Genomic DNA, 288,358 nt, shown 5'->3' with positions numbered 1-288,358 from the left:
GATTCACTTCACTTTCATCTCCTAAATTCCTTTAAAACATTACATAGTCTATTTTAAAACCTTCAAATCAAAACCGAAATAATGTATTGCCATTTTTCATAATGCAGTATTGAAAGTAAAATACTGTACATATCCATAAAAAAGATCCATAAAAACAACACAATAAAATAACTGAAAAGAATTATGGAAAGTAATTCGCTGACACAGATGATGCCCTACACATAAACCTATAACCTATAAGGTTACGTAGCACAGTAGAGAAGGTGGGTACCCTGACACTAACAAACATCTGGATTGCACTGGAGCTTTTTGGAGCTCTCAGCAGCAGTGTCATATTATGCCTTGTCTGTAGCGATGCACAACGGTGGGCAGTAGTGGTGTACAAAAGAATCTAAAGAGAGAGATCTTCACAGGCACTGCGCACATGCTAAATATATACAGCTGACAATTCTAAAACAGGTATCTCAAGGAGACTTGAGTCACAGACAGGTTTCAAAGAACCATGGATCATGCTGGAATACGTTTTCCCTTGGAGATTATGTCATTAATAATAATGATGTGTTTAGCTGCCTCTGACTTGGCAGTGTGTGCATACTTTTCATTATTAAGAAATGGCTTTTATGTGAGAATGGAAGAGAAACATCAGTAATAATACATGTTCTTCTTTCATCCCTTGTTGTCTTGACTTTGGAGAACTGCTTCACTGTTCGATCTGGACAACTGTGTTTCTCACCAAATGTTCTTTTGTCATAGCAGGCTATCAACCCCAGGCTACTAAACAGGTGTGACAGATGGTATAATAACTTTGTTCACTGCAATACATTTTTGACAGAAATAAGACACCAGAGTTAATTCTTCTCAAAACGAAACAACAGCATGAGGAGATAATGTATATAGTGTGGCCACAATCTTTGTTCAATAAATAAAAAACGTCCACTGTGATCCAACCCTCTGCATTATTTGATAATAGAAATACAACTTTTGCTTCACAGCATAGCCATAGCAGCATGGTGGTGTCATGTGAAAAAATAGCAGATCTACAAGCTCACAACACGTGACATTGCGACGCTTTGTGAGTGTATGTATGCCTACACTGACATGCCGAAATAATAGGGATGCCAGGTTCTAAATGGTTAATGGAGCATTTCCAAGAATAGACCAAATTTACAGCCCGCCCACGCATGCGCACTCAGCAGATTTCTCAGCATCCCCCGGGTGCTGATGTCAATTTAGAAGGGGAAACTATAACAGAAATAGCTGGACTTAAAGCCAACAAATCATTATTTCGAACGGTAAAGTAAATTATACCGCTTTGTGCCTTTTACTATCTTGTGTTCTTGATCATGCTAGCCGTATTTTATACATTACTATTCGGAAATGGCATTACATTTGCGATTTCTGCGTTAACTCTATGGGATATTAGTAGTTTTTCCCCTACTACCATGACGTCAGCGCCAGGAAGTTGCGTAACGTGAATTCGGTCAATTAGAACAATCTCTCTCTCTCTCTCTCTCTCTCTCCAATGTATAGCGAGGTCTTGCCTCAGTGAATGACTGCATTCATGGTCTTGTGTGTTTGTTCAAAGCTCTCTTATTAATTGGCCCTGCTCACATGGTGTCCTTGAGCACTTTACAGAATACACACGTTTAGGTCCCTGCAGGATTGTGTAGTAGGTCTCTATTCAGAGTCTTGTGTGCTTGTGTGCGTGCACAAAAGACAGACAGACAGACAGACAGACAGACAGACAGACAGACAGACAGACAGACAGACAGACAGACAGACAGACAGACAGACAGACAGACAGACAGACAGACAGACAGACAGACAGACAGAGAGAGAGAGAAAGAGAGAGAGAGAAAAACAAAACATTGTATATATCCCTGCTTTGCCTACACGTAACCTTGATGCATTAAAACGGTTACACTCTTTTCACCTGTACATATTTTGTTTCCGATTGTATGTACAGACAGACAGACAGACAGACAGACAGACAGACAGACAGACAGACAGACAGACAGACAGACAGACAGACAGACAGACAGACAGACAGACAGACAGACAGACAGACAGACAGACAGACAGACAGACAGACAGACTATCTGAACAACATCTGAGGGCTAACACAGCCTGTGACTGTGGGTTACAAAGGTAGGTGGCACTGTGAAATTACAGAGCTAGGATCAACAGTGGCAAAAATGTACAGGCCATTGATTTAAGAAAAGAAAATCATGAAAAGATTAAATACGGCAATAGAAGGTTTCTGTCCGACATCCACGATTTGCTGGCAACATTTCTGCTTCACAGCTGATAACGGTGTCATTGTCTCCCACACTGCCACAGAACCCCATCTCATCTTTGTCCTTGAACAAGACATCAGAACCTGCCAGGCCTTCTTGATTTGTTTCTGGCACTCAAGTCCTAAACAGAAATATCCTGAGTGTTCATTCACCTCTGACAGCGTAAAAGAAAAAGAAGAAGCCCTTTGCGGGTTAGATGGATGTCGCGAGGCAGGATTTGAGCTGCCGAGCGAGTGTGACACGTGTGACATGACATATTTAAGTCAAATGTCTGTGACTTAAATATCAAATGGAGGTTCATTATACCTGGGGTGATGCCTAATATGTAATTATTCAAGCTATCTGAACATTACGTCTAGGGGCCAACAACAGTCAGGAGATCAACACTTCAGTGTGCAGCCTGTGACTGTGTTTTTCATTACGCCAGCCACAGGGTTACAAAGGTAAGTGGCACTGTGAAATTACAGTGCTAAGAGTCTCAGCATTTGCCTTAAATGAAAAAAAAGGTTGACATATGCTTCAGAATAATAACAGGTATGTAGGCACTGGAGCTGCAGAGACGCGAGGAGATTGTAAGAGGAGAGTGTAGAAATGACAGGGGGAGGCTCAGGATAACAAAAATCTCTCCTGTGTGAACTGAGCGGTGGAGGCTGCGTGCGTGTGTGTGCGTGCGTGTGTGTGTGTGTGTGTGTGTGTGTGTGTGTGTGTGTGTGTGTGTGTGTGTGTGTGTGTGTGTGTGTGTGTGTGTGTGTGTGTGTGTGTGTGTGTGCATGTGTGCATGTGCGTGTGAGTGTGAGTGTGCCTGGCATGAACAACAGTGCCCCTCCCTTAACGTGTGTGTGTGGTCAGCAGAGGTATTGCAGGCTACATACAGACACGCATACATACACGCATACACACACAGCTCTGTATAGGAGTGGTGTGACCACCGCTCAAAAAAGGGTGAAAGTGCAGTGGTGGAATGAATAAAGGCAGTGGTTCTCAACCAGTGGGCCGGGGACCACTGGTGCACCGTGAGGATATTGCAAGTGGGCCCCCAAATAATTGGCCATACGCTAAGATTTTATTGATGATATAACATTAATATAAAATATAATTATACTACGTTGGTCCCATTAATCCAAACCAGGACACAATTGGTTGCCTGATCATTAAAAATAAACCTGCCCTGAAAATGCACACGGCCCACCCATCTGACCACAGATGGGCCGCAAACGCTTTTGAGAAGTGCGAGCCTGATCCAGGTTGGGAACCACTGAATAAATGGGTAGGAGAGACATTCAAATGGGAATATTACGCATTAGAAACGATGATGATGAGTGAGCGCCCTTAGGGTTGTTACATACTCCACTTTTAGAGTTTATTTCGGTTCGGCTCTGTCTAAACTATGATATGGCGTCATTCAGAGGATCGGGAGGGCGGGTAGCGCCGGGGTAACATCATTAATTCAGCTCCGAATGACGCCATATCATAGTTTAGACAGAGCCGAACAGAAATGAACTCGGCTCTAAAAGTGGAGTATGTAACGACCCTTAGTGTAGCCCCTTGGGCCATTGGAGATACTAGACGTTTGGGCTTTGGGTCTGCTCTACAAAAGTCTTCACATGGTGCCACACCATTATTAGTCTTGTTTACCCGGTTCCCTGTGCAAGTCCTGTCATTTTTTACCGTTGAGCTAATAAGAGCCTGCTTGCTTGCTCAGGGGATAAATTGAATCTTGACCTTCGGGTCGAAATTTGTGTCAGATTCTGTGTCTGGGTGAGACATGACCTTTGACACGATCTAAAGGTCTCTCAATAGGAATAGCAGGGAGGCAAAATACAACCACACCAATTGTATAAGTTATATCGTATTAACAGACTACCATACAGATTGGACATTACATTATATTTTATACATTAAAAATAATTAAAGCCTAATGCATTGTGATGTTTCTATGGGCAGATGCACCTTGGTGCCAGAGATCATGACCCTCAATGGACAGAATAAATTAAGAGTCTCCACTTGCCCTCACGGCCTACATGGATTTAGTGCGGCAGGGAAGACTTGTGGCATCATGATGGGAATTTTAACTCCCTTGCGGTGTGAACAAACATCATTTCCTCTTCCATTATCCTTGTGACTGCATTGATGCTATTTCATCTGAATGGTGGTTTGAGTCAAGTGACCTTGTGGCTGTGACTGATGGTGAGAAGTCCTGGCTGGCGACAGGGTTTCAGCTATAGAGAGAGGTTAAGAGCCTTTATTATATGCTCCGTATGAAAGCCACTATCATCAATATTCATGCCGGTGGGGAAACTCTCCAGAGACCAGCTGGCCTCCATTTCGAATTTTAGATTCAATCCCATTTACAGAAAGCTTTCAATGCCACCGCTCCAAACTCACTGCTCAATCTCTGAAAATAAACAACTGCAGACAGCTGCTCTTTCTCATGATTCATTCCCTCTTTTCCCCGGCAAATTAATTCCCACAGACAGTTTCAGCTCAGTTAATAATAACACGGTGGTCTGATGGGCTGGGGAGTCACCTCAACTGTCTTTACCAAAGGTGACCTGTTATGTTAATCAGTGGTGGAAAAAATGCAAAAACTTTTTGAAAAGTATGTCGGCAATGTAGTAGAACTACTCTGTTACAAGAAAAAGTCTGGTAATCAAAATCTCCTAGAGTAAAGAAGGTACAAAAGTATTGGTATCAAACTATACCAAAAGTAAAGGTACTCATTATGCAGAATGTTTGCAACAATGGTGGCGAAGATAAGAGTAGGGACAAAAGTGTGACGTGACGTGACGTGACATGACGTGACGGAGAGACAGCCGGTGGAGCTTTTCATAGTAACTTGCGACATGATGGTCACAATAATATTTGCCTCTGAGGTGTAGTGGAGTAGCAGTACTGAAAATTAGAAGTAAAAACACCTCAAAATTGTACTTACAGTACTTGAGTACATGTAGTTACTTTCCACCACTGCTGTTAATTAACCTCCAATTAGCGAGAATGCAACAGAAAACAAAACTAATCAGAGTTGTTCCTCCACAAGTTAAGGCAGAGAGAGATGGGAGAGAAGCTACAGTTACAGAGAAAGCAGATGAAGCAGAGCAACACATTAAAGAGGAACTCCCAACAGTTTTATGTAATACTGGTAAGACACCTCAGGGCGACGAATTGGCGTGACCTCGCGCCAATTAGTATTAAGTAATATATAATATTACTTTTGTTGTCGCATTTATGTTGTCACATAAATATATAGATATTTTAAGGAGTAATATGTAATAAGTAACATATTACTCTCCTGAGTAATTTTGCCCAACACTGGTCTCCGACTTAGTACCGGTGCTTCCATATTTACTACTAGAGACTCGGTACTCGTGCTACCATATTTCACTCCTGTTTGAGCTGTAACTGCATCATTCATTGATCTCCAAAATGGATGATACCAAATACCATTGCAGTGTTTTAACTGAGTAGAACCTTTAAATATCATTTCTTTCTGCCTGCAGGTCTCAGAGCAGCTTCTCTGAAACCTCTTGTTTGATAGGAAATGACATATTAGTACAGAATGTAATATTAGCTTTTGATGAACCTTGGCTTATGGATCATTGTTTGTACATGTTGTGACAGATGCCATAAAACTGCCACATGTTCAGCTCTGTACAGGTTGGGATAGAGAAGACGGGGACCCAATATGAACTAAAGCTCACGACAGAATTTAACACAATGATTTTTATTTAATGTGAACAATAAACCCTTATCTGTGGAATGTCCTGTCTGAGGAGATGGTAAATGAATGGTACCAAATACCATTTATTTTCCAAAGCGATTTACAATTACATTAATTGATCTATTCACACACATTGACGGTGGAGGCAACCATGCAAGTCACCCAACCTGCTCATCAGTGTCTCATTGCTTGGTCTTGGACCTTTTGTATTGCTAAATATAGGATTTTATAGGTTTAATGTCCTGCCCATATTTTGTAATTCTTCCTATTCTTGACATTTTATAATTTATTGTCTAATTTTATACATTTCGTTTGTCAAGCACTTTGTTGCTATGCTTTGAGAGGTGCTTTATCTAATAATTTTCCTCCCATAAATCTCTCATTTGTTTCATCAGTGTGTCAACAGAGAGAATATAAGATCAGAGGAGGGCTTGATCGACGGATCACACTCCACATTAACATTCAGATGGAGTTCAGACAATGAAATGAAATACTCCTTCAGCACTTTTTCCTAATCAAAGATGCTAAACAGGTTCTCATATCACTGGATGTGGAAGTGCTTAGAATGGCTGCGAAGCACAGGGTGTGGCAGCCACAGTGTCCTTTCGGGGCTCATGTTCACACTGCCAGCATAGCAGTGTGCAGGCCAGGTGTACAGCAATAGTTTTGTGGCAGTGGTGGAAAAAGTACTCAAATGTTTTACTTAAAGGAGCTATAGTCAACTTTTTCATTGTAGGGCCGACACTTTGTTTACATCCTAGTCTATAGACTAGAATGTAAACAAAGTGTCGGTCTGATAATGGCCAAAATGATTATTTTATCATTATTTTACGCTTATTTTATCATTATTTTAAGCTTTTTGTGGTCATTTTTGAATAGAAACACATATATGAAGCTTATTTTTTTATAAAATATTTTCGAAACATTATTTTTATTTTAGCATCCGTTTTTCAAGAAAAGGTTGACTATAGCTCCTTTAAGTAAAAGTATCAATACTGCAATGTAGAAACTCTAAATCTAAGTAAAAGTGCAAAAGTATTGGTATAAAAATTTACTTCAAGTACCAAAAGTAGAAAATACTCATTTTGCAGACTGTTCCGTTTCACAAGTTTTCAAATGTATAAAATGAATAAAAATCTTTTGAAAGTAGTCGGTCGCGTGTCGGTGCACCCGCTGGCCTAGCGGTCCAGGTGCATACCACATAGGCTTTGATGCCTGACAGCGTGTCGTGGGTTCGAGTCCCGTTTCCGACGACCTTTGCTGCGTGTCACTCCCAATCTCTCTCTCCCCATTTCCTGTCAGTCTACTGTCCTATCAATAAAGGCATAAAGGCACCAAAACAAATCTTAAAAAAAGAAGAGCTACAAAAGTGTGTGCCTTATTGTGCATGTGACACACTGTGAGCTTGTCTATTTTCAAATGACCGAAATGTATAGGGATGAAGTGGGTAATCGAAGTAAACATATTGGTAAACTATAGTAACAATTCTAATGGAGTAAAAGTACAATATTTGCCTCTGAGATGTAGTGGAGTAGAAGTAAAAGTGTTGAAAGTTGGAAATACTCCAGTAAAGTAAAATTCCTCAAGATTGTACTTAAAGGGGAAGACCACCCATTTTCAATATTGAGCTATGTCATCATTAATATACCTTAGAGGAGTTGTGTGTAAATAAACAAAAAGTTCCCCCTCTTCTGTGTTGCCTAGAACTGGAGGATTGATTTTGGGATTTGTATTGCAAATCACAACTTTACAATACAAACCCCAAAATCAATCCTCCAGTTCTAGGCAACACAGAAGAGGGGGAACCTTTTTTATTTATTTCCACACAACTCCTCTAAGGTATATTAATGACATAGTTCAATATTGAAAATGGGTGGTCTTCCCCTTTAAGTACAATACTTGAGTAAATGTACTTCAGTACCAGTTCCTTTACACCACTGGTGTCTGTTATTCTATTTTATTTTATTTTTCTTTAAGTGCTAAACAGCCAATCAGTCTAGTTCTACTATGGTAATTCCATCATAACAAGCATGTTACAAGTTCCTTGTGTGAACAGCCAGGTTCCTGTTTCGCTCGAGAATTTTACTTTGCAGCAATTCGCAGCACTTCTGTGTCCAGTGTGAACCTGCTGTCAGTCTTTCTTTTCTGTCTCAGAAGTGATCAACTGTACCAGACTGTTTGCCACCTATATGTGGAGCAAAAAAGGACCTATAGCTAGTCCGAAACCACTTAAATTTTGTGTTTCATAATTACATTCATGACTCCTATGATTGAAGAGCTGGCTTCCACAGACTCTTCTGCCACGGTGAAGATTTTTCCTCATCTCTGAAGGAAATGGAAATGTTGTGGCAAGAATTACTTTGATTTATTACACCCCACTTCCGAGCCATCCAGTTAATTTAGCTGAAGAGGAGTGTTGTCGTTAATGCACAGTGCCATCTATAAAAGCTGAGGATGGCCTCTTGCATCTGTTGTGCATTACATTAAATTAGCATTTGATTAAATGATTTTTTTTTCTGACTAAGCAAGCACCAGAGAGAAAAGCATTGTGTGAAAATTGGAGAAACGCAAACATCATTCCCCAGGGACACACAAATTGAATAAGAGCACATACTGGCCTTTATTCATTTCTATTGGGTGACAGAGGTAATTGAATTCAGCCTGGAGACCATTTAGATTATTTATGACTGCTGTCCTGGTACAAACATGGCCTGCAAAAAGCCTGTTTGACTATATGCATTTCTGTGCAACCATGAGGACCAATGCAACGATTGCATGGACGAGCTTGAGGACAACATGCCAGGATTAGCTTAGGTTGCATGAGAGATAACATGACTGCTTCATCCACTGACCGCTTGGACCTGTAAGTAAACTGTAGTAATGTACGGTAGGTTGTTGCTGAATGAGACACCTTTAAGACTGGACAATAGTTTTGACAATTAGTTTTAGTCATAGTCTTTTGAATAAAATGTAATTTAGTTTTAGTCATATTTTAGTCATCTGAAATGTTTCAGTTTTATTTTTTTGTCGACTAAATATTGTAAGATTTTTGAGTTGAACAAATCGTATTATTATACAAATCGCCTGATTGTACACATGGCTGCATCCTGAAAATAGACAATCTACAAGCTCACAGCGCATCACGCTGTGATCAATGTGAAACTCTGTTTGTTAATGTCCAAAGTTGCAGCGTCTCTTATGGAGATATCAGTTGCACTATGAGCTTTATTATTTTATGTTTGGGCCTTTGGGTATTATGCATAACATTATGCAAACGCAACCTACATCCATTTCACACAGTATACTGTAGTACAATGTAGATGATAAATGACTTTCTTTTGCCATAATAAAGTATAGTCTCACTCTCTAGACGACTGTTTGACTTCTTGCCATAGTCACACAAGGGTCTTTTATTTTAATGCATTTCCTATGCAGCGTCGCCTTGACACATAGAATCATTCTGCAGTGACGACTGGCTGTAAACATGCAATTTCCATATCTATAAAATGGCTGTGCAGATTGAGTCAGCAACATTACTGCTGTGTGAACAGCAGATGCCTCATTTATTTCTCTAATTGCATCAAAGTTGTTTAAAAATCAATGCTGAGAACATTTCACATGGGGAAGGTGGCTGCTCAGCGGGCCTCATTCTTTTCCACTTAAGAATGTGTCTGACATTTCTCTGTTTATCTCTGACCTTTCTGTGGAGTATACGCTTGAATTAAAACAAGCCTTTAAGGGGGTGAGCTGCATTTAGTGAACATTTACCAAAGCAGACTTTCAGGAAGCACTACAGTGCATAAAGAGTGCATGATTTCAGCAATTATGTTTTGCTTTTTATGTTATATAACTTAGACTTACACTGGGTAATAACTACTGACAAAATAAATACAGGAAGAACAGTGCCGCAGGAAGAGGGGCCCATTAGTCCAACTTCCCAATAGTTAAAAATCACACCGGTGTGATCCAATCAGAAAGGGGACATACGGACATACACACATGGATATACACACAAAGCCACGTACCCATTAGTCCAACTTCCCAATAGTTAAAAATCACACCGGTGTGATCCAATCAGAAAGGGGACATACGGACATACACACATGGATATACACACAAAGCCACGTACTGGAGCAGCTTGCACCGCTCAAAAATATAAGGTTAATGTGAGGTTGGGGCTATAGGTTCAGCCATATAATGTGCGCTGTCTCAGCGTAGCAAGAGCAGTGATGGTAAGAACAGGCCCTGTGTGACAGTGACGAGGGCCCATAATATTGCTCCTAAGTGCCATTGGTCTAACGGTGTGCATTATAACCATGCCCTATTGGGACGTCGGAATAATGGGCGGTTGGACTAATTGGCAGACTCTGACAGCCATTGACCCGATTACTGTGAACATCCACGGCTATACACTGATGATACACCATACAGCTGTACTGTAGGCCTATACTGTATGTGTCAAACGTAGAGGACACAAGCACCATTTTAACTAGCCTTGGATTGACTAGCCAAGTCATAGATGTATTTCATCGACTTTTATTTTCATATCTATGATGGTGTTGGGCTTTATCCCCCTAATAGTCACTTGACATCGGCAAATCAAAGTACTGGCCATGTAGCCCCGGGTGTTGTTAACTCAACATTAGGAACCACCTGTATGCACTGTATTAGTAGCCTATACATTTTTGAGCGGTACTCCTGGAAAGAGCTACATGTAAGCTCCAACATTTGGCTTTGGTGTCCAAAGTATACGCCCAGGGTCACATTGGCCAAGCTCCTACTACTGGCCTACATCTTTAGACAAAGTGCCCAAATTTTGCTGTACGCCCAGGGACACATTGGCCAAGCTTTGCAGGATGCTCATAAATAGCACTTCACACTAGGTGTGATGTTTCCGTAGTTATTCAATAGATATTGTTAGAGAGATATTAGAGCAATAGATATTGTGTTTTAATGCCGTCTGTGTCGGATTCTGTCAGAAGTTCCCTGTATAGTGCAAATAACGCAAATAGTTGATCTACAAGCTCTCAACACGTCGCTTTGCGTCGCTATTTTAGAAATGGGGCTATGGTTGCTACCCCCCTATTTCTTTCTGAAATTGTGCCTCTGGGTGTTGGCGGCGCATTCAGGCACAGAAGGGATTAAAGTGATATGTTAAAGTTAAAGGTGCTGTAAGTAATATTTGTTTTGGTTAAAAGAAAATATGCATTGTTAAAAGGTCAAAGCTCCATGTTCAGTTAGTAATCATAGACTATTTTGTTCAGAAACAGGGGCCTCTCCAGCTCTTTGGTAAACAGAAGAAAAACATGTTTTGATTAAACTGGAAGAGACGCTGAAGTGCATTCATATATATCTTCTGAATAGCAGTGATCAGAACTACTGAAGCAACAAATTAAATACTGGTTTGATCTTTATTTACACAATCATGCTGTTTGTTGTGCATGGGTGCGGGAGAAAGCATGTCAAACAGCTCAATTCATAAGCATAATAAGAAAGAAATACAGTGGCCGACATGATATCTGCAGGACGGAGGAGAGAGGATAGGCAGAATTGAATCTATTGTATTGGAATGTAGCTATCAGTCTAACCTGCTCAATTCCACTAATCTAATCATCTAATCCTCATCTCCTCGCTCAGAGGCGGGAACACGTCTCAACTATTAATACATTTAAATTGCTCGCTTTATTGGTATTGAAGTCTGGTTCTAAATATTAGTCGATGCATGACACGTTTGTCCGGTTGGGTGCAAGGAGCAACACTCTAGTCTAGGGGTTGCTAACAGGGCTTTTAGACAGTTGGTCTTGTTATGATGCTGTCAACAGTTCAGAGGAAGAGTGCTTACACTTGTGTGTGTTGATCCCTGGGAGGAATACAAGAACGCCCGCCCCAAAACACGCTTGCTGCAGGTCAGATCTGACGACCTCGGAACGGTCGCCGCCACCTGTAAAACTATACCTAAATCCAACCTTAACCTCAGTGAAACTATGCCTAAAACGAAGGTTATTCCTAAACGTAACCTCAGTAAAAACTATGCCTAACCCTAAACGTATTCCTAACTTTAACCTCAGTAAAACAAATACAAGAACCGATGGGGGAGAGTGGTCCACAGGGGGAAAACGTGTGTTTTGGGGCAAGCGTTCTGGTCACCCCTGGGAGCATCAATGGTGGTAACAGCAGCAGCTCGGCGAACCATGTGGTTTAAAGCTGTGAAAAGAGCCTGGAAGCCAGGAAACCTTTCAGGATCAACCACCTGACTCACTCACTTTATAGATAAAGGGAACCGTGCAAGGAACTTTGAAATGGGAGGTAAGGAGTCTGCATGAGAGCTACATGAGAGCTGGCGGGAGGGAAGCAACATTTATTTTCAGTTTACTGAATAATAAAAAGTGAATAACAACAGGACTGCTAGGGGGAAGCTGCTGTGTTAAACCCTGCAATCTGCTCCTTAGAAGAAAGCGAGGGAGGCAGTTTCAAAAGAGCTGAAAAAGAGGATAAAAGCAAATAACGTGTGAGAAGGAAATACATTAGGTAAGAAAAGAGAAGAGAGTTAAGAATCATAAGAAAGAAGGTGTGAGAGACATGGTTCGGACTGTTTATTGGGGAGTGTCTCTGTAATTACATGTATTTATATTTCAATTATTCTCTGTTCATAAAATAGAGCCTTCAATCTTCTGTATCAATCTCTGTTTTCCCAGCTAAACCAAATGCCTTCTCTTTTTAGCCGAGTGCTTTTTACAAATGGCAAACCTGAACTGGAACAAAGGTACAGTGTGTCTACTGTCTGTGGACAGTGTTTAATTTCACCGGCATGAGGGATGGAAGAGAGGGGAGTTCTCTTGGCCTCACAGTAGCAGAGATACTGTAGTAGTACTGTATCACCTCAGCGGTAATATTGTAGGCTATCATCTTTTCTGTATTATAGTGCCCTCTCTTGAGAGACAAATTTATCCTGAGTTTTTGTTGTGATTCTGCCATTTCTTCCCCCCCTTTCCGGCAATGCCATAAAAAACAATTGGAAGCAGCACAGCGTCGACCATGATGGATTACCTGAGAGGTGCAGGACACTGCATCTCACAATGTGCCAGTGTCCACTGCTGTTGCTGCTTCTGCTGAGCATGCACTTTAACACGACAGCTGGCTCACAGAGCCCTTTGGTAATGGAGAAAAATCACATTTCATAACATGCAATAGATATTCACCATTTATTATGTGTAAATCAATAGCTGGATATGCATGGTTTTACCGCCTTCATCTAAATCTTTCCCAACGTTGATGGGTTGGTTGTCGAGAATCAGATTCTTTTCTCTTTTTTTACTTTAGTAGATTTTAATTATTACAAAACCACTTTATCCCTATACTTTGGCTATTTGAAAATAGACGATCTACAAGCTCACAACGCGGTGCCAAAATATTTTACTACATTTTGAACACTTATAATGAGTACTTTTACTTTTGGTACTTTAATTATATTTTGATGCCAATACATTTCTGCAGTATTGATACTTTTACTTGAAAAATGGGAGTACTTCTTCCACCATGTGGTATATCTATCAGGGGCGGTGAGTACCTGAGGTAAGACAAAAAGGTGTGAGCATAGCAGCAGTGGTGAAAAAAGTATGACCTTTTTTAACTTAACTAAAAGTATCAATACTGCAATGTAAAATACTTGAGTTACTTGAGTAAAAGCACAAAAGCATTGGTAAAATAAATGTATACAAGATCTTTTGAAAATAGCAGATACACAAGCTCACAATGCGTCACATCGTGACGCATTGTGAGCTTGTACAGTAGATCGGCTATTTTCAAATGGCCCTAAATGTATATTTGGTTGAAGTGTTTAAAATATGTTTTGTAATAATAATCCAAATCTAAAAGTATGGTATTTGAAATAGCCTACTCCAGTAAAGTAAGAGTACCTCAAAATTGTACTTAAGTACAGTACTTGAGTAAATGTAGTTAGTTAATATAGTTACAGTACACCACTGCATAGCAGCATATCGTCGTTGTCGGGTGGAAACCTCGTATCTCCAAGTTTCAAATTTGTAAGTTTCTTTCTCAAAGTAAAGCCCTGCTTCATCATACAAGGCCGTTGCACAAAAGTAGTGAAAACAGAAGATCTACAAGCACACAACACCTTGCGGTGCGAGGCGGTGTGTGCTTGTAGATAGGCTGTTTTCACTAGTTTAAATAATTTTTAAAATGATAAATGCAAAACGAAGAGTTTTGGACATACATACGTGGTCGGGTTTCCACCCGACAACGACGATATACTGTACTGTCTTGAACAACTAAGAGTGTCCACAAGAGTGCCTGTCAAAAAACAGCGAATAATGAAAAAGAAAAAAAAGAGAAATAACTGGAGAACACAAAAAGGACTTTGCAACCAACAATAAATTATTTAGAGAGTGTTTACATTTCTCGGGTGCTTCGTCTTTTGCGGCACTTTGGCATTGAATGAAGGACGTCTCTCTTCACCGCAGGGAATGAGAGTGAGTCTTTATATTTCACCTGGAAATCATGTAGGCTTTAAGTATTTATTTCTTAGGAATATTCTTTTTGGAATAGGAAATCTAGTTCCATTGAAGTTGCATATTCAAATGAGGGACGTCTTGTAATTGTGTAATTTTCTGTTTGCTTCAAAAGGGCTTCATCGTGAATCATATGGGAATTTGATGTAAACATGCTCACCCTTAGAGAGGAACATCTTTATCTGTTATTTGGAGCTGTAAAGGCGCAGTGTTAGAGCTCAAACGTAGCCCTGTACTTGTCTGTTTACTGCACCAAGCTTAGAGTATGTTGGGTAACTGCATTTCAAAGAAAAGCAAAACAGTTTCCATTGGATTCTTTAATGAAGTGGCCTATGTCCACTGGAATTCCAGCCAGGTAAACCGTTTTCCCGATAAATGTGTGCTAATGCTATAATTGAATTCTTGTTAAATTTCTGTCAGTAAATCATACTGGGATTTGTTATTTATCAACCAAGAACAAAGGTTCAATTCCTCTGTGTTGTTGTTTATTTGTCTGTGTGTGAATTACACATTCTACATTATCTGGATATTATGTGCCTTTTGTTTGTGGTGGTGAGAATATGTATTATCAACATAATCAATTACGACAATATTAAAACAAGACGTGTGTGTGAGAACGAAGCTGCACAAATACCAATGAGTGGTTACTTTACACCACTGACAAAAACTAATCATTTAGTTGATGAATACATTTAAAGCTGCAATCCTTCAGTCTGTCGTCTCCATCTCCAGACAGAAAGAGATAATTGCAACAATGTCCCAAACAGTGGTGCATCATGTCCAATGCCATGTGCCTCAATTAATCGGCTTCAATTAACTTTATCAACATTGTCAACAAGTATGGCCTTTCTATTGCCTTGCCCCCAGCCCATAGACCTGTCCACTCTCTGGGCGCTTTTCGACTGGGAAAGAACCGGTGTGGGTTCTTTCTCCCGCCTATGGGATGAACCAGAGGTGAGCTTTTCCACCGAGTTGGTTCCGAACCGTAAAAGTTGGTTCGGAACGGGAACCACAAAATCCTTGGTTCCTCTGGTTCAATCTGGTTCAATCTGGTGGAAACGCAAGCCGGTTCGCAAGAACGAACCAAGGTTCCAAGAAAGTTGAGCGGCACAAGGTTCTTTTGGTGGAAAAGGCCCCACCGAGCGAACTGCTTCTCTTGTTCTGGTGTTGTAATTTGAACCTACAGTAAAGCTTCTTGGTATCAGGCAGTACCAGGCCAACGTTTTAGGCCAATACAAAAATAAACTATATACCAAATGTCATACTTAAGCCAGTAAAGGCCTGTAGGCAGCCGGACTAACAGGGAGACGCTGGGGATCTGACTCATCACCGTGGCTGCATTCCATCGCTCACCGGCTCTTTGATGGATGCACTGGCCACTGTTCTTTTTGTGTGACACGGTGGGTCTAAGTGAGTGGAATGTATGAATGCATTTTCCACCTCAATCCCCAACGTGCCAGTGAAACAGTCTGGCAGATCCCTGAGGCCTCCGTCCCCAGGGAGCCTCGCTCCCACGGTGGACATGCAGCCCCCGCCGAACCGCAAGCCCCTGGTGGAAATAATCTCCCTGTCAGCAGCCTGTCGCTCTCCCAGATGTCAACTGATGCCAAATGTGCTCCCACTGCGCTGTCAGCAAAGACTCATCTCACCCCCTCTGAGCTACTAACTTCATCACTTAATCACAAGCACCTTTATGAAGATGTGTTCCTGAATATGCACGCACATTTATTATGTGCTGCACTGTGGGGCCTTTTCCACCGGCAAAGAACCGGTTCTGGTTCTTTCTCCCGCCTATGGGATGAACCAGAGGTGAGCTTTTCCACCGAGAACCGGAGTTGGTTCCGAACCGTAAAAGTTGGTTCCGAATGGGAACCACAAAATCCTTGGTTCCTCTGGTTCAATCATGGTTCAATCTGGTGGAAACGCAAGCCGGTTCGCAAGAACAAACCAAGGTTCCAAGAAAGTTGAACCGGCACTGGTTCTGGAACCGGTTCTTTGTCGGTGGAAAAGGCCCCTGTATATGCACAACAGTGAAATGGATAGTGTGTTCAGTGTGCACACAGAAACATTAGGATTCTTAAATGGTTATTTAAAAGGCTGTAAGGTGTAAGGCCATCACCTACAGTACACTACTAAAGAATCACTTTATTTAGTGAATGGTTCTTCATCTACCACATATGGTTCCAGACAGTGAACCTGTCAAAGTGCGGAACCCAGAATTCGTTCTTTGAGGTACATATAACTCAAATTTTAGTGTGTTTGGGCATGTCAAAAACATAACTGACCTACAAGCTTGTGGATCAGCTATTTTCAACAAAGTGATTTGGTCTAGAGGGAAAAAAGGAGCAGATCAAGTATCCACGATTTTCCTACGCCCCATAGTGCATTGCGCAGACGTTTGCACCGATCTTCCGCCGCCGATTTACAAGCTCACAACGGGTTGCATCTGCGACGCGACGTGAGCTTGTATGTCTGCTGTTAAACCCGGAAGTTTGGTCCTGATAGTCTCCAGTAAACCCCCGGGGAAAATTGTGGATAGACCCCTGGGAGACACTGCTGGTTGATGAAGTATACAGGTTTTGGGGATATTTCACTTTCAAAAAACTTTTGGTAATTTTATCATCTAATAAGGCTTTTGGGAACACCCCAGACAGTTTTTAAGTTGCTTGATTCGATATTTAGATATTTGATATTCATTTTATCAGACACGCCCCCTTCCTATACAAACCCATTGTAACTTCAAACTCCATTGTAACCATGAAAAATTCATCAAAAACACCCGTTCTTGGTTCTGGTGACTCATATTGTCCTCCTAACACAGCCGTCATGTCTTACAGAGACCTTGTCAAAAAAGCCCAGACCAGTCAATATAATGCACTGAAATGATGCCGACAGAGTCCTTCCATCTGTTCAGCGCTGAAGTGTATGCTTATGATTTCATGGCGTACAGATTGCTGTGCTGTGGGGAATGGGCGTCCCCTGGGGTTCTATAAACTTGTAGAGTTTTAGGGTGACGTGATTCTCTGTGGAGGCCGACGCTCCGGGGACAGTCATCGTACAACAGCTGACTTGACATCATGGCATTGAACGCCGCCATTACACGGGAAGGGGGGTAATTGGATTCACAAATCAGCTGACAGATCCTGGTTTATGGTGACACGGTGCTTCGTGGGTCGTACATCAAGCCCTGGTGGGGGGCAGGGGGGGGGGGGGGGGGGCGAGGGGTGTCAGAAGAGGTTGAGAGGTGATGAGGAGCTAGAGAAGGAGGGAGTCAGGGGAGCAGGAGACTAGCTCTCACCTTAAGAAAACAACACATGAATAATGAGTCATACCACTCAACCCCAGAGGAACCAGCTCTAAGTCACTGACTGCAACCATACACAAAGTGCCTTTTGACACAAAGATCAAACCAAGTCATTTTGATGAGGCTTTACTGACTCCCTTTACGTTCAGGTGAATTTAAAGGTATTTCGAGAGGTTCATTTACTTAGGTCATGAGCCATTTAACCCTCCACCCCTCCCAACATAACAACAAGCTGTGTTGCACCTTTGTGAGGATTTTGGTACTCTTCTCAGGAGGTGGGGAGATAAAAAAAAAAAAAAAAAAAAAAAAAAGATCAAATGGAATGTCAGACATTGTTTTGTCTACTTCAGAATCCACAAAGCCCCAAAGCCCCCAAACCAAAAGTCTAGGTTGTCAGGTCATATGAACAGGCACTCTATGAGATTACCGCTTTCTAGCTCGGTCTCTATTTTTTGCCTGTTTATTATGGCAGTGTGAGCTGTCTATTCTCCCAGGAGAATAAAACGTGTGGGTGTGGTGAACAGACAAACAGCCTCGCTGCTTCTTTTCAGTTTTTCATTAAAGCTCTTCTCCCCAATCCTTCTGTCTCTCTGTGCAGCAGACATTTTGTCCAAACATGAGTCACTTATGCGGAGAGAAATGAGGATTAATTGGCTTCTGTAGGTACAGAGGGCATCATTGGCATGCTGCTTTTTTCTGGCCCCCAACAAGCTTCCATATGCTGGGTGAAATCTGTTGGTTTCTCCTGACATATTAGCTTAAGCATGTTAATGTGCTCCCTGGACCACAGCTGCAGTGAGACAGAACTGGGCCAGGCTCCAGGATCAGAACACTGTGGAGCCAACACAGCTTAGCTCAACACAACCCAACAGACAAACCTCAGGTCCCATGCGTCAGGCCCAATTTACGCTAGTGACTTGCATTTACACTATTTTAAGTAGAACATACATCAATGTTGCCAAGCAACACCAAAGCATAATTGATACATTACTGGCCTAATTGAAGTTACTACAAAACATCTCACAGATGAATATGTGGTGATCCTACAGTAACTGTTGTTCTCTCAGGAACCAGAACCACAGTCATGCACATACAGTCACAATACATGGGACCCAAATGGAAACAAGACAGCAAGGACCTTTTTTGGTATCATCCTTTTAGACAAGTGTATGACTGTACTTGTGTTGTTTTTGCTTTTTTGTTTGTTTTTTCTCTGCTGTGGATACGCTGTTGTCTGTGCAGACTGCCCAACAGACCGAAGCTCTTGTCACGCCAGTTACAGTGGTAAGGTTTGTCACCAGTGTGGTTCTCAACCAGTTACAGTGGTAAGGTAGGTCACCTAACACAGTGGTTCTCAACCTGTGGGTCGGGACCCCCAGGGGGGTCCCCAAATTATTTGGGGGGGTCCCCATTTGATAAGCTTAATGTGAAAAATAGTTTTCTCACTCAACAGTAAACAAACTAACATACAGTTTAAATGTATAGACTAGAGGGTATCAGCACATTTCTAAAGTGACAATTTAAGAACTTTTCAATACCTCTAAAATGACAAATTAAACATTGGCCAAATTGTCAAATATTAGAGGCAGAAATTGTGAAAATAGCCGATCTACATGCTCACAACGCCTCGCAACAATAGAACCGTGTTATACAAAATGTAACTCCTCAACTCTTAGTGCTCGTAGGGTCGGGGGGTCGCCAGTTAAAATATGATTATTTGGGGGGTCGTGGCCAGAAAAGGTTGAGAACCATAGACCCAACTGACTGAAACTCTCGTTAGACAGTTTACAGATGTGGAGTTTCTTCCCTGCGCAAGTCAGCTGATGTAGATTTACGTTTCCTGGCTGAGTCAAATTCTGCAAGATCTTGGTTCGTATGTGTCTCCTGGTCCCTGGCTGGTTATTTGGCGACAACCTGCCGAGAGGATGTGTCCATTTCTCAGCATTTGTTGGCAGTAGATGTCATTGAGGCTCCTGGCGTATGGACACTCAGAACGGGAGAAGACCTGAGTGTGGGACGATTTGGGTCTCACTGACAGTTCATCGTCATAACTGCTGTTATACATGGCCTTGAGATGGCGATGGAGTGTAGGTATATATTCTCTCTCTGTCTCTCTATCTCTACCTCTCTGTAATGTTTTCTCCGTATATCTCTCTATGACTCAGTCAATCTGACCTGCTATTTCTGTCTATTTAGGTCCTAAGGGGACAAAGACATCTTCATACCTTATATTAGGCTGACCAGGAGCTCTTCTGTGACATCACACATAACGCAACCTGTTGCCATGCCTGCTTAACTCTCATTCTTTGACAAAGACGTGTTTGATCAGGCTTTGTGTGTATGTACGTTCATATGTCCGTCCCGCATTTGCATTCATTCTTCACAAGACGTGTTTTTGAGCGGTCCTAACCGCTCCTACATCTGGCTTTGTGTGTATGTACGTTCATATGTCCGTCCCGCATTTGCACATGCGCACTCGCGCGCGCACACACACACACACACACACACACACACACACACACACACACACACACACACACACACACACACACACACACACACACACACACACACACACACACACACACACACACACACACACACACACACACACACACACACACACACGAAAACATAGTCTCTGCCACACCTTCGGCCTGGTGGAGACAATTAGGGACTAACTCAATAATGATCTCCTTCACACATCAGTATAAAATTACAGCAATTTGGAGTTAACTGACATATACTAGTTATGTGTTGGTTATTTCTTTCATCTCGCACACAAGTCCTTGCAGTGACCTTCTACAAAGGCTGTCTCCTCATCTTTTCCAGAGCCTGTCTCGGCTGAGGTTTCTATGGCAATAGATTGGCTTGTTAATGGCGCACTGTCAGAGCCTCTTCTATTACCACAATAACCTTTCTTCTTTAGAAACAGCTAGAATGAGAATCTAAATTACTATTGATAATAATTAGGTATTTAGTCACTATTAGACTATTAATATATTCTGTTTCGGGGTGGGTGGGCAGGTGGGGTATGTCGTCTGAACCAGTTCCCTCTGGAGGAATTTACACAATGTTTAACAGTTTCTATAAACACTGTACATACAGTAGTCATCACTAATCGTTTTTTTTCAACACAGCTGAGGTTATTAAATTACCCTTCCAGGGATAAAAAAATTACTGTATTTACTGTACTGAGGCCAATACTTAGTCGGTTATTTTTGAAAAGCTCAAAGACCTGGTTAAAATACTGCAATATTTTGAGCGTATCCTCAGACGACACAAAGCAATTTCTGGTGTTTCATGCTTGCCTTAACGGTAACCCTGCCTCCAGTTTACAGTCTCTAGAGGCACGGGTCAATGCACGGTAAATGTTTTGCTTCTTTCCTCCATACTGGACTTCATCCACTGTAGCCTATAATTGTACGTTGTGTTTTTTTAGTCAGTTATTACTTTTCAACAGGAAAGATTCACGTTATATTGTACATATTATCACTGTTTTGATTATTGTTTTCAAAACATATACATACTTGAAACCAATACTTTTGTACTTTTACTCAAGTAAATTACGATTGCGGGGCTTTCTACTTGCAACAGAGTATTTCTATGTTGCAGTATTGATACATTTACTTAAGTAAAACATATGAGCACCTTTTTCCACCACTGTTATTTACCCTTTGTGTTTCTCACAGTCTAACACACCGATGGTGAGTGTCATCTTAGTATCTAGCTTTGAATGATAAAGCAGCTATAAATAAAGCGCACCCCAGGGGACTCTATTATGTCTATATATTTCTCATAGAGGTTGATGTTATTTCTTTATTTGGAAACAAAGAGTCTGTCTTTTTTCTGTGTTTTTTTGGAAGACGCTTTTCACAGTCATGCTCTTAGAAAGAGGAAGAAATAATAATGAGGCCTGAGTTTCACTAAGAGACGAGACAGAACCCTCATCTGCTATTCACAGTCTTCTATAATAATATTACTTTGGATTGAAGCCCTCTCATCTCCAGCTCCCCGAGGTGTATCAGTATTCACGCAACTCTTATAATGCAATTAGTCTACTTCTGCACATGCACACGTGACTGCACGCACGCACATATGCACGCACATATGCACGCATGCACACACACACACACCATGCTCCACTTGGCAGATGACCTTCAGGTTTTATGTGCATGTGCTTGTGCTTGTGCATGTGCGTACATCTATCCATGTGGGAAAAAAACGTCATCTCAACGATAGTAAAACCAGACAAACGTGACTTACAGGGAAATCTTTCAGGTCCCCTTGAGGGAAATTATCATTTTCATTGCTAAGAAAGATATTCATTAATTGTGGGCAAAAGATTCAGTTTGTGTTCAAGTATTGTGTTGATGTGTACCTGGGTGCACCATATGTCTGGGTGTAGGCAGGGTGTTTACTCTTAATGGTGGGTGGTATATGGGGGAATGGATACTGCTGAGGTTGGGACAACTCCACATCAATCACAGCTGCTTCAATCAAATGTTTGTGTGCTTCCTCTTTGAGTGATTACAGTTTAATATCAGGGGAGTGTTGGAGCCCTGAACATCTGCCTCCAACCCTTTAACTGTCTGGATGCGGAGGAGGGAGGAAGGTGCAGAGCAGAACAGCGTGTCACCTCACAAAGCCCACCATTCCCTTCGTCACAATTTCACCTAAGCTTCCTCCAGCACCGTGGCCCCTATGTGACACCATCATCAACCAACCCTAGGCAGCCTAATGGACGGATGTTTGGATGGATGGACGAGAGAGAGAGAGAGAGAGAGAGAGAGAGAGAGAGAGAGAGAGAGAGAGAGAGAGAGAGAGAGAGGGAGGGAGGGGTGGAGGAGGTGGCAGGGATGGAGATGGAACACAAAAATTGAGAACCAAGTTCAGTAAAAAGCTGCCCCCGGTGTACCTGTTAGTGGTCTGAAGTCTTTGAATTTAGTTGTGAAATTAAACCGGCTTCAAATGCAGACTACGTTTCTGTCCATGTATTTGAAATTATGGTAGATCACTCCACTTGGAAATAATGATCTCATAATAATAATTTAAAAAAAAAGAAAAAGAAAATAAGAAATGCTGCAATTCCCTATTACCAAAACCGAAATCGTCAATCAAAATGTAAGTGTTTATTGCATTTTATTGAGTCTGGATTAGTCAGTCTACATTAAAATAAAAACTCCATAATACAATCTCAACCTGAATAACATCAAGACATTGAAACAACCAAAATGTCCCTGGCCAATCGATGCTCACACATTTCCAATTCCATCGAATTGTTACAGCGACCCACCCATTCAATCCTTGTTTCTTGACAAGTGACAAGGCTGACTGTGGAGCCAGTGAATGTAACCGTAGCCTGCAGGTATAAAGAGCAGTGTGGAGATGAGAGATCTGCCCAGGGCAGGGCTGTTTCTGCAGGGAACTTGCTGTTCAAATCCCCCCCTGGAGGAACAACCTGTCAAAAACCTTTGAAAAGATGAGCTGTCAGCATCTGACGCCCAGCTGGGACCAGATTAACCCACAATGCTGCAGAAAGAGAAGGAAAGAGACTTTTCCAATGCTGCATGCTGAAGAACAAACTAAACAACAAAAATATACCATAAATGTAATGTTTCTCAGGCATTTACCATCATCATCATATCAGAACATGGTAGATTGATAAATCCTGAAAGTGACGGCGATGTCGATCGCCATACGACCGCTTGTGCAAGCTTGATAAATGAGGACCAAGACATTAAAGGTGGAGAACTTTGTCTTGTTCACCAGCCTCTCGCTGTGTTGCCTTTGGCTAAACTTCAATTGTTCCAATTAAAAAAAAGAAAAAACATTTTCTTAACCACTTAAGCCCTATTATTCTGCATGACAAATAGCAGGCTCCAGGGTTAATGTGGTTAACACAAGTGTTTTAATTAAATCAAACATAAATATCAAACTTAGAATATCAGACTACATTTCTCAAAAGGAAATGTAATCTAATATATTTAATTCAGCCTGACCCGAAGCAGGGATAAAACATCTCTCCACCAGTGATACAAATGGCTATGTTGTGGTGCAGTGCAGCAGCCATAGTAGTGGGAGTGTGTTAACAAATGGAGAAACACCACAGATTGATACCAGAGTCAGGCTGCAGACAGACCACCTGATGAGTGACTTCTGGGGTAATAGGGTCCCTGTATCCCTTAACACTTTGGTCTTGGGTTTACCACTACCGGCAGCTTTGGGATTGTGTCTCGTGGAGTGTTGTGGCTTCACACTGGCAAAAACCTTACTGTGGTACTTTTCTTAATTGGCTATCTTCAAACGTGTTTTTGTTCTTGCTGTTTGGAGAGCATGGCTCCCAGGGCTTCCGCTCTGACAACGTCTCAGTTTGACCGATCTCATCAAGGGAGAGAAAAACAATCTGAGCTGAAGGTTGTTGAAGCCTGACAGTACTCTGACACAATCCTGAGACAGTATAGCCTACTATGTGTCCTCTGATTATTCCGCCGTCCCCACAGAAAAACAGGCAGACAGTGGAGTACATTAGCCTACACATTACATTAGATTACACAGGGAAACAAAGTATAAATACAATAACAAAGGTGCAAAGTATATCTATTTAAGACTAACTCGAGTTCCATTTGGCTCATGTAGTATTGCACTGGGACATTGCTTGGCAGCGTTTTAGACGAAAATATATATTTGTTTACTAAAATGAGTTGTGTAGAAAGTGCAGTATAGCTTTCTAGTCTCATACAGCCAACCTAAATATTGTGAACACAATTTTTCAGTTGAATATCATTATTCAACCCTACTGCAAGTACTGTTACATTGCAACTAACCCTGCAACATTTTTGTATCTTAATTAGCATATGAAACAACAAAATGTAAGGACCAACCCTAAAAAAATCATTTTTCTTAAAATGGCTTGAACTCTGGATAGGGTTAGAAAATACCATGGCAACTCCAAACTTAGTAATAGTGTATGGAAAATACATATGCCTGTTTTTTTGTTATCGGTTTGTGAATTAATAAGAGGAATATATTTAACATAACATAATCTATTCAAATAGTATTTAACTGAGCAGAATGTCCCTCTTTAATATAACTACACCTACACAAACAGCTGTTGCACACATGCACAGCTGTTGTTAGACAACATCTAGCAATTCCAGTGCTGTCCCTCCAGGTTATGGGACATAAACAATCACCTAAACAATAATGCATGCAACAAATGCATGCACAAAACAGCCCAGTATGTTTCACATGCACACGCACAGGTGGCACATGTGCAGTTGCTCCTTATGCTGCCTGTAGGTTAAGCATGAGGAATATCCATCGCGCCTCTAGCCTAGTTCAGGCGGTCCGGTTGTCTGTAGGTTGTTTGTCCACGTCAGTGTTACCAGATGGGAAATGTTGAATTATCGTACCGGAGGCTCAGAATTATCGTATTTGACATGAAACTATCGTACACAGCCAAAAAAGATAAATCACTCGCGTAAAAACGTAATTTCACCAAAAAATGCGTCTTTAGTGTAAGAAACGACCTCGTTTAGACTCCTGCGTGACAAAAACGCATCAGATATGCTGTGTGGAGGCAGGCAACTTCTTGGAGCTTACACAAATAAAAGCCTGAAACTGGTCTGGAAAGATGCAACCAGTGTTTTTAATGCCTCCAAGTACAGATCTAGGGTCAGATTGACTGATTTCCTGGCTTATTTTGAGAAGCCAAACCAGATCCCAGATCAGCAACCAGGGAAAATAGTGAATTCACGCTCTTTTTGATGATATGCCGAAATTATCGTACATTTGGGCATTTTTGGAATTGTTGATCGTACATCGTACAGAGGGTCAAATTATCGTACAAATACGATAATTATCGTACGTCTGGCAACACTGGTCCACGTAAGCACACTGGGGCGCCCTAGTGGCCAAATCTGGGGCAAAATCTAACTGTTTAAAGACGGGGTGAAATCAAAAACATGTTTTTCACACTTTTAGAGCATATCTGTAGTGATAATATGGCCATACCTAACACTAGATGCCAATAAAATAGAAAATAAACAATTTTTGTGTATATTTATATCAAAGGTCCCTAAATAGGCCATTCTTAATTACTTCATGTGAACAGAAATTCAAAAAGTGATGACATAGATAGAGTTTTTGAATATAAATGAACCTTTGATTACATTCACCTGTTTGTTTCCCATTGCTGGCTCCCATTACTCCCATTACTCAGATTTTAAATCCCATCGCCTGAAGGGCTGGTCCCCTCGGATAGGTTCAGAAACAACACAGGCTTCCTTTTCAAACTGAAACTTCAAAATAAAATACCCAAAATAGTCATTTCATTGGGTCTTTAATTGAAGTAACAAAATCACACCTAGTGTGAAGTGAGTGGCGGTATTTAAGAGTTCATTTCATAAAGCGTCCCGCGAAGCTTGGCCAATGTGACCCCGGGTGTACAACAAACTTTGAGCGCTTTGTGCCAAGATGTAGGGCACGCTTCAGAGCCCGGACAAAGCCAGATGTTGGAGCTCAAAAAAGAACTACAACTATGACAATTGTAAGCATGAAAGGTTCAAGGGCAGACCCATGACTTTGAATTTGTGCCAAGTTTGGAGGCAGTTGTAGTATTGTAGGCTACTGGTCTGCTGTGGGAACGCAGAATAGCAGATCTACAAGCACACAACGCTTCGCGGTGTGTGCTTGTAGATCAGCTATTTTCACTAGTTTAAATAATTCTTAAAATGATAAATACAAAACTAACGGTTTGGGACATACAGGGTTTCCACCCGACAGCAACGCTTCACAGATGTCAATGTGTCTGTAGTAGCACTCACCTATATAATCTCCATGTGATCCTGGACTCTCATAAGAAATCCAGCCTCTGACAGATGGTTTATAAGAGTCATAAAACAGCACAAAGGGCACCACTGGAGGACTTTTCAATGAATCAGTGCAATAATAATTTGCATTGACAATCATATAAGCCGTATATAGAAACAATAAAAAGGCTTTGCGATAGGCAATGAGCTGCCCTAACACACCATAAAATACAGTTTGAAACAACAGTTCAGCCAGAGTTTGTGTTTTCATGGAATCCAGTTATGGAAAAGGTGTAAGCAGAAAGAATGTGATTATATTTTTCACAAGTCTAGCTGGCATGATTCACAACACTTGTCCCTGGGTGACTTCTTTCTAGAGTCTACTATACTTTCATTCAACATGTACAGTACATTCTTTTTGAAGCGGTTAACCGCTTCCTATGAGTGGCTTTGTGTGAAACACGCCCATATATGGTCATTTTAGTCCAGAATGAACAGGCTTTTTCAAAAACAGAATGTCCGTTTAATTACCATATATGGTGATCTCAGTCCAGAATGAACAGGGTTTTTCAAAAACACAATGTATGTCACCTCATGTCCATATGGTCACTCCAGGCCAGAATGAACAGGTTTTTTCTGTCCCGTACGTGCAGAATATCAGTCCAGAATGAATAGGCTTTTTCAAAAAGCAAAATGTGTGTCCCATGTCCATATATGGTCATTTCAGTTCAGAATGAATAGGCTTTATCTGTCCTGTACGTCCAGAATATGTGTGCGGTGTCCCTCCCGGTCAGATGAATGGATACTTTGAGGATTGGTCAAGCTTCACATGATAATGTGGCCTTCTGTGTCTTGTACACAGAGGAAGCAGCAAGAAACAGAAAAATCGCACCCGTGCGAAGTGAGCGGTGCAAACTAATTCCTGTGCAAATCAGTGTTGATAGGCATATGGCAATATTCTTTTTGTTGTGTATGATGTCAGTCTAGAGGTCTGCTCAGACTATATAAGTCTTTATTGTCATCATCAGTTAGTTGACCAAGCTATGGATTGTAGCTTGAAGAGTGTCATAGTGTAATGATAAGTGACCTTATTTACCTCCAGAGAGGCCTCCAGAGAGGCGAGAAGAGGCCAGAAGATGAATATTTTAGTTTTTCAAAGTCTGTTCATTTGTATTTTAAACTTGTATTACCTGCCTATCATTTATAACCTGTAAGATTTTCCACAGTCTGTCTAAAAGTGTGGTTATTTTATCGCTTATAAGTGATATTCATCTAATATAATTTTGAAATTCAAGGTTAGCACCGCTCAATAATTTTTTATGACGTATTTTACGCGGCCTAAACGCGTTATGACGTATTTTACGCGGCCTAAACGCGTTATGACGTATTTTACGCGGCCTAAACGCGTTCTAAATCAGGGTGAACCAATCGAGTGCCTCTGTGACTATGACATCATGGACAGATCAACAGAATCGAAGTGTTTCATTGGTCTAGCAAACTCATGTCATCATCATTTGTGACATCATAGTTTTGGTAAAAAAGCGGTCTATAGGAGCGGTTAGCACCGCTCAAAAATGAAACAGTTGTACGACACCACCAGAAGGATGTCGGGCAAATATAGTAGGCCACAAACGAGTCGAAAAATGTAGTATGCCACAAAGATAACAGGGCCAGATAACAGACCTGGGAAACTGAAATAATTATAGAGGGATGCAGTTGACAAACAACTAAGAGACCAGCAAGCAGGATTTTTTATATATTTTTTTAAAACCTATTATACCGGCTGTCATACCGGCTCTCCAGACAATTCTATACTAAGATTCACCGCTTCACTTCGAACCGAGGTTTGATTTTTAATATGCTTTAATATAAGTGTTAACATTGTAAGGATGCTGGGTCATTGTTGATCTGGCATCCTATAATGTGTATAGCCTACTGTAGTTTCAATGCACAGATTATTTTTTGGTTATTCTAGATGACAGATGACAGTGACGTGACAATTGAAGGACTTTTTGGACCTTTTTAATAAAAAAGAAGGAAGAAGGAAGAGTAAAAATCACACCCGTGTGAAGTGGAGCTGTGTGTGTGTGTGTGTGTGTGTGTGTGTGTGTGTGAGTGTGTTCGTGTGTGTGTGTGTGTGTGTGTGTGTGTGTGTGTGTGTGTAGATCATGTGTACCGATTTTTGTGACATTTGAAGAAAATATGTAGGAAAAGGAGCAAAAAGTGTGTTTTGGAGAAAATTCAAGATGGCGAAAAATCTATCATGGCGCAAATGGGCGTGGCCTATATGGGGAGATGCGTCTTGACCCAAGGAATCCAGGGAAAAAAGAATTTTAATTTTCCGATCTACGGTTCAAGAGTTACGGGGCAAAACGTAAAGTGGGCCGTTATAGCGCCACCATGAGGCCGAGTGATGTAATTATTTTTCTATTCATTCTTAAAATCATTATGAATCTCCTCTCCGAGGTTTGAAACTGTAGCTCCTATGGTTTACGAGAGAAAAATACTTGAAAGTGATTTCTTGCATTGTCCCATTATAAGTCAATGGGGACAATTAAGCGTCGTTTTTTGCCGATTACGTCGGCATGGTAAGGCGGATCGGAACGAAAGGTAATAGAACACCATTCCCGGCCGAGCCGCACATTTTGATGTATATATTGCGCGAGTGGCGTAAATGGTGCGGCACTAGTTACGCGCCGAAGTCAGGCTACATCAGGCTACATACACACACACACACAGACAGACCCACACAGCCACGTATAGGGAGCTGCACACAGCTCCAAAAAAAGACCATTACTTCATCAAAAGTAATCAACAAACTATACCATAAAACTGGCCAAATTGTCAAATAATACTGTATAAGAAAGAGGCAAACATTTAGAAAATAAGCGCCTCGCTAGCTTGTAGAGGGTCCCCAGTTCAAATATGATCATTTTGGGGGAGGTCACAGCCCGGTGAGAGAACCACGGTTGAGAACCACTGCCTACTGGAAGGATGTACAGTAGCAGCTCCTTCTTCCATTCAACACGAATCACTGCAGCCAAGCAGCCAAGCCCATCTGAGACACAGCGACAAAGCTTGCCCTGCCCTACCCGGCGCCCGCCTCCCTTCTTCAAAACACAGCCAGTTGTGTTTGTATAGAGTAGATGCTTGGCCAAGCCATATACACCCGGTACAGTCGAACTCTGTGATGGTGGACAGATACTCCACTGTGCCACTTGAGCGCCTGCGACTCCTTTCTTAAACTTTCCTGTCAATTTTCAATCAATCTCTTATGCACATGAATCATGGCCTTCGTCCACAGTATCTAATAATAGACGAGCAGAGGTGTCAAGTCTGCTTTGATCAAATCCATCATCATTCAGCGCATTCAATGCTTAATGGTGTGTACTTTAAGATGGATTGTTGGATACCATGGGAGAAAAGTATGAGAGTTGCTGGTCTATTTGCGATGTTGACTGAATGGATTCGGCATTGCTTGGCTGGCTTTGCCACAGCTGCCAAAGTGTGATCTATGAACAGACTAATTGTCATTGTCCTTTACAGCTTTAATGGCCGCCCTGACCTGGTCGTTTCCTGGCTGGAAAGGTCGTTTCCCTTCCTGCCATCTGACAAACATGACTATCAATTCTGTTCATAATAATAAAGAGAAGAGTTGTTGAGGGGATAATGGAATATGCTTCCACGGTGGAATTTGTTTTCATTCTTTCAAGCTAAAACAAGTCAAGTGCAAACAGCTGAGCGTGCACACCTGGCCTCAGCAAAGCCAGCAGATGTTATCCGACCCCTCAAGGGTGTCATGATACATTGGTGCCCTGTGTTTCCTCCACTGAGCCCAAGTGGACCGAGGGAAGACAAGGAGAATAGTTTAGGAAGGAAACAGTTCTCCAGCCTCTGTGGGTGTGGAGATGGGGACTGATCGAGCAGAACGTTTTGAGAATCCAAAGAAAACTCATCATGTGTGTCTTTGGGAGAGCAGTTCACGTTTTTTTCTGAACTACTGTAATGTAGAGCCTCTGAGTAGATCCCTCTGTTTTCGTAACATATTATACTCCCTGCTGTAGCCAGATGTGACTACTGTACAACCACCTATATCTGACATCTTTCAACAACACACGCATTGTGAACTTGTAGATCTTGTAGATTTGTATTTGAAAAATTGTGAAATGAGGACAGTCTGCATTATGAGTACTTTCTACTTATTTTGATACCTACAGTATACTTTTATACTTTTACTCAAGTTTTGAATTCCAGACTTTTACTTACGTATTTCAGAGTATTTCAGAGTAACAGAGTATTTCTACATTGCAGTATTGATACTTTTACAAGTAAGAAATGTAACTTTTTCCACCACTGATGGTATCCCTATTAGGTCTGCTGGACTGGAACTGGGAGCTCCGACTCATAGAGAATGACCATGCAGCAGTCGTCTGTCTAGGCCTCTCCGCAGGATTATTATACAGTAAGAACAAACTGCATGACTTCAAAGGAGAAGGCATCCTCTTTTGAAAGGGGGCTTTTTGGGACTAAATCATGGAGCTTTACCTCATGTGTCATCATCATTCAAAAGGTCCAGATCTTTTTGGAGGCAGATTCCATCATATTATAAGCTGTCATCTCATGGACAAATTGAATCTTTTAACCACGACTGTGGAGAAGTGTTAGTGTTAGGACTGAGTGCATTAATTTAAGACTTCCATTTGGGATTTAAGGACTTCCAAGGGCACTGACTGACAGAGGCATTCAAAAATGAGATTATACCATATCAGCTAAATTATTGCCTTTCCACCAATACAAATGACAGATTTAGTTTGTTGTTGGTTTCTGGTTGGCCCCCTCGGTCCATGTGTCGAAGTGTCGCTGAGCAAGAACTACTTCCCGGTTGCTGTATTAATGGTAGCCACTGCTCCTAATTGTTAGCACAGGTAAACGGAGAGGGCAAATACCCAAAAAAAACAACCCTGTTAAATTTAATCTACTGTACATCTCAAAGCAATATAAAAATATTTATTATAAAACAAAAGCAAAAGTTGGCTTTGACAAGCAAAGTTGTTGTGATATAGTAACCTGAACTGTGCCATCATATCATCGTTGTCGTGTGGAAACCTTGTAAGTCCAAAACCTTCATTTTATTTTAAAAACGATTTAAAACAGTGAAAATAGACGATCTACAACACACATGAAGATCTGCTACAGTTGTGTGCTAGATCTGCTACGGTGACAATATCACCATTAATACCTATTCTATACAAAAATACGCCCCTGCTTCCATCCATCCATCCATCCATCCATCCATCCATCCATCCATCCATGTTATTTCATAAAAGGACTATAAAATGAACGGCTTTGCACACTCAATCCATATTTCCCACTCCTGCACGTTGCGTATTATTCTATTAGTTGCTAGTTTAGCAGAACAAAGCAAAGTCATAAAGCAACAAGCTTGAAAGCAGGAAAATGAAAATTGAATATTGGGTCAATCCAATCTGGAGATCACTAGAGAGCATAAGAAGGTTTCACATGCTGAGATACTTTTATTTTTTGGTAACCAGGTAAGACGTCTTTGAGCATTTTAACAGCACTCCAGGGGGTAAACCTTAAGAAGCCTGTGCCGTCTTAGGCACTCAAAGTGTTAAAGTGTGTGTGTGTGTGTGTGCAATTTCTGACAAAACATGCAGACTTGTTTCTGTAATCAGGAGACAGTATTTCATATACTGAAAGCCTGCCCTCGGCAGGCTTTCAGGTTGCAAGTGCTCATTTGAGAGTGGACGCAACCGTCTATAAACACAACACCAGATACTAGTGTTGCGCGGGTCATGTTTTTTTCATAACCCGCACGACCCACAGCCCGCACGGAACGTAACCCGCCCGCACCCGCGCCGCAGAACAATATACAAATCAACGAATCCGCCCGCCCCGCAACCCGCATTTAAAAAAAAGATGGTAGGCTATATCATCTCCACAATAGCTCATCTTTATATACGGCTCTTCTAAGTACCCAAAGTCGCTTTACAGAAAGGTTTACAGTAGCACAATATTGTCATGGGCTAAATAAACAAACGTGGTGTTCAAATTGGCGTTTAGCCTAAAAGACATTCATTCAAAGACGTTCATTCTCTCTGGGGCATCGTCGGGGTGAGAATGGCGTTTCAGGTTTTATGTCAATCATATTTATACAGCGCCTCGCACATCAGAGTTGCCGTGCGACGACCCATACCTTTTCTGAGCTGAGGTCTCGCAACAGGGTGTTTTAACAAAGAAACGAGCCTATATCCATATCAATAGACCTGTATAGTAGGTGTTGAACGACCTTCGCGGGACGTCTCTAGAAGAGCGACCCCCCAAACATTGAATCAGCGCTGCAACACTGCTCGCACTTTAAACAGACAGCAAAAGACGGACAATATTAAATCCTGTTGGTTATTGATTAATCACCAGATTGGAGTGAAGGGAGCGACTCGACTCGAGGTGAGCGTGGTTGGTTCATTCAGTCAAAAAATCCTTCTCACTTGCGAAAGTTGTGTTTCAAATCGTATCCGTTGACTGGCTGGTTATAGCCTATAACTTAACCGACACAAAGTATTTATAAACGGACTTGTGTGGATGAGAGACATATAAGTGAAATCCTGATCAACGACACGCGTTGAATTGTTTGTGCATCTTCTCTCTGCTGTGCTCACGACCTCACGTTGTGTCAAATGTTGGCAAAATGTGGTTCGCGGCCCCAACAGGAGCGGGACGGTCCTCGCACCAAGGAGCGGAGGAGAAACCTCGCTCCTCTCTGGCGCATTTTAAAACTCGCTCCCTCGTGCTATTCAAACGTTGTATTCTTATTCTTATAGGCCTACTCTTATTAAGAATAAAAGGCAAATAAGAACAGGTGATTATTCTTATTTATTTTTTGCACATGTGACTGGTGATAACCCGCCTGCCCGCCGCCCGCCAATTGAGTCTGAAAACCTTTACCCACCCACCCGCATGCGGGCGGGTTGGCGGGCGGGTGGGGGCACCGGGTCGGCCCGCGCACCACTACCAGATACTGTATATGTCTGTCTAAACACCTGAACATGGCCAGAGTGCTCTGTCTTATGGTCAGTGGAATTTAAAATAAGAGCACAGTTTATAATGTGCTGTTTTTACTGTTGCTAAAATATAAAATAACGTGTGAAACCACAGACATATTCAATCATAGCTATGTAGCTATTTGGTTTTTGGATTTGGAGGTATTGAGGTATTTTTTGATCGCACAGCCCCAGAAAGTAAAGAAATAAGTGTTAAATTGAGCGGTAATTAAAATCTTACATATCATTTTACAATGGACGATTCGATTTTCGGGCAAGTGGGCATGACCTTTGGGCAAGTAGAACATGACCTGTACTTGCCTGACGGGCAAGTGCCTCTGAGACCTTAGTGTCAACCCCTGTACCAGGGACCTGCAGAGAATGTTAGAGAGGCAGGGGCTGACATTTCTAAAAGGGCCTTTTGATGGAAATATCGAAAATAGCAGACCTCTAAGCTCACAACGCGTTGCAGAGTGACGCGTCGGCTATTTTTGGTGCTTGATACCACACGCATAATCAAGTCAATGCTGGAGATGTGGCGTATGGCATGGATTTCTACACAGAGAGGGCAATTCTTTCAACATAAGATACTGCATTCAAGTTCAGGAGAGTTTGGACAAGGCAATTCTCTTGAATACTGCCTTCAGATATGGCATGGAAAGGAGGCATTTGCATTTCTTCCAGCATAGTGAAAACTGCATTCATGGTCTGGAGAGGGCACTTTTTCCCTATTATGTCTATGTGTGCATGTGCCTGCCCTGTACTGTGTACACTGACATTTCTTTGATGCTTCACCAGTCAGAGGTGTCATGCACAGTAGCTAATGAGATGAAACTGATGGCATAAACAACAGGCACAGTGCTAGAGGAAGAATGAGAGAAAGAATGTGGGGTTTGAGCTGATAGGTCCAGGATAGAGTTACATAAGAATGTCAGGTAATATGAGAGAAACTTGATAACTGTACTATTAGATGCCGGCTCAGCTTTATTCAATACTTGAAGCCGAGTTTCAAAACGGATATTTAGCATCATTTGATGACATTTTTCCCGTCTGCTGAATTGGAGACTGTTACAAACAAGGGTGGCATTTGGAGAAGATTCTGTGGAGGGGAAATTGAATACACCAGTAGTCCAGTACTACAAACAACACAGTCATTATAAATGTGCTGATGTTTTCACAAGAGTTTCTTTTAGCTGTAAACTTTTTCATTATGTATTATTCATGAAAAAAAAACATTACAGGTATATATATATTAAAGAATAATAAAGTAAGAATATATTTTGACCAACATTTTCTATGATGTAGCATGGTGATGACTTTACCACAGTGAGCCTTTTGTTTGTATTTAAGTCATGGGCCGTGTTTGCTTCAGTAGCTCATCTTGCATATCACACAAACACACATATTGCACTTTTAAACACATGCATGCAACCACGCACTAAATGCTTTACAAAGGAAAAAAGAGTAAAGTACAAATCAAAGGATAGAATAAACATGAAATAAAAATGGCTTCAAATAAAACAAACCATTAACAAACGCTAAAAAGGCATACATGGAAACAAGCATGGATAAAAGAGGCAATAAAAGAAACTTGGGTGTTGGTATTCAGGAAGGGCATTCCAAAGCCTATAGGAGCCTGGGTCGCAAAAGCCTGATCGCCATGTAATGAGCGGAGTTGTAGGAACAACCGAGACACAACCGATAAGTAACAACAAACCCAAAACACATTGACACGGGCTGAGAAGTCTCTCCAGCAGACTGCAAATGGTTTCACAGACTATTAAACTGTCAACCAAGCCTTTCTATAAAGTCATTATGATAGCAGCATCTGTGCCGATCACATCGCTGACATGACATGCTGTAATAATGATTATAGAACTCGTCCTTACAGCCAGTTCTCCTTGTACCAGAGGTTAAATGTTGATCATCGTGATCAGAGAAGTATCACCACAATCTGTATCATCGGAGACATTTCAGAGCGAAGACATGAAGGGAAATGGAGTTTCAGACGAAGAGCTTAGAGGTCCTCTGCAGTGACAACAGTAAAAAATGTAATGCCTCCCCCCCTCCCCTCCTAACCACACACACACACACGCACACGCACACACACACACACACACACACACACACACACACACACACACACACACACACACACACACACACACACACACACACACACTTTCGTACAATGATTATCACAGTCCTCAGCAGTCATGATGACTGCTGTGATCACAGTACTGTGAGAGATCCCAAAAGGAATGTGGAATACAATATTTTTTAATATTGCATTTGGATACAGACCCACTGCAGGTCATTTCATTATTCCTAAAATAATATTTCTGTGTCAGTCAACTTCTTAGTCAACTTATTTGGACTTATTTGGCATTTTGAAACTTTTTATGTATAGCCAACAATACAGTATATTTTCTATATTTTCTTGGGGGCATGTGTTGTGTCTATACATTTTGTTTAGTTTCTCTTTGTTGGATTCACTGTTGGCCTATCTGTAGCCCACTAGCATTATGTTATAACTCACCACTTGCATATTGATTAAATGGAAGATCAACCTCCGCCAAAAACAAGCACTCCCTTATGTCTCGCCTCCTACGAAAACAATAATAGTGTACAGTATCTACTTAGAGCCTGGTCTCAAGGACTCTCTTCTCTTGTCAGAGTTTTGTAATTGGTTTTCTGACTCCGGAGAGGGGTCAGTTTTCTCCCCAGAAAAGTAGGTTTATTAGAAGTAGACCCTTTAGACTAATGCAAGTGCATTCAGTCAATGACATCTTGTTGTACCTTATCTACAATGTCATCTTTGCATAGTGCACAAAGTGTAGTGGAGACATGGGCTTTTGACAGCAGAAATCTGACAATAAACCAAAGATGAATTAGTTTAGTTTCATGGAGTAGAGATGACTGAAGGGGAGAATTCAATAAATTACGTTTCAGTGATTTCCCTGAAGCCTGGGGAAATAACAGAAGGGACTGAGGAGGAATGTTCTCCTTGTCGGTGATCTTTTAATATTAATGACATCATTCTGGAGGCCTACCTGCATCAAACTAACAATGACAACCACTCAAACCTGAATTTTAACTGCTACATTAACAAGATTAAAAAGTTAGCATACACATTAACACTAACAATAACTATAACACACACGCACGCACGCACACACACACACACACACACACACACACACACACACACACACACACACACACACACACACACACACACACACACACACACACACACACACACACACACACACACACACACACACACACACACACACACACACACACACACACACACACACACACACGAGCGAAAACATAATCTCTGTCCCCAGGGGAGATAATTAACATTAGGTTGGGGACTTAAAAGAGTCTGTTTTTGTGTCGCAGTGCTCTAAGGAGTCTTTCTTGACAGTAAAATTGTTCAGTGTTCATTTAGCTTATCTTTCTGCATATTATTAACCTTCATTAACTTGCAAGAATTATAATCCCCTTGTCCTTTCGGAATAAACCCTTATCCATTCATTCTTTTTCTGCTTGATGTCTTTGTTGGTGATAATGCCCCTTTCCTTCCTCTTCTCTTTCTGAGAAGTGTTCATTCGTCTTCATAGGCTACTATCGCCCAACAGTATAAAGATAATAAATATCTATGGCTCTATTCACAACAAAGGCATATTCTCTGCAGCGTTACTGAGATTAACATCTTCCTCTCTTATGACACTGTATCTCATTTTACAAAACTATTCAGGGGAGACCAGAGTCTCAAATGTACACTTCCCTGCTGCTCTCCTAAGCAATTAATCAGTTGCATCAAATTTGCAATTGGCCTGTTTCTAAACAAATGTCAGCAAACTTTCAACTCAAAGACAAGTTCATTAAAAAGCAGGCTGACACAGAGAGAGAGAGAGAGAGAGAGAGAGAGAGAGAGAGAGAGAGAGAGAGAGGAGGTTTATTTTTTCGATAAATACTATATAAAGTGCACACACATCTGCTATTATGAGCATGATTATTACGTTGATTTGTCCAGATATATCACAGAGGTCTTTTGGACACAAACGAGGAGACATACTGTAGTGTAGGAGGAAGGCATGATTCTGAACAGCAGCACGGTCACTGTGGGTGGTCCACCTTTCATTTGATGTTTGGGCTTTCCCATGCAGAAGCAGAGCCATTTCCTCTCCTCCAACTTGCACAATGTATCATTTAAATAACAAAGAAGGACTTGCAGGAGCATAAATACTGTAGCTTTTAAAGGGAAAAGGAAATGATACAAAAATACACCCATGGCCATTCACACTGAGCACTCCAACTGAACTCTCCAACTATTTCTATAAAAGTAGAGTTTTAAAAATCGTTCTCAGTCAAGTGGATGGCAGTTTTCACACGGACAAAAAAAAAATACAATGGTGAACTATATAGTTATAGTTACTGTATCTTTATTATTGTGCCTGGTGGGAATGGTGCTTTCAGCGATTGAATACAACCTTTCTGCATCTTACGGCTTACTTTGCGCCAGAATTATCCTGCATTTAACTATCTAACCCCCCGGCTCCACCGAGCGCGTCGAGCGTCGCGTCAACGTCAACGTTGGGAACGCTCCCGTTTTAATCAATGAAGGGAGCTCCACTGCCGACGGTAACGTCAACGTCGGACGCTCCGGTGCCGGCGTCCAAACTCAAAAATTGCCCCGGTTCAATTTTTTGACAGCGTCCACAACGTCCAGTCATGTATAAATTATGATTAGACCTAAATGTAATTGCATTGCATATTAAATGTATATACCGTAAGTGCCTTTCTGCTGTTGGATATCCATTCACGTCATTCACAAGGGTGACTAGATGCCCCAAAATTCCTCGCATATTTTTTTATGTAATTACAGTGGTCTTCCCACTTGATATAGGCTAATCACAAGTTCACAACAGGCAACAACTTTCTCAATTCTTCCTCCTAAAAACAGGCCAGCAGTGAGTGACTGAGTCGGATTTTAGGCTATTATCGTGGCTGCACTGGACTGGTGTACCGAAAATAGCCAATCTACAAGCTCAGACACAGTCACAACAGCATGATGACAGATTCATGCACTCGACATGTTGTGAGCTTGTATATCTGCTATTTTTTTCCGGCACTTTACTACAGTTGATAATGCGAATATCCTATGATCTTTGATTGAAATATCAACACATTCACGTTCAGTGGAGCCAGTCGGACGGCAACATGTCTGCGTCAATGACGCCGTCAAGACGCAGAGCAACGCGACGCAGCCAGTGGAGCCCTGGGGTTAATTAGACACAGCTTTAGACTACGCACAGCCTTGTGCCATAGATTGTCTAAATAAGCCAAAACGGACCAATCAGAAGCGGAGAGCTGTTTTCTCCAGTTTGTGCGGAGGCAGCTTACCAGGCTGTGAAGCGAAGTGAGAGAGAGAAAAAAAAAAAGCTTGAACGTAGCAATCAGTCTGGATTCCAGGCTAATGGAGTGCATCTCCAAAAGCACTTTCACTTCAGCCCTTAGGGGGCAATCACAAAGTTGCACTGTCTGTCGTACAAACTCTATTTCCCCCTGCAGCTTCCTCGTGTCCTGACTGTTGTTGTACCACATGGCTGAAACAGCCCCGGGTAGGCAACCCAGTCTGAGATGAGAGAAGAGTGAGGACTGTACCTTTCTAGTCATATTATGATTAATAAGTGGTGAGGGTAGAACACACGTAGCAGAGTGACTCAGAGCCTCTCCCTGGCTGAAGACCAAAAGTCTAATCAGGGGATTTCCCTTTAGGCCAGTGGTTAAGATCTTTGACTTTGAGAGTCCCTCTTTTCAGGGGTGTGGACCATGGGCATGGACGTGGGATCTGTTTTGAAATCCACCAACAGAAAACAGATTTTGTGACCCCAGGTCTCTGCAGTCTGTTTATTCCAGTTTAAGTGCTTATGTTTACCCCACTGAACTGAACTGTAAAGGCCAATTGCTGGCCATAACCCTGCAAACACAAATTGCTCTTTCAAGAAGAAAATAATGGCTAAGGTATGCTTTGGTGCCTTTGTGTGTCCGGTGTTTTGTATTAGGCTACCCGATGACATTAAATCATGTAAATTAGTTTTGACAGCTCTTTTCACATTATCTCTGGCTCTGCATTATGATAATGATGGTGTTTGGATTTGTCTGGCATAGATTGCCACTGTTATTATTTATTCACATTGGTATTATCTGAAGCCCATTTTGAAATGTAAGGATGTGTAGCTTATTGTTAGCGAACACCATTACCTCTGATGTTTTGTCATGCATATTACTACAGTATAGTGTCCTTTATATTTTCCATGCTTAAAGGAAGACAAGACCCTTCCTAGTATTTCCTGTGAACCCATGGAGCTGAATGCACAACAAAGAGGTCTTTGAAAGGCAAACTTGTGTCATGTACTGTAGCATAACAGATAAAGATAAGTACTTTCCGAGGTAAAATATTCACCATGTGGTAAGTGATTTTATATTAGGGATTAAAGGAGAATTCTTTACTAAATCGCTTTCTCACCTTTTTTGTTATTTTTTTCTTTTTCTTTTAACTCTTTCTGTGCGAAAACCGAATAATCTCGGTTCTTTTTTCCATTCCAATACTAATTTTTTAATCTATTTAGCTTACCCTGAGCTGCTAGTAGCGACGTGGGTGGTCCTGGCTCCTCCACCGCCTCCCAACGAGCCATTCTACTTGTCCCGATGATTTATTCCATTGAAAATGGTTTAGAAAAAAGTTTAGAGCCCCCCCCAAAAAAACGCTGTTTCAGCAAGACGTATTAAGGATTACAAGAACCGACATTATTCGGTTCCTTTAGTAAAATGAATTAAATAATCGGAGGCATCAACGATAGCCCCGGTCTAATTTAGCATCCTAGCACAAGGCCGCGATTCTGTTATCACGGCCCGTAATGGGAAGAAAAGGCCGCAGCACTCCGCCCACTCCAATAGAAAAACACATCTTTACAGCGGATTTTCTCCGGATTGTGTTCCGAGGCCAGCAGACAAGTTATTTTGGCGGCTGAATAACTTTAGATCGCTCTTCTAAAAAATTATATAGTCGATTGCTAACTGATAGCTAACTTCCTCCGGCTCGCTAGCATAGCACTCATTCGAGTGAAAAGCCAAGCCAGTTCAGGCTGGCGACCCGGATGTGATAGTGAATGCCTACGGGAGAATGGCTGGCACTCTAGCGGCACCTAGCGGCGCCCGGCAGCTATTGAGTTAAGACGCAATATTGTCCATTTTGACCGACCGACCACTGCTCAAAACGAGAGCGGTGATTGTTATGCAAATCCGCTTATTTTATCACTCCAAAATCGGTAATTATGTAAACACGCTGTTGAGCTAACAACTTGCATATGTTATTCCAGGGTCACGTCATTGTTGAGATTCTGCCGTAAAGCGGTTCACCCGTGATCGAAATCTCGCTTCAAGACTTCCGAATTCTATTGGATCCAATAGGATTAGCTGGACCAGTTTTTTTGGCGACAAAATAACAACAAAAAAAGGTGCACGGAATTCTCCTTTAATAGATCAGTTACAGATACATTTTTACAATCAGTACTTAAAATCAACCATCACACACAATTATGACACCAGGAATGCCAGTCTTGGTTATTTAAATCCTCCAGCTCCAAAAACAAATCTTCAAAAACACACAGTTATTTATAGATCCATATCATTCTGGAATTTGTTACCACCTCATATTAATCTCACACAAAATAAATTATCATTCAAGATAGCTTTAAAGAAACACTTATCACAGCTGACCACATGACTGAAATATTGATCTTGTGTTGTATCTAATTATAATGTTATGTTGTATATCATTTTTGTATAATGTTTTTGTAATTATGTATTTTTCATGTTTTTATATGGACCCCAGGAAGACTAGCTGTCGCTCAGGCATCAGCTAATGGGGATCCATTCAATAAACAAATAAACAAATAAACAAATAGGAGAGATAACAGGCTTATAGGAGAGATATCAGGCAGATTCATCAAAATAAATTCTTCTACATTCTCTAATTGTGTAGACTTCTTGTAATGTAATGCAGATGTTTCATTTCCATTTCGTTACCAACTCTCCATCAGCGGGTGACCACCTGGAATCCCTTCAAGGACCATTGGTTAAGAAGCACTGTACTAGAGCGAAATGACTCACTTATTTTTCTTTGTACATCTCGAGTAGCCACGATTGTGGGCAATTGTGCCCTGTGAATATCAACTTCTAATATTAGGGCCATCAAATGCACCGGGCATACAAAGCCTCCTTCAAAATTGGTCTGAAAAGTCACCTTCAGACGGCTGCTACTTGAGTCTTGTAAATAGACTAAGCCCCCATGTTCCCCCCCTCTTTCCCCCCCCCCAATTTTTCTGCTTTTGTAATTGATGTTATCCTATGCAAAGTACTCTGTTCTATCCGTCTGTCTTATAGTGTAAATAAGCCGTAAAGATTACTAGGATCTCCTTTTAGTTGACCTTGTACCAGTGATTTGCACGAAAAACATTAATTGGGCTATAAACGGCCCCACAAGACTATGGTTTAGTGATGAAAAGTGATGAGTCATCACTTCTCACAACGCGTCGCGATGCATTGTGAGCTTGTAGATCTGCTATTTTCAAAGTATGTTTTGTAATATATACATTTATATCTGCAAAGGAACTAATAACTAAAGTGTTCAAATAAATGTAGTGGAGTAAAAGTACAATATTTGGATCCGAGATGTAGTGGAGTAGAAGTAAAAGTATAGAAAATTGGAAATACTCAAGTAAAGTACATAAGTAAATCTACTTACTGTAGTTACTTTACACCACTGCTTTTCAGGCAGGTCACCAGCAAGCATAAGGGCTTTATTTACGTGCATGTTTTCAATGTTCAAGGTGTTTCTTGTCACATAACACTTTCTGTACAATACAGCAGCATTATAGGCATTGGAGTGCTTATACTTCAAGGTTCTCAACAGTGTGCAACAAATATAATAAATAGAAAGGAGATGATATATAAGATGTTTTCTATAATAGGCAGTAGGCACTTACAGGGATAGGGCAGGGATATGACATTCAGCAAAGAGCAGACATCTCTCCTGTGCATTAGTTAGTTTAGCTCCATGGTCGTTTCGAAACCACTCCATTCCATTGAAAAGCAGAATCCATCTTCAGAGGTAGATTTAAACTTCAGAGTCAGAGAAGGCCATAAAATAGCAAAAATAGCTGATCTACAAGCTCTATGTTCTGCAAATCACCTGGAAATCTACTGTCTTGCCAATGGCAGGACGTGTGAGGTTTAGAAATGGCACATCTGTCGGGTTGAAGTGTTTAATGTATCTTTTGTAATAATAATCAATTTACAAACTAACTAGTAACTAACATTTTCAAATAATTGTAGTGGAGTAAAAGTACAATATTTGCATTCCGTGATGTAGTGGAGTAGAAGCAAAAGTATCGGAAATTGTACTAATTTGTAGTAAAATACTTCAGTAATTCAGGTGGTCCTCCTCTCTGTCCCTGCCTCTCTCAGCTCTCCATCTTCCACTTGGTGTTTCTATTCATCCTTGAAATGGAGCTCAATGTCTACATGCTGTCCAAAGTAATATGTTTTATGGTGATAAATTATAGAACATGCTATCATGTGGGTGTTTCATGTACTGTATAATTCATCTCTCTGTCCACTCTGGCTGTATTGTTTTAGTCCACTGAGCATCACTTTCATATTTCTTAGTGGTCTAGCTTCACCCTTAAGCCACAAAACTATGTGGTTAGAGTTAGGGATGCACGATACAGGTTTTTTCAATTTCTATCCGATCCGATATATTAATTGTGATATTTCCCGATACGATACCCAGTACTTACAGTAGGCTACACAGCAAGTATACAAAAAATGCATCACCTTTCAATTAAAGCCATTTATTAATTGCAGGATAGGCTTCAGTTCAAATAACAGAGTGCAGTCAGTTTTCAAATGGCCTGAAATGCTTAATGTATGTGTTGTAATAGTAATCAAAATCTACAAAGTAATTAACTAAAATGTTCAAATAAATGAGTAAAAGTACCATATTTGGATCCGAGATGTAGTGGAGTAGAAGTAAAAGTATTGGAAATTGGAAATACAAATACCGAAAAATTGTAACTTAAGGACAGTACTTAAGAAAATGTACTTTACACCACTGGTTGGAGGTATTGGGGGGATGTGTCCTCTGTCTATCTCCTCTAGGCCAGATGGCATGGAGTGGAGACGCGTGAACACAGAGGTGAGGACAGCAGCAAATACACACAAGCACACTGAGCCTATTGTCTCTGTCGGGTGGAAACCTCAGATGTCCAAAACCGTGACTTTTTCATAATTCAAATTCAAAAATAGCATAATAAAAGTAGCAGATCTACCGTACAAGCTCAAACGCGTCTCTTCACGTCGCTACTACTTTTGATGCTTTCGTGTAGCGTTGTAGTATGGTCAAGTAGGGTGTTACTTAAAATATGGAGATGAGAGGTTTCTGCCCGACAGCAATGATATGAACATACAAGCCAATAAATGTAGAGAAAGGCTGAAGCAGACTGAGTGAAAGAGGTGTGTAGGTGTTTGATGGAACTCCACCAGACAGGAGCTCTACAGAGACTTCCAGGTGTGGGAAACGTACAAGCTGCTGCAGCTGGAATGCACAAATACTTATGAGAGTTCTCTGTCTGTGCTGTCAGAAGAGAAGTCAGAAGAGGCTTTTTGAAAAGTCTCATGCCATTGAAACCAAGAAAGTAAATCTGCATTTGCTGTAGGGAGATAGGCTATGCCTGTTGACTCAGTCAACATTCTAGAATCTAAAGTACACATGTACAGAGAACCAATAGGCCTACACACACGCACGCACCTACCGGTATGCACCAACGCTATATTTAAAGAGGTGGTGCCATAGTTTTGTACTTTTTCTGGTTTTTATGTGTCTAGGAGGTTGACAGTATTTCATTAGACCCCCTGATGTGGTTGTTATGGGAAAGTACTGTATGTATTCCCTTTGCATTTTGGACTTCTTCCTCAAGGCTGCCATCATGTGGGTCAAAAGTGCCCATCCAAAAACACAGAGTGACATCACTCTATCTGGGGATAATCATCCCCTCCCCTTTTACCACTCACCCAACACCTTGGGTGTGGATAAATTCAGCTGGGTTACCACCCACCATGACAACCAGGCATACTTATAATGAACTGGTGGGTGTGGCCACATTAAAACCTAATTTTAACTCTTTCTGTACACTTTTTTGGAAAAACATCTTTCTCCTTGTTAACTAGTCACACTGACATCTTTGACATTTAAAGTATTCCCAGGGTTTATTTCCCGGTTGGGCTGTAATGGTTTGAGGAAAGACCATTGTACTGTTAAATGGTTCATCCACTCTTTATAACTACATTAGCTCTCATTTCAACAGAAAGCCCTTATTAATGAAACACAATGGGGATGTACAGTATCTGTGATGGTGACAATGAGGAGATGTATATAAATGAAGGCACGATCAAACTACAGACAAACACACAAACAAACACAAACATACAGACTCTCAGGTAAACAAAGCACACCTTTTTTTCCTCAAAAGAGCCAATGTGAGCCAGACAGCTTTTAGAAGTAAAGTGGTCAATGGATCATCTACTTGCATAGGAGCCACACAGTGGAACAATCTTCAAACCAGTGTCAAACTGACAATTCTTATGTATTTTAAGCAGCAGACAAAAGTATGTCTATTGGAAAAGGCTCTTACAGATAAGGGAGTGCTTGTTTTTATATAGCCATGTACCATATGTTACTGTCATTTAATTCAATATTGCAACAAGACTTGCAGCTTCATGAACTATAGTGTAATCATTAACTAATAGTGTTAAATTACTTATAAGTGACAATTTGTGTTATTTGTAGGCATTTTCTCTAATTTCCTCTCTTTTCTTAATATACAGTTTGGGTTTATTTTAGGCAGGGTGTGAGACATAATGCTGCTGCCTGCTGGAGATAACAGTTTATGTATAGTGTATGTTTCTATATATAGTAATACTGTGTGGAAACAATGTGCAACTGCTGTGTAAAAAATGCCTATTTGAAAACATTTACTGCCGTAATTTCCCATTGGTTAGGGCTTTATAAAAAATAAAAAAAAAAACAAGTCTGCCTTTTAGTTTTGACTAATAAGCCTGCAAAAAGCTACTACAGTGCAATAAGCTATTGCAGAAGGCCAGAGTTTTCTTTGCACCAATTACATTATTGCCTAAATTAGTTGCCAGTCCTGTCAAATCATTAAAGATAAAAGTAGCATTTAAAAACAGACTAAACTAAAGTAAACCAATATGGGTACAACATAACTTGAACTATTGGAAACTTCATTATCTGTCCTGTCAATTATCAGAAGATAAACAGACAGGCGCAGTGTACTTAGAGTTATGGATGTCGACCAAAATAAATATTCTAAAAACTACTTGAAGCTTCTAGAAAAGCAAAGACTTATCGGAGACTTCTCATCTCCAACCTATCACCTGTTTTCTCATTTTAAGGCCGAGGACATTTCACGTATATAAAGAGCATAAGAGCTCTAGTTACTGTAGGTCTGCATTTCTTCTGAGACTGAAGGAAATCACCAAGACGCAACCATGGTTGAATGGACAGATGACGAACGTACCTTAATTCAATACATCTTCACCAATCTGAACTATGATGAAGTCGGACCCGAGGCTCTACAGAGGTGAGTTCCTCTCCAACAAAATCAGATCATTATCAGATCTTATGTTTAATATTTTGTTTAATCATTCAGCTTCACTAAAATGTCAATGTAATAATGATCTGTTTCCCCAGGTGTCTGATCGTGTACCCCTGGTGCCTGCGGTACTTTGGCGCCTTTGGTAACTTGTACAGCGCACAGGACATCATAATCAACCCATTGATCGCAGCCCACGGTACCAAAATTGTGCACGGTCTGGACAGAGCTATGCAGAACATGGACAACATCAAGGACACGTATACGGAGTTGAGCAAGCTGCACTCCGAGAAGCTGCACGTCGACCCCGACAACTTCAGGGTAACATAATGACTAATAAGAAGCTCCTTTTTTCCCCAAACAAAGATAAGATTTAGAAGGCGTTTTAAGGATCGGCCTCAAGTCTAAAAAGTCTATTTAACAAATTCATCTCCAGCCCAGGTATCTAACAGTGTTAATTATCTGCCCCACAGCTGTTTTCTGACTGCCTGTCTATCGTCATTGCTGGCAAGCTGGGCATCCAAGTCTTCACTCCTGAAATGCAGGCAGCCTGGCAGAAGTTCTTGTCTGTAGTGTGCTCCGCTCTGGGCAGGCAGTACCACTAAATGTCCATGAGCCTCCAGGCCTGGCGAATGAGAGGCCTATCAGGACAGGAGCTCATTTTATTCACAGCATTTGAAAATACACAAATAAAAATTGCTGTACAATACTGAAATAACTTCTCAAAGATCATCACTTCACTTGTTATCTACAAACCCAAAGGGTGAAATAGATAAGAGAAGAAGAGCGAGAAGCAGGATTGAAAGTGTGAGCTATATAGACTATTTTGAGTATATATTCTTGTCTCACCAGAAAATAATTAGCCTAACATGTTTAACATATGTTTTAATTTGGAACTTTAATCCAGATTAGAACAGGAAAGTTACACTGTGCAGCTTCAATCAAACAGCAGCGCAAAGTAAGTCATTTAATGGTTCAATGTTTTATGTGTCAATAAACCCCTTGAACCTTGAATAAATGAATGGAGCCTAGTAGGTTCTGAAGATGTACTGCGCCACCACCTAGTTACACAACAGACTGAAAGGGGAGAGGGTGCTTCTCAGACAGCAATAAGCAGCAATAAGTGGTCAAATTGAGCTAAATAAATAGTTTAACAAGAGAGACAAAAAAGTGGAGAGAACGTGAGTTCGGAGGATTCCCCTTGGCTCTCTCTCTCACTCACATGGCGTGCAAACTCGCAGCACAAGACCATATAAAGTAAATTCATGTTTATATGATTAATAGAATATACAGCAGGCAGATCATCCAAGTCGCAAACTTGCTGCTACGAGGACAGCAGAAAGAAATAGAGAACGAACTGTCAAACTGCGTTTACACATACAGCTGCACACTCAATGAAAATCTACGACAGAAACGGACTACAGTATGCTCGAAAAGTGAAAACATATAGCGAATATTGATAGCAAAGTTTGAAACTGGCACTTGTGTAGGCGTGACATTAGTCAAGATTGGGCAACTACATGGCCCATGTATTGGCTTAAAAAGTATTAGATCATTGAAAGACAAGCAGCCAGAACCACACAACATGTGCGGGTGTTTCTCCTGTCTGGGCCGACTGATGGCGAACCTCCCGCTAGGTGAGATGTCAGACGGCTGAGTAAACAGAGAATGGTGAGTGTTCTGTTGACTCAAAGACCCGGCGCCGGGGGCTTGTTTGGTTTGCAGGCAAATACGACACTGCGACAGGGCAATTTGCACACGACTCCTCAAGCATTCATTTACCAGTTTTAATTTCGCCCCGAGGGAGTACAGGGTTATGACATTTCTGACACTCTCAGTTACAAAATCAACACATTAACACTGAGGATTTTTACATTACAAACATACAACTCCACAATGAATATGAAGACGATTTAATTATATAGAGGAAATGCACATGGGTGAAAATATGTTTAGATGCACTATAGATGCCTCATTTTCTAGAATGCAGACCTATTAATAATATGAATAGGTCTACATTCAAGAAAATATCACCATTAGGGAGTTATGATCCAGCGGACAATGCCTGCTGAATGCAGCCATTGTCCCGGGCAGGAGTGCTGGCAGAAGAAACATACTGTACTCACTGACTAGGTGTGTGTCTTTGCCAGATGGTCTGTAAAGGATCTATAGTACATTTTAGTCAAGAAACAGGCCATGTTGATGATGTTCACAACTACAATACAACTGCTAGTTTAAAACTATTACTATTGTGTCCGTTTCCATACAGTTAAGTCTGCATCTGTCCATCTCATTTGAAAAAGTTGAGCCCAACCCAACTTTCTTGACACTGGGGGGCAGGGCCTGCTCCGCGCCACTCCCAATCCCATGATCTTTTCCGCAGCAATGCCGCCTGCTCCTTATAATATCTATTAATGTACAAGCATAAAAACAAAATGCATCGCTCAGTGCACGTGTAAATGCACCGTTATACACGCCTGCCCAGGCTGTAACACAGGATGCAGATACGTGCCATTGCAAATTTCCATCAATGAAGAGTGAGTGACTATTAGGATGGATACTGTATAACCTGTGCACGCACGCACGCACGCACGCACACACGCACACGCACACACACACACGCGCGACTCAAACCACTGACACCATGTTTTTGTGGTAAAATAGACAACGTTGTTCGTCCTAATATTACTCACTAAGTGTTTTCTCATTGCCTCATGGTATAATATATAATACTATAGACGATCAATAGAGACAGACTGAAATCTGGAGGCACAGCTTTTGAATTCAGTGGCAAAAGAAACAAAGCCTCTCAGAAATAGGTGTAAAGCAGGAGCAGACATGAATGTTTCATGAGCACAAGCTCCGCTCGATTCCAATCACCTCCTATGAATTATAAATATACGCACAAGTATTACCTAAATGTTGTTTGCAGAGTGAGGAGCGTAGATATCTTTATTTTATTATAGCTTTAGCCTTTTTATATTGTGAAAGGTGCTTTACTTATGACTTTATTGTAGATTCAGTTTTAGGGATGTGATGTGATGTACCATAACAATAAACGCAATAAAAACAGATTTTATGCTTGCAGACATTGTGGGCAGATTTGATTAATTATGATCGAACCACTGGACCAGTGCAAAGCACAATTGTAATGCAAGGAATTGTTTTTATTCTAAGCATAAATAAATCACATTTTCGAGGGCCTAAAAGTACTCAAAAAGTTGCCTTTTACTCAATAGAACCCTCAATTTTACTCAATAGAACCCTCAATAGAACCCTCTACAAAATGTCATATATACTGTAGGTCTATATCATGTCAATACTGACTTGGCGCCAAACCCAACAGGAAGTCAACCATTTTGAATTAATTTTGACATTACAGGAGTCTTAAATAACTCTTCCTAATAGGACAGCCAGATCCATCTCAAACTCACTCAGCATATACAGTATACTAGTAAGATGCCTCGACATGCGACCTCGCCCTTTAGGGCATCACTGGCCATCTGGCCAGTGATGTATATCGGACCAGTTACCCATATATGGAGACCTCTGGTACCCATATATGGAGATCCATGTACTGGAGATATGCTGTGAGAGCCCAAACATGCTTACTCAGTTATTTGTTATGTGAAAGTCCTATGATGTCTATGACATCTGACATCATACCCTTTTATGACCATACATGGAGATCCCTGTATGTAGAACCAGCCGTTAGTGTGGTATGTGGCTGATGTGGCCTCCATATATGGGCATTCCCATATGAAGTCCTGTTAGATATGGGCTTAATATTGATGACATCAGGGAACTCCATATATGGGCATAAAAGGGATTCTGTTAGTGTGACATCACAGTGAAGCCAGAGCGTGATGTCAGAGCCGCAAACCCATTCTGTTAAGAGTGGTTCCCGACATCACAGTGACGTCAGAGCATGATGTCAGAGCGACAAACCCAAACCCATAGAACCACAGTGTCAGGCGTGACAGAGATTGTCATAGCGCCGCCTACTGGCTATGTGAATCATAGTCTCAAAGGTCATTGCTGTTTGCAATGCATTTGTGTGCGCTGTGCTTTATGTGTGCGCTGTTATGTGCGTGCGTGTGCGTGTGTGTGTGTGTGTGTGTGTGTCGGGGGTGGGGGTCTGGTTGTTGCCCTAGGTGACCGTCTAGGTTGCCTCGATATTTCGCTGTTGCTGTGGCCTGAAGATTGTCTGGCCGTTTGTAGAGCAGGTTGCTAAAACCAGAAATCTGCTCAACTGAGATTCTCTTTAATGACCAGTGTACCAAAGACACGTGTTTGTAATGCATTTATGCGAGTTGTTTCTGGGTAAAAGTTGTGTTTTCATGTGTTGAATAAATGAATTTTTATGCCGGTTCCTTTCTAACTAATTGCATTATGAGCAGTAGAAAGAATAGGCCGTTGAGAGAGAGAGAGAGAGAGAGAGAGAGAGAGAGAGAGAGAGAGAGAGAGAGAGAGAGAGAGAGAGAGAGAGAGAGATGTTGCTTCATATTCTCATGTCTTTTGACACCAATTAGACAATATTTATAGGGTGCATTGGGTACAGATGTGCTTTCTGGGTACCTGCAGAGTACTGCTAACTGTGCAAATCTTCCTATTTATCTGAATTATTGATCACAGTAGCGATCACACTTTTGCATTCATTTTGGATATAATTTGACCAATTAAAACCAGATTCCTTCCGGTGTTTAGAATAAGCATTGTTACATTTCTACCTTGTTTTGTGGTTTGTTTAAACACAAATGTAAAATGTGCAATTAGTGGTACTGTAGCATTGTAGTTGATCCATCAATTAGCATGTAGCTTAATCGTTAAACAATGGTTTGTTGATTACGTTTATCATAACAACAAAGCATGGGTCCTTGGATACTAAAAGGATTATTTGAATTTGCTTTTATATCAGACAGCACAGGATTGTTGTGGATTGTGTGAGGGTTGGGCTGAGCTGTGAGAAAACATGTTGTGGCGTCAACACACAGTACGCGTTAATATTATTAATTCAGTAATTAACTCTGAATAAGTCTGTCTCTACTAATTATATATAGTTCATACCTGTGAACTGCTCCAGCTCCCCATCATTTTATAAATATCTCATGACTTGCATTTGTTTTGAAGAACCAATAATTGTCATGAAAGCTGTTAATGTGTAACAAGCGGTTACATGTGGGTATTGTTAGATTTTGACCTTTGCTTCGCTGTTTGTTTACTTTGGCATAGCAAACCCTTTTTCAGGACAACCAACTAAATTGATATGCATTTAGCCGCAGACCCCCATCTGAAAATGTCTTGTGGCAGGGACCCCCCTGATGAGAAGATCTGTGTTTAACACTTTCAAGAATTTTCCAAAATATTGAAACATAGCAGATGTACAAGCTTGTAGATCTGCTATTTCTAATAGCCAACGCTAAAATCTAAAATGACACAGATGCTTTCCCGTTTTTCTATGGGTTTTAAACACATTGCACAAAGTCATTAAAATGTAATTATTGTGTCTCTGGCTGTGAAAGGTAGTTAAAGAAACAGGGAAGTCAAATGTTTTGACGTTTTTGAAATACTTGGTATTAAATGTGTTTATCATCAATAATTCATTTCAGAAATCATGCATGCATAATATTGTTATAATATCCACTGCATATTAGGCAGTCCACACTGACATTCTATGTGGGAGTCTTTGAGTACGGGGGTAAAATAATCTTCTGTTTATTGAAGTTTTCAAGTTTACAAAATGTACCAGAAAGACATTGGTGAAAGTGATCAAAAACGTATTAAAGTATTAAACAAGACTTTCCACAAGACTTGGACTAAACACCGCAATAAAATATAATTTAAAAGGACAACACAAAAAATAAAGGAAATCCAAAAATAGTGGCAAGAAACAACAACAAAAAACAAACAAAAAAACAATGAAAGTATCACTGGTAGTAATAGGAACATAACATTCATATTACAAAAGGCGTTTAGCCTATACAAAAATAGGTGGCCTCATATAACACTACAATCAAACATGATCTTTGTCAGTCAGTTAAACAATAACCACATAGGCCTATAAATACTCTCTGTGAGGTCTCAAGTCACATGGATCACATGTAAAACCACACCTTCTCCCTTGGCTCTGTGCGCTGGCCTCCCAATGATAAAGGGCCTTCGGTACAGCCTTGACACATTGCTTGTCTACTCACCTCAACAGCTTTCTGAACAGTTTTTATTTAGCAGCACTTAAGCTGATGAATACGAGCTAGAGCACTTCACAGACTGATCGAACCGTGTTTTAAATGGTCTCTCTGCAAACATACATGTCTCTTATTTTACTACGCAATTTAGATACTATCTTAAAGAGATATTTCACTTTAAAAAAAAAAACTTTTGTTAATTTTATCATCTAATCAGGCTTTTATGAACACCCTGAACAGTTTCTAATTTGCTTGATTCAATATTTAGATATTTGATGTAAATGTTATCACGCCCACCAGGCCCAGGGCCTCTCCCCATACACACCCATTGTAACTTCAAACTCCATTTTAACCATGATGGATTAATTAAAAACACAGATTATTATTTCTGGTGACTCATACTACCCTCCTAATACGTGAGCAGGCTGTGTTTTTTCAATAACTTTTTTCATTTATTTTTAATAATTCTTTGGGAAATGGAAAAAAATACAATAAAGAAATGAAGGTTATCAAAAAAACACGGCCTGCTCACATATTAGGAGAGTAGTACGAGTCACCAGAAAAAATATGGGTGTTTTTAAGGAATCTATCATAGTTAAAATGTGTGTGTATGGGGAGAGGCCCTGGAGGAGGAACGCCTGGTAACATTTACATCAAATATCTAAATATTGAATCAAGCAAATTAAAAACTGTTCAGGGTGTTCATAAAAGCCTGATTAGACAATAAAATGACCAAAAGTTGTTTTGAAAGTGAAATATCCCTTTAACTTATTATGATTAGATTAGTTACATATCATGCACTTTGTGTCTCCTCTCACCTCCTCTTTCCCTCTTATTCTCTGTCTAAACTGCAAAGATACTGTAGTTCTGCACAATTAAGAATTTTACCCATATTAACTCCTGTAATATGATATGAAAATAGAACCTGCTTTAATTGTTTACTTATGCAGACACCCACAGAGGTTAAGCATCTTCTTTTTTCTTTTTTTTTCCCCAAGAGAGGGCTGACTTGAGAAGACGGCATTATGTTGAACTATTATATCAAGGAAAGCATACAATTACACTACACCTTATCAAAGTGAACTCATTAAAACTAATTGAAGACAAAAATATGAAATGTTCCAAGGTAAAGATCATACTTTGTTATTCTTATTAAGTATTGCATGTCGTGTTTGAGTCAAGAGGTGGTGAAGCTCTGTTTGGGGTCTTCAACAGGGGGTCCGGGACCCCTAGAGGGAAATAATGCAGGGGGGCTGCCTAATCGTTGTGTTATAGGGACTTTATTTTTACGTTTAACCACTTGAATTAACCCTTGCACCCGAAAATAGACGATCTACAAGCTCACAACGTGTCTGCAACGCATTGTGAGCTTGTAGATCGGTTATTTTCGGGCCAAGAGGTAAGAAAAAAAGGACAGACCAAGTACTGAGCCAAAGGTCAAGTTTACAAAGTATTGAGGGTTTTTAAGGAGTGTGTATTGGGGGGTCCTTGGTCTGAAAAATGTTGAAGACCTCTGGTGTGATGTATGTGAGATCATGTGTCTGTAAGCCATAGGGAAGCAAGCTCTATAGACCTGGTTCATTGTCTCTGTGACAGAGAGACCACACAGTGACACGGATGCTGATTAATGGGAGACATTTCCCCCTGTCTGTCTGACTCTGTCTGTCTGTGTCTCAATCTGTTTCTTAGGGGTGTAACGATACATGTTAACAACGATACGATACGCATCATGATACATGGTTGACGATACGATACATGGACGATATTGGTTCATTCATGGCGATACGATACGATTCAATTCAATGATTTAACATCGATATAGTAACTATTTAGCAAATATCTTTCTCTGCACGATTAATGTATCTCTCTCTCTCTCTCTCTCACTCTCTCTCTCTCTCTCTCTGTGCCTCTTAGTCTGTCTTTCTACAGTACATTTTTCTCTGTTGATACCAAAAAATGATAATAATAATACCACAAAAATAAAATCTTCAAGTACAAATGTAATCAAAGCAAACTATAATAGACATTGATTGATTGATTGATTGATTGATTGACTAAAAGTTGAGACAAATACAAAGTTGCTTGTGAGCTTGTAGATCTGCTATTTTCAGGTCTACAAGACAGAAATAGTCAACATATTTAGTGTGGTTGCCCCTATGGTTGCCCCTGTCTTAGTTTTATTCATTGTTGCTAAGTTTTTTTATTCACTTTTTTCTGTTAAAAAAGGTAGTCGACAATTTCTTTTTTAAATCTTCATTTTAGTGATCATTGCTTAGTTCTGAAAGACGTTCTGCTAAATTTAACGCCTGTGTTTGACAGGATTAATGATCAGGGGTGCAGAGTTTCTGCCTCCGTCATTTGCCCCGGGGCTAAAGAATGGAAATATCTTTTCAGTAAAGACGCACCCAGTGAAAGAGTAGATATGAGCCCGAGCGTCCACGTCATAGAAGGACACCTGACCCTCCTCATAGTCCACAAACACACCAACCTTCTGGGGCTTATCCCTCAGGGTGAGGACGACAGCGGGGTCTGCATTAGCTGTGTACTCACTGCCCTTCCTCAGCCAAAGAGTCCAGTACCCACTCTTTGGACTCAGTCTGATGTCCCCCTTCCTGTTGATGGACTCTTTGGCAACCCCTAAATCCCACTGCGTCTTGTCTTTGACCTGGACCTCGTAATAACACTTCCCAGAGGAGAAGCCATCCTTTGCCAATACGTTGACGACGTGATCGAACCTCTCCGGTTTGGTCGGGACATGGCTCTTTAGCTTACCGTGGCAACTCACTTGTTTCCCGTCCTCGGAGAGGACCAGAGACGGGTATGCCGTGTCGGCATCCAGTGTGACGTCTGCAGCATATCGCTGCAAGTCCCTCAGGTCAGGATCACACAAGCTCCTCACTTCTCTCATGACCGCCAGGTGCAACTGGGTCATGGCTCTAACCAGAGTATTCTCCTCTCTGTGGATGGTGACGTCAGACCAGTCCTTATTGGTCTCATCGGGAGCCATCGGGAGCGACAGGATGCGCTGGAGGGACAGGAAGTGGTCTTCGCTGAGGACCTGCTTGAGGTCAGTGCTTCTCTGTGCCAGATGAACTACTTCCCTCTCTAGCTCGTTAATCCAACCCTCAGCCTGTGTCTCTATTGCTTTGTGTTTATCATTCACCACGTCAATGAGCTCAGCCTGACTTCTCTTGATGTAGAGCATCAGAGCATTCATCACCTGCACGCTTTCCGACGTCACTGTGTCCACGTTAGCCTTGCTGTCCCCCACCATGCGCCTGATCTCCTGCATCTTCTGCTGCCGCTTCTCCATCATTTGAAGGATCTCCACTTCGGCCTGGCACAGCTGCGCCTTCCTGATCTGAAACTCCTCATCTACAGGGACAGTTTTATGGCCTTTGTGGGCACTGGTGACACAGTCCTCACAGAGGAACCTTTGATCGGCCCTGCAGAACAACTCCAACGGCTTCTCATGCTCTGCACAGAGACGACTTTCCGGACTCTCCACGGGATCAATTAGTTTGTGTTTCATTAAGGCAGACTTCTTCTGATGAGGCTCCAGATGAGCGGCACAATAAGAGGCCAGACACACCAGACAGGACTTTACGGCTCTTACATTCACACCTGAACAGGAATCACACAGCACATGTCCATTTCCTGATTGGACCGATTGTTGGCTGAGACTGCTGTAACTCCGACTCTGAGCTGATTTCTGGAACTTTTCTGCCACCCCAGAAATGAAAGTATTGACCCGAAGCAAAGGCCTTTTGATGAACGTCTCTTTACACAATGGACACAGGCATACTTTATTGGTGTCCCAATAGTCAGTGATGCAGTGGAGACAGAAGTTGTGGCCACAAGGTAAAGTTGTAGCCTTGGTAAACACATCCAAACAGATAGAACATAGGAAATGTTCTTCATTCAGCAGACTGTGAGAAGCAGAGGCCATATCCGAACCTGAAATAGATCATCAAAGTGCTGGTTCAGCTCATCGTGCCGTGAATAAATATTTAGAATTGTCAACTTTTTGAATTTCAATCACATATCTCTGCTGTCTGGCCGAAACCTCCTAACTCCAAAATTTTCATTTTCGGGAAAATGAGCTCAAGTGGAGTTAGGAGGTTTTGACCGAAAGGATTTTTACTACTTTTCATTGGTTCAATATTATTTTAACCAACACACAGACGTAAAGGATGTTCAATAGCACATATTTATGAAAAAAAGAGAGGGGGAGTTAAATCTTCTATTTTTGGAAATATTTTGAAAACTTGTGCAAATCTTTGAATATATATCTTATTGTATGTCTTTTGTGGTCCCTTACAGAACAAAAATGATTAGTGTGTGTACAGTATGTGAGTGTATGAACATTTCTAACTCTAATCTTTACTTCTGGGTGTCTGAAACAAAATATTTTGAGATGAGGGTCCGCGGCCAAATACATATCAATTTGGGGGTCCTTGAAATTATGAAAAAGTTTGAGAACCACTGATGTACAGTAGCAACATACATTTTTAGAAAACCGTTAGGATTTAGAAGACATTTGTAGAATCGGCTTTAGGTCTTGGGTTAAACAATAGGTTCTATCAGCATGAAGAGCAAATATAAAACAATGAAGGTTTACCTTGATTCAACAACACAACGTTTCGAGTCACGGTGTCTCCTGTGTTGCTTCTGCTTCCTCTTTCGTTTGCATGAGGTCAAGAAACACTGAAAGTCCCCTCCCCTTTCTGCTGTGGAGCAGTTAACCCTTGACTGAAATTTACCAGTGACACACATGCACGCACGCACGCAACCACACAAACACAGCAAAGCCCTACAGTAGCCTACATACAGTAACTAAGCACACAATCATATTATGGTACATAATAGTTCCAACACTACAACATTTACTACTGTGAGTACATTTCTTTCATGCCTTTTATGGTACCTCAGAGAACAAAAATGATCACTGTACAGTATGTATGAGTATATGTATGTTTGTTTATGTGAGCAATGCATGCTGTGTGCACGTGTGAGTAGCATGTCATAATGATTGTAAAAGGTGAGAGTGAGTCAGAGTAATTAACTGTAAAGATTATCTTATTGTACTTGCACCTCCTGTACTTCGTGAAAACAAAGCTTCAGTCAAAAAACAAAAGATTTAAAGCTTCCTGTGATGGCCTTTGTCACAGCCGAGACTCCTGCGTGGTTGTGTGCAATTTTACCAAGCCCCCAGAACGGCTTGTAAACGTTGAAGCGGCCGCCCTACTGGCCAAAGCTGGAATTTCAGGCGGGGTGAAACATACATGCACGAGCATAAGAGCGCGCCGCTGGGGTCTACAATAGGGTTCAATGGACGTCGACGTCGTTCGTGATGTCATTACGTCTCGACGTCAAACATTTTGGAACCGAATCTGGTTCCAATTTCCCCCAGAATGCACCTGGATTCCGCTACTTCCGCATGCTTCAAAACACCACTGAGCACTTGCATTGAAGTGAATGGCTGGGGGCGGGGCTGTCCGCTCTCTATAATATATATACTCTATGGATTTTACGCATTTCTTAGTGTCATTATTATGTCACACATAGATTTATACAGTATCTAGACAGGCATATTAGATATATAGTATCTAGAAAATTCTACTATATCTGGACAGGTCTAGATCAGTAGTTCTCAATTTCTTTTGTATTAGTGCACCCCTGTAAATAACCTTTTCTTCTATGTCACCCCTGAATTACATTACATTACTTTACAGTAGTATGTATGTCAAATATATTAAACTTTACCCCTAGGATACAGTATGTCATGAGGAAAACTTGAGATAATACAAGTTTCCATTAGGACATACTGTACTGAAAATCACTCTTATACTTGGGGTTTAAACACTTAAACCCCACTATCCCTATTCTGGGGTGAATATTCACCAACATTCTACAAGCTCACAGCTTGTATATTTTGACGAAGAGATGTATTGGTCAAGATTGAAAAAGAACGCACCAAGTACAGTGCAAGTAATACGTGTAGAGGGTCTAAGTGTTTTAAATTACTGTGGCACCCCTGGACTGGCATCACGGCACCCTTCAATTTCAGAATCCCTCCATGGTCTGGACTCTGCATACAGTACACACACAGCACAAGATCTTCTTTACAAATGTATGTTCATATAATAAAGGCCTACTTTGCAGGATTCCTATATGATCATCCAGTCAGACTCCAGATCAGCACTCTCTTGATCCATATCTTATTCAGCACCTCAGGCCGGGCCCTGCACGCTGCACGCATACAACATTTAAACCACATGCATCAGATGGGGAATCCTTTGCTGCTGGTCCCATCCTTTCTTATCCTCCTGACCCAGGGATGAGAGATAGACCCTGCACTTTTCTCCTCCTATCTGTTATTTGTTACTCCCCCTAGTCATCTCTTGGCCAGTACTGTGTTATGTTCTTCTGCTCTGATCCACTGGGCTCAAAACAATCTAGCATATCAAATGCATGCAGCATCAGAGAAACTCTGGTCACAGAAAAGACTGAGTTCTCCCTCTGGAGAATGACACTGTGCCTGGTCTCTCGATCTACAAGTCTTAGGGCTTGTGGGGTGGGGGCCGTGGTGTGCTGTGGATTTTTTATCTTCAAATTATTACTGAATTATTATTGCTGCTAGTACAAGTGTTTACTGTCGTCCATCAGCCGTTGTGTGTCCATGACGGAACAATCTTCTGAAACTAACAATTTAGGTGAAATGGTTTAGTGCTACAGTATATGGATCTAAAAGCAAGCCATCATTAAATCCCAGCTGTGGAGCTTTGGTCTCAGTGTTACAGAAATTACCGTGGGTGTTTTGCTGGCCTCATTTGTATCAAAGCCTAGAGCCTTTTGAGGCTCTCTAGACTAGACGGAATCCACTGTTCCAATAATTTGCACTGGCATCACGCTCTCACTCACTAAAGAATAGACAGAAAAGTTTGACACGGTAACACTCCAATTCCTTTCATTGCAAAGGGTAAAATAATAATAAATCATCACAGTAATTTAACACTGAATGTGTTGATTTAAGATCAAGTAATTTTTGTAATTATTAAATCTATCTCTCCAGACATTCCAACATTTGATTATGGAGATATTTTGTATACGCTTACCTCAGACAGTACTAGCCTACGTTAAAGCCCTTGAGTGCACACAGTCCGCTCTGCTTTTTACAGGGCAAATAGAGCAGGCACACTCACGTTTCAGACGATATAGGAGCATGTGCAGTAGCGTCAATACCTGCAATACCAGATGTGGCCACCGGGCTTCTGAGGCTTCAATCATTCTCCGCGGTTCTGGCCGGCCTGCATTAGAGTCATAGGAACACAATTTATTGATAAATGATTAGGGCTGTGTTGTCCTTGGGGTCATATTGATAACTCACCACAGATTCACCACATTTCAAATATACACCTGTAAAAGAGTTATTGATCCATAGGGCTGGAGAGACAGAGAGGAAGACCTTTTTTTGAGCGGTGGTCACAACGCTCCTATACGTGGCCGTGTGTGTGGGTCTCCGTCCGTGTCTGTATGTAGCCTAAACTTCGCCGCGTAACTAGTGCCGCACCATTTACGCCACTCGCGCAATATATACATCAAAATGTGCGGCTCGGCCGGGAATGGTGTTCTATTACCTTTCGTTCCGATCCGCCTTACCATGCCGACGTAATCGGCAAAAAACGACGCTTAATTGTCCCCATTGACTTATAATGGGACAATGCAAGAAATCACTTTCAAGTATTTTTCTCTCGTAAACCATAGGAGCTACAGTTTCAAACCTCGGAGAGGAGATTCATAATGATTTTAAGAATGAATCGAAAAATAATTACATCACTCGGCCTCATGGTGGCGCTATAACGGCCCACTTTACGTTTTGCCCCGTAACTCTTGAACCGTAGATCGGAAAATTAAAATTCTTTTTTCCCTGGATTCCTTGGGTCAAGACGCATCTCCCCATATAGGCCACGCCCATTTGCGCCAGGATAGATTTTCCGCCATCTTGAATTTTCTCCAAAACACACTTTTTGCTCCTTTTCCTACATATTTTCTTCAAATGTCACAAAAATCGGTACACATGATCTATGAGGTGGGTAAACCACCGCTCAGTTCACACGGGTGTGATTTTTTAATACTCAGTCCCCTCACGTATACGTTTTCTTTTTTGGTAAATGTGTTCTGAAATTGAATTCAGGCCGGTGGTAAAAGCCAATGACATTTAGCACAGGGCTGAACGAGTTAAAAGTGTATATTTCTTTCTGTGACCCGTCTGAAAAACATGCCGTTCCCTATTCCTCTCTCGCAGCGGTGTAGAGTAAGTAACTAAGTATATTTACTTAAGTGCTGTACTAAAACTTGGAGGTATTTTTTACTTTACTTGAGTATTTCCAATTTCCAATACTTTTACTCCTACTCCACTACATCTTGGAACCAAATATGGTAGCCTATACTTTTACTCCTACTTTTACTCCGTCTCCACTTTATTTGAAAACTAGTTACTTTGCAGATTTTGAATATTATTACAAAATATAGATTAACAACTTCAGTCCTTTATCCACAACTTTCCAGTGTCCCATTAGCCCTTGCGTGAAATGTGGGGCATCACTTCCTCTTAGCGGTTTCATTCTGACTAGTCTTGAGTGGCCAGACTGTTGACTCGATTTGGAAATGCTCCCGTCATACAGTCTGGCATAACACAAAAAGAACGGTGAGTATTCGGTTAAAGCGGAAGTGAAGCCACCTCCTCACTTCCGTTTCGTTTTTAACATCGCGCACATTTATCCTAATATAAATAAAAATCATCTAAGCATATTTAGCTTGCTGCTTAGCAGAAATGACATTTTATAATATATTTTCATGAACAGAAATGCCAGCTTCCATTACTCGCCTTTCAGGAGGTGTAGTCCCAGACAATATAGCATTCGGAGATTGTGGAATAGTTGTCTGGCTACGCGAGACTACATTCTGACTGGTTGCTGTTGCTGCTGTGAGCCTGTGACACCTGAATCTCTGCATGGTGATTACATGGTGCTTTGTTAAATGATTTGAATCAGCTGTGTGGAGGAAGTGAAGCCTACATTAACACACACCCTTTTCCCCAGTAAACTCCTTGGGAAACTTGTGGATACATTTCAGCCTTTTGAAAATAGCCGAACTACAAGCTCGCAATGCGTCACAATGCGACACATTGTGAGCTTGTAGATCTGCTATTTTCATATATTATACTTATACATTCTGCATAATGAGTAGGCTACATTCTACTTTTGATGCCAATACTTTTGTACTTTTACTCAAGTACAATTAGACTTCTGTACTTTTACTTGAAACATAGCATTTCTATACTTTCTATACTGCAGTGCATCGATACTTTTACTTAAGTAATAGATTTTAGTACTTTTCCCACCACTACTCTCTGGAGCTCCCCCAGAGATCTAAAGCGACGATGGCATTTCATCATGCTTCCCCCAGCAGCACAGAGCAGGAGGGCTGTTCAGGTTCACCACCCCACCTGACCCTGATTTATGGGACAAAGTTCCAGTTCACATCCAGTGGTGTAAAGCAGAGGGGTCCCACATGTTTTACAGAGGGAGGGGGAGTGGGGGAGGCAGTGAAGTGGCAATTTAAGGACTTTTTAGGCCTTTACGCCCTTTAGTACATCAAAAGTACCCATCTAACTATAATATAAACATTTTACAAATGTTGAAAATAGACGATCTTACAAGCTTACAACGCCTTGCAAACGTGAGCTTGTAGATCTGCTATTTTCACAACAAAATGATTCCGTGGGGAGGTCACAGCCTGGAAAGGTTGAAGAACCACTGGTGTAAAGTAACTAAGTACATGTACTCAAGTACTGTACTTAAGTACTTATTTCTTTTTACTTTTTCCGATCTAACTACCAGTAAGACACCTAAGGGCGAAAGGGAAAGGTTGCGCCATGCCTTGGCCATCTGGCCAAAGGGATTTGTTCCCCTGGCATCACAGGGATTTCCATATAGTATGGCAATAAAAGGGATTTGGTACCCCTGACGTCACAGTGATTATATATTGGCATTCACAGATATGGGCTTAATATTGATGACATCAGGGATCTCCATATGAGCAAAAAGGGGATTTGGTTCCCCTGGCATCACAGGGATCTCCATATCTCCATATATGGGCATAAAAGGGAATTGGTTCCCCTGGCATCACAGGGATCTCCATATATGTCAATAAAAGGGGTTTTCATGACATCACAGTGATGAGCATGATGTCAGAGTGTCAGAGTTCTGATAGTAAACTACGGTCTTATACGGTCTTAAACTACGGTTTATTTACCGAATGTCTGTTCGCTGTCCGTCGTCTGACCGTCTGTCTGCATGCTGACATCACTGATACTAAACAGTGTCACCACCATGGTAACAATGCCCAACTGACATCAACAAAGCCCAACTGACATCACTGACTGACATCATTTCAGTGCCCAAATTTGGAGATGACATCACAGACTGGCCTGGACATGGAACACCGTATATGGGCATAAAGGAGTGTCAGCCAGACATACGGATACAACGGGTATTGCACAACTGGACATGGGTTCCCTCATCGCACACAGGACTAGTTTTCAATAATTTTTACTTCTACAGTACTCCACTACATCTCACAATCAAATATTTTTACTCCACTGCAATTATTTGAAAACTTTACTTTGAAGATTTGTAATATTATTACAAAACCACTCGAACCCTATACAGTATATACTTACTATTTGAAAATAGTGAAAATAGTGAATAGCGACGCGTTGTGAGCTTGGAGATCTGCTATTTTCAACAAAGAAAAAATATTTTTGGTACTTTAAGTATAATACTTTCATACTTTTACTCATTTTGAAATATGGACTTTTACTTGTAACAAAGTATTTTTAAATTGCAGTATTGATACTTTTACTTTGATAGCAGTGATAGCTGAGTGGTTAGTGTCCATACCTAGGACTCCGGAGGTCCCAGAGGTCGCAGGTACGATTCCCCGCTCCAACTATCATTGCTCCCTTTCCCTCGCGCTCCTTGTGGGCAGCACTGGGTTAAGCTGAAAACTGAATTTCCCTCGTGGGATGATGTAGGTAAATTCTTTATTTTTCTTTTCCACCACTCCATACAGTCATTATGTCCACATCGAAAAACAAAAAGACTGAAATACAGCCACAAGGATCACACCCCCAGGTTGCCTGGTTTCATACAAGGTTTTCTTTTTGTGTTAGAAGCCATTTTCTATCAGACACCAATCTCCTCTGTCCGCTGGAAACATTCATCAACTGCTACAAAGACAAACAGAAAATGACCTCACACAGGCTGTCAAGAGGTTTCTGGATGTCTGATGGATTAAATGCAAAGATCCTCTCTCGTCTCCCCCTTTGACTAAAAGGACTTTTTTCCCCCCCACAATCTCTGTCTCTCCTTGACTCATAAGGACATCAAGGACAGATATCCATCAAGCTGGGAATATGTAATCATCTGCTTGAAAAAAAACTCTCTTTCTATCAATGATTTATTCCCATTTATACTCATCATTTTATACACATTTATACTCATCTCTCCTCTCTATTACCCTCCGTCTTCAACTTCATTTTTTAGCTTTCATTCCCATGCATGAGTAGATAATAAGTTTCATAAGTGCTGTTCTGAAGGCAGAGCACAGAAAACAGTTTTGTGTCAAAGCATGATCAATCAGCAGTGTGCTATATTAAATGTCTTTATTTGGAGTCTGAAGTACCCATAGGTACTGTTTTTACTGACTTGGAGCTAAACAACACATTTCCCAGAGATTACAGTGACAAAAAATGTAATCGTGTTAAATCCATATTGACACTGTTGCTGCAAAACCTAAGGCCATGAATTAGGATATGATTAATACAGTAAAACAGTATTGAAAAGTAAACGTTTTTATCTTCACCAAGCTCTGCCCATTTTATTGATATAAATCTTCAAAAACATGTGGGCTAATTAAAAATGAGCTAATGAGCATTGCCCACTGTCGATAGATGTTTATCTAGATGCAGTTCTTCAGTCCAGATACAGCAGCAGCTCGGCGATGACAACAACACCCCTGTCTCTTTGAAGTGTCAGTTCATATATATTGTGAAGGCCGCAGGGTATTTCTAACATGATGATGTTTGTATCAACACAGCGGTGGCTTTGTTAACAGCCTTTTAACATTCCCCTGCAACAAGCTGAGGGTTGAGTTCCCCCCTCAGGTGTATTGGTAATAAGGATCGTTAATTCCTTCATTATGAACTCAGTTCAGCATGTAATTAAGATTTGTGGCGTGGTATGAACAAGAAGGGAAAAAATATTTAAACTCAATCTATTAAAACAAAATTCTGAATATCGTTCAAGTGGTTTTATTTGTCACAGACTCATACAAGTACAAGCAGCAGAATTGCTGGTCTGTGAGGTGCATGCACCTCACAGACCTTTTAGATACTGGATGTAATAATAAAGATAAACATCAACTTCGGAATAGTACATATTTAGACAGACAGGTAAGGGCAAAAGCCCTTGAGCAGCAGGAGAGTACGGGGCAGAATATGGAGGTGGGGAGTAATTTATTAGCTCGATATATAGAATGTGCAATTAAATTTATACACAATACATACTGTAAGTGCTGATATCAATGGCAGAGTCCGTTTTTAACTTGAAACAAACAGTTTATTTCAGGTAAAGTTAAAGGTGGGGTGGGTGCTTTTATCCCCAGTGCGTAGGCTCGCCCTACATTTCCTAAGAGAGACAAAGTAAGCCAGAGACAAAGTAGTTTATTCAACCGCAGGAGGTTGAAGGGAGCAGCTTACCACCAGACTGCATTCACGTCCACTGAGGACAGTGAGCATCTTAGGAGAGACTGTCCGCTTTTATCACCCATGGCTGATCAGACCACAGGTCTCAGCACTTTGCTAATCAGCCTGTAGATGTAATGTCTTTGAGCTGATTGAGAATATAAAGAGGCACAAACCGTACCTCCCCTTAATTCCAGGACTGGAAGCTGTCCATGGTGCTGAAGTATCTCCTCAGACCTCGGCTCCCATCAGTGGCCGTGCCTGTCTACAGGGGTGTCGCACCAAATTCTGGGCCCTGGGCACAAGGATCCACTCACATTTTGTGCTTTAACTATTGAAAAATCTTTTGAATATTTCAAATCCTTCTAAGGTTTTTTGAAAAACCTAAGTTTCTATGTCAGTGGTGCTCAACTATTTTCATGTGAATGACCCCCAAAATGATATGTATTTGGCCACAGACCCCCATTTCAAAATATTTAGTTCCAGGGACCCCCCAGAAGCAAAATTTAAGTTAGAAATGTTCGCTTAAAAAGTACATTATTCAAAGATTTGCACACATTTTCACGACTTAAAAAAACCCCTGAAAAATAGCAGATCTACAAGCTTGCAGTGCGGCCACGCTGTGAGCTTGTATATCTGCTAAAGACAGGCCCCTCCACCTTGATCCCTAGTAACTCACACAATACAGATAGGCCCATACAGTATGTAAAACTACAGTTGTACCAATCATGACATTTAAATAGTCAAATAAAAAACTGATGAAATATAACATGATATCAGTGACAACCATAATATGAGCATGCAGCATTTCTGGTCAAATTATTACTTATTAAGCTGGCAGCATGGCCTAAACATCCTCCATCAAATGTCAGCTATTTTAATTTGAACGTTTGACATCACAAAAGCTCAATTACAATATTCCTATCATGACATATTAAATGTAATTTCATATCAAATTGAATATTGAGATGGAATATGCTCTCGGAAGCTCTGTTCCTGCTAATCCCTGCACAGAGAAATCCGCGATGTTAATTTAATTCTGAGAGTGTATAAATAGAGATGGCTATTTTGTGAGGCTTCTTCAAAGCCCTTCCTCACATAACACATTCTAATTCTCGTCTTGCTGCATTTTATGTTGCAATGTCTCAATCTGCCAGGGCTCTACTCTACCAACATCTCCAGCGTAATCTCCAGTCAACTGTTACAAGAATGACCTCTGTGGAGTTTAATGGATATGGCTGACTCATCTCAATGCAAAGCTGACAAGGTAAGGAGCCTGGCTAATTGCACTTGGCATTGTCTAAAGTCCGGGAAATGAGTAAATGCTAATCAAGTACATCAGGGGTTGCTGTTTTTCAGCAAAAAAGGTTCGGTGTAGAGGGAAAAAAGGGAGGGGACCAAGTAGACCTCAGGGGGACCTCAGTCAACTGAAGTATAAGGTTTAAGACAGTTAATAAACTTTGGTGTTGTAACGCAAGCAATTTTAAGACTTTACTGACCACTTTTAAGTGATTTCCCTTCAGTTTCAGTTTTCATGTAGGTGACAGGCGGGGGCCTTCCTCCAATCATGATCAAGTGGGGGTAGGCCTTGGTGCGCTTAAGGCCTGCCCCCACTCGACCATGATTGGAGGAAGGCCCCGCTCTATCCTGACTAGAGGAAAACCTGTCACCCAACAGTTTTGGTGGAGCAAATGAAACTGCTTTTTTCTCCACACAGGGGATAAGTGTTTGGTCCAGATATGGACCAAACACTCTATAGTAACTAGTACTATCAGAACATAGACCCATTTTGTTATATTAATATTTGAATTAAATGAAATCACTTACCCTACCTTTAAGGCCTGCATCGACAGGCTTCCAATTATGTTATGTATATACAAGTGCCTAAAGCCATTGTGTGGCCTTTAGATCTACGTGTACTGTAAAGGTTCTCTTGATTGCTCGTAAGATTGTATGTGTTGCTGTTTTGATTGCTTTGTTGTTTGCCGTTTTTAACATGTTCTGTAAAGTAAAATACATTTGCTTAGAAATGCGCTATACAAATACATTAATTATGATTATCCTCACTGTCAGCAGTGGACACCTGAAGGACAATCGGTTTGATGTAAAATGGGGAGTTGAACTTCAGCTTCTTGACTACTAGTGGGAGAAATATGTAACAAAAAAAGGCAAATGTGTTCACTTCCGGCAGAAAGCGTGAAAATTTGCACCTAGGGGTATTTTTGTGTGCTGAATTCAAAAATTGACGGTCCCAAGCACTTTTCCCATGGGATCTGGTGGCTCTCATTCACTTACCATACTAGGGAAAAAAGACCCCCCAAAAAATCTTCTTCAAGTAGCATGTGAGGGGTCAAACTAGGTGTTTTTCGGGATTCTGAATCCATTGCAAGCATTTGTTTTGCACGAAAAACATTCCTTTCCGAGAAATGGACACAACAAAACTTTGAAAAGTGATGACTCATCACTAAACCATAGTTTGTGGGGTCCATTTCTTCCCCAAGGAATGTTTTTTGTGCAAAACAAATGCTTGGAATGGATTCAGAATCATGAAAACCCCCTAGATAGACCCCTCACATGCTACTTAAAGAAGATTTTTGGGGGGTCTTTTTTTCCTAACCCTAACCCTATGGTAAGTGAATGAGAGAAAAGTGAATTTGAGAAAAGTGCTTGGGACCGTCAATTTTTGAATTCAGCGCACAAAAATACCCCTAGGTGCAAATTTTCACGCTTTCTGCCGGAAGTGAACACCTTTTTCACATATTTCTCCCACTATACAGCCTTCTGGAGATCTGTTTGTTTCTACACTGCTGGCCTGGCCATTGTGTCTCTCCATCAGGTTGGGTGACACGTGACAGGCAGACGGTGACAGTCCTGTCTCTACCACTGAGTGTCATTGTCAAGTATCAAAAGTAGCAGAACCACAAGCTTGTGGATTTTTTAATTTGAATTCTTAAAAGTTACAGTTTTGGACATATGAGGTTTCGAATCGACAGAGAGAACGTGCTGAAAGTATAGTACATTTTAAACTGTTTAAAGCATTAATCATGTAACAGGCTCAGGCTTTCATAATTGAGAAATATACATACAAATGAGCATGGCATGACATGACCTCAAGCTAAGTGCTGCTCTGATGAAGGTATTTCAGTTGAGATTAATGAACAGAAGTATTAACGGACCCAGTGGTGCCGTAGGTAATGAATGGTTCGAATGATTATTTATAAGACACACTTTTACGTACAGCGGAGAGTAGACGTGGTGTGTATCCAGGTAGGACAGTATAGCAGGGAGGAGGTACATCAAATAAGTGTGTGCGTGTGTGTGTGTGTGTGTGTGTGTGTGTGTGTGTGTGTGTGTGTGTGTGTGTGTGTGTGTGTGTGTGTGTGTGTGTGTGTGTGTATTTGGCACAGACTGGTTTTTAGAGGGTTTCAACAACTTGGGATGCCCAAAAAGAAGGCAAAAAGGATGGCAAAGTACTGTGCTGTCTCTTCTAGAATTGACAGCTGCCATACATGGCAGCGACGCTGTTACTTATATCCATAGACTACTAGAGTATAAAAAATTCGACTATCAGCCTTCCCTGCCACGCTATTTTATTTTATTTATTTATTACCTTTTTAAAGTGGACGTGCACGATGCGCGTGCATGCCGTGGTACAGAAAAGACTGTGTGTTTGTGTGATGAAGCATCTGAAACCTACTAGCGAACTAGCTAGCATTGTTTTCAATAGAGAGCGATGATATTATTGATATTGTATCATGAAGACACACATGACAAGATTTTGTGAATGCAACCTTAATATCTGTGTCCATGTATGTTTCTAATTTATGTGGACATAAATAAATGGTTAAAATGTGTGTGCGGGTGGGGTTGGCAAACGGGCCTTTCTGTGTGGAGTTTGCATGTTCTCCCTGTGTCCCCTAGGGTAGATACCCTCACAAAAACATGCAGTAATCCTGCAGTAATAAGTAAAATTGTCAAACCGTGCTAAAAAGTTAAACCTCTATAGCTCCAATGCGCATATTTGCACAGTCGGTAAGAGTTAACTTCTCACTAGCAAGCTGTGTGTGTCCATTCTCTCTCTTTTTCTCCCACTCTCTCTGCCTCGCGGCGCTGTCTCTATCTGTGTGTGTGTGTGTGTGCGTGCACGCGACTACCTGTGCGTGCATGTCTGCCTTCCACCTCTGCCTTCCACCTCCTGCCCGTTCATGTCTGTCTGTTGAACTCATTCATTCATTTAATAAAAATGGTTACAGTACAAGTAGTAGCCTAGGCTTAGTTGACAACTAGTGTTTACTGCTGCTTATAGAATGCTATTGCATAGGTTAGGTTCATTCGTTTGTAGGTATTAGAGCGACCTCCATATGTTTAGCGCATCACAGATTCATAAAAAAATAGGAAAAAGATGAACCGACATTCTGTAGGCTTGAATCCATTTCTGTGATCGCACAAGTTAAAACTAAGAAAACTGGGAATATCAGAAAATAATAATAATTTGACATTATGGAAGATGCGGTTGGCGGTTGCGGTTGGTTCAGTAAATTGGATGATATAATTGGATAATGGGCGGTTTATGAATTTTGCGGGCAGATTTGGATGACGCTTAGAGCCCATCCGTGCACCACTAGTGTGTGTGTGTCCATGGGTTCCTTAACGGGAAATGACTATAACATCATCAATGTTCACGCCTTCCTCACAATCGGGCAAACAGAAATATTATATATAGGCCTATAACATATTCAACACAATAACAAACTGTCATATCCCTGATTAACTCACTAATGTGTACTGACTAGTGGTGTTTTCTTTCTCTCTCTTTACATGCACGCATGCACACACACTCAATAACTCACAGACTTTCTCCTTTGAAAACATCGCACGAGCATTCCTGCAGTCAAGGCATTTCATCAGCAGCGGTTACCCTGGCGATAGACTAATAGTTTTCTGGACGGAGGTGTGCTCAGATAAGAGAGCTCTGTAGAGTTAATTGAGCCGTTGGCATTCCATCACGGAAGCGCCCTGGCTTCTAATTGGCTGGCTACCATGCTGTAATTGGTGCCGTGGACACAAAGTGCTGCCAGTGGTTGGCACCTTGGTAAGGTGACAGTAGTTTAGCGCCTGAGGCAAGTGGACACATTTAAAGACCCTGGACTGTGTTCACGGTGACAGCCTTTCTGTCACGCATGCAGTTAAAGTCATGATACTGGGGACTGTAAGGATACAGCTGTACTTTTGCTACTTAAGTCCTCAAACTTTCCTGTCACTACATTGTAGTATATCGTGGTACTAGAGGTGCTGGGCTCTTGGCCAAGCATTGGTTTCTCTTTCATAACACAATTGTCCTGGTTTAAGAATTCCTCTACCAAGCTTAGCTGACTGGATAAAAACCTGGGTACATTCTTGTGGAACATTCAACCCGTTCTGTCATACTTCAGGCCCTTATAGATTTACAGTAGCAGATGGTTTACTGAACTAGCTCTACATTTGTTGTATTTGGGATGAATCTGCTGATGAAGGGATTTTGGACATCATAGTTGTGTCCTTTTCAATGCAACATCTACAATCTCTGTTACTACTGTATCTCACTATGTAACCCATTTACTCTGCACCCACCAATGAGTTTCCTTTCCTCCCACTGAAACCTTATGCAACAACCACAAGCGTGGGTTGGTTGGATAATGTGTTAATTGCTGATGTTGTATAATGTTAAAGACCAGCTTAAAATAAATATATATATATATATATATATAGGCCTATGTTTTTCTCACTTCTCTCACAATGGTTAAACAAAGACAGTGTTGTATGATGAAGCAGGGCTTTACGGTACGAAAAACAAATATATACAAATTTGAAACCTATACAAGGTTTCTGCCCGACAGTGACGATATGTAATTAGTTCCAGAAGGACTGCCACTCCCGTATTTGACTCTATAGTCACAAGAGGCACTGCTCCAACACTGCAGTGGGAAACCAGAAGCGCTGATCCATTGGTCATTTGGGACTTAGGAGGCCGACGATGCCAAAACAAATAAACAAACACAACAAACAAACACTTCATTATGTTAGGCATTAGACGGAGGTTCTGCATGTTTAATGTACCGTTGTTCCCTATTGAGCTTGGCACATTTCCTGGGGCAAGCTGCCCAGATCACACATGTCACACGTGTCTTCTTATTTTTTCACTCTCAAAAAGTGCCTGCAATGTAGTGCATTTGAGACTACATTGCAGTGCACATCAAAGGGTGATCACTGTTTGCTTCCTGTGAATTGTTTTATTTTTGTTTATTTTCTGTTTATTTCGTTGCTGAGTGAGGTATGCAGACAAAGTGACATGAGTGAGATGGAAAAACCTGGGTGAAATGTGCCAATCTCAACAGGAAACAACAGTAAGCTAACACGACTGCAGTGTGTTACAAACAATCTCTTTAAAGCTAAACAGTACACAAAGATTATGTTTCTGAAAACCTATAATGTTATATACATGATAGTGTGTTAATTGGTGATAATATTATATGCATGTGCTCATTGGTGTCATGAAAATAACTGCCTCTTCTTTTACTGTAAATTACCCTGTAAATTACTTTTCCATCCACCGCACCCCTGAATTACATTGGTACTTTTAGCACCTTACTTTAATGTCATGTTACAGTACATAACAATGGAAATCTTTCCCCATAACATAAAATAAATAGGCCATAAGGAGAATATCCTTTTCATTACGGGACAGATTGAAAATAACTTTATACTCTTACTTAGACCCTTGGACCCCAGTATCCCTAATCTGGAGAGAACATTCACCTAAAATAGGCGATCTACAGGATCACGTGTCACAACAAAGAGATTTGGTGTAGATCGAACAAGAACGCACGCAAGTACAGTGCAACTCACTGTTTCAATAACTATAGAGGATCTAAGAGGTAAAACTGAAGTCATATTGTTGTTACATTTGAAATCTTAGCAAAGTATTCTGCGGCACCCCTGGGCATGCGTCACTGCACCCACTATGAGAAACCCTGGACTAGAGATATGATGGCAACACCACCCTCAGACTTTCTCACCCAGGAGAAAAGAAGTCACACAATAGACTCTATGCACAGCAGCCCTTTTGGAGATAAATTTGGCCTCTTTTTACTTCCTTCACAGGTGTTAACCAATGCTAGCCTAGTAAGCCTACTGATGAAGGCTCTGTTCCATTCTGGTCAAAAAGAGTCAAGGTGCTGATATGTTGTGCATGTTGGATCACTGGAAACACTCTGCTACACTTGTTGTGTCTCCATATGGTTAACAAAGGTGGCGCTTTGTGTCTCCATAGAGAACCACAGCTGGTCATCAAGTTATTGCCTCGCGACAAAAAACGAAAAATATCCATGAAGTCTCCCGTGGGGTGAGTAATCGATAGAAAAAAAAGTTGTAACATAGTATAGTGTTTCTACATTGCAGTATTGATACATTTACTTAGGTAAAAAAATATATACTTTTTTCACCGCTGGCAGTGATACATGATGAAATCTTACAGTGGATTTTTCCAAGGTCGTGCACATCCTTGGTGCATCAGTCAGTCAGTCAGTAACCTACTGATAACTTCAAGTCAAGTTTGATAGTAAAAGTTCAGGAACTCTCTAAAAACTGCATGAATGAACTTTTAACCATCCCAAAGTTGCAGTAAATAATGTTCCTTCCTCTGGCGTGGTGCCAAGTTCTGCACTGGGATTCAACATGGCCTGCTAATAAAAATTCACATAGAAAAATGTATGGTGTATTTCAAAGTCAATAAAGTAACTGTGTGCGTGCGTGCGTGCGTGCGTGCGTGCGTGCGTGCGTGCGTGCGTGCGCGAAATGTGCCCTTGGCATCAGATGAGTGGTGCTGAAGGTTTTCTGTTTATTTAATATTTCTTCTGTGGCTCTTCAGGAGGAAGAATCCATTAAGAATACATTTTTCATTTTGGGAAAAGGCAGTTACAGATAGGCCAATATAGTATACGGTATATCGTTGCTGTTGGGTAGAAACCTTTTAACTCCATGTTAACTTTTTGTGTTTTTGTAAATGAATGCCATAACTGATCATACTGCAGCATCATAAGGGCTGGATTAGCCATTGGGCCGGTGGGCCGTTGCCAGGGGCCCTTGGGGAAACTGGGCCGCGTGGTCATTGGCAATTTACTAAAATTAAATGTATGAGTTAATCAAATATCAAAAGTGTGGGCCCCTCCTCTGTTGACTACAGGTGCTTTCTTGACCCACATGAAGACATACCTCACGGCATGGCAGAAAACAGGTTCACAAGGTCCTATCTACAATGTCAGAGGAAAATTAAGAATACATAAAAAGGACAAATAAAAAGAGAAAAGTCATGGCGCCTACGTTGTTACCACAGTAACCAAAGCAGATATGTCGATGCAGGGCGGCTTTGGGTTGAAGTTGTAAAAATCAGTCTGAACACACAGATCCAATCTGGTCAGTTGGAAATGCAGGCGGGCCAAAATATCGGATTTGAGAAATAAATCCAATTTAGGCTGGATTTGACTGCAGTCTAAATGGGGCCTAAGAGAACATCCGATATCTATTTGTAAAGTGTTACATTGTGCGTTAAACCCAATCCTACAGTATGTTGTGCTGATAAGAGCAATGGTCTCGGAAGTATGACCATTTGAATTTTGAAGTGTTAAACACTGCTATAACACTGCTGCCAAGCAGCACCCAGTGTCCACTGTCATCATAACTGTGTGACCTTGAGTTCGGGAGGTACTGTATGGGTCTACGACCACAGTGAACAGTGAGCACTTCCACTTCCGGGTAGCACTATAGAACTCCACATCCCTCAGAGTGTGTGGGTTGAAGTTTCAAGGAAATCCGACAAACTGGAAGGAAGGAAAAAGCTGTACTTTTTTGATGAAATTGGAAGTCTGTGGGATCACCCACCATTTTAATTATTAAGTATTTAGCATATACTTAGAACTGGAGATATGGCTGTTTAAACCAAAGCCAATAAGAACACAGAGGAGGTGGGACATTCGTAAATTACAACCCACCCCAATTGACCATATTCACACGGCGGCCATCTTACCATAAAGTTGATGAAATGCCACCCCAGTTGCCACCTGGTTTCAATGCAAATTTTAAACATGGCCGCCAGGTGCATATGGTCAATTGGCCGTCTAAGAGCACCCGCCAAGTTTGGGGCCTTGAGCATGCTAAGGAACTGGAGTTAGGTCTGTTTAAAGCCCAGCCAATAGGAACACAGAGGGGGCAGGGCTTAAGCAATTACAGCCCGTCCCTTTTTGCCGCCTAAGAGCACATACCAAGTTTGGGAAGTTTATTGTATGCTGGAAGGTATGGCTGTTTAAAGCCCAGACAATAGGAACATAGACGTAGCAATTACAGTGTGTTTTTCATCTGTTCGTCATTTCCGTTCACTTCCCAGAACAGTCAATTGTCTTTATGCGGTATTTGAACCACTAAACTCTGTGATGGTGGACAGGTATTCTTTTTTCTTACGCAGCAAATTATTCTCAGCAGATCTGAAGTCAGTCACCCAGAAGCAACCAAAGCTCTTTGGCTGCCAGCAGGTTTTCCCGATTCATTTCAACCCCCTGGGGTTCTTATAAGGAGGTCACAGCATTGATAAGACTCGACCACGGGGGATCACAATAATACAAGCTGACGTGCAATTTTCCATTCTAATTTAATTTATAGAGAGCGTGCGTGTGCATGTGTTGACGGAGCTAGAGGGCAGCAGCTTACATGTGGAGGTCGTCATAGGAAGCTCCAACTCTAGCTACTCAAAAACGTACTTACCAACCAAGTTATTATTATTATTATTATTAATTTTTTTGTGATTAGTGTTTTATTGGGGTTTTTTCTTTAATAACAGCACACCAGCCCGGGGGGGCTATGCAGTCCATATTTGAGACACGTTTGAGCGAATAGGATACTGTGTTGGGGGACTAGCGAGTAGTCTGAGATTGTCATTATACACCATTAGCATGGGAGAGAAATCTTTCCCACTTCAGATGGAACTGGATGGAACCCTAACCCTAACCCTTCATAGAAAAGGATACCCGTTCATATGACGCTGTTCTTCATAGTAAGTTATGCCACTCAAAACTTGATGGTACGTGTGCTGACTTCCATAGTTGGACTAGCAGTCTCCTACCCAGCATTATGGCTGTTTGGACACATTCGACATAATTATGCTGGTGGACTTACATCTTTCAAAATAGAGGGATCTCCCAATATAAATAAGCGAATATCAAAGGGAATACCTTGATCGACAATTCTCTGAATACAATCATGTATTTCTCTCCAAAAGGCCTGTACGTTGGGACACTCCCATAAGACATGGGTCAACGTACCTTCACCCCCGGGCACTTCCAGCATCTCTTTCCCATACCGTTTTCAGTGCATTAGTGGTGCTGTATTTCTGTAGCAACAAGTATGCTTTGTGACCCCTGCCATATCTTGCAAAAATAACAGAAGGAGTCTCACTGTGAATTTGTACATAGTGCCAATATTGTTGACTGTGCAGGTTAAATTCAGCCTGTAAGTCATTAAACAATTTCATCTCCTGGTCTCTGTAGAGGTCACCAAGCACTGCTACACCCCTTTCCACCCATTCTCTCCAATAGAGGGATGATTTGCCAATGCGTAAACAGGGATTAAAACAAATACTTGAGGTCCCATTTAAAAAGGGATCAAAATTAAGAATTTTAGCTGCCTTTTTCCACACCTCCTTGAGACATGATAATACTAGATGTGATTGCACGTTTGAGGGTAGGGAGGCCGAGGCATAGGCAATCAGAGGAAGGGCAGAGCAATGATATGCTTCCACATCGAACCACAGAGGTGCCCGTTCAGGGGGGAGTGACCACTGTGCCAGATGCCGCAGGCAAAAGGCATAGTGATACAGAAGCAGATTCGGTATCCCTAGGCTTGCCTGGCGGTGCCAGCCTCTAACACACACTTCGTTTTGGGAAGAGTCTGGGATTGCAGGGAGATATTCTATTTCTGGGGGGGCGGGCTAAAGCCTGGTGAAGTCTGCCAGAGCTCTTAATTGCTCCCTTTGAACTTCAAAGGGGTTGTGAACTGTGGTAATTGATTGAGCCATACACGTGTCAATAGCTTGTTAGTCAATGAAAGCTGCATCAAAGACTACGACCCGTTTGATGTCTGTAATTAGAGTGGAGGGGGGATGTGTTTGTATACACACAGACTCGCCTGATTGGCTGAATGGTTCTGAACCAGGCCACCCACCATGTGCCCCAAGCCTACAGCCCTGATTGGTTAGCCCTTTCATCGGGCTAGTGGAAAAAGCTTATTTAATGTGAAGGGCCAGACTTTACTACAACACCAGTGCAGTCTTGTTTATTAACCAGGCAATCACTAGGCCCCCCTGGTCCCCCCTGTTCTGGAGTTTGTTAAGGCGCTGACTAGCACGTTTCCCATCCCACAGAAAAAGATTACAGAATTGATTGAACTTATGGAAATACTTCATAGGAACTGATACGGGTAGTGATTGCAAAATATAGTTTAATTTGGGGACAACAGTCATTTTAAGACATTGGCTTTTGCCCACAGGGAAAGGCGGAGAGGTGCCCATCTTTCTATGTCTAGCTTGAATTTCTCAAATAGAGGTTATGTTAATCTTAATAATATCTGACAAGTCAGGTAGAAATACAACCCCAAGATAGGCAAGGCCCTGCGTCGGCCATCTGAAATTCCCTGGTTGGAATAGAGTTTTGGGACTAACTAAGTTATGACCTTTAACTCAGCACATTGAGCACAACTCTCTCCACTCTCACTCTATTCATCTCTAATTCTTTCACTCTTCTGTTTGGTGTTACGCCAACGTTAGTCTCTGTAATGAACCTCAACTGAAAGATGTTATATTCACATCCCTTCCACGTGTGCGTCACTGCGTCTGTGCATGCATGCGTGTTTCTAAAAACCCTCACGTAGTTCTTCAGTGTCCTTTCAAAGTCAAACATTCAGTAACACGGTCACATCTCCTGCTGTGTCTGAAAATATCATTGGGTTTTAAAAGCCAGAGATGTCAGCTATATATGTCAAGAGTGCCTTATTCTGTACTTTTTTATTGTCCTCTTCCCTCATCAGCCAGAGCAATGTTATGAAATATAATACGTGGTTGAGAATAAATGCTGTTTATTTTTTGTTGCTGAACATCTCCCATTATTTTTCTTGCTTCGTCTTGACTATGTACTGTGTGTGTGTGTGTGTGTGTGTGTGTGTGTGTGTGTGTGTGTGTGTGTGTGTGTGTGTGTGTGTGTGTGTTCAGATGGCCCTGATGGGTCTGTTCGGGGTCAAGTGTCTTGCTCAGGGACACTTCAACATGTACACAGGCTGAGCCGAGGTTGGAACCAGTGACCTTGTGGTTCCCAGAGCGCCTCTCTTCTCAATCAGCCACGGCCTGTGCGTCAGTGACCACCCATTTCTTGCACGCACATACTTTGCGTGCGTGCGTGCATGCATGCATGTACCAGTGAACGCCTACTCATTAGCAAGGTCAATTTAGGGGCTGGGGGGAAGGGGGTTGGAGAGACATGACCAAAAGAGGACAAATACATAGCATATAGTTTCTTTTATCTTATTTTGGATTGCAATTAGAGAAAAGAAAAGATGAGTGTTAAAATGTTTTCATTTACTGCTTTCTATTGTTTTAACGATTTTAGTATTTTGATTTCAGTGGGTGGGGGCATGCGTACAAGTGGCTAAATATGTATTTTTTAGACACAACAAGCCCATTCCCAAGAAGTACCGCAGTCTTTCATGGGCAGATGTGACTTATGAGGGCAATAGTGTTACTGTAAAGAAATTGCCGGCTTATTGTGTCTAAAGATACATATTTAGCCACTTGCACGAATGCCCCCATCCACTGAAATCAAGGTAATTAAAATTGCTAAAACTATAGAAAGAAGTAAATGAAAACATTTTAACACTCATCTTTTCTCTAATTACAATCTAAAATATGAACCCTTATTGTAAAAAAAAGTTAAAGTTAATCTGATGTTATGATCTCCATGAACAATGAGTACATTTTTTTTTCCATCTCGAGTCCTCGGCAGAATCGGTTCCTCGGGTCTTAATAATTTGACGACAGCCCAGTGGTTAATAATTCCAACACGAAGCATCATTTTCATAATCGTGTTTGACGGATTCCCTGGCTGTTCCATGCAGAGTCATGAAGACGATCACATTAGTTTGAGGGAAGAAAAAGCCTGATCTTTTTGGAGATTAGATCAGTCACTGTTTATCCGTGTTGGATTAGTCATGTCGGTCCTCCAGGGGAACCATTAACGAGCTAGGATCAACCAAACTCTGTGGCCAAAGACCTTTTTATTTTCCAAATGTCAAATGGTGTTGCGTTAACATTTTATCTAATAGGAAGTAGGGATTAAAGGATGTCTTGCTCTGTCTTCCATCAGCCAACAAAGGTTTGGGTTATTTGAGGTCACGGCAGTGTTCATTTTGATGGCAAATTTAGATTTAGTTTAAAGTAATAGTCTTTTAGTCATAGTCTTTGGAATGAAATTAAAATCATCATATTTTAGTCATCTAAGATGTTTTAGAGTTAAGTCTAGTTTTAGTTGACTAAATACCATGAATCTACAGTTTATTTTGATGACTAAAATGTATTTTGGCAGGCCTTGATGGTGTCGTAATGGCTGATTTTACACTTGATTGCAAGCTGAAAATAGCCCATCTACAAGCTCACAGCACGTCGCTGCGCATTGTGAGCTTGAAGATCTGCTATTTTCAGAGTGCAACCAAACTTATGTTTTTTGTAAAGCATTCCTTTATGTGTCTTCTTGGTAAGAATTGACCATGAATTAACAATGAGAATATTATTGTGGTTGTATTTCACTTATAAGCTTGCACACTATTAAATAATGAAACCACTGTTATACAGGTTCAAGTATCATCATCAATAATGTATTGGGTATTTTGTTTTACTCTTCATCCACCGGTCAAATATATTTTACATTTGAAAACCTCCAAAACTGGAAAGCTGTTTAACCCCCAGTGGAGAGGGTACAGCCATGTGACACCAGCTGATTATCTTTTCTTCTTTCTTTTTCCATTTCCTTGCAGCCTCAACAGTCCCACATGTCTAAGATCTCCTCTAAGCTATTACTGTACATCCCAGCCACTCCAAATATACCCTAATTTATTGGTTTTGTGTGTGTGTGTGTGTGTGTGTGTGTGTGTGTGTGTGTGTGTGTGTGTGTGTGTGTGTGTGTGTGTGTGTGTGTGTGTGTGTGTGTGTGTGCAAAAACATTGGCACAGAACTAACAACTTCCCAGTGGTGTAAACTATTTGAAATGTAGGCCTACTTAAAAAAAAAAAAAAAAAACGTTAAACGTTGCCCTACATGTTTCACATGGGCCTTTTTGCAAAACGTTTTTCTTTTCTTTTTATTTTACTCCTAAAGATTTTGTCCAAACATCATGTAAATCGGTACACATTACAGGCATGTGATCAAGACAGGTCCGTCAGATTTCTCATGTTCCTTATTGATTGGCTAAGATATGCATCTAAAGTTTGCAGGAGTGGTTCGCTTTGGGATGTAAAGCACAATAATCTACCTGACTTGGAGGGGGCCTTTTTTTCCGAGGAGCACTTTTTTATGTCTATACTGTACATCTTGACTGTTTTCATGTGTTCTTCACAGTAATCAGGAAAGGCTGCAGGTGCAAAATGTCCATGTTTGATCCTGCTGCTGGGCTTTTCAGTAAGACATCCTAGAGGGACAGAGTGAGTGCTGGTGATCTTTTTTTTAAGATAGTGTTTCCTGTTCAACCAACGAGTGCTCGCATTCTCTTTTTCAGTTAAGGAGTCATACATCATAGATATCGTTGCCTGTTGCTGCCTGACAGTAGAAACCTCTCATCTCCAGCTTCTAATGTTTTATGGGTTTTTTTCCCCGTAAATGAACGCTACAAAATGAATGATCATGCAACAGTGTCACACAAAAACATCAAAAGCAGCAGACCCGCTGGCCTTGCGGTCCGTGCACCTAAGACTATGCAGCCGTTCACTCCCCATTCACTGTCTGTCTCCACGAAATTCTATCAATAATAGGCATAGAAGCGGTGCAAAGCGACAAGTTTTGAGCTTTTACTGTTTTTTTTATTTGAATCCTGAAAAGTTTTGGACATACAAGGTTTCCACCCGACAGAGATGATAGATACCGTAAATGCTCTAATAATATCCTATATTTAATAAAGAACCGGACCTGCTTTAATTTCCGGGTGCGCAATTGAAACAAGTAATTAAGAGCCGACGCTCCAATAAGAGCCTCCTTTTTTCCTCTTTTTTTTTTTTTTACGTCTCAGCGCTGCTTACTATGAGAAACCGCGAGACGTTCCACCTGCATACTTCCGTAAATGGAACAGAACACACGCGCGAAACCATACAACAACACAACAGATAAGCAGTGAGCATGGCTACCCCCAGTACTCGTACTAACAAGAAGAAAAGAAAGTTTGACATTAAGTTTAAAGAGGAGGTTTTGCGAGAGAGGACGCTTGCGAGAGAGGACGCTTATCGCTGCCACATCAGTGTCTCCACCAAAGCTGAATTGAAGGGCTACAATATGACCACCGCGGTGATTCCCGGAGGCTGCACAAAATACATCCAAGCACCCGATGTGATGTGGAATCAGCCCTTCAAGGTCAGTCTGCACGAGTCCTACGACCAGTGGATGGCTGGAGACGTTGACAAGCAATACACGAGCGGAGGTAACCCAAAAGCCCCCGCCCGCCGTCTACTTGTGGAGTGGGTGCTTAAAGCATGGGACAAGCTGGATAAAGAGCTCATCATAAAGTCGTTCAAAGTTTGTGGACAGACGGTGAACCCTGACGGGAGTGAAGACGACCGCATCCTCTGCTTCAGAGAGGGAGAGCCGTGCGCAGCAGGACGAGAGATGCTGGCCCGACAGCGACATGAGACCAACAGCCGTGCCGCCGAGGAAGAGGAGGATGAAGAAGAGCTGCTAAACAACGAGCTTGTTGTAATGGATGATGAAGACGATAAGGACAATGCTGCTAGCGGGGAGGATGGTGAACTGGAGGAGGATAGTGAGTGATGTGGAGCCAACTCCAGCATTAAGGTAAGGTGATTTCACTTTACAACCTGTTGCAGTTTTGTTAACTTTAATACCGGTAATTATTAACTTCACTGATGTAGCCTTCCGTTATTTATTTGTTTTCACAGTGAGCTGCTTCTGCTGCTGTATTGATGGTCGGCCAGTGTGGTTCGCGGCTCAGTTTTTCCAGCTCTCTCTCTCGTCTTAAGTCTGCCTCGCTCTATCTATCTTTGCCCCACCTCTCTCTCTCTCTCTCTCTCTCTCTCTCTCTCTCTCTCTCTCTCTCTCTCTCTCTCTCTCTCTCTCTCTCTCTCTCTCTCTCTCTCTCTCTCTCTCTCTCTCTCTCGCCCCCTCTCTCCCCCTCCCTCTCTCTCCTTCTGTCTGTCGTGCCTATAAAGTGATCACTGTTGCACTGTTTTGACGTTATGGTATTAAATGTTGTACATTAAGCTGCATTGACCTGGTATTATAAATACCATGCCTGTAGGCCTACGGTACCTATTGTTTATATTTTTGCAGCTTTTATTCATTGACCTGTTAGGCCTTGAATGTGCACTATATAGAAGGGCATGGTATTGTGGTCTACCTCAGTTGCCCAGTTATTTTGTTAAATTGACCACTGTTGCACTGTTTGTTATTATGGTATTTACCATAGGCAATATATTTTATTTCTGTTATATAGGCTACTGTATGTGCAGTAAAACCCATATTTGGTATGGTGCTAATGTTTACCTGGTACCTCAGGCAATACATTTTATTTCTGTTATATAAGCTACTGTATGTGCAGTAAATCCCATATTTGGTATGGTGCTAATGTTTACCTGGTACCTCAGAACCAGTATTGTGATTGAACAATTTTTGCACTGTTTTATTTTTTCTTTTATTCATACAGTATTTTCAAATAAATGGACCAGTACATTTTACTGGGTTCAAACTGACACACAATGTTGATTTATTCAATCTGATATTTTTGAGAAATAGGAATAAAAGCCTTATCTCTTATCCCTTAAGTGCTGTTCGGGTCATCTTGACCCGTTTTACATTTTCATTTGTAAAAAAAAGGTAGAAGTTCACATTTTTTCCACCTGAAACTCACTGGCCTTAAAGATTCTTCTGAGATGAACATTTAAAAAAAATATTTTTGCACTACAACCATGCTACACCCCCCTCATATCTTTTTGAACCTTAAGGCGAGACACTACAGGTGAATAGGGTAAAAAAATTAACTAATAGCTACCACAATGAAACTTTTCCTGTTGATTACTTACATCAAAACTAAGATTTTTTGAATTACAAGTTTTCTGAAATCATATGTTTAGATATGCAAATGAGGCATTATATGCGCTAATAATGCCCAATTTGCAATTTAGCTCTTTCAATGTTTAATGTGATATAGCAAAGCAGAAATGCAAACATTTACCATATATATCATATGAATTGTTTGGTATTGAGTCAAAGTCAATGTATCATGATGATTTATTAAGTTAAAATTTATATTAGTGTTTTTTTTTTAAACCAAATATCCCCCGGGTCAAAATGACCCGAACAGAACGAAGGTGTAGTGAATCTGAACAGAACTTAAGGGTTAAACTGGCCTGCTTCCAATAAGAGCCTGGTGCCCGCTACTCTTGAGACAAATAAAAGCCCGGGTTCCTATAAGAGAATTTACGGGTATGTCATGACTGGCCACATGAAGTCCCTGATCCACGTGAAGCCACAGCATCTATTAGACCCAATCCTGTTTCCCATCCATGCTGTTCACAGTGCTCTTCATTCAATTATTTATCAGCTGTTGCTTTTTAAATGTTCGCTCCTGCACAATGGGATGCCATGTCCTTGAAGAATCTACCGGTAATATTTATTTGTATAGCACTTTCCACAAAACAAGTTTGCAAAGTCCTTCACAACACAAATCACAACAAATACAGTGTGGAGAAAGACAAACAAACACAGACAGTTCAAATAAAGGGAACATGGTTTATTGTCCAATTGTCTGGTTAAAAGCTGTTCAATAGAAGCAAGTCTTTAGAGTTTTAGAAGTGGCCAGTGAGGTAGCCTGTCTAACTATTAATAATAGTAGGTAGGTAGGTAGGTAGGTAGGTAGGTAGGTAGGTAGGTAGGTAGGTAGGTAGGTAGGTGGGTAGGTGGGTGGGTAGGTAGGTAGGTAGGTAGGGCTCTACCACCTTCAGTTACATGCCGTGACAAGGTGACTTTGAGTCATAGCTGATAAGGTTGCAAATATAGGTATTTCTGACCTTCTGTCCCCTTTCAAGAGGACAGAAGGTCAGAAGTATTGGCAGGTGCAAGGCCATTCCGTGATTTAAAAGCAAACAATAATACTGGGAGTACAATGTGAGGCCAAAACAGGGATAATATGGTCTTATTTTCTGGTTATAGTAGGAGGAACCCAAATACATTCTAGCAATTACGACGCTGTAGAGGATAATTTTACTTACTTGTCTTTCTCATACTGATGGCTTATGGGTATAGATCAGGGTGGGCAACTTTGATTATGAAGAGGCCTCAGGGCCACTATATTTCCACACTCACTCCAGAGGGCCACATTGCATACTGTCGGGCAAAATCAAATTTTTTGAACCTTTCTGGTAAAAATAGCAAAAATAGCCGATCTCAAGCTCAAAACGCGTCGCAGTGCGGCACGTTTTGAGCTTGTAGATCTGCTACTTTCGAACTGGAATCCTGAATAATGACTGAAAAGTTTCATTTTTATTTAATTTCAAATGCATTTAGTTTAGCATTTACTTGTTAACTTTATGAACTTAAAGGGGCACTCCACCACTTTTCAACCTATCTTCATATAATAGGTCCTCACTAATGTTCATGATAAAATATCACAATTTTTTTCTACTCAGTTTGGGTCTCATAGGAGAGCTGTGGGTGGGTCAAATCCTTCCTACCGGTGACATCATCAATGGGAAATTCAAGCTAATAGAAACTGCAGGCTTTCTATTCCTGAAAAAGTTGCAATGTTAAAGTGGAAGCCATAATTGTTCTCGTGATAATATATATATATGTCACGGTTTTAAAGAGAACCAGGGCATTCGAGACGCGGAGCACTCGTGGTGCGGCACGGGGCGGAGCAAGCGGTCGCCAATACAACGTACTCCAGGCGGTGCGCCGCTCTATTGTCCACGACACTGCGAGCGGCTACCGAAGCCCCCCTGTATCCACGAAGCCCAAACGAGTTACGAGGCCCCCCTGGGTCCACGAAGCCCCAAGCGGCGCGAAGGCCAGCGGACCTTGGTCCTGCTCTTCGCCCCCGAGCGCCGCAGGCGCGAGTGGCCGCGAAGAGCGGGCCAGGGCCGCGCGGCCGGCGGAGCGCCGCGCGAGTTACGAAGCCGTGGTGAATGCAATCGTTATATTTATGCCCAGGCCGTAAGGCCTGGGCAAGCGCACGTTAAACGCCCTGTCCAAGTGACTACAATGGAGCTAATGGCTAGGCTAGGCTAGGCTAGGCTAGGCTAGGCTAGGCTAGGCTAGGCTAGTAAATAAAGAGTAAACACTTCCGGTCTGCGGCGAGTTCAAAGCGTGACGTAACTCTCTTATCCAGTGGCTGACGTCGCCATCTGGTGGTGATTAGTGTGTGGTGAACTACAAAACGAGCGCTCTTACCGAGGTCTCCCTGAGTTACCCATTTACCCTGTAACATATATATTTCTTTTTCAAAAATATTATTAAAACATTTTTTGTCAAACGATGTCGTCACCGGTAGGAAGGATTTGACAGCTCTCCTATGAGACCCAAATATGAAGAAAGGTTGAAAAGTGGTGAACTACTCCTTTAAATACAAATACACTGGACAATAACATTTTTATACTAGTCATTAAGCTACTTATATAGACTGCAAGTAATTCGAGCTTGCACAGTATACAGTATGCACACATTTCAAACACAATGATAATGTGTATGTAAATAGAGGAATGCACAGAGACAGAGAAGTGCATTCGTCACAGCATGTTGCTGAAACATTCACTGTGTTGAATGTTAATAAGGCTCTTGTTTATGAATATGAATATTCATGCACAATATGTAAAGACAGCAGTATGGAACATTCTGCTCAATCCCCAGGAGAATTATGAAAATGCTAATGGCTCGTCCGGAAATATATCCAGCCTACCGTATGACATTAAAGGTAGTCATTAGTCAAAGGAGATTTGTTTGGTTAAAACAAAACTTTTTTCTTCTTTTTTAGATTAAAGGTCTACTGTATATGCTGGTAGTAACGAGTTAAAATGATCTGTCATCTTTTCATTTTTTTTTTTTTTAAATTGCATTCAAATGACCTTTTAAAACATGACATTGAAACAAATACTTCTTATTCAGGTGCTATTTTCAAAATAATTCTGCATAATCAGTACTTACTTTTGGTGCCATTACTTTTGCACGTTTACTCAAGTACATTTTGAATCTACTAGTATTTCTGATTTACAGTATCGATACTTTTACTTAAGTAAAAAAAATCTATTTTTCCACCACTGATCATAAGTAGAAGAGCAAAAGGGTAATACAGTACACGTCTGTTGTGGTGGTGCTGGTAATGGAGTAGAATGAATGCATGTCATGTCTGCCACTCGGTCCAGATGGATGTGTGTATTCATGAACTATAATGTTTGTCCTGTGTTAGCCAGTAGCTCAGAGCCATGAAGACAACAGACAGACAGATGGTTGTTTACAACAGAGTGCTGTTTAGAAGAATTTCACCACCCACGTCAGTCTTCTATGATCTGATGGTATCTGATAACAGATATGCTGAATATTAAAAAAAAGATAATGAATTAGAAAAATGTGAGGAAATAGAAACAATCTTAAGTTTGTTTGAAGAAAAGTTCCATCCAAGAGGAATCATATCAGGACATTGTGGTTATTTCTGTTGAGAAATACACACTGATCAGTCTGATAAATCTGTTTAGACAGACACAGGAAACAATATTCACATAAATTGAATGGAATTAAACGGGGAATAGAAAAGGTGTTTATTCAGCCCCCTCTGAAAACAGGCTGCACACCAGGACACATAATGTTAGGCTGATAGGATACTGATAAATACAATATAGTTAATACAAAAACAAATATTTCTACATATACCCGACTCGTAGGATGTTGTTGGAGCAATGTTTCAAAAGGTCCTTCACTAGAAAAAGCATTGGCGAGAAACAAGACCCACCTGGATTTATTTTGGTTGGGGACCAGCAGTTCAAGAGTTATTATGGGCTAAAAGATGAAGTGGGCTGGTATAGCGCCACCATGAGGCCAATTTGAGAAGAATGTGGACATGTGAGACATGTGAGAGCTTATAACTCTTATTTCACAGCGATATAAGCAGATTAAAACATATTATAAGTATGTTTAAAATGTGTTTATAGACATAAGCTTCATAGAAATGTATAATTATTTATTCTTTGCATGTTTCCTAAAAACTTAAGATACTGTATATACCCATATATACTGTAGGCTACATAAATCAATAATACGAGTGATGAGTTGCTCCTGCTTCCATTCCTGGAGTGATCCAGTCATAGGAGGTTATGAGGAGATGCAGTTGGCCTGCTGAAGATCTTTAACCCATTAAGATCTGAGGCAGATTGTATAAATATACTATATCAGTGGTGGTCAAACGTTTTCATGTCAAGGACACCCAAGATTATATATATTTGGCCGCCGACTCCCATCTCAAAATATTGAGATGGGGGTCCAGGGACCCTCAGAAGCAAAATGTTTGAGTTAATCATGTTCGCTTTAAAAAATAGATGACAGTACTGTATATCCAAAGACTTGCACACATTTTCATGCTTGTTTCGAAAATAGCAGATCTACAAGCTCATTGCACGGCACGAAGTGACGTGCTATGAGCTTGTATATCTGCTATTTTTCAATAGCCAAAGAAATCTAAAAGGACACGGATGCTTTCCCGGTTTCAATGGGTCCACTAAACCTAAAGAGAGTGCAGTTTAAATCATCAGTTTATCCAGGTCACAAAATGCCACCTGATTAGTTTCTACATTCAGGTCAACACACTCAATCATGACCACACTTCCCTGCCTGGAGGGCTGGGATATGTGAAATTATGTATGTATGTATTGTATACATAGTGTAGATGGAGAATGAGACAGAGGATGAGAAAGGCATACAGAGAGAGAGAGAGAGTCAAGTAAACCTAGAAACACAAACTGGCATGAATTGGCATGAATTATTCATCATAAGCTAGTTAGACTATGGCAGACACATAAATGGCCTTTGCCCTGAGCCACTTAACGAAATTAATCTGTTTGGGAAAATAACCCTGAGCGGTAACAACTACTTCCCCCAAAATGTTTCAGCATTAGCAGCTCTAGATAAAATATGACTATGATTACGGCCCAATCCCAATACCCTTCCTTGGCCCTAGCCCTACTTTAGTAGGGCCCTCGAGGAGGTAGTGGCCCTACTCAAGGGGAGCCAAAGGGAGTAGTATTTGAAATAGGTCACTTTTCAACTTCACTCTTTTCTCTTCCGAGTGGCTCTTTGGAAGATGATTAAAACATGATCCAATCTTACTAGCTGCAGCAGTATTGCTTTCATCATGGTGGACTCTAAGGTCAATCTTAGTACATGGTCACACAGCACTTCATAAGTGCTGAGGTCAATGCAACACGTCTGTTTCCCCATGTTGTGAGTGGTGATGGGCAATGCCAGAATGAGTGCCGTTTTTGGTGTGTAGTTGTTTTCACTTATGTTCAGGGGCATCACATTTTCTATTTAACTATAGAAAAATAGTAGATATACAAGCTCACAGCATGGCACTCGGTGCCACGCTGCGAGCTTGTAGATCTGCTATTTTTTTAAAGTTGTGAAAATGTGTGCAAATCTTTGAATATAGGCCTATGTATTTTTTAACCGAACATTTGTAACTCAAATTTTGCTTCTGTTCTGGTCGGTCCCTGGAACTAAATATTTTGAGGTGGGGGTCTGTGGCCAAATACATATCATTTTGGGTGTCCTTCACATGAAAAAGTTTGAGCACCACGGCACTGACATAGAAACAATTTTTCGTAGCAGATTTTCATGATTTTTCCAAAATAGCAGATCTACAAGGCACTCGGAGCTTGTAGATCTGCTATTTCTCAATAGTTAAAGCACAAAATAATGCGTTCCCAGGCTAAATGAGTTAAACCCGCTCCTCCTACGAAGAACATTCATAGGGGGCCCGCAGTGAATCATTGCACCCAGGGGCCAGAATTTGGTGCGACACCCCTGCTTATATTGAAGTGGTTGGCTCACTGAAAGAAAGCCTTGGGAACAGTGTTGATTTCGTCGAATAAAACTATGGCGAAAAATGTTTGTAGACTACCTTTTTTCAAAAACGAAATAAAAACAAAATGATGAAGACCTTAACAGGTTGAAACATGTTGGCTGTTTTATATGTAACATTGTTTATTCCCACTGATCCTAGAATAGTCAGGGATTATTAACACTTATGTTGCAATGATTTTTTCCGGCCAATGTCCCGCATTGCCATGGTTACCATAGACTTCCATGTAATTGTGCAAGTGTGTAAAAAGTGCACGCCCATGCCTAGATGATGCACCACGTGTGTAGATGCTGTTCACAGCTTTCAAACAAAAAAATCCGCTTGGAAATCCGTGCAGGCATTCATGATTTATCAGCCATTATGTTTTCTTCAGATGTAAACAAACATGGCTGCCATGTTTGAAAGAATGGGTTGGTATGGGGGTTAAACATGCAATTTCGCGATCAATTTTCTTTTTTTTTTTTTTCCAAAAACGGCCCAAACTCGGGAAACTCGGGGTTGGCACAGCACTAGTACCAATACAAACTCGGGAAACTCGGGGTTGGCACCATATGTGTTAATAAAACCTGGGAATAAATTCCTTACCAAATAATTTCTTCACCAATGTGTTCGTAAAGGTGTCTAGTAACATATCTAACAAAGATTGAAATTCAACATCCCTAGGAAAATCTTTGACAGCTAGGGTAATTTTCGGTCTCATTCACTTACTATACACTATTAGGAAAAGATTACTCCCAAAAATCGAACTAGGTGTTTTTAATTATTCTGAATCCATTGCAAGCATTTGTTATGCACGAAAAACATTCCTTGGTCTAAAAATTGACCCGACAGGACTGTGAAAAGTGATGACTCATCACTAAACCATCGTTTTGGGGGGCCGTTTTTAGCCCAAGGAATGTTTTTCATGCAAAACAAATGCTTGCAATGGATTCAGAATAATTAAAAACACCTAATTAGACCCCTCACGTCCCACTTAAAGCAGATTTTTAGGAGTAATTATTTTCCTTATAGTTTAGTGTAAGTGGATGAGACCGAAAATTACCCTAGCTGTCAAACATTTTGCTAGGGATGTTGAATTTCAATCTTTGTTATGTTACTAGACACCTTTACAAACACATTTGTGAAGAAATTGTTTGACAGGTATTCTGCTAATTTCCCCTGACTAGAAGCAGCACACACTTTTGAAGATGTTTTTAATCTCCTTTGAGCTCCCAGTTGGCCTCTGTTTTTTTTTTCTCTGTAAAAACTAAGCTATGATGACTAAATATATTGACAATTTCATCAACAAATAAAAACTAGACAAAACTGTTAGGGAGGGATGGACTAGTGGAGAAGAGATCCAGTAGAACTAAAAGACAAGTCATTTTATGTTTGGTTACGCTAGGGTGTTGTGCTCAGGAAATAGATCTACATTACAAACGTCACAGCGTGGCGTGTTGTGAGCTTGTAGATCTGCTATTTTCAGCATTCTACGAAATTTAAAATCAGTCATCAAAGTATGCCAAAATATTTTTTTTGTGGACAAAATCAACTGTAGATTTAGTCGACTAAAATCTTGTGATATTTAGTCGACTAAAACTAGACTAAAACGAAAAATAAATCAGATGACTATTAAAACTAAATTAAATGCTATTCTAAAGACTGTGTAAAACTATATGAACACTGCTTGGGAACCAATGCCCTATGAGCCATGTCCTGTTTCTGTAGCATAAGGCAGGTTGATGTACAAGTACACCTACAGTATAGGTTGCCCCTGATACATAGTGCTAAGCAGGGAGGCATTGGGTCCCATTTTTATAGTCTTATATGATCCGGCCGGGGGAATTGAACACTGACCTACCAATCTCACTGTGGGCACATATTATCCACAAGGCCACTGAGCTGGTTCACTGAAAGAAAACTACTGAACTGAAAAAACAAAGCAAAATCCAATATCAGCCTCTAGGTTTCATCCCCCTTTAAGACTGACAAACAACACGGTCTCTGACACCAACATTGAGTGCACTGATTCTGAACACTGTCTTATATGTTTGTTATTTTATGTTAAATGTATGTATCTTTGTTTCTTTTTTGCATTACCCAAATTAAGATTAAAGTAGACACGAGTTCAGGGGATAATACATGATGTATTTAATTATCAGAAGAACAGGTTTGGTCACGGGACAATATATCTACTAGTAAGACAACTAAGGGCGAGAAGCGACGCACACATGGGCGCGTGCACGCATCCGCCTTTGTGACTGCTGGGCGAGCGCTGGCACTTTGGCATGGGATCAACTTTGACCAAAGAAATGCACAGACCTTGTTGGTTGTTTAAGTTGGACAAAATGTCCCAAATATGGAGATGACTGATGTCTGACATCATAGATGTCTGACGTCATAGACCACATGAGACTGACACAATGTGTCCATATATGGGCATTCCCAGATATGGGCTTAATACTGATGACATCAGAGATCTCCATATATGGGCATCATAAAAGGGACAAGGACGTGTATGGATCACTCCTCAACCTGACGTGGTTCTGCATATTTTCATACTAAACATGTGACCTACGGTTGCAACAAGGCTAATCAGAACATACAGGGCAACATCAACAGAGAATCTGCTGACTGACTCCAGAGGACAGGGCTTTCCCCATTTAGACCTGAGGACAATTATAAAAGTGCAAATTCTGACCTAAGTACCTGTACGGACAATCCGTATGGCCATAAAGTATCATCATCATGGCTGCTGTGATGTCAATTGGTGTTGTGATTGGCTTGAATGAAATTATTAAAGACAGATCATCAATATGATCTGCAAGGGTAATACCTGTGTGTGTGTGTGTGTGTGTGTGTGTGTGTGTGTGTGTGTGTGTGTGTGTGTGTGTGTGTGTGTGTGTGTGTGTGTGTGTGTGTGTGTGTGTGTGTGTGTGTTGCTTTTTGTAAATGGAGGAACTGTTCAGAATATTGCCATGCGATAAACGTCTCTGAGCAGCAACTTGATGAGACTTTCTGATCAATACTCCCCTCACCTAAATCCCCCCTCCAGCAGGGAAACCGTGCACCCACCCACCCACACACACAGATTAATGAAGTTTGGACAAAACTGACAAACGATGGCTTTTAAAGCCCATTAGGACATCTGATTTGTGTTGTAATCAGGAATAAATTAGTTACTAATGAGTCTCGATGCATGACGAATATTAGAAAAATACATCATCAGACACTGGCTGCCTTGACTTTTGTCTAAGACTTAATCGTCTCTTTGAAGGGGTGAGATGAATGGTTTGTCCTCAGATCAACTTGTTTGGAGGTAATTGAATCAAGAGAGGAAGTTCACCTGGAGACAACTTGATAAGGGAAAGTCTAAGCAGTGCTTCTCAAAGTTGGGTCCAGGGACCCCCAGGGCAGTGTTGATTTCGACAGCTTTTCGATTTAGTTAGACTTTTGAATAAAATGTAATTTACTTTTAGTCACATTTTAATTAGGGCTGCACCGATTAATCGATAACTAATCGAAAACTAATTTAGTAATCAAATCGACAACTAATCGCTTGAATTTGTATTAATACCGTACAGGAATATAGGATCAAGAACAAAAAAATATTACTTATTTTTAAAATACCTATTTGAAAAGAATACTGTTAGCCTTTAGCCTGACAAATGTGTAGCTATTCTTTAATCAGTATGCAGTCAGAAAAGGTAATTTATTTTTTGTCTTTTATTAGAAACCTATCGGCAGCTGAGCAAAATGTAATAAATTATGTATTTTTTTAATTAATTATTTATCTTTAATGTATTTTTTGTTAGTTAAAACATGTCTACAAGAAACTCATATCTAATGTATAAGGTTATAGCTAAATAAATGCCATAATCCGATTAACCGATTAATCGATTATGCAAATAATCGTTAGTTGCAGCCCTAATTTTAATCATCTGAAATGTTTTAGTTTAAGTCGCCTAAATATCGTAAGATTTTAGTCGACTAAATCTACAGTTGATTTTTGCGACGTGTTGTGAGTTTGTAGATCTGCTATTTTCAGAGCAAAAAGCCCCTGATACACGTAGCAATTTTTTCATCAATATAACCAGCAACGACCAGAGGCGTCAATAGGGTATGGCTAGGTATGCTAAAATAAATCCTAAAATAAATTAATGCCTGTTGATAAGGTATGACATGACGACTGGTGTCTTGCACGCGTGAAGGCACAAAAAGATTAATCCAATAACGCTACCAATGGACATACCCAATTGACACCTCTGGTCATTGCTGGTTGATATTGATGAAAAGATTGCTACGTGTATCAGGCTCAACACCCGAGCGCAGCAACCAAACATAAAATGACTTGTCTTTTAGTTACTACTGGATCTCTTCTCCACTAGTCCCTCCCTAACATATTATTCTTGATTTTATTTGCTGATGAAATTAGTCTTAGTTTTAGTCATGTCTTTGCATCCGTCTGTCCGTCTGGCACATAAAGTTAGCAGGAGTGCAGGTTTGTTTTGCAGTGTCCGTTCATCAAGAAGACAGACCTGTCAGATTTCATCCCGATTGGCTAAGATCGACTTCTACTACCTGGCCTGGTGGAGACCGGTATTTTTTATTTATTTACGTTCCCCTTTCTTGAACCTGCAAACGATTGGAGCTTGTACTGCAAAGAATTGTACCCCCATTTATCTGTACAGTATGTACATGCTGACCCTGGGAGCTGAGCTCCAATGGTTCCTATGGACTTGTGCAAATAAAGTATAGGCCTATTCTATTCTAAATCTGCGTTGTGATAATAATGTCGAGTTGAGTTGAGACACCCACGTTTCCTATACAGCATGAAATGACTCAGGCTTTTTAGGTATGGTATACTGTCCTAATGAGTGGATGATCCTTTACTGCCATCTTTTGGATGATACATATACATATCCACCACTCAGGGGTGGGGCCTACATGTTAAGGTGCTGTTCTGGACAAAATGCCAAAGCATAAATAAAGAAGGGAAAGAAGGAATGAGAATTATATTTGTACTGCAACTTACTGTGTTTCTGTTCATAAGGAATGCGCGTAAAAGTCTTAGAGAACAAGTGACCTCTATCTCATGGTTCAGTGCAAGCTCCTAGGACCAGCTCCTAGGATTGACTAGTGGTCAGCTCTGGTACTGCAAGCTGGCTTGACGGACAGATTCATAGAGGTTTAACACCAGACGCCTAAGGGCGAAAAGTGACCTCGCCCTTCAGGACGGAATTCGTTTGCAAGTGTGATTCGAGTTGCGGTTGGTTGTTTAAGTTGGACAAAATGTGGACAAAATATTTTCCCAAATATGGATATGACTGCCATCTGACATCATAGATGTCTTATGTTATAGACCACATGAGACTCACACATTATTTCCATTGGCATTCCAAGCTATGGGCTTAATAATGGTGACATCAGGGATCTCCATATATGGGCATACAAGGGACAAAGACGGAATGTCACAACGTTAAGTCACAACAATGTGATGTCATAGGTCAGCTACATTGAGGCGTTACAGACAAGTTACGGACAAGATATGCCGGTTTTGACTGCCCCTTCCACAGCTATTCATTTAGATGAAGGATGCTCAGTGGCTTTTGAACTACCCAGAAGACTGCTGGAAGTATCTCGATTGGCTTAGATAAGTAGGCTAATTTGAGCAGAGAGCAGGTGCACTAGGGTACGCTGTAGCATTAGCATACGCACAGTAGCATTTAACTGCTATCCCAGGTTTGACCACCAGGCGAAGGCTGCTTCAACGTTCTACCGTTGTTTTGGGGGCTTGGAGGTATTGCATACATGAATAACCGGCGTGTGCAAGCGCAGTAATACAACCAGTAACACTCCATAATCGGGAGATAAGCGACCGTCAGGTCGCATGTATACACAACGTCATGGTGGCGCTAGAAGAGGGGCATGTGAGAAATTAGGGGCGGGGGTTGTGGTTTGCCATTCCAAGGAGTGTGTGTGCAAAGTTTGGCATGGATAGGGGCAACGGTGCTGGAGATAAGAGTAGGGCCAAATGTGTGACGTGACGTGACGTGACGTGACGTGACGTGACGTACAGAAGGAGGGAATGACTGACGGAGGTACTGACAGACAGCCGGTGGAGGTTTTCATAGTAACTTGCGACCTGATGGTCGCAATAACATGTACGGTTCCACATGGACCGGAACATTTCTATGTGAAGTTACCATATCGTATTATGGCAGTGACTCTGGACGAACGCCTGGTCCTACACTTGCGGATCTCTCCAGCTTGGTTCTTCCTGTGCATGTGAGCCCTCTCACATGGATCCGAAAGCTCTAAGCTTTATTCAATATACTGTGTTGCTCAGCAACCTAAATCTGGCGCTCCTAATAATTCTGACTGAAGAAAGTTTGGCTTCAAAGTAATGGGAATAAAATCTGTCAAACAAGGCAATGTTGATCTGCCAAGTTGATATGCAGTATGTAAACATTGGAGAGTTCCAAGGGCGAAAATACATTACATTGTTATTGATGCAGATTAAAAAGAGAGACAGCAGAGCTGAGTTGCCAACAGCGGTTGAAAAAGTCACAAGGCTTTTTCCAGGTGTGAAATGGTAAGTGGTGTGTGAAAAGCAGCACAGTGTTCACTAGTGTAATAAAATGTGAAACTTGTTGGCCTCCACCGATCTTTGATATTTGTCAGCATTAGACAGGCCAAGCAAAAGGACAAGAGTACCAGTGGACTGTGTTGGTTAGATGAAAGGGTATCTGACCAGCCTGTAAAGTGTGATTTCTGTTCAACTAAACATGCTAAGATTAAGGATTGCATTGCACACATTCCCTTGATTCTCTGGAGTGAAAATCTTTTCTTTTTTTTTTGGATGAGCACTGCTAAGAGGAAACCATGCAGCAATCAAACCTGCAGTTCAAACACAAGAGCAAGAAAATAGCATCACTAGCTTGTAGATCGGCTATTTTCAGCATGCAACCAAGTGTAAAATCAGGCATTATTACGAATCCGTATGACGAATTTCAAACTGACAGCAATTCATGGCGACCCCGGAATAAATGTTCACTCGGGTAACTCAACAGCACCTAATGTCCTGTTCTCTCCATATCAGCCTGAGACTGGAGTGTCTTTCTTCTCTCTCTGAATCGTTCTCACTCCAATGTCAAATGAATGTTCTCTTTAATAACCGGCAAGAGTTCGATGAACACTTGACTGCAGTTAGTACCCCCCTGGTTCGCAGTGTGTGCGTGCGTGCGTGCGTGTGTATAGCCAAAAAAAATTATAAAAAGAAAATCACGGAAAGAGCACGTAGTAGGCTACTTGATGGTAGATGACTCCATTGGTTTGATGAATTATAAACTGACAGCAGATTTTGTGTGAGAGAGAGTGTGTGTGTGTGTGTGTGTGTGTGTGTGTGTGTGTGTGTGTGTGTGTGCGTGCGTGCGTGCGTGCGTGCGTGCGTGCGTGCGTGCGTGCGTGCGTGCGTGCGTGTTCATACACTGGGTGAGCATGGGGTGGGGCCGTGGGGGCTGATAGTCTTGTGCTCTGTGACCAGGTCACTCAGGTGGTTGTGATTTCTCTTATCTAGGACAAGATGACAAGATACTCACAGCTCTCCCACGGTGACTAATGGTCTCTTGAACAGACAAAGTCTTCAAGGCACATGAATAATATCATATTTCCCCACGGGGTCTTTCACCTTGAAAGTTTGTCTTGAAAACTCCTGGGGTTAATTTTCAGTTTGCCCAATAAAAAATAAAAAGAATAGAAAGGATTATAGACCCAGTTGCCTCCTTGCTGAAAACTAAAAGTGGGACATTTTACCAGTGTTTCTCAACCTTTTTTCTGCATGGGCACACTTTTCATGTCCCAAGAATCCATCCGCAAAGTAAAGCCCTGCTTCATCATAAAAGGCTGTCGCACAACAGTAGTGAAAACAGCAGATCTACAAGCACACAACGCCTAGCACCGCGAGGCGTTGTGTGCTTGTAGATCGGCTGTTTTCACTAGTTTAAATCATTTTTAAAATGATTTTTATTCAAGCAGTTTCAAGGGGCACACAGTGGTTGAGAAACACTAGATTATAGACCCAGTTGCCTCTTTGCTGAAAACTAAAAGTGGGACATTATACTATCTACTGACTATCACAGTGAAATGTACTGCTGTGCAAAATTAGACTGTGGATTTAATCAAGGACTAGCCCATATTTTTGGCTACATGAAGCAACATTAATCATTATGAAACACTGGAGTTCTAGGCCAAGAGGCGAAGACAGTGTTTTTCCCCCTGTCCGTGTGTGCGAGTGTGTTTGTGTGTGCATGCGTGCGTCAGTGTGAGACCTCTCCTTGCTATTTTTTTTCTCTGTAACACTGTTCTGACTAATATCAACCTCCCTCCCCCGGCTTCCCTCCTCCGAAGACAGGCCAATTGTTGCGACCGTCAGGTCGCAGTTACTATCGAAACCTCCACCGGCTGTCAGTCTGTCAGTCTGTCAGTCTGTCCGTCAGTCAGTCAGTTAGTCAGTTAGTCTGTCAGTCTGCCCAACTCGTATCTCTGCAACTGTTGCCCCTATCCACGGCAAACTTTGCACACACACTCCTTGGCTGCCAAAACACATCTCCACTCATTTCTCACATGGCCCTCTTCTAGCGCCACCATGAGGCCGGTTCTTGCAAAACACATTTATGGACACTGCTCCTACAGATTTTGGCCTAAAATCACACAAAGCGGTACACAGTATCTCTAAAGTCATGTCATCAACATGCATGGATCTGTCTCATTTCCCATATTCCCTCCTGATAGGCTATGATTGCCTTCTAAAGTTTGCTGGATTGCTCCGTTTAAAAAAAAAAAACATCGCAAATCATGAACACCACATGCCTTTTCTTTGCAATTAGCCACGCACATTCCCTCAACATACATGCCACTTAAAATCTTCACATCTACCTGCACATGATGGGCCTCTTCTAGCGCCACCATGAGATTGCTTTTTGCACACTCTTATCTCCGCCACGGTTGGCCCTATCCATGCCAAACTTTGCACACACACTCCTTGGCTGGCAAACCACAACCTCCGCACCTGATTTCTCACATGCTCCATAGCGCCACCATAAGGTTACTTTTGGTAGACAATATTATGCAACCTGGTGGTCGTTTATCTCCCGTCTTACTGGTATTCATATAGACGCTCGACAATGCCGGATGCACCACGGTGGAATAGAACCCTGCGGTGATGGGCAGGTATTTTACCACTGTGCAATTCCAGCACCCATGAGAAATTCCCCTTTGAGAAAAAAAACTGTAATCCATACGTTAGACTGCTTCATGTTCAGAGTTGGAGTGATATCCTAGCTTACCAGAAGCTTACTAAGGAGTAGAGTATGTCACTATTTCAGATGCCTTATCAGATAATCAGTCTTCATATTCGTATCTGATAGCTCTCGGCCTGTACCTTTGCTTCTAAGATATGCTTTTCTAAGATAACATTTTGTCTGAGCAGTGAGCACACATTTACCGGAAGTCTATATATTAGACAAATCACTTAAAGAAAAAAATACTAAAAAAGTACAGTGTGGAACAGTCAGGTTATCAGAGGTGCTGCAGTAGCAGACAACAGAAACACCATATAGGCTACTCCTATCCAGATGTCAAACTACATTAAGGTTAAAGCCTCACTGTGTAATATCTTTTGAGTGGTGCTAACCGCTCCTACATCTGACTTTGTCTGTATGTACTGTATGTATGCATGTACATATGTATGTCCCACACTTGGCTCATTGGCCAATCTTAAAAATGGGGGTGGCATGACCTCCCCCCCCCCCCCCCAAACAAGAAAAACATGATGATCATACTAGGAGGAAGATTTTTTGCCAAAAAGTGTACTGAAAGAGTTAAAAGAGTAGGCTAATATTCAATAGGCAAATAGGCTCAATAGGCAAATACAAAACAGAAAAAGTACAAAATTATGGCACCACCTCTTTTAATGAAATTAACTAATAAAAGCACTGCTCACTTTCACACATGCAGTGATTTTTTTTCTCGGGTTCTCCGAGACCCGACTACGTGTTTTAAAGCGATCCACGCGAGAATCATTGTGAAGGACAATGTTCTATTCTGATTTTTCAAAGGTTAGTGAAAAACTTTGAATCCTGGTAGGAGCACAGTAGATGTTGTAACTCTGGCAGCTAAAGGGTTTTAATAAGACCTGATTATTATAATGCATAACTGAATCAGAATTTCTTTAAATAAAGGTTAGTTTATTTTTTTATTATTTTACATTAGGTACTGTGGCTAGAACCGGTGTACATTGTGGTGGTCAGTTAGTAGTAGTACTATATTAGCCTGATTTCAGACTCTACGCTGGGGCTTGAGTCTGAACTTGTGGCCATTATATTTGATTGAAAAGGGGAGGGGATTTAAAATTTGAAATTCCCAATCACAAGAGATCTGGTGGGAGGGGTTGTGTTTGACTTTTGCACACAAAACATTCCCTCCTCCCCCTCCCCTCAATGACATGCACCAAACAGGTCATTGTCTTTGATGTTTCATTGATTAGAGAGAATCACTAACGAGCTATTCAACACTTGTATGGCTCAATCAATGACTGCAGTTCGGAGCCCTTTTGAAGTTCAAAGGGAGCAATTAAGAACTCTGGTGAGCCACGCAGCCACCCCTCCCTCCACTGTTTCTGTTGATTTTCAAAAATTAGACGCACCCCTCCTCCGCATTGCATTGATTTCATTGGTCGGTTTCGGTCGGTTTGAGAAGCTTTCGGTAGCAAGAGACACGTCATATGACACATCCAGACCAAGAGATGCAGTTCACTCAGAGAGTGGGCGGGTCTATTGGCTGGAGCCAGGCTAGTACTATATACCATTTACGTTTTAATTGAGAACGGAGGCTGTGCACAATTAACATTGTCTTTAAATGGAACTATTTTCTCCATTGTCACTCACTCACAGCCACAGCACAATTCACAGAGATACGATCTGACGCATATTAACCCGCTTACGCCACTTCATTCTAATGCTCCTCGCCACTTTCTTGCTCTCAATTAGAGTCGCAACACATTTACCTCTAATCATTTGCCGCTTTCTTGGCAAAGTGGTTTTAATTACCATGTTCCCTTGGCCCATAGTGTAAGTGATTTATGAAAGATTGGTCTCATATTGCATACATTTCTGCCCACTTCAATGCCGCACGCATACTAATAAGGATTAATTCACTTCACGGCTACACCAAACTGATTCAACACTCTTATTAGTTTTAGTATTAGTAGAAGGGGTAATTAAGGCTATTCAAGAATTATACATTTGAGCCATATTGCCTGTTCCCTGATGATTCTTAATTATATAGTGGAGTGAATCAAGCATGATAATGTAATGATGCTTACAATTATCATAAAGTGAAATGTTGATGGTTCTATAATTGTATGTTTGAAAAAGCCCCAATGGTTATAATCTTAACCAAAACCTGAGGCCGACTCTAAAAATCCTAACAGTTTTTTTGGTAAACCTATGTTGCAAATTGCAATATCAGTGGTTCTAAAACTGTTTCATGACAAGGACCACCAAATTATATCTATTTTTTGAGGCATACAGTTCATCATACGGATATTTCGGGGCTTGGCCGAATCTGCCATTGCTTCTCCGGGTGAACAACACACAGCTTTCTCCATTGGAATTGCATAATGGAACGTACGTTGTTACATTTTATGGCTTTATTTCGTCATATAGATGGTGAAGTATTGTAGTGCAGATAATTGCAACAACCACTGTGAAAAGTGGCCAACGGGCCAAATATTCGAAACGTTCAGTGATTCTGCCAATAATATTTTCTTTGAGACATACATTCAAGTTTTTTGTGTGTGTTAAGCGCCTTTCAGAAGGGAAACGGCTGATGCCCCCTAGTAAATCATTATTCCTGATAATAATGGGTGGTTATTCGGGCCGTGCGGAGAAGTTTAGGGGCGGTGAGGCGAGCAGGCGCGGTCCCGTGAAATTAACGCACGTATGCTTGTTCATGCATGCGCTTGCGGGCAGCAAGAGCAGGATTCGTCACGTATTACTCCGCCGTTGCATTCATTTCTACTCGCCCCATTACTAACCCTATCCCTAACTTATTTTTGATCTCCACCTGGCTGGAAGATTTAGGTTTTGTACGTGTGTGTGTGTGTGTGTGTGTGTGTGTGTGTGTGTGTGTGTGTGTGTGTGTGTGTGTGTGTGTGTGTGTCTGTTATTGTGGCTATCATTTATTGTAAGACAGTATACGACATTCAGGGTTTGCTGCTGTCATCTAGGTATACTGTTATGTCCACAGCTATTCCTCTGTCAGACACTGATATGTTGAACATTTCCCCTATAGAGAAAATAGAGGAAGTGGTTCAATGGTTCGGGTCCAGAGATTGAGAGGCGCCCGCTGAGATTGCCTGTCTGGAAAGCAGCCATCACACTCCACGGTAATAGAGCAGATTTATATGACCCTTCCCCTTACGAAGTAGGAAAGACTGAAATGCACGAAGAAAAGAGAAACCTCTTGTAACTGGAAATGTTGGAACAGTGTAATCAAGCATGCATTATTAATATGCTGGAAGAGGCTCTCGGCATGCTTTATGTCATATGGGGCATTCTGGCAATTAATAAACGAAGGCTCTTTCAGTGCAGAGTGAACGAAAGTGGATCTTTATTTTCATCTTTGGGGCGGCAGTGGCTCAGTGGTAGAGTTGCCGTCTTAGAACACAGCGGATTCCCAGTTCAATCCCGGGCTCCCCCAGAGTTAGTGTCGAAGAGTCCTTGAGCAAGACTCTGAACCCCTAGTTGCTCCCGGTGAGCAGGGTGCATGGTTTCCTCTGCCATCGGTGTATGAAAGTGTGTGTGAATGCACACTATCTTTAAAGCACCTTGGATAAAGGCTCTATATAAATGCACCATTACCATTTTATCTTTGCCGTTTCAGTTATTTTCCAACATGATCATTTACTTCGCAATGTATGTGAGACTTGTAACATCTATTATATGTTATCAACCCTGCTTACAGAATAATAAGCATGTTCTATGAAAAAGGTGCACTGCAAGATGGCAACCTGGTCATTTAAATGTTTAACCCATTAAAACAGGAAAGCATCGGTGTCAAATACCTACAGTATCATATACATCGTCTCTGTCAGGTGGTAACCTCATATGTACACAACTGTTACTTTTCAGGATTCAAACTCAAAAGTAGCAAAGGTAGCAGATCTACAAGCTCAAAGCGTGTTTCGAGCTTGTAGATCTGCTACTTTTGATGCTTTTGCGTGACGCTGGTCAATAGGGCGTTAATTTACGAAAAATACTTTAAGCACAAACAAACCTACACAGATCCGCACTGTGCAAAACCTTTTCTTCATGTGTTTCTTCAAGTGTCTGCACTCAAAATGGTGCAGTATTAGTACAGTATGTGCTAAATAAAGCGGTACAGGGACAATGAGAAATTAGAACAATTGCATGTCCCAGTAGTACGCTTTATTTACTCCCATTCACTGTGAATAATATAAAATCTCCTTTGACCACGAACCCTCCTGAGTCTTCTGGAGGCTGCCATTACAGAGTGTGAGGCCCGAGTGGTCTTTACCTCAGGCCTTACTCCCGTCCTCCCTTTGCTCATTTTAAACAGCAATCAGTGGGATGGAGCAATATTACTTCATTGTTTTCAACAGGTACTTTGGGCAGCACCTGAGGCCAGTGTATTGGACCCCTGGTAAATTAAAATGAATTAAAATATGTTCCGTTTCTTAAACTTGTGTTAACATCTTAACCTGTTTAGTGTGCTCTCTGGACCCCGCAGCTGTGCTGAGAGCCTGAGACAGGATTGGGCCAAGCTCCAGGAAGCAGCATATTGTGGCTGCGGATTGCAACCCGGCTCAGTGCAGCCAACCCCAGCCCTTAGGACCCACAGTGTGGGAAAGATTCATTAAGCACAGACAATGGTGATTCTAATGAAACCTTCTGGAGACAACAATAAAGAGCATTAGTCTGGCTGTTCTCTGAGGCGTTGAGACCATCGACACACTGTACAACTAGTCTGGCGAGTTTATGAATTAAAATGGGCACTAATATTTAAGTAAATGCCAGACCCCAAACACAGAAAGGATACATTTAACCAGAAAGAGGGATGAGAGATAAAGAGGCTGAACAGTTGGATGCATGAATAAGCATACAGACTCAAGTCTTATCATTGAACATCAGTGAACATCAAATTACATTCACCAGGCTGTTCACACAGCAGAGAAATTGTCTGTGAAAGTGCCATTCTTTCTGGACACTGCACTGGACTAAGTTATTTCCTAGATATCAAATGATACAGTATGTAGTAATCTGGTATAGGGCTGCGAATCTTTGGGTTTCCCACGATTCGATTCAGAATCGATTCTTGGGGTCATGATTCACAATTTTTTTTTCGATTCTTTCAAATCCAAACGATTCGAATTCAGAAACGATTATTTTCCGATTTACGATTCTCGATTCAACTGTACTCCAAAATGATTCTCTATTCAATTCATAGGATAAGGATATCAGGATCTACTCCAGTCTGCTGGCATGAAAGCAGAGTGCATTTACGTAGCTTTTATAATTGTAAAGGTTTTATCAACTTATTGCAATAATGTAAACAAACAAAGGTAAATCCAAGACAACATGTCTGATTTATTCATGCTTGCACACATTCTTTAACTTGTACAAACACAACATAATATCTAATAAATTATCATAATATAAGCATAATAACAAATCCTAAAATAAAAATCATAATATTTAATAAATAATATCTAATGAAAAATCGATTTTTGGAAAATGAGAATCGATTCTGAATCTTACCATGTTAGAAACACAATTCGAATTCTAATCGATTTTTTCCTGCACCCCTAATCTGGTAGCGACCCAAGTAATTGCTGTCAATTTACTGTAGTTATTTGTTGAGTATCTGCTTGTAGTGGTGAAAGGTTTCTGACAGTTTGTGGCAGAAACTTAATTCCAACTGTCATACAATGAATCTTTATGACTATACCTATATTAATCTCTTCATCATAATTATGAATTTTCTATGACAGTCTGGTTTTATAACCACAGAGCATGATGTTAACAATGATTAGTAATGACAATTACAAGTTTATAATGAAATGAATGAGTTATAAGAAACAAAACATGGATATATCTACATTACTGAAATGAGACAGAGTAAGATATGTGATACAAAAGTTGATAAAGGAAATCAATATGAGCAATAAAGAGTAGTTTAATCTATACATCTTTAGGGGTATTAAGGCATTTTCAAATGTAATTTTATTGCGGTAATGGTTAATAGAGCTACAGTATACAGTATATTATGAAAGTACAAGGTCAGCACAACTGTTTTGTTCATTCTGTTGTGTTAACAGCACTATATATTGATTTGTTCTCGAGAAGGAAAATGAAGGTGCAATGTCGAATCAGGGCCGATTTCATTAGATCGATCATAGAATCGATCCCTGCGATCATGCCGCAGATATTCATTTTTTAGTTTTCATAATTTCAAAATAATAAGTACTAAGTAGCATGTAGAGTGCAGATCTTCTTAAGCAGACAACAGAAAAAGGAGGGAAAAAAGTATGTCGTGTTGTACATGGCTTAGGTGCAAAATGACACTGATCCGCAATCCGCAAGCAGGTGCATGAGGAAGAGCAAAGAAAATGGGAAGTCACATACCGGTATATAGGGCTGTCACAATTATTACATAATCGTCTAATCGTGATTATTTGACATTATCGCAAATATTTTGTCATAATCGTCATAATCGTGAATGTTGAAAAATGATCGGCTATTTCCACTATCAATGTTATTTTTTAAGTAGTACGTTGTCAAATATGTCAGTAATTTCTTTGTGTATTTAGGTTAAGTGTCATATCTGCCATATGCAACTTCAAAGCCTAAAAGCCAAACAGAAATGTAATTATCAACAACAAAAACACAATTAAATCGTTAATCGCCAATTATTTGAGTGACAATTAATCGTCATGTAAAATGTCCTATCGTGACAGCCCTACACATATAGCCCATAGGTATAATCCACAGAGGTCCAAGGAAGAGCCACTTCCAGTCACTCCAAGTCACTTGTATCGAGCCTGCACCGCCTGCCAGCAGGCTGCTGAACAGGGATGTGCAGAGAATGTTATAGAGGCAGGGGCTGAAATTTCCAAAAGGGCCTTTGGTGAAACTATGGAAAATAGCAGACCTCCAAGCTCACAATGTGTTGCACTGTACTGAACAAGGCTTATGCCTCGTTCAGCAGTCTGATGGCAGCCGGGTGAAGACTGCTTCAGAACGTGGTGCATTCTTCACCCGGCTGCAGAGCTGCCAGATGCATGAGTGCATCAACACTCATGAAGTGCTTGAAGCTACTGTATTTTGGCCAGCGTCGGGTCTCTTCCACACTGATTTCTTCCACGATTATGGCCAAAAAACATTTCCATTTAGGAAGGCCTTCGCATGTTAAATGATCAGCTATTTAAGTGTGCCTGCCATCCACAATTACAACACCAGAGGCAGCGCCACAGATCACGTTCAACCCAGAGTCAAGTCAGTCAAAGGGTCAAACTTGTTCTTCTGCTATACCACCAAAATGTGGAACGCCTTACCAAAGGCCTTAAAGGAGTGTGGATCCAATCGCCCTGAAAAACCACTTGCAGGCGGCAGCCGTTCGCAACTGGCAATAACAATCCTTGCGCAGCCTTTCTCTCCCCTGACCCTTCTATGTTTTTTACCTACTGTATATTTTCAAAATGCATCGGCGGAATGGGGAATCCACCCTCAAAGGTACTTTGGTATGGCTTCAGACTTATAGTGCACCCCTTTCTGCAGCAGCAATTAGCTAACAGTTTGGCGCGTAAAGTAACTGTACTCTAGTACTGTAGTTAGTACACATTTGAGGAAGCGAGGCGAGAGTGAGGACAGAGCTGGCCAGCCCCACGCAGTTAGAGCGCAGCTGCCCCTCTGTGAAAACATTGTGTTTTCCATTTCAACGATTAAACATAAACAAGCATATTCACATGAACAATGGGGAAGTAACAACCAGTAACCACCGGAAATATAACTTTTATATCCACAGATTTATATATAAATTTGTGTCTTTAGCTTTAGCTTTAGAGCTAGCCCAGCTAGCCCTGTGGGAGCAGAGATAGGAGCAGAGAAGTTGTTTCTGAGGGCTGTGAGAGCGAGCCTGCGGGCGATGGGAAGAAAATGTACATTGTGCAGACTTACAGTAAGTAACAGTCAATTAATTAATTTGATTGGCTTATCGTGCATTCCCACAAAGAAATAAAAAAAATGTTTGTTGTTTTTAAGATGATTTCTTTAAGCAACAAACGTGTGAGAGTATACTGCACCACCCTCACCTCTCGCACAGCAGGCACATAGACACAAATAGACACACATAGACATCGAAGGGGGCTTGAGCCCCTGCCCTTTTATCCTTCTGTAAAAAAAGTGCCCTCTCCAGACCATGAATGCCGTTTTTACTATGGTGAAAGAAATGCAAATGTCCTCTTTCCATGCTATAGCTGAAGGCAGCATTCAAGAGAATGTCCTTGTCCAAACTCTCCAAAACTTGAATGCAGCATCTTATGTTGAAAGAATTGCCCTCTCTGTGTAGAAATCCATGCCATACCAAAAGGCCCTTTTAGAAATTTCAGCCCCTGCCTCTCTAACAAAATTCTCTGCACGTCCCTGCTCCCCTTTCTGCTGCACAGCCTATGAGCCATTAGCTCACAGGGTGAAGGGGTCCTAGACAGCCTGGCCGTGTGACTGATGAGACAGATGGATGGACAGACGACCGGGGCAGAGTGATATCAGGGGGAGACGCAGTGGAGAGGGGATGTGAAAGCAAGCCGAGCTGAATCTCTACAGTGCTGCTCTCCTGTTGCACGATCCACGAGGCTGCTTCTGTTTGCGTTGCCATGGTAATGGAAGTTGGAGCATGACTATAGCTTTGTTGTTTTCTATTAATCTATTCTTCCCTTTTAAGATCAGGTCATTATTTGCAAGTTCCATGAACCTTGTTAAAACTAAAGGAAGGGATATAGCTTGTTTACCCTGCAGTGACTCAGGAGGTAGAGCAGCCGCTTGGGAACCGGTTAAAAGGTGTTATATAAATAAACTATTTACCATTTAAGGTATGTCATGAGTTGTGGACTCATCGTGAAACTGACTCGACTTCTCTTAGGAATTCACTTGGGAAGAAATGTAAGAAGAAAACGTACAAAGTTATTGGTGAATGAGAACCCAATTGTCCTTAAACACTGTCTGGGGTGCTCACAAAGGTATGAGTAGACGTTAAAACAACCACAAACATGTTTGTGGAAGTAAAACATCCCTTTAGGTTTTAACAAAGGAGAAGTCCTTAGAATTCTTTATTAATTGCCCCATGAGGGATATCACACACCACCTTCTGTGATAAGTGGAACAGTGAAGAGGTTCGGTTTTTGACTGAGAAAGATGTAGTCCCTGGAAATGCCCTTGTATTTGACACGAGAAACCTGGACGAGGCATTAACATAAGATCCCTTCATCGAACGTGAGAAGATATGCAAAACACTTAATTTGGATAAAGTCAATGGAATAAACGGACTGTGAAATCTGCACAGCAAAGAAGAATTGTACGTTCTCTAAGGAATAAACATGACTACAGAGAGAGAAAATGAATAAAACATTTACAAGAGAATAGCATGAAATGTGAAGCAAAGGGATAAACTTGTACAGTATATGAGAGAACGGTAGCTGTACAAATCCCCTCCGTTACAGGATTTGTAACATCATTACGTTCTTCTTCCGCCCCAAAACGCTCATAGTTTAAGGGTCGATTCATACTCCACTATATACGCCTAATTTATTTCGGTTCGGCTCTGTCTAAACTATGATATGGCGTCATTCAGGGCCCAGGGGATGGGGGGGGGGGGGGGGGGGCGGATAACATCATTAATTCGGCTCTGAATGACGCCATATAGTTTAGACAGAGCCGAACCGAAATAAATTAGGCTCTAAAAGTGGAGTATGAATCGACCCTAGCGCAGTGGTTAAGGTGAGTCCGGGGAACCCCAGCTAGGGGTCCTTGGAGGGGTTCCAGGGGGTCTCCAGCAAAAGTAGTGTCACTTTATCCGTTTATATGTTGGCTATTCAAATATAGCAGATCTACAAGTTCGCAGCGCGGCACAAAGCTTGTACATCTGCTATTTCAGAAATGTTTTGAAAATTATCTAAACTTTGGGGAAGATCTTTGATCAATTTTGAATTGTTTTAACATAAATCTTGTCTTCATGGGGGTCCCTGGCACAAAACCTTTTCAGATGGGGGTCCATGGCCAAATTCATACCATTTTGGGGGGCCTTGACATGAAAAAGTTTGAGAACCACTGGGTTACGGTGCAGGGGCTAAAACAGTGCAGATCTAACGAGTGGCAGCTCACAACTATTGATCCCACATGGGCAGCTTTGATGAGCCAGCAAAGTCCAAACAGACTAACATAAATGAGAAATGAGAAATAATAAAGATTTTACGAGAGAAAGTGAGGGAATGACAGAACAAAGAAACTAAAATAATTTGTTCTAAGGATCAAGGAGAGAATGACTGAAGTAAAGTGAAAGAGAAATGCAAATTGAAGGAGGCATCAGTGTTAAAAGGGGGTGATCTACATTTTGTAGCTCTAAATCAGGAGACATTTCTTGAGCCCATAAGTAAGCACCTTTCCAATAGCAGTAGCTATACCTTTCCCCTTAAATACAGTCTGTCACATTACACCAATGCGTCAATCCCCCAGCTGTTACTCCCAGCTGCTCATTAGCGCCCTGTCTGCCTAAGGCAGCACTTCGGACCCCTTCAAGAGAAACAATGCTAAAGCACTTTCTTTCCTCTCCCAAATGAGCTGACACTACTGCAGTTTGGGTTGTGTTGAATAAAATAAAGATTTATTCGAAGAAAGTCTTGTAAGGTCATCCAGCAATTTGTCCTGGTCTGTCGACACAGCTCTTATTGGGAAGAAGATGACACACAAACACCCACATGCCACATAACCTCGCGTAGCCAGGCTTACTCATCCTCGGAGAGAAAAGCCTGGTCACGATATGAGGCAGAGAGTGTTCTAGGACAGGGGTTTTCAAAGTTGGTGACGGGGCACCCAGGGGTGCCGCGAGATAATTTGGTAATATTTGGAATTCATTTGGACACTTGAAAAAATATTTAGTATCATTTTAAAGTTGAAGTGCAAAGTTATTTTCAGTTAGTTCTAACCAAAATGGCTATTATCTCAACGTTTTCCTCGCAACATAATCACTAAAATATCGTCACTGTCGGGCAGAAATCTCGTATCTCCAAGTTTCAAATGTGTATGTCTTTTGGTAAAGCAAAGCCCTGCTTCATCACACAAGACTGTCGCACAAAACTAGTGAAAACAGCCGATCTACAAGCACACAACGCCTCGCCAGTGTGCTTGTAGATCTGCTGTTTTCACTAGTACATTTTATAGATGATAAATACAAAACGAACGGTTTTGGACATAAAAGGTTTCCAACTGACAACGACGATATGCTATAAATACTAGTAAGACACCTGAGGGTGTAATGCGACCTCAGGGTGACAGTCGCGCCAATTCTTGACTATCTGGCCAACCACAGCGTTTCTCTGACGATTCTAGTTGTTATCAACCCTAGGAGACACGGGGAGAACATGCAAACTCCACACACAAAAAGGCCCTATCGCCAACCCCACCTAGGGTGTGAGCGATAGGGCCTAAACATGGAGATGTGGAGAACACTATATATGAGATAGTCCAGTCCATCATGTCATATGGGACTACCGTCATAGACAGTAGCCATTGTTAGGCCGGGGTCAATGGCTGTCTGTCTGACTGTCTGTACAGGAAGTGATGTCACATGACATTTGCCCACTTTTTATGCCCATATATGAGTCATTCTGTACCACATCTCCATGTTTAGGCCACACAGGTTCGCTCCATTTCTCCATGTATAGGTCCAAATGCCCAACGTCGAGCTTGACAAGGAGGATACCGCACATTGTACCTCATCCACCCTTTCTTCTCTCTCCTTTTGGTATCTTTATCCTCCTCCTCCTTTTTTTCTTTTTTATTCTTCTCTTTTTTTCACAGCCGCCCCCATATTTACTTTAGAAAATATATATTAAATTCTAAGAACGTTTCGAGTACCAGTTTGATACAAGAGCGAATAAGCGCTACACTTCTGGAATCCTGTGCGTCGACTTAAAGTCGGATCCAGGGCAAAAACTTTATCTAGCCGCCCCGTTGCTACCTCCTTGTTACATTTTCTTTTCTGAGACACATTGTACCTCATCCAGCCTTTCTTCTCTCTCCTTTTGGTATCTTTAACCTCCTCCTCCTTTTTTTTCTTTTTTATTCTTCTCTTTTTTTGTCTTTCTTAGTCTTGTGTATCCTTCTCTTTTGGCTACTGTCTATGACGGTAGTCCCATATGACATGATGGACTGGGCTATCTCCATATATAGTGTTATCCACATTTTGTGTAGCCGTCCCGTACAGTAAGTGATGTCACAACTCGCTGACATCACACTGACATCACTCCCGTACAGAAGGAAGGTTACGGAAGGAAGGGTGCCTCGGATTAAAAATAAATATTTATGGGGTGCCCTGAGACAAAAAAGTTTGGGAACCCCTGTTCTAGGAGGTGGGGCCTCGGCCGTGTGAATTTTCCCAGAAGTTGTCTTTTTTCACAGTACGGAGTTCCTGCAAATGTATTCCCCGTTGGGGAATAAATCTGTTGTACGTCTCCCGCTCCGTTGGTTGTGCTCGCAATAGACATTATCCAAACAAAACATGGATTTGCATTATTAAGAGTGAGTTAAGAGCTACAATCAATTTTTGTTTGTTTTGCTGGGGGATGTAAACAGACCGGGTTATGACGCAACTTCCCTTAAACGCAGCACTTCCCCCACAACTTCTGGAACAACGCACAGCGCGCAGGTCGTGCCCACCCTTGCATGCCACATGATATTCCAGTGTTAATTTCATAGACTAAAACTATGACGAAAAATTTGGTCTGGCCCTGCTCAGTTATTCAAATATTTCAAGACTCACATGTCGTGAGTAACCAAGCAGGGATACAGTCTACAAATGTAGGGCGGGCTTTAGGTTGTGAGAAACGAACCAGGGCCCAGTATGCAAGTGTCACCTTTGCGCTACTCTGATTGGTTGCAGGTTTGAATCTTTTTGTAACCGCCCATTTGAGAGAGAAAGAAATACCATACCACTGGAAGAACCAGACTAATATCCATGCAGTGATGTTGTCTCATTTGTCTAGCTATGCGAGGTTAACGAAAAATGTTCGTCGACTAACTTTTTTCACAGACAAAACAACATAAAAACTAAGCTATGATGACTAAAACCAAGAATGAATATATTGACAATTAAGTCAACAAATAAAAACTAGGCGGGAGCTCTAGTGGAGAAGAGATCCAGTAGAACTAAAAGACAAGTAATTTTATCTTTGGTTGTGCTCTGAAAATAGCAGATTTAGCAGAGATTGTAGATCTATTTTGATCTATTGTAGGCTATTTTCAGTATGCAACCAAGTGTAAAATCAGCACAACGGCATCAAAGCCTGCCAAAAAACTGTAGATTTAGTCGACTAAAATCTTATGACATTTAGTCGACTAAAACTAGAATAAAACATTTTAGATGACTAAAACTAAATTACATTTTATTGCGATCGTCAGGTCGCAGTTACTATGAAAACCTGCAGCTCATGTCCGTCCGTTACTGAGTAACGCCCTTACATCGTGTTACTTGTTCAAAAGACTAGGACTAAAACTAAATGAAAATTTGCTTTCAAAATTTTGATGATGATTCCCATATAGTGACCCTGTGTCTTCAGGTTCATTGGAGGTCCATTGGAGCCAGCAGGGAGCATGCCAACAGTGTGTGACTCCTCTGCTCTTCTGCGGAGGGTCTCACTAACCAACCCTCTGGAACACAAAACACATGTTGACATCTGCTGAAAGGTCTCTGCAACAGACTGCAAATGGCTTCACTGACTATTAAACTGACAGCCAAGCCTTTCTAGAGTCATTACCATAACAACTGTGTAGATCACAACGCTGACATGACATGTAATAATGATACAGCGCTTGTCTGCGCAGCCACGGTCTCCTTGTTCCAGAGGCTAATTTTTGATTATCATGATGTGAGCTGCATCATTATAGGATACATTCACGAGAAAGGACAGATGGGAGATGATATTTCAGACCAACGACTTCAATTTAGAGATCCTCGGAGACAGACGAGGACTCAAGAGAGTACTGTCTATACAGTAGATTCCAATGCCCTTCATGCTAGTCTAAAGCTGGTTGCACACTACACTGCGTGTTTTCATTGCGTTTTGGAAATCCGAAAGCCGTAGGCCAGGGAGTGAGAGAGGAAAAAAATCAACCCTGGTCCGAAAATAAATACGAAACGGGCGGCAGTGTGCAAACGTGATTGACATAACGTGAGGTTGATTTTTTTATTTACGTGCTCCGAAATTCACTCCGATATTCGGCCCGAAAAACGCAGCAGTGTGCAAAGACCTTAAGGCAGGGTTCGGCAGTAACTATTTACTTTTAATATCTAACTATTCATTTTGTGAATGTCTGTCTGACCATCTGCATGCTGACATCACTGATACACAGTTTCGCCGCCATGGTAACCGTCTGTCTGTCTGCATGCTGACATCACGTCATACTCTGACATCATACTCTGACGCCATAGTATCGACATCACAGACTGGCCTGGACACAGAACACCATGTATGGGCATAAAGATCTGCCCAACGGGCACTCTAGCATTACTTCTGAGACTCCTACATTCAATCCTTCAGATACTGTGCACCCCCCCCCCCCCCCCAAACACAACCCAATTTAGGGCCAAAAGAATCAGTATTAGTTCTTGTTTTCTTATGCTATATACACAAAGACATCATACAGAGCACACACAAGAGTGTTTAATGAACTCAGTTTTAATTCAAAGTATAGTAAACATTTAGTCCCCGGCCAGTTCTGTTGATTGACCCTCCGGTGTCTCTCATTTCTCTTCCTCCTCTTGCTATTTTTAACTTTCCTCCATTTTAATTTCCCTCCTCTTCTAAAGAAAAAGAAAAAAAAAAAAACAAGGTCAGACAAAGCAATTTCAAAGTTGAAGCAAAAACACAAACTCTTTAACCACAAGAGTGGGCTGTATTTCATTCTCATTCTATACTATAGCCACCAGTCTCACTGCCCCATCTTGGTTGAAATGGAACACGCTTCCTCCTCTTTGAAGGGAACTTGTTCCAGAATCCAAGATGCTGCTCTGCGTTTAAAAGAATCACAGGGTCCAATTACAAACATCAAGGACATTATACCTACACTGTTTATTCATTAAGCCATGGGCGACTGTTGGATTTACAGTTTTTACACACCTTCACCTCCAGCAACAGCCTCTAACAGCAAAGGGCTAACACTCTCTGATCGGGTAGTTTTCAGCTTGAATTATTCATCATAGGGTAAGTGAACTCAAATGTGCTTCCAACTAACCTCATTTGCTCTCTGCAGTAATTTAAATCACAACACATCTCACACTAAAGAATAGAGAATGCGATTAACTCGTGCCACCTCCGGCTTACACAAACAGATGACCTGTAGAACATCTTGCTGTATATTACACTAAAGGTTTCCTGCTCAACATTGTACAGGGCTGATACTGTATAGGGTGCGCTGAAGGACCATGATAAAATACTTTTATGTTTTGTAAAAACAGCATGTAACGAGACCTTCAATGATCGACAGACAGACAGATAGAAAAATAAATTGCATAATAAGGTTGAGGGTAAAGGAGACAGAAGCTGGGAGCCTTTTATAAGCTTTACTCTTCTCACTTATGTGATTATTTGCATTTGGTCTAGGGATGGAAATCGGAATCTGCCAATATCAAAAATCAGCCTACAGAATACAGATGGTGCTGATTACCTTTGCAATGTAAGGATATATTCCATAATCCCGTGTCAATGTCGTCTCCAAAAAGAAGGGGAAAAAAGCATGCGTTACCTGCTTTCCTCCTGCCTAGTCCAGATGGTCATATTAGACTGAATATTGTCTGTGATTTTGGATATTGTATTACTGTGATTGATTTGGCATTAGTGTTCTTCTAGCTTATTGGTACTCAAATTGAAGTATGTCTTGTAGGCTTACTTGGCCTGAAAAAAAAGGGTATTGGAGCAACCCTAGTTTCTAGTTCTTAGCTAAAGAAATCAGTATCGGAAAAATCGGTTTTGGCAGGTCAGACCTTCATAAAACCGGAGGATCGGTATCGGCCAAGAATTTTGAAATCGGTCCATCTCTAATTTGGTCATTGATTGACTGAAGAGGTTGGCACATTTATCACGTAGCTTATTTGTTCGATGTTTTGGAAAACATTACTCCGCTTATTCCACAACCATACCCATCCAGTAACCTCTAGCCATCCCATAATGTTCTCTGGTCTCTGGTGTTTCATCATAGTTACACTGCAGCGGAGAGCAGGAGGGCAGTTCAGTTTCTCTCACCCACAAGGTTCCACCTGACCGTGACTAAAGTGAGAAGAACCCATCATCTCACACCTGTCCTAGAGAGCTGTCTCTCCATGGGTCCCTGTGTCCACGTGGAGGAGGCAGTATCCTCTGAGTTCATTCAGCCGTACATTGTGAGCTCTCGAGGTTCAGCAGCAGAGTTTCTGGGCCTCTCCTCTCATGTGGCAGGTTGCTGAGCTGCAGGGACTGACCAGTAACCTGGAGGTTGGAGAGTTCATCACGGCACTAGTCTCGCGTGGTCAGACAGTTGCCTCCCCCGATGATCAAATCCAAACTCTATACAGTAGCATTCAGAGGTTGTGGAATAGTTGTCTGGCACAAGACTATCATGGCACTGATGGCAGTGGTGTAAAGTAACTAGTAGTTAAGTATTGTAGTAAAAGTGCTTCCCAGGATCTGTGAGTTATAATCTAATAGACTTTCAGTCCTGCTTTCCGGTCGTCTGCTGTGGTTCTAAGGAGCCCGGCTGTATGATAAGATAAAAAAAGTAAAAACATACCACAGCTGATATTTGTGTCCTTTGGGTATCTGCAATTCACCATTCACCTTGCTCATTTGACCATGATTACAGAGTATTGGCCTAAAGTAGGCCAATACAATATTGGATTTAGATATATGACATGTCATACTGTATAACAGTTATCATAATCAATTTTGACACCTCAGGGCGACAAGCGACCAAGGTCGCGCCATTCTTGACAACTGGTCAGTGCTGTTTGTCGAACCAGTTAGCCATATATGGAGACCCCTGGTACCCATATTCATGTACTGTATATGGAGATATGCTGTGCGAGCCCAAACATGCTTACTCAGTTATTCGTTAACTTATGTGAGACGTCTATGACATCTGATCATACATACATCCCTTTTATGCCCATACATGGAGATCCCTGTTTGTAGAACCAGCCACACAGATATGGGCTGTCTTGGCCATCTGTCTTGGCCATATATGGATTCTGTTAGTGTGGTATGTGGCCGATGTGGCCTCCATATACTGTATGGGCATTCCCATATGAAGTCCTGTTAGATATGGGCTTAATATCGATGACATCAGGGAACTCTATATATGGGCGTAAAAGGGGAGAATGGGATTCAAACCCATTCTGTTAGAGTGGTTCCCCTGACATCACAGTGTCAGTGATGTCAGCGTGACGTCAGAGCGGCAAACCCATAGACCGTCAAGTGTACACATCCAGACTGAGACATGATGTGCCTTTTCACATACTAAACTGCGACCTTCGGCCGCAACAACTAGCCTTTATTATTATTATTATATTTATTATTAAATTTATAATGTATTATTATAAATGTATAATGTACTTGTACCGTTTTGTTTTGGAAGCGACATAGACACAAATCACACATACAGCCAAGGATGTCCTCGACAGACCTCGTCACGTACCGCGCAAACAACCCAACAAAGAAGTCGGTATTCTGTATGTCACTGATGTACGCTTGGGGAACAGCAACCATTTTTATATAGCTCTATGACAGCAAAAAGTTCTGAAAAGCTACATGTCCCCATCTGTTTCACTCAAACATGGGATGTTATGACACAGCAAAGAAAGGCAAGGTTCCTATCCTCTGAGAGAGGAAAGAAAGAAAGAAAGAAAGAAAGAAAGAAAGAAAGAAAGAAAGAAAGAAAGACAATGAGGAATTAAAAACCAGTCTAGCCACAACAAAGGCAGACATACAGTAAATCCACATCAGTCATTGATTCCAAAAGAACATTTGGAATTAATGGCTGTTCATTTTAAGTTCAAGCTATAGGTTTTGGCCTTGGAAATGACATTTCCTGTTACAACTCGCTACCTTCAGCGGCAGACACAACATACAAACCGTAGATTCACATCAGCAGCATTCAATTCCAGAGCCAGCAACAGTCACGCATGTTTCATTGCCACCGAGGCATTGATACCAAAAATGACAAACAATAGTACTACACAGCTTGAATCACATTAGCACACACAGAGACAACATTAGGGATGGGTATCGCTCACCTTTTAATCGATACATTACCTTTTTCGATATAATACCTGGGAATCGATATGATACCTTTTTCGATACCATTTTCGATACTTTTTATTTATTATTATTATTATAATTATTGCGACCGTCAGGGAGCAGTTTACTATGAAAACCTCCACCGGCCGTCCGTCCGTCCGTCCGTCGGTCGGTCGGTCGGTCGGTCACACGTCACACCTTTGCCCTGCTCATATCTCCGCATCAGTATATAGGGCTTGTTTGTTTATTGTATGACATCACGCCACATCATCAGCTGTGGACTCTGTGATGTCATCGTATCGCATCAGTATATAGGGCTTGTTTGTTTATTGTATGACATCACGCCACATCATCAGCTGTGGACTCTATTATAAACAAACCTGATGTCAGACCTGAAGTATCCTTTTATACCCATATATGGAGATACAGAGATCTCCATATATGGGCATATTAGAAAGCCCATATATGGGCATATACGGATGACATCAGGGATATCCATATATGGGCATAAAAGGGACAAGGGCTTACAGTTAAGAGATCTCCATATATGGGCATATCAGAAAGCCCATATATGTTCATATACTGATGACATCAGGAATATCCATATATGGGCATAAAAGGGACAAGGACTTACAGTTAAGAGATCTCCGGGCATAAAGGGACAAGGACTGTTACAGTAGATATAGAGATGTCCATATATGGGCATAAATGAACAAGGACTGACAAACACTGAGATCTCCATATAACCTATGGGAATATAAGGGACGAGGACAATGCGTAGCATTGTGAGCTTGTAGACCTATTTTCTAAATATTGTTGTACATTAAAAACTTGAAATGGGTCGTTCTGCATAGTACTTGGGATTTGTTGATGTAAATGTTCACATAGAGTGTAATAATTGGTAAAACAAACTTTTGGCCTATTTGTGGAGATAAGCGACCAACGGTCGCTTATCTCCCGATTAGGGAGTCTTACTGGTTATTTGCCTTTTTCTATGGGCTATTTTATAGACGTTGGATCATTATCATAATAATAAACATTATAGGCTATTCTCTGCTATTTTCACAGTAACGAGTGTAGCCTACTAAAGCAGTCATTAAACTTTCAGTAGCCCAACTGTTACAGATGCGACTGGCAAGGGGTGCATTCAAAAGTATCGAAACAAGGTATCATTCGTTTTTACGTGAACCGATACTCGATAGTATCGATGTCAGTGAATCGATACCATTAAAAGTATCGCCGGCGATACCCAACCCTAGACAACATACACACAAAAAAAAGAAAAAAAGTTCTTACTTTGAGCAGTCTTCTACTTGACTTCATCAGTTGTGCAAAGTGATGGCCATTGCTGGTGTGGCAGGACTTCTCCTTTGATGCCAGCTCCTGGGTCCCAGATGGGCACAGCTGACTCCTCCCACTCCTGCTTCTGGGATGCTGGCATCCATGCCTTTATAGACAGGTCCTCAGAGGCATCACTTTCGTAGCGGTGTAATACAGGAAATGCCAGTGATGTTTCTGAGCTTTTTTTGTTAGTGCGAGGGTAGCAACCTCTCGGAGGCAGGACCGGGGCAAATCCCTCTAGGACTAGGACTGACCGACTGAAGGTAAAACACAGGGGTGGGTTTCGGTCAACCAGTTATGATCCGGGGAGCAGAGCAACCTTTTTGGCATTGTGAGCCTTCTACAGTACAACAGGCTGGGGCACAGCATTTTGGCTGCAGCAAATACCAGGGCTTGCATGGAGATTCGTAGTTGTTCTTGTGTCTGTATACATGGCTCCTATGGTCTGAAGTAGGAAAGAAAGAAAGAAAGAAAGAAAGAAAGAAAGAAAGAAAGAAAGAAAGAAAGAAAGAAAGAAATCACATATTTATATACAGTATCCTGTCACAACAACTCACTACCTTCAACACTTGCCAAAACACAACATACACAGACTTAGTATGCATTATGCTGTATCCTGTCACAACATATACAATATAGTATGCATATGCTGTAGTGTATCCTGTCACAACATACACAACCTATATGTATACTTCCAGAAAAATTTGCAGTATTCCAGAGCCAGGTACAGTCACTGAACATGATTCATTGCCACAGTCAATGGTGCAGCCGGTAAAGTTAGTTTTATTTCAGATAGTTGACGGATCAACCACAGAGCTACTCAGTCAACAAAGTAGGCTACTCAACATGATTTGTATTATTTTGCATCTAAACCAAACGCCCAACCAACTGTACATTGTGCAGGGGGGTGTATGTGAGCACACACTTCTTTCTCATAAAATATTTGTTCTTGGCATGGCCAAGTCCATGGCAAATTCAGTCTCCAGATTTTCTTCAGAATATGTACTGATTTACTATATGACACTATCTATTTCACATTAGATGTCCACTAGCACAGTGGTGCTCAAACATTTTATTTTCAAGGACCCCCATAACTCTGAGTCTCTGACTCTGTACAAAAGGAACCAAATGGACCCATAGCGTTCACTAATTTTGTTCCCCCCATTTGTACACACTCAGAGTTACAGACCTGTAATGGTCCATTTTTACCACTTTCAAGGAACCCTAAGGTCCCTCAACCCACTTTGAGGACTAGAGCACTAGTAGTATACATTTAGGGCTAGGTCATATTTGCTGGTAATAGGCCTATATGTCTGTTGCAAAACTATATATATTTTGACAAAAATGTCCACAAGAGCCAGCATGGTGATGAACCCTGCTTGTCCTTAAATTGTCAAGCGATTAATTCTAGCTCTGAAACATGAAACTAAAATTAAGTCCTCTTTTTTAACATAATTTGCAGACCTTGAAAAAAGCCATTCATGCTGTTCATTTCATCACATAAATAAATAGTATAATTAATAGTAAACATTTTCTCTTCTCTAGACATTTATTTTTGTCCTCACTAATCTGGTTATAAATCTGACTATAATAGGTGAGCCTTGAATTACAGTGAGAGATTAAACAGAAATCTAGATGTGCTATTCAGCAGGAATAAGAAGTAATCCTATGTTTAACTTAAATACAAGTATCAATACTGCAATGTGGATTCATTCTGTTACTAGAAGTCAATTTCATGTATTCCATCCCTGCTAGAAAAACCAGCACAGACCAGCACAATTTTCATGCTGGTCTGTGCTGGTCTATGCTGGTTTATGCTGGTTCATGCTGGTCTGTGCTGGTGCTGGTGCTGGTCTATGCTGGTCTGTGCTGGTCCCATGCTGGTCCACCAGCACAGACCAGCACCAGCACAGACCAGCATGAACCAGCATAAACCAGCATAGACCAGCACAGACCAGTACAGACCAGCACCAGCACAAACCAGCACATGTTGTGTTTTACTGCTGGTCTGTGCTGGTGCAAACCAGCAATGTTGTGTTTTACTGCTGGTCTGTGCTGGTGCTGGTGCTGGTCCAGCATAGACCAGCACCAGCACCAGCACAGACCAGCATGAACCAGCATAGACCAGCACAGACCAGCACCAGCACAAACCAGCACATGTTGTGTTTTACTGCTGGTCTGTGCTGGTGCTGGTGCTGGTCCAGCACAGACCAGCATGAACCAGCATAGACCAGCACATACCAGCACCAGCACAAACCAGCACATGTTGTGTTTTACTGCTGGTCTGTGCTGGTGCTGGTGCTGGTCCAGCACAGACCAGCATGAACCAGCATAGACCAGCACAGACCAGCACCAGCACAAACCAGCACATGTTGTGTTTTACTGCTGGTCTGTGCTGGTGCTGGTCTGTGCTGGTGCTGGTCTGTGCTGGTCTGTGCTGGTCTAAGCTGGTCATATACAAATAGGGACAAACACCCATTTTAACTAACAGGTTCCAGTGGCGCCGAGGATAAGTGCAGGACTGAAGTGCCAGAGGTAGTAAGTTCGAATCCCACTCACACCCACAATGTCAAAAATAATGTCACAATCTAATAAGGTCAAATACAGAACAGGATTCAAGCACCAGTGCAAAGAGCAAATTAAACCAGCAAAGACCTGGTCCACTTCTCAGGGGGGTCCCCCGGGGGTCCCTGACCACACCAGCACAGACCAGCAGTAAGCGCTGGTTTGTGCTGGTGCTGGTTCATGCTGGTTTAGATGGTGGGACCAGCACAGACCAGCACCAAAACACAACATGTGCTGGTGCTGGTCTTGTGCTGGTTTTTCTAGCAGGGATGCACACCAGACCAAGCACTGCCATCCTGCGTGGATGCATGAGTCATCACAGCTGCATAAAAAGTTCGGTACAACGCTCCGTTTACTTACCCAATAATTAATTTCTCAGACACTCAGGCCAGCTTGTCATCTGTTTACATCCATGTGACGCAGTTTGTCATGACAATTAAGTCTTTAAACTGTCACATGTGTGTGTGACTTGGCAGTAGTAGTTTCACTGACAAGTTGACAACTAATAGCCTACTCAACTTCCATGAGGTGACCTGGAACGTTAAATTATGTTTTCCCCCACTCTTTCACTTAACCATTATTTTGAGCAGAGCTCGTATCAAACACCTGTCACTCTGTTCTTTGATTACAGCAGGTGTGGGCGGATTTTAAAGGACTGGCTTGAAACCCCATTAGGGAGCGTGTATCAATGAATAACATGCCTTCACAGAGTGCCTACTTTCTAGGGAGTATCTGACAATAACACATTCGCTGTTTAGCTTCTTTTTTTTTTTCTTAAAAAATAAAACATTAAAGTTATACTATGTAACTTTTTTTATAAAACATATCTTAAAATTGTCCTAACTATTAAATCGCTAAAGTTTTAGAACCTCCACTCTGTTAATTTCAGCTCCCAAAGCCTTTTCTTTATATATGTTCTACTGAGCCCTGGTGGCCGTGACCGGGGCTGTTTTTCCCGGCAAAATTACGTCATATGCATCATTCTGTACACGTGTCTCCCTACCGGCCAATCAAAGCCCAGATCATACACTGCCGAGCTCTTCAGGAAACTACACTGCAGTGTTTACACTGGGCTAGGAGTCTAGCATGTAGCTCCCCAACCGCTGCTCGTAGAGGGACACGGAAGACCTCTATGGATAGTTCTCGGCGAGGCGAGGCGGACGCGGTGGACTGAATGCCCGGTCCGCGGCGAAAAACGGCCGAAAAAAGCAGACGCGACCGCGGTTTGCTCTACTGCTACTGACCACTAGTTGAGCAACTTACACAGTATAGCTTTAAAATGATATTACCCTTTTGGATGTTGCCCCCAGATGTTTTAGTTTAATTCATTAAAACAACTAAGAGACAGACTTTGTTTGAATTGCATAATGTTTATTCAGTTGAACCAAACAAAGAGAATGTAAGTGAAATAAGACAAAACAAGCCACATTCCCATTCCGAACACCAGGTTAGCATTTCCCACCTAAAAGTTGGTTCAGAACAAAAACAATACTATTTTTTCTTGTGCCACTAACTATTCTACAGGTTGAAAGATGCATGCGATATTTTTGGCAAATGCAAGTGATAAATCATCATTAAAAAAAAGAAAAGAAAGGTGACTGTAACTGCCATTAGGCTAATGACCCCATTCAATTAACAATTTGACCGCTCATATTCAACACATTGCTGGCCAGGCCTGGAATTTAACCTGGGGCAGCTGGGGACTGCTGCCCCTAATGGTGCTGGTGGAAACGCAAGCCGGTTTGTGACCGGTTCCGTGAAAGCACCAAGGTTGCAAGATTCTAGAACGGAACCAGTTCTAGAACCAAAGTTATTTTGGTGAAAAAGAGGCTGGAGTGGAGTAGGCCTGAACACACGTAGGCCTATAGTTGTTTTAAATGATTCTTTCAGTTTGAGGATATCAACTTGACACTCGATTCAGCATGTCAAATAATCTTTTAATCTACAAACTAACATTAGCGACTCTGATAAAAACTCTATTTAGTTTTCGACGGTGAAAAGGGTATTTCGCCATAGTTTTAGTCGACAAAATGACCACTGCTTTAGTATTGTTCTGTCCCTACTTCCAATTGGCCCTCAGCATCTAGTAATGGACCTCCTTATTGCCACCCATCTTGTTCCCACTGGTTCACGTGACAAATGATCAGGAAATATGTGTTCTTGATGAAAGTTTTTAGTGCACTGTTCTTTGCTTCAGAAGACATTTGTCTTCAGCTCTCTGGCAGGCACCTACCTACCAAGACAAACTCAAAATGACCCCACAGAGGCTTTGTCCGGTGCTTTTGGGTGGAGGCTGATGGATTAGATTCTAATCCTGCCAATAGAAGAATCGTTAGGCCGTTTAGGAATTAGAAGATCCTGCAGGTTCGACCCCGCTTGCCCAGTTTATGTCATAGTGTCCCTGAGCAAGTCATTTAACCCCTAACTGCTCCCTGCTGGGCACTGTATTAATAGTGTCCTCCTATTAGTTAGGATGGATAAACGCACAGGACAAATGTAATGCATGTGCAAATTGCATAAAAAAAAATAATAATAATAAATCCAGAAAGGAGTGGGGGCTAAATTCTTTGTAGTATAATGCATGGAATCTCTATGTGCGTGCATGTGTGTGTGTGTGTGTGTGTGTGTGTGTGTGTGTGTGTGTGTGTGTGTGTGTGTGTGTGTGTGTGTGTGTGTGTGTGTGTGTGTGTGTGTGTGTGTAAATCCACAAATCTATTGTCTTGTCTTGTCTTGTCTTGTCTTGTCTTGTCTTGTCTGTCTGTCTGTCTGTCTGTCTGTCTGTCTGTCTGTCTGTCTGTCTGTTGTGTCCCCTTTATGCCCATATGGAGATGATAAAGTACTATGATAATGAGCCCTGTACAGGTACAACAGTAGGCCTACAACGGATATTTCATACGGAGGGCCATGTGTTGAGTGGGAATTGTCCTAGTTATTAAATCTGTGGAACAGATTTTATTAAAGACGTGCGATTGTGGCGAGACATTCAGGCGACTTTCAGGCGACCTATTTGCCGATTGGCTGTCCATGTCACATGGTAACCGAGCTAGTTTCATGATTGGGAGTGGCCTTGCGCTGTTCTGGCGCTGTTCTTCTTCTCGAGTTTGGAAAAAAAGGATCCGTTCCGTTTGTCACATTGTCATGATCGTAAAACTATCTAGTTTTAACGTTCAGAACGTTTTCTTTTTGGACAATAAAAACATTGACAGCCAGGGGGAAAAAAATCCATGAAGGACACGGAATGCAATCGTTCACTCGCCGTTGGAAAATTGACTTATTAGACTATTCTGGATGTGTGGCTAACGGCTAACGCTAACGTTAGCTAGCGCTAGCTGCAGGCTAACGCTAGCTAGCGCTAGCTGCAGGCTAACGCAGGCATGTTATACACAATTACTCATGGAATAAAACGGCGACCCAACTCGGAATGCAATCGTTCACTCGCCGTTGGAAAATTGACTTATTAGACTATTCTGGATGTGTGGCTAACGGCTAACGCTAACGTTAGCTAGCGCTAGCTGCAGGCTAACGCTAGCTAGCGCTAAGCTAACGCTAGCTAGCGCTAGCTGCAGGCTAACGCAGGCATGTGATAGGGCACGAGTCACGGTGTGTAATAAATTCACTTCAACCTCGTGTTGAGCAGTTAAACCTATTTGCTACGTACGTCTACAAAAACGTTCTTATTTCAAAGATAAAGTGCTTACTGAAGTCTCACAGATGTCACAGTATGGTACGCTCAAGCAGAATTACCTGTATCTTTCGTATTGTTTAATAAACAGCATTTTAATCCGATCAGACGTCATTTTCTGTTGTTTTTCAGCCATGCGACCCCATCGGTTGCGAGGTGTACTGCACTTAGATACATTAATACCTTTTTAAGGAAACGACGACCGATCGGATTAAAATGCTCCTCTTTAAATAATACGATCATTACGGGACATTCTGCTGGAGCGTACCCTATGGTGACATCCGTGAGCCTTCACTAAGCAATTTATCTTTGTAATCTGACCGTTTGTGTAGACGTACGTAGCAAATTGGTTAAACTGCTCAACAGCAGATTGTGTTGAATTCACGGTTGGCGCAGCGTAGCGTCTTTACATTTAGCCCAATAGCTCACAACGCATTGCAGTGCGACGCGTTGTGAGCTTGTAGATCTGCTATTTTCAAACATTTTGTACTTTTACTTTTGGTACTTTAAGTACATTTGGATACCAATACTGTTGTACTTTTACTCAAGTACATTTTTAATTCTGGACTTTTACTTGTAACAGAGTGATTCTACATTGCAGAATTGATACTTTTACTTAATTATAAAAATGTAGGTACTTTTTACACCACTGTGTAAACGTTTGTGTTCTCATGCCAATAAAGCTTCTTTGAATTGAAGATTGAATTGAAGATTGCTCCCCATGTGGCGGAGTACACAATAATGGTAAATAAAGTAGCTTACTCTAAAATAATCCATCCATCCATCTTCAACCGCTTATCCAGTTTCCATTCAGAAACATTCCCATTCCGAACACCAGGTTAGCATTCACCAGCGTCGGCAGGTTAGCATTTCACCAGGTTAGCATTCAGCGTTAGTTTTACTCAGCACCAAATTATTACTTTGGACGAGGGTTAGGGTTAAAATGGGTGGGTTACCTTGCAATATTGTATTTAATATTAAACTTTTATACAAAAATGTTATTCTAAGATCTCCATCCAATAAACTTTAAATTTAAACTCTGCTCTTGAAAAAGAAGAATTGTAAAATTGTCCACTATACTTCACATTAAACTACACCACATGGCTAATTCTTCATCTGGTCGTTTTTCATTATATGTTTACTAATCGTGAAGGCGGGGGGCTACTGGCACCACAGGGATTCAGGGATTCATTTTTCTTCTGTAACCCAATTCTCTACTTAGCTCTGTTCTGCTGACTCTGCTACAACCGGGGCAGATTCTTCGGAAATGTTCAGCCCGCTCTGTCTTGTTTGGACCCATGCTTATAGATTTAGCAGATGTTTTACTGACTCAGGGTCTCTTGTGTTTGTACTAGAACTTGCTGATGAAGTTATTCTCCCACTATTAAGTCCTAAATAGTAAACACTTTCAGTCCCTACTTTCCTCCCCTGCAACTCAACTCCCCCCCCCCCGGCTGTAACTGGAGGTTGACCAACAATGAAAACATATCGTCCATATCACAGCCGAGTGGTTTTACGGGATAATCTTGTTTGATCTACAGGATGTAACCATATAGGCCTATCTGTTTGTGATTGGTTATTGGATCACATCAAAAGACATTAGCTGTGAGACAAAGCGCTATATCTGAACCACTGAAAACCTATATATGCTTGCCTTTATTGACAAATGGTCTATACTCTACAGCACAGTAAGTGGTCCCCTCCTTTTTCCACCTCACCAAATCTCGTAGATGTGAAAATGAAGCATACAAGCTCACAATGTATTACAAGTTGCTTGTAGATTAGCCATTTGTGCCACCGCCAGTACATGGTTCGTAAAGCTACCGCTTTTAGTGCTTTACAACGATAGTTCGTAAAGCTAATCGCTGTCATCGCTGATTGCAGCTTTTATATAAAATTAAAGTTATCAAAAATGTACATTATTGTTTGAAGCAGGGTTATACTTTTGTTCAGATTCTTGGACAGATTAACATTTATCTCTGAGACTTTGACCAAATATCTCTCAAATCAACAGGGCCTACTTAAAGTTAGCATCCCGCTACTTCCCTGCAGCAGAAACATGGCACAGACATGAACAGATGGTTCATTGAACGTCATGCAATCAAACCTGCACTACAGTACATCCAGATATGTCCTGGTATGTGTGTAGACAGCTGCTGATGTTCCGGCTTTGATTATGTGTTGACGACTGCATTTCCTGCATATTATACACCTGGGTGAAGGGGAGGTAAAGGCCCTGACAGATAGAAAGCATCAATAAGCTCATCAGAAGAGCACTCAAGGGCTTTTCATGCAGGGAGGCACCCGCTTGTCGCTAGGCCTTCAGATTGCCATGCAGGGTTTCCCTATAAGGTGCCTGAATGCTTGAAAATGAATTATTTGGTGTGGCAGGCGCTTCTCGTGTGAAACACCCTTCATGATCGATTCACCATAATTGCACCGCAATTATTTATAATATGAACTACGCCGCAACATTCGAAATGGAATGAGTGAGGTATCGTAAAACACACACAACACAAACACAACATGCATGCTGGCTCACACACGCTGGAGCTGTTCTAATCTGTTTACTAGTTTGTTATTTTACTCTCTCTTGCTTCCCTCTGCTACTCTAAGCTGAGCACATGAACATGAACCTTGCACTTGTCGTTAAAACAGGTACTCTACAGTGAGTGGTTTCTACCGCACTCAGACTTTACTTTATAGCACAGGGGTCTTCAACCCTTTTCTGACCAAGGACCCCTTAGCTCAGAGAAAGATGAAGCGCTAGGGACCCTCCACTACATACTGTATTGTATAAAATTGTTGTGCAATTCAACCTTTTCATAGAATTCATATCTTCGTAGACTTGTTTGACAACACTACCAGCAGTTTATGTTGGATTCATGTTAATGTGTACGTTCAATACTTAGTGAACTTGGCCTTTCACTCTTTTTCCCCTCTCTTTGCTGAAAATAGCCGACCTACAAGCTCACAACGACAATGTCTCGCAGCGTGAGGCGTTTGTAGATCTGCTATTTTTCTTGGGTTTTCCTTAGAATAGAAATGCTAGGGTTGAAGAGGTTAATGTAAAAAAAAAAAAAGGTTCCTATCACACAAAGATTTGGAGGCCCCCTTTTAGTAACTCTGAAGACCCCCTAAGGGTCCCCGACCCACTGCTGAAGACACATGCTTTAGCAGATTATGTAACTTGGAAAGATACAAGAGAACTTGAATTCCAGAAATCAATCAGTACTCACAGACAGCCACACAGGAATATTTCTAGACAATTATCTGACCTTCCTCTTCCCCTGGGGGGAAAACATGAGGAGCAGAGCTCGCCCATGGGGCAATAAACATAACGGCTACCATACTTCCCATCAAAGGAACAGCATTATGTGAGTAGCATTGTGGCCCCCAGAGCCTTGAATTAACCTATAAAGTAACAAACTAGATTCCATTATGAAGCTAATTAGGTGAGAGACAGCCGCTGATACGAACGACCTACGGCCTGGTCGCGACCTAGGCCACGACCTGGAGGTCGTAGGTCCCGGTTCTGGAGGTCGTAGTTCGCGGTACATACTTGTTAGGTCGCGGCCGGTCTAGTTTCGCGACCCCCGGCCGTGGTTGCGCCACCTCGGTCGTCCCCGGGCCGTTGTTGCGCGATCGGGCCGTTGTTCAGCGACCTGGGAAGTCCGCGGTCGTATTTAAAAGGTCTTTTTGCAGAATATTCTAGAGCAGCAGCGCTATTCAACCTTTTGAAGCTTGTGATTGGCTGAACCGGAGGTAGGAAGCGCTCCATTGTAGTCACTTGGACCGCGCGAGGTGCACCAAAACCTATCCTTAACCCTAACCCCAACTCTAACTCTAACCCTAACCTTAACCCTAACCCCAACTCTAACCCTAACCCTAACCCTAACCCTAACCCTAACCCTAACCCTAACCTGCCGACACTGAGTAGCTAACCTGCCGACGCTGTTGAAAACGAGCGCTCCTTCCCTTAGCAAGCGTAGAGTTTCTAAACTCGCGTCCCTTCCCTTAGCAAGCGTAGAGTTTCGATCGCGGCGCTCCTTCCCTTAGCAAGCGTAGAGTTTCTAAACTCGCGTCCCTTCCCTTAGCAAGCGTAGAGTTTCGATCGCGGACTTCCCAGGTCGCTGAATTACGACCGAGATCGCGCAAAACCTCCAGAACCGGGACCTACGACCTCCAAGTCGTGGCCTAAGTCGCGACCAGGCCGTAGGTCGTTTGTATCAGCGGCTCTTGCTGGAGAAGGTTGCGGTAATTTTAGTTGCCTCCAGGAGCCTGTTCAAAGCTGTTTATCTCTTGGCTGGCCATATATTTCCATATCTGCTCATATCTCCTGCTATGGCTCAAATTGGAGGTCATCTCATTAATGCAGTCCATCAGATCTTCAAGTCATCCGTCTGAATCTGTCTGGGAGAGATAACAACACACATAACTGGAGTGACTTCTCTATGGTATAAAGATTAGGTCTCCACTGTATTCTTCATATCGGTTGAAAAGGATCAGGGAGCATGGCATCATTCTAACAGTTTAGACGTTTCTCTAAAAGAGTTTCTGTTTGATAGTCTCTGATTGCCTTCTTTAGACCTGTTTAGATGTTCTGATTTGGAAGGAGTTTGTTTTGACTGGCCAGCTAGCTCAAGGTTCACAGTTCAAAGTTGTTCTTCATTGTTACATCCCGTGCACATACTGTAAGAGAATAGCTTATTGTTGTTTGTCATGCTTCAGACAATGTAGCAGGCAGCATAGGTAATCTTGCAATAGAATTTACAGGAATGCCTGAGCCGGTCAGGCTTTTCCAAAGGCAGTAAAATCGTTCAGTATTTCAGATCATAGGATTGTATTCAATACAGTATGTAGTACGTACTGTATCTACATGTGATTTTACTTGAGTTATTCTGAAAAACGAAATCATTTGGTCATGGACTTAGTTATGAAAAATTCTTATGGTCTTGGTCTTGACCTCGTCACTTCATCTTGCTCCCCTTTGGTCTCAGTCTTGACTTGCTCTCATACAGCCCTAGTCTATTTATGAATAGCGGCCCTGGAAAGTCCTCAGCAGCACACAACTTCAAAGACATGCTCATGTATTTGGTATGTTTTAATGTAATTGCTTTTTCTCCATCTCTCCCCCACCCTGCATCTTCAAATCTCTGTAATGACATGACATGAGATCATTCCAGGAACCAGTTGTCAGTCATATCATGGAGGGTTTAGCATAAGTAGTTTCTCATCTACAATCAAAGCAAAGAATCAGACTTTGCAATCATGGAGCCCTGTTTAATCACACAAACTAGGCATCTGGCTCTAGTCACTGAATAAAAACCTTTGGAGTGCACAAGTGCAGTTCTAATTTGTTGGTTTGTGTCTGCTACTATTCAATCAGGCTAGACCAGGAGGCAAACCCACTTGGAGTGCAGGTAAATGTGATCTAGGGATAAATAATCAAGTAAAATATAACACACCAAAAAAAGAAAAGAAACAATGTCAAATGTCCAACAATTTTTGTATCCTCTTGGCAGCTTCACAGTATGACGACTGAGACACTCAGGTTTTCCCTCAAACAGTCTCAGCTTACTAATTCGGAACCAGTGTGTAATTGTTATCAATTTAGAGGGTGAAGGAACACATGGAGACAGGAGTTGACACTACCCTATATTTCAGTGAGAGTGCACTGTGCTTGTGCAGCGCTCAGATAGAACCTGCACTCCATTAGCTGCTTTCTGTAATCTATCTCCCTCATCAAAGTCATTTTCAGGGTCTTCCTGACCGAGCATAGCTGCTGCAGTGAAGGAGAAATGTGTCCTATGAGACCGGTGTCCTCAGGTCTCTCCTGTTGTCTCTCTGTGCTGGGTCTCTTCTAATCCCTGCTGTCTTTGTTCCTGCTCCTGATGAGATGTGTGTTGAGGAACACACTGACGATAATCGTTAGATTCCGATGGAATTAACGGATCAAAGTACTGGCGAGAAGTCCAGTCATACATCATTAAACAGTACAGTACAGTGTGTGTGTGTGTGTGTGTGTGTGTGTGTGTGTGTGTGTGTGTGTGTGTGTGTGCGTGTGCGTGTGTGTGCGTGTGTGTGTGCGTGTGCGTGTGCGTGTGCGCGTGTGCGTGTGCGTGGATTAAAGACGGCAAAACTAATTGAAATAAGTGAAATTTTCAATATAGGCGTCAGAGCGACTTCAAAGTAAATCTAGTCAACGAATGACATGGTAAATGAGAGTGAAAAGAATTAAGCAATGTAGTGCTAAGTAACTAGGATTAAGTACATCAATATATTGACCATTGTCACATCTCTTGTAGCATGCTGTGACCTCGTATCAGAGAGAAAAGAGTTTGTCAATCGTCCCATATTCTGATGCTACATACATACAGTATACAGTAGAATGGTCCCCTGGCCTGTCTAAGTCACCCACTATTCAACATAGAGTAAATCTGCATAGTTGACACGTGTATATAGTCTCGAGTCGAGTGGAAACCTCATATGTACAAAACTGTTACTTTTCAGGATTCAAGCTATGAAAGAGTTAATAGCTCTCTCGCGTTTCGAGCTTTGTCGTGTCGATACTACTTTTGATGCTTTTCTGTGACGCAGTAGTATGATCAAGTAGGGGCTTTTATTTACGAATAAACAAAACAAGTTAAATTATGGGTATAAGCGGTGTGTGCCCTACAGCATGATATACAGTACTGTAGCTGTAGTAAATCTTTCACAGCTGCGAGGGCTCAGGTACGGGAATCCTATTTCGTCTCAGTTTGCATGTAGGTGTGTTGTTCTAATTTGAGCTGATCACTGTTTGGTGACACAGTGCTGATGTGGATTTATTGGTGTAGTTGTCTACACGTGTAAGGATTCTGTTATGAGTCATGCACCTGAAAATGACACTCAGAAACATGCGCGCGCGCGCACACACACACACACACACACACACACACACACACACACACACACACACACACACACACACACACACACACACACACACACACACACACACACACACACACCACATCCAGCGGTAAATCAAGGCCACGAAGGCATCTGTGCCTAGAAAGCAATTTTGCATTGAATGCATATTTTCTTCCCTTCCTGGTGCATTAAACTTGTCTTCTTATACAAAGCAAATCCTACATCCTTCCTGAAAGGCGTGGGGCCTCTCATGAGTTTTCAACTCTTTCCATCCTCTCGTCTTTCTGTATCTCTGTCTTCTTTCTCCTCTCCCCTCTTCCTCTCTGTTTGTTTTCTCCTTCTATTCTCTAAGCCCCCCAGGTTTAGGAAACTCATACTGTGTGGATAAGAACACAGGAATAATATGATTGTGTTCAACGCCTGGGGAGCGCTGGGCCACTCATGTGTTGCTATTCTTTCCATCCTCTCATGTTTCTGAGTCTGTCTTCTTTCTCATCCTTTTCATCTCCTCTCTAAGCCGATCTATTACCCCCCTCTCTCTAAGTAGTTGGCTCAACTAAAACCATGTCCCCACTCGCTTGAAAGGCCTGGTAAAGAGAATTGGTGAAGACAGAATGAAAGCGATCCAAGCACAGAGACAACTCAGGTCCAGTTTACCAAGTCTAGAGAGGGTTTAAGTGTTTACAACCTGTATAAGAGCTGTTTGAACTTGTGAGATGTGTGTCATTGATTGATCCCCGAAAACAAGAAACAAAAGTGTGTCCCTTATCAGTTCAATATCAATAAGGGACATGTCAGGGGTCATCAACATGTCCGTACACGGAAAGGTGTGTCTGTGGCAAGACTTGGTTTTGTCTGTGGACATATCTAAATTTTATTTTTACGCACAATTATGATGTTATTTTCATCATAAGACCCAATTACTGAGTGTCGGCCTCCAGGTTGTACACCTGCAGCACCTTTACATGGAACGAACACCTGCAGCACCTTTACAATTTAACATTGAACTATGCATATCATTCATGCTGCTCTGAGAGCAGCATTGACACATGCCACCAGAGCAGCAATTTAACATTGGTCTGTCAATGCATTGTCAAAATTCCCCCATAGCACAATTTAACAGTCTTTAGATGGAATGCACACCTGCAGCACCTTTACATGGAACACACACCTGCAGCACCTTTACATGGAACATGTATGCAGGCATAGAAGAGTTCATTGAAAGAAAAGGTTAGCACATTGCACAGTGTGCTAAAGACAATATCAAGTGAGTGATTGAAATACTGAGCCAGTCAAGTCTATTCCCTTTGTATACGCGGCGTGCATGTGTGCACATGCGTGTGTGCGGGCGGCCGGGCGCGCACGCATGCGTGCGTGTTTGTGTGTGTCACAGCTGCTGGCTTGTTACAGGCTCTTCGGAGTCCCACTGAAGGGCCATAAGAGCCTGGTCTTTGCTCAAAGGAGCCTGTTTCTCTGCACTGAGTCATCAAGAAAACAGCAGCACTGCTGATGTCTATGGCCATTATAACCGTCACAAGAGTGGTCACCAGGGCAACAAAGTGTTTTTCTGTTTCCCCCATTTTCTATGTTTAATTCATTCTACTCTCATCCTTGCTTTTTAATCATTCTGATCCCTGTCATCAGATAATGAGAGACCTTCTCCAATCAGCATGCAAATGTATGTACAGGGGGAGAGATCTGTGCAGGCTCCTATCACAATAAAGCAACCTCGGCGATCAGATTAACGTGGCTGTCAAAGCAGCAGCCATTCGCTTGGATGGGTTGGGGATTGGCTGGGGTGAGAGGGGTTAATCTAACATTTTGTGGTGTTTGTCATAACAGGATAATTGTCCCCTCTCTTTGCTCATTAACCTCTAAGTGGAGAGGCTTGTTTACTGACTGGAGCAGTCAGTCCTCCCACTGAAGACATTAAAATGGAACACCTGACGCATGACTGCAACCCTCTTAGTTTGTGTGTGAAGAGGAGGCCTCTGACCTGTGATTACTGCCGGAAATAAAAGTGCATGTTCTTGTGTGTGCGTGTGTGTGTGTGTGTGTGTGTGTGTGTGTGTGTGTGTGTGTGTGTGTGTGTGTGTGTGTGTGTGTGTGTGTGTGTGTGTGTGTGTGTGTGTTGTGTTAACATTGTTCAGAGAGAGTAATCTTGAGTGGCAGCAACTGGATGTGGCTTTCTGACCAATATATCCCACATCTAAAACCTCCCTCCTGTTGGGACATTCATGCACGCACGCACGCATGCGCACACACGCGCACACACACATGCACACTGCACAGGCACACACACATGCACACGCATGCACACATGCACAGCTGAGTTATTTAGCAGCACAGATGATGGTCTCTCCACAACAGACTTTTGAAATAAAAACCTATAACCTTCATCTCTCAGCTTAGTCTAGGAGAGCATGCATTACATCCAAAAGAGCAGAGCAGATTTCACATACAGGTACACAACTCCTGCTCTCCCTTCCACAATACTGATAGGGGTGAATACGCAAAGAATGCATCGTTCCCAATAATAACACCATGAATTGTGCATCAATTGTGCCCACTATCTGCCACGTCTCAAGGCCCAATTCTCAAAAGGCAAATGGTATGCTGCCACAAACATTCCCATAACGTTTCGCGGGTTGAGTGCAGTCAGCCCTTGCACAACATGTACAGTATAGAGTATGGAGTTTGTGGAGCAGGTGGTTAGGAGTTATGTACAGTAGCACAAGCCTGAAAATGGACAATGTCTGTGTCTAGTAATCAAAATGAAGACGCTAAAAACTTTGACTGACCCCAACTTTGACTGTGTGGCTAATAGCGCTGCCGTTTGTGAAGTGGATGTTGTTGATTTTGCAGTGATGCTCATTTGCATAGAAAGGGGCCAATGTGGTGCCAAATGTATGTAGAATTAGCTCATTTAAATCTACATAAAGAAGCACCAGAGCACAGAGATGCTATTTGCTGGGCAGCGCAGTTACTGTGGGGGTGTATGGGGTGCATTTCAACCTTTGTGGGGGAGAATTAGATGCTAGTTTTCTTGTCTTATTTGCGTGTGTAATGGCCACAATAACTCAAGTACTGTAGAGCATATCCAATTTGATGTACTTTTACTTCTACTCCACAATTATTTGAAAACTTTTACTTTGTAAATGTTGATTATTATTGCAAAGCATACATTACCACTTCAACCCTATTTAAACTTTGGTTATTTGAAAATAGCCAATCTACTACAAGCTCACTTTCTGCCAATGCATTTCAATGGAAATGGAGCGTTTTTAAATCTGCAAAAGGCAGCAAAGTGAGCAAACCGCTCCATTCCCATTGAATACATTGGCAGAATCCGCCCTCATACAGTAGGTAGAACAAAAGTGCTTTGTGACCAGTGTCAGTGTTTATAGTGCCACACAGACACAGTTAACAGAGATGCTAATTCACTGTTGAATGAGGATCATTGCAACATACTGATGAGGAAATCTTTTTAGGAGAAATTTAGACAGAGATCTGAAATGTGCATAACACACTGCCCAACAGCCCCTGCATCCTTTCACTCACACTCCAAACACTGTCTGGATTCTGGAAGGTTCCAAATGTGACTTGTGAATTGTGAAAGGATTCCTTCTCCTTTCATTTGTCATGTCCTCAGACTCCTCACCAAGCTTAAAGCTAGTTGTCACAGGTAATGTAAATGATGATAGATTCTTGTTTAGAAGATATATCCATTATGCCCCTGCTGTTCCTCTCTGCAGGCTGAAAAGCCAACATATGTCTGTCATATTATGTGCTCATGAAAAGATTATCTGAGTGGTTTAAATGAATTGGAAAATGACAAGTTTGGTTAGCTCTAGCAAATGGACTGCACTGCATTGCATTGTATTGACTGAGCTTCAAATTCAGTCAGCTGTTTAATACTAATCTCGGAACCCAACATGGAGGACTGGCGTAAAGTAACAGGTCAGGCGTCCTGGTGGCGCTATAATAGGCCAATGTGAAAAGGGTGGCATTTGTTCCTTGACCTAGTGGGAATATGTGTGGAGAATTGCAAGGTTATCTCAAGCTGCGTTCATGAAATTCTGCAAACTTTGGTGATCACTGGGGGTCTGTCAGAGCCTAATTGTCCACTGACCCTACAGGTGCACTTCTTGACATACAATCACAGTACCTGGAGCGTACACCTGCAGTACTTTCACAATGGAAACCTTCCTACTGTTGTACAGTTGTACATTCAGGGGACTTCTCAACGAAAACCTGCAGTGCCTTTACATAGACGGTCACGACTATAGAGATACTGTGTAGTGATTTGCGCGATTGTTGGAGAAAATCTGATGGAGCAATAACAACGAATGTGTTTTACATAGGTTGGCCACCTGGTGGCGCTATAAAAGGCAAATGTGAAAAATGCAGGGCAAATGTTTTTCCTTAGCCTCTAGGCCAGGGAGAAGATAAAAACCACAAATTGGCCTGTTATAGCACCACCATGAGGCTGATTTGAGAAATATGAATATGAGTCACATGACTTTAGATATATGCCTCTGCAATGCAGGAGCAACTTGTGGAGTTGTCTCTCTAACAAGGGTCTATAATAACTGGATTACATAACTGTTGCAAACTATTGGTTCCATGCGTGTAAAAAGAATCCCAGTAGCCTATCCCAGTGTTTCTCAACCTTTTTTCTGCATGGGCACACTTTTCATGTCCCAAGAATCCATGGGCAAGCCAACATAATACGGGGGTGTAAATATCGTCACTGTCGGGAAGAAACCTCGTATCTCCAAGTTTCATATTTGTACGTTTCTTCGCAAAGTAAAGCCCTGCTTCATCACACAAGGCTGTCGCACAACAGTAGTGAAAACAGCAGATCTACAAGCACACAACGCCTCACGGTGCGAGGAGTTGTGTGCTTGTAGATCGTCTGTTTTCAAGGCAGTTTCAAGGGGCACACTTGACCCTTCTCAGGGGCACACCAAAGGTCCCCAGGCACAGTGGTTGAGAAACACTGGCCTATACTATACTAGCAGAAGTGTAGGTATAATGGAACATGTCCCCCACCCCCCTCGGCTGTCACACACACACACACACACACACACACACACACACACACACACACACACACACACACACACACACACACACACACACACACACACACACACGCACACACACACACACACACACACACACACACACACACACACACACACACGGTCACACGCCTCTGCCCATTTAGGTCTTAGTTGATTCTCCAGTAACATGGCCATTTTTGCTGATATTCTGGAGTGCACTTTAGTTCACACAGTAGTGAATTATCGAGGGTAACAGCCAGCAGTAATGAAGTCCATTTTTCAAAGAGAATTTTAACAGCTGACTTTCCATTACAGACAGTATCAGGATAATGGTTGCGGTCGCTATTTGACCCTGGGAAAGAACATTTTTTTTCCCTCAAGGTTAAGATGCAATACTGAATAGATTTAACAATGTCTACAATAAATAATAAAAGTATTCATTCTGCCCTCCCACCATCTGTTGACCAGCACACAACAACAGAGAGAGAGAGAGAGAGAGAGAGAGAGAGAGAGAGAGAGAGAGAGAGAGAGAGAGAGAGAGAGAGAGAGAGAGAGAGAGAGAGAGAGAGAGAGAGAGAGAGAGAGAGATTGTGCACAATAAAAATCCCCCTTAAACCAGGCAAGAAGCAATGTAACAATATCAGCCCCTTGTAAATTCCTTCATTGGCTACAACAGAAATATGGCTGGTAGGGTTCATGTTTTATGAAGGGGTCAAAACTGCCTTCATAAACAAAATTGTTTGCAGGATTCTGAAATTAGCTCTACCGATCCGTGGCGGCTTGCCTTTCCACATGATGATCTATGAATGATTATCCACCTGTCTTCAACTCATAGATCATTTACCTTGTAATTGTATCATTAATTAACTACTCAATACTCCAGCAAAGCTACTTGCTGTGCTCACTAGCCTATGAAATGAGGCACCGTGTGTGTGTATTCTTCAGCATTAGATGCATAACTGTTGCAATTAATGATGTGCATTCATTATGTACTGTTCTTATACTTATTTTTCCAGCTGACATCAAAACCTTGCATTATTACGCTCATGTTTCATCCATTCTTCTGAGGAGCCATAACAGAGGTTTCTATGATTGTACATAGAAGAGAGCAGAGGTAGCAGGGATTCAAAAATGATTAAAGGTCTCATGACGTGCTGTTTTTACAACACTTAAGTCTTTCTCATGGTCCTTCAAACAACGATTAAAAGGTTTTAACTGAGAAATCACACCAGTCAGAGAGCCATGACAGTTTTTTTTCTCTGTGTTCTAATATATGTTTTGCCTGCAGGTGTTGCTGTTGAGGAATTTTGCCTGTCAATCATCACCTTTGCGCCGCCCCCACTGAGGGAGAAAAAGAGGAGAGGGGCTGGGAGGGGAGGGGAGGGGCGTCTTTGACATCAAAGACAGAGGGCCAATCATTTCACTTGTATGAGCCTAATTATTCAGGAAACCCCAGAGCACAGAAATTCATTGAATGTTCAAAGTTCAGTTTTTTTTGGGGGGGGGGGGATGTAATTGAGTTCAGGAAACCTACAAAAAAATAAGTAATTTGACATCAAGAGACCTTTAAAAATCAAACCAAGTTTGAAGTGAGCGGTGGTGCATGTGTGTGTGCGTTCCTGTGTGTGTGTTCATTTCAGGGTCGTCTGTGCATGTGTGTGTGTCTGTGTGTGTGGCGTGTCGCGTGTGTGCTGTGTGCATGCGTGCGTGCCTGTGTGTGTGTGTTTGTGAATCAACATCGCCACTTGGTCACCAGCGGTATTGCAGGCCAGGCTACAAAGTAACATAGTAACATGGACACACACGGACAAAGCCACTTAAAGGAGTGGTTGACCACCGCTCAAAAATCATTGCACAATAGTAAGATCTTTTTCCAGCTACACATTCATTTATTGAGAAGTATACTATGTATATCCATTCAGTTGAGAGAGCCCCTGCGGAACCAAATACAAAGACAGCATGATGAAGACTTGAATACATCATCAGTTCATATGATTCTGTAATTCAGTGTTTCACATTGCAACCTCTGTTTGAGACTGCTTTTCCAAACGTTATCCTCTTCTACAGTTGCTTGTGATGTGTGGGGAACTGGGGATTTTGCATTTAATCCTGGGACAGCATCTTATAGTGAAGTTGTTGAATCTGCAATCTACTCAGATTTTCAGATAATTGTTTTAACCAATTAAGACCTGAAAAATACCTAAATTTGAGGAATGTCTTCTAAATCCTAATGGTTTTCTGAAAAACATATGTTTCTTTATCTGTGGTGCTCAAAGTCTTTAATGTCAAGGACCCCTAGAGTTACTGTATATGTATGGCCGCCGACCCACATCTCAAATATGGGACACCCCAGAAGCAAATATTTTAGTTACAAATGTTCGCTTTAAAAAGATATATTCAAAGATTTGCTAAAAATGTATTGTTTTCTCAAGAATAGCAGATCTACAAGCTCGCAGGGCGGCACTCTGGTCCATGTATTTTTCGGCCATTTGAATACTGCTTTTATATCCGAGAAAAGAAAATCGGAATTACAGTCCAAACGTTCTGTTTGCTGCAGAACTGAAAATTGTATGGATATGAAGAATCTTAGAACTGAAAATCGGTAAAATCGGTCAGTTTTCTGAATAATGTTTAGGAATGGTTAGACAAAACTCAGAAATGGGTAATATAAACTTTAGTTCCAATTTTCGTTGGTGTGGTACAAAATGCAAAATACCAAACACCATCGCTCAACAGGTCCGAGGCGTTGTGAGCTTGGAGGTCGGCTATTTTCGGTGTGTGATACCACGCGTTGTGAGCTTGGAAGTCGGCTATTGGGTGTGATACCACACTGAACTACCAGTAAGCATAATCAAGTCAATTCTGAAGATGTGGTGTATTGGCATGGATTTCTACACAGAGAGGGCAATTCTTTCTACATAAGATGCTGCATTCAAGTTCAGGAGAGTTTGGAAAAGGCACTTCTCTCGAATGCTGCCTTGGCTTCAGGTATGGCATGGAACGAGGGCATTTGCATTTCTTTCACCATGGTAAAAACTGCATTCATGGTCTGTCTGGAGAGGGGACTTTTTACAGAGGGATAAAAGGGCATGGGCTCAAGCCCCCTTTGATGTCTATGTGTGCCTGCTCCTTACAGACAAGATCAATAAAATAAATCACCATAATTAATTTGAAAGGTGTGCTCAGTAGAGCTCAAAATCGCTGCCAGGAGGCGTGCTCTAATAATAATACTGATGCAAATACAGTAAAGCCTATACTGTATGTGGCATGTGATTACCACTTTTACATGTTCTCTGCCGTCTGCCTCCCTCTCTCGCTTGTACACCTTAATTGTCTTCCTCTTTCCATCTTTTCTGTCTGTCCCGGGGCATGTGATAACAATGTGTGGCGGTTGTGTGTGAGTATGAAAAGGCACTGGGAAATGGGGGGGATGGGATATATTAAAGGATGCTGATTACATTATCTCATTGCAATAAGAGTAGACAGGCTATATCGACACACATCTTTGGACACTAGCTGAACACATCAAAAGGTAGTAGGGCATGTTGTTATCACTAGAACAAACATAACATTACAATGTTATATCCTAATGCATTGCAAGATGTGACCTTAAGATCCTGTCTGTAATTCTGAACAGATTTGTAATATCTGTTCATTCCTTTTGTCAATTATGATTGCATCATAAGTCACCCAAAGGTTGCAATTTGAAATGTAATTGTTTAGGTTTACGCTGCAAAAACTCGTCAATCACAAAAGGATATAAGATCCATAATATTACTGACATTATGGCTACACAAAGCAACTAAATACTGCAACAAGTATGATCTATATATCTGTCTCAAATAGGACAAATTGTAATGACCATAAATGCCAAAAGTTTACTTTGGCTAGTTCCAATCCATAGCCTGGTGGTACTCTTATCACATAGCCTGGAAATAAATAAAAAGGAAAAAAGAAAAAGAGAAGAACTTCATGACCATATGAAAAATATTTGGGAATTGAGGTCTTGGGCTGCTGTCAGCATGCATACGAAATACAGTGACTGACACTGCACTGACAGTTATCAGCCAATAGGAATAGGCTTGGTTTGAAGTAGATATGAAAATATAGTAGCTTTTTTGGTAGAAGATGTACAGAAACAACGAGATACAAATGATACTGATGAGGTAGAAGACAGATAATAAATATCTGTTTTAAATTCAAAATGTAAAAGTTGTTTAGTCCTGCATGATCCCACAAAATGACCATTTAAAACTGCTTAATCACATGATATTTCTATTGGGACCCAAAACATAAAAAACGCAAACACACATATAAAGAAAAATATAAAATGCATAAAATCTTTAAAAATTATGTTCCCCTCTGCAATTAGCAGTAAGACAAAATGTGTTCTTATAAACCTAAAGTAAAGCACGACCACACATGCTTCAGGTGCACTACATCCAGTTTATTGGACGGTGATATATGGCGTTTTTTGTTTTCGGACCACCCACACATCTTTTTAAGGCAATTACAGGCAAACATTATGAAATATTAAAACCCATGTTTGAAATATCAAAACTCACAGGACCATTCATACCTTTGCTCAGTTTGCTGGGGGGAAAAAAATCATGTATCTCTAACAGTGACATTTGTCGCATTCCCTAAGGGTTAAATGAAATTGCATTTGGCTCTGTGTTGTTTAGAGCAGTGTTTCTCAAATGGGGGTACGCAGGGGTACTGCAGGGGGTACGTGAGGAAAACTAGAAATGGGAATATGTATTTTACTGTTATGGTTAACGATAAAACATTGACACAGTTTGTGTGAACCTGCTCATTTGTAAATTTCTAAACCAAATTACATCAATAACTTGACTAGTAGTAACAGTTATTGAATAGAAAGCAATGTTCATTTGCCATTATGCTGTTTTATGTTGAACATATTGGCATTGGAACTGGACTTTTGATGTAAATTTTGCAGTAGTCAGGGGAAGGAGGTACTTGGCTTCGGAAATCAGTATAAGGGGGTACTCCAGCCAAAAAAGATTGAGAACCACTGGTTTAGAGGCCCCTCAATGTGTGATTCAAATTGGGGGTAGATTGTAGAAGAAGCAAAAACTGTGTTTTGAAGAAAACACAAAATGGCAGAAAATCAAGTTAGGCGAAATGGGCTGTAAGCCCCCCTCTATAGGGGCACACTCAGTCCAACGTCTCGTTACTCCGACTACGCGGCTACACGTGTGGTTAGGGATAGGGTTAGTAATGGGGAGAGTCGGATGAACGAAACGTCGGAGTAATGCGTTTTGGAACAATACCACGCACCCGGCCTGTATGAGGAGTTTGATTGTAGGAATTTGATTGTACAACCTACGATTCAAGAGTTATACTGTAGGCCACACACACACATACGCACGCACGCACACACGCACACACACACACACACAATATCCGCCTCCCGGCCTATCTGCCTGGAGATAAAATAGCAGCATAATGCAAACAAATCACAATTGTCACATTGAGTTAATCTCTTTAAAAGGTAGCATACAGTTTGTGTTTTTAAATACAATGTAGACTTTCCTGTGTAGAACAATGTCCTTTAAAAAAGATAAATGCTCCCAAGTTCAGGAGAACAGCCGGCAGTAGAGCATAGAATAACATTTTGTTGAGCATCAATCAAGTGACAATGTGTAACTTTTTCAATGAAATAAACGTTATTGTTGATACAATCTTTCAACAGCATATTTTTCCACAATGACCATTCTACATAAATGTGTTTTTGGACAACTTCTCTAAACACTAATAAACACAATTTTTAATTGCAAGTGTCTTGCCCCAGACTCTGGCGCAAAAGTGACGTAGGCACCGGAAATGTATTCATTTATGTATCTTACAGTTCATAAAAACAGTTTCTGACAATTCCCTGCAGCATTCCTTTTTTGACCGGCACCTCCGCAAAGACAAGCGCAAACAGGGCGACCAGAGGCGTCGCCAAACAGAGGACAAGGATGAATGTTAAACAGTATGACCTTCCGTAGAAGCCCCTCAGTCTGTCGCTTTTGCTCGTGAAAATGAGTCAAGTAAAACTGAACCGTCTCTCTTGAGATGCAGGGGGCAAGAAGGGCAGTGTTTAGAGCGTTGTCAGGTAGATCCAGTTGATCTGAGCTAGTGGTTCAAATACAGATCATCTTCTTCAGAAGAGCTGGTGTCCCAGGTAACTTCACTTAATCAACTCAATGTGTCTTCTGATGAAGTCCATTCCTGTAAAAATGGTCATCAGCGTATTTACTATTACAAACAGACTTTTCTTCTTTTTTTTATTTTTTATAGCAAAAACGAAACAGGTGTATATTGTATCACTTAACAAATCAACATTGATTAATTTACCAAACAGTTTGAAAAGCCAAATTGAAGTTTAGGATTTAAAAGAATCAGCACCTACTGTATTTGCACCAGCTACTTATCTAGTGCTGTAATCATATTTTGAGGCCATCTTTGTTAAAAAATAATTGCAAGAAAACATACCCAACTTTATGATCCTTTCTTCATCTGTCCAGTTGGTTTTGAACTTGCAGAGAAGAGCTCAGGGTCCTTCTTCATGTCCTTGTTGAGGTGATGTTGAACAGACTGTGGTGTGGTGGTAGTGGGAGGCACACATCGATGCAAGTCTCCGTCGTTGCCAGCTTGTCTTCTAGGAGGTGAATGGTGTGGAGAAGCCCAACACATGTGGGACTTTGTTTCTACCTGGAGAATGTTGAGAGCTGCATAAAGGCTGCATCACTGTGTAGAACTCCTCCAGAAATGACCTTTAGTTTAAGAAATGGTAGAGCAGAGACAAAAGAAGGGACAATAATAATAATGAGGAACGTGAACACGGAATCCAATTGTGTTTTGGAAATAGTGTTTTCTACTCCATATAACATCATAAAGAACAACCTGCCACTCAGGGTTTACCCTCTGGGGATTCAGTTAGTCCTACAGAAAAAGGAAATGTACACATTCCAGTATGTCAGATCTTCATTATTTTCAATGGATATGAAGAATCAACTGCCGCTGAATGAGTTACATTTTTGCCAAAAACAGACTGTAGGCTATCAAATATGAGTGACTATCGTAAACGGTAACCGTGACACCTCTGTATCACAATATCAGAGACAGTTTGTTTATTTTTGGACCACAATGCTTATATGAGACAATTTTAATTCTCGATCTTATTCTCCATAGAGAAGGGAGGGATTGAACGAGTGCCGTCAGGACTTCGGTACTCAATTCTCTATGACACAACTTGCTGATTCGCAATAAGGCATGAAAGAGCTCTTCAGGGACAGAACTCACTTCGTTGTGTTCCGTTTTTTAAGAGAGTTCTATGTGTTCTTGATGCTCTGGAAACCACAGAAGTTCCAGCGTTTCTCCAGACTGGCACCCACCCCCGTCAGCTCCTGTCTGAAGGTGCAGGGCAGCCGAGAGAGCAGGCTGTCCACCTCACCAGGGTTAACCTGCACGCACGCACACACGCGCACGCACACGCGCGCACACGCGCACACGCACACACGCACACACACACACACACACACACACACACACACACACACACACATGGTACAGAAACAGATACTATTTAAAACACATGGATTCACACATCCACCTCATACCACAAATACTCTAAAAATGGTACCCAGTGCATCCCTGCTTGGCACTCAACATCAAGGTTTGGATTGGGGGTTACGTCCCTGCCATAAACTAGCGTCATGTCCAAGGGGTGTTCTTTACATCAAGCTGCCTCACGCTGAGGAAACAAGAGATAGGCTCCTGCCCTGTGGGCCTCAGGGCTTGGCGAGGCTTACTTAAAGACCCAATGAAATGACTATTTTGGGTATTTTATTTTGAAGTTTCAGTTTGAAAAGGAAGCCTGTGTGTTTCTGAACCTATCCGAGGGGACCAGCCCTTCAGGCGATGGGATTTAAAATCTGAGTAATGGGATTAATGGGAGCCAGCAATGGGAAACAAACAGGTGAATGTAATCAAAGGTTCATTTATATTCAAAAACTCTAATCTATGTCATCACTTTTTGAATTTCTGTTCACAGGAAGTAATTAAGAATGGCCTATTTAGGGACCTTTGATATAAATATACACAACAATTGTTTATTTTCTATTTCTTGGCCATCTAGTGTTAGGTATGGCCATATTATCACTAGTAAGACACCTGAGGGTGGAATGCGACCTCAGGGTGACATGCAACCTCGCCCTAAAGGGCGAGGTCGCGCCAATTCTTGACCATCTGGCCAACCACAGCGTTTCTCTGACGATTCTAGTTGTTGTCATTCTGGGGGGAGTTTGTTCATGTTTTTGTGAGGGTATCAACCCTAGGAGACACGGGGAGAACATGCAAACTCCACACAGAAAGGCCCTATCGCTCACACCCTAGGTTGGGTTGGCGATAGGGCCTTTCTGTGTGGAGTTTGCCTAAACATGGAGATGTGGTACAGAAGGACTATATGGGCATAAAAGGTATGTCATGTGACATCACTTCCTGTACAGACAGTCAGACAGACAGCCATTGACTCCGACCTAACAATGGCTACTGTCTATGACGGTAGTTCCATATGACATATTGGACTAGACTATCTCCATATATAGTGTTATCCACATCTCCATGTTAGGACTCATATATGGGCATAAAAAGTATGTCATGTGACATCACTTCCTGTACAGACAGTCAGCCATTGACTCCGGATTAACAATGGCTACTGTCTATGACGGTAGTCCCATTGGACTAGACTATCTCCATATATAGTGTTATCCACATCTCCATGTCATTGACATCACTTCCTGTACAGACAGTCAGACAGACAGCCATTGACTCCGGCCTAACAATGGCTACTTTCTATGACGGTAGTCCCATATGACATGATGGACTGGACTATCTCCATATATAGTGTTATCCACATTTTGTGTAGCCGCCCTGTACAGGAAGTGATGTCACAACTCGCTGACATCACACTGACATCTAAGAGGACACGGAAGGACATCTAAGAGGATACGGAAGGAAGGTCACTCAAGCGACACGGTTCTTCAGAGTATATGCGACCTTCGGTCGCAACAACTACAGATATGCTCTAAAAGTTTGAAAAACATGTTTTTGATTTCACCCCGTCTTTAAAGACAGAGAAATGTCAGCACAAAACAGGAGAAACAGGAGAACTGTCATTGATGTCTTCTGCCCCGGGAGGAGAGAAGGGCCTAAACAAGTAAAGAGAGGGAAAAAGTACGGGAAGAGTCTCTACTGAAGCTGAACTTTCACTTCCATCCGTTTTTAGAACAACATCAATTATTGTATTGAGTTACAAGAACACTTGAGGGATATTTTATTACACAAGCTTTCAAAGAGACCAACGTGGAATTGTTTTTTGTCTTCTATTCCCAGACAAATACTGACCAAATAATAAATCTTTGCCATTAGTGACACCGGAACTGTACAAACAGTAAAAACTCAATCTTAAAATGATGAGCTTTTGTAGAAGAACATTTGAGCCTGGTTTCTGTTCAAAGAGCTCATCTCTCTCCGTGGAAGGGTTTGTAAATGCATTAGGCCTCACTGCCTGGGTCAAGTGTCTGCTATGACACTCAAGACTGCTGGAGGCTCTGGCATACAACTGGCCCATATTATGTCAAACCTGTGTGTATGCTTGTGTGTGCCTGTCTCAATGAATCCGGGTTGGCAGGATGCTGCGGGACAACAACATTCGCACCAAATTCTGGGCCCTGGGTACAAGGATTCACTGCGGGCCCCCCATGAATGTTCTTCATGGGGGGGGGGGGGGGGCGCATTGTTACACATTATTTTGTGTTTTAGCTTTTGAAAAATAGCAGATATACAAGCTCACAGCTGCAAGCTTGTAGATTTGCTATTTTTGAAAAATAATGAAAATTTGTGGAAGTCTTTGAATATTTTTGACAGTGGTGCTCAAACTTTTTCATGTGAAGGACCCCCAAAATGATATGTGTTTGGTCACGGACCCCCATCTCAAAATATTTAGTTCCAGGGACACCCCAGAAGCAACATTTGAGTTACAAATGTTTGCTTAAAAAATACATATATTCAAAGATTTGCACACATTTTCACGACTTTTCAAAAATAGCAGGTCTACAAGCTCTCAGCGCGGCACTCGGTGCCACGCTGTGAGCTTGTATTTCTGCTATTTTTCAATAGCTAAAGTATAAAATAATTAACACTTTTAATGCCACAGACAGAGATTGACGAGAATCATTAATTAGGCAGCTAGGCCAATGACGTAGATTGACGAGAATGGGCTATTTTGTTATAAAACAACTCAAAATACATTATTTTTGCCGGTTTTATAAAACAGGTGTTTCATTCGAAACACTTGCTTGCCTCCAGCGGCAGATCATGTGACTGAACGAAAACGCGGAAGTGCACAGTCCATTCTGGGGCTGCTTTGTTGTGATTCTGGTAAGAATCCATTATAAATAGAAACGCACTTTTCTCCTTTTACATTTTCAAAAAGATCTGAGCAGCTGGTGGCAACCCGGTCCCGATCGTTACCATCACACGCACGGAGCGCGTGCGTGGAGCGTCCGACGTGAAACTAGGTATTTGCTCATTTTGTTAGCATGGTTGTATGAGTCTAACTATGGTGGAATTTAGCGTCACCCAGGGTACTGAAAAGAATGGACAGAACGGATAGATGTGTAGACAGCGTTTTCTTGTGGTCGTAAAAAAACACTGAAATGGGCTGGCATTGAAAAAGTTAAGGCCCCTCCACCTTGGGCCCTAGTAACTCAGTCCCACTTTCCCTCCCCCCCTTGTGACGCCCCTGCTGTGTGTGCGTCCAGTACCTTGGTGCCCAGGCACTGCAGATAGGAGCAAATGTACTCGATGCTGGCTCCAAACGGATGGACATGGAGGAAGGTTGAAATGATCGCTGAGGTGCAGAAAAACACAAGCACTCAAACTGTCAGTTGAACAAACACATCGGATCACACAGTTTGAACCCACCACAAACACAAAAAACAAAAACAAAAAAACACAGCAACAAAACAAATAAAAACCACCACCACGGCATTACTGACACATCAATAACTTAACTAGCTTCACTGATTCTGGTAAGAATTCACCAAAAAACATCACCATCAATAACACATATATTTCATCCTGTACCGTTTTTGTTTAGGTTTCTCATTAATTATCCTTCAGTGTAATATCTTAATTTGCCGTTATTACCACCAGATCTGGAAAGGTACACACGATGACGTGCAATCTGGCAACAGGGCAGGCGACAGGGCAGGCAACCATGCCTTTTGGGGTGAATCAATACATATCAGTATATCATTGGTAGTTTTATGGACAAATATGCATAGTGTCATCATACCAACAAGCATAGCTTCTCTCTCAGAGTTGACAGGACTTGTTGGGGGAATCATCTCTGGGGGTCCGTCCTTCTCCTGACTGCAGGACACCACTGATGATGCCGTCGCCTCCTACACACATGCACGCACGCACGCACGCACAAACGCACGCACGCATGCACACAGAGAATGGTTTGTCAATTATGATACAAACCACTGCAAGGCAGCCCCTAATAGGTACTACAAAGAGAACTGAAGCGTTTTCAGTCCTTGTTTTCTCTTACGTTGGCCTGCTGTTTAACAATCTCCTCATTCCCTCGGTCATCTTGCTTTGATGTCTCCAGCTGCAGCCAATTGGAAACATGAGAAAAAGAGAACATGTCATTGGCACATGAATACATTCAAACACAAAGGAACACATGCACGTGTGAGTGAGCACGCGCGCACGCACGCACACACACACACACACACACACACACACACACACACACACACACACACACACACACACACACACACACACACACACACACACACACACACACACACACACACACACACACACACACACACACACACACACACACACACACTATAAGAAAACAGAAGCAAGCACATTGTTCATGAATTGAAATGACCTCGACTACGCAGATGACATTGCCCTAATCTCGGATACAGCAGAAAATGGAAGGGAAATACTACTGGCAGTAGAAATTTTGGGCAGGAAGATCGGCCTCATGCTCAATGCCAAGAAAACAAAGGTACTGACAGTTAACACAGGGGTCAAAGTGCCTAAACCTAACCTCAGTAAAACTATGCCTAAACCTAAACTTCACCCTAACCTCACAAACACTATGCCTTACCCTAACTTTAACCCTAAGAGAAATTATGCCTTAACTTAACCTCAAAACCAGGGAGAGAGGGAAACTCACCACAGGTCACAGACCAGGCGGGCAGGCGTCAGGATTTAAAATGAAGCAACACGGAACTGAAAATTCCTATGATTGGCCGCTAGTTGCGCTGCTCTGGTACCAGAAGCAACATGTTCTCCATAGGATTCCATTCTATTGCCCTGAACTTTTACATTTGATTTTCTTACCTTAATAAACATTGTCATAAGTACTTTATGGTTCCTGTCGCTGGTTTAAAGCCTTGTTTCAATCACCATGATATGAGTTTTGTGAAAATATGGTCCGATTTATGTTATATTTGATGTTAAAGCAGGGTATGCTGTAGGAGGGGCTTGTGATCATAGGCTTGTGATGGTTCTTCTTTGTGTGCTTTATTTGGCAAGCTCAACACCACATTCTTCCAAGAATCCCTGCGGTTGCATATGACCGTTGGCAGCCAATAGCATTCCAGATGGTACCATTTCTGAGGGACAGCGAATGCATTTCCCGGCAGCGGCGTCTGCCGCGGCGTCGTCGGACTTGCCGACAACAGCCGCGGCAATGATTCCTATGCCGTGGCAATTATACCTAATCCGTGGCAACGCCGGACAGACCGACAATCGAGCTGCGTCAGCCGCTGTTGCCGAACCTATCCCCCCCCCCCCCCCCCCCCCCCCACACACACACACACACGCACGCAGGCACGCATGCATGCACACACACACGCAGGCACCATGATCAGCAGTGGACCAACGTGCTCATATAGTCAATTATGTATAAAAAAATGAATGAAGTATTAAAACAGTCATGTCTGCTCTCTCTGGTGGTCGCTTGCTGACCTTCCGGATCTGCTGGTGGACCACCGGGTCCGCCGGGCCACACCGGCAGCCGCCGTAGCCGCCGTCACCTGCCGGGCTTCACCGGCAGCCGCCGCTAGCAGCCGTCACCTGCCGGGCTTCACCGGCAGCCGCCGCTAGCCGCCGTCACCCGCCGGGCTTCACCGGCAGCCGCCGCTAGCAGCCGTCACCCGCCGGGCTGTCTGTCTGTCTGTCTGTCTGTCTGTCTGTCTGTCTGTCTGTCTTGGGTCTTCTCCACCTCGCCTCTCCACTTATATCTATCCATTTTACGCACAGCTGTTTTGCGCTGCACGTATCTATCCCGCCACACACACACACACACACACACACACACACACACACACACACACACACACACACACACACACACACACACACACACACACACACACTGACAAGCGCTGTGGGATTACCTGTGCCCATTTTCCCCTTCGTTTTTACCCCTCCCTAGTCCCAAATATACAGTATATTATATACTGTATATAGGCTTATGCCTTATTGTATTCATTTTATTGTAGGCTATAATAGTTATTGACCATAGCTTAATAGTCTGTTATTTGTATTTCTTTCGCCCGGCCTGGCCGTTTAATTATCCATTTCTACCTTCTCATATCAGCCATATTCCATTTTACGCACATTTTACCGACCCCCTCACCCCGAATATAAATATAACCTTAATTTTTCTTTGCAGCTAAATTAACTAAAGGTTCTCCTTAATCGAATTCATCATATGTTTATGTTTCAACACATGTTCTTCATTATTATTATTTAAGCATATGGTTTCTCTGCGCTTGTCATGCGTAAATCTTTGGATTCAGGGTTCAGGGCTGACCATGCAGCATTGTTCTACCTGGAATGCTTATCACCAGCTACTAGCGACGTTTACTTTAAGCTTCATGGTTTGATGGAGGGACAATTAAAACATGATTTATATACACTGAATGAATACAGACACTTCACAGATATACAGTACTTAAAATTAGAACAATCCTTTGAGAATTGACCGACCTATAAGGCTTTGAGCGCCCACCGAGGCAGCGCCGAGACCCAGCAGCCGCCACAGCTCTTGCTTCCTCCGGGGGTCCCCGCGGACCCGCGGACCACCGCCTGTCACCCCACCGTTCAGTGGGCACCTGCAGGCTCAGGCCCACCGGAGCCCCCTACGCCCTATGGACAGCAACCGATGCGCCGTTTCCCATAAATCCCATTAATGATTGAATAATATCCTACAGAACAGATGAAATCACGTAGCTGCAATGTATGTTGCTGGCTTAATTTATTAATTATTAGGATCAATAAATATAGTCTATATGTCCATAACGGCTATTTTTCGCTGTTTGTGACCAATCCCGATCCTCCGCGGGTCGTTCTGGCTGCAGGGGGTCTGTCATGTTATCAAATGATATCGCCGGCCCAAAACTAAAGTACATGGAATATATAGGCTACTGACAAGGCGCACATTCGCACAACGCTATAGGCTCTTATTAATCAGAGGACATAATAGAGAAAGGTGCGTGTGGGGACTGAACTGGACCCTCCTGTCTATATACTTTCCTGTGCGTCTTTGACCTATTGTACCAACCACAACAGCACCGCACCAGTGCTTATTACTGCCAATTTTGCTTATTTACGCACGCACGCACGCACCATGATCAGCAGTGGACCAGCGTGCTCATATAGTCGATAATGTACAAATTGGCGCGGCCGCAGTGTTGCCGCTGCCGGAGATGGGTCTGTCTGTCTGTCTGTCTGTCTGTCTGTCTGTCTGTCTGTCTGTCTGTCTGTCTGTCTGTCTGTCTGTCTGTCTGTCTGTCTGTCTGTCTGTCTGTCTGTCTGTCTGTCTGTACAACCCTTTCCTTAGTAGCCTAGTAGTAGACCTAATAATAATAATAATCAATGTCCCTCCCTCAACCTCGCCTCTCTCCACTTCTATCTATCCATTTTACGCACACCTGTTTTGCGCGCTGCGCGCGTCTAACCCGCCCCGCAAACTCTCCCTCTCTCTCTCTCTCTCTCTCTCTCTCTCTCTCTCTCTCTCTCTCTCTCTCTCTCTCTCTCTCTCTCTCTCTCTCTCTCTCTCTCTCTCTCTCTCTCTCTCTCTCTCTCTCACTCACACACACACACACACACACACACTGACAAGCGCTCTGGGATTACTTGATTATTTTTACACCAACACCACTTTCTATGGGTTATCTGTTCTTTTGTTACCACTTTTCCCCCCAATGCCCATATTTTCCCTTCGTTTTTATCCCCCCCAGCCTAGTCCCAAATATACAGTATAGGCCTATGCCTTATTGTATTCATTTTATTGTAGGCTATGATAGTTTACGGACGGACAGATGGGCGCCTTGCCGCCTCCGCGAGGTTTTTTGGCCGTAGCGCGCCCGGAACGGCACACGGAGCGACCGGCGAACACCCACCCGTTCGTCTCGCCGCCCCGGTTCCAAAGAGGGGTCGCTCGACCCTATACCTCCATCCCATCCGGAGCTATGGTCGTTTTACTTTCAGCCAAAGTACAGCAGTCCGATCGCGAGGCGGGCAACAGAGTGTCTCCTTTATAAAATAAATTTAAAGTTTTCATCTGTCTCATATGTGCAGGCCTATTCGAAACCAAACAGCACTGCTTTCTTTTTGTGTCTCCAATTAATTATGTGCATTTGGATTCGGTTTTACCCCAGTCCCAGCACTCAAGCAATTTCAATAGTTCAACGTTATCTATGCTGAAATGTGGTATAACTATGTACTTCTCACTTCTACAAGCTCTCAACGCATGCATCACAGAGACGCCTGTGAACTGGGATATTATATTTTTTGAAGAAACTTATAGGAAATAGGAAAAAATAACAAATGCATGGAGACACACACAATGGCAATCCCTTTACACAAGGTTTATGTGTAACAAACATACTATAGCCTACTAGCCCTATATATAGGACCATGGTGATACAGCTAATTGCCTATATCCGGCCACCATTGATGCACATTGACAAACAATTGTATTGGTGATGTACCTAATGGGCCAATTGACTTCAAAGGAGTGGGATGATGGCGGAATCCACCGATTAGACCACCACTCTCACTTTCTCTCTCTCTCTCAAAATGTGATGCTGGCGCTGTCAATTAAATGATCAGATCGTTTTTGTCTGGATCTTAAGCCTCTGTTGTTGAGTGTTGAGTCGTTACTGCATATGTTTCCATTCTGTAGAACAGTGCTTATGGGCCCCCAGTTTGACATGCATGAAGCTACGGACCCCAATTTAATGGCATTTCTATCTCTGGGACCTGCAATCCATATCGTAAAATCAATGTTCATTTAACCCAAATGGACCCTTTACATTGACCAAAGCGTTTCAGCACCATGGACAGCACTCTCCATTTGTTTTTCTTATTTTTTTGCGATAGATCAAGGCAGAAGAGATAGATAGATAGATAGATAGCCTAGATAGATAGATAGATAGATAGATAGATAGATAGATAGATTGCTTGTAGAAGTGAGAAGTACATATACCACATTTCAGCATAAGTTATAGCATTTTATTGAGTGGGTTATCAAATCATAACTTCTAGTTGAACTATTGAAATTGCATGCTGGGACTGGGTTAAAACCGAATCCAAATGCACGTAATTAAAACCTCGCGGAGGCGGCAAGGCGCCCATCTGTCCGTCCGTAAACTATTATAGCCTACAATAAAATGAATACAATAAGGCATAGGCCTATACTGTATATTTGGGACTAGGCTGGGGGGGATAAAAACGAAGGGAAAATATGGGCATTGGGGGGGAAAAGTAATAAAAGAACAGATAACCCATAGAAAGTGGTGTTGGTGTAAAAATAATCAAGTAATCCTAGAGCGCTTGTCAGTGTGTGTGTGTGTGTGTGTGTGTGTGTGTGTGTGTGTGTGTGTGTGTGTGAGTGAGAGAGAGAGAGAGAGAGAGAGAGAGAGAGAGAGAGAGACAGAGAGAGAGAGAGAGAGAGAGAGAGAGAGAGAGAGAGAGAGAGGGAGGGAGGGAGAGTTTGCGGGGCGGGTTAGACGCGCGCAGCGCGCAAAACAGGTGTGCGTAAAATGGATAGATAGAAGTGGAGAGAGGCGAGGTTGAGGGAGGGACATTGATTATTATTATTATTAGGTCTACTACTAGGCTACTAAGGAAAGGGTTGTACAGACAGACAGACAGACAGACAGACAGACAGACAGACAGACAGACAGACAGACAGACCCATCTCCGGCAGCGGCAACACTGCGGCCGCGCCAATTTGTACATTATCGACTATGAGCACGCTGGTCCACTGCTGATCATGGTGCGTGCGTGTGCACGCGTGCCTGCGTGCGTGTGTGTGTTCGCTCCTTCTGGGGGAGAGAGAGAGAGAGAGAGAGAGAGAGAGAGAGAGAGAGAGAGAGAGAGAGAGAGAGAGAGAGAGAGAGAGAGAGAGAGAAAGTGAGAGTGAGAGTCGGTCCAATCATTGATTGGCCACTTGTCTGCGGTGGATCCCGTCCTTTGAAGTTTGAACGCCCAGCAGGGAGTCGGGAGTCAGTCCAGCTGTCAATGGGCAATGGTGGCAGGATATAGGCAGTAGCCTACACTTCATCACTGTATATGTTTATTTTACTAACTGTAGGCCTACCTGGTCCTATAGAGCTAGTTGGCTGTCTATTACACATAAAAAAAAACGCGGAGGCGCCGTGGGCCGCTAAAAAAAGAAAAAGAAAAAGAAAAAAAGGAAGTTGTACAGAAATACAGATAGATGCGAGCAGCAGTGCGCGAAAAAGAGGTGGACCCGGCTCTAGTAGATACCGATGGTGAATAACCCAACCTGTTATCGGTAAAATCCGTACATATATACTACATAAGCAGAATGCACATTGGTCACTGAATGAATCCAAAGATTTACGCATGACAAGCGCCGAGAAACCATATGCCTAAATAATAATAATGAAGAACATGTGTTGAAACTTAAACATATCTATGATGAATTCGATTAAGGAGAACCTTTAGTTAATTTAGCTGCAAAGAAAAATTAAGGTTATATTTATATTCGGGGTGAGGGGGTCGGTAAAATGTGCGTAAAATGGAATCTGATATGAGAAGGTAGAAAGAAATGGATAATTAAACGGCCAGGCCGGGCGAAAGAAATACAAATAACAGACTATTAAGCTATGGTCAATAACTATTATAGCCTACAATAAAATGAATACAATAAGGCATAAGCCTATATACAGTATATAATATACTGTATATTTGGGACTAGGGAGGGGTAAAAACGAAGGGGAAAATGGGCACAGGTAATCCCACAGCGCTTGTCAGTGTGTGTGTGTGTGTGTGTGTGTGTGTGTGTGTGTGTGTGTGTGTGTGTGTGTGTGTGTGTGTGTGTGTGTGTGTGGCGGGATAGATACGTGCAGCGCAAAACAGCTGTGCGTAAAATGGATAGATATAAGTGGAGAGGCGAGGTGGAGAAGACCCAAGACAGACAGACAGACAGACAGACAGACAGACAGACAGACAGACAGACAGACAGACAGACAGACAGCCCGGCGGGTGACGGCTGCTAGCGGCGGCTGCCGGTGAAGCCCGGCGGGTGACGGCGGCTAGCGGCGGCTGCCGGTGAAGCCCGGCGGGTGACGGCGGCTAGCGGCGGCTGCCGGTGAAGCCCGGCGGGTCACCGGCGGCTGCCGGTGAAGCCCGGCGGGTGACGGCGGCTAGCGGCGGCTGCCGGTGAAGCCCGGCAGGTGACGGGGCGGCTGCCGGTGAAGCCCGGCAGGTGACGGCTGCTAGCGGCGGCTGCCGGTGAAGCCCGGCAGGTGACGGCTGCTAGCGGCGGCTGCCGGTGAAGCCCGGCAGGTGACGGCGGCTACGGCGGCTGCCGGTGTGGCCCGGCGGACCCGGTGGTCCACCAGCAGATCCGGAAGGTCAGCAAGCGACCACCAGAGAGAGCAGACATGACTGTTTTAATACTTCATTCATTTTTTTATACATAATTGACTATATGAGCACGTTGGTCCACTGCTGATCATGGTGCCTGCGTGTGTGGGGGGGGGGGGGATAGGTTCGGCAACAGCGGCTGACGCAGCTCGATTGTCGGTCTGTCCGGCGTTGCCACGGATTAGGTATAATTGCCACGGCATAGGAATCATTGCCGCGGCTGTTGTCGGCAAGTCCGACGACGCCGCGGCAGACGCCGCTGCCGGGAAGTGTATTCGCTCCTTCTGCCATTTCTACCAATGAACGTTGATTTCTACAATGATGGCGGTACCCGTACTTACAAGGGCCAAAAAGTGTAATTTTCGCAGCATAGAAACCAATGGCTTAACACCATCCATATTTCTTTTACAGTCTATGTCACAGACAAAGTCAGAGAGAGAAGGATGAGGCTGACAGGGCACTGTCTGCAGCACTGTCTGGGATTAGTTGTGTCTCTGGCCATGGTGCTGAATTCATGTTGTAGCACTGGGATTAGCTGTGTCTCTGGCCATGGTGCTGAATTCTAGCCTGGGTACCAGCCACTTCTCAGCCTGGCCAGGCTCCTATCTCCAAGGGAGGCGGGACATAAATATCAAGTGGAAACCACACGCGGCTTCTGATTGGTCTGTGGTGCGGGACAAATACACCAGTGTATATTGGCTGGCTGATGACACCGAGTGCCGCGCTATGAGCTTCTAGATCTGCTATTTTTGAAGAAAAAAAAAACATTAGAATTTGTGCAAATCTTTTATATATATTTTTAAAGCGAACATTTCTAACAACATCTTTGCTTCTGGGGGGTCCCCGGAACAATTTCTTTTTAGATTGGGGTCTGCGGTCAAATACATATTATTCTTGGGGTCCTTCTTGAGCACCACGGATTTCAGAAAAGCATTAGGATTTAGAATACATTTTTGGGTATTTTTCAGGTCTTAATTACCATATTTTCCATGGATCACTGGGAGGGGGACGGGGACACACATTTAAAGGCATCATTGTAACAGATCAACTCATTCACTCTGTTTGATGTGAACGAATCAACGAAACAGCTGTGTTTACTTGATGTGAAGGCTGTCAAAAAGACAGTTAATGACTATAGGTTATAAATGTTTCCTATTGAGCACTGCTTGCATTATAGCTAGAGGTGGAAAGAGTTCTGATAAATCCTACTAATTAATCCTACTAACTAATTATGGCAGGCAGCTAATGACGGAGAAAGCATGAAATCAAATCAACAGCAAATCAACAAACATAACAGCTGTGTTATCTTGCTTTTCAGTGTGAATTAAAACTCATAAAGTGTATTTTACTAGTTTAGAATTGGAAAGGCACAATCAAAGTCAAGTTTCATTTCTACAAATTATTAGAACGTTAATAACTATAATTGATGAATTATTACCATCTGTTTCTGTTTTTGCTGAAACAAACTTGATCTGGATCTAGAGCAGGTGTGTGTGTGTGTGTGTGTGTGTGTGTGTGTGTGTGTGTGTGTGTGCGTGCGTGCGTGCGTGCGTGCGTGCGTGCGTGCGTGCGTGCGTGCGTGTGTGTGCGTGCGTGTAGCGTGTGTGTGTGTGCAAGCGTGCGGGGGGTGCGTATGCGTGTGTGCTTACCTGTAGTGTGTGTGTAGTTGTACTCTGGAGATTCTTCAGTCCTTCTTTGAGGGTCTGAACTTGGTTCTGCAGCTGCTGTTTTTCCTCCGTACTCTTCTCAAGGTCCGCCTCCCGCTGTTTCAACTCCTCCCTCATCTTTAATAGTTGCTATAAAAAATTGAATCGTTCTTCAGTAAAACATGCAACATGTAGCATGTAACATACTAGTGTCTGCTGGTGTCTCTGTATGAACCACAGTTCATACAGAGACACCAGCAGCCACAAAAGAGCAAGATTTACATAGCACACTTTGCCCTGGCAATCCCCTATCAATCCATCATTCCAGTGGGATCAAGGACATCCTGACACCCTGGATGAGTTTAATTCTATGAATTAAACTAATCGTTTTGGAGATTTGTTCCAGAGTAAAGGTCGGGTTTAATTTCCTGATCTGATAGCACACCAAAGTGATCCCAATGCTGGTTTAATTTCCACCAGTCCGGCAGGCCGGGAGATGGAGATTTACTTTTTGTCCCTGCTTCTATGTCCGTGGGTGAGTGTCCAACTGTGTAAAGGTTAATCTCGGACACTGCTGGATGGATCGACTGTCAAACAGGGTTTTGCCTGTAAATGTCATCAGTTTCTTAGGAAAAAAGCCAAATAGCATGAACAGGGATGGAGATCGATACCCGATTTTATTATGGGCCACGGTTCCAAAGTTATTGAGTTATTGATCTCCTGAAAATCTATACGTTTTGGGCATATCAAGATTTGTATCGAGTCTAGTCACGGTTGCTTGCGCCCTGGCAGCTGCAACCCATGAATTACGAATCAACAAAACAGCTGTGTTTACTTGATGTGAAGGCTGTCAAAAAGACAGTTAATGACTACAGTATAGGTTATAAATGTTTCCTATTGAGCACTGCTTGCATTATAGCTAGAGGTGGAAAGAGTTCTGATAAATCCTACTAATTAATCCTACTAACTAATTATGGCAGGCAGCTAATGACGGAGAAAGCATGAAATCAAATCAACAGCAAATCAACAAACATAACATCTGTGTTATCTTGCTTTTCAGTATGAATTAAAACTCATAAAGTGTATTTTACTAGTTTAGAATTGGAAAGGCACAATCAAACTCAAGTTTCACTTCTACAAATTATTAGAACGTTAATAACTATAATTGATGAATTATCACCATCTGTTTCTGTTTTTGCTAAAACTATCTGGATCTAGAGCAGGTGTGTGTGTGTGTGTGTGTGTGTGTGTGCGTGTGTGCGTGCGTGCGTGCGTGCGTGCGTGCGTGCGTGCGTGCGTGCGTGCGTGCGTGCGTGCGTGGAGATGGATAAAACGTTTTGAACTGGGCCCTGGCAACGTGAGATTACATATCTTGAAGAACTGTATATCTTGTTTTTGATTGACATTTTTACTGATACAAATGCATATACATGAGCATATATTCGTACATATCTGTCAAAAGCTTCGAATAGATTAAGGAGCTTCATGTGTAAATGTGAGTGTAAACTGAGCGCTACGTTTTGGGGATAGCCAGGGGTTAGGTTCTCATTCACAGAGAACCCAACTGAGATGAGAAAGAACCCCCACCTCCTGCTGTGCTCATTTGAATACAGAGCACTTTAACAAGTTGCAGGGGGCTTTAGCATGTATTGTATGTTGGGAGAATATTCATCAGTAAAGTGTGATGATACATTCAGAACGCTTTCATGCTGCAATAACCACATTCGTCATAATGCATGAAGAGGAAAACAGACTGAATTTACATGCTGATAACATTTCATGGTAATTCTTTTGTGTGGCTGTGATGAACACGTGGATCAGGCGAGAGCTATCCAAACTTGGCATCTTCCAATCCGTTTAATCCATTCAGCTAATCTTTTCATGAACACACCATGAGAGACATACTGTATTTTGGCACAGCAATTTCTTTCTGCCTGCAGAAATGAACAGCAGGGGTGTAATGGATGCTCTAAACAAAAATCTATCATCATTTCCATTATCTGTGACAACTAGCTAGGTGAGGACATGACAAATGAAAGCTGAGGGAATCAGTTCAATTCAAACGGCACATGTTGAGCTTTCCAAAGCAGTGCTTGGGTTCTGGGAAAAGCAGACATCATGACAGGAGAATAAGTTGCAGTTGCAGCCAGTAAGGCATAACATTTAAAGATAGTTTATTCTCTTTTCACATCAACTAAACTACAGTCATCAATCTACTGACCTCCACCCATGTGGGGAAGAAGCCCAATTCATAGATGACAAAACATAAATAAATACATTAAAAACAGTAGGCATTCTGTAACAATGTCACAGTGGACATAATGGTGCCACAGTGAACTATGAGCGGATGTCTACCTATAGGAGGCAGGAGCAATAATTATTGCAAGGGAAATGTTCTCTATAAAATTGGGCCGCAGTGGCTCAGGGGTAGAGTGGCCGGTAGAGCGGCTGGATGGAGAACCGCAAGGTTCCCCAGAGTTGAAGTGTCCTTGAGCAAGACACTGAACCCCTAATTGCTCCTGATGTGCTGGTTGGTGCCTTGCATGGTTTCCTCCACCTTCGGTGTATGAATGTGTATGTGAATGGGTGAATTCAATTTAAGTAACACACACTGCCTGACTTTTTGCACCGATTATGCTGTTGGCGTACATTTTTGGCGCTCGCCGACAAAACCGCTGATCTGCTCCAAGATCGGACTTTGCTCGCCGAAATTTTGCTCGTTGTGTGTGAAAGCCACAGCGAGAAGATCTGGCCGCAATAATAGCGCTCTGCGATCCCTTCCCGAGCGTTTCTTCACACCACACGTGTGTATGTGTGTGTGTGCGTGCGGGCATGCGCACGGAGAGAGACAGAATAAAAATCATTTGCGTCCTGCCTCGCTGCACGCACAATCGGGAGCCTTTCACGTTTTCGTTGGACATTGGAATAAAAACAAATGTTGGCTATATGTCTCGGGTCTAGATCGCATCCTGGTGAAATATCTGGCAGTGTGTGATCCCTTGTCGGCGATCAATCTGATAGTGTGAAAATTACAACGATATTATGACAGCCGATTTCAAGAAGGAAATACTCTAACGATCCAATAATCGCAGACCACTTAAATATCGTACAGTGTGTCTGATCCTTAAAGCGCTTTGGAATAAATCGCCTATAAATGCACCATTTACCATTTAACAAGATACACCAACTAATGTGGCATCCAAGGTGAATGGAATTCTGATAGCTTTAAAGAAACAAGAACTCAAGAACGTAATGCTCTTTGCTTGATAGCAGAGCAAATGGAGCATAACCTCAACCTGGAATAGTATAGGTTTGGGAAATAAACATTGTCATTCATCCGTGCAGCTGCAATCACAGATGTGTTATACTTTGCCCATGCAGTAGCACAAAACTAGTCTATTCATTACAGCACAGGATTGTCTGTACATGCATGTCTGTATGAGTGTCCATGTGTGAGTGAGAGACAGTTAAGGTGTATAATATATAGTGAGTGCCTTAATGTTTTGTCTTATCTCCTGACTGTCGGGAGATCAGACTGGAAGACGTCAGGTGTTAAATGGGGTTAACGGTTGCTCCATTACAGCTGACAATCAGCAGTGTGAGTGTTTTCTAGGCCTGCTGTTTGTTTGATTTCTTAACAACCTTGGTGCCAAACCTTGGTTTCCAGAGTTTTGGCCGTATGTGTCTGTGTGCCAAACACGAGTTTCCAGAGTTGGCCGTTTTTTTGCTCTCCCTACTTCCTACTTCCAGTTTCGGCATGGTCGCGATCGTGAAATGCATGTTTGACTCCCAGAACAGCTCTTTCAAACATGGCAGCCATGTTTGTTTACATGGCGCATTATCCGTGCATGACCTGTGCACCATCATGCACATAAGCATGAAATGGTGGCATGTAATATTAAAGTTGCTTTTTAATCCCGGCAACAAGTATGTTAATCCCGCTCCGCCCGCTCCTGCAAAGGTTTCAACTCAACACAATCCCCTGTCTATTCTTGACCGCCAGCAAGCACCACCTGCTCCCGCAATAGTTTATTTGATCCCAAGTACCAACAGAAAGACAGCATGTCCACCACTGCTTTGCCCTATAAAACCAATTCTCAGACAACGCCAGACGACGGTTTGGCGAGTACAGGCCTTTAGTCATACTAAGACAGACAGCTTGTGTGCATGTGTGTGTGTGTGTGTGATATGTGCGTGCGCTACCTTCTGCATGCCCTGCAGAGCCTGCCCCAGGAAGCTGAGCTGCTGAACGTGTGTGCTGTCCTCCTCACTGCTGATTGGCTGGTTCTTGCCCTGTTCCTGCTTGAGGAGTTCTACTTCGTTCCTGTAGGCGTCCAGCTGGCAGCGAAGGGAGTCGTTCTCTTCCTTTAAGGCCTCCGTCTGTAACACAGCTACACACGCACACGCGCACGCACACACACACACACACACACACACACACACACACACACACACACACACACACACACACACGATTCTTCCTGCTGACAGTGGCCCCTTCAAGGCTGCAACATTCACATACATATCGATTTAAAGACGTACCGTATAGTGAAATTGCCTTGAGGGTCTAATAAAGCTGTTCATTTTGATTTGTTTTGTGAAGCGACTTTGGATACTAAGAGTATATAAGTTTGATGTATTATTGTTATTAGGGAGGGTCGAATGTGATAGGTAGATGTCACAAACGTAACATCAGGACTGATCTGCACCAAAGACATGGTACAAACACTGCTATGGGGTATGCCATTACAATAGTCACTACCAGGGGCCCGTGGCGCCCCTTCCGTAGGTGCCAAAGTCTTCTTTCAATGCACATTTTTATGCATGCAAGGCATACAGTACAGAAGCATGGATTAAAGCAAAAATAAAATCTTACGACTGAAAATGTTTGTACATGGCCAAGTCCTAATATGTGATTGGTGAAACATCACACTAGCGTGAATTCTGAAACAATTAAAGTTATACTATGTAACTTTTTTTATAAAACATATCTTAAAGTTGTCCTAACTGTTAAATCGCTAAAGTTTTAGAACCCCCACTCCGTTAATTTCAGCCCCAAAAGCCTTTACTTTATATGTTTTCTACTTAGCCGTGACAGGGGCGGGATTTCAATTGGCCAATCACATTGCAGATCATACACATGATACACTACCGGCCAATCACGTCTCTTCAGGAAATAGCTTGCTTCAACAGCTTTGTTTACGCTGGTCTAGAAGTCTAGCCTGTAACTCCCCAACGCCGGTCCGCAGAGGGACAAGAGACACCTCCACGGATGCGTGGCGAGGCGGGCGAGCCGGCGAGGCGGACGCGGTGGTCTGAAGGCCCGGTCCGCGGCGAAAAACGGACGAAAAAAGCAGACGCGACCGCGGTTTGCTATAACGCTACTGACCACTAGTTGAGCAACTTACACAGTATAACTTTAACACAATATTGTAGAATTATGATGTTTTAGTGATATTATTCCTGCTATTCTTCATACTGTCAACCAGGTGAAGAAATCACAGATTGAGGCTTTAAAATTTTGTTTTTATATGAAATATCTGAGACCATTAAGATTTTATGGAAGCTACTTCTGAACATATTGCTAGTGTGACCAACTCAAATGCTCTATTCTCAATGAACCGCAGAAGCATTGAGAGCTTGTAGATAGACTATTTTCGCTGTGCAACATGCTAGCTTCTATGGAATCCAAATGATTGAAATCAGTCGTGGCAACTGAGAACTTTAATTCATGTAGAAGGGTCCAAAGTCTTATACCTGGGTCCTCAGAGTCCTTGCTGTCTGCACCGTTCGTGTCTTCCATGTCGTCGTCCGACATCTCCATCTCCTCCTCTCTTCTGATGTCCATCAGCTGCTCGTTGTGCATGTTCCTGATCTCCTGGAACACAACGACAGCCAAAGAGGGGCAGAGTTAATGATCTATGTCACAGCAAAGACACTCATGAGCGATGCCATGCCGTTTCCAGCCGGTCTGGTTGGACTACAGAGCTGGGTTGTGCCAGCAAAAAGAAAAACAGAAACAGAGTGTGATCAGTTTTGTCATCTCTCCTTTCCTGTGTCTGCAGACAGAATTTACAAGCAGGGAGACTGGTGGTGAATTTGAGTGCTTATGGGGTGTCCTCAACAGACAAAGGAGAGTAGATAAGTAAAGAGGAGATGGTTGGGCTGGGGCCCAGGGCTTTATCTCTCTCTGGAACAGAAACAAGGCAGATGGAAACTGAAACAGCTACATTTAACAGTATTACTCTGCACTGTATTGTTCTGTTGGGAAATATCAGTAATGACTTTTTAACACAGGTTCGTAACAACCACAACCATAGTGATACCATGAGAAACACTATGGCACATTAAAACAGAAAAGCGCAATTCTGGGAAATTGCAGTCACGAGGAATCCACTTGGAATAAATGTGTACTGTTCCTGATGAATTCCATCTTACCATTTACATTACATATTATGCTGTCATGTGAAGCTTGACCAATCCTGTCGGATTGGACATCATATTGTCCAATCAGAAAAAATCCATTGAACAGGCTTTTGGGGTTTTGGGATTACAGAAAAAGTGACTCAATGGACTTTTGGGGTTACAGAAAAGTCTTGGTGAAATACAAATCACACGCGGTGTGAAGTGAGCCGTGCTATTTATGAATGAATTGCTTTAAGCAACCTGCCAAGCTTGGCCAATGCGGGATGAGGCGGGACATACACACAAAGCCAGATGTAGGAGCGGTTAGCACCGCTCAAAAATGGACAAGAACAATAGTCTGGTTGCCCACACCAATCACACTAACTCACATGTATCCTGTGATTTGCTGTTCCTGATTCCTGATTGAGTGTGTTTCTGAATGTAGCTCTCTCTGTATGTCTCTCATATCTCTTTGTATGTGTCTCTAGCCTGCATGGCCAGACTAACATCACTGCTAGATATTCGTCTGGAACCTGCATTTCCAAGGGGATATGCATACTGGAACCTGATTAATAATAATAATAATAATAGTTACCTACTTTATCCCGAGGGGGAAATTAAGTATTTTCAGCCCAACCCAGCTGATTCGCTGTCCACAAGGAGCGTTTGAGCAATTAGGGGTTAAGCGTCTTGCTCAGGGACACACATCGACATTTTTACCCTGGCCTGGAATCGAACCAGGGACAACCAGGGGGCTCTGCTTCCCCAGGCGGGCTCCCTAACCATTCAGCTATGCCGCTGAATGATTAGTGGTCCCTCACTACTTTGGAGAGAGTGAAATCCAATCACAACTGAGAAGTGCCAGACCAAATCTGCTGACTGGTTTCCAGGCAAATGTTTCTGTATGTGTGTTGAGTGTCAATGTACAGTACAGTATGTGTGATTGTCTGCATATGTCTGCACTACAGTATATACAGTATGTCTCTCTTTGAGTGTGTTTCTCTGAATGTGTCTGTGATTCCCTATCCACAAGTTTCCGCGGGAGTTTACTGGAGACTATCAGGACCAAACTTCCGGGTTTAACAGCAGACATACAAGCTCACGTCGCGTCGCAGATGCAACCCGTTGTGAGCTTGTAAATCGGCGGCGGAACCTCGGTGCAGACGTTTGCGCAATGCACTATGGGGCGTAGGAAACTTGTGGATACTGTATATGTATGTGTGTGCATATTTCCCCCTATGTGTGTCCATTGAACTGTGGATTACCTCCGCCTTAATCTGACAGCCGGAGAAGCTGGAGAAGATCAGCAGCAGAGAGACTGTCAAATACCAATCTTCTCTGCTTCCATTCCTCCACTCACTGACTGATACCTCTGCTGCTGCAATGCAGCTGTGAGACCAGTAGGGGGCATAGGGCAAAAATGGGTTTGCCTTCAATTTGGTAAAGTTTTGAAAGGTTTTATGCGCCAATATTGCTGTGAATGAAATCATATCTGTTAGGTCTGGAACGCGGTGCATTGCACCCTTGGTGGACGTTGGACATTATGCTAATAGGAATGTGTGCTAGAATGGCTGACTGAACCTACCGCTAGCCTCCAACTCTACCTACAGGGGGGATGTTTGGGCAACGGTTATGCCTGAGCCTTCCAGCACTACAGGACCACTGAAGTTAATGGAGCAGCAGAATGGAGGGTAGTCAACCACGCTGTGTGAGGACACACACACCACGCGCACACACACACACACACACACGTCAAACACTGAGACACACCACATCTGATGGACATCAATAAAAGCTACATGCCACCAACACACACCAACAACTGCTCCTAGGAAGATAAAGGGACCAAAATATGCCAACAGTGAACAGACGCACGCATAGTACACATCTATCCTGGGTAGAAGGTTTTTTATCTTCTTCACAAATACACAGTGACACAGCAGGTAAAACTGTGATACATTGTAGCAGCTGGAACGCTCAGCTGCAGTTTGTGTTCTGTCGTTCATCCCTTCTTTTTCACCTGCGGGCCAAAGAACCTCTCTGAATAAACAGCATGAATGAAAGTCAAAGCTGCCACCTGCTTGATGCTAAGCTGGACCTATGGAAACCATTCTTAATTACCTATAACTATACAAGAAGTATGTAATAGTTAACATTTAATACAATTCTACATGTGTGAGGTACAGTACATAACATTCTGTTAATTTCACGATAGATGATGTGATTTTCCACTTAACAGTTCTGGAACAGTCCCATGCAGGACCACTCTTATCATGAGAAGATCCGATCAAATCAAGACATAGAGTAAAGCCTCGAACAGAGTCGGGTCCGCGGTCTTTTTGAGCGTTAACGTTGTAGTTTTATGACTCAAAAAGACTACACCGCACTACACGGCGGTGGATAGCCTTCCACCACCGCAGACCCGACTCTGTTTGAGGCTTTACAACATATCTAGAGGACGGACTCCCCCCTTCCGCCCCCAGCTATACATTTCAATAAAAGTTACTCCTTGGCGTTTGAATAATAATAATACATTTTATTTATAAAGCACTTTATATTTGAAACAAATCTCAAAGTGCTAAATTAAAATGGCAAAAAAAAAACTAAAACAAAGCAGAAGCAAAACAAAGCCAACAAAAGCTTAAAAAAACAGAAGGACTAATAAGAAGCACCAGGAAGAACGCTCTACTTCCTGGTTGGCTCCAATACCGGAGCCAACAGATCAGGGATGTGCAGAGAATGTTAGAGAGGCAGAGGCTGCAATTTCTAAAAGGGCCTTTTGGTGAAAATATTGAAAATAGCAGACCTCCAAGCTCACAACGCTGCGACGAGTTGTGAGCTTCGAGGTCGGCCATTTCCGGTACTTGATACCACACTGAACTAAACATAATCAAGTCAATACTGGAGATGTGGGGTAACGGCATGGGCTTCTAAACAGAGAGGGCAATTCGTTCAACATGTAAGATGCTGCATTCAAGTTCAGGAGAGTTTGGACAAGGCAATTCTCTTTGAATGCTGCCTTCAGGTATGGCATGGAAAGAGGGCATTTGCATTTCTTTCACCATAGTAAAAACTGCTTTCATTCGCACCGCATTACGAGCTTGTAGATCGGATATTTTCACTGCTTCTTAATTATTATTATTATTTTATTTATGGCATTTCTTAGATTTGTTTTAAAATGTATACAATAATTTTTTTAAAGTTATACCATGTAACTTTTTTTATAAAACAAATCTTAAAATGGTCCTAACTGTTAAATCGCTAAAGTTTTCCATGAGCCTTGAGGGGGGGAGAATTTCGCGGCAAAATGACGTCATCATACTACCGGCCAATCACAGCGAGGGTTATACACTGCCGGCCAATCACAGCGCATCTTGGAGTGGGGTCGCTAGGGCAGCCATATTTGTAGTCTCCCGTGTGTCTCTAACTCTCTATACTCCGGTGCACGGTGAAGCATGGGTTATCTCCGGAATGGCTGAACGCACAGGAACCAGGGACCCCTCAAAAGATAGATCTCGGCGAGGTGGAGGCAGACGCGGGGGTGTGAGAACCGAAAAAACTGCCGAAAGACGCGGACGCGACCGAGGTTTGCTATAGAGCTACTGACCACAAGTTGAGCAACTTACACAGTATAGCTTTAAATGTAATAAAAAATCTCTCTCTCTCTCTCTCTCTCTCTCTCTCCCTCTCCCTCTCTCTCTCTCTATATATATAGAGAGAAAATGGGATTTTCACTTCAGTCGTGACCCATAAAAAAGTGGTTGGTGACCCACCATGAATGAGGACTGTATCACATTCCTGGGATCCTGAGATGCAATACATCACCATGATAACTAATGTGTCATTTGACAGAGGGACAATGACAATGAGAAGGAAAATGTGAGTTTAAGTGATATAAAGTGAGAGTCGTCAGTGTGAGGAGGAGGAGAAGGAATAGAGGTGTCTGTATATACTGTAGTTTTAACTGCTCCCGGCTTCCCTCTGAGATGGAAAAATATACTGGAACTTATGGTGCTTATGTACTGGCCAGCCCAGTGGCCACACGGGAGCCTATTAGCAGTGGTTGAAAAAGTACTCACATGTTTACTTAAGTAAAAGTAACAATACTGCAAAGTAGAAATACTCGGTTTCAAGTAAATGTCCGGAATTAAAAATTTACTTCAGTACAAAAGTATGTATCAAAATACACTTAAAGTATTAAAGTTTTCGGCTTCCGGGAAGATGGCGGATGGAGTAACAGCCTGAAAAGCAAGCTCCCCGATAGTCGGAAAATAAACTATGCAAAACAACATGTAAGATAAAAACATTTAAAAAAAAGTGTGTGGAAGAAGCTAGGGCGACTCTAGAACCGGTAAAAAACACATAGTGGTGCTTAAAAACAAGTATTTGAGAGAAATAAGAAGAAGCTAAGATGGCGACAGCCGAGCAAATGGCGGAGGTGATCAGAGGACTCGCTGACATCAAACAAAACATGGAAACTTTTAGACAAGAAGTGAGACAAGACTTTGTAAAGCTGAAAGAAGAAATAAGGAGAGAGAACCAAGAAGAAATAAGGATACTAAAAGAAGAAATGGACACGCAGCAACAGAAGGTGAGCGGAGAGATGGAGGAACGAAAAGCGGAGATAGCGGAGGTCCAAAGCCGAGTGTTAGCAACGGAGGAGTGGCAAGTAGAGGCGAGCGAGTTGGTAGAATACCTGGAGGATCGGGTGAGGAGACTACAAGAAAGGCTGCTGGACATGCAATCGCGGCAAATGAGAAACAATATAAGGCTGTTCAATTGTCCAGAAACAGCAGAAGACGGGTCAAACATGGTTGACTTCATAGAGCAACTGATGTGGGCTGAACTCGACCTACCAGAGGACACGGAGCTACAGATCATGCGAGCCCACCGAGCCCTGACGCGAAAACCTCGGGACGACGCGGCTCCCCCACGCTCGATCATTATCAACTTCCACAGATTTGATGTAAAAGAGTTGGTTCTCAGAAAGGCGTGGGCTAAGGAGATAAAGGTGGCCGGGAAGAGGCTCGGATGGGACCATGACTACCCACCAGAAGTGGTCAAACTTAGGAAGGAGTACGTGCCACTTAAACGGCTGTTAAAACAAGAAAAAATTACGTTTCAATCCCCATATACAAAGCTAAGAGTCCAGTGGGACGACGGAACGAAGGTGTATACGTCCGCGGCAGAAGCAGCGAGGGATATCCGAGCTAGAGGCTACAGGGAGAGGACAACACCGCGGACGCGGGCACCAGAATCGACGGCGGGGGACGTGGAGGCGGCGCTGGGCGAGGAGACGACGCAGGATACGGAGAAGATGCAGGATGAGGAGGCGCAGCAAGAAACGGGAACGGAGATGACGGCTGACACGGCGATGGAGAAGGACAGACGAAGGAAGGAAAACGTGGAGAGATGGCAGCGTGTGTTGAGGAGAAAGACGGGAGAAGAAAAAAGAGGAATGTTGAAAAAGGGGAAAGACAGGAGGCAAGAACAGTCAAAGAATTGGCACAGTGGCCCCCAGCTTGTGCGCCTGAGGACACCACCACCGCCGCCATCACCACCACCATCAACGACACCACCAACAACGCAGACACGGGTCGTAGACCCGGCGGCGGGGGACGTGGAGGTGTCGCTGGAGACGGGAGCAGAGACGACAGGCGAGGCGGCGATGGACGAGAGACGGAGGAAGGAGGAGGTAGAGAGATGGCAGCGAGTATTGAGGAAGAAGACGGGAGAGAAAAGTGGAACGGTGGAAAAAGTGAAAGAAAGAGACAAGAACAGATAAAAAAGTGAGTGCGGGCACCGCATGCTATGGGAAAGAAAGGACAAGGGGAATCTAGAGTTGCAATAGAAGCATATTTGAATGACAGACGGGACCGACGAGGGGATGTTTAGTTTAGGGGGATTGTGTAGTTTTTGATATGTTTGGTGTTTTTTTTTTACTCTTCTGTGTAGTTGGCTAGACGCTGGAAGGACCCAAGAGTAGGGAATATTTTCAGGTCTAGAGAGGGGGCCCTGTCCATGATGGGGACAAACCCCTCAGTTTAGTTAGAGAGGGTAGGGGGTAGTCGCCCCTAGGTGGAAGTCCTGTGTGTGTGTGTTTGTGTTAGTGTAGTAGTGTGATTAGTGTAGTAGTTTGTTTGTGAGTGCGTGTATGGCATGACATTTGGATGTTAACATTATATTGGACATAGACAGGTAGAACAGATGAGGGGAGTTAAGTTAATAATTGATGGTTAATATTATGGGAATTATTTGAACAAAGGATGGTTAATAAGATGTGTAAAATGTCACTGAATGTAAATGTGAATAACTCTCCAGAATAAGGACAAAAGGTATAACGACGGACACTAGATGGTGGAAATATTCTAATGATAATGAAGATGGACATGTGAAAAGGAAAACAGAAAAAAAAGAAGACAAAAAAGTAAATCCTGTGTATGAACAGTATGATGATGATTAATGTGAAGAGATGATGGTTGCCATGGTTTATTTGTGTGTGTAAAAAAATCAATAAAGAGTGAGTGAAAAAAAAAATAAAGTATTAAAGTTTTCAAATGTATAAAAATCTTTTGAAAATAGCAGATCTACAAGCTCACAATGTGTGGCATTGCGACTCATTGTGAGCTGGTAGATCTGCTATTTTCACATGAACTAAATGTATAAAAGGCTGAAGTGGTTAATGTATGTTTTGTAATAATAATCAATATTAACTATTAACTAGTTTTCACATTTTTGGAGTGGAGTAAAAGTATAATATTTGCCTCTGAGATGTAGTGGAGTAGAAGTAAAAGTACATAACATTGGAAATACTCCTGTGAAGTAAAAATACCTCTTAGTTACTTAAACCAACAACAGTCCCATGGTCTAATGATGAAGCGCACCAACCAGAGAAACAACACAATAGAAGCAGAGAGTACCAACCTCGGCTTGCTTGCGCCACATGTCCAGGTTCTTGCGCTGCGCTTTGGAGAAATGGTCCCATGCCTTTTGTTTGGAAGCAGCTTGGAATACAGACACAATCTGTTCAACTGTGGCAGGATGCAGGGAAGGACAGAGAGACCATCCAGAAAGACAGAGAGAGAGACAGAGAGAGAGAGAGAGAGGATGGGGAAGAGGAGTGGAAAAAGTCAGCTAAGGATGTGTGTGCAGTGTGTGCAGTGTGTGTGTGTGTGTGTGTGTGTGTGTGTGTGTGTGTGTGTGTGTGTGTGTGTGTGTGTGGTGTGGCTGTGCGCACGTGCATGCACACACACTGCATTGTTGCATTTGATTGGTAGTACAACATTTCATTATTAAAACGAAGTAGGGTTGTACAGCAACATTTTATTTAACATCTGATTCTGTTCAGTCAGTGATTAATGTTAATTGTTTCATGTGACCTCATGGCATGCGTCACTACAGACTAATTGGACAAAGCTCATGGTGCATCACTACAGACTAATTGGACAAAGCTCATGGTTCAGGTGAGCTGAACGGGCAAAGGAAGCAGGTGACAGGGTGTTAGGAAGGACGGGTGGATTTGTCCTTTTAGAGACAGAGGGCCCTAAAATGTAGCTCTTAATCCCAGCTCATATTCCTTAATTAAGTGATGATGGCACCATCTTACAGTATGTGCAATTGGTATTATGCAAGTGGCAGTGAACGCAAACACTTATGGTTTAAGAGTCGGCAGCGTATATTAAACACATTGGGGGAGTGTTCATATGTTATTTAAGGGGCGCAATGCGGTGAAATGCTATTATGAACCTTGACTTAAAAAAACGTAAGGCATACCGTTCAGACCATGTTGTGAGCGCAAAAATAAATGTTTATTTGGCCACAAGAGCGCGCCTCCTCAGTGGCTTCCCTGCACAGGTCCATTTGGTTGTATAAGGACACAGCAGAATGACTAGGCCACATCTCATTCAATTCTGATCTGATTTTTTAAATTAAAATGTCCACATATTCCTTGGGATGTCTGTTTTCGTTACCAGCCATGACTGTATTGTCTCCCTATCACACGCGATCAAGCTAATACGCAACTTCGGCTCTTACGTACTGAGCGCACAAATCCATGGTAAGACAACTCGGCATCATGACCCACATCTCAGTCAATTCTGAACCAATTCTTTTTCACAATTTCAGCTCTAATAGCACAGACATTCTTACTGTGACTTGCAAGTGTGATATCACTGATATGTAAATAAGCAAAGAAAGCACGGACTCCACTAAATTAATAAGGTAAGTGCGCAAGGGAGAATTACATTGCTGTCCGTCCATGTTTGTCTGTGCCAAAGATGAGACGTTGGCGTGCCTTGACCTCATGCACAGCTATTGGGTGTTGTTGTCAATGTCTCTAGAGCACATAACGCTAGCTCTTATGGCTTTTAAAGGGAATGACAGCCGCCACGCTCATTGGTTTTAATAAATGAACGCCCAAACACACCCTTGACTAATTCAGGGCCTTTCGCGCACATCGCCTTGCATTAGTGCGCAAAATACCACACTCATAATAGCAAAATGGCAATTGATCACGCCTCCATCTCTTAATTTAAGAGCTGCTCTTATTTGCACGTTCAAAATAGACTCCAGAGTGTCCAATGGGTGTAAAACTGGGTAGATGAGACACTTTTGAACCCAGGTGCACCATGGGAAGGCTCATGACCGGAGTCCAATCTCCATGATTCAATTAGTATGAACTGAGAGTAAGGCAACACATGAATATAAATAAGTGTTTGTATGGATTACTGACATGGAGGATGGCTAATAGGACAGAATTGCACGCACACGCGCACACACACACACACACACACACACACACACACACACACACACACACACACACACACACACACACACACACACACACACACACACACACACACACACACACACACACCTTATAAAAAAATACAAACATCATGCTGAGCATGTTTATATGGCTGATGTTTGCATTCAGGTCAACATGCTGGTAAAGATACGTGCTAGACACAGACTGCTGTAGGCAGTGGCTTAACACAAGAGGTGAAAACCAAAGCCTTAAAGAGTAAGGCAGGGCAGTAGAGGATGTCTGTTATGTCACCAAAGCTGCATTATTGATTTTTACTTTACTTTTTCAACGATCTTTCATAGCACATGACTGCTGTGTCAATAAACTAAAGAACACACAGGGCAAAGCCAGCATCTTTAAATGTCTTGGGAAAGATGACAAAATGAACAAAGCAGTGAATCCCTAGAGATGGTCCTCACACTGGAAAACAAACCTTTCAGTAAGGTCACTGCACAGCTGAACTTCTGCAACTCTACTGCACAGCTGAACACACTGCCAGTCACATAAATGTGGGTACAGACAATGAAATGAACTTACCTTTAACCCACTTCCACAGAACAAGGAAATAAACAACCAAAGCCTGATGACCTTAAAGGTGATACACCATGAAAATTCACTTTTCCTATTTTAAAACCCTTTTTTGGGGTCCCACTAGCACCTTCTATCCTCACAAAGTCCCATTTCAGACCGTTGTGTCTTTCTCTGGTTTTGGGAAGGTGGAGGTTAACTCTTTCAATGCCACCTTTTCACCACTAGAGGGCGCCCAATGGCCATAGAATCCTACATAGACAAGCTGGTATATGCACAAGCCATGCGCAGCCATGACTCGCCTGAACACTTTCCTTTGTGCATGTACAGGAACAGGATGAAGTTAGCTTGAAGTTACCTATTGGCTACCAAGCATTTTAGAAGCCCTATTTTCGGCGATTTAGCCATGATTAAACCTTGCACACCTCATGGATATGCATGGAACAGAGAAAATGAGCTCTAAAGATCCTGGATTGCATTGGAGTGGATGGTAAATATCGGCGGCGCGACGCTCTCGCGGGCCGTGTAAACAGATGACGGCCGGCGGCCCGGCTCAAATTTTTCTTAAAAAAAAAAAAAAAAAAGCCGAACTAGTTCGGGATCGGCACCCTGATAAGGACAAATAAAGCCGAACTAGTTCGGGATTGGCACAGTAAGAGTTAAAAGCATCCCACGGGTTCTCAAAACAGGCAGTCCAGATTTGCTGCCGTTTGTGACGTCATAAACGGCAGTTTTTGAAGATTTTTTTTTTTGGGGGGTGGCGCAGTTCAGGCCAAAGGTGGTACTGCAGCTGAAAATGCTCTGAGAGCCATTCAAAAATGAGAGGCTCTATATTCAGGAGTGGTAATTTAGCCTCAAACCTTTTGAAAAACGTTTTTGGGACATAAACAATATGACATAAATACTTTTTAAATGCATGGTGTATCACCTTTAAGGTTGACACACATCCACTTAACTTCCTTCCACTCAATATCTAATAATATAAATGTCAAGATGTTAAAAAGTTATTTTCAATCTGTGGCAATGCAAACTACTATTCTCGTGACACATACTGTATCTTATAGAGGAACGATTTACATACTTTCGAAAAAGTTTGAGAACCACTGATCTAATGGCCAAACAGTGACTCAAATGAAATGTCCTAAAGACTTTGTCTTGGGAGGATAAACTGTACTGTGTGTTATATGTGTGTTTATTACCCGGCTTGTTCGAATGCTTGATTCTGATTGGTCAATCGCTGAAATCAGAGGTCTGATATTTCTGGATAACAGACCGCTCCACTCTATAACAGACCGCTGCCTAATCAACGGCTCAGAACACCTGCTGCAGTCAGGCTGCACTGCGCAAATCTTTTGCCGTATCAAACATGTCAGCCATGTAAACAAACACACAGCGACATTTAGAACTAAACGTTGCACTCAAGAATGTTTAAAATATTTTAAGCGAGGAATAGATGACGCAGTATCAGAAAATGGATCAACACTTCCTTGTTTTCCAAGGCGACCGTGTTACGCTGGGGGGACGCCCAGCACAACACTTGTGGAATACTTTCAGCCGTCTGTAAACAAGGAATTACTTTGTTTCATTTTTAGTTTTGAGTGAAATTATTAATTTTATTTAGTAGCTGGGTAATAAGCGAGGAGTAATAACCTTCAGCCTGATAACTCAGCCTTCAGCCTGAGTTATCATAGGGTGACCATACGTCCTCTTTTCCCCGGACATGTCCTCTTTTAGGGGGCTGTCCGGCCTGTCCGGGGGGGTTTTATAAATTCCTTCAAATGTCCGGGGTTTCGCGCATATCACAGTTTAAGCACGTTCAATGGTTCGTTTGGAAACACAATGTGAGAGGCGGGTTTCACCCCTAACCCCGGAACGTGTATTATTCATACTACTCTCTGCCTGCGCTGCGATCCCTCCCTCCCTCAGCCTGTCTCGCTTTCAGATCAGAGGCAGAGCAGCGTGAGCTCGGCAGCAGCTCGCGCTGCTCAAGCCAAACGAACGAACTGCAAACGCAATTAATATGCTGTTTCACTGATGAAATGCACAAAAAGTGCCAGTGACCAACATTGAGAAGCAGAGCGTTCTGTCAGCAAAGCTGGTACTCTTCCGTGTCCATTTAGGCATTTACAAATAAAAGTTCTTCTGCTTCAAGCCCATATCAACACTGCAAAGTAGCCTACAAGACAGTCTGTGCGAGGTGAGAGCTCTTCTGCTAACTAAATTGACAGAATCCTTTGTACAACCTTGTAAAGCAGAAGATACGGCGGTTTGAATAATGGGCTACCTCTCTTTTATTTGGTTACAAAGCTGAACGTTCATACAGGAGTCAAAAGGCATACTTTATCAGTGGATCTCTCTAGCCTATTAATAGATTTGTAAAGGGTCCAATTGGTACCCCCTCAAAAATGAATATATAACTAATAATAGGCTAATAGGGCATAATTGAGCTGTAAACTAATAATAGAAATTATTTTGGATTTTTTTGTATTATTGACAAGCACTGCAGAGCCAGTCATTATCCCTTACTTAATGTTTTATGAGTATGTGTTGTATGAATTATGAGTATGCTAGTGTATTCCCCTGATACTGCAAATATATTTTGGCAAACATGTCAGCAATTAAATGTGTGTAAGCGTGCTCTTTGATTGTGCGTAGATTCTGTTGCCAAATGCCAAGTAAGAAAACATTAGTTAATTTCAGAATCTTCATGAAAACTGTGTCAGTGGGTTGAGAAGAAACTTTGCGAATACGAGCGGTTAGTGAATGAGGCCCAGTGTACTTCATAAATAAGATAAATCTGTATTCCACATTACAGACTTTGCCTCTTCTTTATGTGTTTATATATTGTAGTTTATGAAATGGGTTGGTCAAATGACGCAATTGGTTGATAGGTGTGGTATAATAACAATATACCATGGCTATAAAGTCAAATATCTTGTACTGCGCAACATTTTTAGAACATTGGTATCGGTATCCACTCGTACGGTGATCTACGCGTACGGGTAGGTTATTGCACATTCATGCCATAGTAAACTGCTGCCATACAGCAAACACTACATTATGTACAATACATAATCCACTCACACTGAGCCAGTATCCCGGACAGGGCGGTCTTCAGCTTCTCTTTGGCTTCCTCCATCTCCTTCTCATGCTGAGTCTTCTCCCCCATCAGGCGGCGGATGTGGCTGTTGGAGGACTGGATCATGGAGTAGAAGTTGTTGGCGTTCCGCCGGTTCACCTCGCCTCTCTCCACCCAGGTCAACAGCACCCGCACCGCCTCAGGAAATGAACTGTCATCTGACCCCAGAGGAGAGGAGAGGAGTGGGAATGTTCAATATTGGCTTTTTGCCGATATCCCGATATTGTCCAACTCTAAGGGGCCTTTTCCACCAGCAAAGAACCGGTTCCAGAACCAGTGTCAGTTCAACTTTCTTGGGAACCGTGGTTCGTTCTTGCGAACCTGTTTGCGTTTCCACCAGATTGAACCAGAGCCAAGGATTTTGTGGTTGCGGTTCCGAACCAACTTTTATGGTTCGGAACCAACTCCGGTTCTTGGTGGAAGAGCTACATGTTCATCCCATAGACGGGAGAAAGAACCAGAACCGGTTCTTTGCCGGTGGAAAAGGCCCCTAAGGAATTTCACTTAAGTTTCGGTTTCAGTTTTCATGATCAAGTGGGGACGGGCCTTGGTGTGCGTAAGGCCGCCCCCACTCGACCATGATTGGAGGAAGGCCCCGCTCTATCCTGACTGGAGGAAAGCGTGTCACCCAACAGTTTTGGTGGAGCAACTGAAACTGCTTTTTTCCTCCTCACATGGTATAAGGCTGAAGTCCAAATATGGACCAAACACTCTATAGTAACTAGTAGAGAGAGAGACACTGGAGCAGCTCAGACGGTTCTAGCCTTTTTATTCAGGCACCTGAATAAAAAGGCTAGAACCGTCTGAGCTGCTCCAGTGTCTCTCTCTCTACTGCATACATCTGTCCCTGCTCCTGTGATGCACCAGACTAGCCGTGTAGGCTGAGGCGCGCTGTAGAACCTGTAAAAGAGTTCGTTCGGATGAGCGCAAGGTGGACAGAACAGAGCAAACAAAGGTTTCAAATATGCCAATTTATTTTCTTTAGGCAAGTAGGATTTAAAGATGAAGCTCAAAAATGTAATAGACAAAAATAGAAAAATAGTAAATAGACAAAAATGAAAAAGGGAATGCCTAAACAAGCATAACTATAAGTGCTACTGACTTCAATAGTATTTAAAGGCAGAGCTCCAGAGCATTGTGCCCCTAACTTCCCCCTCTCATCTCAGAGACCGGAATGACTAACTCAACCTGAATTCAGGAGCTTAAATGGTGCGGGGCCTTCCCCTAGTTGGATCAAACCAACTATCCCTGACCAGGGACACCAACTACACCTAAAATTCAAGTGTACAACTCAAAGAAACATTTCACAATGTAATAAAGCTTAAGCCAAGCTAAGTAAATAGAAAACTAAGTATTAATACATTTTCAGTAACCCAACTCTTTATGAATAGACAATGCAATCTTTCAAACACCCCTAAATTCCCAATGGTCTGTTCCAATCACAGTCTCCTCACTATAACATGAGCTCTGGAGACACCTGTGATTCTTTTGGAGGACCAACAGGAGTAAGTATGTTAGATTGACAAAGATCAATGATCTGTTGAATAAATAAATGCATGTTTAACCAGCTCTTATGTCCTGTGTATCATTTCATGAACTGAATGAAAATATAAGGGATCTTAACAGTATGGATAATTAAGTACATAAATAAATGTCAAACCAATACAAACAGTTTAACCCCAAGTAGCTAGCATACCTAGCATCAAAATTGTTTGTAGCTGACCATGACCATGTGCTTGGGAAATGGTAAAATCTGAATCAAGTACTGATGAAAACATAATGCAACCAAACCAGGCATAAAATAGAATGCATACAATGACCAGAAAATAATATGTAATCAGGAAATAAAGAAAACTGAACATGTGGGCCTTAAAACCTAGAAGTGGGAATGGCAGTTTCTGACATTGTCACAGAACCCCTTTGTACTCTATAGTAACTAGTACTATCAGAACATAGACCCTTTTTGTTATTATTTGAATTAAATGAAATCGCTTCTTTAACACACACACACACACACACACACACACACACACACACACACACACACACACACACACACACACACACACACACACACACACACACACACACACACACACACACACACACACACACCTTTGATCTTGTCCCCCAGCTGGCTACATTCATGTTCAGAGTAGTGGATGATGGGTGGTGGGGAGGGCGGGCGGAAGCGGTCCTCCTCTATCTGGCGTCGGTGTCTCTCCTCTCTGGCCAGGGCTCGCTGGTGACACTCCCACTCATAGAAGTCATCTCTGGCCTGAGCAAAGTCCACGTGGAGGCGACCCGAGTCCTTCTTGTCCGTGCTGGAGCCCAAACGGATGCGGTAGCCTGCAGAGGAGGGAAAGAAGAGGTTAAAAGGAGATCATGTAGAAGAGAGACAAGAAGAGTTTAATAAAGAGACCATGTAGAGGAGAGACATGAAGATGCTAAAAAAAGAGAATTTGTAGAGGAGAGAGACATGTAGGCAGCGCAGAAGTGCCGATAATCACGATAACACACACCCTTGTGTAATATTGCGTTTATACAACAGTTATCCTTAAACAAATAATAATAATAATAATTTCATTGTAATTAAGATATTAACTCTCCTACTGCCAGATTATTTATTTATTTATTGGGTCTGGTGCCATCAAAAAGCGGCTTACCTTTGCGACGTTATAGTAGATAGACAGACAGACATTTATTTATTTATTTATTTATTTTTTGGTTGTGCAATAGTGCACTTTGGTCTGCCAGGCAGCAGAGGGCGGCGTCATGCGAGAATGAATGTGAATTTGCCTGTTATGTGTTGAAGAAGAAGAAGACCAGTCACTGGCCACAGAGCCTTACAGCCAGAGGAAATCAACAAGGAAGTGAATTGTTCTCCGTTGATCTAACGCATAATGGATTTTTTACACCATCACCGCGGAAAATGTGTTTACAGTAGGCGGCCGCGCGACCCCTCATCAGCTTACAGTCATCAGACGAACGAACCGAACGAGCGCCGTATTGGCGGAGAGGTCTTGCGAAAACGGGCGAACGTGAACGTTCAAAGCGTGGGAAGAGTTAAGATATTCAATAGAAATGTGTAATATTTTAATGCCACATTTAGCTACTATGTCCCTGAAATGTCTTTGTTTGATGAGACCTGTTCCATAATGCTCAATATCACTAAGGGTAGAGAGCTATTTCAACCAATCAGATTGCTTTGTTAGAACTACCTGTTGTATAATGTGGAATACAATACATAGACTGCACAATGTGGAATACATGGACTAGATTCACTAGAAGATGATATGGAATACATGAACTATGGGATGTGGAAAACATGGACTAGATTATGTGGAATACATGGTCTAGGGAAGGTAGAATACATGGTCTAGGGCTGTGGTTCTCAACCTTTTCAGGCCGCGACCCCCACAATAATCATATTTGAACTGGGGACCCCCCAGTTCAAATATTAACTCATTCGTAGTTTACGGCCGTAAAGCCCGTTAATTTCTCTATGTCTTTCACTGCCGGCTTCTCCTACCTGTTAACGTGGGCGCTCGTCCAGTTCCCATCGTGCGTGACACGGACACTGCTATGCATCGTGTGTTCGCGTATTCCATCAGCTTCTCAAATCCGTTGAAACTTTTTCAATTGAGTTCAGAAAGAAAGTTAACGGGCCAAAATAGAGGACGGACTTCCGCTTCCGGTTCAGGGACTCCAATGTTAAAGTTGTCCGCTCAATAATGTGTCCGTGTAGAAACCGATCACGGAGCATTAGTTCCGGCCTATTTTAGTTCGGTTCGATAAAAAAATGTTTTTTAATTAATTTTTATTACATTTACGGGCTCTACGGGCATGGCAGAGAAGGGGTACAAAGGGGTATTTTGATGGCAGAGTTTGAGTTAAGCTAATCATTTGGGGACCTCCCTGGGGGTCCCGACCCACAGGTTGAGAACCAATGGTCTAGGGGAGGTAAAATACATGGACTATGGGAGGTAGAATACCTGGCTAATACTAATGCAGCTAACTAACTGCAGTTTTAACATGGGTGGATTGTGTAGCTGTGCTAGGCTAGAATACATGGACTGTTTGTTATGTTTTTGTTTATCTAATGTAACATATTAATGATGCTTGTAAATGCATGTGCCTGTCTCACTCTAATTGTAGCTGTGTGGGTTTCCTCTGCAGGAGGCAGAGGAAGACTGATTATTACTCTAGCGGACCTGACACTGGAACCTCCCTCGTTTCTTCCCTCCTACACTCTCTCTCTCTCTCTCTCTCTCTCTCTCTCCACAAATGGCTGTTTGTGGATCTGAAGTGCAATCAAGCTCATGTAGTTAATTGATGGTTTAAATCATCATAGTGTCTGTGGAAACTTTGCTGTGTTTGCCTTGTGCATAATGATGCCTGCTGCTGACTCCCGAGACGTGTGTCGCGACACACACACACACACACACACACACACACACACACACACACACACACACACACACACACACACACACACACACACACACACACACACACACTCACGAGGAGGCGCAGGAGTATAGGATAGCATAGTAGAGTTGATTTCAGTTTCTGCTGCTTCAATATTTCATACAGGAGACGACAGTGTGCGTGTGTGCGTGCGTGCGTGCGTGCGTGGGTGGTGTGTGTGTGCACTGTGCATGCGTGTGTGTGTGTGTTTCTATGGGGAGTCAGTGTTGTTAACTCTGTCATCTGGGCCAATACTTTGCATAGAGGAGATTTAAGACGTGTGGGATTCTGGAGGCTGCTGGGAAATGGAGATAAGATAAGAAACCACCAGCTGGGGTCACATGACTATCTATACCTTCTCTCCACTTCCCAGTTGATTCATATCCTCTGTTGTCTGGCTCTCTGACTGGGAGAAGTGGGAGCCACAATGTACTAAAACATCATTAGTGGCCTAGAGGACCTAAATAACAGCTGAAGCAATCTGCTCCTCTTTGAGATTAAGATCAGCATCAAATCCCAGAGGAACAACAATATCCACACAGTCAAAATCTGTGGAATGTCATCTTATCCCTTTGAGTGCTTAACAAGATACAAATGTTTACCGCAGCTCTACAATGAGACCCACTCAACAGACTAGCAGGAAAGAGAAGACACAGTTAAAGCAATAGATTGGAATTTCATCCCTATATAAATAATAGGTGTGGGGTGAATGTGAACTGTCTTACCGGTAGGGCTTTCACCGACTAGTCGACTAGTATAACCACTAGTCGATCTTGTACTAGTCGAAAAGTCGATAAAAAAATAATTAAAAAAAACATTTTCTTTTTTTTTTCATGGAAATGGATATATGTGCTTTACGAGAGACAGCAGCTATTGGTGAGTCCAAGCATGGCTTTCTATTACTGTAGCAGCTAAAATGGATGTGGCGATTGTGAAATGCTGGTCTTGTTATGTTGCGCTAACTTGCACACGTGGGGTTTGTGTGAGTATCCGTTGTCATGGTAACTTGGCTGCTGTGAAAAGCCGTGCCACAGCGCTCTTTATTATGACCTAATATGTTAACGACTAGTCGACTAGTCGACTACCAGTGGCTTCAACTAGTCGATCTGTAAAAAATACTTGAAGTGAAAGCCCTACTTACCGGACAGGAAGAGAGCCTTGTCCACGGTGTACTCCTCTGCGAATCGTATGTGACAGAAATTCTTCTTGCTCTTGCGGATGGCGATGATTTCTCCACACTGTCCGAACACCTCCACGATCAGCGCCTCCGTGGAGTTCTCCGGCAGGCCGCCCACGAACACCGTCTTACAGCCTGGCGGGCGCTCTCTGAAACCCGGAGGTGGAAGGTCTGTAAACATGGAGAGACAGGAGAACACAGGACACAACGGTTATGTGCTTGACCTACGGTAAGATGTAATACTACTATGGCTGGACGGGTGGCATTGTAGGCTACATGAGAGAGATAAGAAAAAGCACAAAAAAAAGTTACATTATCTCTATCAAAAGAAAAGGGGGGTAGTTGTTCCGGTTTAAAATGAAGCAAACACAGAACTAAAAGTTCCTATGATTGGCCGCTAGTTGCGCTGTTCTGGCACCAGAAGCAACATGTTCTACATGGGATTACATTCATTTCCCCCGAACTTTTACATTTGATTTTCTTACCTACATTGTCATAAATACATTATGGTTCCTGTCGCTAGTTTAAAGCCTTGTTTCAATCACCATGATATGCGTTTTGTGAAAATTTTCAATTCAATTCAATTCAATTCAATTTATGTTATTGTTATAGCAGGGTATGCTGTACGAGGGGCTTGTGATGATTCTTCTTCATGTGCTTTATTTTTGGCAAACTCAAGACAATGTCCCATGTATCCCTGCGGTTGCACGTGACCGTTGGCAGGCAATAGCATTCGAGATGGTACCCTTTCTACCAATGAACGTCGATTTCTACAATGATGGCGGCACCCATACAACGGCCAAAAAAAGCTTCAATTGCACAGCATAGAAACCAAAGGCTTTCCACCGTCCATATTTATTTACAGTCTATGGTTAAACCGAACGAAGAGAATAAAAATAAACGCAGATATCTTCACGATGATCTAACAGGGATGATGACAACATGGATTAAAAAAAAAGAAAAGAAAGCTTAGATCATATTTTATGTTAATGCTAATCTGCATGAAAGCATGAAAATTTGCCCTAAAATGGTTGGGAGATCCTTTCGTGTGGATAGAGGCAACATCGCCATCCCCCTAGCACGGCAGACATGATTAATTATGCATAGATAAGCGCTGAACTGAGTTAATCTGTAATAGATCAGGCCTCTTCTCATGTGTACATGGAGCGAACCGGCTAATCACTGTAACACTCAGGAATGCTGATTGTGGCCGGCATCCCCATGTGGTACCGGGTTATGGAGTTTGAACAATGTGGACACACACAGCTCCTGGCTGGGAGCCAGTCGGCAGAAATAGATGTGTCCCTGAGGACTGCCGTCTCTGTGGCCACTCACTGGTTCTGCTACACAAACCCATCGTAGGTGTAGGATGAGGCACTGAAAACAGACGCTTTCCACAACACTGGATACACACACTCTAAAGATAGACAGCAGCATTTAGAAATCGGACGAAGACGGACAGACAAATAAGACTAAGTCTGAGTAATGCTCAGTTTGATGATCCAAAAACTACTTTTGAAGGACATGAACCCCAAACAAAACATCCAAAAAGAGAGACGCACAGAGACAGAAAGATGAGTGAAGAGTGAGAAAAGAGGAAAAAAGACACAGCCTATGAAGATGAACACTGACACACGCAGAGAGAGAGAGAGAGAGAGAGAGAGAGAGAGAGAGAGAGAGAGAGAGAGAGAGAGAGAGAGAGAGAGAGAGAGAGAGACGCTAAAAAACGCTATGCCATTTTTTAAAGGTATCTATCTATCTAGAGAGAGAGAGAGAGAGAGAGAGCGTTGACAGCAGGTTGCTGTTCGAGTTAAAGGTCAATAAGAAGGGATGCTGTTTGTTACGCTAGAGGTCGACCACTGCTGGTGATGGATGCTATATGCAACCTGCTACATAAGAGCTGCTCTATTTACCTATGAATGCTGCTACCTGATAGGCTGAGTGCTTGAGTCCTCTGGAGATGAGAGGTTGTGAAATTGTGAATTTCAACACAACACAAATCTAGCTATATCTCTATTCACATCAGTGATATCACTCTTGCAAGTCACTCTGGATAATGTGCTAAATAGAGACGAAAGAGCGAAAAGTTTAGTTTGGACAGGAGCACATACATGTATGAGCTGGTAGATCGGCTATTTTCAAATATCCAACGTTGAAATATTTATAGATTTAATAGGGACACATTTAGTCATTGGTCATGGAAGTGGGACTCTCCAAGGAAAAAACTCGCATAATTGACAGAGCTATGACCGAATCAATCTGCAGTGTTTTTATGTTTCCAACATCAGATGTGCGTGGCATGCGCCAATCCAAATAAACAGAGTTACAAGCTATCAGCACACTGCACCATGGCGTGTTGACAGTTTATACATCTGTTTTCTTGGACACATTTATTTTGTATTAAACGCTAGCATCCCTCTTCTGAGGGGAACATTAGCCAAAAATAGACAATCTATATGAGCTTTTAGATTGACAATTTTCTCCAAAGAGGTTTTGCGTATAGGAAAAAAAGAGCAGACACATTTTTCTAAGTAGTGAGGTTTTAAGCAATTAACTGTCTGAAAATACATATAAACATGAATCCAACACAGCGCTACACATTGACAGTCCTGTCAAACAAGTCTATGGAGCTACAGTATCTACAGCATGCCATCTACAAAAAGGTTTAATCTCTAACACAATGTTATACAATATGTTGTGGAGGTCCATGCTTCATCTCTCTCTCAGCTAAGGGGTCCTTGGACTGAAAAAGGTCAAAGACCCCTGTGTAATACACAAGCCTGAGTTGGTAGGCAATTAGAGCCGATTGTACACACATACTGTACAGTACTGTACTGTACTGTACTGTACTGTACTGTACTGTGGAAACAAGGAGAAAAAAGTGGTGATTTCATGACTTTCTCTTTATTACCTATAACACTAGTACTGTCATCCTCCTCCTCATATCTGTGCTGTAGGCCTACATGATAAGAAGAAAAAGAAAAGAAACATGTTTTTTCTTCTTCAGGCATAACAGGCATACATTACACAGTAATAGCAGTTCTTTCCTCTTTTGTCTCCCAGTCAGGGGTCATCAATATGACTACACAGACAAATGTGTCTGTGGCAAAAAATACATACACAAATGCTGTGCTGTGTGTGCTGGACAGACCAAAATGTTTATATGTTATAGTGTAAATTATTTTTGATTGTGAATCTGTGATTGAATGCAACTGCCTGTGTATACCGGTATATACATTTACCAGTTACATATTGCTGCTACAGTATGTTATCATATACTGTAACCTGATGGTATCGTTTTCAGTGTGAATAATATCTGCCATTCTTGTACTGTACAAGACTCAATTCCGTATGTTCATGATAAAAGGAAACCGCAATCAAACGGTAACTACAGTTTGATTGAAGTGTAATCAAACTCTGGTCTCACCATGTTATTGGTGAGGTGTCAGCAGGGATGTGGTCATATGAACATGATTGACACTGAGTTTTAGAACATCAGGTACGCTTCAATATTTCAATTCCAATCCTTTGGTACAGAAAGATTTCCATGGTGCCCTGAAAATCATCCTGGAATCTACATTACTATTCCTTGTGACTTTTCTGTATTATATCTGCTTAGTTTGACCTTGACGGACATGATGGTTAAGGACCTTGAAAGCCTAATCTATGCAAAAGTCCTTCAAGGCTACCATCAATTGTAATTCAGTGGCAAAATATATTTATGCACCAGCTTCCCAAAGCACGAATTAATGAATTAAGTCATTTTCTGATAAATGCAACAGCATTAATCAAGATATGTGTGGAAAATCCCACAGAGGGAAAATGTTTTGAAAAAGAAATACAAAAATAGAACCCAGGTAAAAAAAAATAATAATAATAAAACACTGTTTAACAGGCACTTATTATTTAATATCAACCACAACATTTGTACAGAACGAAAAGAGGCTGAGTAAAAAATAAATAAATGTAAAGACATGCTATTCATTTAATCAATTTAGTCCATGCAAGAGCTACAGTATTAAGATGCAAAATGCTATTTGGCCTCCTTGGAGGTTTGTGGGAATTTGGCACATTGCCGTGAATAAAGGCTTTTTAAAGGACAACATTGTTTACAACTAGGGTTGCTTTTTTACAACCAGGGTTGATTTATTAGAATTAATGTTAATCTTTTTTCATGTATTGCTTTCTATCCTTAGCGATTTTTAACTGGGTGGCGGGGGCATTCGAGTAATTGGTAAAAATGAAATTGTTTTACTTAATAAGCCAGCCTATTTTTGTTAGATCTGGAGGTCAGGGCAGAACCTCTGCCCCATGTTTTTCACATCGGTCTGTTATAGCGCCACCAGGAGGTAAATCTTTGCAAAAAAATAAAATTGTGGTGCTCCTGGAAGGAGCTAAGCTCCATCATCTGGCTTCGTCCAAAGTGTGTTGTACGCCCAGGGTCACATTGGCCAAGTTTAGCGGGGAGCTTATTGAAATGAACTCATAAATAGCATTTTTTCAAATCAGTTTTGTGGTGGCGTTATAGGTAGATTCATGTTTTGGCCTATAACTCTTGAACTGTAGGTTCTAGGGTATGGCATCAGAAGCCTTGTGTTACCAGAAGACTGGTGTAGTTAAGAATTATACCACCAGTAACTAACTAGTAAGACGCCTCAGGGCGACATGGCCATCTGGCCAGTGATTTGTATCGGACCAGTTACCCATATACAGTATGGAGATCCATGTACTTTATATGGAGATATGCTGTGAGAGCCCAAACATGCTTACTCAGTTATTCGTTATGTGAAAGTCCTATGATGTCTATGACATCTGACATCATACCCTTTTATGCCCATGAATGGAGATCCCTGTCTGTAGAACCAGCCACACAGATATGGGCAGATAACCAGGCCCGACTCCCAGTGCCTTGGGGTATAAATGAAATGTCTACAATGTATTCTCATACCATTGCTATCCCTAAAGCCCTGATAAAATGCTGCAAGGAAAGTTCTTGTGTGAAGGAAAATATGTGACATGTGTGCCATTTTTATGTCTTTGTGTGATTTGAAGCATGTATTCTGTTCACACCATAGACAGACAGACACATCCAACATCAAAAACAAAAGAAGCTTAGGTGTTTCCTTTGTTGTTGTTATTGAAGGATTGTGAAGTCCCCAATGTCTTTTGTGCTGAGGTCTTGTTTACGCTTAACTTGAAGCTGACACGCGTGAGGTGACTTTGAAAGAAAAGTCCCTAGACTGAAACCTTTCTCTAATAAAATGTAACTTAAAGCATAGGGAGGGTGGGTTCAACCACATCACTTTAATTTATATTCAGAAATCGGATTAAATGGAGAGTAGATGTGAGATACATTTGATTGATTGAATACTTTATTAGCGGATTGCAGAAAAAATGCTTTCCTCCCATCATCTCCTCCTGCCCCCTCTCTCTCATTTTCGTGTTCTTTCTTTCTCTCTATGGTGAAAAGTCAAATGGTGTAACGTCACAGATTAAGAAGTCTTCAGAGGAACCAGTCTTCAGAGGAACAGCTTTTTAATCATGCAGACTTACTGGGGTTGGCGGGGAAGAGGGTGCAGCTGGCGCAGTGGATGATCTCCTTGACCATTGGCACATCCTGGGAGTGGGGCAGGGCCATCATGCCCATGCCAGGCATCATGGGGTTCATGGGGGGGATGCCAGTCATCATGCCCAGGTTGGGGTCAAATTCTGGAAGGCGGCAGAACAACATTTTTTAAAATAAACTTTCATGAGAATACACATGGGAACGCAGCAGAACTTAACACATAACAACTATTGTTGAGTTGTTTTTTCTACCAGTTTAACCCAAAGCTCATGTTCTATTATACATTGTGATTTATTCCCTCGTTGATTATTCTGTCAACACCAGTGACACACAAACAACCTAGAAACAACAGAATATCACAGCTTCTCATGAATAAATCACCTGACAAACATCATGCATAATTAACAAACTTTATCTGACTCGCTCTTATTTACTCCTGCTGTTAGAAACATGATCCAAGACATTGCATTATGCTGTGGAAGCCCAAATGGAAAAAAAAGGAAAAACCTACATGCCAAAGGGATTATATTGACAAACACTGATTTAGACAGCAGCTGTACATCAACGGGTTCGCGCGTGTGCGAGAGAGAGAGAGAGAGAGAGAGAGAGAGAGAGAGAGAGAGAGAGAGAGAGAGAGAGAGAGAGAGAGAGAGAGTACAACAACAATAATAAGTATATGACTGTTTGGTCATATTGTATTCTTGGAATATATACTGTATATATATTCCACCAGAAGGCAGGCCTGTGCTTTATTGGACCAGGGATATACTGTAACATCTAGGAAATGTTTATTTCATGAGGTTACATGTCTTATATTGACAGAGCGCAAACTCAAGTTTTGGCACACAGATAAAAAAAAGATCTTATTACTGTACATCAGCGCTAGTTCAATTTAACTGTGGCAATGCTTATATTCTTCTGGTGTGTGTGAGAGTGTATATGTGTATGTGTGTGTGTGTGTGTGTGTGTGTGTGTGTGTGTTTGTGCGTGCGTGTGTGCAAACAGTAGCCTACACATCAAGATTTTGGACAAACTTAATCACCGTCTAATTTTCACCAAGATTATTAGGAACTAGGAAGAAGAAGTAAATGGAATATGTAGACAATCAATAAGATAAGATATTAAGATAAGATGAGACTAAGAACTCTATTCATCCCGCAAGGGAATGTTTCATAAACGTTCATTGTGAAAACAACCTTAATTAGACCCCGATCGAGGAGCCGTGAGGCAGCGTGTGAATAAACAACAACCGTGTATGAGAGATCGGTTTTTCAGTCAGAGGTGAGAACCTCCAGAGATCGTGAAGGACTCGCTTCAAGAAAACACATCAAAAGTGAAGCCTCTAGGTCGTCCGCCCACACAGGAAAGAAAATGCAACACAACCCTGACCGGTCACCTTTATTGTCTATGAGACTTCATCTCTCCTACAAGAGATTGCAGTTCTGTCTCTCTCCTCTCTTCTTGTTGGATGTCAAACAATCTCCTTCCTGGAGGTTCGTTCAAGCAGTCCATCAGAGGTGCAGGGGGAATACAAATGTAATTATAAAAACTTGACAAGTTTCACATTTGGTGAAAGCTCCTGGCTATTACTGTCACACTACTCTTCATCCTCTCCTCTTCCTCTCTAGATTTCAAAGATCTCTTTTAGGAGGGAGTCCTCTTCAGACTGTGAGGCTGTCTGTCTGACTGTGACCAGCTAATCTTACGCACCACTGGACCGATCGGTGTGAAACTTTGCGTGCACACTCCCCGCAGGCGAAAGAAGACCACACATTTTTCGAATCGACCTTATGTGGGCCATAACAGGTTGTTTAATATTTTGCACTTTAACTATTGAATTGTCAATTAAAGAAAATATCCACATGACCCCCTGTCGCCGATCAGTCATGCAGTCTGGAAACGTCTTAAGACGGGCGATTTCAAGGAAGTGAGTGTAGTGTGAACTGTGAAGTGATTTATGACTATATAGCTGACGACTTGAAAGTCATGGAGTGTGTAGGGGCCATTAATATAACCAGGCCCGGGCCACCGGCGTAGCGGTCCAGGCACCCTAGGCTGCAATGCCAGCCTGACAGTGTGTTGTGGGTTTGAATCCCGTTTCCGACGATCTTTGCTGTGTGTCTGTCACTCCACATCTCTCTCCCCATTTCTTGTCTGTCTACTGTCCTATCAATAAAGGCATAAAAGCCCGAAAATTAATGATAACTTAACATTTTGCCAGAAAATAAACAACAGATTTGATTAAATCCCTTAAAAGTCTTGCATGCATGTAAATTACAACTTGTTCGCAGAGGCAAACAAACACGATATAGTATTTCTAGTTAATTATACCCGTTGTCCCAAATTGGTCGTTATTATGGAAAATAATTAGACCTATTCAGGGCCCGCCCACTCAGCATCCCCCTGGTGCTGAAGTCACGTTTTGAAGGGTAAAACCCTGCTAAAAGCCCATAGAGTTAACACAGAAATCGCAAATGTAAAAAGAACACAAGATAGTAAAAGGCACAAAGCATTATAATTTACCATTCGAAATAATGATTTGTTGGCTTTAAGTCCAGCTATTTCTGTTATAGTTTCCCCTTCTAAACTGACGTCAGCACCAGGAAGTTGCTGAGAGGGCGGGCCGTGAATAGGGCTAATCGCGATTATCTCAAATAACTGTGATTAGGCGATTATGTAATAATCGTGGCAGGCCCAGGCTGACAGGCACTGCCCCCTGCAGTCCAGGAGTATCTGCATTATATCATGTGGTACAAACTTGTTTAAAAAAAAGTACAATAACACATCTCGTCAATGCATTGTGAGCTTGTAGAATGGCCATTTAAGCTACTTTTGATACAATGATGTATAGGTTCCGGTAAGGTTTCTGTCCGACAGCGGTGATTATGCGTCTCTGCACAAAGTCAGTTGTTCAGCATTATCCCTTCTGTTCTGACTTCTAAGGTTACAATGAGCTCCCCAACCCAGGGCCAAGAGGAGCCACACTCTTTACATCGTACTCTGAAAACCCCAGTGACTCAGAGAACCTTATACTTTCCTCTCCTTCCTTCAGTAGTACTTGCACCTGATCCTGCAGAAAGAACAAAAAGAATAGAAAAATACGTTTTCCTGCTTAGCTAGCACTTCTGTTTTTTGAAAATACCCAAGGAGCACGGGGACATTTCTGCTTCTTCTAGTTCGTCTGGACACCATTACTCACACTTTTCTTCTCCAGTGGCCCACTTTTAATATTGCTGATAAAGGAATTTAAGCAAACTGCTGCACCACTCTAAATGGCTCTGGATGAAGGGAGTCCGCTAAGTGCCCCCAAAAATGTAAATGTTTTTGGCTTCATTATTAAAGCAGAAATGAGCGAATCCACTGTAGGTGCTATTAGCAGCTTTGCTCTCTGTTACACTGGAATACAGATGAGGAAGATCCCGGTGACTGAGTGCAAAGCTGAGCCCTGAGACACCACAGAAGAACAAAAGCGTGTTCTAATAGTTGCTGACTCAGAGTTTATGAGACCGTAATGAAGATGTTGGCTAATTTGGACTGACGAGGAAAGAGGGATAGAGAGTAGAGACAGAGGGATAGAGACATCAGGCACGTGCACACAAAGACATCACAGGGGGCTTGAGCCCCTGCCCTTTTATCCATCTGTAAAAGGTGCCCTCTCCAGACCATGAATGCAGTTTTCACTATGTGGAAAGACATGCAAATGCCCTCTTTCCATGCCATACCCAAAGGCAGCAATCAAGAGAATTGCCTTGTCCAAACTCTCCTGAACTTGAATGCAGCATCTTATGTTGAAAGAATTGCCTACTCTGGGTAGAAATTCTATTAGTTAGTTAGTTAGTTGGGTTAGTAATTCATGACGTTCTCCAGTATTGACTTGATTATGCTTAGTTCAGTGTGGTATCACTCGGCGTTGTGAGCTTGGAGGTCTGCTATTTTCGATATTTCCACCAAAAGGCCCTTTTAGAAATGTCAGCCCCTGCCTCCCTAACATTCTCTGCACGTCCCTGAGAGACATAGGGAGAAAGGAGGGAGGACAGAGCCAGAGGGAGGAAGAATGGAGGGATAGAGATAGAGAGTGAAGTTGTGGAGACACGAGCTGTTTTTCCATGCAGGTGATGGATGAGGAGGGGACACAGCTGTCCTCTTCACCCTGCTCTGCTCTCCTCTCTCTCTCTCTCTCTCCACCTCCCATTTTCTACCTCCACCCGTCCTCTCTACTCCTCCCTCCTGCAACCACTGCCACCTCCTAACTGTTTTAATGAAGATGCATTACCCCGAGTGAGACTTCAACTGTTCTGTTGGCGCCCAGATTAAGAGCCTCCTTTTTCTGGCATCACACCGATACACTTCAACCTATAGCTGCTGTAAATGTTAGATTTAGTTCCCCAGGTTTTCTTGTACCCAGCAATATCAGAAGTTTTACAACAGAAACACGCAAGTGCACGCACGCACGCACGCACGCACGCACACGCACGCGCACACTCACACGCACACGCACACACACACACACACACACACACACACACACACACACACACACACACACACACACACACACACACACACAAACACACACACACACACACACACACTCTTCAAGCTTTTTGAGATGAGAGTGAGTAAAAAGACTATTACAATACATAGATATCTTATGGTCAACCACTTTCCTTAATTTGAGCATCTCATAATACGCAAATGAAAAAATGAATACATACATTTTTTAAATTACAATTGCTATTTTCACTATTTAGTATTAGTATTGGGGTGCAATTTGTGAAAAAGAACAGAGAAATATGGGGGGTAGGGGGAGGGGGGGAGAAGGCTAAAGACCAGCGAGGGCGAGCTCTCTGAGCGTCCTCGTCTTGAAGACCTCATGGGAGGATGCAGGTTAGCATTTCACCAGGTTAGCATTCACCAGCGTCGGCAGGTTAGCATTTCACCAGAGTTAGTTTTACTCAGGTTAGGGTTAGGGTTAGGTTTAGGTGGTACCTGCCGACGCTGCGTCCTCCGGTGAGGAGAGCTTGCCTTCCCTCCTAAAGACAGTTTGAGGACTGAAACTTGCAACTAAAAACTATAAATGAATGAATGACCAATAATCGATCACCGTTATTCAGAGATAGGACACTACATGTTTACATCAGCAGTTCAAACATTTCGCCTCCTCTAAACCATCCATTTGACACAGCTTGACTTTTATCTCCTAGATTGTGTTTTGGGTCAAAACAAGTATTTTTCTACAGACCATAACTAAAGCACGGATGATCGCCGTTATAATTCCTCTTTTTCGGGTGAACGAAAAGATGATCGCCTTAAGCTCGGGACATTGTGTGTACACTACAGGGTGTGTTCCTGATGCCGTCAAAAAGGTAAAAACTGTGCCAGTGGCGGATGAAATAATGAATTGATACCCGACATTGAATGTGTTAAGCTTTGGGACACAAACGATTTCTGGGTCACTCAAGAGGACGGGGGAGAAATGAAGAGTTTTGGAATTTCACCTGAGAGACAGATAGAAAGATGGCCATAACAGCACCACAGACACTGACACAGAGCTGGGCTTACTGCTTGACAGTAGTTATTAATAAATAAATAGATCCATGTAGCCAACCCGTCTGTAACAATGCTTGAAAAGATTGAGGGGAAAATAGGTGACAAAAAAGGATTTCAAACATCTCTACTGTTTCATGTAATACTTAGCCAAAGTCCATCTATTATAGAAATCTCTGGTGTATCTCTGTGTGTGTGGGCGTGGCGTAGATTGATCCTTCTAAAGAAATGTGTTAACCCTTAAGTTCTGTTCAGATTCACTACACCTTCGTTCTGTTCGGGTCATTTTGACCCGGTGGATATTTGGTTTAAAAAAAACAACACTAATATAAATTTTAACTTAACAAATCATCATGATACATTGACTTTGACTCAATACCAAACAATTCATATGATATATTTGGTAAATGTTTGCATTTCTGCTTTGCTATATCACATTAAACACTGAAAGAGCTAGGCGTTTTTACTGATTTAGCTGAAATCCATGTGAAAAAAACTACTTCATTTAATACTGGGCAATATTGCTCATGCTTATAGGAAGGCGGGGAGGGTTCGGAATGGGGCTTCGGAAGGGGGGTGTTAGAAGTGGGGGTGACTGTGTGTCTGTGTTTTGGCATAATACTGTGTATTTCTGTGCTTCCGGGTCAAAATGACCCGAACAGCACTTAAGGTTCAAAAAATATGAGGGGGGTGTAGCATGGGTGTAGTGCAAAAATATTTTTTTTACATGTTCATCTCAGAAGAATCTTTAAGGCCAGTGAGTTTCAGGTGGAAACATTTTTAACTTCTACCTTTTTTTTCCAAATGAAAATGTAAAACGGGTCAAAATGACCCGAACAGCACTTAAGGGTTAAACTGCAATTGAACTAAGATTTATAAGAGAAAACTATTCTTGCAGAGGGTATAAAGCATCATGTCAGAATGAGTCTTCATAGATGGAGACTAAAGTGATGCAGCTCAACCTCACATTAAAAATGGAGACATAAATCGACCGGGTTTAACTTAATGTTACTTACTGGCGACAAGTTCAGAGTGGACTGATGAGTTGTGAACCTCATGCATCATAGTAAATGCTTCCTGAGCTTGTAATGAGCTTGGATAAATAATAAACCTTCAATGAAGCTTCAGCGTTTTTTCCTTAATCTCCCCTCTTGATTAAACCAACGTCAGTGGAATGACATCAGTCTGGATGGAGTGGTGCTCAGTTCTTTTCTCATGTATGCAGAACGCTGCATGTATTAATTGATCTGCATTATAGTGGAATTTAGCAGCCTATATTCACCTTATCCCTGGCCACGCCCACCGAGGTAGGGGAGTGGGGGGGAATGGGTTTGGAAAACATTTTTGGCACAGAATCAAATGTTGTATGGTCATGACTCACCAGGTTCCTGGCTTAAAATAATGTATTCAAATATTTTCGGAAAATCTCTCTGGGAATAATTTATGGGCTTTCGATTGGTGGCACCACAAAATGGCCACCACTGCTATGCCCTACACAGGTGTACACTGTTTGACTTGTTTGATCCAGCATCCAGCCTGTAGGTCTGGGATGTGTGTGTCTTTTAGCTGTTCATCGGCTTCTTTCTCATCAGTGTGGCTGCTCCTGTATGACCCTTGGTGTAAACTCACTCCATCGATTACAACCCAGTTTCACTGTTTGGAGATAGTTGGGAGAGTCTAATGCCTAATCCGTCTTTTCAAGTGGTTAGGGAGTGTACCACATGGGCTCTAAAGTCCTTAGTTTGATTTTCGGCCGGACGGACCATTTGGTGCATGTCACTCCCTACCCTGTTTCTCCGTGTTTCCTGTCTCTTTCCACTGTACCTTGTCAAATAAATGCTCAAGAAAGCCAAAAGTACTTTCCAGTTCTGTACAGAATACTAGCTACTGTATTGTGGTTGTCACAGAGTGCTGGTAAGTGGTGGGTTCACGGTTCGAGCCAGACGGAGGGTGAGAGCTGAACATCAAGTGCTGCCAGGAGCCTGTGATCTGCCCCCACTTGAAGCTGGGAGAGCCTGCATTTACAACCAACCACTGCTATCTTTACCTGCCCCTCCGAAAAGGAGAGAGAGGGGAAGAGATTGAGTGGATATGGAAGGGAGGTTATCATGCCTCATTGGAGAGTTCTGCAGAACAAGTTTCGATTTACTTTTTCATTTAGAAGCCAGTGTAGCCTTAAGGGATGAGACCACAGCCACTGTGCCATCTTGTCAGAAACCCAGACGAGTGTCAGTCTATAATCAGCCTCTGTCTGCCATCTTATGGATGTGTGAGTGCCTGGTTTTGTGTGTGTGTGTGTGTGTGTGTGTGTGTGTGTGTGTGTGTGTGTGTGTGTGTGTGTGTCTGAATGAGAGCAGACGTGATTCTCCAGTCCTCAGACTGATAATAGAGTCAGAACTCCATCTCGCTGACACAGCTCAGCCTGTTCATTTCAATACAGTCACTCCTAATGGCAAACGCAGCCAAACGTGGGAATGTACAATATCAGCCTACAAGTCCCCAGAAGCAGAGTTCTCTACAGAAAACATTGACAACCTAGCTGACAACGTACTACATGACCCTACCGCTTATAAATGGGTCAGTGACGTGACGCCCCAAAAAATGTGTTTTTAAAAAAACTTTAAATTGCAGGCATAAAAGTTATTTACTTTTGTTCTACTCACTCTCAACCTTATGGAAATACATTTTGTTTTTAGATATTTTATTGGAATCAGACTTTATTCAGCAGTTTGTTGTACTTGTGCCTAAAATCGTCATATGGTGTGACATGAAAATAATTGTTCATAAAATGAAAATGGAGTACATCTTTCTTAAGTTACTCACTTTATCAAAGTCCTTTATCATAACTAACCAGTGATCCACTATAGTTTTTTGAAAATTAATTATATCTGTATATTTTTTTCATAATCGACACTCTGTGTGAGGCCCATGTTCATGATCTTACAACATATTTTAAATGTATTCTGTCAAAACTTTCTCTAAAATTACACAAATATTTGTGACTCTTCCTGATAATATTCTCTATGTAATCCATAAACATTTTTTTGGTTTAATCATTAATAAAGGTATGATTTCTCACTATTTGGAATGTCACACCAAATGATTTAGTGTCACACCGTATGATCATATCTTCATGTGTCAAAGCAAACTGTGTTTTAACCTACCTATTAGTGAGTACTGAACTGAACTACTGATTGATTAAACAATTACCCAGGATAACATGGCCTTAATATTTCTGAACAGGATATTATTGTAGGGCTTTAACATGGGATAAGAAAGAATTGTAGTAGTAGATGGATGATGAGGATGTGCACAGGAATGCTACGCACACCTAAGTCTTCTGCCGGCCCACGGCAGAAGGATCCTAAAGGGACAATAAGGCGCATAGCCACACTTGGAGCCAAGGCATTGAAGGCAACATTTTATTAACACCAATTAGTGGAAACAGAACTCAGCATTCAGGTAAATTGGTTTTTTCCGAAGTCTCCTGAACTTGAACACAGCATTTTGTGTTGAACAAATGTAATTAGGAATCATGACATTACACCACATCTCCACTAGCTAAAGAGTGCTGGGTTGCGCAACTCCGAAAATAGCTGATCTACAAGCTCTCGCAGCACAACGTGTTGAGAGCTTGTAGATCAGCTATTTTCGCTAGTTTTGTCTCGGGTCCTACCTTAACACTGTCCACTGTCCAGTCCAGTGAGTGAAAGTACAAAAGTATTAGATCAGATTAGATTATACATTTAGACTGTATTGTACATCAGCCAGTCGTATTTGGTGAGGGTAGCAAACCGGCTGCCTTGTTGCGGTTCTGCTATGCCACAGACAACCTCCTGCTCTTCGTAGAAAATGCAGTCTCGCCCCTTTGGCTCCTCTCTCCTTGCTGGGTCATTGTTTAGTTTCTCCCTGTACTTTCTCGTTCTCTCAGCACTTGTCATTTTCCAGCTGACAAAAGAAAATGCAATGTATAGTTTAAGACAAAGAGAAAATATTGTTTAGATTGAAACAATATGTTAAGGTTTCTGTGAAGGGGTTTCTGCTCTGTCTGATGAATTTGAAGTATCACTGAATGAAGCTAAATTACATTTTATGTAAAAATGTTTAAAACAAATGTTTAAATGTACAAAAGAAACATGGAACTTTGTTATTTGTTGTTATATCTGTAGTTAAATACAGTATAAATCATATGGTGTGACAGTCAAGTCATATGGTGTGACAAGCAGACATGTCACACCATATGATTAAGTGTCACACCATATTACTGTTTTCTCCATTTAGGTTTACCTTGAGGCTACTATGTACACATTAGCATGCTAACAGCATGCTAGCTATAACAAAGCAGCCTAGATCTACATGGAAATATGACCAAAACTTCAAATAACTTAAGCTTTTTTTAAAGAAAAGGTGTCACACCAAAAGACATCCAGAATGGTGAGTTTGTCAACGTTTCAACAAGATGGCATTTCATGAAAATGTTAAAATCATAACTCACCTCAGACACCTGTCTTGCAGTTGTGCTGGGAGTGCTGAATAGCCTTACAGAAGAAGGACCTCTCTAGCCAATAGGTGTCCAAATAATTGCCTGTTTAATTTTTCCAAACTAGTGTCACACCAAATGATTTTGGGTTGGGGGACAAAATGTTTTTGATCAGAAATGACTGAAAACATTATGCTTTGACTTTGAAAAGATATAGGCTCAAAATAGACATTTTTTTTAGCCTAAATTCATTTTCAAATGATTTTTAGCAATTCTTTTTCTTAGTTTTATTCAAGTTCCCACTTTGAGAAACAAGGTCAGGACAGTCACACCATATGAGTTTTGCCATGTTTGGTTGAAGATTCTGAAGAAATGAGGAATGAAATGTTTTAATCTTGAGTAAGTTCACATAAAGCTTAATGTCCTGCACAATATTCAGAAGGTTTTTGACAAATATATTTTTTATTTATACATGTTTGACACCGAGGACAGCGAAAACGTTACGTCACGTCACCCACCCAAATACAGATTTTCAAAACAACGTCCGACAGTACAATACATGCAGATCAAATACTGATCCTGCTGTTAATGGTAGAATATTAGACTTTGTCCACATGTGTCGCCTCTTCCGACACATGTGTTATACCGGTATAAGCTTATGACTGGCTTTGTGTGTTTGTCTATCTGTAGTACAAACACCTGCTGATTCAATTATATGATTAACTGATGAAAACACAAGCAGGGCTTTAGCGCCACTTAAACACACACACACACACACACACACACACACACACACACACACACACACACACACACACACACACACACACACACACACACACACACCGAGAGCATGTGTGTGCACACAGACTCTTACAGTATATGCACCCACGCACATGCAGGAAGGCAAAGTGTGAACGCACGCACAACGCACACTAGGGGTGTAACAATACATTTTAACAGCGATACGATACGCCTCACGATACATGGTTGACGATACATGGACGATATTGGTTCATTTTTGCCGATACAATACGACTCAATGATTTAAAATGCAGCAGCTGCCATTTTGATCTTTTATTTCAAGTCACTGTACCGCAGCCTAATGAAATGAATTGGATTTAACACTGTTTAACACTGTAGCTGAATGAGATAAACTCATCAAAGGCACTGCTACACCGGGTGTGTTTTTTTGTTAAGCTGGTAGATTGGAAGAACTCATAGCAGTATAATGAAGTATAATGGTCCTTAATCACGTGAATCATGTCATAATAGGTGAATACATTCAGCAAAAATAGAAGATAATATAAGCTTTTTGCGAAGCATGTTGAGCTTGTAGACGGGCTATTTCCAGCAAAGGGATTTGGTGTGAAGGGGGAAAAGGGAGAGGGGTATGAACTACTGGGGGGCCCGGTCAACGAAATATTGGGTTTAAGTGGATAAATAATAAGGAGCATTTGGTTTGACTATAGAAAAAACTTCCATGGGTTAAACATAATGAATGCATGTAAATCTAGGCTTGTCTTCAGACTTAAGTGTTCAAAGAAATGTCACTATTGTTTTTTTGGGAAGTAGGGTTCACCCCACCATCTCCGATCCTGCACTTTGTAAATGGCTCTGGATTAAGAGTGTCAGCTGAATGTACCTGGCATGAGAGGCTGTCCATTCATGTTCATGCTGGGAGCCATGCCCAGGTTGTTCATGGCTGTAGCCCAGGCACCCGGGTCTGACATGGGCATCGTCATAGAGTTGGAGTCCATGCTATGGATCCCTTCTGGGGCGGGGAGGGGGAGAGAGAGAGAGAGAGAGAGAGAGAGAGAGAGAGAGAGAGAGAGAGAGAGAGAGAGAGAGAGAGAGAGATTAGATTAAGGTTTACAAACTTAGTATGACAAATAGCTTAAATAGCCAATCTATAAACTCTGCGATAACTCATTGTTAAGTGTTACCCCCTTGGTGTATGTCACAGCACGATTGGAGAAGCTGTCACAGATTGAAAGAGGTGCACTCGAGCCTGACAACAACAACAAAATTAGCAGCTACACTACGCTAGAAGGAACCACTTCGAAGGGAGGTAGTCCCTTCGAAGTGGTCTGAAAATGAAATCAAACTTCATTCTGAATAAGTATATTTTGTGATTATTTAATTAATGTGTGAGGAAAAACATTATTGCTACAGGAATCCTCTGGGTCCCACCGGGCTCCCGAGGCTGGGGTCTACCGGGAGCTGCAGTGTTTCCTTGTTTTCGGACACCGTCAGAGGCACGCTGAATGAAAGGAGAGCAAGTCGCCGGGCCGAACGTGGTGATGTCACCTTCACCGTCCGAGTTACGTACCGATAGTGACAGAATCGTAAATTATTTCCCCCCTAGTCTCTGCACCCCCCGACACGTCAACACGCTTATCCCAGCAACAATATGGTTAGCCGCTTAGCTTTAGCGCCGGTTAGTAGGCCGGGAGTGTGTCGCCTCCGTGGAGTGTGTAACCTCCGTGGGGTGAGTAGCGATAGTACCTGCCGACGCTCATATAATTTATGATTTTTATTTCACTGTTGTGACAGATCAGGTATCAATGGGTGGGCTGATCACAATCAGAGTGAATTGATCACAATATATGACAGGGAGTGTGCCCGTGGGTGGATCTTTTTCCAATCTGACAATTTATTCAATCTTACTGTGACATATATTAACATGCCCAAAATAGGGATTCCAGGTTGAAAGTGGTTAAAATATCATATTGAACCATTATCTAACCACAAATGGAAGGATTCGTTGAAGTGCAATATAATGGCAAAGATGGAACTGCATCACTAAGAGGAGACAGAGAGAGACTGAGGATAAGTGACTCATTGTGTCAGAATGGATTGAGAGATGAGAGGAGTGTCCCAGTAGAAGGAAAAGACACTGACCTCTCCTTCACTGCTGAATTTTAAACTGCTGAGAGGTTAATCTACTTGGCCTCAATGGCCTGTCTTACTGATCTTTGACCTGCACTGACCAGACCCGCAATATGTGCTACTAAATGCTATCCTAGATCAAAACAAACTCACTCACACTCACGCACTTACACAGCAACACGTACAAACAAAATAACTAACTGTGTGTTAGTTATTTTGTCAATTGATTCCTTTACATCTGGAGGCCAGAATAAGAAAATACTGCAGCTTGAAAATCATGATTATCATGTACTGTACGAGTGCAACTACTATACACACGTCATCGAATAATAGGCATGTTTATCCCCAATTTCTGCAAATACTGTAAATTGTGATGTGCTGTGAACTTGTAGATCTGCCATTTTCACAATTTTTAAATACAAATAAAAATAAATTAATCCTCCCTAAATGATACAACGCGTTGTGAACTTGGAGGTCTGCTATTTTTTTATTTTAATGAGATCAGTCATTTCTTATAATTGATCAAAATTGTTCTATTAACGGTTGCACCCCTATTATCATGGCAGTAAGCAAAACTGATGATGCCATTGCTGAGGAATGTTGACGCTGAATCTGAGGAAAATTAAAAGCCTCCAGCTCGTCCCCACAAAACACACACATCACCATCCATCATTTGAAGTCTCAGGGGTTCTTTGTTTTTTTGTGTGTCGCATAATGTAAAGCAAAGACATTCAGATCCTGATGGCAAAAATCTAAGGTCACGTTTCAGTGCCTCTCAATGCTCCTCTATTTCACAGCTCTAAACGTAACAATATCAGCAAGACAAACAAGGCGCAAACGTGGCAAAATCATATTGTATGTCTTAAGCATCTTAGGTCGTTCAGTGTTGTCTAAGTGCTGATCCACGCTGTCATAGGCTGCAAAGGAGTTCTGCTAGTGTCTAAACCTTTTGCTGCATCATGGAGGCGCCACGATGATAGACAAGACACATCAAGACAACATGAGACGGCAACTAAAGGGAGGGCAATTTGCTCACAGAAACTTATACTTAACATTTTCCAACTTCTTTTTACTCACTGCATCGCACTGCAGTTCATTTCTGAGTTCTCCTAACTTTCACTATAAAGTAAGCTTGAATTTCCCTTACTTTAATCATTCAAACTTAATTTATTTTCTCTGAAATACATTGGTTTTAGAGCGGCACCAAAATGGTCATGACTTCACCATCTGACTATTTTACCCCTGCCGGTGCCTCTGGTCACAGGTAGACTCAATTAAAGTCGCTCAGGTTGAGGAGTGCCTCGCTGCATGCATGGCAGAAATCTCACAGTGGATGTCTTCCCATGTCTCACCTGAAGCTTAACACAGATAAGGCTGAACTTCTCTTATCCTCAGGTAAGTCCTGCCCCATGCAGGATCTCATTATTTCCATCTACAACTCCCTGGTGGCGTATGTTCCAACTGCCAAGGGCCTGGGAGTTGTCCTGGAAAGTCAGCTGTCCTTCAAGGCACAGATTGCAGCGGCCACTTGACTCCAATCTGAGGGTTTACACTTTCTAACATCCTGGGAAAACAATCTATCAGATGTTAGGAAGGAGCTCCTTACTCAGGCCTCAGTCATCTCAGAGCTTGACAACTGCAATTCACTCCCTAATTGGCCTCCCAGCATGCTCACTTGCCCACAGTCAAGCACACTTCAGGAAAAGCTTTGTCGTGTTTGGGTAAAGCTCTTCCCGCATTGCGGTGGAAGCAGTTTAAACTAAACGTGCCTTCATTGAAAATGTCATCAAAAGCACCCCCAGCAGCCAGAATAGGTCATTTATCAATGCGTCTCAAAATGGCTTAGAACGTGCAGACTGCAGAGAGAAAAAACAGAATAAAATGTCCACTTTAAGCCCCTCCAAATGATCCAGAATGCCGCAGCACACTTGGACTTCAACCAGACAAAACTTTCACATGTACCCCATTTTCCACTCCCTTCATAGGCTTCTGGTTGCTGCCCGCACTCAGCACAGATGCAGGATACAAAGCAACCAAACACAATATGGCAATTGTAAATTGTAAAATGTAACTCACTGTCTGACGAGGTGGATATTCTGGATAATAATCACAATTTTACCCTTTTCACATTGCACAGTGTGCCATGTAATGATGATTATATACTGTAAGACAGGCACAATCATATGGTGTGCAAGGACTTTAATTGTTTCCTCAGGTTGACCTCTTCCTCTGATGGACGTGTAAATTGCCGTCTGACTGTGAGTGTCTGGCTGAGCCAAGCTGCCCTCCCTCACATCAAAACTACACACCACTGTTAATAAGGATGAGGCCACTACACGCTGTGTGTGTGTGTGTGTGTGTGTGTGTGTGTGGTGAAAAAACCTTCATTTCAGTGAACGAACAATTTCGCTCATGTTAATGATCCGTTCAAATGATTCGTTCACGTTCACCGTTCAGTAGCACTATTGTCTAGTGGAAGACACTATTGTGGAGCATTATTATTATGTTGTGTGTACAGCCCGCCCTCCCGTCCTGTGTATGGGGGAGGGGATGGGGGCATGAATGAAAGCGTGAACGTAACAGTTTCAGGAAGGGAACGATTTTGTTACTGTTCACGGCAATGAACTACCGGTAGTTCTTTTGAACCAATCAATGATGAACGACCCATCATTAGTGTGTGCGTGTGTGTGTGTGTGTGTGTGTGTGTGTGTGTGTATGTGTGTGTGTGTGTGTGTGTGTGTGTGTGTGTGTGTGTGTGCGCGCGCGCGCGTGTGTGTGTGTTATAATACAAGTATTCCTGGAGTTGGTAGGCAGGTGTACATTACAGTAAATAAACTGTAAATGCGTACCAATACTTTCTCCCCTCTCATCTCCTGAGTCACTTAGTTAAACATATGTCAGTGGCGCGTGATTCTAAATGCCACTGGGGTAGATGGATAACCACGCCCCCGGTAATCCGAACGCCGCACCCGACCACCGCGATTGGCTGGCTGTACTTCCTGGCCGTGTACTGTGTGTTCTGCTGCTGTCGCGCTGCTGTCACATAACGCTAGTGTGTTTACTGTGTTAAGAAGGCTAAATACTTGCTGGCCACAATGCTATATTGCTAAAAAGAATGTATGAATACGCGGAGGCCGCGGTCTTGTTCTCCGTTTGTCAAAACGACAAATGCGCGTGTCTGTTCTTACTGGCCGACCACACTACTGCTTAAATTAAGCCAGCAGAGAAGCACATGTGGCGAAATATCATCATCATCATCATCACCATCATCGCGTCGTGTCTGTCTGTCTGTCAACAGTCCACTCCAACAACAGAGAAGTGTGTTTTTGAATTTTTTTCATCGGTCGGTCGGCCAGTAAGAACAGACACGCGCATTTGTCATTTTGACAAACGGAGCCTTCTTAACACAGTAAACACACTAGCGTTATGTGACAGCAGCAGAACACACAGTACACGGCAGCACAGCCAGCCAATCGCGACGGTCGGGCGGCGTTCAGATTACCGGGGGCGTGGTTATCCATCTACCCCAGTGGCATTTAGAATCACGCATCAGTGGCTATTTGGGTCAGTTTCCAAGACTGTCAAGAGATACACAAATTACGAATTTCAGAACCTATACGTAGGTGCGTGCGTGCGCTTGTAATGTTACCTTTTGTAGAGACAGGGACGGGGTGGGGGTGCACTGGGTGCAGATTCAAATGCATGTATTTTAAACAGGCTTTACATTGCTTATAAAGTCATGATGTTACACAGTAGGTGGTGACATCAACTGTTTAAAGTTGGTAATCTAAAATACTAAGAAGGGACTTTGTATAGGTAATCTCCGCACACGCTCCAGGTCAAGTGCCAATGCCTTGGTGTTGTTCATCACACAGGCTACCCTTGGCCTCATTCCTGTGCATTTGTTGCTCCCGGTCATTTAAGCAATAAGGTTCACCCACCGGCCACAGGATTCTCTGCTCTCTGTACCACTTGCTAGGGCTGCCTCTTATTAACCTCCAGTTATCCAACTCTCCCATAGGAGCCCACACAGAGACAGAGACACAGAGACACACACAGAGAGAGAGAGATAGAGAGATAGAGAGAGAGAGAGATAGAGAGAGAGAGAGAGAGAGAGAGAGAGAGAGAGAGAGAGAGAGAGAGAGAGAGAGAGAGAGATTCTCAGGCCCTGACTGAACTTGGAGCCAAGAACCTTTGAGAATGAATGAACACAATCATATTATTACTGGATATTCATGTCCACAAAGTATATGCTGCCTAAACCTGTAATTAGTGAATGATACAATGTCTGCACTGAATAGGAAATGAAGGGAAGCAACACGGATCAGCTCCAGTGAAAGCAACACATCTGCTTGCAAACATGGGTGCAAGCAAGGATTCCAGGACCCGAGCAACCAAGCTGTGGAAGATATGTAAGGACTTCTGTACACATGTGTCAACTACTATATGCATCATGTACGTGGTGTTTCCCTGGTGTTTGAATGAGTCTTTATAAATCAGATTCTAACTAAACCTCCTAACTCCATCGGCTCCTCAAACTGTGGGTCAAAACAAACCAACCAACTCAAACTTTTGAGTTTTTTTTCCCCGTCATTGATTAGAATGATGAAGTCAGACGGCTCTCCACATTAATGGTCAAAAGCCTCCTGACTCCACTTGAGCTGTATTTGGGTAAAGTGTTGACAACACATTCAAGAATCTGACAATGTATAGTCAGTCGCCCTAACAACTTTGATGAGGCAGTATAGTGATGTTCTAAAAAACATGTTGTTATTGTTGTTGTTGTTTTCCTTTCCTGAAAATTATTATTTTGGACATAGCTGGTTTGCAGCATCAGAATAGCTGCTTTAGGACTATTTACTGCTTAATGTGGAGCTGTCAAGGGGAGACAAAGTGGCTGCATATTTGACATTTGCAACAAAATATTACATCTGTTCTTCATTTACATTTTAGATTAATTCAACCCCAGATCCACAATGAAACCATACAGAGCAAGTAAAACAACAACAACCACCACCTCAATAGAGGGTATGCACGTCCACTGGGACCCGCCCCCCTAATCTAGACTGAGTGGCAAAACATTGAGCAGCATGGAGCATTGCATGGAGTTTGGAAGTGCTAGTTGCAAATCACTCAACGGTCCTGCATACCACCTGTTTCTAATTTGCAAATAATGCAGGAGGCAGCAGGATGTTGAGTTGTTGAAAACGAGTGCTTCCAAACTCTGACACATGGAAAAATAAAAACCTGCACAGAATGTCTTGACAGAAAGTAGCTCATAACATGCCTATGGTGGATTTTTATGAAACAAAAACTTTGCAGATAGAAAGAGGATAATTCAAGCTTTCAGTACAGCCGCAATGTTGGTGAGTTAACTTTGTTTAATACAATCAGATAGGACTTTTCTGTTTGGATGTATGGGCTGTCAATGGCAGAAATTAGTTTTTTGCCACTCAGTAGGCGTGTTCCCACATAACTTCCAGCAACAGTGATGTCACGCGCATACCCTCTATTATATGTAATTACCTTTTGAAGAGCAGGACATGTTCTGATTATTCTTTCCCTAGATCACAATTACCTGCATTTAAGCCAACCGAAGCACCCACTGGAGGTGACTTGATCGCTTTTATTGAGACATTCATTTGCACCGCAAGTTACTTACAGTATACTGTATATTCGTCCATCTCTGTCCACTGTGTGTGTGTGTGTGTGTGTGTGTGTGTGTGTGTGTGTGTGTGTGTGTGTGTGTGTGTGTGTGTGTGTGTGTGTGTGTGTGTGTGTATTGGGGGTTGAAAACCACCCTTTTGACACAGAGAGAAGACAGCAGGATTATAACGACAGTAGAGACTAAGAAAATTTAAAAGGGTGCACATAAATTAGATAAATAATATAAATAAGCATATTTGAGTCCATGCGCTGACTGTTATGAAGACGTTAGCCTACTAGCCCTGGAACTTGTCTGTGCTATGAAAGTGTTATGAAAGTTATAAAGTGTAAAAAAATAAAAACCTGGTTCATTATGAGACCATGGCAGACTGCCACAGTCTAGGTAATTAATGGGAAATAGTGAAATCCTTTCCCATACAGCTGACACATACAAATTAGTCCTTTCCCATACAGTCGAATAATAACGCTGACATGAACCAACAAATTACAACCGTCATGAACCCTACAAGTCTTAATGAGCTAAATGCTTCATTAGCATTCCCTAAAGGAGACTCACTTTTTCATTTCAAACATGTTAAAATCATTGGCGGAAATGTCCTTTCTTTCTGCACAAGTGCACATTGCCGATGCTAACTAATTTGCTTTACAGTAACGTGTCATATAAAAAGTTTAAAACATGGAATTCAATATATATATTTTTACCTTCATCTACGTATCTAGAGTATGGCACTAGCACAAGTATTGTGGTGGGGGTTCTTGTTGAGTATACTGGCATGCAGCAGCATGTCATGAGTCTGTGCCAGAGGGAGAAACATCCATAGCTACACAGAAGCAGAGATTTCCCCTGTTTGAGCCATGGTCAGACATCTGCTTCAGACGCACCAATTTATGAGAAAAAGTGGTAAACATTGCTGAAACATTGTAGGTGCTGAAGCTTGTGAAGTCAGATGCATGTCCAGCAAGGTAACATGAGAAATGGATGCATCTGATTGGCTTGCATTTAAGATGCGCTGACTACAACGCATCTACAGTATTGCAGTTGTCTGACCGTAGCTTTATTGCGCTTTAGAGGGATGACAAACAGAAAGTTGGAAAGAGAGAGGGAGGGACAGAGATCCCACACAGTGATTTGACTTAAACGTTTCAATAGTACTCGATGCTTGATGAACTTGGTCGACACCTTTTGAATTCCTCGGCTCTTGAGGGGCAACAGACAAAACCTCTTCACCCTCTACAATTACTCTAATCACCATTGATGAACACATCCGGAAACCAGGCATTATTGACAACTACAAGCAGCAGGATTAAACGTGAGTGATTCGTTTTCAAGAGGGCGTTGATTGGTCAATTGATCCCAATGATTTAACAGAAGGGAAGGAAGACTCCTAAATGTACTCTACGCTACCAAGATGCCCACTGTGCCCACTGACATCCCTTCTTTATCCAAAGAGACATAATCCAATTACAGATGAAGTAGAGACCACCCTCTTATCACAGCCACTCCCTGTTCTCAATCACTTTGAGTTTCGACCACACCCTCACTCACTAATTAGCCACTCACCATTCACAATCACCCGTATCCACTGCACCTGCACCTGCCTCCACTCATCACAGCCAATCCTTGTTGCAATCAACACAGTATAAATACACCTGCGTTCTCTCGACGAGTGATGGGCAATCCCGTTCATTTCAGTTCACGTTCACCGTTCATAGCGCGATCGTCCCATGAAAAACACAATCGCGGGAGCGTTTTTATTTACGTTGCGAGTACAGCCCGCCCTCCTGTCCTGTGGGACTATTAGGGGGAGGGGGCGAACGAAAGTGTAAACGACACATTTCAGCGATTTGAACTAATCGTTCGCGAGTCTTACTAATGATTCGATACTTATGAACGAATCACTCATGAACGACACATCACTACTCTCGACAGGCTTGTTTGTTCTGCTTCTCTACAGACCGAACATGGGTTGTGAATACTGCGCTTGTAGACCCGGCTATGTCTGCTATTCATTGCTTTCAAGTTTTTCGTCCTCCTCCACCCCAAACCTCCTCTTTCCTCCTCGATTCTGCTCTTCTTCCTTCTGTCTCTATTTCTCTAGGAATCCAGGCGGGCAGTGACGGAGCAGACACCTTATGACTCCTGTTGGGCTTGAAAACCAGAGCTGTGCAGTCTCTCTATGACTGGCACACTCCAATACACTGCTCAGCAGGATGCCATATTATTATAGAAACTACTTTGTCTTTCTTTCATGTTTGCCTCTTATCACCTCATTCATAACAGAGGTGGTTGTTTCATTTTGATGTGTGATTATACCCTTTGCACCTTCATAACACTGCAGTGTGCCATAAGAGAGCCCAACGTCAATCCGAAATACTTGGTCATGGCCAGCCAGCCTGCTGCCACCACAGTCAATATTGATGTTGTGTATTAGAGCCTAATATGCAGTGTGACACCATATATGAGAGAATGTTAAAGTTTATTGCCAGCGACAGTACCCAAGGACCTGAGGTATAATTGACATTCTGATCAATTCTGTGACGAGAGGAGGAGAGGACATATTTCCTAATGTGAGATGTGTCTACCTATTGACAAGCACACCACAAGTGAGATTTTCCTGCAAACACAATTAAGTATACACATTAGATTAGAATCTCAAACTTAACAGAATTATGATCAACAGTGGGGGCAAGGCTGTTGGCCAGTAGAGTGTGACAGTAGGAATGCGACGAAATAAAATAAAATCTCCATGAAAGCTTAGTAGATCGGGCATCTAGTACGGATGCCTCCTGAGCGCCTTCCTAGGAAGGTTCTCGATGCACGTCCCACTGGGAGGAGACCCCGTGGCAGACCAAAGACCAGATGAAAGGATTATATATCCAAACTGGCCTGGGAACGCCTCAGTATACTCCCAGAGGGAGTGGAGGAAGTTGCTCAGGATAAGAAACTCTGGAAGTCTCAGTTGGAACTGTTACCCCCGCGACCCGATTCCGGATAAGCGGTTGAAGATGGATGGATGGATGGATGGATGAATTCAAGACTTCCTGGGGTGTATAATTGATAGAATATAAGTAGTGTTTTGGGTGAACTACTCATTTAAGTTCTTTAACCCCAATACTTTTGTACTTTTACTCAAGTACATTTTAAATACCGAACTTGTACTTGTAACACACTATTTCTAGAATAGGCTATTGATACTTTTACTCAAAGTAAAACATTTGAGTACTTCTCCCATTACTGCATGGTTAGGCGGGATGTCGTTTTCTACCTCCTGACATGCAGGTTAAAAATATATGCAGATTTATGAGGGAGCTTTGGGTGAAAAAGCTCCTGTGGGGTTTTCTGTGTCCTCTTCCTGCCACGGTGTCTTGTCTCTTCACACTAGCTGGCATTATGGATCAAACGCCACAGAACCATGACAACCAGCAGCAGCTTCTTCCTACTTCTACTGTGCTGTATGTGTCAGCACAGCACTTTTTTACTTTGAGTTATGATTGTCTAAATGTTTGCTTTAGCCAAAAGTATTGCCTGTTACAATAGCACGTAAACACACACACAGGAACACAAATGTTAAAAACGGAAGCGCTGCACAGAATTAAACTTGTCTAAAATTAAAGTATAATTTCTGCTTCCAAAACGAAATAAAATACTTAAAACATCAAACATAGTTTTTTTTTTTAGGTAAAATCAGAGTAAAGATTAAAGTTAACAAAGCCAGCATTATACTGTATACACTATGGACATCTTCTACAATATGCAGATCATCTCTAATAACATTAGACCCCTGATAGCATGTATCTGCAAGGCCTCAAGTGCAGGTCAAGCTCAACTATCAAGCTAAAGAGAATTTTGAGCTTTGGAATTCATAAAACCACTATAAACATCAGTAAGACCCTTGTGTAAAAAAACAAAGTTCTTTAAGTGCAGTACTTAAGTGCAGTACATCACAATCAATTCACCACTTCCACCTCGTCAACTGCAGTCAAAACCAACTCGTCGCAGTCAAATCAGAACTTAAGGTAGGCTAAGTGATTTCACTCAAGTTTCAGTTTTCATGTAGGTGACAGGCGGGGGCCTTCCTCCAATCATGATCAAGTGGGGACAGGCCTTGGTGCGCTTGCGCATAAAGCCCACCCCCACTCAACTATGATTGGAGGAAGGCCTCACTCTATCCTGATTGGAGGTCTAAAGAATGCTATTAGAAAATATCAGAGACTCTATTGCTAGTTTTAGTTAACCATAATAACCTTGCTCCCGTGCAGTGTGTTATCGCTCCCAGACAGATTCATTGTTTCAGAGACTGACTGACTGGGGAGAGCTTGATGGACCCCATTAATGAGATGACCTCCAGTTTGAGTCAGAGCAGGAGATATGAGCAGATATGGAAAGATATGGCCAGCCAAGAGATAAACAGCTTTGAACAGGCTCCTGGAGGCAACTAAAATTACTACAGCCATTCTCCATTAGTCATTGCCTTCATATATCACTGGATACACATTCATTTCGGTGCAAAAACACCAACAGATATATATATATATATATATATATATATATATATATATATATATATATATATATATTTATTTATTTATTTTTAAGCTAGCCTTTTGCTCATTGGGGGTGCTCTACTCTATGTATTGTAGTGTAGTGACTTACACATAATTGTATATCTATATATAATATTTGCTAAGGCCAAGTTTGGGTTTGTAAGTTTCATGTTTTTGCATCAAGTTCCATGGTAAGAGATGAAATGGCCAGGCTAAAACAAAATAAAATCTCACAACTGAAATAATTTGCATCCTGTTGTCCTGTTATGTGGTTTGTGAGAAAATGTGAAAGAAGTCTCCCGCACTAGCGCTGATTCCTAAATAATGTGTAAAACACAAAATGTAAAATTATCTTTTAGTAATATGGTCCTGCTGTTCTACTGTACATACTTCTCTCACCATGCAAAGGAATCACATACTGATGCTTTAACCTTTGCTTTTGAAATACACAAGAAAATGCTTCTAAACATATTGATAGTTTGATCACTTCAAATGCTCTAATCTTTAAAAAATAATTAACGAAAATAGCTCTCAATCTACCAGCTCTCAATGCGTCTGCGATGCACTGAGAGCTTGTAGATAGGCTAGTATCGCTGCGCAAGCTTCCATAGAAGAATGTTAATCCAAATGACTGAAATCAGTCGTGGAGAGACTGAGAACTTTAATCCATGTGTCAGACAGAGTAATTGCACACTGCATGTATCTCTCTGTGTCCACCTCCTCTCTCTCTGTATGTGTCAACAGGCACTATGTTTAGAATAGAACAGACAGACATGCAGCTAGCTGCACTATGATGTTTGACTTGTTGGCATTTCAGTCTGGAGTGTTGAGATGATGTTGTCATCGGCTAGTTAGTAGATCTTATACATGTTGCCACACGGAAACCTTGTACCTGATTGGCTAGTTCCGGTCCATAGACATACAGTATCCCGCAGCCGGGAGAGATGATTGGTCTACGATTATTAATTCACAAAAATGACATGAATTGCAGTAATTGGCCTGCTGACAGTGTGCACAAGAAATATGGCACTGTAGGGTCTAGTTATTGAAATTAGTTGTGTGTGCACGTGCACACACACACACACACACACACACACACACACACACACACACACACACACACACACACACACACACACACACACACACACACACACACACATTAACACCAACGTGATAATGTTCTTAATTACTACATTGAGGAGAAGGCCTTTGAAGAGGAGCCAAGAAGACTGCTGCCTGAAATTCATTTGTAAACCGAGATGGAAAAAATGTATGTAATTAAATCAATGAGTAAATTACAGTTGGCTTCATCAAAACGAATTTGCTTCATCATCCCCTGTTGACCTCATTTCATCTTACAATCACATTAATTACAATTTTAATTTTTTCATATTTGCTTAATTAACTCATTGGATCATGTTACTTTCACATTAAAACCGCGTACCCTGATGTTCAGGATATTTATGCAACTTAACGAGCAACTTAACGAGTCCCTACATTTCTGTTAAGGTCACACAGAACTCCTTCTCATCTCCACAACAATTTACAGTAATGAAATGATCCCAAGGTTGACAACATGCTTCATTTCCTACTTCCAGAGTCATTTGTGGCATAAAGCACATTCCCAGGTAAAAAGATTGTAAGTAAGTAAGGTAGGTGAACGTCTAAGTTGTGCAGTCTCATGATTGCAGTTAAAAAGATAGAAAGAGTCAACTACAACATATCCCCCCCACCGCCTATAGCTTCCTCGTGTCCTGCTGGCTGCAACCCACGTCTGACACAGCCCTAGATAGGCAACCCAGCCTGGCGAAGATGCCACTTTTCTAGTTAAAGGGATATTTCACTTTCAAAAAAACTTTTTGTCATTTTATCATCTAATCAGGCTCTTGGGAACACCCAGGACAGTTTTTGAATTTCTTCATTCAGTATTTAGATATTTGATAATTAATTTCCCCCTTCCAGGACCTTCCTATACAAACCCATTATAACTTCAAACTCCATTCTAACCATGATAGATTCAATGAAAACAACGGACCTTTTTTCTGGAGACTCCTGACACCACCCGAATATGTGAGCATTTATTTTTTATAATCTTTTATTGTATTTAATACTTTTCATTTCCCCAAAAGATGAATAGAAATCAATGAAAAATGTTATCGAAAAAACATGGCCTGCTCATGTATTCGGACGGTGTCAGGAGTCAAAAAAAGGACAGTTGTTTTCATTGAATCTAGTATCATGGTTAAAATGGAGTTTGAAGTTATAATGGGTTTGTATAGGAAGGTCCAGGAAGGGTGGAGATGGGGGAAAATTTATATCAAATATCTAAATACTGAATGAAGAAATTCAAAAACTGTCCTGGGGGTTCCCAAAAGCCTGATTAGACGATAAAATGACAAAAAGCTTTTTTGAAAGTGAAATATCCGTTTAAGTAACTGAGGCTAAAAGGCACATTCTTCCAACACACTCGAAAGACAGAACAGATAATGACCGATTCATTCTACAGCCCACATGACATACAGTAGGTCAACCACCAAGCACCTCACAGCATGGAACATGGTGGTTTTGGCCTCATGAGTCTCATAACACTCAATCACAAGTAGGGAGTCTGAGATGTAGTTCTGCCAATCCCCATATTTCCCAGCCACACTCACACCATTAGACAGGTTCTGTGGACAGCGGTCAGGATGTTTTAAGATATTTAGCGCTTTGTCTCACAGCTAATGCCTTTTAATGTGATCCATTAACCAGCAACAGAAGTATGGTTACATCCTGGAGAACAAACAAGATTATCCAGTAAACCACCCGGATGTGATATGGACGATACGGTTTCATTGCCGGTGAATCCTCCGGTTACAGCGTGAGGTGGGAGGGCAGGAAGTGGAGCTGCGGGGGAGGAAAGTAGGGACCGAAAGTGTTTTATGTATGGGACATAATAGTATGAGAATATCTTCATCAGCAGTTCTAGCACAAATACAAGAGACTCGGAGCAGTGCAATATCTGCTAAATCTATAAGCATGCGTCCAAACGAGCCAGAACGGGCTGAACATTTCAGAAGAATGTGCCCTGGTTTTAGCAGAGTCAGCTGAACAGAGCCGAGTACAGAACTGGGTTACAGAAGAAGAATGATTCCCCGAATCCCTGTGGTGCCAGTAGCCTCCAGCCTCCAAGATCAGTAAACCCCACACTGTATCTTAAATGAAAAAACAACCAGATGATTCAAGTGGAGTTAGCCAGCGGTGTAGTTTAATGTGAGAGTATAGTGGTCTATTTACCAACTGAACTTGAACTGAAGAGTATGAGCACAGTCTTTACTTTTAAATTATTAAAATGATATTGGAAGTGGATGTTAGAATAACTCTCAAACCTTTAGATTAAATGAGAAGACAATGTTTGGATTATTTTAATGAATAAAATGTAATTTTCCAAATATAACATACAATTTGGAAGGTTGTCTCCCTGCTCTTCTATTGAGCCAGCGCTGAACGCAAACACTTAAGGTTTAAGACTCGCCAGTATATTTAAGGCATGGGGGAGTGTTCATATGTTACCGTAATTAAGGGCGCAAAGCGGTATTTTCTATTTTGCTCCTGGACTTAAAAAGACTCACCACATAGCGTTAAGACAAGTCTTGAGTGCAACAAGAAATGTTTGGTTCAAAGGACACCACAGTTTTACTCGGCCATTGCTCGGTTTGTCACATTGCAACGTATTGTGAGCTTGAAGATTTTCAAATGGACGAAATGTATGAAGGGCTGAAGTAGTTATTGTATGTTTTGTAATTATCATAAAAATCTAGTAACTAGTAACTAAAGTATTCAAATAATTGAATTGAGTAAAAGTACATTATTTGCCTTTTGAGATGTAGTGGCGTGTATTGAAATACACTGAATGTAAATGTATTGAAAACTGGAAATATTCCACTAATGTAAAAACAATACCTAAAAATTATACTTAAGTATTTGCCTGGCTCCAGCCCCTGAATCAGTAGCCACGGCCATTAACAAATATGTTCGGGCAATGAATAATGGAGTGAAATTAAATGAAAATTCAGGCTGACAGTCAGGCTACTTATGTAAGGTACTTGAGTAAACTTAGTTACTTGGTAACTTAGTTACTTTAAACCACTGACGAGTGATGAACAATAAATTGTTTGGATCGTGCAGCGTGTTTGGTGCCACTGTTTACAGAACGTTCAATGTGGACTCTCACATAAATATCGTTATAGTTATCTTGCTTGGCATGAAAGGTCCTTTTAGCCAAGTCCAAAAACGGCGCTAGAACTGGTACACCCTATACTGGCAAAGTAGCATCATAACTCTCCTTTCCAGGAAAACTATACCCGTGGAGATACAAGGTTCAGAGCCTCAATTTAATCCTGTCCACCAGCTGTTCCTGAGCTGGTGTCATCATGTCACCCTGCTGATAATTACTGCAGCAGCTGAGGGCATCTTATCAGCAGCCGCCAATTCCAACGTGGCAATCATATCAGCGCTAGCCAATTAGAAGCCAAGGAGCTGCTGCAATGGAAGGTCAACATTCCAAGGAACTTTAACTGACCACGCCTCCCTGTCCAGAAAGCTATGGGATGGTAACCTACTGATGATGAAATGATTTGACTTCAGGGATGCTGGCGTGTGTGTCTGTCTGACTGTCTCTCTCTGTGTGTGCGTAGCATAGATTAGAACAATCCACACATTTGAAAGAAACAGCCTTCATTATAACATGGCAGAGGCCAACATGTTTCGACCTCAAGCGGTCTTCATCAGGGCTGAAAAATTAATCCATACATTTTGCCTGTTGTTAACGCCAGCTTCTCAGGCGCAATCAATCACGGAAGGATAACTGTCAACTAAGCATATTGCCATTGACATGAATGACATAAAGGATTTATGAGTTCCACTTCTTTCAAAGGTCTATTCGTCATCCTAACAGAAAGGAATCCCTAACACAGCTGTGTGACACCAGATGGTTACTTTGTTTCTCTATTGAAGTAATTTTGTTCAGTCACTGATTGCACGTACATTGATTCTTTATTGGATGTTATGGACCACCCGGTTAAGTATATGCGGTATGTACTGCTCTAATGTGGTTCTCAACATGTGATTTGTGGGGGGGGGGTTTGATTCTGGGTGACCAAATGCATTTGGGTCCCCATCCGGAATCAATGGGGGTACATCTTTTAACTCAAGTCTCCATGGCATGAGTAATCAATAAATAAATAAAAACATTTTTGGGGTGAACTACTCCTGTAAGGCGTGGTCTTTCCTCATGCTGGGATGGATGGTTGAGCAGATACCTGCAATGACACCTAAAGTGATGTAACGGACGGTATGAGGATCAAAATCAGACTCAATGGGGAAAGTGGTTAAAAGGAAAGATGGATGGACAGAGAGGCACTGAAATAAGGAGGAGGAAGAGGAGGAGTGAAGTGGCTTAACTCTCCCCCCTGTAGCTTCCTTGACAAATGGTTTTGAACGCTGTTCCGGTCAATGTTATTACGTCAAGCTTCAGGATTTAATTAGCCAAATAATTGGTGCTGACTTCAGATTAATATCTTCAATGACTTAACTAGGAAAATAAAAATAGAAAACGCAGAAGCCTCTATCTTTCAAATGGATGGTCGGGTATGGACAAGGATTATTTTCCGTTTCTAGCGTGCGTCTTTTGAATGCTCCCGTGGGCGATTTTTCAAATGGTTGGTGAGAAACGCTCTGAATCCTGGCTGTCATAGCGTTAAGCATTTCCCTGTGTTGGTTCAAACGTCAGCATGCTAGAATACCTGTCAGTGTGTACAATATGAACTGACACCTCAAAGAGGCAGGGCTTCTTCTCACTGTATTTCTGCAGCTCAAAGAAGCTAATTTGCATGTTAATTACAAAAGGTTTTAAAGAATTATGTTGGGACAAATTCAAATGATTCAGCATTTTCTGTCTTAAATCCCTTTTCTTGACAATGATGCCAAGGTTTATCCTCATGTCAAGTGTCTATATCGACTCCTATTCGTTATGTCTCAATACAGCATATCACTGTAATCAGTGAAAGGCAGTGTGATAGAAACAGTAGGTGCGATAGAAACTGGAGCCGTGATGTCAAAGCAACACATCGCAGTTGATGTTGCAGTCCTGTGTGAAGATGAACAGCTTGTCTGCAGAATTACATCAAGGTGATTACGCTTTTCTGAAATGTGATGCGCTGTCATCTTCTGCACTCCCCGCCCACACACGACAATGAGATCCTCTCTCACAGAGCGATGGGAAGGAAGAAAGCAGGAGAGAATATTATTCTATCGCCGCGCAGGGGACCTCTCTGTCCCCTGTGTCTGTGTCAAGGAGAGACGGAGGGAGGGAGAGAGGCAGACAGGGGTGGAGGAAGAAGGCATGTTGATATTGGAATCCAATCCATCAGCCTCCACCCCTAAAACCACTTGACAAAGCCTCTGTGGGGTCATTTTGAGAGTGTCTTGTAGGTATAGATGCTGCCAGAGAGCTGAAGACAAATGTGTCTTATGCAGCAGAGGCCGGTGTCCTTTTACAGAGAGCCTCTTGGCACTAAAAACTTTAACCAAGAAAAGATATTTCCTGATCATTAGTCACCTGTACCAGAGGGAACAAAGGCTGTAGGAGGTCCACCAACTACAGTACCAGTAGATGCTGAGGGACAAAGAGAATGGAGGCAGGGACAGAACAATAAGCTATAAAGAAAGACAACCCGGTTACAAGGATGGAACACGATGATGGAAGGAATACACGCAAACACGCACGCACGCACGCACGCACGCACGCACGCACGCACGCACGCACGCACACACGCACACACGCACACACACACACACACACACACAAGAAAGGGGCGATCCACAGAGTGCAAATCTCCACTAGGCTAGGTTAATTAGCCAGGTCTGTGTAAGTCGTGGGTTGCAGCTGACAGGTCAGGACCAAGGAAACTGCTGGAGGGAAATAGTTTTTATAACATTGTGGTGCCCATTATGGGCAGAAGTGAAAGTGCTATCCACTAGAAATATTTAAAAAAGGAAAAACATCTGCTTTAATTAGCATGTGAGGGGTCAAACTAGGGGTTCTTCACGATTTTGAATCCATTGCAAGCATTTGTTTTGCATAAAAAACATTGGGTTAACTTTCGGCAGCCCAAAACTGTGAAAAGTGAAAAAAAAAGTGATGACTCATCACTTTTGACTGTTTTGGGGGGCCGATATCTAGCCCAAGGAATGTTTTTCATGGAATAACCCCTAGTTTGACCCCTCACATGCTAATTAAAGCAGACTTTTTTATTTTTTTAAATATTTCTAGTGGAGTCAATGGGACAGTGAATATACAAATGGCCATAACTTTTTTTTTCGCAATGTTTCCAGCAAAGCAGGCCTCTCATTCTGTGGACCTTAATGACCAAACTAATAGATAAAACAGAAATAAAAAGTACGGCAGAAAATCACAGCTCCCCTCCCATTTTGGTGACTGGGTCCCCGGCTAAAATGGCAGAGAATCCTGTTTGGAGGAAATGGCTTAGGCGAGGCCTGTACTTCTTAAGGGAGTTGCTTCATGAGGTACTATGCAAAAAACATGAAGCGGCATGGTATACCGGCACCATGACGCCAATTTTAAAACATTTGGGGTTGAGTGTCTTCCTTGGTCTACTGGCAGTGTGCATGAGAAGTTTGACGATGATTAGTACAGCGGTGTCAGAGATTAGCTGTGCACAGACTGCTAATCTCACACAGGGAAACATAATATCGGCCTCCCAGCCTAGTGGAGATAAAAACAACCTGGGAACAAACAGCTGTATGTCTGCTCAAAGTGTGTTGTCATTATCTGAAATCATCGTTAGTGTACATTACTTCAAAGTGAACAGCCTCTAATTGCTGTGAAAAAAGAAATACCCAAAGGACGCAAACTTCATCAGTGATTTCTTTATAAGTTATTCACTTCATCATGCAGTCAGGCTCCGTAGACCCACAGCAGACCACTGGAAAGCAGGACTGAATTTGTATTACACTGCAGAGAGAGGAGAAAAGGAGAGGAGAAGGGAGCGAGGTGAGGGAAGGAGGGGGAAGGAAGTCTTACAGGACAGGGTCAGACAAGAGATATTCTCTGGAATCCATCGCCTGCAGTGAGCTGAAATGCAAAGGTTGAGGACGGATAAGAACAGAATGTCCACAGAGAGGAAGAAAGAGATTATAGTATTGGCTGCCTTAAAAAGGAAAAGGAATTTGATTTTGCCTTATACATTCCACCTTAAATATTCAAACACACACACACACACACACACACACACCCCCACACACACACACACACACACACACACACACACACACACACACACACACACACACACACACACACACACACACACACACACACACACACACACACACGCACAGAGGTCAAAGCACAGAGTATGGGAGCTCTGGGGACTGGTGCACTGTTTGGGATTTGGGATTTGATCCCATACTCAAGAGCACTCCGTCAGTGTTCATGCTGGGCACTGTGGGAGACAGCCAGCCACAAGTTGCCAGCTTACAGCTGAAACAAATCCTCCTGTCAGTGCCACGATGACACCAACGGCCTTCAGTTTACTGGTCAGTTCCTACAGCTCACCAAGCTGTCACATGAGAGGAGAGCTGCAGCTCAGGGCAGATTGGTGAGACTAAACAGCTAAACCTCCAACGCTGCATGGCTGAATGAACACAGAGGATACTGCCTCCTCCACGTGGACACAGGGACACATGGAGAGACAGCTCTCTAGGACAGGTGTGAGATGATGGGTTCTTCTCACATTAGTCACGGTCAGGTGGAACCTTGTGGGTGAAACTGAACTGCCCTCCTGCTCTCCGCTGCAGTGTAACCATGATGAAACACCAGAGACCACAGGGGGTTTTCAAGGAGAACCTTGTGAGATATTATGGGATGGCTGGATGTTACTGGACGGATATGGCCGTGGACTAATTCCATGGCCAGTCCCAGAGGAATGCTTTCCATAAATGTTAACAAATAAGCCACATGATAAATGTGCCAACCTCTTCTCTTCAATTATACTCCACCAGATTTTACCTCACTCTGAAAACAATTACCAAATACAACTAACCAAATGGCACAGAGGTGAGAAGAGTAAGGGTTAAGTAAAAGCCTCTCAGCTTCTGTCTCCCTCGACCTCACTGGATCAATAACCTTTGTGTGCGTTTTTTAGTTGAAATATTCAGGTGTCTTTTTAATTCTAATAACAAGTGGAGTATCCATTCGATTACTGACTAGAAATGGAAACAAGCTCTCAAACTAAAATGTTAAGTCGTATAATAAGGCAAGCCGAGATCGTTGAACACTCCATATAATTGTTGTACTACTACTACTACTATAAAATGTAATAGGGCATAAACTCACCAATTGCATTTAGCCCATAGAGACTGCAGGCCTAGCTTGGTAAAGTCATGTGAAAGAGTTTATAGGGTTTACTCTCTTGGTCTTTGACATGCTGGCATCATTTGTCGCAAAGATGCATCATGAAGTCTTCATTTATAAAATGCTGCTTTATGCCTACGTACTGGTATGTCATCCCCTATAGCAGACATGGTTAAAACCTGCTGCACTAGCAGTCTGCTGTTCTGCTTGAATTAATCAGAGAGCGGCTAGGCACGGCGGCTTACAGTGCATCTCAACACACACACACACACACACACACACACACACACACACACACACACACACACACACACACACACACACACACACACACACACACACACACACACACACACACACACACACACACACACACACACACACACTCTCTGAAGAGATGTTCCGACTGAAGAGATGTTCCGCCTTGTGCACACATTACGAAATTGTGTCTGAAAAAAAGATCTCACGCGCACACACTATACAGTAACTGAAGAGAACATGCTTCATGCTGCCAGGACTCTGGTTAAGTTACATACCCACAGATTTATGACATCGGTAACCATAATACTTCCACTCCCCACTGACAAGCAAATGACCCAATACAACAGAATAATGAATATGATAAAAGAAAACTCGATGCATCTCAATAAATGGGCCGTGACACACTGGAACGAAAGACAGTTTGATTTATGGGTGGCGCGCGTGCGTGTGACCGGATCGTCACTGCCAGGCAGAAACCTTGTATCTCCAAGTAAAAAGAATATAATAATAAAATACATGTCCGTTAAGTAAAGCCCTGCTTCATCATACAAGACTATCGCACAAAACTAGTGAAAATAGCAGATCTATAAGCACACAATGCCTAAATGATAAATACAGAACGAACGGTTTTGGACATACTGTACAGTGTACAAGGTTTCCACCCGACAACAACGGTATGCTGTACTTACACATACACTTACAGTACAGTGCACATAACTCAGCGTGTCGCCGTGGGTCTCCCCCGTCCATCAGCATCAATCCTATAATGCTGTGCATCACTGTGTGGTCTCTCCGCCACCGAGACAATGACCTCCACCAGTGACATTCAGGTCTTAAGCACAGCCTACCAGGGCCAGCGGCGGCTCCGCATGCTGGCACACCTTCTCTGCAGGGACACCGAGGTGGTCGTATATCTCCGTGGATTATCACCCGCTTTATCTGTGACAGTGTAAGTAGCCCATTTATTTGGGTTGGCTTTTTTTAAAGCAGCTCTGGGCCCTGCCAGCATGGCTTTATAAACTCCTGAATGTATTCCTGGAGCAACAGAATTCAGGGTGACTTAAAACCAGTGGTGTAAAGTAACTAAGTACATTTACTTAAGTACTGTACTTTTTTTTGACAAAAACAAACAATTTACCGTAAAACCCCACCGCTCACACTTGGAGCTGCAGTGGTAATGTACCACTTGTTCTGGTGCATCATTTTTCAATCTACAATACACCAAGTCTCTTCACAAAAAAATAGCAGATCTACAAGCTCACACCACGTCACATTGTGACACGTTGTGACTGTGAGCTTGTAGATCGGCTATTTTTGGCCAATGTTTCCCCCAGAATAGGGGAGCTGGGGTTCAAGTGGTTAAACGCAGTGCAAAAAAGTTAGTTTTTAGTAAGTTTACCTTGAGATGTAATGGATCTTAGAGGGAAGGTTTCACATTATTTACGTAGCAAAATATGACATAAGGTTTGAAAAATTAAGAATGTCATTCAGGGGTGCCGTGGATATAACTTTATAGGGGTGCCCTGAGCCACCAGAGTTTGAGAACGAAAGGTTTCGTACGAAACCATGGTTTTCTTAGTTTAGGAGAAATGCACTCCTCTTGGGTTATCGCGCCTCCTAGCGTGCGATACAGAGCTACACATATGCTCCCGAATGACAAAGTCGGAGGGTATGCCAGTCAAAACGCCCCGCCCCAACCGAGGGCATAAGGCGCGAGACTGGCATGTGTACTTCCTCTTAACAACACCGTTCCTCTGCACGCAAAATGCGCGCGAAGGGGCGTTTGAGGAGTGCATTTCTCCTAAACTAAGAAAACCATGGTTTCGTACGAAACCTTTCGTTTTCTGTCATTTACTCGAAATGCACTCCTCTTGGGTCACATAAACCCCCGGAAGCGCACACCCTCAAATTCCGCCCGCTCCGCCTGACAGGAGACCACACCCCCGGCGTGGCCCCTCCCCCACGGAGCCCCGAGCCCACCGGACTCGAGAGCGGAAGAAAGTAGAAAGACCCTGACAGACCGAAATCCGCCTCATGAACTAATAGGCCGACCAGGTCCGCCTCATAAAACCCTGACAGGCTGGAGCCCGCCTACTCACTAATAGGCCCACTAGCAGCCGTTTTATAAGGAAACAGGGTCCCCCCCTTTTACCGAGAGCAAAGGGACTTGGTCTCAGCTATAAAAAAGGGGGGAAAAAGTCTTTAACTAGAGGAGGCGGCAACACCCAGGACCGAATGCGCCAATGAAGATGGAGCCACGTCCAAATGGTAAAAAACCACAAAAGTCGACGGAGTCGACCAGTTAGCCGCCGAACAGATCTCTTGGATCGAGACACCCCTGGCTAGAGCCCAGGAGGTCGACATTCCCCTAGTGTCATGAGCCCTTAGGCCCTCAGGAACCGGGACTTTAGCACAAGTGTAGGCCATCTTTATGGCCTGCACAATCCACCTTGAAAGTGAAGCTTTAGCCACCGCTTTCCGTCTAGGACCACTTTTAAAAGTGACAAACAGTTGGTTTGACGCTCTAATAGCCCTCGTCTTCTCACAGTAAATCCTCAAGGATCTTACCGGGCAAAGACAATGTAGACGCCTATCCTCCTCCGAAGAAAACGGAGGAGGATGAAAAGCCACCAACTCGGTTGGCTCATGTATAATCACACGGTTCTTTGGGACAAACGCCAAATGGGGTTTTAGCAGAACCTTCTTGCCATCCTCACAGAATCTCATGCACACCGGGTCCACCGATAACGCATGTAGATCACTGACTCTCTTGGCTGTAGACAAGGCCAACAAAAGACTAGTCTTAAAACTCAAAAGCTTTAAGCTCGCCGCCTCCAGAGGCTCAAACGGTGGACGGCACAGCCCGTCCAACACCACACCCAAATCCCACGATGGGAAAAGGGACCTAGTAACCGGTTTAAGCTGGTGCACACCCGCTAAAAACCGAGCCACCAGACGGTGCCTACCCACCGTCTTACCCTCAAAGCCCACATGGCACGCTGACAGCGCCGCCAAGTAACCTTTAATGGTAGAAAAGGCAAGACCACTTTCTAGCTTTTCCTGAAGGAAATTCACAACAAGCTGGACCGGAGCCTCAAACGCCACCACCGGTGACGTACGCTCCGCACACCAGTCTTCAAAGATCCTCCACCTCTTATCATAAGCCGACCGCGTGGACGAAGCCCTAGCACTTTGAATAGTCTGAACCGCCCCTGGCGTCAGACCCAAAGCGCTCAAAGACTCCCCTTCACGGGCCAAACCTGAAGGTCTAGCTTCGCCGGGTCGGGATGGAAGATCTCCTGCCCTGCCTGCCGTAGCAGATCTCTGATTGGCGGCAGAGGCAGCGGGTTGTCGTAAAGGAGGGGAGATATCTCCGACCTCCACACGCCCCACCCCGGAGCCACCAACAATAGTTTGAGGCCGAACCGCCTGACCCTCTCCAAAGTCTGGGGGATCAGTTCCAACGGAGGAAACGCGTACAGCAGTTCCCTCGGCCAGTCGTGAGCCAGAGCATCCAGCCCCAGTGGGGCTGGCCCCGTCGCAGAGAAGAAAAGTGTACACTTCGCGTTCTCTGCTGACGCGAACAAGTCGACTTGAGGCTGACCGAACCTGCTCCAAATCTGTCTCACCACTCCCGGGTGGAGGGACCAATTCGCATAAAGGGGCTCCCCCCTGGACAGCAGATCTGCTCCGCTGTTCAGAAGCCCCGGAATGTGCGACGCCTTGATCGACGCCAAACGTGGTTCCCACCACAGCGTCAGATCCCGCGCCAGCTGATTGAGAGCCGGGGAGGAGAGGCCCCCCTGCTTGTTGATATAGCACATGGTCGTCGTGTTGTCTGTCCTGATCAACACGTGACACCCTTCCACGAAAGGCAAAAAATGTTTCAACGCCAGAAACACTGCCTTTAACTCCAGAAAATTGATGTGCCGCTTCTGTAGAGCGGAGTCCCAAACTCCCCTCACCGAACGGCCCTCGTGCGTTGCGCCCCAACCACTGAGGCTGGCGTCCGTTGTGATCACTTTCCGTGACACCACCACGCCCATACTGACCCCCTGGGACAGAAGAGTCACGTCCACCCACGGTCTCAGTGTGTACACACACCCTGGGGACACCTTGACCTTGCGGCGACCTTGTGTCGAGTGGATCTTGAGTGCCAACATCCACTTTTGAAAAGGCCTCATATACAGCCTGCCCAGCCTGAGTAGATGGATAGTTGAGGCCATCAGCCCTGACATAATCATGCAGCGCTTGTACGTGACCACTCTGCCCACGCGAAAAGATTTCGCGCAGGCCACGATCTTGACTAATCGCTCCTGTGAGAGTCGAGCCGTCATATTTATTGAGTCCAGCGAGATCCCCAAAAAGGTGGTCTGCTGAGCTGGTGTTAACATACTCTTTTTGAAGTTTATGTTGAACCCCAGAGAGGTTAACTGCGACATCACCACATTGGTGAGACGTGTCACCTCCTCTCTCGAACTTGCGCTTATTAACCAATCGTCCAGGTACGTCGCAAGTCTGATTCCCTGCTGCCGCAGGGGAGCTATAGCCGCTTGTGTCACTTTGACAAACACGCGGGGAGACAGAGAGAGGCCGAACGGGAGAACAGTGTATTCGTACACTTTCCCCTCGAAACCGAACCTCAGGAATTTTCTGTGTGGGGGGTAAATTCCCACATGCTGGTACGCGTCCTTCAAATCGAGGGACGTCCAATAATCGTTGATTCTGATCGAGCGCAATAGCGCTACGTTCGTCAACATTTTGAAACTGTATTTTACCAGAAAATTGTTGAGGGCTTTTAGGTCCAGAATGGGCCTCAGCCCCCCCCCTTTCTTTGGCACAACGAAATAATGAGAATAAAACCCCAGACCGAGCTGATCTGTGGAAACTTCCCTGATCGCTCCTTTCCCCAATAAAGAGTGAATCTCCTCTCTCAGAATCAAAGCGGCCTGCCCCTTTGCGTGCGTGAATATCACTCTGTCTGACAAGGGAGGCTGGGTTGAGAATTGTAGCCTGTATCCCTGCCTCACGGTGCGAAGCACCCAGGGACACGGCTTGCATGCTTTCCATTGAGTTAAATGCTTTGACAAAGGATTCTGAATGGGAGCTGACGTCAGACCTAACGGAATGTGATTGATAGGAATGCACGGTATGTGCACCCCCGGACACGACTCTGACGTCACCGGTAACGCGGAAGTCAAAGGGACTCGAGACTGAGACACGTGACTTACTACTGAGCGTGACACCGTCTTGCTGTGAAGCGAGGGCCTTACGTTTAATGCCTTTATCACCGGCGACAACACTTTGTTGCACGGTGGGACAGGAGGCAGAGGAGGAGTGTAAAAAGGAACGCATTCTTGTAAACACGTCCTGTCTAAAACCCTGTTTAATACTGCTGTCGCAGCTCTGGCTGGGATAGCTAAACAAGAAAGACCTCTCTGCAACCTTCTTACCTTGACTGGCGCTTTGGCGCCCTCTCGTGTCGGAAGGGAGGAACACTTGTTGTTCCGGCCCTTGAGTTGAGGCTGTGGAACAATTAAACCTTTTATATTGGAAATGCCCCTTAAGGGGGTTTCCTTGAAGGCTGTTTGTGTTTGTGATTGTGGTACTGGGCATGCATATTTTATATATGGATGTCCCCACTGGGGATTCTCCATTGTGTGTGCATTGTGAAAGAAGAGACCTTGTTTCGCAGACACATTCTTTACTTGGGAGAAAACATTTGGCACAGTAACAAAATTCACATTTACATTGGATTCCTCCACCCTGGGTGGCAGGATCAAAAGTGCACTGTGCTTGCGCGCTGGAGAGCCGTCCATGACCCTGTCTCCGTGCGCCGAGGGTGAGAAGGCCCTCTTTCTCAAAGTGTCATTTTCTCGACCCTCTCCCACGCCCCCTCACTGCTGCACTGTATGAAGGGCGAGCTGGTGGGCGCATCTCCTGGTGCTGGGAGCCCTGGTTGCTCTGACTTCTGTTCCTGCTCGTGCCCGAGGAGGAAGACGGAGCTCTAGGAGAACGATGGGGTTTCCCGCCCTGTCGGGGGGGTCCCTGATATCTCTCCCTATTACGGGAAGAGCGTCCTGAGTAGCCTGACTGTTCTTTCCCTTTATCAGGTTTACCCAAAACAGCATCCACCACTTCTTTTTGGGCTTTATTGGTGTCGGTGATGACACGGAGGAAGGGTAACGCTCCCTCGAAGAGACTGTTGGGGGCTGTGTCCAGGCCCCTCAGCTCCTCTCGCCTCTCGCTGGCCTTTGGTTCGTCGCCTTGGAAGGGGACTTTCTGCAGCCACCTGAACCTCTCCATGCTGACCGCGACGTCCATCCCTCTGCCAGCCCATTGGATGGCATGGACGTTGCTCACTATTGCCAGCTGTAGCATGGCATCCCATTCAGCATAGGCTTCAGGAGGGAGGCGGTCCTTGTTTTGGAGCAGCATCTCTGCCATGGCTCCATTCATCAGCCCCACCACGTTTAAACTTTTCACAGAGAGCCCTGCAGCTTTATAAACATTTTTTACCATGTTGGAGACCTTGTTCTCGTCCTTGTTCTTGAACTTGGGCACAGGCTCCTGAGTGAAGGGGCATTCCGTGGGTTTAAACTGGGCACAGAAGAACTGATTAGTGGCGACATCCACAGGGGGAAGGCCGCCCACGCCAAACTTGTCCTCATCCGCCAGTGAGGTTGACAGAGCCATCTTCCCGGGCTCTCTGTGTTCTTTCCATGTGGAATGGAGAGCTTCTTTGAGCCCCGGGGTAGCGGGTAGCTTCTGAGAGCGAGGGACTGGTGTCTGTACCTCTCTCTTGCCCGCAAACTTGATCTCCGTTGAGCTCGCAGGGCGAGGCTCCACTGGCATAGTGAGGCCCATCTTGGCCACCGCCAGCTCAACCACTGCCAGCAGGTCCAGTTCTTGTGGGGTGGATTCTGCTGTGGCGCCCACCTTCTCCTTATCCACCGCTGCCTTCTTGGCAGGGGCGATGGGGGGGGCTTGGGGTGAGGTGCGAGGGGTGCCGCCATGACGGGGGCTTAGCATCACAATGTCCTCACTTGTCTCCTCTTGAACCAAACCGTCCTCCTCCTCCTCCTCTTCATCTTCCTCCTCTTCTCCTTCCATGGCATCTTCCTCCTCCTCGGAGGTGCCAAACTCGTCCGAGCCACGAGGCACTTTACGTGGCACGTTCTGTTGGGACGTTAAGAGAGGGGGGAAAGAGGGGGGGGCGGTGACCGTTGGAGTCATCAGGAACGGGTTGGTGGGGTGAGGAGTCCCACTGGTGGCCGCCTCGGCGGCGACCGGAGACAATGGCCCCGCCTGGAGTGGTCCCTGGAGGCTAGCCTGCAGGGCGGCGGAGGCCTGGAGAGGCCCGGTGCTGGTCAAACCAGGACCGGGCGTGAAGGAGAAGCGCGGGGTAGAGCCGAACATGCCGGGTCCACCACTGTGCGCTGTGGTAGAAATAGTGTACATCGGAGCGAAGCTACTGCGGATAGGTTCGCAAACACTAGGAGCCGCCTGGACAAACCTTGCTGCGGTGCTGGAAACAGGCCCGCTTCTTTGTCCTGGCGTGGCGGGGATCTGAGCGCCGTGTTCCATCTGAGCTCCCCGAGCGACGTGGCTTTGTTTGGGCCTTGCAGCGTCCATGTTCATGACCACCAGCAGACGCTGGTGAAGAACGGCCGCGTCCATCGTCGCGCAGAACACGCAGCTGTTTGGGAAGTAGAAACCTTGCCAAGCGTGTTGTAGCTCCAGACAGCCCAGGCAGATGGAATGCGGGTCCTCAGCGGCGATGAAGCGGCTGCACTCCGGATCCCCGCAGCGTCGAGGGAGGGGTGGTGAAAACAGACCCTCGCTAGACATGACGACGGTAAGCTAAGCTAACCTAGGCTAGCCGCTTGTTATCGTTAGCAGCAAACAGCGAAGAACAAAACAGAGAAGAACAGACCAAGTTGAACGAAACCCGTGGGTGATGGTCCTACTCACCGCTAAGGCTAAAGTTGAATTCGAACTGATCTTAGACTGAGTAACTTGAAGAATTAATTATTTGTCGTAGAGTAACATGTGTAGACGTCCGTATCTCATGCGTGCAGAGGAACGGAAGAGGAAGTACACATGCCAGTCTCGCGCCTTATGCCCTCGGTTGGGGCGGGGCGTTTTGACTGGCATACCTTCCGACTTTGTCATTCGGGAGCATATGTGTAGCTCTGTATCGCACGCTAGGAGGCGCGATAACCCAAGAGGAGTGCATTTCGAGTAAATGACAGAAAACCACTGTGATAGTGTCTTCACAGCTAGAATCCCCAGCAGAACCACTGCTCTCCTTAGCTAACAAGAGACAGGATGCTCTCTCTACCACTACATCCGTGTTCATTGAAGCAGGTTTGAGTCTGCTCTGTCCTATTACTGTAGCTGTAGTGGTTATTTTATGTGATGGGGATTTAACACTGTATAAGGAACCCTTTTTTTAGTATTTTTCTTGTAATATTTCATCTGCTGTATGGACATGGCTGAGAGGAACTGACACCGTCTATTGGAAAGGTTCCCTACCATGACTAAACTGCTTCTCCCAGTTGATGAGCTTTGCTGCTGGGTTCAAGTGCACTCAACGGTGCACGCATTCATCAGCGTCAATACAAGAGATGGGCTGGATGACAGTCTTACCACACAGCCCTTCATCGCAGCTCATGGACATTAACCTTTCCGCTTAGCATGTGGAATATGGAGAGTTTTATTCAGCAACGCTCTGCTAGCTCTCACTCAAGGTTAATGCACTTGAGATTGGATGGGTGACAGATCAATTCTGTCAATCATGAAGATTACAGCTATGGCCTATTTTTGTGTATGTAAATATATGGATACAGACTTAAAAAAGCATGAATGTGCAGGGACAGCAAATATGAAATGAAATATTTGAAATATTCTAATAACAAGGGTTAAGTTTTTATTTTTTTACTGATTCAGCTAAAGGACAAGTTCTCTGCTTCAATGAGCTAGTTTCTGATCACAAAAATATTATAAAAATAAATCACTATTTATTTGCTTCTGGGTAAAGCAATGACGTTTATTAAAAATATTTCCAGTGCCAGAAGGCTGTAAGGAACTGTACAAAGAGTTGTGATGCCTATTGTTTGTTGCTTGCTCTCTATGAATGAATACAGTGACAGAGAAATGGCGAGCTGACCTTGAGCTGAAACGCTTTAATTAGTAAGACATGTGGGTGTGCAGTGCTGTTTGTCTCCTGTTATTTCACTCAATGCTTATCAATTCATTGTCATGACAACAGCCTGCCTGTCTTGTGTCAAACCAAGCTTTCACAGCTTTCAAATAAAAAAAATCTGCTTGGAAATCCGTTCAGGCATTCATGAGATAGCAGACATCATGTTTTCTTCAAATATACTGTACACAGTAGCAAGTACTGTACAAATGCGCACGCACATTGAAAGGAGTAGAAAGTGGGGAATAGGAAGGTAGGGATGCTGACAGAACCCTCGCTAAAAACCCCAGGTCAAAAATCCACTCTGCTAGTTTGCTCTCCTGGCCCCCAAACTCTGGAATAAACTCCCTGTTGCACTTAGAACTACAGACTCACTCCCTAGCTTCTGCCATGGACTGAAGACTCACCTCTTCAGACTCCACCTAAACCCATAGTACTTACCGTAGCACTCGCCTACCCTCGATGACCATACATGAAAAGCTAGATAGAATTTTTAGGTTTTACAAAACTTTTTTTTGTTTTTTTACTGATAGATAGAATTTTTAGGTTTTACAAAACTTTTTTTTATTTTTTTTTACTGTTTAGGTGTGTGCTCTACCTACGTTATTGTTTTTCTATATTGATATTCCTATGCATTTGTTGTATTGTTGTTGATGTATTGACGTATCGTCTTGCTTATTGTATTGATGGATTACCTGCTTATTGTAAGTCGCTCTGTATTAAAAGTGTCTGCTAAATGGCTAAATTGTAAATTGTAGTAGCCATCACAGTGTGTGTGAGTGCATCATCTGTCAATCTTTACAGGCATGCAACACAAACAAACCAAAGTGTGTTTGATAATGGAAGGACGCTAGAATATCAGAGGATGTTAGAGAGAGGACAGAGAGCAGAGCAGCATAACAAGAATCAAGAAGGCTTACGATGCAAATGTGGTAAGGTCTGCAATACAGTGTAACATCAACATAAAGCAAGCAAGCAAGCAAGCAAGATAAAGATATAAGACACTAATATCTAATTTATTTAAAGCCAAGCCAGATGCGTCACAACAACCCAATACAGCAGTAAGTCATATGGATGATGAGCAGCCATGTTTTCTAATAAACTTTGTTTAATTCCTGCTTTACAGACTCTACCAAATAGAAATGACGACTGAACTGCGCTGGGTAGAAGACTATAGTTCTCCAGTCACTCTTGATGTGTTTACGCCAACTGGTTACTAGGCGGTGGCTTAATGAAGTGTTTGCTGTGTGAGAGGTGGTCTTGGCTTCACTGCCACTAAACAATTTGCCAGCAACATTGATTGATTGATTGAAGGCTTTATTAGAAGTTTGCATAGGAAAATGTACAGATTCATGACGGTACAGTTCACTGGTACAAGGTCTACTAAAAGGAGATCCATGAAAAGACTAAGCTTATTTCAACAGGAAACCATTAAAGTATCTCATATAACATTGAATGACAGACAAATAGAACACAGTACTATGCAGTAGATATGTAAAGAAAAAAGAAAACAGTAGGTCTATACAATCAGTAAGTACAGTATATACAATATATACAAGGAAGGGGCAGGTAACAGTAAGTCTAAACAATCAGTATGTACAGTATATACAAGGAAGGGGCAGGGAGGGTAGGGTTGGGCTAGGTTTTTTACCAGTTGCGAACGGCTGCTGCCTGTAAGTGGTTTTTCAGGGCATGCTGTGAGAAAGCAATCCCATACATTCCTATTAAAACAGACTACTTATAAACTACTTATGACTGGTTTCTGAGATCTCCATACAATTCCTAATGAACCACTTTATAAAATGGTGTCATATTTCAGAGTCCAATGCGTTCGGGTGTGTGAATGTGTGCATTATTGTGTGTGTGTGTGTGTGTGTGTGTGTGTGTGTGTGTGTGTGTGTGTGTGTGTGTGTGTGTGTGTGTGTGTGTGTGTGTGTGTGTGTGCGCTCGTGCGCACGTGCATGTGATGGATTACAAAGAGTAATGTCAACCGAAACAAGACAAATGTATCCATTATGGTTCCTTAACGAGGCTACAACCACATGTCTGCTAATGAGTTGGTGCTCCATCAAGAGTCTCCAGAGAGCTGGAGGAGCAGACCTGACTGAGACTGGAGACAAACCACCAACCAACAGACACAACCACCTCAGAACCTCTGAGCTTCAGGAGCGTTGGTTCCATGTGTTCGAGACTGATGTCTTAGTTATCGTTAAAAACTAAAAAGGTTCTGAATATAAATGCATTTTGTACATTATTTCTCGAATAACATTCATACTGTTTTAAATGGTTCTTCATTTGTAAAGAACGTATGTGGGCTGTGCCTATGAAAAACGACATATTTAACCAAATGCTATTGAGCATGCATGCACATATGTACCTCCAACCACAGTTTAACAAAAAAGTAATCCAGTAGAGATCAAGTTGCATCTAGAGCAGTCTGGCTCCTGAACTAAAATTAGTTTGACATCCCTGACAAAGAATGACATTGCTTTGATCTGTGAGAACGAGCAGGTGGTCAAATTCAATAAAGGAACCTCTAAGCCAGTGAAGCTACTGTACCAGATGTGCATTAACAAAATAAATCCACCCAGGCTAGGACTGATCCAATCCATGCAAGCAGACGATGACGGAAACTAAGCCTGCAAGGCCTGTTGCTCACCATTGATCTGATTAGCTTGGATGGGAAAAGCTCATTAGCCACAGCTAGCATGTGAACTGGATCTCTCCTGGTCCACAGAGGAGTGGTACAGAGCAGACAGCTGTTGTACTGCCTTGCTGTGTTAAAGGTGTGATTTCTCAAGGATGTGGCTGTAGGTTGGGATGCAGCTGCGAATAATTCCTCATTCTTGGTGTAATATGTGTCATCACAGTAGGATGTTTCTGGAAATAATGAGAATAGACGGTGCACTCCGGTGTGCAATAGTATCAGCCGTGGAATAGAATCATGTCAAAATGCTGTGGGGCCCACATGAGATACCTTTGTGTCTGATATTACAGGGGGGGAATGGACCTGGATACTAGGCCTGATGGAAAGGACTTGGGAAAGGATGACAGAGAGGAAGATTTTTCTAGCTTGGCATCTTGGGAGATTCTGGGAGGAACGACGGTGCTGTCTCAACCCCATTGGGAGTGATTAGTGATGGTAAACTGCCACACTTTTGATCTTTAATGCTTTCTGACAGGCCTTCATCTCAGTGCTTTCACACAGGCAACTCCAACGTATTTGTATTATTCTGAATTATTTTAAATATAGCACTAGGGTTTAAATATGATAGAAAAGGGGTATTCAGGGAAAAAAAGGATTACTTTACTTTATTTGTTTATTTAGACGGGACACTGCATATTAATGAACATTACATGGCAATGGCAAAAAATACAAAGATGTTAATTACGGTACACCCGCAATCGCAATCCACACAGAAAGAACGCAAACAGTGGAGTACATGCAAAGTATATCTATTCAAGGCTAAGACTAAATCAAGCTCAACTTGGCTCGCGTATTCATTCAGTATTCACCTGTCACCTGACCCAGCAGCACATTGCGTAATGATAGGTGATTATGTCACCCCTCTGTTTCACATAAAGAAAACAGCTGAGGGCATCTATTATTGTCCCCCGGTGCAGGACTGTTGCCAGATTTTGTGAGAGAAATGAGCGTCCAGGGCCTCTACGAAAAAAAGCCCCAAAAGAAGCAAGTTTACCACTTGAACCCATCGAGTAGCCATTCTACAAGCTCACAACAATATTAAAATCTTGCATGGGGAGGGGAGGGGGTCCATGGCACAAAATATTTTCAGATGGTGTCTGTAGCCAAATACATATTAATGTGGGAGTCCTTGACATGAAATAGTTTGAGCCACTGGTTTATAAAGAACATTAGGGTTGAGATTCAGAACTGGAGGAACCGCAATCCGGTTTCTAAGCGGGTTTCATCCATAGAGTAGGCCCTATATATATATAATAGAGAGCGGACAGCCCCACCCCCAGCAATTAATTTCAATGCAAGTGCTCAGTGATGTTTTGAAGCATGCGGAAGTAGCTGAATTCCGGTGCATTGTGGGTGAATCCAAGTGCATTGTGGGGGAAATTGGCACATAATTATGTGCCAAAATGTGTTACACCGAGACGTAATTACGTCACGAACGTCACTCGACGTCCATTGAACCCTATTGTGTAGACCCCAGCGGTGAGCTCTTATGCTCGTGCATGTTGTTCACCCCGCCTGCTGTTCCAGCTTTGGCCAGTAGGGAGGCTGCTTCAATATTTACAAGCCCTTCTGGGGGCTTGGTTTCATCACCCTGCAGAGCTGGTATGTGGACTTCACGTTTGCTATATGGTTCAGTGGTTCTCAGACGTTTTAATTTCAAGGACCACCAGAACTCTCAGAGTTACAGACTTCCAAGGGTCCATTTGGTTGAATAGAACCATTGAGGAATCAGACCGTCGAGAGGAAATTGTTATGGAACCGGAATCGTTAAAATCCTAAAGGACCTCAACCCTAATTAGGAAGCAAGCCCACATAAGCAACTACCCTTTAGAAACAAGCCCCAAAAAACAGCGACCCGCACATGCCAATATTTACAGGCGGAAAAACAAGCATACATGGCAACACTGGCAGGACTGTTGTGGGAGTGAATACGTACAATGAGCTTGAGCTCCACTACTGTAGAGTAAATTTTAATTCTTACATTTTCATTTCACCATTGAATTATGATGCAACTCAGGCAACGTTGTCTGACTTCTCCCAGACAATTATGCAGAATATTGCTGTTGACTGTGTATGTACTGTAGGAGCCTCACGCTTTGATGAGATTGTTGATTTGCAGCTCTAGCTCTTCTTATCGCCAACGGCCTGACAGCGTGTGACACTCCAGACTGGATACACTAATTAGAGGGAAGGAGGGGTTTGAATAAATTTGTACACATTTCCACCCTGATAACACGGTTTGTTGGAAGCACCTTTTCAGGAGAAGTGGAGACCCTTCGTCAAACTAAAATGTCGGCTAAATAGCAGATCTACAAGCTGAGAGCTTGTAGATCTGCTATTTCCACTATTGAGTATTAAATGTTGTAAATGTTAAATGTTTGTAAATGTTGAGTATAAAATATCAGTATTTTGGCCATAATACATTATTTGTATTGATGAATGGTATTGGTCATTGTCTGTGTGTATTTTTAAACATTCATGCATATATCTATCTAATAAAGCACCAAACAACTCACTCACTCACTCACTCACTCACACACTCACGCTCTAACGCTCTAACGCTCACGCTTATCTACGTTTATCTATTCACTCGCTTCAGCAACTGATCCCAAAGTTCACATGGTATTGGCCATTAGCATTATACCAACACTGACGAAGCCCGAATTTCATTTCTCCCAAATTAAAGCTGTTTATTTAGCGTTTTCTTAGTCTGTTGTCAGGGTTACGGTCCGTTCCTCCAGGCCATGGGATCTGTAGCCCCACACACACACCCCTCTCTCTCACAGTTAGGAATGTGCTCTCTCTCTCTCTCTCTCTCTCTCTCTCTCTCTCTCTCTCTCTCTCTCTCTCTCTCTCTCTCTCTCTCTCTCTCTCTCTCTCTCTCTCTCTCTCTCTCTCTCTCTCTCTCTCTCTCTCATCTTCCAACGGGTATGAAACTCTCTCTCTCTCTCTCTCTCTCTCTCTCTCTCATCTTCCAACGGGTATGAAAAAACTATGTGGAGCAAGCGCATACATTATGCCTTACATTATGATGCTCCCACATATTCTCACGCACGCACCAGTTACAGTAACTTTCCCCACAACCCACACTCTGCACATATTTTGGAGCACATATCTTCGAACGGGTAAGGTCTAGTGCATATAAACCAATGGTAGAAGTCCAGTCCTGACACTCCGCTCCTCTAGATGTTGCTGTATTATAGCTAGTTAGCCGCCCAACGATTCATCTGAATTGAATTCAATTAAATTCAATTTAAGTATCGTAATACATATCATATCGTGAGGTTCTTGACAATAGCCATCACTAGTAAATCAATGAGCAGGTGTTGTGAGGTGTGAAGCTCCTGACACTGCTCAATCAGAAAAGCACACAATCAACATGAATTAACAGTTTGGTATCCTGTTTTAAACATCCTGGTCACCATTTTAATTGATGGACCAATCGCACAAAGCATAACATTTATGCTAATTCAGACTAATTAGTCTTACTCAGACTGAAGGAGACGTGGAGCAACAACTCTCTGTCTTACGGCGGGCCATGTTCTTTCTACAGCTCATCATGTAATAATTAAAAAGCCCTTCTTTTATTAGACACATCATTAAGAGACATAATCATATTAGGTTAAATTAGTTGATTGTTTAGTGGTGACATGCTCTATGACACACACACACACACACACACACACACACACACACACACACACACACACACACACACACACACACACACACACACACACACACACACACACACACACACACACACACACACACACACACACACACACACACACACCACACTATCCTTCAATGTCTGTGTTTGAGGAAATTGAAGGAATATATGAACACAGACTGACAGGTGCTGTCGTCATGGTAACAGAGACTTACTATAGCAGCTTCCCGGTTCTAACAGCCTGACCTCCAAACAGTGTTGCCAGGTCAGCTTATTCTAAGCAACTTTGGGCTTGATTTTCGGTCAAATGCAGACAACCACAACCACAGCAAGCTACTCGAAAACAACAAACATTATCCCCAAATCATTAGAACTATAAAACAACTCCAATGTGATATGAAAAACGATCCTTAGTAATATTGGAATGTACTGTAAAGGTTTGCTGTTGAAGGAATCAGTTTTGTTGAATGTACACTTTTCTTCTGCTATGAGCGATCTCCTTCATCAATCAATTTTATTTACGAAGCATGCGTTTGGTGTAACAGCATTCTAAATGAAGGTCTTCCACCTATTTGCATATTTACATTTACCACATTTAAAACAACTTGCTTGATGTCTGAATGTAAACATGACTGATGATGAGTTGAGTCTGTGTCACTTTCAGACTGCATAGCAAAATACTGCAGTTAGTTAAAATGGTAAATACAATGGTGAATTTGCAGTATATTACACCTATCCACAATGCTTTACAATGTGCGATACATTCACCCATTCACACACACATTGACACACCGACAGCGGGGGAAACCAATGCAAGGCACTATATCTCCTGAGGCATTGCCACCTCCAGTTTTACTGTTTGCACTGGAGAGGTCGTGTTGTGTTGTCAGTATACCTGGAGGCAGGCTGGCTCTCTCCCTCTTCTTGCTGTTGTCGGCAGCGTTCTCCAGAGTAGGAGGACACTCTGTCACCAGTGGCCCGCTGGAGCCGCTGAACTGAAGAGGCTTGTTGTTGGTCGATGGGTTAAAGGGCAGAGAATTGAGTCCTGGTAAGGCAGAGATAAATACAACACAGAGAGACTTGTTAACATTGTGTGAGACAGCTTTGGTCCAGACAGACATGTTAGATGATGTGAGACAGATATTTAGTCCAGGGGGAAACACAAAGAGAAGTGACCATACAGGGGCCAACTATGATGGAAGACTGTGTAAATCCCCTCCTACATGCATTACATTGAAGTTTTATGTACAACTGACTGTCAACTCATGTAGCCCTAATGTTAGTTATTTGCTGGACAGGGGCGCTGATGGCCTATACTGTTTAAGGTGCGTACCACGTAGGCTTTGATGCCTGGCAGACTTGGCAGTGTGTTTTGGCGGCAGATTTGCGCTCCCTCCCTGTCTCTCTCCATTGCAATCAAATAAAGGCGGAAAAGTCATGACACAGATTAATTCAGCCTCAGAACAGCTACAGTAGAATAACAAATCTGACAAATGAACTTTGAGGATAGGATTTACAGCAAACTGAGTGACAGTCAGTCTGTCTTGCTGTCGTGTCACTATCAGCTCTGAACAGGAAAAAAAACATGTTCTGTATTGATCTTTCTTCTGTGCCTGACAGAACCACTGGTCATATAGGACAAAGCAATAAGACAAGCTTACATAAATTATGGAGAGCAATATAATAAGGTTATAGCCAAATCCCAGAAAGCCAGGGAGAAATTTGTTTTGGGGAACTCAAATCTATTAGATAATTAGAACAAGCTCTGAGCAATGCACAAAATTCACCAGGATGGCCATTCTGGATTACACCTGTTTGCGTGTTTTAATGTTTGCTAAACATTACTGCGTAGATATTAGTCTGGAGTCTGCATTTTGTCAGTCAAAAATGATCCAACCTCTTGAGTGGAAACCACGAGATGAGAAGAGGAGAAGAGAAGAGAATCATTAACATATAAAAGGAGGCTTGACTCAACTTCATCTGAATTGTTCCTTTGCCCTACAGGCTAGTTTGGCTTATATTCGTAGTCATTATTTGCTGCCAACGCCAACAGCCAGGAAATAAGGAGGAATAGCAAAACACAGCTAAACATGAGCATACATTTCTGTGGATGACATGTGGGTATATTATCTGTTTTGAACTGACAACACTCAACTCACTATAATAGCAGCCTACAGCAGGAAACAAAGCGTCAGAAGAACACACTATGAATCCACAAGGTCCCCCCCCCCCCCCCATTCACCAGAACGGCTGTGGGCTGTATGCAATTATTTCACCACCAGAAGCCCATGCTTCCTCTGCTTTATAACTATAGCTTTTTTGGGGGATTGTAGTTCAAGTAGTCAGTAATATCTACTGTGTATATAGAATCTGATGCGTTGTGAGCTTGTAGATCTGCTATTTTCAAACGTTTTGTACTTTTACTTTTTACTCAATTCAATTTTGAATTCAGGACTTGCAACTAAGTAATTCTACATTGCAGTATTGATACTTTCACTTAAAGGAGGATTTCACCACTTTTCAACCTGCCTTCATATAATAGGTCCTCTTCATATAATAGGTCCTGACTATTGTTCATGATAAAATAGCAAAATAAAAATCTAATCAGTCTGGGTCTCATAGGAGAGCTGTGGGCGGGTCAAATCCATCCACCAGTGACATCATCGTTTGACAGATTTCTTTTAAGCAATATTTTTGAAAAAAGAAAAAAAAATAGTATCGTGAGAACAATGGCTTCCACTTTAACATTGCAACTTTTCGGGAATAGAAAGCCTGCAGTTTCTATTAGCTTGGATTCACCATTGATGATGTCACTGGTGGATGGATTTGACCCGCCCACAGCTCTCCTATGAGACCCAGACTAGAGAGTAGAAAAAGAATTGTGCTAATTTATCATGAACATTACTAGTGAGGACCTATTGTATGAAGACAGGTTGAAAAGTGGTGAAGTCCTCCTTTAAGTAAAAATCAAACCTTGGTTCGAAGTGGAGCCGTGAAATTGAGCACTTCCAGATCTATGTTTTTGATTCTATGTGTTCCCCCCTGTGTGTGTGTGTGTGTGTGTGCGTGTGTGTGCCTGGCCTGAAAACAGCGCCCCTCCCTTAACATGTGTGGTCATAAAAGGTACTGTTCGAACTCAACGGGACAGTTCTCACTGGTGAGACAGGACACACATTGCCACTCAGAGGGAGACCATGGGCTCCGCCCACGGCTCCAAAAAAAAAATTGTGTTTGCATGTGTTGAGTAGGGCCTATGTGTGTACGCTGTGCATTTACATGTGCATCCGAGCGTGCAAGTGTTTAACTCTGCCCGGTCATTGCCTGCAGTTGTATATCTGGACAAGCATGACAACGGGAGGGGAAAGGAAAATAAAACTGCTGTAGTCAGACACATTAGTTTAAGTGGAGGAGGGTTGGCTAGAGAGGATGTCGTAAATTAAATAGGCCATGGGAGTCTACATAGAAGATGCATTAACAAGAGGTTCCATTAATGGTATAGTGCCCAAAAGAACAAGAAAGGACCGTCATTTGGTATTACACAACATGGGCACTATAGGTGTGAACTACTTAGCCCATATATATATATACCAGTAAGGCTCCCTAATCGGGAGATAAGCGACCGTAGGTCACTTATCTCCACAAATAGGGCAAAAATGTGTTTTGCCAAAATCTTCCTGATCCATGTTGATGACATGAGTGTAGACATACTGTGTAGTGATTTTCGTGATTTTAGGGCAAAATCTGTAGGAGCAGTGTCCAAAAATGTGTTTTTAAAAATCGGCCTGGAGGTGGCGCTATATGGGACAGATTCATGTTGATGGGATGAGTGTAGACATACTGTGTACCGATTTGCGTGATTTTAGGGCGAAAATTGTAGGAGCAGTGTCCAAAAATGTGTTTTGCAAGAATCGGCCTCATGGTGGCGCTAGAAGAGGGCCATGTGAGAAATGAGGGGTGGGGTCTCCGCGCCGGCAAGGCGGACGAATAGGTACCGGCCCCGGCTGTCCCGGTCGCTCCTAGCCGGAGTTACGGCATTTTATGTGAGCTGCAGTGTAGGGGGTCCTCCACTGGGGGCGCCACCACTTTTGCATCCGTTCTGGAGCACCAGGAGTCGGCGGTCCCCGGGAATTCCCCGTGAGCAACCCCGTTGGGGTGGTCATTTGGTCATGTTTGCGCATTTGGTCATTTTTTACATCTGGGGGTCCCCCAGGGACCTGGGGGTCCCTGGAGCTCCGGGGGTCCTTGGAGGTTGTAGTTTGGCAGCCAAGGAACGTGTGTGCAAAATTTGGCATGGATCGGGGCAACGGTTGCGGAGATATAAGCAGGGAAAAAGTGTGACGTGTGAGGTGTGACAGACAGACTGACAGACAGACGGAGGGACGGACGGACGGACGGAGTTACTTACACTTTGTGGTGGTTTTGATAGTAAAGTGCGACCTACGGTCGCAATAATATATATATACATATCTATCTATAAATGCGAGAAGTCTCTGCGTGTGTGTTTGTAATCCGCGTATCTCGAGAACCGTTCGTCCCACCGGCTTCAGATTCGGCACACACGTTCCCCGCCGCAGCACGGAGTGCAGTGCCGGGCCTCGACCCGACCCGACGCGCGGTTTTCCCTAACCGGCGCGAAACGTTCGGAATCTCCTTATGCGGAAATCGGCGCAAAATCGGCGCAAGCGCTGACTCATTGTGACATCACTGCAGTGCCGGGTGCAAGCGCTGAGTCATTGTGACATCACTGCAGGCAGATACAGGGTCCTAGCCTCGACCCAACAGACTGAGATCTCCATATATGGGCATATGGGCAGATACAGAGATCTCCATATATGGGCATATGGGCATAAAAGAAGTAGATACAGGGTCCTAGCCTCGACCCAACAGACTGAGATCTCCATATATGGGCATATGGGCAGATACAGAGATCTCCATATATGGGCAATACAGGGGCCTTGCCTCGACCCGACAGATATCTCCGTATATGGGCATAAAAGGGACACAGACAGATATATGGGCATAAAAGGGACACAGACTGAGATCTCCATGACAGATATCTCCGTATATGGGCATAAAAGGGACACAGACTGATACAGAGAATGGGCATATGGGCAGATACAGAGATCTCCATATATGGGCATATGGGCATAAAATGGACGCAGATATATGGGCATAAAAGGGACACAGACTGAGATCTCCATATATGGGCATATGGGCAGATACAGAGATCTCCATATATGGGCATATGGGCATAAAAGATGGACACAGATAGAGTATATGGGCATAAAAGGGACACAGACAGATACAGAGATCTCCATATAATGGGGTTTGCATTAAAGGGTGGGGCATTCATTCCCTATTTACATCGTTCCCGAGTTGGCCAGGTCGCAAACTCCATATATGGGCATAAATGGGCACAGGCAAACAGATGGTCAAACCAGGTCCTACAGAGATCTCCATATATGGGCAGAAAATGGACGTAGACAGACATATCTCTCCATATATGGGCATAAATGGACACACGCAAACAGATGGTCAAAACGGATCCTATGACAACAGGTATAATGGGGTTTGCATTAAAGGGCGGGGCATTCATTCCCTATTTACATTGTTCCCGAGTTGGCCAGGCCGCCGACTAGCTTCTAGTAATATAAATAAAAGGAGACAAACACATTAAATTCAACTTTGAATAAATAAATGTTTTTTTACAGGACAGTGTAATTCAGGTTAACCAGTAAGGCTCCCTAATCGGGGAAAATCTGCTATTTTCAAACATTTTGTACTTTTACAAAATGTTGTACTTACTGGTCCACAAATAGGGCAAAAATGTGTTTTGCCAAAATCTTCCTGATCCATGTTGATGACATGAGTGTAGACATACTGTGCAGTGATTTTCGTGATTTTAGGGCAAAATCTGTAGGAGCAGTGTCCAAAAATGTGTTTTTAAAATTCGGCCTGGAGGTGGCGCTATATGGGAGAGATTCATGTTGATGGGATGAGTGTGCACTTGTGCCATATACATAGAAGCCTACAGCACAGAAAAAACACTGTGGTGTAAAGTTAAAAGTAATTAAGTAGATTTACTTACTTTACTGGTGTACTGTACTTATACTGTACAAAGGAGATTTTGGAGTATTTTCTGTTTTCAGTACTTTTACTCCTACTACTCTACTACATCTCGATCTAAATTTTTTACTTTTACTCTACTACAATTTGTTGAAAACTTTAGTTACTAGTTACTTTGGAGATATAAATTATTATACTATAAATCATACATTAATCCACTTTAGCCTTATTTATACCTCAGCTACTTGAAAATAGCTCATCTATAAGCTTGTTATGAGCTTGACTTTTACTTGTAACTGTAACAGAGTACTTGCAGTATTGATACTTTTACTTAAGTAAAACATTTGAGCACTTTTTATACCACTGCTTCGCTTCACCACTCCACCCATCGCGTCCTGACAGCCAATCGGCGTTGCTGTTGATGTTGTCCAGAGACAACGGGACATGATTCTTTTACTAACGCGGACCCCACCTGCACCACCAAAGACACACACACAGGCAGCACGCACGCACACATGTGTGGCGGAGAGAGTCGCAGCCCCAGCCTGAAGCCTCAAAAGTCTAGTATCTGCTCTCGTTCCATAGGGATATCCCTTTGGAGTGATGGTTAAGATATTGGACTTTCACGCCAGAGACCCGGGTTCGAAGCCGGGTGGGGAGGTTCGGATCACCTCCGTTACATTGGTGCCGTGACCCGGATCCGGGCTTCCCCGTAGGAGGAGGTCAAAGGGGGGTGAGTGTGGCGGAGAGAGTCGCAGCCCCAGCTTGAAGCCTCAAAAGTCTAGTATCTGCTCTCGTTCCATAGGGATGTCCCTTTGGAGTGATGGTTAAGATATTGGACTTTCACGCGGGAGACCCGGGTTTGAAGTTTGTGTGTGTGTGTGTGTGTGTGTGTGTGTGTGTGTGTGTGTGTGTGTGTGTGTGTGTGTGTGTGTGTGTGTGTGAGAGACCACACAACATGGCAGGCTTGGCAGCCATGGTCCACAGAGAGCAGAGGACAGCTTCACCATGTCTGAGAAGAATACCAGTCTACGTTCAGAGCATTGAGACCACAATCTCCATGTTTTCAATTAACCCATTATGTCCTCTAAATCCTACGTCTTCTAAAAAGATATCTGTTAAGGACCCCCAAAACTAGGCATGTATTTGGCTGCCGACCCCCATATAAAATGTTGTTCCATGGACCCCCAGAAGCAAAGAAGTGAGTAAAAAAACTTTGCTTATAGAGAAAAAGTATATAGTTAGACTACCCCATTTATTTCCATTGATTTAAAGAATCTCAAGAACCTGTTTCTTCAATAAAGGCATATCAATAAAGATATCTTTAAAAGAACACAGGACTTACAGCTGTTGATAGATGCAATTAGCTGCCACGGGGAAGTAACCTCAGACCTTTTAACTACAACGAGGTCTATCTAGCAATTGGGAAAACACAGCACCCTGCTCGTAGCAATTTGCTGCCATGTTCCAGTTGCCCTTTCCTTCCAAGAGCTGAATAATGAATAGGCCATGAGGCTACGGGCATGTGCACAGCAAATGTTTGAGAGTGCACGTGTCTAAGTGGTCTGGGTGGCATTGGTAGTGGACCATTAATCTCATCTGGTCATGAAGAACACAATGTGTAGATTAGCCTTAATGTTCAGTTCAGCTGAAGAAGATAACAGGAGCAAGACGGTGTCGGTGACATACCAGTGAGACTCCCTAATCGGGAGATAAGCGACCGTCACGTGGCATACACAAACTTTAGAAGGCAATCAAAGCCTGTCAGGAGGGAATATGGGAAATGGGACAGATCCATGATGACATGACTTTAGAGATACTGTGTACGGCATTGCGTGATTTTAGGGCAAAATCTGTAGGAGCAGTATCCAAAAATGTCTTTAGCAAAAATCCGCCTGATGGTGGCACTAGAAGAGGGCCATGTGAGAAATCAGGGGATGATTTGCCATCCAAGGAGTGTGTGTGCAAAGTTTGCCATCGATAGGGCTAACAGTGGCAGAGATAAGAGTAGGGACAAAAGTGTGAGGTGACGTGACGGACAGACAGACAGACAGACGGACTGACTGACTGACTGACGGACGGACAGACAGACAGCCAGTGGAGGTTTTGGTAGTAACGGTCGCAACAACATTACCACTTCAGTGATCTCACAGGTGCATTTGCTGCTCTTTGACTTTTCTGCTCTGTTCCATTTGTACACTCAGAGTTATGGGGGATTGGGGGTCCTTGAAATTAAAAGGTTTGAAAACCACTGATCTAGGAATACATAAATAAAATCCATTAATAATTGTTAGTGTGCAGCTACAAGTTAGCAAAATAATAATGTAAATAGTACAGTAAGAGTATAAAACAGTCCAACATCAACTGAATAATTCAAAATATGACTGCAAATGGAATACATGTGTCATCATATGATACACAACACAAGTATTGGATCAGCATAAACTGGCAAGGTTCGCTGATACCGATACGAGTATTTTAGGCAGTATCGGATACTGGTATTGGGAAAAGCTGCACCATCTATCCAAAAAATAAATGTAAAAATCAAAGTACGAGGGAGGGACAAGCTACTATTCATTAAAAAAATATCCTCCCATGTCCACCTACATTTTGAATCTTCCAAAGAAGAAAATATCCTGTCTAATTTGACCTCCTTAGTCTGCAGCCAAAATATAAAAATCGAACCTCTGTTCGAAGTGGAGCTGTGTGTGTGTGTGTGTGTGTGTGTGTGTGTGTGTGTGTGTGTGTGTGTGTGTGTGTGTGTGCAACAGCGCCCCTCCCTTAACATGTGTGGTCAGAAAAGGTTACTGCAGGCTACAGACAGACACGGAGACACGGAGACAGACAGACCCACACACACGGCCACGTATAGGGAGCTTGTGTTCCACACAGCTCCAAAAATGATATTCCCTCTGCCATAGGAAATTGCAAGATGAAAGAAGTCAGACTGAGAAAGTGGAGCAGTTAATATTAAATTGCTAGGAGCAAGCTTCAGTTTCCCATCTCAGGTGGTGGACAAACATAACACGATCTAAAACATGCACTCACATATGCATGCATACATCCAGAGATCAAATCAATTTCACAAGAGCATTTTCAGCAATTTCACAAGGAGTTTGCCTTCACTATTGAATGAATGTGTTCAAGACAATCCGTTTAAATAAAGTGTGATGAATCCAAAAGCTGCTGTCCAACACGATGGCAGGGGTTCCTTATTACACCACTCAAAATGACAAAGTATTTAAGTCTTTTACTGTATGTGCAGCCCGTCACAGCTCGAACTCATCCGCACGGCCAGTGAGCGAGCGTTCCGACGGTGATGTCGCACGGAACACTGTCCTCACATGGAGCCTTGGCCATTGCGTTGCGACGTAGCCTGAACCAATCAACTAAATAATAAGTGTTTTGGGGGCGGGACATGGCCGCGAAACCTCGCTCAAACAGAGACTCTGCGTGCGAATAGGCCTATAGGACACGACACGTTGTCGCTCGCAGTATGGCTGTAGGCTACGTCAGTACGTCGGTCTCATTGAAACAAATGTATTTTAATGAGATTTCATCACTCGCATCACGCCACATCGCTCGCGTCACGGGCAGTGCGGATGAGCAAGATCTAAACCCCAGCAGACTGTGCTGATTAGAACAGAACAGGCACGTGCACATATAGACATCAAAGGGGGCTTGTGCCCCTGCCCTTTTATCCATCTGTAAAAAGTGCCCTTTCCAGACCATGAATGCAGTTTTTTACTATGGTGAAAGAAATGCAAATGCCCTCTTTCCATGCCATACCCAAAGGCAGCGTTCACGAGAATTTCCTTGTCCAAACTCTCCTGAACTTGAATGCAACGTCTCATGTTGAAAGAATTGTCCTCTCTGTTGATTATGCTTAGTTCAGTGTGGTATAACTCACCCACAATAGCCAACCTCCAAGCTCACAACGACACGTTGTGAGCTTGGAGGTTTGCTATTTTCGATATTTCCACCAAAAGGCCCTTTTAGAAATGTCAGCCCCTGCCTCTCGAACATTCTCTGCGCGTCCCTGGAACAGAGGGCCCACTGATAGCGAGGTTGCCGGAGAAACATCTGCAGGGAATACTGGGTAGCTTTAAAGGCTGATAATGTAAATAATAATAAAAACTGTGGTCTAAAATCGTCCCTTTCTCACCGACCCAGTGTTTGGGCAATGCTACAAGAAGTCATTTTATGAAATAATCTGCCTCTTGCATAGTTTTCAAATGATGGATTACCAAGGTCATATTTCCCATCTGCTATCTATGTATCCGTGATGCAGGTCAAAAGTTACAATCTGATACCGCCACACTGCACTGTAAACACTTCTTAGACCAATGCAGGATCAATAATTCCAGGCTGGAAGCTGCGGTTCGCGGTCGAGTGAAATGACTTGGTCGGTCCTGCGTGCCGACAATTGGCAGTCGGAGCCTGGGATCCAGAATTAGCCTCCTGTCACCTCCAAGGTTACTGATGAAACCCCGTCACAAAAACTCCACAAGGCAATTGCTGGAAAAGCTCCAGCAGAGAGTCAGACAATGAGGTGAGATGTGGCTCTATTCATAGCCTGGACTGTCCATCAACCTCCAGACCCAGAGTATTAGCACCACTTTTGTTAAAACTACCAGCTGACTGTTTGGTGATGAATGCCCTCAGCAGATGAATAAACAGAATTTGACCTGCGGCCAGCATAACTATGGGAGGTAAAGCACGCCAGACAAATATTCTCATGGTTGTTTAGCTTACAGTAGCTTTTCACTTTGTGTATTCATAGCAAAGAGAGATGAAGATAAAATAACGGACAGTGGATGAGAAATTCAATTCTTTTCAGTATATAAAGACAATTTCTCTACAAGTTTGTTGTGAGCTTGTAGATCAGCTATTTTCACTACTTTCGTGTGACATTCGACATGCAACAAAGTATACAGAACTTTAAATAGAGATAGTTTCCATTTCATTACATGGCAATTACTGTACTGTAAAAGGAAGGGTTACCAAACAGGGTAAAACAAGGGTCTTCAACAGGGGGTCCGTGACCCCTAGGGGGTCCTCAGAGTTACTACAGGGGGTCCTCCAAAACATTGTTATATTAACCACATGAACCCTAGTGTCCTTATTCTGAGAACCTTAGACAAAGATAGCAGATCTATAAGCTCACAACGCCTCATGCTGGGAGGTGTTGTGAGCTTGTAGATCAGCTATTTTTGGCAAAGAGGTTTGGTGTAGCAGGGGAAAGGTGTAGAGGGGAAAAAGAGCAGACTAAGTACATAGTATTATTAAGTATTGACAGTTCAAGTGGTTAAATATCTGAAAAGACAAATTGTCATGAATCCAAAATACACTGATGCTGTCAAACAATGAAACTATATGTAATCTCTGAAAAGGTTGTGGGGGTCCCTGCTTCATCTCTCTCTCCCCTGGGGTAAAAGATTAAATATGGAGATACAGGGATTGTGTCCGACAGTGTCAATACTCTATCAGCATGAGTCATTTCACAGGAATAAATTGATGAGCATACTGTACAGTCACAATTAAAGAAGGTAAAAAAAATCACACCCATGTGGAGTGAGCGGTGCAGGCTGCTCAACAGCTCAGACAGACATACGTACGTACGTACGTACGTACAGACAGACAGACAGACAGACAGACAGACAGACAGACAGACAGACAGACAGACAGACAGACAGACAGACAGACAGACAGACGCAGAAATCGGTCAAATCTTGGCTGATACATTGGCTATGGCAGGTGACCCTCAGTGTGTACCTTATCCAAGGCATAAATACATTGTTAACAGTTGGAGGTTTCAGTTAAATATACTTATTTGTCAATACTACCAGCTGTCATTCCAGACTCCTGCTGTGTAGGGTGCACAATTGTGGGAATATTCAAGGTGTACAATTCCCATTAAGAATTGATGGAATTTATAGGGAATCGATGTAGATATATGGTATGGGTTATTTCTATTGCACAGGCTGTATTTGCCATGTCACATGTAGATATACAAACAACCTTTTATAATATCATATGCAGACATAAAATGTAATTTAAAAAGTAAAGTATGTTCTTTTGTAATAAACTACAAAAACCTTCCCATGACTACCCTCTCAAAAAGGTCCTCTTGGGCAGCCTAAGTATTACTTTTTATGTTAATGTCCCCTAAATAAGTTCACTATTAACACATTGGGTGCCCCAAGATTGAGCCCCATTTATCCCCTCTCGATGCCCAGACCCACCACCATTGTATTGAATACGGCCCTGCTGCGTCAATGCATGCGTCATGACGTCACTTGGTCACATGACCGCAGACAGGATTTTGTTGTGTAACATACTGTATGGGCTAGTGTTGATCATAGCTGTTGATTGCCGATCAAAAGTTGGTCATTTTGTCGCAGCCTGCCACAGTTTTAGCCATAAAACAAACATCAGAGATAAAGGACGTTAAAGATGGGGAAATGCATTGGAGTATATTATGGAGAAAAACGGCCGTGCGATGCTCTCAGCGTCGATTCGAAGCAATCCGCGGTGAATGGGCTACATCCCGGCGTAGCCCCGACCTTACGGTGAGATTTAAAGTTATACCATGTAAATTTTTTTATAAAACAAATCTTAAAATTGTCCTAACTGTTAAATCGCTAAAGTTTTAGAACCCCCACTCCGTTATTTTCAGCTTCTGAAGCCTTCTCTTTATATGTTTTCTACTTAGCCGTGACAGGGGCGGGATTTCCCGGCAAAATTACGTCATCACACTACCGGCCAATCACAGCGAGGGTTATAAACTGCCGGCCAATCACAGCGCATCTTGAAGTGGGGTCGCTATGGTGGCCATATTTGTAGTCACCCGTGTGTCTCTACACTCAAAAGGTAATCTCGCCTACCAGGCAGGGTGAAGGAGTCCGTTTCTCCGGAATGCCTGAACGCACAGGAACCAGGGACCCCTCTAATGATAGCTCTCGGCGAGGTGGAGGCAGACACGGGGGTGTGAAGGTACGAAAAACGGCCGAAAGACGCGGACGCGACCGCGGTTTGCTATAGGGCTACTGACCACTAGTTGAGCATCTTACACAGTATAGCTTTAAAGTTGTTACTGTAAATACAGTAAACGCGGCAAACGCAGCGTGGGCCTCCAGCGACATCAAAGAGTTTGACGCGTGGGCACCCGCTGAGTTAAAATGTCATGATTTTATATTGAATTTGTGAACGTTTCCAAAATCCCTTTGCAACAGTTGATAAAGTCTGAATGGGAGAGAATGCACCCAGCCCAGGATTATGTTATCATCAGTATTAATTTGATCAGTGACAAGGAGAGAATTCATCCTCTGTCATTCGCCCAGGCTTCAGGGAATTCACTGAAGGTTAATTTATTCAAATCTCCCATTCAATCATCTCTATTCCATTAAACTAATAAAGCTTTTGTTTACCATCTAATCTGTCTTCTCTTGTCAAAAGGTCGGTGTCTGTTCTGCATGTGCGTTTATAAGATAACCTGACAGCTGATAAGGTCATGTTAGCATCCATGTGTATGTGTGTCTATGTGCACGTGTGTCTGGCATGTCCTTGGAGGTAAATTAGCATGAACAATGCCCACCATGACACATTACCTTGAACTAATCGATCTAAGTGAAGCTCATTTTAGACAAAATGAACTCTGGTCTGTTGCGTTGTCCCAGAGGACCTCTAAAACGAAGCCCCTTGCCGGTCTGGAATGTCTTCTCCCATCTGTCCGTTTTTGTGAAATGTGTCCTACGATAATACCGCTCTGACAGCTCCCGTCATGACATCGACAATACAGAGACCTTGTCTGTACGGACAAGCGCTGGACATCATTATTACATGTCATCATGACAGTGATATGATCGGCACAGATGCTGTTATGATAATGACTTTGGAAAGGCTTGGCTGCCAGTTTAATAGCTAGTGAAGCCATTTGCAGAGTCTGTTGGAGAGACCTTTCAGCAGATGTCGACATGTGTTTTGTGTTCCAGTGGGTTGGTTTAGTGAGACCCTCCACAGAAGAGCAGAGGAGTCAAACTCAACATCAGGATACTGGGTCACTATATGGGTCTCACGTGTCATGTTTGCATATGAATCTCCCAACAAGAGCTGATTGGCTGTGACAGACCATCTCTTAAAGGACAAATGAACAAGACTATTAGAGAGTGTCTAGTGTCACCTCATTTGCAGCATTTTGTCTCTTCTACGATATACTGCTTTTGGCAGACTTACAGCGAGCAGCTGGGAGTAACAGCTGGGGGCTTGAGGCATGGCGCCCTGACCCCTGTGGCAGACTGTATTTAAAGTTGCTTCAATTTGGGACGTCTTATATGATCATCACACTGGCTCCCAAGCAGACAGTAGTAATACCTACATCACCAGCTGCTGTCTGCACTCCCTATGTTTTTTTTCACCCTAGAAAACCAGCAAGAAAAGAAAAGACTTAAAAAAAAAAGAAGAAAAAAGAAAAACTGTGTTTCCCATTGAATTCAATCTGTGTCTGTGAGTCTAGCAGATAGTAACAACTTGCACCACAACATGATGAAATAACCTTTCTACACAGTAAACAACCAGGTCACAGAGGCTACCATGTTATTTACTCTATTTTGTGCCGTTTTATTATGATGTACAGCAGTGGTTGTCAAAGTGGATTCCAGGGACTCTGTGGGTTCCTTTAGGGGGGTCTAAGGGAACAAAATGAACCCTGATGGGTTCATTTGGTTTCATTTGTACACTGTCAGAGTTAAGGGGAGACCTTGAAATGTGAACGTTTGAGAACCACTGATGTACAGTGCCTGGTCAACCAGGGTTGTTTTTAAATGTTCTTTATAAATACATTTGACTTGATATGACAAAGACAATCATCCAATTCAATTCATCTCTTTTTTTTATGCAAAATAACATGTGTTGTCTTACTGAATCTTAAGCTTAAATGCAAAGATTTCCAAATGATATATGTCTATATGCATACTATGTTGATGGTTTACCTCAACATAGAACACTGCTATAGCCTATAATTGATGAGAAATTATAAGCATGTCATGACTGTGTGCTTAACCGAGAGCTTCTGAGGGAATGATTCTCTGTGGAACAAACGTAAATAGTGAGGTCAACGGTGTCCCCAAAATGTAAATTACTGTCACTTGAAACAACTTGAGGCCATTACACAAAGTAGATATAAATATACTTTTTGTTTGTTTCTTCAATGACTTGAGTCGATACAATATCTGGAATAGTTAGTTCTCAGAAGTCAGAAAAGATTAGTGAGTGAAAGTGCTTTTGTTCCTTTAGGCTGTTGTGAGAAGAGAAAGGCAGAGTTGAAGCTACCATCAACCTCTTGTGTCTTTATTTAGCAGAGCACTGAGGCACAAAGCAACATAATTAACAATGACAAAAAAGCCAACTAAATAAAGGAGACAACTCCTAAGTTGTCAGGGTTCAACAACCTTCAGCTCACATGTTATTCTTCCTCTCCCAGCCTCATGCTCCTCCTAAATGAGTCGCTCAAACTGAGACAACGTCAGAGGAAGGCCTGTGCCATGCTCTCTAACCCAGTGGTTCTCAAACTTTTCTGTGTCATGGACCCGCAAATTGATATAAAACTGGCCGTTGGCGGAAGAGAAGATTTGTGTTAAAACATTGCAAAAACTTTCAGTATTCTTATACAAAACCCTTTCAAGATGTTTTGAAAATGTTCAAAAATAGCAGACGTACTTATATGTTTTGAATAGCCAGTATAAGCAGTAGGCATGCCACGATTCACTCAACTCACGATACGATTCAAGGTTCACGATTTTTTAACACAAAATTATTTTCCACAGAAATTACCGAAAAATATATATTTTTTAATATTATTTCTCTTAACCCCCCCCCCCCCCCCCCCAGCTATTAATCTTATATGTTCTACATTTTCATAACATTTATTTAACTACATTGCAAAAGTAGCATACTTCTCCTCTGCAGTCTACAGTGCTCTGAACTATCTCTCTCCAAAAGTGTGGAGTCAGACCACTCATCAGTGTCACATTTTGGGCTAAGACAGCCAATCAAGTAGGCAAAAAAGCAGTCTTCAATATTCTGTTTTCTCTTGATTCCTGGTCATTTTGACAGCAACAAATTGGCCAGTGTTTATATGAAATAATGTAAGCACTGACCTGTGTTCCTTTCTTTTTTGCCTAATGTGATCTACCTATAGGGTTTGCCAACCGTCCCTTGACATAAGGAATCTTAAAGGCATGTCCCTTATTGAAGGGACAAACTTTGTTCCTTATTTTTAGGAATAAATTAATGACACACATCTTACAAGTTCAAACAGCTCATTTACTGTATATATGTACTGTATGTACAGAGATCCAGAAGGATCTTACATCGCTGAGGACACATTTATGTCAGGTTTAACTCTCTGAGCAAACTTCTATCTTTCAGGCCGTTAACTGTCCCAGTGTCATGGCTGCACAACCAGAAAGAAAACATAAGGAAAGTTTAGCTTTAGGTGAGTGACAGACTAATCCCAAAGGATGAGACACAGCTCTTAGGGACGGATACCTCCGTCACACACAAACATCAGAGAAAAATGCTGATTTTGACAGCACATTTTTATTTAATTCTAGTCATAGTCTTTTGAATGAAATTCTATTAAGTTTTAGACATATTTTAGTCATCTGAATGTTTTAGTTCTAGTCTAGTTTTAGCCGACTAAATATCATACAATTTTAGTCGACTTTAGTCTACAGTTGATGTATTCCTGGTCTCTAAGCTGGCTCCCCCTTGTCATCCTGATTGAGGAGAGAGGAACTGGTTGGAATAACGTGTTCCTTTCACGCACTACGTCCTACCGTGGGTACTCCCCCCTGTCAGGTGATAAGAAGCAGCCTGCTCACTCCTCAGTTTGGCAGAGGGAGAGTAGCGCCCAGGATTACAACTTAGGCAATTAGCACTGGGTGAAAAATTGCTTACAAAATCATATTTTGGCAGACCCAAAGTATTTTGGCAGAACTTTATGGCTTTGTAATGGCACATTTTACACTTATTTGCATGCTGAAAATAGCCGATCGTGAGCTTGTAGATCGGCTATTTTCAGAGCACAGTACCCGAGCACAACCAAACATAAAATTACATGTCTTAGTTCGTCCCTCCATAACATTTTAGTCTATTTTTTGTGTTTGCTATTTTAATTATTAGTTAGCTTAGTTTTTGTTTTCATTTTCTTCAGTGAAAAACAAAGAGGTAATCAACAGACATTTGTCATTATAGTTTTAGGCAGTAGACAAAATTAACACTGTTGAATGCAAACTGGTCAATACTATTCTCTGCATTCATTCATGAGAGTTCTGTTGGAATGCACTTTGTCATCTTCCTCCAGGGGGAATTTGACCAGCAGGCTCCCCACAGGAACAGCTATGCCCCGGGCATATCTCTCTCCAAGCAGATCTGTTTACCTGCTGCATACTGTACGTGACATCTGCTAGCGTCACCACAATTCCACTTTCAGCCTTGTCACTTTTCCAAGAAACAAGGATTGAACGAAGAGCTGCAGCAATTTATCCATGTTCAAAATGTAAACACATCAGGGAACAGAGGTGGCTAAACATTATGGTGCTATGGGAACAGCTTATTTTGCACATTGTGCACACCAAGGAGGGCATAAATAAACTCAGTCTCAGCATAAATTATGAGGGAATATGCAAAAATAAGAAGAAAAAAAAAAGCTTGGAACTGTAATGCTTCAACTTGCAACCCTCTCCTTTACCATGTGTCTAAAACAATGCAGGAGAAACTTAGATCTTTTTACATCTGCACTGGAGCAAAATTGCAGGGAAATCTATCACATCTTCACCCACTGCAGCCATGTCTGTGTCTCCTACACAGCCCTATATTTATTACTTGTGCCAGCAGAGCGTGCGCGTGTACTGCGTTTGGCTGCGTATGTAGGTATTTATGTATGTATGTATGTAGGTAGGTAGGTAGGTAGGTAGGTAGGTAGGTAGGTAGGTAGGTACCTAGGTAGCTGTGTGTGTTTAAGCCCATAGCCCAATCAGGGTCCAGCATTTCTGGCGGCAAAGTCATCATTAACAGCCAATGAGGGACCAGCATTCCTGGTGATGCCAGTGGTGATGTCACTGGCATCGCCAGTGGTGATGCCAGTGGTGAGCTCACCTCATGGCGCTGCCCGATTTGCGTGATTTTTGGGAAAAATATGTGGCAAAAATGTGTTTGAAAAAATGGGACTGATGGTGGCGCTATATGGGACAGATTCATGTTGACGGCTCTCTTGGAGCCGCCGAGGCGGACGCGTGGGTACCGGCCCCAGCTCTCCCGGTCGCTCCTAGCCCGAGTTACGGCATTTTATGTGCACTGCAGTGGCGGGGGTCCTCCACTAGGGGTGCGACCACTTTGCATCTATTCTGGAGCACCAGGAGTCGGTGGTCCCCGGGAATTCCCCGTGAACAGCCCCGTTAGGGTGGTCATTTTTGCACTTTTTGGTGGCGGCGGAAGGGGGTCCCTGGGGGTCCCTGGAGCTCCGGGGGTCCCTGGAGGTTGTGGAGGTTGTGGATTGGCAGGCAAGGAGTGTGTGTGCAAGGTTTGGCATGGATTGGGGCAACGGTGGCGGAGATATGAGTTGGGGAAAAGTGTGACGTGACGGACAGACTGACAGACTGACTGACAGACTGACAGACTGACTGACAGACAGCCCGTGGAGGTTTTGGTAGTAAACAAGATGAGGAGGAGCATTAAGGATTAAACTTTTCTTCATGAGAAAACATGCTAACATTGCCGAACCAAAAGTGGAAAGGTAGGCTAATCTCTCTCACTCCTCAGCCTACTACTACTCCGCTATAATACCAGTAAGACTCCCTAATCGGGAGATAAGCGACCGTCAGGTCGCAGCGTGATTTTAGGGCAAAATGTGTAGGAGCAGTGTACAAAAATGTGTTTGAAAAAAATCAGCCTGATGGTGGCGCTATATGGGACAGATCCATGTTGATGACATGAGTGTAGACATACTGTAGTGTGTACCGATTTTCGTGATTTTAGGGCAAAATCTGTTGGGGCAGTGTCTAAAAATGTGTTTGAAAAAATCGGCCTGATGGTGGCGCTATATGGGACAGATCCATGTTGAAGACATGAGTGTAGACATAATGTGTACCGATTTGCGTGATTTTTGGGCAAAATATGTGGCAAAAATGTGTTTGAAAAAATGGGACTGATGGTGGCGCTATATGGAACAGATTCATGTTGACGGCTCTCTTGGAGCCGCCGAGGCGGACGCGTGGGTACCGGCCCCGGCTCTCCCGGTCGCTCCTAGCCCGAGTTACGGCATTTTATGTGCACTGCAGTGGCGGGGGTCCTCCACTAGGGGTGCGACCGCTTTTGCATCTATTCTGGAGCACCAGGAGTTGGTGGTCCCCGGGAATTACCCGTGAACAGCCCCGTTAGGGTGGTCATTTTTGCACTTTTTGGTGGCGGCGGAAGGGGGTCTTTGGGGGTCCCTGGAGCTCCGGGGGTCCCTGGAGGTTGTGGAGGTTGTGGATTGGCAGGCAAGGAGTGTGTGTGCAAGGTTTGGCATGGATTGGGGCAACGGTGGCGGAGATATGAGTTGGGGAAAAGTGTGACGTGACGGACAGACTGACAGACTGACTGACAGACTGACTGACAGACAGCCCGTGGAGGTTTTGGTAGTAAACAAGATGAGGAGGAGCATTAAGGATTAAACTTTTCTTCATGAGAAAACATGCTAACATTGCCGAACCAAAAGTGGAAAGGTAGGCTAATCTCTCTCACTCCTCAGCCTACTACTACTCCGCTATAATACCAGTAAGACTCCCTAATCGGGAGATAAGCGACCGTCAGGTCGCAGCGTGATTTTAGGGCAAAATGTGTAGGAGCAGTGTACAAAAATGTGTTTGAAAAGAATCAGCCTGATGGTGGCGCTATATGGAACAGATCCATGTTGATGACATGAGTGTAGACATACTGTAGTGTGTACCGATTTTCGTGATTTTAGGGCAAAATCTGTTGGGGCAGTGTCTAAAAATGTGTTTGAAAAAATCGGCCTGATGGTGGCGCTATATGGGACAGATCCATGTTGAAGACATGAGTGTAGACATAATGTGTACCGATTTGCGTGATTTTTGGGCAAAATATGTGGCAAAAATGTGTTTGAAAAAATGGGCCCCGGCTCTCCCGGTCGCTCCTAGCCCGAGTTACGGCATTTTATGTGCACTGCAGTGGCGGGGGTCCTCCACTAGGGGTGCGACCGCTTTTGCATCTATTCTGGAGCACCAGGAGTTGGTGGTCCCCGGGAATTACCCGTGAACAGCCCCGTTAGGGTGGTCATTTTTGCACTTTTTGGTGGCGGCGGAAGGGGGTCTTTGGGGGTCCCTGGAGCTCCGGGGGTCCCTGGAGGTTGTGGAGGTTGTGGATTGGCAGGCAAGGAGTGTGTGTGCAAGGTTTGGCATGGATTGGGGCAACGGTGGCGGAGATATGAGTTGGGGAAAAGTGTGACGTGACGGACAGACTGACAGACTGACTGACAGACTGACTGACAGACAGCCGGTGGAGGTTTTGGTAGTAACTGCGACCTGACGGTCGCAAACACACGGTACGGTCACCTGGAGGCGTTTTTTATTTATTTTCCTTCACTCTGGCTTTTTAGGGCTTCGGGCTTAAAATGATGAAACTCGCTAGGGTCGGGCCGAGCCTCGGGCCTGCCCCTTCTGGCCCAGTTAGGGCCGGGCCTTAATTTTCAGGCCCGTTGAGAACTCTAATACATGGCCTACTTGTGCAATGGGCAAGTTGGCGCCTCGACAGAGTGCAGTTCTAGTTGTTCATTTGGAGGGCTGGATGAATGCCACACGTCCACATCTGTAACCCCCGGGGTCATAGCCACCAGGTGACGACGACGAGATAGTCAGGGGAAACAAACTGAATCCCCTCCATTAACACAAGGTTTATGGCCTCTCCCCTGCCATCCCTCCACTAATCATTTGGTCTTACATGAAGATTAGATGAGGGAAAACAAGCCAAGAACCACCTAAGCTCCATTGGGTGGACCTTCCCTCAATTCATTACCACATAGCAACACAAACAGAAGCAGCCTTGTTGAATCGTGCAACGGGAGCGCAGCAATGGAGATTCAGCTCCGCTGAGCTTGACTTCACTTTCGCTCTCCCCTGCGTCTCCCCCTAATATCACTCTGCCCCAGCCATCTATCCATCTGTCTCATCTCACGGCGAGGCTGGCTAGGACCCATTCATCCTGTGAGCTAATTGCCAGTGTGCTGTGAGAGAGGTGGGGGTGGAGGTGGGCTTCAGAGTAATGTACAGCATCTGGAATTGTAAAAAGTAGAGGACATCGTAAAAATTATCTTCAGGAGTCCACCAAGCAGAATAAACAACTATTTAAGTGAATGAGAGGCGACTGACAAGCCACTTTTTATAAACCTCTGCACACAGTGACTCAATCACACAAACACAGACTACATCTGAAGCAGGCATGGGGTTATATGAATATTTCATGTCATGATTATTCTGTCCAAAATTGATACATGAGATCATCCTGCATGACAAATAATCACCAGAACACAATGAAAATTGTGACGACAAAGTATAGGCGGTCATATATGATGTTGAATAAGAGACCTCATTGATAAAATCCAACTTCACCAAAGGTTATTTTAATAGCACATTTAAGGAGAGAAAAAGTCCTTTTGCACACCTACTGAGACAGGTGCGTAGGAGCAGGCAACCAGTGCAACATGAGAATAACAAATGTAAAGCAGATCAATAAGGCTTTTATCTAGAAATGCCAGAAGCACTTTGAAGCCAGACCTAAGGCTACAATACAATGCACTTCTTTTCACATTGTTGAGTTAGAAAAAGTTTTGGAATACTCTGTGAACTCCAGCTGAACTTGAACAATTACATTTTTCGAGGGCACACCATACTCAAAAGCTTCATATATCCAGTAAATCTTTTACAGAAAGCCTTAATCTCATCCTCTGTGGTTGTTATAAAACCAGACCTTCGTAGATTCATATATATGTTACAGGATGTTTGGGTAACGCAGGACGTTCATTGTAAGAGCGCTTGTTTTGTCGTTCACCACACACTAATCACCACCAGGTGGCGACGACAGCCATTCACTCGCATTCACTAGTGAAGGCGCTGACGTCACTCGTTTGCGACTGTATTTACTAGCCTAGCTTGCCGCTTGCAATGTCGTGGACAATCAAGCGGGCGCGGCTCCGCCTGGAGGATGTTGCTGTGGGCGACCGCTTGTTCCGCCCCGTGCTGCACACCGAGTGCTCCGTTTCTCGACCGTCCTGTTTCTCTTTAAAACCGTGACATATATATATATATATAACTTGTAATATATAACTTTACAAGTTAACCACTTGACCACTTAAACTTGACCACTTGACCACTTAATAACTTGACCACTTAAACCCTATAACGTTGTTGACCTTAGATGTTGATTGTTGGTTGTGCTGAACTGAGCCGGCTTGGCCAAGTCCTCTCTCAGCACAGCTGCAGGTTCAGAGAGCACAATCTGACAGGTTAGGGGTTGACACACCTTGTGAAAACAAACAGTTCACATTGACAGGGGGGTCTCTAACACGCTGACTGGCTGCCCAAATAGAACACAATGAAAGCTATGAACACAATGAAAGCTAGAAAGATCTCTACCTCCCACTGACTGCTCTACTATAGATAAGCAAAGAGAGTGCGTGCCAACCCCGAGTTTCCCGAGTTTGATTTCAAATAGACCGCTGTGCCAACCCCGAGTTTCCCGAGTTTGGCCTTAATTACTTAATTAGGTTAATTACACTCTCCCCCACCTTGTGACAAAGTTTGGTGCTTCTGTGATAAAAAATAAGTCAGAAATCACATATTCAACATGTGATGTCACCAAAAACAAAGACAAATGCTTCCCATGAACCACAATATTGCTAAAACATGGCTCAAATGGCTCAAATATCAAAAATCATAGCTCTCTATATCTCTCTATGCCTTTCTGTGCACGGGCCATAGAGTTAGGCACGGGCTAGTAAATTCCACCTTTATTACACACGATGGCGCCATTGTCAGATTAGTGGACCCTCAGCTGAAGTGAAACCAATGAAGCCAGCGTGTGTGTGTGTGTGTGTGTGTGTGTGTGTGTGTGTGTGTGTATGTGTGCGTGTGTGTGTGTGTGTGTGTGTGTGTGTGTGTGTTTCCCCCAGGTCATGTGACCTATGACCCACGCAACAAACTAGTCTAGCCCTGGAATTAGTCTGCCTGTTACAATATTCTGCACAACATTTTCTACTATATCACAACAATGTCGATCACCTCCATCAAAGACGGTGGCGCTACAACAGCAGCTGTACGTTCTACTTTTGCGTCCCTTCCACGATAACAGGAAGAACCCATCGCCTGTTGTTATCAACAGGAACCTATATAATGGAGTCTAAAACATACCTGTTTGAGGGATTTGTAATCGGACATTTGTCACTGAGAGAGAGAGAGAGCGAGAGAAGCCAGTGGTCCAGGGCTCACCCGCGGTCGCGGTGGTGCGAGGAGTCGGACTACGTCCTCGGTAGTTGAGGTTGGAAGTGGAACCAGTCGCGAACGCGATCCACTACGTGGAAGAGGACGAGGTCCAGCTGGACCGTCCCCGCAGCCCACACAAAAGCCCCGCGTCGTGCTCCTGCCAAACCAGCGGCTCGCGAGGTAAATATTTCTTTCTTTTTCTTTCCCCCACCTTTTTTCTGTTCCTGAAGTTGTATTTGTATTTCAGGAGTAACGTCTATCGCGAACTGCCGGTGGTATAGTGATCCACGATTACATTTAGAAATGTATTCAATCATTCACAGATGTTGGAGAGTCCATCCAGCTCTCAGAAGTCGCAGTCTAAAACAGCCGATCTACAAGCACACAACGCGTCGCATGGCGAGGCGTTGTGAGTCCTCTGACTGACTCGGGTGGAGAGTGGCACAGCAAGAGCGAAAAGGCACACATCTGATCCCAGACGGCCAGACCCCAACGTTCCAGTGAGATTTTATTTTATATATATATAGGCTATATAATCGTCAGATGAATCAATGTATTTTTTATAATCTAAGTCGCTCTGGGTAGGATAAATGTGTCTGCTAAACGCCTAAAACTTTTAGGCTAAATATGTAAATTGATTTGTGAGGGAGAGAGAGAGAGAGAATGTATTCTATTGTTGTGTGTGTATGAGAGAGGGAGGAGAGAGAGAAATAGTTCGTGTGTGTGTGCGTGTGTGTGTGTGTGTGTGTGTGTGTGTGTGTGTGTGTGTGTGTGTGTGTGCGTGCGTGCGTGCGTGCGTGCGTGCGTGCGTGCGTGCGTGAGACAAATTGTATTGTAAATTGATTTTATTTTTCTATATTTACAGGTAGAGTGGTTCGGTGTAGAGAAACCTTGGGAGCCTGCTGACTTCACTTTGGAGAACTGACAACTTTCCTTTTCTGACCGGCCTCATCTGAACATGCACACAGCCTCTGATCTATGAACATGCACATGTACGCACGCAGCCTCTGAACTGTGATGCACACGAGCACGCATGCAGACTCAGAACATGCACGTGCGCACACACACAATGTGAGAACCATGTGAACTAGCCAGAGAAACACTGAACTAGCAAGAATACACTTGATTGAAAACAGTAAAGAAACAAAATAAAAAACACTTATTCGTCTTATTCTTTTGTATTTCTTTGAAGGAAAATTACTGTAAATACAATATTGAAGTCATTGAAGTCAAAGCTAAAAAGATCAAGTGAGGTTTCAGCCTGATACAGTATCATTCACTAAAAGCTGTTTTTCTCAAAACAAGGTCTAAAAAGGGGTCATTTTTGGCCGATTTTTTATTTTTTGTCTGGCCTATAAATACAGAAGCAAACATCGTAGAAACATGGTTCTTGGACCAGGTGAAACTAGAGAATCTCCTCTTTCATTCCCTGTGCGGTGTGATTTTGTCATGATAAAACTGAATGCTGAGGCTGTCTTCGCAGTTGGTCAAAAACATGGCATGAGCACAGTACAGACAGAAATAAGCCATGGCAACAGATGTGTTAAAGTAATAGTTCACCCCCAAAATGACCTTTTTTCTATCGACTACTCACCCCTTAAATTCATAGATTTTTTTGAGCGGTGGTCAACCGCTCCTACACGCAGCTTTATCTGTGTGTCTATGTTACTATGTTACTATCTATCTATGCATGTAGCCTGAACTGCAATACCGCTGGTGACCAAGTGCCGCTACTGAGTCACACACACACACACACACACACACACACACACACACACACACACACACACACACACACACACACACACACACACACACACACACACACACACACACACACACACACACACACACCAGCAGTGGTTCCCTATCGAGACAAAGTGCCTCCTTTGTTCCCTATGGAGACAAATCCAAATCCTCAAATTATTGGCTTGGAATGCGACAAAAACTAAAAGAAATATCCATGAATTCAAGTCTCCACGGGGTGAGTAATCGATAGAAAAAACAAGTCATTTTGGGGGTGAACTATCCCTTTAAGAGTTTGTGCTTTGGGTCAAAGGGACAGAGGATGGGAGGAAGGCCAGAGAGAAAGACTATCATCCCAGCCTCAAACACTCCTTACTGGCAGCTCCACAAGACTCAGGAGAATTCATAGTTCTCTGACAAGGAGAAGATATTTTAATTATTCACAGTAAATGGGAGGAAAATAAGTCTACTTAAAGCAATATGGTAACAAGAGAAAATGAGAACAATGGGTTTGGGTGTACAAACACCAAAACCAAACTGTATTTTATTTTATTTCATTAAATCAATGTAATTAATTTATTTTATAGCATGCTAATTTTGGCTGTACTACCAGTAAGACTCCCTAATCGGGAGATAAGCGACCGTCAGGTCACATGTATACACAAAGAGGCCTGTAAGTGCCATTGGTTCCTGGTTGTAGGGGGCTGTGCGAGGCAAATGTATTTTAGGGCGAAATCTGTAGGAGCAGTGTCCAAAAATGTGTTCGAAAAAATCGGCCTGATGGTGGCGCTATATGGGACAGATCCATGGTGATGAGATGAGTGTAGACATACTGTGTACCGATTTGCGTGATTTCAGGGCAAAAATGTGTTAGAAAAAAATCGTCCTGATGGTGGCACTATTTGGGACAGATCCATGTTGAAGACATGAGTGTAGACGAAGTGCGTCCCGATTCGCATGATTTTAGGTCAAAATGTGTAGGAGCAGTGTCCAAAATGTGTTTAGAAAGAATCAGCCTCATGGTGAATTTCACAACGCTTCGCAGATGCAACCAATGTAAAATCAGCCATTACGCCGCCATCAAGGCCAGACAAAATAATACACTAGACTAAAACTAAAACATTTCAGATGACTGAAGTATGACAGTAACAAATGACTAAACTAAATGAACATTATTTTCTGTCTCCTGATCCACTGACTGCCCTGATTGACTTATTCAGTGCCACTATGCCCCACACCACTGAAAGCATGCACAGCACCTCTTCCAGAACATTAATAATGCATCATTGGTTACTTTGTGTTCCATCATTTCGAATTACATTTGGGTTTCAAGAGGTTTTGTACCTTAAGCCATTCCTACAGTAAGGGTCATATAAATCTAGACTCTCAGAGTCTATTACGCTAGACTAGTGATAGATGATTTCCAGACAAGCAATCTCAGTGGACGCCTCTCAATCTCTGGACCCAAACCACTGAACCACAACTTTAACTTCCTCCATTTTCTCTATAGGTGAAATGTTCAAGAGTGCAGTGTCTGACGCTTGATTTGGAATCGCGTATGAGTTCTGGGCGGGAGCGCTTGTTTCCATTGACTATGACGGAGGCGTGCTGTCTCAGGCGACCTTGATCCACTCGAGACAACGCCGAGCGAGCAGCAGCGAGTACAGCCATTCTAATAAGCAGATGATACATTATTGAGAAATCATATGCACGCATCATGGCATGCAAACAATGCATTTACGGTGCGGGGGGAGGGTTAGCGTGGAGGGCACGCGTCCTAAATAGGGCCCGCTGTTACTACGTTACGCCACTGATGTTGAGTACATCTACTGTGTAGTCTAATTATCAAACACAAGAGACAGAGGCCTGGAGGTGAATGATAAACATAGTTCTCTTTCATCACATTTTAAAACAACTTCCTTTGACAGGAAGCTATGTGAGAGGAAAACAATAAAACTCCTAGGGCTGTTTAGCCAGCAGGTCCACAAAACAGACTGACTCATTAGAGACAGAGGAGCAGCTTCTATTAACAGTTACAACGCTCCTAAGCACTCTGGACACCACAGCTTTCATGAGGCCATTCCCAGAGAAGCTAAAAGGTGAACCTCTAGGTGGAATCGAAGCACTGATGAAGGCAGCCTAAAGACAAAAAAGACGTACTGCGAAGCAGTTAGACAAACGTTGCACCACCAGTCAGAAATGTCTCATCAAGTAGCCTACTGACTACACTACACAGCATAGTGCAACCAATGTATATGATTATTGTACTGCAGCAATTTTAATGTTGTATTACCGTTAGTGCCTAATTGAGATTGGCAGATATCACCCAGGTTTTTTCATCTCACTTATGTCACTTTGTCTGCTGACCTCACTCAGCAACGAAATAAAAAGAAAATAAACAAAAATAAAAATAAAACCATTCACAGGAGGCAAGCAGTGATCACCCCAGTATGTGCACTGCAATGTAGTTTCAAATGCACTATATTGCAGGTGCTTTATTGAGAGTAAAAAACTAGAAAAGAAGACACGTGTGTGATCTTGACAGGTTGCCCCAGAAAATGTGCCAATCTCAACAGGCACTCTCTCTCTCTCTCTCTCTCTCTCTCTCTCTCTCTCGCTCTCTCTCTCTCTCTCTCTCTCTCTCTCTCTCTCTCTCTACACACAGAATAAATATCAGCTAGGATGCAATATAGTTGCATGGCTGCAGCCAAAGAGAGGAGCAAATTGGCATAGATCTCATTATGCTGGACACAGACAGCTTTTGCGTGATTGATTGGCTACTACACCCACTCAATGCCATATGCAAAATAGTCTGTGGGTATACTGTGGGTCTACGAGTATTACTTCACAAACAAATTACAAAGAAAGTTGTTGCTGATGTGGAAAATGTCCAAGGCTTGAGTTCCTTGGCCTGCTGCCAGCATGCACAATGTGACACTGATCTGCCTAGGAGTTTGAGAGATAGACATACAAACAGAGACACACACACACACACACACACACAGTTTGAAAACATAATGTCTGTCAATAATTATCCATAACCAGGTTATTATTACTAATTAGACCCATGGATTCCAGCCTTTCACCATTGTGATTCCTGGTTCCAAGACTCCCAAAGCTCCCAAAGAAGAGAGGCAAACCTCCTTCATCTGTGACTTATATATTTTTTTATATATTTTCATAAATTATTTCATTAAGAGTGTAGTGGCCATTGCATGCACGGTATCAACATTACCACATTTGGCAAGCAACTGCCCAGCATTAAGCATTCGAGTGTGTTCCCCATAAAATTGTTTTCAGCGTATTTCTCTCATTCACTTCCGTGTTAAATACTGTCTCAGGTCACTGGCCACAGTAGATTGTTGTTTTAAGTCTTTGGGCAAATAACTTGAAACCACCTCTAACCAGGGCTCGAGACTAACGGCATCCCTACGTCCCAGGGACTTAAATATATGTGTTCGGGACGCAAATTAATCTCCCCTGGGACGCATTCGGGACGTAGAGGATTTTTTTGAGCCAACGGCGCATATCAATGTCACTGCTCAAACCATGGTGTGCAAACTCGCAGCATGAGACTCACAGAAAATGAATAGGCTATGATGTAAACAGAATGTTTAAGAAGTTACCACAGGCAGTGCTGATCATCCTTTTCAGGTACTTAGTTGCTAAAATGCTGCGCAATTTGAAGAGATTAACTAGCAGAATGAGGCAGAGAACAGACTGTCTGGGTAGTGGAAAATAGCCGATCTACAAGCTGTGGCTGAGAGATAAATCTTAGCATCCCCGCCCCCTGCTTCGCCTCATAAAGAGTAACGTTATATGATTTGGATTGTGATTATTAATGAAAATGTAAAACGGAACACTGTCAATGCACCAAGCACAGACACATAACCTACGTTTAGTGAGCAGCACGAGCAGTTGTTTAGATATTGGAGTAGGACACATTGTATAATTAAATCAACGGTTGGTTTAACTTTTGTCATCTCTATAAACATATAGCCTATATTCCCAATTACAAGACGTTATGTCACGTGAATATGTTCGTCTAATCGTCTAATCAACTTCATCACAACCAGCCGTGAGCCGTGCAAGCTGGCATTCATTTTACAAAGTTCCCGTGCCGTGTGGCAGCTTATTTTCTCCAGTCCAGTAGTGTCTCTAAAACTCTCAAAAACAACCGGTCCACTCATAATAAATAACTCCATTTCGGCAGCAGTTCATCTGAATCGCTTGCTGTGAAGCACAGAGCAGACTGCACGCGTCTGCACTCTCCACTCGATGAAGCGTGGATGGCACTGGTTATACTTCTTTCAGTACGACGGTGTTGTGCGGTGCGGTGAGCATATAGACGATCTAAAAGCCCTCAAAGCCCTGAGGATGCGCGTAGTTGTAGGGTTGTAGATTAGCGCGCAACACGTTCGTACGGACAAAGTACAAACCCAGTTTTACCGTAATTCCTCCAACAGTCGTGCATGATTGGTTCTTTAGTTTACCGTATATGACAATCACACCAGCAAACTGGCTGAGGTAAGATTTTTAGAAGCCACAAATGACAGTATAAAAATAGAAAGGATTGTCAAGCCAATTTCACCAGCAGCAACAACAACAAAAACAACAACAATATAACAACAATAACAATAATAATAAATATTATTATAATAGTAATACTAATAGGCCTGCAATAATTTATTATTATTTTTATTATTTTTTGGGACGGATTACATTCATTTGGGGACGGTTCAATTTGTATTTTGGGACGGTCCCGGGACGTAGGTGAAAAAAGTTAGTCTGGAGCCCTGCCTCTAACCCAGTGGGATCCAACAAGGTATGTGACAATTTGGATGAGATACCATCACTAAGCTGAGGACAGGAAAAAAAGACCTCACAACCAATACTCACAAGGCTATCACCGGCCCATCGTGGCGTTTCGATAAGACTGGTTTGTATTACATACTGTAAAGTGACTGTATGCATTTTTGAGCGGTGCTAACAGTGCTATTTTAGTCTACATTTGTGTGTGTGCGTGTGTGTGTGTGTGTGTGTGTGTGTGTGTGTGTGTGGGGTCGCACACGTCATTAAAATAGTGCTCCTACAGAGTTCAAATCCACGGCGGTGCATCCGGTTTGACCGAGCGTCTATAAGAACTCAATTTGCTGCATTCTGGTGTTGGACACCGGGCGTGCAGGGTGATATTTTCTGCTGCACGTGCTCCTATGGGCTTGGGGTCAGCGGGAAATGTTGAACCAGGGGAGTAGGACAGAGGTGCCACTTGGCGGTGCCTCTGGTGGATCAATTTCGCTTTAGAGACAGCGCGCCTCCCTTGTTTTAACAGTTTTTTAGCTGAGCTTCCACCCTTTAATGCCTTGGGTTTGAGAACTGCACTTCCGAATTACTGTCCCGTCAAACGTTTGGTCACACTTATTGTCCCAAGAAGTAACTATATGTCGTTTTGGGGGTGAGAGTGTGTTGGTAGGGTACAACAGCAGTGGCAACACAGAATTAAGTGGGGAGAAATTAATTGGCATAGCAGCTAAATTGGGAAGAAAAGGGGGCAAAAATAATTGGTGTTCCCAATGTGGGAAAAGTGTATTTCATAAAGCTTCTTCTCTCATCCCCATATAGTAGTCATTGCTACAAAACAAAAGTACAAAACTCAGCGGGAGTGTTGTTCAACGGGGGGTGTAGGAGAGAGGTGCTACGTCCTCCCGGTGGGGGCTCCTCACTGGCAGGTGAGCCAGTGGGGAACAACAGCAGTGGCAACACTTAAATGTGTGTGGGGAGAAATGAATAGACACAAGGGCTAAATTGGGAAGAAAAAGGGGGTAGAAATAATTGGCTACTCTAAATAAAAAAAAAAAAAAATAGAAAATCCTCTTGAGAAAAATAAAAATCCCCAATTCCACCTTGTATTTCATAAAGCTTCCCTCATCCCCATCATTACAAGACACCAAAATTATGTCGGCCAATTAAATGGGATATTCTCCAGAGGTGCCAAATCTCATTCAGTATTCCGGCCAAAGTGAGTTAAAATCATATAGCTTACATTAGTTAATCTGTCTTCTCTTGTAACTTACTAAGCAGTTTATCTCTTCCTCTCCATTGAACACACTAACCCTAAGTGGAACAACCACTAAGTGGAACAACCAAAATAACAGCCACCAGAGGGATGTGTCTTTCTGCAGGGAAACACAGTGGGATAATAGTCCTATAGTGGCTGATAAAGGTAAACTACGTCTTAAATAGCTTGATATCTGTATATACCAGTAAGACTCCCTAATCGGGAGATAAGCGACCGTTGGTCGCTTATCTCCACAAATAGGCCAAAAGTTTGTTTTACCAATTATTACACTCTATGTGAACATTTACATCAACAAATCCCAAGTACTATGCAGAACGACCCATTTCAAGTTTTTAATGTACAACAATATTTAGAAAATAGGTCTACAAGCTGACAGTCCTCGTCCCTTATATTCCCATAGGTTATATGGAGATCTCAGTGTTTGTCAGTCCTTGTTCATTTATGCCCATATATGGACATCTCTATATCTACTGTAACAGTCCTTGTCCCTTTATGCCCATATATGGAGATCTCTTAATTGTAAGTCCTTGTCCCTTTTATGCCCATATATGGATATTCCTGATGTCATCAGTATATGAACATATATGGGCTTTCTGATATGCCCATATATGGAGATCTCTTAACTGTAAGCCCTTGTCCCTTTTATGCCCATATATGGATATCCCTGATGTCATCCGTATATGCCCATATATGGGCTTTCTAATATGCCCATATATGGAGATCTCTGTATCTCCATATATGCGTATAAAAGGATACTTCAGGTCTGACATCAGGTTTGTTTATATTGGGTTGCTAGGTTTGACATCACAAACTCTATGGGCCATCTGACCTAGAAATCTATATTTGGGCATAGATGACTCATCGTGACGTGACCTCATCACACGTCAACCGCACGTGTGACGTGCGGTCGACCGCACGTGTGACCGACGGACGGCCGGTGGAGGTTTTCATACTAAACTGCGACCTTACGGTCGCAATTAGCTATTAGTAGTTACATATCTGTCTACCTTGCACCCTTCTAATGCCACTAATTAGTCCTGCTGCCGCAGGTAGTGATACTGTAGTGTGTGTGTGTGTGTGTGTGTGTGTGTGTGTGTGTGTGTGTGTGTGTGTTTATTAGCAGCCTATATATTATTATTAGGTCAGAATAACGGTTCCTGGTAGTTTGCAGTCATACAACATAAATGTAGGCATTGCATGTCTCTCTGGAGGTAGCCTATATCAGGAACAAGAGACAGCCATGGCTGGACAGTGTGACAGTCAGAGCTCCTCGAGGTAACTGCTGCTAAGTGCTAAACCGTACGAATAGCCAGAGTAAATAGGTAAACATGAGCGCTCATAAAAGCAAAAAAAAAAAAAAAAAAAAAAATGCTGCTCATCATCATCGCAGAGAAGAAGACTGAACAGAGCCGCGGGTTCATAACCAATCCGACGATGGACGAAAGCAGGATCAAAACTTAAAATGCGGCGTATAGCCTACCTGTGTATTGCAAGAGAAACATTGTCCACGCGCAGGGCGAGTTGTACATGTGATCCTTCTGTGTTGTCGAGGGGAAAGAAACGCAACAAGAATCCGTTTGGAAGGAAGAAGTCAGAGTCCACTCCGCTCCGCAGACTGCATGGGCTGCAGTGAGAGGAGGAGGCAGTCGACTGTCGAGGTGGGATCTTTTAGCTGGGGAAAGACTCACACGCACGCAAGACGTGCACAACTAAGTGTGTGCGAGTTCACAACTGTTAACTGATATAGATGCAGTGGTTTAAAGTAACTAAGTAGGGTACATTTACTCAAGTACTGTAGGCTACTAGGTACTTTTAGGTATTTGTACTTTATTGAGTGTTTACAATTTCCAATACCTTTAGGTAGGCCTGTGTAGGTCTACTGTAATTATGCTACTTGAGTGTTTCCAATTTCCAATAGGCCTACTTGTTTTAATCCACTACATCTCGGATCCAAATATGCCTACTTTTACTCCTGTAGCCTATTTATTTGAAACACTCTGTTACAAGTAGAAGTCCGGAATTTCAAATGTAGCCTACTTGAGTAATAATACAAAAGTATTGGCAACAGAATGTACTTAAAGTACCAAAAGTAAAAGTGTTTCCAATTTCCAATACTTTTAGGTACTTTTAGGTATTTGTACTTTACTTGAGTATTTCCAATTTCTAATACTTTTACTCCACTACATCTCGGATCCAAATATGTACTTTTTCTCCACTATTTATTTGAAACAATATTTAATTCCAAATGTACTAGAGTAAAAGTACAAAAGTATTAGCAACAAAATGTAGGCTATTACAGTAACAAAAGTAAAAGAATGTCACAAAGTTTTCAAAAGTACACAATCTTTTGAAAATTGCAGATCTGAAAGCATGCGCTATTTTCAAATGGCTGAAGGTCTAAAGAAGCAATAAGCCACAAAAGGCGAGTGGTTACCTGGTATTTTACACCGGCTGAGAGGCGTAGGGAGACACGAGGCATAGCCGAGTGTCTCCAACCCTCTCAGCCGGTGTAAAATACAGGTAACCACAAGCCTCGCGTGGCTTATTGCTTTTCTAAAACGGTTACAATATGGCAACATGAAAAATCATAGACATGATGTACCAATTAAAACTGTTCTATTTCACTTGCACAATAAGGTCTGCTCTGCAAGAAAGTAGTCCCCAGCTACAAGAAAGTAGTTCCCGGCCAGGCTGCAGAAACAACACAGGTGCAGATAATTGGTGCACTGTGGAACACTGTGGAAATAAATAACTCACCTGGGTTTGATATAAACTGATTCAAGGTGTGGGTTATAGTCTCATATACCACAGCAACGAGCCAATCAGAATCAAGGAATGTATGTTTTGTAATTTGTATTAATCATCAAAATCTATAAATTAACTACGGTAGTAACTAAAAGCGTTCAAATAGTGGAGTAAAAGTACAATGGTTGGATCCGAGTATTGGAAATTTGAAATAATACTCAAGTAGGCTAAAGTAGCCTACAAATACCTCAAAATTAAGTACAGTAGGCCTACTGATTATAATTACATCTGGCCCTGAAACATGATGGTTGTGAGCGGGTTTACATGGGTTTGGGCAGAGTGACTTATTTAGCCCCCTACAACTACACCAACATTCAAATTTCACAATTGCTTAATAAAGTCTCACACCTGTCTAAATATGGCACGGCATTCTTTAATCTCAGTGTACATAGGAAATACTCTGCCCGAACCCATGTAAACCCTGAAACATGACGGTCCCTCACGACCACGACCGTCATGTTTCAGGGCTAAATTACATCTAAAGATGCATTCACATTTAGTGAATGTAGCCTTGGCCAGGAAGAGTTGATGTCTTCAAGCGGTACACCCTTCTGATGGCAGGTCGGCACTCGGCAGTGGTGGCCAAATCACTGCCCATCTCCTCCTCCTGGCCGAGGCTAAACTCCTCTCTCCTGCTCTACCAGTAAGATAAGCGACCGTCAGGTCGCATACACAAACTTCGGATGGCAATGGTAGCCAATCAGGAGGGAATATGGGAAATGGGACAGATGCATTTTGATGACATGACTGTAGAGATACTATGTACCACTTTGCGTTATTTTAGAGCAAAATCTGTAGGAGCAGTGTCCAAAAATGTGTCTTGCTAGAATCGGCCTCATGGTGGCGCTAGAAGAGGGCCATGTGAGAAATGAGAGTGTGTGCAAAGTTTGGCATGGATCGGGGCAATGGTGGCTGAGACACTGACTGATGGACGGACGGATGGACGGACGGACAGCCGGTGGAGGTTTTGATAGTAACTGTAACAATAAGCAACAAGAGGCTCCTGTGGAGAGGTATTCCCTCCTGAGGTCTTGAGGTGACACAGTAAATCTAAGCAAATCTACTTACAGTAGTTACTTTACACCACCGCTGGTAGACTACCAGTGGTAGTGATGATGAATGGTTCAAGTTCACGTTGTTGGTGTTATTCAATGCACTTAATGTGTGCTTCATGCACTGCAGGATCCCCACAACTAGTATCCTGTTTTACACAGAGAACACACGTCTCCATATTGAGGGAAGCTGTGTAGAATCTTATGGCATTTGGAGCAGACAGTTTTCATCATTGAATCAGTCACACCAGGCTCAGTTGGGTACAATAAAAGTGAGCGTTATTGAATTAAATCTCGAAAAACGAACAGCTTGGGAATGAGAGAGGGAGAGAGAAAGAGAGAGAGAGAGAGAGAGAGAGAGAGAGAGAGAGAATACGGCTTTGGACTGTAATTAAAATAGGTCATTCCTACCTTTCATTGAAATAGCCTACATTAAAACATGTAATTCTAGACTCTGTGTTGCCAGCTGAAGGGGAGAGCTATAGATTATAATACCAACAAAGTCATACCATTGCCAGACATAGTTGACTCCAGAGATCAGAGGCACTGTGATCACAATGTCATTGTGTGTGTGTGTGTGTGTGTGTGTGTGTGTGTGTGTGTGTGTGTGTGTGTGTGTGTGTGTGCGTGCGTGCGTGCGTGCGTGCGTGCGTGCGTGCGTGCGTGCGTGCGTGCGTGCGTGCGCATGCGTGCGTGTGTGTGTTTTCCTTTCTGTCCATATGGCTCTGCTCCATTGCCCTTGAAGAAAGGTTCTTCAGCTATGTTATGTTACATAGCAGTATCCCACAGCTAGAGGGATGATTGCTCTGCCACATTATTCATTCAGGAAGAATGCCGAATTTAAAAAATATTAAAGAATTTAGGTCCTTGGTCTGCCGGCAGTGTGATGAGCTGCAGACTGACTGAGAGAAGACAGACACAAACAGGAACAGATGCAAGATCTCCAGGCAGAGATCATAATCATAAATTTAGCAGCCTGGCACCACCAGCTATAGGCCTACACAGCTGAAACAAGCATGTGCCAGTTCACAGAGTCCATGGGGCTGCATTAGTCTTATAGTTATAGGTGCTGTACTGGGGTCAATGTCAGTAGTGGCGTTTCCATAAAGCCACTTTTTGCGCATTAACGGCTTATTTGCAAAATGCTTTTATGGAAACACTTCAAAATGCGAATAAACTTTCATTATCCGAAAAAAACATTATCCGCTTGGAGGAGGTGGATTTTGAGACGAATAAACTAAATGCGCATTTGTGAATGGAAACGGGTCAGACAATAAATGCGAATAGATTATGACGTTCTGGGTCCATATCGTCCTCCAATTTAACACTTTCCCCTGCCGCTTTACGTCCATGGTAGCGTTAGCCCACAAAACAAACCGGTTGTTTGTTACACACGGAGTGACACGGACCGTGTGTAAATTTCACCTCCCGGAGTCAAGCCATCGGTGGCTAACCCTTCCTCATCACACAGTGTTGCGTGCCTAAAGTGGCCAATCTACAAGCTCACAGCAGCTCGCATCCACGTCTCCGCGCCGCGTTGTGAGCTTGCAGATCGGCCACCTTCCAGAGAACGCTGAAACTTGCAGGATGAGCACTGTGCAGCGACGCGACCGCGGTTTTCCCGGTGAACCTGAGCGCAACGGTGGCGGCGCGGGAGTGTAGGGAACACACACACCACTGACTATTGCCGATGATGGAGAGGTTATATAGCTTTATGTATTGAGAGGAACTCTTGCCAATTTCGTAAGAGACTCGTCGCCAATTGTAATATATTTAAAAGTTATTTGGGGCCATGATGATGACTGATAACCCTTTCTTCCCACTACTAGACAGCGACCGAGTCACAGCAGTCAGACGTGCAGTGCTCAGGTTCGGTCTGAAAAAAATCTGCCCGATCAACTCATGTGACCGTCGCTAATTCGAATGACACCCGCAAATAGAAACATGCTAAATTCACTTTGTCTTAATGCGTATTTCTGATCATTCGCTTCCCTAATTCGAATAAGTTTATGGAAACATGGCTATAGTTCCGACCTCCCATTTTTCCGACCTCCCATTATTCCGACCGACCACTTAACACAACTACTGCCTCTTAATCTGAAGGTTTGCTTGGTGCCTTGGTGCCACGCCGTTTCCTCCATAGGCCTCCGCTATTATTTTGAAGGGCCGGAAGGGGGTTGTTTTTGTTTTTTTGGATTAACACTTGACGGCAACGATTACGTCATCTAGTCACATGACAGTGTGAGCCCAGAAGAGAACATGGCTGCGCCCAGCTTTTGTGTACAAGTATGGAGAGTGGAGACCATCCTTTGTATAAGAATGTCCCTTTTGGAGAAAATGAAGTCTCTTTATGGGCCTCTCAATGGATTTACTATGGAGGACGTTAACTTCGCGTGCACGCCCGACGTGCGTTGTAAACAAATCGCGGACATTACCGATGCGGGCGGGACCGGAGCGACGTACAGTAAGTAATAATATCTTTACTGTATATACAGTAAGATTGACAGTCCTCGCCGTCAACGGCGCCATGGTATTAACCCTTTCACTGACGGTGAGCGTCGTCAAGGGCAGCAGAACAGTTAACCTAACCTTAACCACAACCCTAACCTCAGTAAAACTAACGCTGGTAAATGCTAACCTAACTTGGTGAAATCCTAACCTGCCGACGCTGGTGAATGCTAACCTGGTGAAATGTTCACCTGCCGACACTGGTGATTGCTAACCTGGTGAATGTTAACCTGGTCGGACTATTGAGAGGTCGGAATTATGATCAGTCCCCCTGTACTGAGCCTGAGGCAACTGCTCCTATACAGTAGATATATTTTTTCACTGTCCTTCGTTTCATCATTAAATACATTCTTTCTTAGTCATCTTAGTATAATGTGTACAGTATATGTTCAATTTGAATCCAACGCACGCACGCACGCACGCACGCACGCACACACGCACACACACACACACACACACACACACACACACACACACACACACACATGAATAGTATCCGAATGCCTCGGCGGGCCGACACCCTCAATTCCTTGCCGTTGTGAGTGAAGAGTTTGAAGTTGGTCGGCCCCATATATGCACATGAACATACAGTATATTGGCATACTGTAACAGTCGGCTCTGTGGCTCTGGACAACCAGATCTCCATGTATGCCTATATGGGAATATCTGGTTTGTTTATGGTTATGTCTGGAAAGTGTTGTGATGCGAGCTGTGGAGTCGTCGTGGACACTGACTGGACAGTAACACTCTCACTGGACAGGTTGGTGTTTGTTGGGGACTGAGCTGAAAATCTAACTGTTCTGCACGACGCACAGCGCACGCAACCCCCCGCAATAGCTCACTCTCACCTCTCAGTCCTCGGAGCAGCGGCTGAGGTGCGCTGCTGCTGCCCTAGTGTCTATGCTATTAGTCTAATAAAAAATAATGGTAAAAAAACAAGCATTATATAAAGCATCGGACACAGTTCGGGCCAAAGACCTGGCCAGATCGGGTCCGTTTCCCCGGTTCCATTTTAGGGTCGGATCCAATCACTTTCGGCTCCATTTCGGGCCAGGACTAGAAAATCTGTATTTTTCTCTGGGTCATTCGGTTCGGTCCAAATTCCCTCGGTTTGGACCCGTGCTACCCTCTAATGTGAAGGGTGAATCCATGATGCTGAATCCATTGCAAGCATTTGTTTTGCACAAAAAAAATTCCTTGGGCAAAAATTGCCCCAGAAAATGCCCACTAAACTGTGAAAAGTGATTGACTCATCACTTTTCATCTCTAAACCATTGTTTTCTGGGGCCATTTTTAGCCCAAGTAATGTTTTTTTGTGCAAAACAAATACTTGCAATGGATTCAGCATCATGACAAACCCCTAGTTAGACCCCTCACATCCTAATTAAATAACCATAAAAAAAAATGTTTTTCTGGGTATTTTCCTCCAGTATAGAATGTTGATGGGAGCGATAGATTTGGCCGCTGTGGCAACCCCGAAGGTCGCCGACTCGGGCGCCCTAGCTAAATCATTAGAACATGCCCTGGGCTACATCTGTGCAAAATTTTGCGCTTTTAGACTGATTAGCACAAAATTACCATTCTATCTCCCTAAGGCCCCCGACTATTGGTAAATAGGGGGGAAAACGGCTGCTGTCCAGGGTGCTGATTGATTGTGTATTCTCAGGAGAATGGCCTGAGCTGCAGTTGCTGTCTGTGGTGCTGATTCACAGGGGTGGGTAGAGAGCCCAGTGGTTCTCAAACTCAAAAATGTAATAACTCTGAGAATGTACAAATGGAACCAAATGGACCCTTAACCATCGACTGCACAACATTATTTCTATTGTTTATTTACCCCCTGACATCTTGCATACGAGAGGCCATTTGTTTTGTAAATGAATGTAAATGTGTATTCAAGACATCAAGGTGTAAGTAAATGACATACGTAAAGTTGTTTCTTGGGTGAACGGTTCCCTTAATGAGTCTCTGCTGACATGCTGCAGCCGTGACAGTCTCTGTTGAGCCTTCCTACACACAGGGAAACAGGACATGGTTGAAAGTCGACAAAGCCACCATGCTGCATGACAGGCAGCCAGACAGGAAAATGGTTTTATTCAGATTAAAACACATAGAAGCAGTCATCTGCGACCAATAGAGCATTTCTATGTGGATTGTATTAGATGTATAATGCATTCTTTAAAGCACTTCATTCTGTGAGTGAACTCAACAAGAAAAAAAAAAAAAAAAAAAGAAATAAAACAACAGCACATTCATATTCATTGATAGCAGACATGGAAAATCAATATAAATGCATGCTGGGGTATGGATTTGACCATTTCTACCCATTTGCTTCGCCTGTGTGACCATAAAATAGATTTGCTGTAAAGCATGTCATGTCACACAAAAATGAAAAAGATGAAAAACAGTGATAAAAGCTGGTGGGAAGAAATCTAAAACGTATGCATTCCTCCTGTTCCTCACCCGCATGACTAGCAGAGTAGAAACCCTGACAGAAGGTGCACCGTGCATCATTTAAGAGATGATTCTGTAGTGTATTCCAGACAGCTAACTGAAAACCCTTTGATCTTGAACATTTAAGTCTGACTGGATAAAGCCAGAAGATGCAACATTTCTGGATTTCTCAGTTCCGCAACAGTTGATTTATTATAGAAAAGAAAAGACAAATGATTTATCATGAATTCTGAGACAGCCAACCTGCACACTTCATTCATGATGAATCATCAATCATCATCAATCGATCATGATGGAAGTCCCCCACTGACGCTTACTGTCTGGGATTCCCAAACTGTGGTTTTAAAACTGTTAATTCAAATCCTCTCTTCGGGGGTATCTGGCTGGCACAAAACCTGTTTAGATGGGGGTCCGCAGCCAGATGAAGAACTCAAATATTTTACTTAAGTAAAAGTATCAATACTGCAATATAGAAATACTCTGTTGCAAGTAAAACTCTGAATAAAAAATGTACTTGAGTAGAAGTTGGTATCAAAGTGTACTTACTGTAAAGTACCAAAAGTAAAAGTACAAAATGTTTGAAAATAGCAGATCTACAAGCTCACAACGTGTCGCACTGCGACGTGACACGTTGTCGCACTGCGACGTGACACGTTGTGAGCTTGTAGATCGGCTATTTTCAACTAGCCAAGCCCTATTGATGCCAAACTTTGCACACACACTCCTTGGATGGCAAATCACAACCTCCGCCCTGATTTCTCACATGGCCCTCTTCTAGCGGCATCATCAGGCCGATTTTTGCAAATCACATCTTTGGACACTGCTCCTACAGATTTTGCCCAAAAAAATCACGCAAAGCGGTACACAGTATCTCTAAAGTCATGTCATCAACATGGATCTGTCGCATTTCCCATATTCCCTCCTGATTGGTTATCAACTTGTGGGTCCTTGACATGAATATGTGAGTTGAGTGTATGGTTCCAGTAAAGCCTTTGGCTCCAGTTATTTACGAGCGGGCTGGGAGCCAGTGTCCCTTGCTTAACAGCCATAGGCACGTGTTCACTTTTCATCCCCAGCCAAGGAGGAGGTGGTTAGGGAAATCACTTCTCTCTTTCTCACACACAGACACACGAAATTCCAGTCCAGGATAGGATTTAAGTGGAGCCAAACATATATTGACTTTCACTCACCAAAGAAAACAAATAATATTTAGTACTGGCTGGAAGAGCAGAGAAAAGAATGTTGTTGCAATAATTAGACGAAACATAATAACTATATATGGTAAACATACACTTCTTTATCTCTATTTCTCTGCTTCAGCTTCTGTCATTTTCACATCTCAGTGAGTCTGAAAAATAAAGTGATTGCATTAAATCCCCAATCTTTGTCATCACTCATAATAAAGAAAGAAAGCTCCTTTTCCTGAAGCCGGAGCTGATTTCAGTCGGGTTGAATAACTGCAAGGAATGAAGCGGCGTCCTCCTCATTCACCCACTGTGTTCACTTCAGACTCAGACCTCAGTGCAGCCTTTTGATTTGAGAGCTGATGAGCCATGCTCTGCTTTTCATTGTCAGCTCTAATCTAAACAGCTAATTACCTTGTTTCAACACAGAGACCTGGCCCTTCCTACCAGGAGGTTTGAATTGCTTGGAACCCTGCAGCACGCTGCCACAATGAATCCTTTTCTTGTATTGAGATGGTTTAGGTTTTGATAATCCAGAATGAACAGCATGGTGCAGGAAGCATGCTGTTAACTGCATGTGAAAATTGCATCCTCTTTGAAGGAAGAATAGGCCTATATATAATTTACTGTAAAGCACTAAGTAAAAAAAAAAAAAAAAAAAAAATGTGTGAAGATTTAACGTGTTGAACCCAAAAGCTGGAGCTTTAAAAATCCATCAAGGCAGAATGAGATGAGATGTCCATGTTCATATTGATGTCCCATAGCAACATGGGAGTAGTCAAATACTTGCTCTATGGAAATGCAGCATGTTTTATACTAGGAATTTAATCACTTACACGGTTAGGCCCCAGCATCCCTATTCTGAGGGGAACATTCACGTCAAATAGACAAGCTCAAAACAAGATGCGTTGTGAGCTTGTAGATCTGTTATTTTTGTTGGTATGGAAAAATAACAAAGCATAGAGGGTCTAAAAGTTTTAACTGAATTAATATTAATGAATTCGAAATATTATCAAAGTATGTATTTTGTAAGAGTTAAAAAGGGGACCCCATTTAAATTTCGTCCCCATTTTCATTTCCTCAGAAATGTTAATGGAGAAACTCATTACTGAGAGTGGCTGATTGGTTTCACTATTTTGCTCAACACTTCTTCCATGTGAATGAGAGACAATGCTCTATTTCTCCTCTGACATTGTTCTGTTTCCCTTCTCACCACTTACCCCGCTGCAGCCATTCCTCTTCATACCAAACCCAGCAGTAGCTTTAAGCAAAGCATTAATAATTCATCAGCTGAAGTTGATACCATGAATATCAATTCAGTCATAATGTCCAGCACCATCATCAAGGCTGATTGCACTAACTGAGGTAGAACACTAACTCCGGGTGATTTTCACCCGGACAATTATGTTTATGTGATTTTCATAATGTTGCTGATGTCTGAGCTGGGTGGGTCCATTCAGGATGCTCAGTGACATCATAGAAGGTAGGTGTGTTTCCCTGTCCCATCCCTGCAGGTGTCCGGGTAAATTTCACCCAGCGTTAGTGATTGAGGGTAGAAAACAAAAATCCCATACTCCCACGATTGGCAGTAGACTGTGCCTTCACTGGACCATTGTCACGTGTCACATTTTAAAAATAGTGCCCAATTAAGGCTGTGGATCGATTAAAATATGTAGGATCTGATTAATCGCATGATTGTCCATAGTTGATCATGATTAATCGCAAATTAATAAAACTTCTTTCCTGTTCTAAATCTACCTTAAACAGATATTAATACTTATAACATGGGAGTAGACAAATACGTGCTTTATGCAAATGCAGCATGTTTTATACTAAGAATTTAATCACTTACACGGTTACACCCCAGCATCCCTATTCTGAGGGGAACATTCACCTAAAATAGACAATCTACAAGCTCACAACAACACGTGTTGTGAGCTTGTAGATCTGCTATAGCATACATGATCAGAATCAGAACATTCTACAATCTAATCACTAATTATCGTTCATTTGATAGAGGCAGAGTCTGTTCTCTGACAGAAACCGACAGAGGAGAAGTGAGTGTCTGTTTGACTGACTGACTGATTGATTGAGAACTAAAGGGGAAAGGGATTATCTGATGTGACGACCGTCTCAACGACCCCCCCATACCACCAGCTGTGAAAAATAATAATGGCCCGTATCTCCTAGAAAATAGAGGAAAGGAGACATTCACTGATGGGCACTCAGATCTGCCTGTTTTTCAAGTCTGCATTATAAGTCATATCGCAGTCCTACAGTATGAGGACTCATTGAACACCGGTACTGTGTGTTTTAAAACTGTCTGACTCACGTTTGGCCCAAAAAGGAGTCGAATCCTTGGTCTTGAACACTAGTACTACGGCCACGGAGACCCAATGGAGATAGTTAAATAAATAGCCTACAGGAGCTTCACAAATCAACAACCAAGAACAGCAGATACTGCACTTCATCACACAGTCTGTTAGTTTGAGCAGAGGGGTTAGTGTTTTGTTATTCTGTGTATAGTTTGTATCTGAGACGGCAAAAAATAAGCCAGCAAAAATAATACTTCTTACTCAAATCATTTTCTTGGCAGGGTAATGAAAGCATCTGAAACATTTAACAAAAATTGGGCTCTGAAATGGACACGATAGCTCAGCCTATCCACTCAGGTTTGTTTTTATTTAATTCACAGTGAAATTAATGAAACATGAGTTTATTTTAAATGTGGATTACGCAGAGTGATCAATGTCCTTCACATTGTTAATACTAATATCACATCAATCAAAGGACTACAAAGCCATGCATACTGTACCATACCTAATTCCGCAAAGAACAATTTTATTTACATCTAATCATTACTTATCCACTGGCTTATTTGGGAAAATGAAGGATATTAATATGAATTACTGAGGTTGAATGAAAAATTGAAATTCAGACCAGTAAATACTGGTACTAAAGATACTGGGGATGGGTGAGTTAGACCAAAGGGGCTTGTATGCTCTGTCCGAACATTTGAACGTTGTTCGGAAAGGGTAGGTATGTGATAACTACAAAGTTGCATCATTCAGAACTTTGGGTGGGAGGTCTCAGAACTTTCTTCGGACATTACTGCGTAGTGTAATGGTAATTGGTGAAGTTATATAGCACCTTTATCCAAAGCCATTTACAATGAGCAATACATGCACACACACATTCACACACAGAGGGCAGAGGAAACCATGCAAGGCACCAACATGCTCATCAGGAGCAGTTAGGGGTTCAGTGTCTTGCTCGAGGACACTTCCGACACTACAATTTGCAATTTAGGCATTTAGCAGGCTTTTAATCCAGAGCGATTTACAATAAGCAAGGACAGCACCAGGTAAGTCTTGGGGATCCACAGACTTAACATCGAACTGGGAACCTTCCCTTCCCCAAGTATCCGCTCTACCTCGAGCCACTGCAACCTGTAGCCATGGAAATTATTTTGATCATATCCAAGGCCATCTCTGTACATTTTGTCATCTTTCTACCATTTCCTCTTTCTAAATTGCTGGGTGATGGCTTTGAACTTTCAAAGTGGTTGCTTTTCAAAGCAACCACAGATAGTCTAGAGTAGATGGATTATTTAAAATGTCTGTGACACACATTTATACTACTTTGTTCCTCATCTTTGCTATTTCTAAATGGTCCTTTGAGTGCTTTGCACTTTTGTACTTCATTGGTACAGACTGGCAGTGCACTCACCCACCGTGCAACCCTGCCAGTGCCACAGACAGACAAACAGACTCAAGCTATTACTGTATAATACAATGCTTTGCCACCACACATGCGTACCACTCGACACTACTGCACCCCTTGATGTCCTGACAGTTCAAAGAAAGTTCAGACAGTGTGATTGGTCAGATGTTGGGTGGGTGTGATATATACATTTTTGTCTGTTTACGCATTCAGCCCAGGCTTCATTTTGTCATCAGTGAAAGCAGCGATAGTTTTGAAGATACTTAGGCTTTATTTTCTTTCTTTCTTTTTCCTTTATTCATTCAGGGAAGCCCATTGAACACAATACAAGCAATGGACAAACAAACAATTGAACAACAGTACAACATCACAGATGCAAAAATACAGTTATTACGAAACAGGTGCAGTCATGTATGTCCTCACGAAGCACTTTAATGTCTCTATTGAGACCAATCGAACCAGTTTCAGAGAGTCCTGAAGGTTGCCCCATTTGTGTGGAGCATAATAAACCAAGGCAGTCCTTTCTTGCTTTCTGTTCATACGTGGACAGGTATATCTATCTAATGTGTCCCTGTGAACGTGTTGATTGCCCAGTGACTTTTGGAACTAAAAGCGAGGATAAGTACAAAGGAAGCTATACCACACAAGGCCTTATACATAAATAAAATACAATACAATGTTGCTCTCTACGAACTGCAAGAAAAGAAAATGCAACTAGAACAGGTCTCCACCAGGTCAGGTATGTTATTGTGGCCTGGTGGTGGCACTATAATGGGGCAAAGTGAAAAGGGTGCTTCTTCTGCCTTTCACGGCGATCGGATGCTGCATGTATGATTTGAGGCATTTTGTTTCAAAATTTTGTTTTGCTCAAGTTGACCTGCTGGTGGCGCTATAACAGACAAATGTGAAAAGGGTGGTATTTGTTCCTTGACCTAGTGGGAATGAGCCAGTAAAATTCCACGGAAATCGCAAGCTGCGCTTATGATTTGAGGTATTTTGTTCAAAACGGACCAATTCTGCAAACTTTGGAAGCCAATGTTAGCAAATTAGGATGGAATATGAAATATTGGACAGATCTGTCTTGATCACACTATAGAGATACTGTGTACTGATTTGCGTGATTTTTTTGATAAAATCTGAAGGAGTTATATTAAAAAATATGTTTTACATAAGTCGGCCTCCTGGTGGCGCTATAAAAGGCAGATGTGAAAAATGCATACGTTTTTCAATGATCGGTGGAGTTATAGATAAAAACATGAATCGGCCTGTTATAGTGCCACCATGAGGCTGATTTGAAAAATGTGAAGTGGCATTTCTTCCGAATGTGTGTGCACAAACTCACCAAAATTGCACACTGCGTTCACGATTTGAAGCATTTTGTTCAAAACGGACCAATCCTGCAAACTTTGGAAGCCAATCTTATCCAATCAGGATGGAATATGGAAAATCAGACAGATCCATTTCGATCACATGACTGTAGAGATACTGTCTACCGATTTGCGTGATTTTTGGACAAAATCTGTAGTAGTACACAAAGTTTTGCAAAGATCGGCCTCATGGTGGCGCTAGAACAGGCCCATGTGAAAATGTTTGGGGCAGAGGTTTGGAATTGGCATCCAGGGAGTGTATGTGCACAGTTTGGCTGTGGCCGGACCAACAGTGCCGGAGATTAGCTGGTAACAAAGACGCACGGACGGACGGCCGGGTGGACAGGGGCGAAAACATAGTGCCTTCGGCCTGGTGGAGACAATGATGGGTGAGATAACTTTCGCCAGTGATAAATCGCAGGGCACTGTGGTACATCAAGAGGCTTCAGCGTGGAGAGTGAAGCATGCATGTACAGCACATCACCATAATCAGAGACAAAGGCTGAGGCGAGGTACTGTACTAGTCTCACGAGACAACTAAACCTCCAGGAGGTACAGTACAAACACCTGTAATCTCTCTCTAGTGACCATAAATAAACACAGCGTTCCACAATAACAAACAAAAATCCGTAAATGTCCCAGAGCACGCCATAAGGATGTTCATTAAAACCGCCACTTCCAGCGCTGGCTGCACACAATGCTTCAGTGCCTCGAGAACCGGCAGAGCAAACCGTGGTTGTTGCTGCTGGGCAGATTCATTGATCAGATCACTACTGAGTGGCCGGGGTCTGGCATTCTGAACACTCAGTGGCAGTACAGTGTGTGTGTATGTAGCCAGATTATCAGACTGAAGCTTTGCGAAGCGGTTCACTAAGGCTCGCTTTAAGTTTCCTATGTAAACAAGCCGAAAGGCTTTCTTGGATCTCCTTTTAGTTTACCTTGTACCGGTGAACTGTACTGTCATGAAACTGTACCTTTCCCTATGCAAACTTTTAATAAAGTCTTCAATCAATCACTCAAACTGGAGTGAGGCCGGGGTCTATGGTCTGGAGCTAGCTCTGGTCCAGGAAGCCGGCTCAGATACAGGATCAGGAATTCCACTGCCCTACAAGGGCTTGACTTCAGTAAAATAAACAAAATGACTTCGCTACTCACCTAAACAAAGGCAGTTTTGCGTTGTTGAAAGTCTATTCTCCCTGGTGGGAAACCTCTCAGCACCCAGCCCACCCACTCTGTAAAATACACTTTTTAAGCAGAAAATAAAACATGTCCGCCAGATGGAAATTATTTAGTTTCACTCCACCGTGCCCGACCTAAAGATTATGGTCAATGGTATTGGTAATATACGTAAGCCATTTACCATGAGAGGGAGTGGGTTGTTGGCTGATTTACCATTGTTTCAGGGTTGTGGCACGAATGGTAAATTGCTTTTCTACCACTTCTACCATATAAATGAAAGAAAACACAGTTGTAACTTGCAATGTTACAACTGCAACACAACAGTGGGCGGGGTCCATGAGCCAACTCAAGGTTGTTGACTGATTTGTTGACTGAACATCACATGTGACCACAAAAAGTTGTAGAAAGTATATATATATTACCGTTGCGTTAGAGAGACCTCATTAATGCTCTGGACCAGAGCTAGTCTGGAGCCAGGCTGGACTCTGCCTGATGGAGGGGAAAGGAACTGGTTGGAATAACGTGTTCTTTCCACGTGCTACCGCCGCTACATCCTACCGGGGAAACTACCCCGTTTTCATCTTTCACAGATCGGTGGTTGTTGCAATTGCAGTACCTGCACTGCACTACAATACCATAATGTTGCGATATGACAAAATGTGTACATTCCGTAATGCAATTACATGCAATGGTAAATGCAATGGTGAAAGTTGTGTTGATTCACCCGGTGAAGGAATGTCGGATTCGGCCAAACCCCAAAATACCCATAATATGTGTGTCTCAAAAAATGGGCATTTGTCTGTAATTTATTTTTTAAATAAAAATGTTCAAACGTCAGTTGGACACTTTTGAAGCGTGTATCAGGTTTAACTGGGGCAAACTGTCAGGAGTTGTTACTCACATACATGGACTTGTTTCCTCCCATCCATTGTAGTGAGTGGGGTGTAGCTGCAGCATTGGTCTTATCTGGCTGTGAACCACAGAGCTCTGTGCTGCTGTCTCTATTGGCATGGTGATGGAGGCAAGGCCCGTCTCCCTGTCTGTCTCCCCAGATAAACACTGCTTCTCTCTTCTCCCAACAGGCCCCCTGTTTGCCACAGGTGTCGGAGGGAATGACAGAGAGAGAAAATGATTCCCTTGCCCATTAGACTCTCGCTGCTACTTGTGACAGGTTGGTTGCCTCTGATTGGAAACAACTGTAAATGGAAGAGTGTGATGCAGGGAGGGAGAGCCAGCAAATAGGACAGATGGGGATAATGAGAGTAGCCTGACCTGAAAAGGGTATAGGAAACGCCAGGACATTTCTTGACAAACTTGTGGGGTGCTGGAAAACAAGGCAACTAAATATCTGCCATGCGGTGATAATAGGATAAAATATTTCCATTGCCATCTTCATAAAGGCAAACTCAGCAGATCAGTAACAGCAAAGAAATATCACCATAACAATAACACGCTCACAAAAATAACACTATAATCTTGAGGTTTCGCCCGGCAATCCAGTGTTTGCTCTGCACAGTTTATTGTCCTATTGAAACCGAAATGATAACTGATACTGCTGACTTGTAAAGACATTTGCAGCTCAAACACAGCTGCATCAAACAGCATCCCACTATTACAGAACAACAAACACAATTATGTGTTTTCAGTTGTGCCGTAACAAAACATAACAGCATTTCTTTGTTAACTGTAATTCCTTGGTCAACTCAAAAAGAGAAGCGAAAAAGAACAGGAAAGAGATGAAAGATTGAGGAAGATAAACAACTAAACTAGATTACGACTGACTGGGGTGGAAAAATGGCAGAAATAAAAGGAGGGCAGAGAGAGGCTGTAATGACCCCCTGATGAGGATGGTTATTTCTGGGAGCCAGGGGACAAATCTGGTCTTATTGAATATTCAGCAGCAGCAGCCATATAGTTTCCAGGGAGATGGAACAGGAGACCAAACTGACTAATTTCTCAGCAAAGGACACAGATACAGTATACACATCTCACATAACATACACGTGAGAGCAACATACACGGTACACCCAATATACAGCATAGGTAAATTGAATGAATGGCTCACATATAAAGAACGCATTAATAAACTGTATTTGTAAAGCACCCTGCACACATAATAATCTTGCTCAAAAGCGTTAGCATAGACAATGTACAATATAAAAACTTGACCTATATTTGCACGCAGGTTGGATGTATGTATATCGATTGCACAACATTGCATTTTAACCCATTTAGGCCTGACCTAAGTTTTCTGAAAAACATCAAATATTATTCAAAAAATTACAAAAACAAATATGTTGCTACATACTGTAGCCTACATGTACTGTACTACACTAAAATGTGTTCCCGGCCAATACAAATTAGAGTCATCAGTTACAAATCCTGCCATGACTTCTAATAGTTTTAGATCCATAGGTATTGCGTGACTTCTCAGCCAATCATGATTCATGACATTGTAGCTTTATCATTTTTGACCAACACGTGTGATTTAGGTTACAGTTCCAATGAACAGATTAACAGAAATCACATGGAGAATAAGATCCAGCTACTCACAAACGTCACATTCAATAGCCTCTAACAAAGCCTACAACTCTCTCTCTCTCATGTGTGCAGTGTGTGTGCGCGCGCGCGTGCGTGTGCGTGCTCTTTTTTGCTCTTTTGCATGTCATATTGTGCCATGCATGAGATCAAGACACCAGCATCCTCCTCGTCAAACTGCGTTTATTTCAGCCAGTTTTCTTACCATGCTGTGTAACAGGCTTGAGATAGCCTATATACCTCAGCTAAAGTCCAGTGAGTTTGGGCATTTCAATGTGAAAGCAACAACACGTCAGTCAACACAGTCAATGCTGGGGTTTTAACACTGACTGAATTTGTGGGAGCCTTAAGCCTACAATCGAATAGATACACTTAATGGTCCGTCACCCATCCTGTCACTCTGATCACTCGCCATCATTTACAACAACAGAAGTTGTCCAAAAGTTGTCACACAGTCTGTGGCGTGTTTAACAAGATAATGGAATTACTATTACTGTCCCGTAGTTCTAATAGTGTATTCCTGCAGTTTGCAACTCCAGTACTTTTAAGTACTTTTAAGGGAGGGGTTGTTTTTTATTGAGGGGTGTTACTGGAGGAAAATAGGGGAGGGTCATGCTATTTCAATTTCAGTCCTAGGGAGGGTCTGCTGATTTCACTTTGAATTCAAGGGAGGGTCATGCAATTTTTCAAAAGCAAACAATGGCTCCAGAGGTACAGGCACTTATGCAACCATTGTCAACAGTCTTCTGCTTCATTTAATGACAAACCCTGGGTGCCATCCCTGGAAATGCCCCACAGTCACTGCAGTTAGTGTGAATGAACTGAAGTGGCTGTGTTTATACTACAATGTATTTTCCTAAAACAATGGAGAGCTGTGTAAGGCAGAAACAATGGTTGTCAGAACTGTATCCCCCCTCCCTAAAGTAAAAAGTGAAAAGGTGCTAAAAAGAATTAACGACCGCTCGTTGAAAATGCGCATTTGACCCAGATTTGACGACAGGCAATCAACAGCACAAAATGAATGGCAGCAGTTACAATCCTTCTCTGTGTTGTGCACATGTGTCAACTGTTTAATCTGTAACCTAGATGTCAAATAACCTGTTCTCAACCTGTGAGAACTTCTCACCTTTTATGTGATGTCCACGTTGACTTTTACACTAGCAGCACTATAGGCTACTCACTGTGTGTTACTTTAGTTTGGAGGGTGTGTTAGTTTATATTTGGAAATGTGTTTTTGGGATGAAGTGCAGCTGGGATCTCAATGCATTATATTAGCCTATTCATTATTGTTCATTGCTGCTGCCGCCCGCACCCGTTTTTAACCATAAAAAAAAAAATCCTAATTATTTACAGTAAAAAAAGAAAGAAAGAAAAAAAAATCTCTGTTCTGTTCTCGCCACTGGTTAGGAATATAATAATATAGGTTTTATAGGCATAATTTTACTGTGGTAAATGCCATGTTGTAGGGGAGGGTCAATCTTTTTTATTTTAATGCTTGGGGAGGGTCACTGATTTTTTCCCCAATTGAGAGGGAGGGTCATGGCATTTTATAAAAGGGCTTATACATTTTCTCCAGTAACACCCCTCAATAAAAAAACGACCCCTCCCTAAGTACAATTACTTCAGTAATTCCGGCAGTTATTTTTTCTCAGTAGAATGGACTGCAGCATGCAGTTAATTTCTTTGCATTTATCTTGCAATTAAGGGACATGTGTTTATTTTTGAAGGACATTTACTTTTTGCCTATGTTGAAAAAGGTCCAAAGCCATAAGAAAAGATTGCAACTGATTTAATTTATGTTTTACTTAATTTGTTTAATGATTAATGCAATAATATAGGTCCAGGTTCAACATGTGCAATCCTTTCAATACGTTTTAAATAAACATTGAACCAGTCCGGCCCTCGACTTGTACAATTCTTTTTATTATTTTGTCCCACTTATTTTGGAACATTGTTCAGTACGTGTGTGTGACTCTCATAACAATAAGGCAACTCAAACTAGTGTTGCTATGAGGGTGTGCAGCCACATCTGTTATGCAGAGAAAGGACATTTAAGAGCTTATAGCCATGAAAATAGCTGGGGCTAATTTGTGAGTGTAGGTGCGTGCACTGTTTCATGCAGTGGAACCCCACAGCGCTAAGGTTCACAACAAGTGCAAAGGATTAAGTTATGCCAAATTGGCCAGGGGGGCCCTCCTGGCTCAGAGGAAGTCTGCTGTGTGACAAGCCGAGTCCCCTCAGAGACTGAGGTTCACTTCTGTCTCTCTCTGATCTCAGTCAAGAACCTCACTGCCTCTGTGGGCAACATGCTGGCTCGGGAAGGGGATTAACGCTGTGAAGGAAGCAACTTACTAAGATGTTTTGTCTCCATTTTCCCTCACTCTTACATGAATGCTCCTTGGATATATAAATAACTAGAAAGGGTTGCAGCACATCTCCGCCATGTCCAGCGGCCTAGCCAGTGCTGTGTGAATTAATGATGGGAATTATCGTTCCTTTCGATGTACTGTATGTGATATGAAAGCGAAGATTTTGAAAGCATATTTTATTGAAATATGATAATGACGTATCCAGTATGATCACTTTACTGAGGATGAACACAGCAAGGTTCACACGTTTAAAGGCAATTTTCATTCTCTCATTCGTTTTCAAAGCTGAAATTGTACGCATCTCTGCAAGACATGTAATAAGAAGGATCTGCAGAAGGAAAGAAAAAGTCATAAATAAACATTTTCATTTTCATGAAGCTTTTGGCACTAAAAGCTGCCTTATATAAACTGGTCTTATAAAGCTTAGAGGTAAACGGTTTACTTCTAGCTTTACTAAATAACTACGTTGCTCAGCATCCTCAATCCGGCATCCCTGTCAACGATGCTGACTGACGTAAACAAAAAAGGAAGTTTGGCTTGAAAATAATGAGCATAACA

At 42.5% G+C, this 288,358-nt stretch overlaps 3 protein-coding genes across 3 annotated transcripts; 1 reads left to right on the top strand and 2 right to left on the bottom strand.

Annotated features, from left to right (window-relative positions):
• Positions 1–46,369: 46,369 nt before the first annotated feature.
• On the top strand, positions 46,370–47,078 carry LOC308301464 (hemoglobin subunit beta-2-like; the record flags this gene model as incomplete). Its single annotated transcript, XM_080745461.1, has 3 exons — positions 46,370–46,461; positions 46,572–46,794; positions 46,947–47,078. The coding sequence occupies 3 exons, from the start codon at positions 46,370–46,372 to the stop codon at positions 47,076–47,078; spliced, it is 447 nt and encodes a 148-aa protein (XP_080601587.1).
• Positions 47,079–53,269: 6,191 nt separating this feature from the next.
• Positions 53,270–57,329, bottom strand: LOC308301463 (E3 ubiquitin-protein ligase TRIM21-like). The gene is made up of 2 exons (XM_080745460.1): positions 57,280–57,329; positions 53,270–56,615 (listed from the first exon to the last, which is right to left on the bottom strand). The coding sequence occupies exon 2, from the start codon at positions 56,605–56,607 to the stop codon at positions 54,958–54,960; it is 1,650 nt and encodes a 549-aa protein (XP_080601586.1). The 5' UTR covers positions 56,608–56,615; positions 57,280–57,329; the 3' UTR covers positions 53,270–54,957.
• Positions 57,330–141,440: 84,111 nt separating this feature from the next.
• On the bottom strand, positions 141,441–268,157 carry LOC308302067 (ecto-NOX disulfide-thiol exchanger 2-like). Its single transcript, XM_080746249.1, has 18 exons — positions 268,105–268,157; positions 236,092–236,241; positions 198,474–198,602; positions 186,789–186,944; positions 184,147–184,194; positions 181,200–181,406; positions 177,704–177,937; positions 175,534–175,746; positions 170,037–170,143; positions 162,465–162,585; positions 160,911–161,098; positions 156,771–156,857; positions 147,677–147,736; positions 147,416–147,524; positions 146,883–146,968; positions 143,359–143,519; positions 142,549–142,829; positions 141,441–142,284 (listed from the first exon to the last, which is right to left on the bottom strand). The coding sequence occupies exons 1-16, from the start codon at positions 268,151–268,153 to the stop codon at positions 143,388–143,390; spliced, it is 2,076 nt and encodes a 691-aa protein (XP_080602375.1). The 5' UTR covers positions 268,154–268,157; the 3' UTR covers positions 141,441–142,284; positions 142,549–142,829; positions 143,359–143,387.
• Between the last annotated feature and the right edge of the window lie 20,201 nt (positions 268,158–288,358).

This window comes from Nannobrachium achirus (genome assembly GCF_963921795.1).
Source record: "Nannobrachium achirus genome assembly, chromosome: 17".
In the NCBI taxonomy this organism is placed as follows: domain Eukaryota; kingdom Metazoa; phylum Chordata; class Actinopteri; order Myctophiformes; family Myctophidae; genus Nannobrachium; species Nannobrachium achirus.
This window is presented reverse-complemented; position numbering and strand designations above follow the sequence as displayed.

Excerpts from the sequence above, each read along its gene's own strand:
- LOC308302067 (XM_080746249.1), bottom strand. The coding sequence starts at position 268,153 with ATGTACAACTCGCCCTGCGCGTGGACAATGTTTCTCTTGCAATACACA. Across the intron at positions 184,195-186,788 it reads CCTCTTCCCCGCCAACCCCA|GCCTACAGCACAGATATGAG; the intron begins GTAAGTCTGCAT and ends CTTATCATGTAG. Across the intron at positions 147,525-147,676 it reads TTGTTAAACAGCAGGCCAAC|GAGGCGACGGCATCATCAGT; the intron begins GTAAGAGAAAAC and ends GCATGTGTGTAG.
- LOC308301463 (XM_080745460.1), bottom strand. The coding sequence starts at position 56,607 with ATGGCCTCTGCTTCTCACAGTCTGCTGAATGAAGAACATTTCCTATGT.